The sequence below is a fragment of the Apostichopus japonicus genome, chromosome 4, assembly GCF_037975245.1.
Source record: "Apostichopus japonicus isolate 1M-3 chromosome 4, ASM3797524v1, whole genome shotgun sequence".
In the NCBI taxonomy this organism is placed as follows: Eukaryota; Metazoa; Echinodermata; class Holothuroidea; order Aspidochirotida; family Stichopodidae; genus Apostichopus; species Apostichopus japonicus.
In genome coordinates, this window is record NC_092564.1 from 11,682,006 (window position 1) to 11,970,363 (window position 288,358).

The 288,358-nt window shown below is 37.5% G+C and overlaps 15 protein-coding genes and 1 long non-coding RNA gene across 35 annotated transcripts in view; 7 read left to right on the forward strand and 9 right to left on the reverse strand.

Annotated features, from left to right (window-relative positions):
• The first annotated feature begins 4,635 nt into the window (after positions 1–4,635).
• LOC139966453 (complex III assembly factor LYRM7-like) lies at positions 4,636–76,254 on the forward strand. 3 transcript variants are annotated; one of them, XM_071969465.1, is made up of 6 exons: positions 4,636–4,674; positions 59,131–59,172; positions 71,333–71,405; positions 73,147–73,217; positions 74,232–74,313; positions 75,894–76,254. In XM_071969465.1, exons 1-6 carry the CDS (start codon positions 4,651–4,653, stop codon positions 75,956–75,958), a joined length of 357 nt encoding a protein of 118 aa, XP_071825566.1. In that variant the 5' UTR covers positions 4,636–4,650; the 3' UTR covers positions 75,959–76,254. The 3 variants fall into 3 exon arrangements, with proteins under 3 accessions (XP_071825566.1, XP_071825567.1, XP_071825568.1); XM_071969466.1 differs by lacking the exon at positions 4,636–4,674 and adding an exon at positions 42,816–42,848; XM_071969467.1 differs by lacking the exons at positions 4,636–4,674; positions 59,131–59,172 and adding an exon at positions 69,961–70,122.
• Positions 26,091–60,040, reverse strand: LOC139966444 (aminopeptidase Ey-like). 4 transcript variants are annotated; one of them, XM_071969449.1, is made up of 18 exons: positions 59,996–60,040; positions 57,766–58,480; positions 55,029–55,314; positions 54,066–54,186; positions 50,778–50,932; positions 49,218–49,331; positions 45,344–45,478; positions 44,144–44,299; positions 42,654–42,808; positions 41,799–41,884; positions 39,559–39,745; positions 38,713–38,860; positions 37,517–37,590; positions 36,151–36,252; positions 35,491–35,661; positions 34,555–34,695; positions 34,081–34,162; positions 26,091–33,543 (listed from the first exon to the last, which is right to left on the reverse strand). In XM_071969449.1, the coding sequence occupies exons 2-18, from the start codon at positions 58,470–58,472 to the stop codon at positions 33,382–33,384; spliced, it is 2,982 nt and encodes a 993-aa protein (XP_071825550.1). In that variant the 5' UTR covers positions 58,473–58,480; positions 59,996–60,040; the 3' UTR covers positions 26,091–33,381. The 4 variants fall into 4 exon arrangements, with proteins under 4 accessions (XP_071825550.1, XP_071825548.1, XP_071825549.1 ...); XM_071969447.1 differs by lacking the exon at positions 59,996–60,040 and adding an exon at positions 59,827–59,982; XM_071969448.1 differs by lacking the exon at positions 59,996–60,040 and adding an exon at positions 59,701–59,815.
• LOC139966448 (putative malate dehydrogenase 1B) lies at positions 62,809–69,856 on the reverse strand. The gene is made up of 4 exons (XM_071969455.1): positions 69,698–69,856; positions 67,104–67,216; positions 64,165–65,260; positions 62,809–63,341 (listed from the first exon to the last, which is right to left on the reverse strand). Exons 1-4 carry the CDS (start codon positions 69,717–69,719, stop codon positions 62,938–62,940), a joined length of 1,635 nt encoding a protein of 544 aa, XP_071825556.1. The 5' UTR covers positions 69,720–69,856; the 3' UTR covers positions 62,809–62,937.
• Positions 76,255–78,894: 2,640 nt separating the features above from the next.
• On the reverse strand, positions 78,895–88,386 carry LOC139966450 (scavenger receptor cysteine-rich domain superfamily protein-like). Of its 2 annotated transcripts, none has more exons than XM_071969457.1 (6): positions 87,774–88,386; positions 84,482–84,799; positions 83,393–83,662; positions 83,021–83,137; positions 82,166–82,290; positions 78,895–81,702 (listed from the first exon to the last, which is right to left on the reverse strand). In XM_071969457.1, the coding sequence occupies exons 1-6, from the start codon at positions 87,877–87,879 to the stop codon at positions 81,499–81,501; spliced, it is 1,140 nt and encodes a 379-aa protein (XP_071825558.1). In that variant the 5' UTR covers positions 87,880–88,386; the 3' UTR covers positions 78,895–81,498. The 2 variants fall into 2 exon arrangements, with proteins under 2 accessions (XP_071825558.1, XP_071825560.1); XM_071969459.1 differs by having other exon boundaries at positions 84,482–84,787; positions 87,774–88,384.
• A 2,831-nt stretch (positions 88,387–91,217) lies between these two features.
• LOC139966439 (uncharacterized) lies at positions 91,218–100,394 on the reverse strand. Its single transcript, XM_071969431.1, has one exon. The coding sequence runs from the start codon at positions 97,072–97,074 to the stop codon at positions 92,044–92,046; it is 5,031 nt and encodes a 1,676-aa protein (XP_071825532.1). The 5' UTR covers positions 97,075–100,394; the 3' UTR covers positions 91,218–92,043.
• A 673-nt stretch (positions 100,395–101,067) lies between these two features.
• LOC139966440 (transmembrane emp24 domain-containing protein 3-like) lies at positions 101,068–109,832 on the reverse strand. The gene is made up of 3 exons (XM_071969432.1): positions 109,422–109,832; positions 107,289–107,537; positions 101,068–106,342 (listed from the first exon to the last, which is right to left on the reverse strand). Exons 1-3 carry the CDS (start codon positions 109,581–109,583, stop codon positions 106,109–106,111), a joined length of 645 nt encoding a protein of 214 aa, XP_071825533.1. The 5' UTR covers positions 109,584–109,832; the 3' UTR covers positions 101,068–106,108.
• A 3,223-nt stretch (positions 109,833–113,055) lies between these two features.
• LOC139966451 (ankyrin repeat and SOCS box protein 1-like) lies at positions 113,056–118,220 on the forward strand. 4 transcript variants are annotated; one of them, XM_071969460.1, is made up of 3 exons: positions 113,056–113,174; positions 115,838–116,575; positions 117,569–118,220. In XM_071969460.1, exons 2-3 carry the CDS (start codon positions 115,846–115,848, stop codon positions 117,697–117,699), a joined length of 861 nt encoding a protein of 286 aa, XP_071825561.1. In that variant the 5' UTR covers positions 113,056–113,174; positions 115,838–115,845; the 3' UTR covers positions 117,700–118,220. The 4 variants fall into 4 exon arrangements, with proteins under 4 accessions (XP_071825561.1, XP_071825563.1, XP_071825562.1 ...); XM_071969462.1 differs by having other exon boundaries at positions 113,062–113,132; XM_071969461.1 differs by having other exon boundaries at positions 113,082–113,235.
• A 3,868-nt stretch (positions 118,221–122,088) lies between these two features.
• Positions 122,089–127,486, forward strand: LOC139966452 (uncharacterized). Its single transcript, XM_071969464.1, has 5 exons — positions 122,089–122,249; positions 123,626–123,874; positions 124,454–124,731; positions 125,675–125,930; positions 126,559–127,486. Exons 3-5 carry the CDS (start codon positions 124,504–124,506, stop codon positions 126,783–126,785), a joined length of 711 nt encoding a protein of 236 aa, XP_071825565.1. The 5' UTR covers positions 122,089–122,249; positions 123,626–123,874; positions 124,454–124,503; the 3' UTR covers positions 126,786–127,486.
• A 4,292-nt stretch (positions 127,487–131,778) lies between these two features.
• LOC139966460 (uncharacterized) lies at positions 131,779–148,840 on the reverse strand. The gene is made up of 4 exons (XM_071969479.1): positions 148,663–148,840; positions 138,083–138,282; positions 136,985–137,203; positions 131,779–135,214 (listed from the first exon to the last, which is right to left on the reverse strand). The coding sequence occupies exons 1-4, from the start codon at positions 148,697–148,699 to the stop codon at positions 135,086–135,088; spliced, it is 585 nt and encodes a 194-aa protein (XP_071825580.1). The 5' UTR covers positions 148,700–148,840; the 3' UTR covers positions 131,779–135,085.
• Positions 148,841–148,936: 96 nt separating this feature from the next.
• LOC139966458 (alkylglycerol monooxygenase-like) lies at positions 148,937–162,788 on the forward strand. Of its 3 annotated transcripts, none has more exons than XM_071969476.1 (13): positions 148,937–149,070; positions 150,242–150,365; positions 151,941–152,071; positions 153,987–154,138; positions 154,601–154,704; positions 156,529–156,624; positions 157,532–157,598; positions 158,384–158,449; positions 159,376–159,461; positions 160,190–160,324; positions 161,358–161,474; positions 161,733–161,815; positions 162,357–162,788. In XM_071969476.1, the coding sequence occupies exons 2-13, from the start codon at positions 150,249–150,251 to the stop codon at positions 162,556–162,558; spliced, it is 1,356 nt and encodes a 451-aa protein (XP_071825577.1). In that variant the 5' UTR covers positions 148,937–149,070; positions 150,242–150,248; the 3' UTR covers positions 162,559–162,788. The 3 variants fall into 3 exon arrangements, with proteins under 3 accessions (XP_071825577.1, XP_071825576.1, XP_071825578.1); XM_071969475.1 differs by having other exon boundaries at positions 148,937–149,074; positions 162,357–162,787; XM_071969477.1 differs by lacking the exons at positions 148,937–149,070; positions 150,242–150,365 and adding an exon at positions 150,370–150,487 and having other exon boundaries at positions 162,357–162,787.
• A 4,679-nt stretch (positions 162,789–167,467) lies between these two features.
• Positions 167,468–183,793, forward strand: LOC139966456 (sodium-dependent phosphate transport protein 2B-like). Of its 3 annotated transcripts, none has more exons than XM_071969473.1 (6): positions 167,468–167,626; positions 173,543–173,741; positions 174,400–174,675; positions 176,053–176,363; positions 176,922–177,126; positions 178,457–183,793. In XM_071969473.1, exons 1-6 carry the CDS (start codon positions 167,597–167,599, stop codon positions 179,368–179,370), a joined length of 1,935 nt encoding a protein of 644 aa, XP_071825574.1. In that variant the 5' UTR covers positions 167,468–167,596; the 3' UTR covers positions 179,371–183,793. The 3 variants fall into 3 exon arrangements, with proteins under 3 accessions (XP_071825574.1, XP_071825572.1, XP_071825571.1); XM_071969471.1 differs by lacking the exon at positions 167,468–167,626 and adding an exon at positions 170,744–171,089; XM_071969470.1 differs by lacking the exon at positions 167,468–167,626 and adding an exon at positions 170,747–171,113.
• Positions 183,794–186,417: 2,624 nt separating this feature from the next.
• LOC139966455 (transient receptor potential cation channel subfamily M member 5-like) lies at positions 186,418–219,436 on the reverse strand. 2 transcript variants are annotated; one of them, XM_071969469.1, is made up of 26 exons: positions 218,112–219,436; positions 216,441–216,641; positions 212,824–212,898; positions 212,022–212,220; positions 211,362–211,542; positions 210,512–210,687; positions 208,242–208,440; positions 207,185–207,353; positions 200,464–200,687; positions 199,761–199,849; positions 199,051–199,185; positions 198,258–198,308; positions 197,788–197,878; positions 197,379–197,574; positions 195,964–196,186; positions 195,647–195,733; positions 195,235–195,356; positions 193,752–193,908; positions 192,914–193,042; positions 192,354–192,602; positions 191,725–191,902; positions 190,874–191,018; positions 190,184–190,392; positions 189,105–189,237; positions 188,197–188,284; positions 186,418–187,094 (listed from the first exon to the last, which is right to left on the reverse strand). In XM_071969469.1, the coding sequence occupies exons 3-26, from the start codon at positions 212,868–212,870 to the stop codon at positions 187,041–187,043; spliced, it is 3,531 nt and encodes a 1,176-aa protein (XP_071825570.1). In that variant the 5' UTR covers positions 212,871–212,898; positions 216,441–216,641; positions 218,112–219,436; the 3' UTR covers positions 186,418–187,040. The 2 variants fall into 2 exon arrangements, with proteins under 2 accessions (XP_071825570.1, XP_071825569.1); XM_071969468.1 differs by lacking the exon at positions 216,441–216,641.
• A 141-nt stretch (positions 219,437–219,577) lies between these two features.
• LOC139966459 (procathepsin L-like) lies at positions 219,578–226,300 on the reverse strand. Its single transcript, XM_071969478.1, has 6 exons — positions 226,144–226,300; positions 224,270–224,528; positions 223,194–223,346; positions 222,345–222,569; positions 221,301–221,466; positions 219,578–220,360 (listed from the first exon to the last, which is right to left on the reverse strand). Exons 2-6 carry the CDS (start codon positions 224,513–224,515, stop codon positions 220,149–220,151), a joined length of 1,002 nt encoding a protein of 333 aa, XP_071825579.1. The 5' UTR covers positions 224,516–224,528; positions 226,144–226,300; the 3' UTR covers positions 219,578–220,148.
• Positions 226,301–234,655: 8,355 nt separating this feature from the next.
• On the reverse strand, positions 234,656–243,330 carry LOC139966457 (acetylcholinesterase-like). Its single transcript, XM_071969474.1, has 8 exons — positions 242,882–243,330; positions 240,798–240,957; positions 240,109–240,183; positions 239,480–239,598; positions 239,006–239,176; positions 237,933–238,567; positions 237,540–237,724; positions 234,656–236,859 (listed from the first exon to the last, which is right to left on the reverse strand). The coding sequence occupies exons 1-8, from the start codon at positions 243,221–243,223 to the stop codon at positions 236,732–236,734; spliced, it is 1,815 nt and encodes a 604-aa protein (XP_071825575.1). The 5' UTR covers positions 243,224–243,330; the 3' UTR covers positions 234,656–236,731.
• A 3,108-nt stretch (positions 243,331–246,438) lies between these two features.
• LOC139966461 (proton-coupled zinc antiporter SLC30A2-like) lies at positions 246,439–275,283 on the forward strand. 2 transcript variants are annotated; one of them, XM_071969482.1, is made up of 7 exons: positions 246,439–246,714; positions 252,835–252,981; positions 254,272–254,425; positions 255,447–255,657; positions 264,137–264,242; positions 267,476–267,610; positions 270,470–275,283. In XM_071969482.1, exons 1-7 carry the CDS (start codon positions 246,543–246,545, stop codon positions 270,613–270,615), a joined length of 1,071 nt encoding a protein of 356 aa, XP_071825583.1. In that variant the 5' UTR covers positions 246,439–246,542; the 3' UTR covers positions 270,616–275,283. The 2 variants fall into 2 exon arrangements, with proteins under 2 accessions (XP_071825583.1, XP_071825582.1); XM_071969481.1 differs by lacking the exon at positions 246,439–246,714 and adding an exon at positions 252,028–252,466.
• A 4,646-nt stretch (positions 275,284–279,929) lies between these two features.
• The window catches only part of LOC139966462 (uncharacterized), an 18,688-nt gene continuing 10,259 nt past the window's right edge, over positions 279,930–288,358 (forward strand). The window contains exons 1-5 of one of the 5 annotated variants that reach the window (XR_011792668.1): positions 279,950–280,323; positions 282,831–282,902; positions 283,144–283,348; positions 286,064–286,133; positions 286,972–287,186. This is a non-coding gene — a long non-coding RNA (uncharacterized lncRNA). Of the gene's footprint in view, positions 280,324–282,830; positions 282,903–283,143; positions 283,349–286,063; positions 286,222–286,971; positions 287,187–288,358 lie in introns of all 5 variants that reach the window. The other 4 variants (XR_011792669.1, XR_011792670.1, XR_011792671.1 and 1 more) reach the window with 4 other exon arrangements.

Consider the following 288,358-nt stretch of genomic DNA (forward strand, 5'->3'; position numbering starts at 1 on the left):
ACTATCTCTTACTGGCCTCTCTCAAATTCATCATTCTGTCATGTGATTTTAAGCGCAGTAAGGCAGTCACGTGGTAAGTAGCACACTGTCGATTTTCCAAGTCATTCCCTTGACAAGTTTTGACTAGTCACGTGAAACGACATGCGGTAGTAATTAGTTCCTCCAATAAAAGCTATCCATCTTGACGCTGCATCATTCAAATTTACTCATGAGAAAACAATGGCAAAGGCACCTTAATTAAGGAGTTCAAAGGTATTCTAAGCAGAATCATCCATTCTTAATAGAAGAAGGGATCTATTGCTTTTGCAATTATAGTTCCCGTAAAAATTCAAGGCGTTATAACTATCAAGTATATATAGCCATGAGAAACAGTCGCGCGTAAGGAATACAAATAACCACAACACACATTTTTAAACCTAAGCGATTAAAAAAGAAAGCATCCACTTTTCTTATCACATAGGTCCATAGGACAATAGTAAAATACATAGTTGTATTTTATGTACAAAGGTATACATAGGTATATGAGTAAATATAAACAAGTGTCATCGAAGGCAGTCTCTGGGAGGTAAATCGATATTCTCAAGAGTTTTCCCGTTTTTATATTAAAAACATTTTCTCAGATTTTGACGCAAAGTAATAAAAGGTTATATGTGATTCACTAGACTTGCGAAATTTAATCAATGCGACATTGATAGCGCGTATGGGATGAAGAAGGTCGTCCATGAGAGCAGGATCATGAATCTTTAAAAAGGCGGTATCATGAAACACATCTTCTATAGAGAAAACATGACGTCATTACCCATGTAGGCTACCTCATAATCATTACATATACACCTGATTGATGGCGTTTAACGTGGACATATTCATGTGCACAGTACCTAATCTTATATTTATGCTCGAGAAAGCAATATTCTGCCTGGGGCAGGCTATAGCATAGATCCAGTGCTTCGAACGAAACAACCAGGATACATTGAAGCAAAACAAAAATGAGACATGCGCATTCAGCTAATGACGTCACTGAAATATATTTTATGCATGCTATAGTTCATCAGAACACACCAGCGTAAGTGCGTTATAAGTTGGGATTAATTAGTCATTAAGATCAGTATGAAATACTACAAGCTGGTTGTAAACAACATATATATCCTTCTTACTCGACGAGTCTCAATATAATATCTCAATATAAGGTTAAGCATTTAAGGGCAGTCATCGTGTGAAGATGGCTGCTGGTCATGAATAACCATGAATTTCATTTGCATATAAAATACTCGACGTGTGTTGTAAGCGTTGTTACATTAACTAAAGGCATATACTACGTATACTGATCCTATAATGTATATCTGACTCCACCATGCATTAACAGTCCATCTGATTCACACAAACACCTGTAAAGACAGTTAACTCCTCTGTGAGATATCAAAATATGATCATAATCAGAAGAAACCACAACCCGATGACATTGTGCCTCCAGTGTAGGTAAATTCTTTTATATTTATATCTGCTATCTTCTGTTTTCAGTAAAAAGGAGGTCTCCATAACAGAGAGAATTAATCGGATCGGGGTGAATCGGGCAGTGAGGAGGGAGGGCGGAGATATGAGGGATAGGATGGTAAATGGTGGAAGTTCTACGTATATAATTCTTTTATGAACCCTTTTCATCATATCACTTTGTTTGGCAAAGATGTCAATTTTTCACATTTGCTGCATTTTGGGAGATATATTTTCTGATGACATCTGGCAACGGCAGGATGAATTACGTCGAAACTATAGTTGAAAGTGCTGAAAATAGTTTTGCTGTTCTTTATAAAAAATTTATATCATTTATCCCAAGTGAGAATATCATTTCTATTAATAATATTTAAATTTTCATGAAATTCTAGATACAATGAGCATTAACAGATAACTAAACATTCAAATGGATATTACATTCCAAGTATAAATAATCTCGAGGATTATAAATCTAAGGTAAAGCTTTAGAAGCATATCTACCCTGATACTGGCATAACAAACCACCTGCAGTGATCCACTTTCTGGCGTAAGGGAGGGTTGAGCACTCAAACGTTAGGGACACAAGATACTGAATTATATATAGCACTAACGGTGTGGGGAGTAGTGTTACACTGTCTGCTAACGGAATATACCTTGAAAATTACAGCGCATACACTGTATTATAAGCAACACGATTGCGAAATAACCCCTGCTTCATTGATTCGGTTCCTATCGATAGCATATATATATATATATATATATATGTACGTTACCGTTTCAAATATTAAGGGCATATATATATATATATATATATATATATATATATATATATATATATATATATATATACGGTAAACAGCTGGGTAGCGTAAACGTTGAAGTAGCAAGAAAAGTATATATGATCTTAGTCCCGTAGGGCTGGGTGGACTTGATTAGTAACTGAATAAAGGACCAAAATACATATGGACACTTAGACACAACTGACTGTTATTATCACGTCGTTTCACAACAATATAAAACTGTTTTATTGTTACTACCAAAAAGGAAAATCCAAGCAAATGTTCATTTTTCGGTTCAGTTTTCATTAGAAACTATACTGTTATGCTATAGGTGTCATCTATACATATATAGAGAATGAAATAAAATTCTCCCTCCCTCACTTGTTTTGTCTTCTTTTCTTTCTTGTCTCATGGAAACATATTTCCACATCTGAGATCCTGAATTCTCGGATAACAAAAATAAAACTTCCAGACCCATGCAGTTGAAATAAACAGTCATTTTAATCAGATAATCAGATGATTTTTTTTTCTTTCAGCCCAAAGATAGAGACAATGTATAGAGATTAAGCAGACATTGCGACGAACAGATCTATACACTAACCTCTCATGTGGCGACAACAACGTGCCTGGGAAAGAATTTTAATTCGTGGTTATGTCTTCGTGGAAGATTAAGACCTTATAACTTTCTTATATTGTTATTTGAATCACCGCAAAAAAGGGTTGCCATATGGCTGAGACCAATGGGCGTATCAGTTCTTCATACTCAAGCGACCATGTGTTCAAGCATAACGACAAACCTATACCTGTCACATTAAAGAAACACGTACAGTATGTTTTAAAATGTTTCTCTCTGGTATCACTTTATATGCATATATAGGGGCGTCATCATCTTTCGAAAGAAACATATAAATATATTTACTTCTGTTAGCCCGATTATTCAACCGCCAAACCTTTTTTTCTTCTTCTTACGAGCTCTACATGAGATATCCTTGCTTAATCCATATACGCAAGTCCAGAAAACTAACCTCTCATTGTAAAATGTGACCTCCAGATCCTGGTAGTTTATTACCCCCCAAATCCGCAGGTCCCCCATCACCACACTGTCACCTCCTTGCGCAATTTATGTCTTTGTGTATAATTCAAAATAATTAAAGAAATAAGTCCGTCTGAGAACAGAGCAAAGTTGGCCAAGTTGTTGAGAAGGGGTCATTGTAAGGAATAACCGTATAGCAAGAAAAGTTATGGACGAATAAATTGGCATGGGTGTATTTTAAAGTTTCAGGCAAGGTTTTAAACTAAGGAAGGATCAACAACAAGGGTTGCCGCGACTTCTTCGGCCCCATCTCTGGCTTGCTTCTTAAATGGAACTGAGTTCATGATTCTTCTGCCTACCTCCCCCACCCCCCCCCACACCTCTCTACTCCCCCCCCCACACACACACTCTTCTCGTACCGTAGCTTTATTGACGGTAATTTTACTGAAACAGAGTAAATGACATCTGGAACCGAACATCCAACCTTACTTAAGTCAAAGCCTAAATATTACCAGTTCCGCGATGACCTTTTTTTTTTCTTTCTTTTTTACATTTTTTTAAGGGGGGGGGGGCGTATATTATCATAATCACATAATCTATATGGACTTTATCGGGATCGATTAAATTGCGAGTGCTAAACAAGGCACGCAATAACGAAGTTGCTTCGAAACCTTTCAGTTTAGTGAAATTAAGCACTAAACTTAAGGATCGTTTTGATGTTTTGAAAATCATTTTGCATTGTGCTGTACAATGGCGACAGAACATGTACCGGTTACGGATGCTTTGTGGTAAAATGCTGCCTTCTTTTAATGTCCCTTCTGTTACTGTTACTTGTCATTCAGCCTCTGAGGAAGATACTGCTAGGATCGAAACGTCAGGCCCACTTACTTTTACACATTCTCTTACACAGGCTCTTTAGTGGATAAGCAGTTTGCAACAATTTTGATTTATACTACTTTTATTGTGCATCTTTTTATTTTATTTTGCATTGTTTCGATTTTTGCTTTGCCGATGGGTTGATTGGGGCGGTCGGGGGGGGGGTTCCTGATATTAAATATACAAAAATTTTGTGCTGAATTTTGTTCCAGTAAGGCAACTATTTTGTTGAAAGAATTTTTTTCAACTTTCATTTTAGGGTTTCTTTATTCTTATCATTTGTCATAGTAGCAAGCAGATATGCATGAAACTTCTCTGATCTGAAGTTTGACACTTTCTTTTTTTCTAATTTTACTCAAAGACAATTACACTGCAACTGTCGTCTACCGTTATATCATACAATTGTATACATCTTTAAAACATATGTTTTCTGTTGTCTTTATTACTACCAGTTACTCCGGGGGAACAACCTGTATGATCGATGTGGTATATTGCCAAGTAAGTCACACGTCGCTAGCACGTTACGGTATCTACAGTTAATTATCTAGCGAGATTATTTACGAGGCTGCCTTCTCATGCAATATGTACGGTTTCACTGGATATCCATCAAACCAAGATATAATACACAGCGACATATTCTGGTAGCACAGAACACAAACAGATACCCTCGCTCTTATATCTTTTTTTTTTTTTTACAATAGCTTGTATAGGGCGCTTTCCTATGTGATATAATTATACCAGCACTTTTCATTCCAATTGCTTGTACATAGCATTCCATGCATACATGTTGGTATGGTAACTGGTCATATGACATGCTGTGGACACACTGTAGCTAGGTTCGAATAACAGGTACAAATTACGCTAACAAGTTAGGTAGCTCTATATATGCTGTAACTTCTGCTTCTAAAAAGCAACATAGTACCGAATAACATATGAAGACTATAGTTGCATAGGCTTCAACTAGTATTATATCGCTGTATGTTAGGATATATGCCTATATAAATGCATGCGTCGCAGCATAGTTTGAACCCCTCCCTAAATAAATGCATCTTGAGAAATTATGTTGTCTGCCATATGGTCGCTGGATAATGAAACTCTTTATACTTTCTTCAAAAATAGGAGAGGAAAGATAAGCATGTAATAAGACGAGGATAACGATGATATATGGTTTAAGGTGAAGTTACCCGTGACTTCATAATTACTAAGACAATTTTACGCTGCATGATCCACAAGTCATATACAGGTATGATGTTTAGTCCCTTGGTGTACAGTTACCAGGAGTTACAGATAAAGTTAGGCTATTTTATAGAGCTTGGCTTGTCTTACTATATATATGTTGTAAATTTATTGACAGGTATAAATTATGAGAATATGTATAAAGATCAAGCACTGTAGTCCAGGTATAGTGTTTAGACATCAGAGATCCGACGAGATATATATTAAACGGTCTGGGGAATAAGATGAATGTATAGTGTTTATAATTCTACACTTAACGATATACGGACCATTCCCCCGTCTGTGATGTTATTATTCTCATCAGCAAGCAAAGTTTATATAATCATTTATTTGGTTTAAGATTTTCATATCTAAAAAAAAAGGTCGTTTCAAAATTTAATGAAAGTTTCAATATCATTTTCACTTGAACATATTCTCTCTTAGAGTTAAAGAATGAAAAAGTTAATCTAAAAGGTTAGTTTTTTCCCCTTCGGTTTTAGAGTATGGAGTAAGTCACCACTCTAAATTAATTAAAAACAAGAAACCGCTCATTCTTAAAGTAGAAACAGGAGACAGAGACTTGTTTTCTCTTGTATTATCAGGAAGGAGGGTTGGATGTACGACCATACGACCATCATGATAGGGAAGAAGGAGGGTGGATGTTTTGTGACGTCAGAAATGTTAACATGTACAATGATTCAGTCGCACTTATATTAAAACGACTTTCGTAATATTTACTTCAATGTTGTCAATGTTGTAGTTGAACACAATGTGTACTGTATGGAGTTGCATTATAATTATGTGTACTATCATTTTATAATATGCTTAAGGAAAGATGAAGAGTTCGATGATGGGGGTCTGTGATATCATGGGAAAGTTAAAGGATGGTGTGGTCTCATTTTTCAGAATATACGCAATATAAACTAAAGAGTGAAGACTCTGGACCTTCCTACGACTCATTACATATATATATATATATATATATATATATATATATATATATATATATATATATATATATATATATATATATATATATATATATATATATACGGTCTACTACATAGTTGTAACCAAATCGGTGTCCTAAATTTATATGTTAAAATGTTAAAATATTCTGTTACAATCATGACGCACTAGCACAACCCGACACAAAGACATCATTTAGTCGATATTAATTTTGAAAATGATTTCGACCTCTGATACATTGCTGTTGTAACACCTTAAACATAACCACCTCGGTAAGTGCTTAAAAGTTAGCAAACAATGAATGAACGAGCACTATAAGACATCAAAGTTAAAGTTAATTTCCTCATCAATTTTGCCTTCTAAAAAAGTATTCAATTAGACATTTCACATATTTTAATTAAAAATTGAATGTCTATATCAAACTTAGGCCTACTATTGGGCCAAAATATGTTTTATTTCGTTCAATATACAAACATTTCCTAGAGTTATTTTGTTATTTCTAATTAATCTTTGACAGTAGAGTTAAGAGTGCAGTATTGCGTGAGTAATCGACATCAACAAACTGTTATTGGCTGTGCTGAAAGTTTCCTGCATCTCCTAATTAAAATTTCTTACAACGTCATGAAAAGCGTATTTAAGGAAACCATTTTGTATGGAAGCCGTTAAGCGCCATTGTTATTAGAATTAAATTACCGGTAATTAATAAAATCATGGAGTTCAATTGAAAGTAATACAGAAAGGACAATGTTGTATTGCATGTGATCTGAATCAAAACTGGCATTCAAATAACAGAGTAACGATAATCATGACTTTAAAAAATTATTACAATGAATTCGTGAAAAGGAATAACAAAACATGTGACTGACAGTGAACACGGAAACGGTAAATGAGCCATAAAATATAGAACTAACGAAATATTGATAACGTTACTAGGTTTTCATATGGACTAGCGCAGACCTACTTTAAATATTGTTATTAAGATTAAAACAGTTTCCTTATTAGCTGGCATAATTAAAATATCTATGAGTGTTAAATATATTAATAGACTGTTTCTTTAACCTGTTTTCCTTTCCTTTCTTTATCTTTTCTTTTCTTTCCTGTATTTTCACATGTATACATAACCTTCATGGATTCAACAAAATTGTTATCAAGTCATCAATTTCTTTTGCTTTGATATCATACTAGATGAACGTCTTTATTGTGTAGTGAGGTAAGAACATGACTTGTAGTAGTGAGCCCGTACATGTGATGGCATTCTAGCGTAGTAGGTTGGACTCGTACTCGACCGTTTCGATATGTACTCGTACTGGTGTACTTGAGGGTATTGTGGGAATATGATATATATGTATCGTAACATAATATATATATATATATATATATATATATATATATATATATATATATATATATATATATTTATATTTATATATATATCGTACACATACCAATCGGATTTGAATTTGTATACTCATGAGCTGTTCTACAAGTCTGGGTGGAACATGCAAGGATACAGTTTGGTCAATGTTATCGGGACGTCACTTTGGTAGAGCAAGATTTTTTTATCGGACACTACCCCGACATGGCAATGTAATTTATGACGTCATATCGAGAGGACGAAATAGTTAAGCCAGGTCATATCAACATGACGAGACTGAGAACTGATTACGTCATACGGACATTACAAGATACTTGTCAGACGTTCTGTCGACATGGTAAGGTTATTTATGACGTCATACCAAGAGGACGAAAAAGTCAACCTACGTCATATCAACATGACGAGACTGAGAACTGATTACGTCATATGGGCATTACAAGATACTTGCCAGACATCGTGTCGACATGGCAACGTTATTTATTATGCCCTGCCGATATGACAAAATGTACAGACATGTCGAAATGGCAAGAAGCTATCTTATCTAGACTTTATAAATCAGAAAGTCGAATATTCAAATGCTGTCCTAAACCTCTTACTCGTAATAAGCAGAGCATATTAGATGTCCTTTAGAGGTCTCCGTAAAAGATATAAGTGTAAATTCTTCGTAAATCAACTGTTGATAAGATAACGGAAAGCTACACACTGATGACACTGAACAATAATGCAACCGATTAAATGTAACGTATACAGTTTCTGGATGATAATCTTGTCGTCTGATGTAAATAAACCATACGGTTTTAGCTTTACCAGTTTATAATAAATAGGACTACGAGAGTCATCATTTCAAAAGACACTTAGCATATGAGAGTGCTAGCTAGTTTTGCTCTTGTATGTTACTGTTTCATTTCTGTCTGTTCTTGGGATTTGCTGGAGTATACTGATGAGTGGATGGGAAGGGTGGGCTGGTATAGGTCAAGACTTTGTAAAATGTCATAATGGTATTAAAATTAATGTTTCGTGGAATCTTGAACTATTGGGAATGAGATAAGCATTGCAATGGTGAATTATGACTTATTCCTCTCCCCCCCCCCCCCCCCAAAGAAATACGTGTAATGGAGTTTAAATTTTTTAGTCAAATTCACCAATTTATCCCAAGGAAAGTGTACCGTGTATTATTAAGACCCGCAAAGATTTAACCAGGCAGTAGCGTGCACAGGATTTCAAATATTGTGGGTGAGGGTGGGTGGGGGGATTTATAAAATCCCCTCACTGATTTAGGTAGGGGTATACTATATGGATGAGCCGGAGGTTAATGAAGGATTTTATAAAGGAGGGGTATGACCATGGGATTGGTGAAGCCGATTCCTATGTAGGGGTCCGTGTGTGGGCTTTGAAATAAGCCCTTATACCCCATCATACCTCTGGTTTACTTGACGGCAGATTCATCGATCCTAGAGAACGGAGGGGAGTTGGTGGGGGGGGGGGTCACTGCATATTCCTCAACGGTGAAAAATTAGGCAAAAATTGATGATCTTGCCCCCTCCAAAAAGTGGATGCATAAACAAAACAACATATTCGATAATATGAATATCATATAGAATGTTATAAATGATCGTAAGCAGTACACGTTAAATGAATATTAAAACAATAAATATGGAATAAAAGCCCTTCGAACACAGTGTTCAAAGTTCATACACATCGTGCATGAAGCTGACAATAGGTTACATTATTGTTATACATCTTGTTGTATCAAGATATATACTTGACCGTTATGCATGATATAACTGGAAATAAATGAAATTATAATTTGCTTTACTTAGAAACGTGTGTGATTAGGGTGTAGAGGGAGAAGGTACATACATCTTACAGCCAATGTGTGTACTATTGTCTACAATTTCTGTTCTTCTGGTTATGTATATTTCAATTCATGGCTGGATTGTTTCGGTCAGTTTGACCCTCCAATCCTGCATGATGTTGTAACGTTTCAAATCTACCTGTCACGTGCTGAGTGATTGCTCATCTGCTCATTAAAACTTTCGGTTTTCTTATTTTTTGAAATATGTTTTAGAGTTACCTATTTTAATTTGTTAATATTGCTATTTAACGATCGTTTTGGGTTGCAAATGATCCGCTAGTGTAAACGCACTATATATACATGAGTTCATATGATGGAAGAGATCGGGTTTGCACTTGTCAACAACAAACAATATCATCTCTAAAAACGACAAGATAACTGATATTAGTCACGACCGTAGTCGTAATATTAGAGTAATATATATATATATATATATATATATATATATATATATATATATATATATATATATATATATATATATATATATGACGTTATTGTGACTGTTTCCAAATTGATCGAAATATTATACCTGTTGATAATATTTTGACAATTTCCGCTAGGCTGATATATCGGGTTTGCTTGACAGTCGAAGTCGAAATATTTTTCGTTGATGGTATTTCATAAATATTTTGTAGAGCCGACGTCGTTACCATTCAATGGTAAATATCCAGCCAAATCATTTACAGCTTCGACTTCATATGCACATTATTTCAGCACCAAGACAGATCTCTCTAAAATTTATCATATTTTAGTGCCAACACGTCAATTCAAGGTTGAATCAAAAAGTGCTTTGCCCGCTTCTTATATATACCCTCAACATTTTCGATTTTAAACCATTTCTCATGAATAAATCACAAATTGGCTGTTACTTGATCCTTGTGAATATTTAACTCCCAAGAAGTGTCTATTTAAAGTTTACCGCTGCATAAAAGCTTAGTACACAATACACAGAAAGCCTCCATTAACGAGGCAAACACGTATACGACACTACGGTGGCGATTGGGAACAACCATGCAGGCAAACGATCAAGTCTTTTAATTTAGCTCCAAGAGCCTTTAATGGTCGACGATTTCAATCAATTTTAAAGTCATGGAAAGCCTGTTTCACCTTGCTTGGATTCCACTTGAGTGCTCCGACATAATTACCTGCCCTCGTTTCCATCTTGAGCTAGTGAAGCATGTTTTCCTTGACCGTCCCGATATTATTGTCCCAAAATGGGGGGGAAAGAAGGAAGTCCGCAAGGCTAAAACACACACACATATATCGGTTGTAGACCTATAGCGTGTGGTTTAGATTCGTTGAAATGTGTTTTCAGTTTAAATTTTGAGGTTAGGTCAGGGAGGTAATATGGCTTCGATGAAATATTAATCTTACATCGCTACATGCTAAATTTATTGGTATCTATACACGTGTGTCGAGTCCTTTTTCCCATAGGCCTACTCGTGTAATTCTAGGAATAATAGATGCATGTTCTCGTAATCAAACAATGGATTTGTACTCATAATCAAACCATGCATTTGTACTCGTAAGTAAACCATAAATTTGTACTCGCAATCAAACCATGGATTTGTACTCGCAATCAAACCATGGATTTGTATTCGTAATCAAACCAATGGATTTATACTCGTAATCAAACCAATGGGTTTTTACTCATAATCAAACCATGGATTTGAACTCATGATCAACCTAATATGGATTTGTACTCCCAATCAAACCCATGGATTTTTACTCGTAATCAAACCATGGATTTGTACTCACAAACAAAACATCAATGGGTTACTTAAACTCGATATCGAGAATATATACTATTGCAAATAGAAGAAGTAAGATATCTCCGCGCTTAAAGCCTTGCACTCATATATGTCATACACTTATACCAAGCGACAGACGGCTTGTACCCGCACTTAATATAATAAATTCTGCTCTGTGCATACCGTTGTATTAAATGTTCACAATGCCTGATCAATGCATGGCAAGCTGTATTACTGTATAACCCGGTACATAGTATATAGTTACATGATGGGAGTGAAAGTTTATTTGCGAGGTACATCCTCAAAGACAGTCATCGGCAACACCGAAATATGTATAACGCGTCAGTGTTTTAATTATTAATTATGAAATCGTTCATGATCTTCAGGTACGCTTGATATGATTGATAGCATTATTCAAATAACAAAGATATATTTTCTTCATTTGTCAAATTGCAGAATTATGATTCAAATAAATAGTGTTAAGTAATGTCACATTTTTCAACAATTTGGCAACATTTGGATGGTTCCTGTAGATTCTATTCATAATAAAAATAATAATTAACTATATACTGTATTTTTACCAAATCATGTGTTTCGAGTAACAATGGGCCATCTTAAAATGATATTGATTGCTGTAGTAGAAAGAATTTGTCAATTCTCACAGAATCCAACCCATTAATTATTTTAAGAAGCATAGCGCATCAAGAAAGAAAGGCACTGTGTATACTGCCATCTTGAAAGAAGAAAGAAAAAAAAAATTTTCTACTCGCATCAAAGACAAAAATTGTTGACTATATTGTATGATATGATATTCCAATTTTGACTAAAGCTTTGTCACAGTTTATTGGTTTATTGACGGCGACGGTTTCACTCAACAACTGATATTAGAGGGCGAAATCTCATTTAATATTTAGCTTCAAAACTCAGAAGAGCGCATCCGAGAGAAGTGCATTTCAAGTTAATTAAAGGTTCTTTATACTTAATACTTTTGACGTGTGCTTATGCGTTTTCATGGAGAAGACACTTTTAGGTAGAAAGCAGTACTTTGCAAAATATTTCACGTGCCATTTTTGTTTTTATTGTCATCGTGAAATAGTGTCATGAGCATGGCTGAACTCAACTGGTGATAGTTTGTACGTTATACCGCATAAACCTGTTATGTCGGTAGCATGAATCATATCGCATTCAGCTGTCGTTATGACGATTGTAACATGGAAACTATATTGAACAGCATATGGCATGCACTGTTCATATTATGTTTCTTTCAAGATGGCGTGTCGGCCTGCAATGATGCAATATACACGTCACTTTAAGGGACATCGCCGAGGACACTCGATAATAATCCATATATATATATATGGACGGGCCACACATTACATATTCAGATGGGAACCGTATAAGAAATATTGCTTAATACTTCATCCCGGTCATATTTTGTGCTTATATGTAAATTAAGATGTTTTTATTGGGGGGGGGGGGGTAATTTTTCGATTTTCTGTTTTCACAGGTGTTCCTCAGTTCCTCTAGCTATCATGCCCTTAATTCTTGCACTGCCAAACTCAACTTTAGTCGAATCCAAGACAGAGTTTATTTCACATTCAGCACTTATTGAGTCTTAATATATTTTCGGTTAAACAATGGAGGGGTCAATTGTTGGGCGGTGTTTAGGCTATCAGTAGCCCTTAATCCGGCCCTAAAGAACGTATTGATAGTCTTCGATGTATTCATGCTATTTGAAATTAACAAGAAAATGAAATGAAATTTTCACACGAACACACGCACCCCCATATACACGCACACACACAAAGATTTCTTTGGTATGTGCATCTATTAGGGATCGCACTTGTTTGGTTCAAGTTACCTTTCGGTGAACAAAACGAATAAATATTTTTCGGATGTCTCATCGAAAACGGTATGTACGGTGGGAACTAAAAAAACCTTTCATCAGAATAATGGTCGGATTATAGTCTCCTGGTACATTGTCATAAATAAATTTACTGGAACTGCAAAATTCTTTTAACATTCATGTTAACAATCACTAGGGGCGCAACTACCATATGTGTACGAGGATTGCCAACCCCCCCTTTCCAGCCCCCACCTCAATTTGAGACATGTTGACAAATTGGAAGGTGCTTAAAAATGCAAAACCGGGCTATATTTTGCAACTTGTGATACAATGTTGAAGAAGTTGGACTGTTTAGCATGCTATAGGTTGTTCCGAACATACATGTTACATATGCCTGTACCATACGCTAGGATTTTATTGTTATTAATTTATTCTGTCTGTCAAAGAGGGAAGTGGATATATCCCCACCTCCAGTAGTATCCGTGGTCGCGCCCCTGTCAACCCCCCACCTCCCCTCCCCCTATGCACCTTAACTCTCAGATTCACAGCAGTACGTAATACTATACCTCTTCAACACTGTATATTCTAGCCTGGTTCTAGACATGTACACATAGGTTAACCATAGTGTCTTATGGATTTATCGTCAAGTGTAAAGCAACTTCCAAATTTTACATAATAATATCGCTTTATCAGCCCCATCATCCTGTAAACACCGGAATAGTTCAAAGGTCGCATGAAGGAGGGGGGGGGGGTGTATTGAAACATAAAATATTTCCTTACATTTCTTTTGTAAAGCATATTTTGTGAGTCATTCAACATGCTCACTACATTATGACCCTGTATATAATATACATACAATTCCTCTATACAATGAGTGCACGGTCGTTGTCATTCTACGAAAATGTTAGTTTATGTGCTTGCGTGTTGTGCGGGGTGTGTTGGTGTGTGTTTAATACTGCAGGATCAGTGAAAGTTGTATATTAAGACTGAAGGTAGCGTTCGCCCCCTTCCCTCATTACAAACATAGAACTTTTCTATGGTTATTCTCGTGAACGTTTTTACAGTTGTGGCTGCACAACTGTCGTATCTTTTATTTGTAGGTGGATTCTACCAATGAAAAATAAAGATCAGTGTAACGTATTTTAAAGATTCGATTAATTTATTTTATTTCAAACATGATGGAACTTGCTTCTTTACATTATTCAGGTTCGCTATACATAGAGCTTATTTGTGTGTTTGCAAGGTAAACGTTTTGCTTTCACGTTTTCTTCAGTTCAAAGGATGTGTTTTCAGTCACAGACCCGGCTCGTAGAATAATCACTTTATAATTAGTCTGAAAGAATGGTATATTCAAGAAACATGTAAAACAGAACACGTTCGCGACAGATTTAAGTTACTTAATTTGCATATACGCTGCGACTGTCTGCGCGACTGTTCGTCTTGATTGTTAGCACAAGTTTATTATATAACCACTGATTGCACCCTTTCAGGCCAGAAGAGGTATACTTGGATGCTTTTATTGCACCCTTGAAGAGAGCATGAATATCTTCAGTCAAAGCATAACGTATAGTGGATCCAGGCAAGAAGCACGCTACGCTTGCTTCAATTCAATAATGGAACGGGGCAAGCCTCGGTTTTTAAACCGTTATATGGTATATGCAATATACTATAATGTAGCCTACTGAAGGCATGTGTGATGTAACCGTACAAGCTTAAACGTCAAGGTCGCCATTTGATTTTCTTTCATGAAATGTTCTTTAACCCATTTTTGTATTCCCTGTACGTATAGTCATAATTAGATGCAGTCTGCACAATGCATACAAAGACTGTTATTAATTCCTTGATAGGCTATGCACGACGTTAAATATACCAGCACATGTATTAATATCAGCATTCCACTCCTCTCAACTCAAAGATTACTTCAGCATTTACACGTAGACGTCACAGCCATGCTGAAGTAAGTCTACCATCCGTGAAGTTCTGCTAGAATGGTCACCAGCTGCTATCATAAATAGCCCATCATGTATTTAGTCTTTCGTATTGCGAATTACAGTGGAGCCAACGAGGATGAAGCTAAGATGGGGTTGGGGTATGGGTGGGTATGGGTATTTTTGTATGTTTTAGGTACAACAAGTTAAACTGTAATTTTCGTCTGTGCGCATCAACACCCCCCTCCCACCTCCTGCCCTCCTTCCTATGCAACAATTTCTTGTGCCAACTGCTGTTTGATAGAGGACACAGCCGGAATACTTTGTGTTGAATAGTGGATGTACAAGCTAGAACGTCTCGTGTGTGTGTATTCCATACCACATATATTATGTACACATACTTATAACTTAGATGTTGGCCTATACCGGCTAATACGTGTCTTCAATATATGGAAACACTTAATATAAAGACTTACAGAATGTTGATTCGCTCTATTATGTATAGGTTATAGAAATACTATTTCGTAAACAGATTATAGTAAAATGGATCATGACAAAGGATTCAAGTTTAAATTTAACAGTATTTATTGCAAACGAAACAAACGATTTTCTCTCCCTGTGATCTTCCGCCATTCCGCTGGTTTCCTTCTCTCAAAATAAGTTGGATTTTATAAATAAGTTAACAAATTACAGGCAACGCAAAAAAAGAATAAAAAGAAAGAAAAAAAAAACATACGCAGCTGTTGTCCTCTCCAAAGAAAGACATTATCTCCAACACACACCCCCCCCCACCGCCCTTTTTTTCTATTCCAATAAAGTGACCCTCCTATGGGTCGAACAGTCTCATATACCGTCGTCGTAGTTCGAGACACAATCATTGATAAACAACACACCTCTCATGATGGTGTCAAATTCACTTGAAAATATAATCATGATAAATTCATAAGCCAACTTCCATATTATGTATAAAACGACTTACAACAACTGTGTCATGTTATTCTTCAGTCATAGTGACTGAGATAAAACCTGACGGAAAACAGCCCGCCGTATAATTATGAACTTTCGAATCTATAGGTAGAGTCATGAGGACTAGAACAACTATCTCTTGTTCCGATGGAGAGTAATTTTCATATATGACGTCATTTTCGTCAATCGTCGGTTTCTCATTTAAAATGTGCAATTCTCTAAGAATTCAACTTATAATCCTTGTAAAGGGTCGAACCGTATCCAAGTGAACTTTCCATGGAGTCATCGATAAGCTCTTTAATTGGGAACGGTTTTGGTCGAATCGGCTTTCACCCTTTTCAAGCAATTTCTTACATAATTTATTGTAACTTTACCAAAGTTCCTATACTGCTCAAGTAAGGTTACAATAAAGTTTAAGCGACGACACACACATAGCTTATTTCACTAAGTCAATGTTAATGAAATAATATAGGGGCGGATTCAGGGTGTCTTGGTGTAAACCTCTCTCCTTCCCCTCCCTTTTCAACACCCCCCCCCCCCCCAAGCCCTAATTATTAGCACAGCCTTTGTGTAAAACTGACTGGATTATAAACGTAATTTATAGCCTTATAGGTCTCAGAAAGCACAATTTCAAGACCAAAATGTTTATTTTTGATTGAGGGGGCGGAGAGACCTATAGGTCACAACCCTTCCTCTAATTTTTTTCTTCTGATCTTCCTCTAAAGTAATTAAAAACTTTGTTAAAGTTCTCCATAGTTTGTCGCTCAATCAGATGCAGAAAGCAAATTGAAAGACTCGACAAATCGCGACTTAGTATTTGACATGAACTATGAACAACAAATATGAATCAATGAATTGTGTTTTAGTATTCAAAATCAGCGATAAATTTATCAAAATAAATTCTTAAGGCTGCTTTAAACAGGCACGTTGGTTTACATCAGTGGTTCTAATGCATAGAGTCTATATAATACAGTAGAGCGACCTTCCAATCCTGGAGTTCTTTTCCAGTAAAAGTACAGAATCTAAGTTACATACGACAAGAAGATTCCCGTTTTCTATATTTAAGATTCGGTTTTCGTCACCAAAAGAAAGTAAGGAGAGGCAAATATTGAAAGACTTTTTCAAACCTAAAGTAACTAAATACTGCCATTACAACCACAAACTCAACATAGATTGTCGGTTATATACCCGGCAATTGATCAGAACAGTTCGCTCATTACTTTTTCTTTAAAAAGAAACGAGGTCAAATGTTTCGGTTTGTACCGGCGGGGGGGGGGGGGGGAATCTGATTTAGTCATTTTCTATTTCTACGAAAACATGCACATATATATGATTACGACACACTTGATGAGGAACATATACCTTCTAATTATTTCCTTTAATTTTTAAATTCTCCTCTCCTTCGCTTCCGGTGCATTATACGTGGAGGTCATCAGTATATGGGTCCGGAAATCCCGAATCTGCTACAAGGTCAAATAATGGTCACCTCATATACTTCAACTCCAAAGACGTATTTGATCGCGCCGGGCCCCTAAAAGTAGTTTTCCCTCACTGGGACATTTCGTGTTTAACGTAAGGACTCCTCAATGTCTGAAAATAACTTAAAGATCAAGAACCACCTGGAATTTTACTTTTGAAACTTAGTTTTGTGGCAATTTTGTTAGCATGCTAAAATGTCGGGCTAATACTGACTGCCGACACTGAATAGGCTATACCAATGTAGTCCTTGGCTGACCAAACTCAACATGAGTATAAGTGCTATATATAACCTTTTCAAAAAGTTCAGATGAACTTATTCCCTATAGTGGGCTTCATTTAAATATCAGAAGAGGAGACTAAAATGTGATTCGTGCTTGTTATATACCAGCAAGAAAGTGAAACGAGTTTCAGTTAAAGGGTCATAGCGACTTTTAAGACAGAGCAATATGTAAATAGACAATGGATAGTGCTGTTGCATTGTGATTCAGAATGTGCACCAAAAAAAATTCTTTTTTCTTTTTAATTTGCCGAGTCGAAAAGTCAACATTTTAAATGACCTTTATCAGATTTCAGTATATACAGGATCCATTTTTATCTTCTTGTTTTGTACGTTTGCAGGTGCGTATCCAGGGGGGGGGGCGTTGGGGGCGCGCGCCCCCCGGGTAAGAAAAAGAGGAGAGAAAAAAAGAGAAGAAAAAAGGGAAAAGGAGGGGAAAAAAGAAAAGGAGGAGAGAAAGGAAGGGAAGAAAAAAAGAAAAAAGAGAGAAAAAGGAGAAAAGGAGGGAGTAGAAAATAGCCAAGACTTCGGGAAGAGAAAGAGGAACAGTCATAGTTAAAGCGCTGATCCCTATTATATACACAGGGTAGCCAGTGACAGATCAAGGATTACGGAGGGGGTGTGCGCCTCACCCTACCCCTTACACCAACAACTCCATTTTTGACGTTTTTTTCCCTCTCTCACTAATGTATCTATATAAATACTATATATGATCTATCATAACGCGTGTGTGTGTATGGACGCCTTAAACAATTGTACAATTGTGCTATATGGAACCAACTGTGGCTGGTCTTGAACTCGACGGGGTCGTCGGGAACATGACGCATTTCGGGAAGGGGGCGACCGCCCCCCCCCCCGAGCAAATTTTCTTTATGACATCGCTAGTAATTTCAAAATAGACAATGCTTAGGTGCAACTTACAAGGCCTGGGAAGTGTCATTTCCAGCGATCTGGGAGGCATTTTCGGCCAAAATTTTTCTTGTACGCTTCGCGCCAACTCATGGTGGCGCTTCGCTTAGATAGTTTGCATACAGGCTTCGCCTCTCCCTTGGCAATTACTCGCTACACGCCTGTTCGAATTTGTAAAGCAAAGAGCAGATATAACATCATATCAGTGAGCAATGAAATGCCTGTTCCACGATGAACAGCCTCAAAAACTGTCTATGTGTGTAATCGAAGGCGTAGCCCAATTGGATTTGGGGCTGTAACGACTTGCCCGAAAAAAGCCAAAATTTTTCGCGCGCAAAGCGCGCGTTCAACATATCTATGCCAATATCATATAAGCAAGCATCGGTCATTACATTGCATGGCATCGTGTACCGCACGGTCCGTCAAAGTAGCACAGTATACCGCCGGATGCTAATGTAGACAACCAAATGTCTTATGTAGATGGAGAAAAAGCATACAGATCCATTTATGTCAAACTCTCTTTTACAGTAGTAATGTCGGCCAATCTTAGAACTTTATTTTTATTACCAAGGAGATAATTTTTAATTGGTTGCGGGCGGGGGTGGGGGCTGCAGCCCCGCCTCCTACGGGACCTACGCCTATGTGTGTAGTGTTCGCTTTCGATATACCTGATATCGGAAATATCTGCTATTTTTCGTTTCCTTCAACCAAGTTTTATAATAGCCATAATAAGAGGTTGCAATATTTCTACACCAATAAATTAACTGTGTCGGAATTTTCCAAAATTTCCTCGCCAACATTCTTCATCATACTTTCCTCTACTCGTGCAATTTGTACCTGTCTATTAGGGGTTCAAGGAGGTTTTTCCCTATTGGTTGTCCATAGATTGAATTTTCTGCAACATTATGGGTATGTTTTCAAGTGATTTTTATTCACGAGAAATGTGAATTTTCAAATTCTCAACAAATAATGGGCTTAAAACCTTGAAAAGTGGGGCTTTCGGATATTGTGGGCCGTGACGTAGAATCGCCTACAAAAGCAATCATCCATAGGACATGCAATGAGGTCGAACATGATATGTGACTGGTGGCAATCTTCAAAAAGGTTATGGATGGAAAAAAAATTGAGAAATACTTGGTTCTCAGGCAAAAGTGTACATTTGGTTGGTCATTTTCAAGCCCGAGAAGTGTCATTTCCGGTGATCTGGGGGGTATCAAAACCAGAAATTTTCTTGTACGCTCCGCGCCAACCGATGGTGGCGCTCCGCTTAGATAGTAATTCGCGCCCCCCGGGTTAGAAAATCCTGGATACGCGCCTGGTTTGTATGTGCTTTAATTTCACCGAAATTAATCAATTAACATCTCATGTTACCTCTTCGTAGGGAATAACAATTAAAATGATATCGTTGGTGTAAGGATATGTCAGTACAATAACGTTTAGAGAATGTATGTGAAATTTAGTCGTGTTAATTTGTGAATGTTAATGAACACAGCCAGCTGTTCACCGAAGTTTAGAAAAATGCTATTACATATGGAAAACAATAACAAGCCCATCATTCTTGTCGCGTATCTGGATTTGATACGCCATAGTATAGTACTCACCATAGTGTTCACCATAGTGTTCACCATAGTGTTCACCATAGTGCTCACCATAGTGTTCACCATAGTACTCACCATAGTGTTCACCATAGTGTTCACCATAGTGCTTACCATAGTGTTCACCATAGTACTCACCATAGTGTTCACCATAGTGTTCACCATAGTGTTCACCATAGTGTTCACCATAGTGTTCACCATAGTGTTCACCATAGTGCTCACCATAGTGCTCACCATAGTGCTCACCATAGTGTTCACCATAGTGTTCACCATAGTGTTCACCATAGTGCTCACCATAGTGCTCACCATAGTGTTCACCATAGTGTTCACCGTGGTGTTCACCATAGTGTGTCAATATGTTTAGGTGGTGGGGCGTTATGGTGGGTTTTCTGTCTCAGAACAAAGGGGAATTGACACATACCTGCAATTATAAATAACGTCAATTTGTATCAGAATCTTATAGATGTAGATGTATAACTACCCTACAATTGAAGTGAATCTGTGCATGTCCATTTCAAGTGGTATATGTCACTTTAAATTGGAAAAAAACCCGTACTGAAGTATATTGGTATATGTCCATTTCAAGTGGCAGATATCAGTTTAAACTGATATACACCAATTTAGATTGATATATTCTAATGTATTCATATATACCAATTTAAATTGGTTTAAACCAATTTAGATTGGTTTTATGTCGATTTCTCGTGATCTGCTACAATATTATGGCCCGCCATACGCTTCCTGTATAAACATAATGTATCTTGCCATTGTTTTTTGCTTTGCGTACGGTAAAAGTCAGTTATAGCTTATGCCACATAGAACACAATACTATGTTGACTGTATGCTAGGGTGAACGGAGAATGGTATCGCATAAGTGAAGGGTACATTGAAATGTACGATGGAATAAGCTTCTATACACTCTAAAAACATGGAGCAAAAATATTACCCAACACTGGGTACATATTTGTATCATCAACCAAACGTGGGTAAATTATTAAGCCAAAAACAAGTAAAATGCAGACAATTTCGACCAATGTATTTATTTTTGTAAATCAAATTGGCTAAAACTGTCGTAACTCTATGGGTGTCTTTGTTCGGCGCTTGCGTGGCCACGTGGAAGTAGTAGAGGTCGTAGTAGTAGTAGTAATAGTGGTAGTGGTATAGTAGTAGTAGTAGTAGCAGTAGTAGCAGTAGTAGCAGTAGTAGCAGTAGTAGCAGTAGTAGCAGTAGTAGAAGTAGTAGCAGTAGTAGTAGTAGTAGTAGCAGTAGCAGTAGCAGTAGCAGTAGTAGTAGTAGTAGTAGTAGCAGTAGCAGTAGTAGCAGTAGCAGTAGCAGTAGCAGTAGTAGTAGTAGTAGTAGTAGTAGTAGTAGTAGTAGTAGTAGTAGTAGTAGTAGTAGTAGTAGTAGTAGTAGTAGTAGTAGTAGTAGTAGTAGTAGTAGAATATAAGTACCATAACACTATAGAGTTTTTCATCACATATCTACTTTATTATTGTCAAAATACATCAGTATCGCCAACACAGCGTTTGCCACAAGCTGGTGCGGTTATATCTAACAGGATTGATGTTGATTAATGTTATGTTCCGGCATGTAAGTGCGGCGGGTTGTTCGTTCGTGTGTGCACTTACATTACAGTACGCCGAGCCGAAGATATGCAAGCCTAGCCTGTATGAAAAAAAGTACAGATAAGAGTCGGTATAGTTACTTGTCGATAACCACTCTGAGAACAAAGTAGGTGTCTTCGACGGTTAATAAACTCTACGTTATTGTATGCACAGAACGATGAACTCCTTGTTCGATAGGCTCGTCAATCAGATAAAGTCTAAAAATGTTACGGTTATAGAACATAATGGAAGATGCAATAAAGTCGAAACAGTCGGTTATAGAAGATTTTTTTAAAACTATATACTGTTAACTGTTACGAATCAATGCGTAATTACCTCAGTTCCGAATTCTCTTTATATTTTTATTACAAGTATTCTTAAAGGAAAGATTTTTTTGTTTATATTGGGAAACCTTTCAGGCTTGTACTGTTAATCTTTCATTCTTTACAGCAGCAAAGTTAAACAAGAAATAAAAAGAAAGGAAAAACATGCGCTTTATAAGTTTACAAATTGTTATGTCAATCTATTGCGCACTGGTGATTCAAGAGCTAACGACGGGTAAAACATCTCCTGATAGCAATATCTCATAAGATGCGGGTTTCTTCTTAGATAATACTGCGCAGCTATTAAACTCTGGGGATATCATACAATCACCTATACTATACCACTAAGATGAGACTCATCGGATGCAGTGAAAACTCACACTGAATAGATTAAACCGAGACTTGAAAAGAGCACACCGACAAGAGAGAACAGGATAGTGTAAGAGCAATTAAAGTAGGGGTGTGTTATTTATATCGAAAAATAAAATACGAAGTGTCTTATCGGTATATTGGAGTAACTATGACATATACGGTAGTATTATACAGGTGCTGTGGCCGAGTGGATCAAGGCGGTGGTATTTGAAGCAATAGCAAAACGAGGCTTAGCAAAACGGGAGGTTCCGGGTTCGATACCCGGCTAGGTCATAATAAGGTGGATTTTTCATCCAAGAGCAATCTATGGTTTTCCCATCTGAAATGAAATGATACAAATTCCAAATTTGCGTAAAATGTTGAATTGGAAGCCACCCGATGTGTAAGTTGTAATCCATAAACCCTTGTGGGTTTTCCCACATTTGTGGTCGCTTAAGCGTCGTAAAATTAACTTCTGCCATTTAGCCCTGAACCAATTGTTCATAACCTGTACTTCCATGCTGCGCTTCAAAGCCACATAGAGTATGACTAAATATGAATGTTTCGCTTCTATTACATAATGGTTTATATTAGTTCATATAATGTCACATAGGATAACTTTGAAACATGATGTGAAACTATATCGTATAGGGTGGCTTCATAAGAAATTTGTCTTCTACTGGCTGAGTTATGTTCATCTTAATAAACACTCAGTAAACGTTTAAGGTTTAAATTGATGTCTATGTCATGTTGTGTAGTAGTTAACGCAGAGTATAATGTATATTCCCAAGTATTAACTAAGTGATGAACCACAAAATGGTACTAAATTTATAACTCGGGTTTCAAGTTTGGAAACCACTGTATTATTATACGTAGGGAATTGAGGCGTCGTGTAATTAAAGCCAATAGAAGTATCCGGCAAAATACTAAATAAATCAACCGAACGGAAGAGATCCGGGCCGCCATATTCATATCCTATAAGTCCCAAATGATAACTTCGGGGATTTCCTAAAAAAAACATGACGGGGTTTCCAGCACAACTGTAATGTCAGAAAACAGCACGCGAATGTTAACTTTATTTGCCATTGGACTAGTCAAAGGTGAACTTTAGCGTTAACAGCAGCTGGATTTGAACCTTTTTTTAAAATTTGGTTACGCTTAGGTCTATAATCCAAAGAAAACTACAGCAAAATAGGATTTTCTTTTAACAAGAATCTGTTCATTTGAACACCTGGAACCCGCCTTTTGCTTAAGATCACGTGTGGTATCAATATGTTATTTTTCGGAATACTCATTCAGTACATAGTCTCGATCATCGTACCTTTAACCATGCAGGAAACTCCGGTATCCAATTCCATTCCGAAGTGACACGTGTTAGTTCAATTAACGTATTGATAATTACAACTCCAGTGTCTATGTAAGTGGAATGCAGGAGTGCGGAGTGGGTCAACTTGTTTGGTTTGACTTGATTAGTTAGGCTTTATCTTCCGTGACTTTTCTTAATAAGACATACCTGGAAAGCGTATTATACCATGCCATTCCAGGAACTAGTTTATGACATCATTAATGAATGATCACGGTCCTGTTATGAGAAGATTATTAGTGAGATACGAGGAACAATGCTAGCCTTGCGGATGTATGGACTATACAGTTTCTTTACCTGCAAACTGTCAAATATTTTACCAATATGTTGCAGCCATCTTGCTTGCATCAAAACTTTCGCAGCAACCTTGCGCCCCAAGTACATCCTCGGTCTAATGTAATGAAGCATAAAGAGAGTGCTAGGCCAATTTTTGTCTCTCTTTTTTCCCCTCGGTGTAGTGGGGTGAATCATGCGCGCAATTTCAAGGATACATGACAACTTAAGCGAGTTTTATCCTGTGATTGTGATCAATCATACACGAATATGAAACTGACGGTTCAAGAAAAACAAGAAAACCTAAATAAAACAAGTAAGATAAACAAAAAAATACATGAAGGTTGCATACAAAATGATATCACTTTCCATAGATCAGTGCTTATTCTTATGGAAATAGCAGAATCATATATCAGAGAATAAATTTAAATATAGTCGAATGACATCCAAAAGTAAAAAATTACAGCCAAATTTTCAAGGAAATCAAAAATCGCTGACTTGACCTATACAGAGGTTAGGATTTAAGGATCTTTTTTGTTTTTGGTTAGCCTCAGAGGTTTGATTAACAACATATTATATCGAATCGCTTACTAATTGAGGTACTTTTAGAAGCTGTAGAAAATTTTTCAAAACCATGCAAGCCAAAGAAGGACAAAGTATACCACCATCATAAATGTTTTTTTGTTAGATAACTGTGGTTACTAAATTGTCTAAGGTTCACAAATATTAACAATTGACTGCTCTTAGATGAACGCCTCCTTCACCTCTCCTCATCATCGACCCACATTCCCCCTCCCCCACCCAATCCCCTGCTCCACCAGACCACCCACCTGGTTCATAAATTTCGTTGAGAACGTTACTTGACGTCGTCATAAATTCTTCATTGTTTGAGAAAGAAGCATACATACAAAATGACGACGGAAGTATCTTACTGTGTCCATGCAATGGTAGCAGTCAAACTACAGTATTACTGACAGAGGTGACATAGGCCGAAAGGAAATTAGGTTGATGGAGTATATGTGTCGCTTTTGTCTGCATTATATGTTTTAGGTATACCATATACCACAATTAGAGAATTGTATAGTCGCCTGAACATGTTAGCCATTGCCAAAATAGGAACCTAAAATGGACCCACTTAAGTGCTTTTTGGAATGTTATCAAACCTCATCTTGTTTTGTTATTTTTTTACTATTATTATTCTTGAATGTTGAAGAGGATGAAATAAAGCAAATCCTGATGGTTTACAAATCAGAAGGATTGAAGGTGATGTTTAAAGCGTTTTAGAAATTGGCCTTGGTGAAACAATAGGATTCCTCAGCGAGAGCTGGCAGATGGGTTGTGACTTTGATAAAGTTTCACCTCTGTTAGCTCAAAATCTAAACGGTCATGGTGGTTAAATTTCTTAATGCTCCGATGGTCCAAGCCATCAGATATCATATGGTAGATGTAGGACATGTCAGTTGTAAACTTCTATCTATGCTCTAGCGGCCTCGGAAAAGGATAGCATTTTGTGTATACGTCAATAGGAGAGATCAGTGAACCTCTAAGAACGAGATCAATCTTATAAGAGTCATCGATATTACAATATCGAATCCTGATCTCTTACTTTTAGTATTCTTTAAGGAGGGAGGTTCTAAACTGGTGTAAGACTGCCGTGGGATTCTACTTTCTCTATTCGAGCAGTTTTAACTATTGAAAGTTGAGAAAATAAATTTAGTTTATTACTATACTTATATTTTGATTGTCGCCGGAATATACTTTTAACGTTTAACTATGAGATTGAGTTGATATTAAAATAAAATAGACAAGTAAATATGACAAACAGTGAAGAGTCGTATTTTTTATATTTAATATTCTTTCGTGTGCGCGCTACGCAATTTCTAACCCAAACTATAAAATCATGTCAGTTGCCCAAAGAGAGAAAGAAAAAAATGTGACCGATATCTTAATTTATTTTCAACTGATAACATTACATTACACTTTCAGATCGCTTATAAATTCTAAAATCAAAATTTGACTCATGATTTTTTTTCTCAAAAATATGACTTTTCAGTCTCTGGAGAGAGCTGTTCAGTATACGATGGAGTCGGTAATATTAATATTATATCGTTGTTCAAAAAAATATAAAGTGCGATAAAAATAGATAGTAAAATACTGCAGGTAGCAATGGTCTACATAAAAACACTCATTCAGTACGCGAGAGCCAAAAATAGTAATGTCCAGATAGTGCAAAATATTCACATAAAACAAAGCCGACACTAACACCAATACATTGAAAGACTTGAAGAACAATAGCGGCCATCTTCAGTTATTAATTACATGAAAACACATCAGTAAATCGTGTATTTTGTATTGAAACATCGAGTAGAAGCACCTGGTCTATATAGTTCTTTCATTATAAATTAAAAGTATTTGGTTTATAATTCACTTCTACACTAGTATTGGGTTAATAGTACTTTTGCTACAAATACTTGGTTCATAGTTGTATACTAATCAAAATGCAAGTACTTGGTTCTTACATAGTAGTATGATACCCCAAGTACTTAGTTCGTGGTATAGTTGTATGATACCCCAAGTATTTAGTTCGTGGTATAGTTGTATGTTACCCTAGTACTTGGTTCATGGTATAGTTGTATGATACCCCAAGTACTTGGTTCATGGTATAGTTGCATGGTGCCCAAGTACTTGGTTCACGGTATAGTTGTTTGATACCCTAGTACTTGGTTCATGGTATAGTTGTATGATACCCTAGTACTTAGTTCATGGTATGGTTGTTTGATACCCCGAGTACTTAGTTCGTGGTATAGTTGTATGATACCCCAAGTACTTGGTTCATGGTATAGTTGCATGGTGCCCAAGTACTTGGTTCATGGTATAGTTGTTTGATACCCTAGTACTTGGTTCATGGTATAGTTGTATAATACCCCAAGTACATAATTCATGGTATCATTATATAAAACTAAGTACTTGCTTCTTAGCATAGATGTTTGTAAATTAAAAACTAACATAATGTCCTTTAGTTGCGAATAAGAAAAAACACTTGGTTTCTTATTGACGTGAATACAGGAAATAGACAGCAATAGCATAGCAGTGCAAACTCACAATTTACTTCAGAGGGAAGGTTCAACTCTCTACTTATGCAAAAAGACCACGAAGCCAGCAACAACCTTAAACATTTTGAGTACTAAGTTTGACCCTTAACCTCGAAGGTTATACTGCAAGAACAACTTTATAAACACTAACATCTGTGATCAGAAGACAGAGAAAGGATTGGAATGACTTCATTATTCACAATTAGTAAAGAGGTAAGTTGTAGCCAGCTACCATGTACCTCATGATCTTAACACATTGACACATAGCTACCACAGATGGATCCTACACAATATTATCTATGGGATGGAGAGAAATGATAGGGTTTTCTTACCACTTGGTAAAAACTTGTGAAGAGTTCATAACAACAACATACAATCCAAGTTCTATCACTGTATATTAAAACACCTCAGATGAAAATGTGCTAAGCTTTATACATTGCATGAACTATAACCTAACACGCTAGACATCTGTCAATAGGATATGTAGCACTACATACTGGTGTACTGACAGACTCAATTAAGAGTCTTGGAATATTTCCCCATATGGGGAATAACTCAACTTATGAGTTAAGGGATGCATAACATATTTCAGTAATTCCATGGATCATAAAACTTGAAACTATACTACAACTAATAACATTTTATATGCGATATAAAACTACTGATATTATTCGTTATATTATTCTTTAGATTCAATCATACTAATCTGTTCCCTGTTGTGTTCATAGTAATACATGGCTTACTATGCGGGAATAGGGAAGTATGCCAACATGAGCATGAGTGGACTATCAATAAAGTCATTCTTTTAGTTTCCTTAGGCATGTTACTGCTTATTTCTGTTGCACCATGTGTGGATAGATCACTCCCCCAACCATAAGTCATAAGTTGGCTAGATTGCTATCTCTACATCATTTTTATCAGTTGGTTGATGAAGGAAAACAGTAGTTATATTATTCATCTTCAAAACATACATTTTTCCCCACCGCCCCTGTCTGTATGTGTTACTGCTTCACTGAAAAATGATTAAAACGAAAAAAGAAATGTGCATTTATAACAGTACTGTTGTTTCAGTTACCATAGCAACAGTTTTTCAATTATTTACGCAAAGAGCAGGGTCTGCCAGCATAAAAATGATGATCCTTGTTGCCATGGTAACATTACACTTTGTTTTTGTCAACATGGCATGTTGTAATACCAAGATTCAAAACACTGCGAATAATTCCATTGAGAATATGAAATCTTGACTGTCAGAAATACGTTAAGAAATAAACTTAAAAAATCTCTTAAATGAAGTTTTACCTTATGACTATGACCAAAGAAGCTTAAAGAGAAACAAACTTGGTCTAACTAGGTAAGTCAGAGAATTTTAAAACAAAGCTCTTGATGGTACAAAACACAACGTCTCAACCTATTCCCAACCAAGAAAACCCAGAAGGAACCAATCAGTCAAGCCTTATCATGGTTGGGCCTGGGGGTCATGTGCTTCTCAGACTTGTTCCGACTATGGTTAACGAAACTAGTACATATATTTTGCATTTCTTCAACGATTTGCCCATTTTGAGTAATATTATGCTAAGGGATAACCAATAAATGAATCCCTGCTGTTAGCCAAATGATAGCTGCTGTGTGAATAAGAACATATTTACTGCACAACATTTGGACTGTCTTCTTTATTTTGCCATTGAAACTGGGCCAGTTTTTTCTCAAAAAAAAACCTTATCAAATTAGATAATAATTAGGAAAATGTGAAGACATTTTTCCTTCACAAATTTGATAAAATATGCTAGCCAAATTGCAATAAATACGTTTTTGCCCTAGTAAAGTTTGAAAAACTTCCTTCTTTGTTGTTGGAGCACCATTACCCACTAAAGTCAAATTGTGACCACTCTCTCAAAATGCCATTTTCAAATTTACAAAACTCTTAACGGTAACAGCTACAAACTCTTACAATGAAATAAAGAAACATTGATTTGCTATTCTGCGTTACTTTCATGAATTATTTCGCTCATTGTCCCTTGTTTCGAGCAGTTTGACTCAAGTCATTTAACAAGTTGAACTCTATCCATATCTGGTGGAATCTGATCAAAGCATCTCTGAAATCGCAAAGTTGAAGGACAGAACTAAATGACAATGCATACCCCTCCCCTCACCCCCTCCCCCACCCAAAATAGCCATTATCACTGTCTCTAACTAAAACGACATTTTTGCAATGAAAAACGCAAAGTTACTGTAAACAATCCTGCTATTGAATGCTATAGAAAATGAAAATAATGGATTTCAACCTCAGTGCCAAAGAAAACAATTTATCAACGCATGAAAGAAGGTGAATGACATGATAGGCAGGTGAAGGTGCTACAGTACTGTATATACAACATCATAGGCAGAAAAAGAAAGAAACGATTAAGTACTTGAACTAAAACCATGCATGAAACAGCAATAAACAAACATGTACCAATAATAGACAAACAATTAAAATTCATCATATCAAATCATAAAACATCACACTATATTGCTACTGTACCCCTATTCTTTACCCTAATCCCCAGCCTGTGCTTCCTTTGTTCTATTCCCTCTCATCCCCTGCACTGCGCACCCCATCCAATCAATCCTGTTAAATTAGACTTTGTAGCAATTTATGGCTTTGTCCCCTTAAAATTAGCTGCAGTAAAAACGTACATAATGTGGACACATTTGGTAAATTTCAATGCTTGAGAATGTCCTCCAACACCAAACACAAAAAAAAGAGAAGTAAAATGTCCTATTTCTCAACCATGAATTTAAAACTGTAGACAGCAAACACTGATATCATCTTGAATAATAAAGTTATATAAATGAAGGAATTACAAAACTGGGCATTATTCTCATAATCAAAAACATAGAAGATAAAAGTGAGCTTATGTAGTCTGTGGTAATTTAATTTCAGGTCTGCTTTTGTGCATTTTAAAATAAAATTTTAAGGCTTTTTTTTGGTTCAAAAGTTGATAAAGTTACGACAAAAACAGGGCTAAGAATGGTTATCAGTTCGTCTGTATCTGTAATTGAATGCATGATCTGGTTTTTCAGATAAAACTCACAGTTTTTTTCATATCAACAATTACATAGTCAGCATGATTCATGTCTGGTAAAATAACTGAAATTTAAATACATAGTTATCTGAATACAAAATTTCACCGGTGACCCACTGTGGTCCTTCACCGTGATCACAGAACTGTTAGCCGGACAAACGGAGAATGTAACTGTATCAATCAAGTTCCCCCAGAACTGTTACATTCTGCATTGCAAACTAAGGTGGGTCTTTGATCAAATCAAAACATAAATATATATAGAAAATGAACCTTACAAGGTCATGATTTGTTCGGCTTGTGCCGTTAAATATACCTATAGATTTACCTCAAGATTGTTTTAAGTCTTCATCCAGGACTGTGTGGAACAGACAGGTTTAATTAATACTACAACTCATCATTAACAGCAATCAGTACTATCAAGTCACCATTTAAGGCTAATAAAGGGATATTATTTCTGTCTTTTAGACTTCCCGTCGTTCTATCTAAAGTATACAACATAAGATCGAGATCATGTAGCTGATATTTGATATCCATCTTGCTTTAAAGAGGTACAAATCTTTTCCATCATTGGTCTATGTGATACAGATTAATGTCATGAACACCTTCCCATTACACAGCTATTAAGAGAACTCTTCTCCTATCTGGATGATATCACAGATTCAATATTTCTTTTTCACACAAGACTGGAGGCTTGATCAAGTCTAAAAATGACATCATTGAGCCATATGTGCTTCATGTTTCTAATATTGCACTTTATTTACTTAAATGGTTATTTTCTGTCATGGCGAAGGGTTCAAAGTGCAAGAAATACTGAATCTAAACTATTGAATCTCTTAACATGACCTAATGTTGTCATTGTTTCCAGTGTCAAAAATGTTAACATTCCACCTCGAAAATATCAAAAAGGTCAACAAAGAAATAGGAAAAATGTACAGATCCTTGTGATAGCTGTTTGGGGGTGTGTGGTACTTTACAAAGTAGCCAGTCGTATAAGCTAAAGATGATGGTTAAATTTTTGTCTCATTTCCAGGACAAATGTGGGTTAATTTGAACATATTACAAATTGATAAAAAGCAATCATTACATTTTCTTATTCCATAAGAAACACCAGAGTGTATTTTTTCTTCAAAGCAACCAGCTACTTTTTTCAACCAAGTGTCAAACTAATTTTTCCCCCTCATCTACAAATGGAGGCTTCGTTGGAACAATAATGAAAGAAGACAAAGCTAACATAACAATATATCTGCAGTTGTCTTTTTACAAGTAGATAGAGGCGTTGTTATTACATCCTGTCCAATAAAATTCTTCCTCTGTACCCTGCATAATTAACCAATGTGGGTGGGTGGGTAGGTGTCACTATAAAGCCATCTGGACTTCTAAGAAATGGAACATATCTGCTTTTGCACATGGCAACTTTCTTTTTGAAGTGTTTTCATCTGTGCACTACAAACACTCTTGTGGATGTAAAATGGCCTTTAACAAAACCATACCTATGTCTATGAATACGGATCAAGGGCAGTAAACCACAGAGAATAGTGTGTTTAAGATACTTATGACACAGGTCATATACAGGTTATGAAAACCGAAACATATGAAGTTGGATTATTCACTAAAAATCTTGACAGGGAGAGGGGGGGGGGGGTTCTCAATTAATTTGATAGGACAGTCAGAGCCAAAAAAAAAATTGATAGGAGAAATAATATCAGATAATATCACAATCTCACCATAACCTAGCTTCAAGCAATGTAATTTCCAGGCTGCTCAAGCCAAGGTCTGTAAGGGCCCAATTAATTATTTTTTTTGGCTTTTCATGGCTGGATTTGGACATATATAAGGGCTGACCAGCAATGAGGCCAGATGGAAAAGGTGAAACTTGTTTTTACTGTTGTGGAGATGCTCACTAATAGTCACTAAAGTTTGTTTTCAAACATTCCTTTGCAAAGATTTCAATTTTTTACCTTGTATGAATAATACCTACCAAATACCCTGAATCTGATTAGCACAAACTACAAACAATTTAGATCAAATAAATTGTTTTTGGAACATTTCCTGTTGAACATAACATTACAAACACATATAGAAAAGTTAAAAGTCAGCACCCCAAAACATAATTGTTGTATAGGAAGGGAGACCAAAATTGCACAAAGGTTATGTTAAACTGAGGCATAGCGTTGAATGTTTTACGATAAAAAAATTTTTTTAAATGAGGAATCAATATTAATTTCTGAGTGGCATTATTTAGTAACTGACCATGCAGAAATATTCCACTAATTGTAGCTATATCTTATTGATATATATATACATATATAAATATATATATATATATATATATATATATATATATATATATATATATGTTTTTTTATAAGGTACCCTGTAATGCGTAATATAATGTATGGGCTGGCAGGTCAGAATTACACAAATTGTAACTAAACCAAATCACAAGATAAGAGTAAGTCAGTTGGTCCTTTGATAAAGATCTCGCTGTGATATCAATGTCTGTATAATTTATGTAGTAGTGTACATACACCAGGTTCTTAATTGCTGAGATCTGGCCAACACCATTTTCCACACTGCAAGGAGAAAATGCACTTGCAAAGAATGCTTTCATTTTAGCTGTTATCACCTAATCCTTACTGTCCCTATCATGGTGATTGGGAATCACACTCATTGCCCAATCAGGAATGCCGTGCAGCATAATCAGTCACTAAAAACTTGGGCTCAATTTGGTCTAAATTTCAGCCACTTATTAATGACTGTTTATTATCTGTCTTACCCAATCTTTTTATAAATTTTCAAAACTTACTTTAAATGAGATATTTTGTTTACTTTATGTAACTTTCCTTCATATTTATTACATTAGGCAACTAGCCATTTACAGACTGTTCTCACCTTACCCATATTAAACGAAAAAAACCCAGATGTTTGTGCAAACGTTTCTTTCCTCACAAATGTCTCGTCTTTGTTCACATCGAAGCCGATAACTTCTCTGCTAACCACTGCTCCATTTTCTCGGCTGACCACTTCACAAATTCAACGTTGACTTCTAACTGTTCGGTAGCCTGTAGTATCGCCGTTTGCAAACCGAGTGGGACAGATTCGTACTTAGTGTTCAGAAACTCGAGCACCTAGAAGAGGGAAAAGAAAAGAGCAGAAAAGGCCTGTTTCTTAGTTCTAACATCTCACCACAAAAGGACGACATTAATGAGACAGCCAAAAAGCTGTTAACACACTGTTGTACTATTGCAAACAAAATCTATGTGTGCTTGAAAATATATAAACCTGATAGGGCCTGACATTTCAACCTTGCAGGAGCATTTCCTCCAAAGAGGCAGATCAAGAAAAAGCAAAACAGAGAAAAAGATTGAAGTAGACAGATGGGACAGATGTGTAATAATCGGCAAATTGAGCAATCGAATAGAAGTGAGCTAGACAAAATATAAACAGACAGCGACACCAAAAATGCAGCCATAAGAGGAAAAGAGCTGTTAGGAGATGACACTTTATCAAAAAGTAACAAAGAAGGAATATATCGCATTTCAGCAGGGTGAGGGATGGGCAGACAAAATGGTCGACAGGGTTGACATTTAACACGACAGACGGACAGACGGAAGCAAACAAAGACTTTTTTGCTAACATCAGTAATATGATAGTTAACGACTTACATGAAAAGACTGTACTTCTCCAGAAATCCAGCTCGTCATCTTGGGTACCAGCCTAGTCAGAGCAAACAAGTCAGAACCATACCTGCAGAAATAAGAAATTGTAATAATAACGGAGCTGATATAGACAGAGAGCAAAACAGAGGAATCATACCATACATATTATTATTCCCTGAATATAGCAAATTTGCTAGTATACAGTTGCATCAGTGATGTACGGTCTACAATGGGATATGTCCATTTTGTGTCTACTTTATTGCATAAAACTTCATCATGGGAGTTATAAAAACAACAAATAGGAGGAGAGTATAATATTAAAAATACCAATGTGAGGATTCTAACTAACTTGACCCTACCAACTAAATAAAACGAAAAACAAACAAAATAAACAGACAAAGAGACAGACAAGTTCACAGAAGGATGCAAAATATCTCTGAGAGGTGAAAGATAAAGTGAGCAACATTATAAAGGACCTACTTTTCAGCCAACTGATCCCAATTTTCCATCACAAAGTTGGTAGCAATGTTTGCCCCCACAGGATTCTCAAAGATGTACTGTATGGTGCTAATACCATCTTGGGAGCGAATATATCGGTTCTCCAAGCACTCAAAGAGAAGCCTGTCAAGATACAGGAAAATAAAAATGATGTTTTCAGTATGTGCTGTCGTCGATTCATCTCTGCATGACAAATTTTAATTAGGAGCACAATGAAGAATAATTAACACATCACAGGAACGAAAATAAACAAAAAAACAACAAATTAAATCAAAGTAGTAGTGGCTTGTGTTATCGCTAGGTATATATATGGTTGCTGCAGTTGAAGGAATGGACCCTAGCATATCTACTAGATTTTGAGATCCATATCTGGTCAGCCACTGTGAGGTGAGTTTTCCATTCATGGATAGTTCATAACGAACAGAACGAGGCTTCCAGACTGTCGTCATAGACTGTCACCTGCAGACTCTCACCTGCGCTCTCACCTGCAGGCAGTACTCACCTGCAGGCTATACACCTTTAATACTGCTTGCATTACCATTCTGACAGTTTAGGTTTACAGCAACAACTACCTTCTAGACTGAGACAATAAATCATTTACCACTGGACAGAATTTTCTCAGCTTTATCTACTTGAAATGAACCCTACTTACCCCTCCCCCATACACACCCTTCCTGAAAAATAAATAGGACACAGGTATTTAATTTCATTGTATAGTTATACTCTCAGATCAAAAACGGATCCAATCCAAGGATGGGGGAGAGAAGGGGAGGGGGGAGGTAAAAAGTTTCAACTTGTAAGATATTACAGGTATGGAATCATTTAAATTATGCTTTATTCATATTACATTGTCAACTTCTAATCAAAATTCAATCAATCAATAAATAAAAGTCTTGGAATCCCAATGAGTTTTCTTACCATGTTAATATAGCTGGGTCCCTGGTGCAGGTGACTGCCCTTAACAGGACGTACTTTTCACTAGCAATTTTATTACTCTTAAACTGTTCCCACACAAAGTTCCAATCCTCTTCCCGTCCGGTCCTCACTCCACCGCACTTCATAATGGGAGCTAAATTGACACCGACAGTACTGCCAAACAAAATGAGGAAAAAACAATGAAATATAGGGCCACATGAAGGTGTATGCAGGGTAGCAACAGAGTAATCGGACAGGACCGGGGCGCCCAGAGCAATAAGGGCGATCACTAGCTTTCTTTGAACAGGTCACTTGGAAAATTGACACTTTTTCGTTTGTTCTGGTGGACAAAGGAGGAAGGCAGAAGATAAAATCAGTTCGGCTTTAAATACGACGAGCTTCAGATTGGCTGCTACCCGATTTCTGTCTGCGTTCATTGTAGGACCAACGGCATGAAATCCTATGGCCATGTCAACTTCTATCCATTGTTGTTGCCTGCAGATCCTGAAATGTCTTTCAGTTTTGGCAGATGGAATTGAATGTTGGCTCCTCAACATCCACCCCCCCCCCACACCCACCTACCCCAGGCTTTGTTACTGTATATAAAATGTCATGGTCGATGTATGTAATGAAAGTAGCAGAATAATTTAACCCTTGTCTTACCTACTACCATTTTTATACGCAACAAAGTTATCAGCTGCCCACTTCAAGGTTTCAGGGTGGCCGTTATTCAAGAGGAAATCAACCAGTCTTCCCCGAAGTATTCTGAAAATGAGAGGTATATACTACACTGTTTAGTGTAAGAGTCACAGGGACTGGCCTTGAAAAAAAACTGATAAATATATATATATAAAAATATAACATCACATAGGCAGACCAGCATAAAAGATTGGTGTTTTATGCACATTCTCAAAGGAAAACACAGTATCTGGACTACAGGCATGAAAGCTGGAGGGAGTGGGGGGGGTTGGAGTGTCAGGAGGGGAATTCAATTTCCCTTCAGGGTCTACTTGATCTTTGATCCAATATTTATGACATGCACCACAGATAATATAAGGGGTACATACAAGTTACTCTTGGAATCAAGTAACTGTTGGAATCAAGTTGGTTGGAATCAAGTTACTAATGGAATCAATTTTTTCTTGGAATCAAGTTAGTGTTGGGATCAAGTTTGTTGGAATCAAGTTTTCATCCCATGAACTTAGTTTGAGTCAGGGTAAGTTTGGAATATATGATACTTGAGGTTGGGAATCAATGATCGTCAGTACTCTTAGTGTGAACAACCAGAAACCAAGCTTTACGTAACGTTATCAAAAACTTGTCAACAAAAAGAAAAGAAAAAAAAAGTGGGGCAACATGACTGAAAAGGGTAATACATGTTTGTTAAACTTTCAAATTTGCAATGACATTAGAAACCATAATTGTTACTTTTTTTGGCAGTATCAATAGTATCATCTCAACAGAGTTTATGAAACAATTCTATCCAGCAATAATGTTACTGAGAGGGCCCACTTTACACTCTTGATATACTTGCAACTTTGATACACACAAAATACCGGGGGGGGGGGGAGATTTGGAGGGGGGAAGAGTTTAAAATGATTTGCCTTAATTTCAAAGTAAACCCGTTTCTGTTTGACAGTTCAATGGTTACAAGGAGACAAATTTGAACATAGTTTTGAAACATGCATATTTGGTGATCAGATTAAAGCAACCAAAGATATCTAACACCATTGTTTAAACACAAAGGCCTTTGATACCATTTTCTGCTAGAATAACTCCAATGGCTTATAAAACTGTGTTTATTTAAATATGTTTATATCTTTGTTACTTTTAGGTCACTAAGGAATCATTCTTACATTAGTTTGAGACCATACAATTGTCAGATATTTCAGTACTGGCCAGGGTCGGGGGGTGGAGGTGGGGGGGTGGTGGGGGGCGATGACAATAAATGGTGCAGACATTCTCTCCAGGTCATTCACCTTCCTAATTAATTACCTGAATTAAATTACCCTGGGTTGTGGATACTTACTTCTTCAGGTGGTCCCCTGTATCCTCCATTGTCAAGTCAGTCATCGCCTGACTCAGGACACCCTCCAAATAAATCTGTAAAACGACAATCTTAGACTTTTACGACTCAGTATTATTGTTGATCTCTGCACAACATACTTCAGAGTGAATGGGAATGCAAGTAACTATCCATCTATAATCACAAACAGGTCAAAGCCCTGATGGGGATATGTTAATCAAACAAGGCTGAGTTCAATTAATTCCTTTGACTTTTCTTTACCCAGAATATTTTACAATTTTACAACATTTCAAAACCCACAATGATCTATTGATAAATCCATGGTCTGTTAAAGCATATTTGCCCATAGACTGTAGTCATTTATGTTTTCTGACTGTGAGACAATTGGCCATTGTCTTGATTGCATGTGTAGTATCTATGATAGTTTGTTTTGGTTATATTGTTGTGATACATTGTTTGCATTCATTCAAGTAATGCATGTTTCACCACTTTCAGATAACCACTCCCCTACCCCCCCCCCCCCTCCTTGTTGCTCCATGTAGATTCTCTACTAACATAAAGTACCTTTGGCAAAGTAAACACAGCTGTTGAAGTATTCATATGGTTTCACTAGACACCACAGAATGCAACAACATAATTTCAGTATTCGATGAACTGTCTGCTCAACCATTTGACTTTATTCAAAAGTTAATCTCATTCTTGTTGCCCATTTTAGAGTTAATCTCATTCTTGTTGCCCATTTTAGAGTTAATCTCATTCTTGTTGCCCATTTTAGAGGGTTGTTTTGGTCGCAGACAATGAAACTATAATGTGAAAGAGGACACTGTGCTACAGTGTTGTTAGTTGTAAAAACCCATTTCAATGTTTTGTTGCTAACTCTAAATATGGTCATTTGGATTATTAACTTCTTTGACCGGTTAAAACCGTTCCTTACTCCAGAAAGTGACTCATACATAGTAGATGGTCTGTGATGGCATCATGGTAAAAGTTCTTCAAATGCATTAATTAATTAATCAAAATGTGGTTCATTGAAAACATTTTGTTTAGTTGCCAACTTTCTTTTATTAAGAATTTCACTATTAGATAAATATATTCTGGGAAATTTATTTCCATCGGCAGAAATATATTAAATACAAATATCTTAAACACAAGTCATTCATCTGCTTGTACGAAAGGCGTAAGAAAAATCTCTCACTTACTGTAAAGTTGTCATAAAGTTTATGGAATTGAAGCACCCCTCGGATGTAAATGAGATTATCCAGGGTTGTGACAAACGGCACATAATGCCTTTCATGTTTGAGATAATCAATCATCTCAAATGGAACTTCCAAATCAACTTTCTGAGCCCTGATAAGTGAAAAATATCAAAACAAATATGAGAATGAAAGTTTAAATTTCACTAAGACCAATTTCATAACTTCAAGATGCTGGCCTCAATATTTGGGCTTTTTACTTGCTAAATGCAAATGGAGTTTTTGTCATTTGTCAGTAGAAGAATAAGGCGCTGGCAATTTTCAGCAAATAGATGTTAATTAGACTTGGTAAGTCTGTTAACGATCTTCAGTAAAACAGTTGACATGATTGGGTATACAACATAAGCCCTGTGTTACTACTGTATATTATCAGCAAATATTGTTACGCTGTTCACATAAACCTGTACAGACACGGTGTAGGACTCTACTCCAAGAAAATGATAGTGAGATCTGGATTTCTGTTTATTGCAATTTTTAATACACAGTTAAAATTGTGACCCTTAATGACTGTTGATCATGTGAAAGATGGTTTGATAATCCAGTTCCAGATTACCAGCACTGACGCTCTGAAAGCCTGTACCATGATTCCTGAAAAGTACATACTTCCACGCTCAAAATTTTAATGTTTGTATCGACAGGCTACACAGAAGTTCATAAACTCATTTCATTAAAACTATCATGATTTGAGAGCTGTTGTATCTTAAAATCTATCTTTAATATCACACAATATTTCCGGATGCATTCTTTGAATTCACCTGCAAATTCAAATGAAGCAGAACCGCCGCTACTTGCCTAAACAGGTGGAAAGCATCGTCAATGATGCTAGCCCTGTCAGCTGGTTGCATCTTGCCGTGATCCGTGAGTAAGACAGTGGTTAACGCCTTCCAGTTATCTGCGTTGTAGTTGACACGATAGAATCCAGACTGGTTAACATTTCCTTTGATCCAGCCAATATCGGAGGGAACGTCAAAAACAGCATCTGGAAGTCAAGTGAGATTAACAACAGTGCTGACAGAGGCCAATTTTATCTTGTTTTGTAAAATACTTTAAATGGTCTTGGTTACCTATGGGCGAGCAGATAAGTGACGATATGCCTCGCTTGAAATACCACATTCGAGTGATATAGAGCCAGTGGCAAAACTGTTTGGGCATTTTTATAAATGCATAATTAGCACTACCAATAAAATGAATTGGTTGATATCTTCAGAACAGATGAGTCTGAAAATTATCCTTCTACAAAGTTGTTTACAGAAAGTTAATCGGCAATGCAATAGTATTTTCAAAAAGACTGATGAACAAATATTCCAAGTTTTTAATGAGAGGTCAGAAATGGAGATAATGAAAGGTATCAACTAAAAATTTGAGGACAAGATGGATGGATGGAGAAATCCTGAGAAGTGTAAGATACACATGTAAAAAAAAAAGGACATAGCATAGTTATATTGACGTAAATAACACATAACCCATCCAAACAATTTATCGCTCTTTGAAAAGTATTTTAATTTTTCTGATTTCATATTCTCTGCACTGTGTTTCTAATACTCTGCTAGTACTAACATGGCATGACTGTCCTACACTTATGAACAAGTATGACATACCCTGATTAGATTCATATACACGGCAATGTAAGCAATAATTTCCTTTTACTATGAGTGTAAAATGTTTTCTTAAAAGGAAGCTCAGATGACATGAGTATGTATACAGGACACATAGATGAGCTCATATGTGACATAAATGTCAGCTAAAGTAACAAATGTTGCAAGCTCATGAGCACATTAAATTTGTCATGGATATGATATATATATGGATAATACTTTTGCCACACATGAAGTTGGTTTTGAGACCTACTGTATGGTTTGCTTATAATGACATATGGGTTAATCCATGACTGAATGTAGGACATGTAGTGAGCTTAGTATGACCAAAATGCCAGCTTTTGTAACAAATATTAGTACTATTGTCCTCAGCTATGGCCAACTCGACCATTTTGCCTATTTTGCCTACTCGACCATTTTGCCATGCAATACCGGATAATTTATTCCCTGTCAGGACATAATTGGTAAGGTATCACAAATGCTATGCCAAAGGGTCAAATTGCTATACAAGTCTAAAGATGTGTAGCAGTTTGTACACACAGAGGCACCACAAAAAAAAAGCGCGTTCAAAGCTTTTGTACAATATCTGAATGCTAAGTTACATCCCTGAGCATTCTTCTAGATATGTCAGAGAACTGCTGTCCTGTGTTACCAGCCCTATGGAACACCCCTCAACTATATTTGGGGTAAATATGATATAATGTGAATGCTAAATGGTACGAATTCTGTGCAGATTCTGATAGGAGTGAAGTCATGGAAGCTAATATGAATGCATAAGAATATATTATAAGTACCAATTATCCATCACTAAAAGCACAGGTTTCAGTGTTAAAGCAAAATCTGAGGAAAAAAAACACACACACAAAGGAGGACATCCAGGAATAGTCTTTATTCTTTAGATCCTCTTAAAATAAAACAAAAATTGAATAGGAATGACAAATCAGCATTCTTTCGATAATTTTTAGTCATTTTACCTGATTCGATTCGTCAATCGGTTATAAGACAAAAAGGTCGCGTAAAACAAAACCCTCTTTAAATGCATATTCAACAGCTCTAGAAGTGGTTTCAGCTAAATACCTCATATGTCATGTCCATTTTGAGATATCTTGCACCCGCTTTAATCAAAATTGATATTAAATACATTACGGGGTAGGCATGTTAATTTGGTCCATTTAAAAAGTAAACTGGAAAAATTAAAGAAGGTTTCACAGATTTTGATCGCTGTAGGTGCGGCATGATTTGTGATTCCCACCAGAATCAAACCAGACAAGAAGAACTCCTACAGTGGTATCTACGTATAACTAGCAAAATATTCACCAAAGTTTTACATGTTGATTTATCTGCTTTTACAAAGCTTAGGCTTCACATAAAAAAATGTTCCAAGACATTCACACTCTGCCATAATTATGATTGCAATTAATATTATTATTATATTACCTTCATCGGGAGACACCAGGATGGAGCCGCTTTGTGTGTTTGGACCTGTATAGTACGTGTATGTGAGAGGAATCTTCCATTTATAGCTGAAGGGGTAAGGTAAAAGTTACGTACAGTTGGAACGTTTCGACATCCATGACAAGAAAAGCCAAATTGTTTGCAATCAGCGAGAGGCATTGGATATTACATCTTTTCTCTATATTTCAGATCTCATAAAAAAGTTGTTTGTCGATGAAAATAAATGTTTGGAGCTTTCATGCAAGGTAGATTTTCAACATCAGTACACCAGCCACTCGGATCATTTTCAACCAATCACTGGCAGGCTCTTCAGCCAAACCAAATGTGTGTCTCTATCAGAACTTCCAACCTTTGTAGTAACAAAATATGGCAAGTCTTAGAGCAGTCCTTGAACCACCCTAGAATGGCTAAAACCAGTTACTCCGTATCGTTCTGATGCATCACCATGTTAACTGGAAGCGGTTGTTATTGCCCCATCTGCTGATTGCCAAAATTGGTTGAATTTGTTTTTTTTCTTAATTCAAGTGACAACATTTTCATATTACCACAATGACTAGCATGTACCTCAAAAACTGTGAGTATTACCTAACTATTAGCCTGTGAGGAATTACATGATGGAAACTGTTATAAACTAAAATTACTGACATAGTTAGCTGCCATCAGAACCTATCTCCCTAAATGATACTGTACAGATAATAGTTGGGCTAAAATAACTTCTAACTTTGGATACTTGCTGTCGACCACTCATAAAAACCAGACAGCATAAATTAAAGCGAGGATGAAATATGTCAGAAGTCACTGAAAAGAAAAATTGTTATCACAAGTAATCATACTCACTTAAATTTTGATGTGTAAGCATCGGTTGGTGCACCTGAAGGATAGATGAGAAACTGTTCTTGGGTCACATGTATCTTCCCTTTGTCCTTCTTAAAGGTAACTAGAGGGTATCCCATCTGAAGTGTCCAGTAATCCATCAAATCTTTCACATCGACCTATGGGAGGATTATACGAAACATGCATCTCCCACACGTGGTATGTATTTATCACTCTAATATGTGTATTAAAGACTACAAGGGTAGCACACATCAAACAGCTGATCATACCTCGGTAACATGTCATTTGGAAAACTTGTAAATCTTAAAGCTAAAAATGCTCAGGCCAGTGGCCTAGGAAGGTACTTTTGAGTGGGGGGGGCTGAAGACTGATGGCCGGCCTGGGGGAGGGTCTAAGGGGAGGGGGTGTCCCATTTCCCATTTCCAGGTGGCATCAGATGCAATTTGGTGCAATATAGCACACTTCAACACCCACTCCATTTTGTAAATAATTTTGCATTTTCACCTGGCCTTAGATGCAATTTGGTGCTCCAAATGAGATTTTTTTCTCATTTGGAAATGAAAAAGGGGTTTACTGACTTGCGAAGCGGGGGGGGGGGCGGAATAATACTTCTGTCCGTGCCCCACATTTTTCACTGGGGGGCTGATGCCCCACCCACCCCCCAGTTCCCACGCCCTTGGCTCAGGCTAATGAATGGATTCATACCATAATCCAGCATCATACATGTAGGGACTAACATAACCAAGAGTACAGACGTTAACTTGCCATGCCACTTTCAAAGTTTAAACTATGAAGACATTTCCTCCAAAAAATTGTACACAAAAGGGAGTTACCTTCATCTGTTGCCCTTTAAACTCCACAGCACAGCACATGCATGCAGGCAACTACGAGGCCCCCCCTGCTTAAGGAACTTGCCAAACATTGGGGTGGGGGTTCAATGCCAAATACACTAAAGAGACTATGAGTGGGTTATTCACTATAATGGGTTGTGTGTTCAATGTCAAATACACTAATGAGACTATATGAGTGGGTTTTTCAATATAATGGGTGGTGGATTCAATGCCAAATACACTATAGGGACTATGAGTGGGTTATTCACTATAATGGTGTACTGTTCTTAAAATTGTAACATTTATATGAGTTACCATCTTGGGTGTTTACACACCGAGCTACTCTGTGTTATCAATGTACTTGTACAATCAACTCCCATTGTTGGATAACAGTCTGCACCCCAGGTAAGGAACAAGGTTGCATATGGATGATGGGTTAATAGTTGTGGTGCTGCTGGTGGGAAGCCAAGCAGCAAAACCCATCTGGAAGGTTCACTTTCAGTACAGGCTTTCTATTCTACCCGTTGGACAACAATTGTCACATTTCTGCCTTTTATAAGAATGAGGCAGGCTGGTTGGTTATCTATTGTATATTTCTATAAATTGAGGAGAAATAAACAATGTGTCTAACAAAGTTGTAGTGGACGACTATCACGATCCTACCTCTTTATCGTTAGCCTCAGAAGCTTCCCTCAATGCCTCCCAGAGATCACTTGTTTGGGTGTTGTTGTAAGCATGCCGTTTCAGGTATATTTGAAGGCCCTTCTCAAACACATCTTGACCAAGATAGTCATGTATCATTCTTATCACAGCTGCACCCTGAGGGGAAACACAGATATTGAAACAAAAAATGTTGTAACATGAGAACAAACCTTAATAGATAATTCACACTCAGCAATAAATAAAAAGAAAAGACACAAGCTTGGCTTTTACAACATAGTATGCTATTATTGAAAAATCTAAAATAGTAAAGTTCATAATATGATATTTTACACTTGCTTTAGGTATTTAGGAGATTTATTTATCATTGTAAAGATCTTCATCCTATTACATGACGGTTGGGTTTGCTTCACCTTTAAGGGGACTTCAACACATTCAGGTACCCCCAGTCACAATCAAATAGTGAGAAATCACCTTTTACACCTGTAGCAACTCCCACAAACCCCCCCCCCCCCCAAAAAAAAAAAAATCTGAGTCACATGCTGGAACCTCATTTTCACCAAGTTATGCGAGAACTCACATATCTCACTTGTAGGAAAGCATAAAAGTACGATGCAAGAATTTAGCATATATAATACAATCACACTCCCTTCCAACTATGCCAGAGCTTGTGAACATGTATAGGTCTTAAATGCAAGAACCACCCTTCATATCCAAACTACAGGAATCTAACTCCCATCCAACTATGCCAGAACTCACATATCACACATGCAGGTAACATCAAACTATGCAAGCATTGTCATATAAAACATGCAGGAATCACACTCCCTTCCAACTATGCCAGAACTTGTGAACATACTGTATATGCCTTAAATGCAAGAACCATCCTTCCACTTACATTGCAGGAACTCTCATCATGGTAAATACAGGAATCTCACTTTCACCCAACTATGCCAGAACTCACATATATCACACATACAGGCAAACATGAAACTGCAAGAATTCATATAATACATGTGGTAATCACACTCCTACCCAATTATTCCTGGGCTTTCACATCCCAACCTGCAGGACCACAATCCCACCCACTTACTGTAGGACGTCTTAATTATCATACTTGCAGGTACCCAGTCTAACAACCTGAACCAGTTGATTGAGACATTAAGAAGTATTTTAGGTGGCATAAATGACTGGTAAGCTTACCTTAGAGTAGGTGATTGTATCAAAGCGGGCTCCAATCTCATCAGGATCCCTGATCTCCACAGATATTGGATGTGATTCAGAAAGAGCATCACGAGCCAAAGCTTCATGTGTCGTATCCACAATAAACTGGTCCATCTGCCGGCAATAAATAAAGCAGCAAGGAAGGCATCAGTACCTCCCATTCTATTTCCGTAAACCCCCCAAAAAGCTATCGCCTGTGACGGAGAGGGGAGCCAAGGGGAGCCGATCGCTGCGGAGAGGGGAGCCGAGCACTGTGAAATGGGGAGCCAAGCGCTGCGGAGAGGGGAGCCGAGCGCTGCGGAGAGGGGAGCCAAGGGCTACGTAGAGGAGAGCAGATCGCTGTAGAGAGGGGAGCCAAGCTCTGCGGAGAGGGGTTCCAATCTCATCAGGATCCCTGATCTCCACAGATATTGGATGTGATTCAGAAAGAGCATCACGAGCCAAAGCTTTATGTGTCGTATCCACAATAAACTGGTCCATCTGCTGGCAATGAATGAAGCAGCAAGGAAGGCATCAGTACCTCCCATTCTATTTCCGTAAACCCCCGATAAAGCTATCACCTGTGACGGAGAGGGGAGCCAAGGGGAGCGGATCCATGCGGAGAGGGGAGCCGAGCACTGCCGGAATGGGGAGCCGAGCGCTGCGGAGAGGGGAGCCAAGCTCTGCAGAGAGGGGTTCCAATCTCATCAGGATCCCTGATCCCCACAGATATTGGATGTGATTCAGAAAGAGCATCACGAGCCAAAGCGTCATGTGTCCACAATAAACTGGTCCATCTGCCGGCAATGAATGAAGCAGCAAGGAAGGCGTCAGTACCTCCCATCCATTTCTGTTAACCCCCGATAAAGTTATCGCCTGTGACATTTTGCAAAGGTTTTCTTATTTATATATCTCCAATTGCTATGTTTTAAAAAAAATGAAATTTCATTACAAATAGTGCTTTCTCAACTTGCCAAACATTTGCACACAGTTGTATTTAAATAACATTGTTCAATTCAGTTACTTCTAGATACGTACAGTAGTAGTTTGTGCTTGTGAGTGCTTTGTGAGAGTGGAAGGGGGGGGGCACCCTGTGTCCACATAAAATGCCACAACACAACTAGATTTTCCATGGATGAATGTTTCCCGCCACAAATAGGAGTCTATACAACTATTTATAAGGGAATCACATGCAAGCAAAGTTGGGTTCAAGGGCTTTACTTTTTTTACTGCAGAGCCCCTCATTCATGTCATACTAAAGTTTGCCCTGAAGCCATATAAAACTTTTTTTCTAAAACTTACCAGATCAGTTAAAGATGTGCAATGTACATATCTACTTACTGACAAAATTTCACTTTTGCTACTGAACTATTAAAAGGTGAGGTGGCTTTTTGAGGTACATGAGGATACTTTTCACCATTTTGGGGCAATTATGACCTTGACATTGACCTTGAAATTCATTTTTCATGTACTGATGACAAAGACAAGAATGTCAATAAACATCAATGTATTAACATTGCTGTTTAATCAGCTGGGTAAGTCTCTCTGTTCCAATCACAATACTAGAAGCAAACATTGTGGATAAGGTAATAGTCATGAATGACTGATCATATGTACACCGTTGATCATGCAGATGACATTTGTAAAAAGCTATGTCTATTTACAATACATACTGTACATAAAAACAGTGCCAAGGGGTCATCAATATACAACATTGTGAAACAAGAGCATCAATGATGCAGTATCTCAATACTGGAAGTTTTAATTTTGATTCCTAATTTCAAATCTTTGCTCTGTCTCTACAATTATCAATATCAATCATGGTACAACAAATATATAACTTGCATTTTTGCTACATTGCCACGAATAGTCTCTGCAGGTTACACTTTATCCTGCTAGTCTTGCCTTTAGCGCTCATTGCCTGTTAGTCGAAAGAACAACGTTGCAAGGTTTAGTAATGTCATAGAATATTTAAGAACTTGTTTTTTATGTGGTATCCTTCATCTTAGGTCAGTCTCTGTTGGACTTTTTGGTCATATAGTTTGACGTCAATGACAACAGCCAAATTAGAAGAGGCGAACAACTCGACCATATTCTTGATGCCTGCCTTGAGAGCTAGGCCTATTGACCTACTGTATGTTACTGTAGACTGTAGTGGTGACTACCATCAAAACTGTGTCCACTTCTAGATATCAAAACAACCCACGTTTTTCCATCTCAATTTTTCGGACATGAAGATTTCATGGATTTATGACTTGGAAAAAATAATGTAAAAGAAGATTACAAGTTTTTATATGCAAGTGATGGGTGGCCTCCTCTTCCCCTAATAGCCACCTCAGTTCCTCTCCATTTTGTTATTTTATTTTAATTCTTTGTACATTTGATGTCAAACATTACAGGTTCAAAAGAAAGCTGAACATACTTCTTATAACCTTATATCCTTATAAATAAAACATAACCTTATACAATTTTTATAGTCTTATCAAAGTTGTGATGCTATGGCCGGCTCCTCTTTTATACGTACCCATCAAACAAACTTACCCTGGTCCTTCCTAGGAAAAGCTGTCTGAACACCAGTACAATGCTAATGTGGCTATCACTGAAAGCCTAATAGGCCTAGGGGCCTAGGCCTATATATATATATATTTTTAAATGCACTAGGCCTACAGTAAGTAGCGTTCAGAAATACAAGAATGTGTATACGTAATTATACAAAATACATGAAGGGCAATCAAACTTATCATGGCCCTTGCTCTGAAAAGCTACCTGAACACCAGTACTATCCTTAAATGGATGTTACAAAAACGAAGGCCTAATTTAAATTAAATGCACTAGGCCTACGTAGAATTCAGCAGTACAGAATGTAATTAGCATGCAATACACTAATACCTCGCGTACCTAACTACAGAACAGAAAATTGTTCGCGAGGGTAGCCATTTTCGTATATCTAACATGTAGCTGTTATGAGTCATAGCCAATCTGCTACAAAACAGACTTGGGGGCGGGGCTTAATCATCAAAAACGGACCTTTTTACTAAAAGTAGGGGCGGCAGCTCAGTGTTGTTTTAAAAAAGAAAAATCATTTTAACATCAAATAAAGCAAATAAAAGCCATTAAATGTCATATACATGTAGTAAAATTCTTATTAATACCTACCTGTAAACAACAAATGAAAGTTTAAAATTTTAATAAAATATATAATACATAGGACCCTATCTTAGACGATACCACTATTCTATTCTCTTTCATAAAACATAAGTTTTGGAGAGTGTGCAAAACAGGTCTGCCAAAGTGTGTTTTCAGTCCAAATTGGCCCGATTTGGACATAAATCGGTGAAAAAGTCACAGAATGAGATACAATTCTGGAATAAAAAAAAGTAACTTTTGTTGGTCTATATGATATATTCTTGCTCTGGAAATTCCAGAGAAAAAGAACTTAGTTTGAAGATGCTGAAAAATTTTTAAGAGAAGAGAAAGTCCCACTTACTGTTACAATATCTCTATACATGTAATGTATTGAGATAAAAAAACTGGGGCCAGATTCTGCAGCAGAATATTTCACAAAAAAGATGGAAGGAATATATGCATTTTCAGCTTCACATCTGGTACCACCAGCAGGTTTAATACGGACTCATAAATTAATGCAATATCACTAACGCAAATTTTAGCCACTTTGCACAAAAAGTTGAGTTTTCAACCAACTTTCAGAGGGTCATATATCTGGAAAGGAAATGGAGGTGTGGAGCTAGTTATTTGTTCACTATGGTCACAGTGCATTATTCTGATGGCGTTTCATCCAAATCTCAGGGTTATCAAGACACCGCCCAGTTGACTGAGCATAATATGAAAAGGGCAAGCAATAGCTATTATTTACCATATTCCATTCTGGTCTAAAATTATCGGTACCGACATACTCCATGTAAGAGGCAAAGCCTTCATTTAACCAGAGATCATCCCACCATTTCATCGTCACAAGATTTCCAAACCACTGAAAAGTAAACGAAAACGTTAAGAATAATTGGCATATTATATATACACCTATTCCCACAATCAAATTATCAAAACTCTTTTTCTGTACGAAAGACATTTAATACACTAGAATTGAAAAAGGACTAAATGAGGAATAAACTGAGTGAAACTTAAGCCTGTCCAAGACAAGGTGGAAGATTGTCCAAAGGAACAGAGGGTTAAATTACACAGGTCTTCATACTCAGTGACCAATAAGAGAAACCCCTGATATATGACCCCTAAAGGTCAAGCAAACAAACATATGGGGCTAAACACCAACATGTAACAACACAAGTGAAATATTACACAAACCTAAATATATGTAACCAGAAGCTGTGCCAGTATATGACAGTTAGACAACACGTAGAACTTATTCTAAACATAGTCAATCCATTTCACTGTCTGAATAGAGGATACAAGCTGAGAGAATACTTTTGCCTTCCCCTCCCCTCCCTTCTCCCCCTCCCCCCCCTCAAGATTCCTCCCTTCAACTTTGAGAAGGAAAGTGTAATCGTTCACTAGAAAAAAATACTCAAATTCAAGAACAATTTTATAATTCATGTCAAGGTTGGTCATTACAACATTTTTATACTTCTGCCCAATAGTAACAGAAATGGAATGTATATACAGGAATGTATGACAAATAAATATCCTGAGGAAGCAAACAACAAGAACAGATGTCCGAATGAGCTGATTGTTGAGCACATTTAAATACTGCCATCTATAGTAGGAATAAATTGTTTAGTACTATAACTGACATTTTACAGTGCAAATTGTAAACCTAAACCTAGGGATTTCAAAGGGGGTGTGGGGGGGGGGGAGAATGGTCAGAAGAAAGCTGATTTTCACCGTCTACACAAAAGGCCCCTATTTGTTTCAATTTCTAATTGTTTCATTTTCTACCTTGGTTTTAATTGAATATAAATCATACAAATTGTAACATCTTGAGTGATTTCAACTTGATAAGAGAAGTGCAAATGACTTCACAAGACTAATCCGATTTTCCTGCTAGTGACTTCCAACTTGATCCCGGGGGGGATCATTGCGTTGTGTCCTTGGGCAAGGCACTTTATCTCCATTGCCTCTCTTCACCCAGGTGTATAAATGGGGACTTGCGAGGTAACTTGTAAATATAGTTGCCTGCACCGGTTTGTGGCTGCACCCTATGGGAAGTCCCTGGGCACACGTGGTTGTGGTGCACTGTGGTGCCCCAGGAGAGATTGATTGAGTTGCGCACACTTTGGTGTGTAGGTGTGACAAGTTACCAAAGACCAAGGCTAAGTTGTTGAATCGCTACGATCTTGATGTAGCAGCGCTATATAAGTGTCTAATATGTATGTGTGTATGTATGTATGTATCTCAAAATAATTAGTCTATATCGGACCTAGGAGTTTTTCTGTATATTTACTGTACATTGCCATTTTACCTGATGTGCCAGTTCATGTGCAATCACCACCACAACATATTGTTGCCGATAGGCCCTTGTGACCCCTTCTTTGAAAAGGAGAGCAGATTCTCGATACAGGATTAGACCCCAATTTTCCATGGCTCCTGCCGCAAAGTTTGGTATAGCCACCATGTCTGTTGTAACAAAGAACCATAAACATATATATCATTTGCTCATTTATCCCAAATGTTGGAGACATTAACAAATAAATTTGGAAGATTTTGTCAGATGTAACAATCTGCAATTGAATGCACAACTCTTAGAACCAAGCTGGAATTTTTGTCTGGGAAAATCTGAGTTGGCTGAGAGCAGACTGCCAGGAATTTAATGCCAATGGTTTTGTTGATTACCCAAAGCTTTTGCTGCAACCATTGGAGATCTCTAGAACAGATAATTTTCATTCCAGCATGACATTTTGACAATTTCCCACCTCTTTGACTGTGATGGTTTTGTCAACCTTGACGAGTTGCATACTGTATTAATGACATGTGTCAAGACTGACACACTGTATGAATGACATACTGCAAGATTGACACACTGTTAGAGTAGCACACTGTAAGAATGACACACTGTATGAATGACATACTGCAAGATTGACACACTGTTAGAGTAGCACACTGTAAGAATGACACACTGTATGAATGCCATGTATCAATATTGACACACTATATGAATGACATGTACCAAGATTGACACAATGTCAGAGTAGCACACTGTAAGAATGACACACTGTATGAATGACATACTGCAAGATTGACACACTGTTAGAGTAGCACACTGTAAGAATGACAGTCTGTATGAATGCCATGTATCAATATTGACACACTATATGAATGACATGTACCAAGATTGACACAAAGTTGCATACTGTAAGAATGACAAACTGTATGAATGCCATGTATCAATATTGACACACTATATGAATGACATGTACCAAGATTGACACAATGTCAGAGTAGCACACTGCAAGATTGACACACTGTATGAATGACATACTGCAAGATTGACACACTGTATGAATGACATACTGCAAGATTGACACACTGTATGAATGACATGTATCAAGATTGACACAAAGTTGCATACTGTAAGAATGACACATGGTATGAATGCCATGTATCAAGATTAACACAAAGTAGCACACTGTAAGAATGACACACTGTATGAATGACATATTGCAAGATTGACACACTGTTAGAGTAGCACACTGTAAGAATGACACACTGTATGAATGACATACTGCAAGATTGACACACTGTATGAATGACATGTATCAAGATTGACACAAAGTTCTATACTGTAAGCATGGGCGGCGATCATGGGGGGGACGGGGGGGACATGTCCCCCCCAATATTTTAGGTGGGGGGGATATAGTAACTAATATACCCCCCAATATTTGGTGGCATAGTTTTTTTTAAGCATATGTTTTGTATTTTTTTATGATATCGCTAGTAATTTCAAAATAGAAAATGCTTAGATGCAACTTACAAGGCCTGGGAAGTGCCATTTCCATCGATCTGGGGGGCATTTTCGGCCAAAATTTTCTTTTGCGCTTCGCGCCAACTTATGGTGGCGCTACGCTTAGAAAGTCTGGGTACAAGCTTTGCCCCTCCCTTGGCAAATTCCTCGCAAGGCGCCTGTCTAACCGTGTTACAATTTGTTACTATATATGACCGAAAGTAGTTTTTCCTTTTTTTCGAAATGAATAGCTAGACGGACAGCATCCGTAATGAAATAAGTACGTACAATAATAAATATATGATCCACATCGATATGGGTTCACTGGGTTTCCATTTGGCCTGTTTCCTACAAGATTTCTAACCGCAGGTGCGTAGCCAAGGGAGGGGGGGGCAAAGGGTGGAGACCGCCCCTCCCCCTCAAGCATATTTTTTGGTATTTTCTATGATATCGAAGTTTTATAGTAGACGTTATAAGAGGTTTTAATATTTGTACAGCAATAATTTAACTGTGTCTAAATTTTCGAAAATTCCTTGACCAACATTCTTTATCATACTTCCCTCTACTCGTTCAATTTTGACCGGTCTGTTAGGGGTTGAGGTTTTTTTTTCTATATTGGTTGTCCATAGATGAAATTTTGTGCAACATTATGGGTATGTTTTGAAGTGAATTTATTATTCAAATTCTGAACAAAAAATGGGCTTAAAACCTTGAAAAGTGGGGCTGACGGGTATTGTGGGGCGTTACGTAGAATTACCTACAAAAGCAATGATCTACAGGAGATGCAATGAGGTCGAACATGATGTGTGAATGGTGACAATCTTGAAAAAGGTTATGAATGAAAAAAAAAACTATTAGGAAAAACTTGGTTCTCAGGCAAAAGTGTACATCTGGTTGGTCATTTACAAGCCCGAGAAGTGCCATTTCCGGTGATCTGGGGGCTATCAAAACCAGAAATTTTCTTGTACGCTGCGCGCCAACCAATGGTGGCGCTCCGCTTTGATAGTAATTTGCCTGCAAATGTCCCCCCCAATATTTGAAACAGATCGCCGCCCCTGACTGTAAGAATGACACAAGGTATGAATGCCATGTATCAAGATTAACACAAAGTAGCACACTGTAAGAATGACACACTGTATGAATGACATACTGCAAGATTGACACACTGTAAGAATAGCACATTCTAAGATTGAAACACTGTAGGATTGACACACTGTATGAATGACCTGTATTAAGATTGACACACGATATGAATGACACTAGCATACTGTAAGACTGACACACTGTAAGTGCTCTTTTAGAATGACATGCTGCAAGATTGACACACTGTAAGAAAAGCACAGTCTAAGAACGACACTTTAAGAATAGCACACTGTGAGAATGGCATACTGCAAGTATGACATGTACTAAATGCACAGCATATTTGTGACAATGACATACTGCAATTATTACATACTCAATTCATGACATATTGTGAGAATGGCATAGTGGGAGTATGACATACTTAAGTCATGGCATATTTGTGAGAATGGCATACTGTAAGGGGTGACACATTCTATAGGACACAAAAAGAAGAGCTCAATATAAGAATGACATGATACTGTTAGAATAGCATATATAAGAATGCATTTTATGAAAGGAACCCTATACGAGTGGCAGCCTATTTAACAGCACTTACACTGTAGGAGTAGGACATCACAAAGAAATGGCATAATGTAAAGAATGGCACGCTATAAGAATATGGTACACTACAAGAATGAAAACACAGTGTACATGGCACAATGAAATATGAGGTCCATAAAAGTTCACCTTGTTTTGGAAGTGGGTATGGTAATTGGAAGTAACTTTCATAAAAGGGAATGGTTTTGTTTGCAGCATCCAAGGCTAACTGCATTTGATCTCCTTCCTCCCTCCTTGAGAATACAGACACCTGAATGGAGAACGAAAGAAATTAGTTTTAAAAGCTGCATAAGAACTTGTCGGTCAAGTCATTAAACATTATTCACAAGAGGTGGCAGAGAGATATTGGTACAAAACAGAGCACGGACCAGTTAGAGTAGAGATGCTTAAGTTGTCAGAAGAGAGATTATTGGTGACAGGCAGTGGCGGGGAGTCCATATAGTCAGGGGGGGGGCGTATGCCCCCCCCTGACGGACTCAAATGGACTGCTGGCGCCCTTTTCAGCTTTTTACCACTTTTTAATTTTTCGCGATTATTGACTTATTTATTGCGCTCTCATTTACCTATTGACATTTGTCACACTTTGTTGGCCCATGACACGTATTTATTCTTCGTTTATCTGCAAATTAGCAAGGCCATGAAGGGGTCATTTCTGGCGATCTAGGGAGTATCTTTACTCACAATTTGTTTTGAACGCTCCGCGCAAACCTATGGTGGCGCTCCGCTTAGATAGTGTCGAAAGCGCCCCTACATACCATTCTCCCCCCCCCCCCCCTTGAACAATACCACTCGCTCCGCCACTGGTGAGAGGTGTACTAACATTTATTTGATTTCATTTATTTGTTTTTCCACACACACAATAATTGGTGATTAATGTTTAGAACAATAGCCTCTTTTCCAAGAGTTTTGTCAACTATTGCCTACAGTATAATGCAATATGTTATTCACACACACACAGATTCCAGCTTCACTGTGATGCCGGTGTGCAAGTTCCACTTTTTTGCTTAAATTTTGAGCATAGAAAGTGTCATTGAAAAGTACTAATTTATTTTACCTACATTTTACCTTCAAATTCTGAATTATTCAACTCACCTGTGTTCCACTCGAAGTTGTTGTTGTGATATTTGAAAACTCACAAATTACAAATGCCACCAGATAAGTACTCATGGATAATGTGGTCTCAAAAGTTGTGAGCAAGCGCTTGCGACTTGCATCACCAAATGGTTCTGTTTTACTTTTAGGGGTGTTGAATAGTACCACATCATTACTGGCATCATGAACGATCTTTAAGGTAAAGTTGGCTCTCAGTTGAGGCTCATCGAAGCACGGAAATGCCCGCCTAGCATCGATAGGCTCCATCTGGGTGCTACCGATTACTCTGTGAAAACAAATACAAGTGACAATACTTTCATAGTGATTAATAGAGGAGTTCATGTGAGTATGCAAGTAGTTCATGTAAGTAGTTCATGTGAGTATGCAAGTTACCATGTGCCTACACCATGATTACTATTCAAATAATGAAATGTGGTGTCCCTAAACAGCAGATTATCTCCCACTCCCTCACCCCTACAAAGAAATGTTCTGTATTTAGTGACCATCTCTCGATAACGGAGCATCACTCTCTCAAGTACTGTTTAATTCCTGGTTCCTTCTATTTCATGTTTACCCTTTGACAGTACAACCAAAATTTCTTTCCAACACACCCACGCTAAAAAAGTTTCATTCCGCAGGTATGTTACTGACAAAGTTCCAAATCCCTTCGAAGAAAAATGAGAGGAAGGGAGAGCTCAAGTTGTATATATCCTCCTTCGGGCCAAAGATAAAACTCCACCTTTGTTAAAAGCCCACCAGAGTCTCGAAGGCATTTCCCTTGCACATGTCATATCCAACCAAACTATCATGCCCCCGACATAAGTTAACAATGAAAAAGAAGTATAATTATTGAGGTCTTTACCACAATTAATACATTTCATTTCACTCTCTTCAGAGTCTGTGTAACAGCTGTTTAACTTTTCTGCTAGTCGAGTTTCTGTATAATATCATAACAAGCTAGTTCTGAATTGCAATCCGCACCTCATATTTGTCCTGTACATTAAGTACAATATTTACATACATTATGCAAACAATCCCCGGTACGAAAACTTCACAACTGCCACTTAACTGTACATGATGACTACTTAATGCAGCATGCATATATGAACATGTAAATATATGCAACTGTGTGAATTTGCGTTTTGTTTGGTTCTATCGCAGAAAGACGATCAGAAAATATTCAAATGGCAATGTTCCTGAATCAGAATCTTTGTAATAAGTATTAACTAATATTTATTCTGGAGAGTGCAACATCCTGTAGTTAACACTACCCACATCTTGCTGCTAAAATAAAAAATACCATTACTAAAATTACATAATATAATGCTGCTAGAACAGCTTATGCCTGGAATTTCATAATTTTTAGTAGCCACTTGCGAAAGAAATATGCAAGATTTAATGCTTACAAAATCTGTTAGCTAACTTCAAGTTCCGGCAGGCAATTTCCAGTGTTCCAACACACATTGGTAACTGTACAGGATTTTGAGGGCAGCCCATGCAATATTAATATTTTGGTGGTCATGAATAAATTAATAAAGAGCTTTATGTTCCATACAGTAGGCCTAGCCTACCGAAACTTTCACTGGCAATTGTGAAGTGACTTACTATGTCTTTATGTTTTTAATTCCTACAGGCAGAAATATGCCGGTGTCTTTATATTTTCCTCGTTGCCAAAACAGCAACATCCATTAGCATTTAGCCAGTAAAATATATTCCAAATTTCAAGGCCTTGGCCATTGCATAACATGAGTGTCCTCATCCATGCTGACATATGTAACTTAATACAGCAAAACAAACAGGCATAGAAATCTGTACATGAGCTCATGTTGATGCAATGTGTGTGTTTTGGACATCTTTACTGGTACCCCTTACCCTGCCCTAACCGCTTAAAGAAAGATATTATAATCTACTGAGCTAAAGTCTGGAACAGCAAGCAATGACTTTTTGTTAGGGTTTATTGGTTGATAGTGTCATAGGTTTAACTTTAAATAATTTTTTTACTGAGCATTGCAACAGTGTTTTTTGTATATCATGCTACAGTATACAGTATCTCATCATGCCATAGCCCATTATATTACCGGGTACAGTGGTTTCCAGTAAGGTTGATTTTGATCACTTGCCCAACTGATAACTGGATTGACTAGTCCATTTGCCTCTTTATTTAAAATAGTGAATTAATAGTTAAAACTATTTGAATATGCTTCAATAAGTTCAATAACACTATTAATACTATGAAAAGCATCCAGACCATCAAATGTTGAGAATGCAGTCAAATAATGACTCATTCATTTGGCAGAAAAATCACAAATCTCTGTCATATTTTGATCAATTAATCATTATTTGGATAATATACTTTGAAGATTTTGTAAAGACTGCTTACCAGTCAAGATAGTCACCTTAAACCTTTACACTGTGTTCTCTCCTAAGTAACTCCTTAAATGTCATCAATATTGATCCCAAATTTTAATATGTTATATGGCAGGATTGAACAAAAGTTTCATGTACTTTCCAGAATGCAATAACCCTGAATTTGTTTTGGATACTCAAGTGGGTTAACACGCACTTGATTAAATTACCTTTGTAAAGACTTTTTTTTTTTTTTTTTTCGGGGTAGCAGCTAGAGAAGAAGTTTGTTCAAAGTTGGACTGTCCTTTGTTATTTGTGTTATAACCCTGGATCAACCACTTATGACCTTTAACGTATTTTAAGTGAACACGTTTATCCAATCAGCCCTTACTTAGTGACATTATCTTCCTGATACTTGCTGAAGTAGAATCCAGACAGACCCTCTGTGCGGTTGTAGGTGAAAGATATGTTCAGCTGGTAGATGCTACCATCCTTTAGATTCTTACTCAGTCCAAAGTAAGCAGCACCTAAATGTTCACTCATGATAGGAGATTTGACCTCAACGTCTGATGGGGATACCACCTTAAAACTGGAGTCCATCTCATTCAACTGGGTATGGTTTAGCATCATGTTTTTGGCATGTATGACTATGAAGTTTGGCGTTCCATTGACATGAATGATAATGCTGACATTGCCCATTACAAACTGGTGGGTCAGATCTGGAACCAGAAATATATCATACTGCTGCGGCTTAATGCTAGTGGGTAGACGAATATCCTTCCATGGGAAGAAAGACTCAACAGCACTCTCCTTGGAATTCGATCCGTGGGCAATAATTGCGACTAACAATATCAACAAAAATGCGAATACAGTGATGAAGATGATGGAGAGCATGCATTTTCTGGAATACTTCAGTCCCTCAGCACCCCTTCTGAAGCGGTTGTTAGAGGACAAGTCATCCATGCCGACCACTTCGACATTGTATTCCCTTTTGCCGTCCGTTGGTTGGGAAGAAAATTTAGCAGCATCTGATTGAGACCCTGCCGAATCCACACTGATGAGGTCTTCCTCCAAGTTTCTATATGGCGCAGAAGACATTTTGACAGCTACAGTAGAAGAAAACAAAATACACAGTGTAATTCAAGAGACATTTAAACATACTGTCATCAGCTTATTTCAAGCGCTAGGCTCAGTTGTGTATTCAAAGTCTATAAGGAAGGAATGCAGTACAGCCACCCAACACCAGAAGAACACATAATACAACCAATGACTTGGTTGACACACTTTTAAATAAGAGTACTTCCAGACTTTTTCAAAACCAAAATATGTCCTACAGTTTACTATGAAGATTAATGATGACCTAATCTTACTTAGGCTATCTAACCTAACATTAATAACATAACATTTTACAAGTTAAAGGGCCAAGAAGGGCACATGCCCAATAGAAAGCCCAACCGTAGAAATCCCCAGCACAGGAATACTAACAAAAAATATATTTATAAGTCTTAACAAAATTGTATAACTCTTCCAAATGTATGCTGAACCCTTTCCAATTATTTTTTGGTGATGGGGACATTAAAAAGAGTTTGCAAACATGGTATGGGGTAGACATCTAGAGTATATAGATTCACCTGATTGAGTTATGCTATTCACTTATAAATCTCACACTTCTTAAAAACCTTGCTCACATTCATTATAGCATATATAGATCTGAAGAAGCTTATATTCCAAATAAGGATTTTTCTTCATTTTCCAGACTGAACTTGAACATCTAACACTTTCAAGACCCAGAAAAGAGGTTTTTCCTTTTCCCAACTTTTTCCAACTAATAGTAGCACTAGTCTAGGCTAGGCCTAATAGTTACTATTAAGTTAGGTGAACTAGGCCTAGCCTAGTGGTATTAGTAGGCCTAACTTAGGTCAGTTATGCTACAATCAGGGTACTACTACAAGACTACAGTAGTGATCTACAAGAGGAACTAAGGGCTACCAATTCTCTCATTTCTCTGTCACTTTTATGGAAACTTACACATGATACTGAAACTAGGCTAGTTGTGTTGTCCTCAAAATAAAACTGGCGTCCTCTTCAACTCCACACCCTGCAGAAGGGAGGCTCGCAATGGACTTTCATGAAATATTCTCTGTTTATACATTAGGCTTACCGATGCAACTAGCCTTCTGTACCTGTCGACTGCATAAAAGAGTCTCAGTGGTCATTTTTATGAAAAGTTTTGCATAACCTAGGCACTATCTGATACCAAGTTAGCCTAGTCTTACTAGTAATACTCAATAGTAAACCGATTAGGCCTACTCTCAGTCTCACTTACATTTTTTTACACCCTAACTTAAGTTGCCTACTGCAGGCCTATAACGTTAAGCCGGTCTGGCTTTAGCATAAATAATGTCACATTTGCTTATTAGCATTACATTAGGTTTCGAACTTTATTGAATACCTTAATTCTTGAGTAACCTAGCAGTCCTTTAAGTAAACTTTGAGGAAGGTGTATAAATCGTGGGCTGGTGACGCCAAACCACGGTCACGGTTCACCGGGTACATACATACATACAACTTGTTCAAGATCACGTAAATATGTAAATATTGTAATTGAAAGGGATATCTACCTTTGGCACTTGCCAGTCTTGTTTACGTACCCAATTATGTGGGTGGTCTTACTAAATTGTTTCGGAATATTCGGAAATAAGAAATATGGAACGCCGAAGAAACGGCAATGCGCTACACTTTTATCACTTTCAACGAATTATGAGACTAACAATGGATCTCTTGATTATTCAATTGTTCATCCAGGGAGGCCTGAACGTGAAATGGGCAGGGGGGCGAAATATGTTTGGTGGGCACAATCTCGCGAAGCCCGTTCTTTGCAACCTTTGGCTACACCGTGCATAGGCAGTGTGGGGTCCAGGTGCGAAGCCCCGGAAGGACTCCGGGAGGAATTCCCAATTAAGCATTTTCGTAAGGCATTTTCTGGCCTTTCTGAAACCCAAACACCAATATCTTATGGTACTTTAATAAACTTTTACTCAAGTCTTAAAGAGGAAAGACACTTCCTGCCACCCTAGCTAAATGGAGGGGACTTTTCTGGATGTTGGGAAGAATTCCATAATGCAGTCGAAACGCTGACAACTTGTGGAGCCTTGTTTTACAGGGTGCAACAAACCGTAGCACAAATGCGGTGCTAATCAACTGATACGGACCATTGTCAGAGAGCTTGACGGAAAAAGTTTGCATATCCGCCGCTTTGGTGTACATGCATTAAAATCAGACAACAAAGAGAATCATAAATTAGTTTCACAGAGCTAATGTATGGTACCTGTAAGAAACATAATTTAGAAACTTTTTGTAGTATGCATGTGGTTACGAATATGGGGTGAAAGAGGAGTCTGGTACCAGCGATTCCTCTCGAAATGTTTACGTGAATCGCCTACATTTTTTAGTTTTTCTGAACATTTTAACTTTTATTTCGATGTTTTTATGTTTCATCTCGAGATTTTGACATTTTAGCTCAGAAATTCTTTGAAAGTGTAGCCATTTTCACATCCAATAAATACCCTATTACAGAAAAGCTAGAGGCAATTGCGTTTTTTAAGTCACGTATCAATTGTGTCGAAGATTTCGAGACGCGGTGACCGATATTACATGTTGAAAACGTCTCAAAACTACGTGCTAAGGGCAATTCAAAGGATTATCAATTAAAACTGGGTCACTTGATTCTTGATTACATGCTGCTGGATTGTGCCAGCTAGTCTTTTCAGAATTTCAGTCTTGTGTTGTAATTAAACCATTAAAATAATATTAGAACCAACAAGAACAAATGAAAATACAGGAAACTCAGATTGTTTCATTTCTTCTCTTCAATTTAATGAAGACTATCCAAAAGGGTTAACGACAGAAGGAAAGTGGTAATACACACTGATGTTTCTATGGTCAGCCACTGTGTCGCTTTGCCTGGCCACTTCACTTGACGAGAGTCTGAGAACCCAAAATGACCTGAATCGACTCGCATTGGTGACCCCATTGGAGACAGACAGAAAATGACTCAACTCGAAATTGAACATCACTTCATCTCAAGTTAAGGCAGAATAATAGTAAATAATGATTGAACTATTAATTAAGTTAGGATTCTGACAGACCTCAAAAAACGGTCTTTGCATAAAAACCCATCGTGGTGACAGTTTTAATAAATTACTGACTCAGGTTGACTCTGAACATATCTTCATAATTGATTTGACTGTGTGTGTTTACATGACTTGAACAGGTGGCCGCTTGACTCTCAATTGCAACCTACTAAATGACTTTACTGAACTGATGACTCCACCAAACTTAACTTAACTTGAGCAAATTACGATGGAATTTTGTAGTCCGCCAGCAAAGATGTATGTGTGCCAGTGAAGAAACTGGAAATATGTACATTAATTTACATTGGGAAAAACAAAAGATCAGAAAGTTTCACTCATTGTCAATCTGTTGGACTGAAATATCCTTTCAAACATACACAGAGCTCGGCCATTTGCAAATTCCCGACAGTGAACTGATTGCATGATTTTCTGACTTTCAACGGAGTGAACTTTCTCATCTATCAGAGGTATTATGAACAGGTCTTGCAGACATTAAAGGGTGTGAAGACTCGCGCAAAAAGAACGTCTAATGCCGGTAATCTGACCTAGTTTCGAATGAGGTGTAACAGAAGTGTTAGACACCACCATCGATCCCAGAAAATACACACACACAGCTTGCTACCATCGGTAATTAGACACTAGTGTACAGTCAGTACATACAGCTGCGGTCAATACCCACAGCACAGTGTACAAACAATACAGCGATGGACATATCAGGTCCAGCTAAAGATAACAAGGTACCACGTTTCATTACTGTACTGTCTGCATTTTGTAGCCACACAATAAAAACGTCACTTGCAAGCAACATAAAGTTCACTTTTTCAGATGGCCGCACGCAGTTTGGGGCGAGTCTTTAATGCCTTTAAGTTTAAGTCTAAAGCATGCATACTAGAACAATAATAAATTCCTGTTGATATGAATACAAGTACCAAAGTTTGTTATAGTCCAACAAATACCTCCAGTACTGGTACAATTACAAATACATCCAGCGAGTACAACGACAGGCAAATATGCCAGAGTACAAGTTTAGGGACTCAGTACAAGTATTGGGACTCAGTACAAGTATTGGGACTCAGTACAAGTATTGGAACTCAGTACAAGTATTGGGACTCAGTACAAGTATTGGGACTCAGTTCAAGTATTGGGACTCAGTACAAGTATTGGGACTCAGTACAAGTCTGGTATCCTTGGAGGGTTTTGCAAGCCTTAATTGTGAGCTGCAGAAGCCTTAACTTACCCACCTGCCATCAAAAGAAGAAAAAAATATTGACAAAGCAAAGACCAACTAGTACTCTAACTAACTGTGTACCAACTAACAAAAAATGTTGGGTATCTCTGCTCTGTATTTTACACTATAAGTTACAACACAGTTATTTACAGAAGATTACAAAACAATCACTTTCCAATACACAAAGGGCTACAAATTCCATTTAAACTTCATCAGTTTCGGTCACGGTTGTTCCCTCCTTTGTGTCTGTTTCGCTTTCTTCAGCGATCCTCGACAATGGTCCGCTCCTAGTAATCTCATTTTCCTCTCCATTGGTAGGTCCTTGGACGTCCGACACCCCTGGGGTACTATCTGATCCCTCCTTCACACCAAAGACTTTCTTATTGTTGTTATCCTCTGATACCTCTTCTACTGTTTCTGGAGATTGTTTTGCCTTGTTTGGAGATGGAAAGATGACTTCAATTTCTCTTTGTAGTTCATCCACGATCTTGGCTAACTCAGCTTTCAGTTCATTTGTAATGCTTACATCTTCTACCACCCTCCAGCTGCCTTGATGAAACTTTACCGGCAGTGAGAAGACAAGTCCTTCTGGTATCTCGTAACAGCCTGTCCGGAAAATAAATATTAAAAAAAATGAATTAAAAGGAGAAAAACACTACGCCATAAATCTCAGGATTTTTGTATTTAGAACTGAATCAATCACAGAGAGGTACATGTCATTACAAATAATTTATTGTGACTATTCATTGATCAATTTTATATCTTGTGTGAGTGTGATCAGGAATGGGAAAATTTAGATCTACAGTAGGGGTTCTTGCTTAATTTCCTGGTGAAAGAAAAGAGCTCACTATATCTTCGTAAGGGATACGGCAATTGCTGTCGAAAGTCCCGCAAGAGCACTAATGCTTGAATGTGACTCGCTGACTGTGACCGCTAACTTCAGTTCACCACTGAAACATTGTTAGCTTCCATTCTGACATTACAAAAACTAACAATTCAACACATCAAGAACGTATATCAATTTTCTCATTCAATTGCTTGGTACAATTTGTTGTAACTTTGAAGGTGCCTACCTAACCATGTGGAAGTATTATCAGCCGATTGGAAAGAAGATCCCCCTACTGTCCTCTAAATTTGCCAAATGTTAATATTTTAAAGAATAAACACCACAGAACCAGAAGTGGTGAAAACATCTACAGTATTTGAGTATTGTGTGTTATTTTGCCACCATCCTTACACTTAGATTGGGTAATGTGCTGGGTAGGTCTGTAGGGCTAGCATTCTCCATGAGGGTAAGATTTTATGCCAGTTTTGTTTCCTTAGGACTGGACTGAAATTGTTCCCGGGTCACTTAAGGCCAGGCACATTGAGAGCCCCTGGTCTGAAAAGTCGGCTATATTGATATCATGATGAAACAAATATAACCTACCGTCACTAGTAACTCCCAAGGAGTATATTTGACCGTTGTTGTCTCCACTCCACCAATCTGATATGGTAGCGACCACGGCGTGGGCCTCTGAGACCGACGCCGGACGCTGGAGTGCATTCTGGAGTCTTTCTGCATGAGTCTTCACTGTCTGTAAGTACTCGTTTTGAAGCCACTTGTCATCATGGACCATATCTTTGATGGGTCTCGAATAAGAGGGAGGACCCCAGATGGCACCTTCACAACCATGTACCCTGCCTTTGGATAAGTCAAGGTGACTGGACCCTCCGCAATTCCCCCACATAATGATATCAACAATGCCCGAAGAATTCACATTGATGCGTCTCGCTATTGCAGACTTAGCTCTGTTCTCTGGTAATCTCGATGGGACGATAACGTTCTGCCTTAAGATATTTTTTGCTTCACGTTGGATCAGATATGCGCCGAGATTAAGCGGCCCTGAACCAGCCACTACAACTTTACAGTCTGAACTGGCCCAATTGTGAATGATTGTGCCATAGTTGGAATAAACAGTTCCACATCTTCTAATCCAGTCTTCCCAGGGCTCATTTTCATTCTGGCCCAAGTCATCCATAACGATTATCAAGCTGGCTCTGTTCATGGCTTCGTTGGGGTCCGCCGTCACGCTTATTTCGCGGAGGAGAGGGGATGCCATGTCCATGGCCTCGAGGCTCACACCCTCAGCCACACCAATCTCTTCCGCTTCAACGAGTAGATGGATATTCAGTTCCGTGTCTCTCCCGATGACATCACCAGACACAATCTCATTAAGCATGTGGTAGATGACTGGACTAGCAGCATTAGTAATGCAGACATGGAGAGGTTTGCTCAGACTTTTCATGTGTTCCTCTTCTTCCGTGACTGATAGATGGGTTTCCATATTCTCTGATGAAATGGTGGTCATGTCACTACTTTTCATGGCAGAAGAACTTCCGTAATACCCTGCGGCATATTCTTGGAATTCATTGGAACCACCGATCAGCACCCCTTTACCACCTCTGTTTAAAAGTTCTCTCCATATTAAGGGAGAGCTAGAGTGTGCCCAAGCGTTTCTCTTGCAAATGTCTGAAAGCCAGTTCTGAATGTAAGTGGGAAAAGAAAAGGAATTTTACAAAAATTAAGAGAGAGTAGAGTACGCAAAAGGAAAACCATGATTTCTATCATACAGTATTTTATACATGAGAACATTCAACAGTTCAACACGGCACACAGGGTTTTGAAGCACTAGACAACCAATACTATTTCAAGTGTGGTCAGTAAGGTCTTTCCTCTCATATCAACTATCATGTTCATTATATTTTCATGAATGAATGTGTGAGTTTCCATCGTTTTGACCTCAAATGACATTTCACAGAAAGTAATAGCGTTTTAAGGTGGATCAAAATATGAAGTTCATTCAAGTTTTGCAATTCAAAGCATTCATTATGTTTCCAATGATTTCAAACTTTGATCTTTGTCCAACCAATTTCAAAAGGTATCTTATACTCCTGAACATTTTTATCTTCTTTTACAGAATGCATGTACGATGAGCGGCTTTGAGAGTGAAATCCTCACAAAAGAGTACATATACTTCACTCATGATTGTGTGTAAACCTAATCAAAAGCAATAAACCCTCAATTTAGCTGTACTTTGTTACACTTGGTTTTGTTGTTAATCGTATGGATGTTCCTGAGGATTCCGTCCATAAATCTGCGCAATGAAAATACAGCATCCGGTTTATACAGGCTAGTGCGATTTATCATTAGTCTGCAAGAACACAACCATTTCCCTGATTCCACAAATTTGTGACATTTTTTTTTCTTCAAATCTATGCCATTGCTGGAGTGAGGTCAATCCTTTACCAACCAGAGGACCTACTACCCTGAGCCCAGGTCCAATATTTGTATGAATTAGGAACGTTCATGGAGGCAACCGGTTTGAGGCGTGGTCATTATCAGCCAAATGGTAGTGTTATATGAGTACTGTAGCATCAATGGAAAAATTCTGGTCGTCCTTGAAATGATGAGTGGTTTGGGGATTTCTGGGGTTAACAGTATATTAACTTAAAATCCATCAGCTATACCCCCGAGAAAAAAACTAGGGAAGGGTGGAGAACCATCAGTTCCCACTGCAAATGACAACGGTAACATTTAGTCTCCTCTTCCTTCAGTTCACCTTCCCACACCCCACCCCACCCCAACCAACCCCACCCCACCCCACCCACAAAGTTAATTGCAGTGTATGGGTGTTGGCAAAGTGAACTTTATTTTAGACACAGTTTCCTTATACATGGTTAGATCCTGAAATTTATGACACTCATGGGTCTGTTTCTTCTCAAAATAAGGATATGATGCTGTCGATGAGTAATGATAACACCATGCACATGTATAAGGTCAATTCTAGGTTTGATGACCATGTAGTCATGACATCTCTGTTATCCCTTGTGACTCCATTTTTAGCCTCAGTCTTCTGACAATAAGACTGATCATGTGAACATGACTTCACCATCGTCTACTTTGCTTTGTTTTCAGCCCTACTCCCTAGACACGATTCTATGACCATTTGGTCATGATGTTATCTTAAGTTCACTTGACTTTATTTTTAGCTCTAGTCCACTGATATCAGAGGACTGACCAAGTAATTGCAGTTTCACTATTATACCTTCTTGACCATCTACCGACCCCCACCCCCCCCCCCCACAGCTGTAGCCCATTGTCTCTTACTAAACATGCGATCATGACGTCATCTTTTCATTACAGTACATTGTTTTTGGTAGGTGGTTAACACTATTGTGATAAGTTCCCTTAGCTACTGTAAGCCAGCAGTCACCTTTGTTGTTATACAAAGAACATAATCGTTAAGTTCTCATTCTAGCCTACAGTAGAGCAAGTGATCGAAAGGAGGAAAATCAGTGGACGATAAAATTCCTGTTTATTCTTACCTCCCATTCATCTGGGTTTTTCACTATTTTGTGAACCTTGAAATCTGGAAGATTGGTTTCCAAGTTATCTGCCAAAAGTTCTGCTCTAGCAAAATATGGACAATTAGCAGAGCCTTGAAAGAAAAAAAAAAATGGAAATGAAATTTTATAATACTGGGTTAAATGAAAGGATTCAAATCAGTGAGCAATGAGACAGATTACATCAAATAATTTATGACTTGCACTATGCTGCAGATTAGTAACTTGAGCACATGTACACAAATAGAGTACTTTGTGACATGGAAGTATAATAGTCCCACAGTACAGTTCTTATTAAACCACAAAATAGAAGTTCACAAAACTATATATTTTGCACCAACATGCGTGTCCATCATCATGTGCTGCTCCATTTAGCTAAAACCGTGCAAGGTAAAAATACACACAAAAACAAGAAAATATGAACATACAACAAAAAATTAATGTTGTCTATTTATTACTACAGTATATACCTGTTGATTCTAAACCTGTACTTGCCAAGACATAGTCAACATACAATGAATTGAATGAAATACCATTCATGGCTATTACGTGTAACCAATGCAACTAAGTTAGCTGGTTGGCAACAAAAACAGTCAGTACTTGGAACAGAAAGTGTTTTAGTGGGTTGGTTCCATTCAGGATCAAGCAGAACTAAGGGCCAATATGTACAGATTAATAGAGAAATGAAAACAAAGAAAGACTGGATGCAAAAAGGAATGACTGGATGTTAGGGGAATCTGAGTGTTTGTGTCTTCCGTTATTTCCTCTCCTATAGGGTCCTTGATGGGGACTTGGAGTTTCCCTCCTGGTCCTTTATTTCTACTGAACTAAATTAAATGCTTTATTTTTTGACCTGTCCGATATTTTCTTTGCAGCAAGTATTGCACACAAAAAAAATTTCATTCAATTATTTTTGCACTTAACAAATTAATTGGGTGTATTTGACAAGAAAATAAATTATTTTGCTAAAACATTTTGTTTATTGACATTTTTAATCTGCAATATGTGAATTAGAACATGTGGCAAGGTTGGAGCTACTGTATCTATATTTAGAATGTTCGCTAAACTATTGATACCTCACTATATAAGCTAACTGTACTCCACCGATAGGCAACTTTGCCATATATTGTGTTATAAATGATGGCTACTTGAAACTTCTTAAACTACTGGGGCATGTGGCAAGGCAAGTCCTCAGCATTAAAACAAAACGCAAAAACAAAAAAGGCAGAGCATAAGATGAAACTAGAAATGGCAAATTCCCATATGTCTACCCTATTGTACACGAAAAAAATAAAGACTTTGCAAAATCATTAATGTACTCATGAGTGGTGCATTTCTTTTCTAATTCCTATGAAGGCTAATTGTCTTATCTTGGACAGAAAGTAATCCTTTTAGTAATATGTCACAAGTTTTTTCAACTTTTTATGGATATATCTGCCAATGATTGGAGACACTCTTTGCTCTGTCAGCTTCATATCATTCAATTACAGTATCTGATTGGCTCCTGGATTCCACTGACGAAGTACAGAGTGTCCGAAAAATTCTGGAACCTTCAACGTGTCATGCACATTAAAATTTCTTAGTAGCGTTTCTGTTAGTTTGCTCGGTAAATATTGTTCGATTGTGCGATATCAATACCAACAAATTCTGAATAAAGCCATAACAGGCAGAAGCCATTTGTTTTTGTACCTTTTTTTTTCATATGACAGCCTCATGAATAATAGTCTCTCATTTAGAATTGTCAGTTGCAAGTTTTGAACTTTCATGGATAATTTTGTCACTTTACTTTGATTTAATGTTTTTTTTGAATAGGCTGGACAAATATCATTAACTAGGAATTTCAGCTTATGCTTGTGCAAACCAAACAATGGACTTCTCACCTCTGGGGAGATAAATAGACCAAACTGTGTTCATTGCATGAAATGCACTCTCAGAAAACAGTTTATCACCCTGATTGCTATAATAATTGAGCACGATAACTGTGATAATTGCATGCCATGCATATCAAATGTTAGTTGTTACTAATGTTAGGATACTTCGAACTGTACTATTGAACACACACTTACCTACAGTCTTACGGATCGAACTTATTCAGTGTAAACTTTCCACTTCTAAATTTGCCATTTTTATTGTGTGTTTAGGCAAGACCATACAAACTTTTCATCAGCACCTGTAGTGAACCCTTGATGTCTCAATTAAATTTATTTAGGCATAGCCTAATCCTAAATGAAAAGTCAACAACCAAGTAGGCCTATGTGCCAAATTGCAAAGTACCCTGCAACTCTTGAATCTCACAGATTATGACAATATATAAACCATGTATTCGCAAAAATCCCTGTATGTGTGAGTTGAGGGGTTTATGCGATTGCTCCGAAAGTGTAGTCCAAGGTTTGACAGTTCTACTACATTAGACAAGTAGTATTACCAGTACCACTGGCTCTGGTGCCGACTAGATACGGGCAGTGCTTCAGTTAACTTCGTCGCTTACTCTTGTCTTAGGCTAGTTTGATAATTAACGATAGGCTAGGTCGAAGTAGCTGCTGCATGGAGTTTTTTTTTTCTGATACATTACTCACCGGCAAGAACGAATTTAGCCATTTTCTCGGAAGATCTTATTCTTAATGAAGTGAATTTAATAACTTGCTTTCATATTGAAATTTCAAGTGCAAAGGAATATCAATAAATTTCATCTGATCTTGGATATTAAAGTTTGGTTCAAGCAATCACGCGTGCGTTGCCAAGATACCGCATTGCCATCAGCGAACATTGACATGTCAACATTAGACTTGATAAAGTTGTTTCTGGCTGTTCTGTTTCCTCGCAAAAGCACGAAGGGGATTTCATAATGCAGTATCCCACCGGCAGGTTGTGCATCATAAGCGAAGACTAGTTTTGCGAACTGGCCTCCAGGACCGACCGGACGCAAACGTCGTTTGCATGTCTCAAGACATAGTTATGTATTCATAGCGAAGGGCATATACACAAGATGATGCGTTCTAAGGTGACATTGCATTGAGTTAACGACTCCGAGACAGTGGATATAGGCCTAGGCTACAATCAGCCTGCAAATTTAGCTGAGCACTGTGTAGGCTAGGTTAGACCTAACGTGAATGCATACACATATTCATGATATGCGACGTACGTAATTGACGATTGTGCAGTAGAGGTATACCTAAAATTGACATACGTAACTTACACGAAGGGACAGTCGTTAGCTGGTAATGCAAATTATACATCGCTTTTTTTTCGGCAATAAATCTCAGCTAATTGGGAAGAAATGTTATCTTACACATACTTACATTAGATATGAAGGAGGGAGAAAATATGCCTTACATTACAACTTACATTGGTTACAAGTAACATAGGCCTAAACAGTGGCCAGCACAGTTACAAAATCTGCTAAAGCTCACGTTTAGAGCATGAATGTACAGTAAAAGCTGCAAACTGAATGTCCCAAGCCAAAAGCAATTGACAAACTTTTTAATGTGTTGCTGCACTAAGCGTAAGAAAGACAGCAATAATTTAAAAAGACATGTACGACTTTACCAGTGTAGGCTATGCATACAGCATCTCTCTTACTGTACACAGCAATATACACTACACCTATATGCTATAGGAACCAAGGTGTTGTGTTGTGGTTCGAGTGTCGACCTCACAATTATTAGGACATGGTTTAAATCCTCACCTGGTACCAGATTTTCCTGACCTTCTGTTTTTAAAGTCAGTGCTGCAGTTGTCAATTGATTTGGTATTTCTGATTTGCCATCTGAGTTTGATTCTGTTCTTTCCATGGTTTTATTAACCAACTTGTTCATGCAGCACTGACGAGATGATGCATGGGGGAGCCTTCCAAATCTGACAAAGTGGTTGGATGGGGATCTTAAGTTGCAGCTTGGGAGCTGGAATCTAGTCCTTTGAGACAATAACATGTAGAACTGCCTTTTAACTCATTGAACAGTGAACACTCATCAAAAAGAGAAGATATGGTATAGTGGGTTTACACAAAGCATTAATAGACAGACATTCACATTCATGAAGAAATTTGGTGTTCTTAAAAGCCAATCTCAATTCCTTTTTATTTATTTATTTATTTTTTTTTTTGGGGGGGACACCATTTCATGTTCATTTGGAACATGTATACTCATTGCAATTAATGATATTTTAACATAAATGTGTAAATTTATATATATCTATGTTCTCTGTTTAAATAGGTCATAAAATGCTTCAGGACATTACATAGAACAAGACTGGAAGTTTTTAGAGGTGACAATCGAGCTCTGACAGGTTTGTGCCTCCAATTTTTCTTAGTACCTTATTTTTAGTGGATACCTTTTAACGATAATACTTTATTGCGAATGTAATATCAAAAAAAATACTATCAGTAATAACATTTTCGTGATCCTCTTATCTTTAGAGCTTATTTAAATAATAGGTCCACTGCTATTCATAAATATGTCAATGACACTTGCCAAGTGTCACAAATTGCTACTACTATCTTGATGCCAATATTTTCTTCTGTCTCTACTGAATTAAATAAATTTTCTAACTGGTTTCCCGCTAATATGTTATCACTTAATGTAGACAAAACTGACTATATAGTATTTAATGGAAGAAGATTACTTAATTGGAATAATGATATATTAATGGACGGTAAAATGATTTCATGGAATGACCATATTACAAAAGTGTGTACCAGCGTCGCAAGAGGTGTAGGATTTTTATCAAAGCTAAAACATTTCCTCCCCCAGAATATACTCAGAATGCTTTTTCAAAGTTAAATAGCACCACATTTATATAACTGCTTGATTACTTGGTCTGGTACAAGCAGTTCACATTTAAGTCCCTTACTTTAATATACTACAACAGAGTGCAATGCATCATATATCTCATGTAGCACCACATGAACAAACAGAAAGCCCACTTTGTATAAAGAAACTCAATTTATTGAAATTAGATTATATTAGAAAAGTTAATATTGCGACATTTCATCATAAAAGGCTTGGAATGGATTATTACCAAAACAGTTTCTGAAATTTTATAGCAATGTGACAGTTCCATAATTATTAATACTAGAACGGCTAGCAATGCACATTATGACTCGTATTACAAACTCACTGGTATATTAAGCCTAAGAATCTGTGCAACCAAAACATGGAACTCCCTATCAATGCTTTAAAAACTAAGAAATCAAGCTCCATATTTAGAAATGCCTTTTGTTTCTTATTAATTATGATTTAGTGTTAACTGAAACGTATACATGTTATTATCCTTATTTTCACTTTTTTTTTTCTCTTCTCTTTGGGAGTCTTCTGTGTTGTTAAACCAGTATAGGCTTTTCAGGAGCCTTCCCTTCACATTGTAAATAATTATGTGACAAAACAACAAACATATGCAGGGCATACAGCTGTACGTATGTTCAGTTAAAGTACAAACATGTCAGATGAATACACCATGTACTTTAGAAGCAGTTTCTGATCAAAAAAGGAATATGAATTTTTGCTTGAAATTAAGGGATAAGTCATTTTTGATAATTGGTCTAGCGATAGTGGAACGATTGATTAGCTTGGAAATGATATTAAATTGGTTTCTTTGCCAGCATGCACTATCCAGAATGGCTACTTGTTAGAGTTGTATATTTAGGAGCTATTCCAAACAAAAATGTAGTGAAAGATAGATAATAATAACAGTTTTGAATAAGAGGACCCTTCAAGTTATGAATGGAATTCCATGAACTCATGATTGCTGAGAAGAGCTAATTTGTTTGGAACAGGAATGATTGGTTATTGTGAAAGAAATGTTGATAGTTTCCATTCTCTCCTGCACAATAAGGAACATGAAAAAAATAGTAACCAAACAAAAAATAAGAAAAATTATAGATTTCTTGATCAAACTTTGAGTTGCATATAGATCTTATGAGAAACTTAATTCAAACAGTATTGCAAAATGTTTCAATCCACTATACTTGATTTCCATGTGATATTTAGCCTTTTCTTCATTAAAAACTGAAAATATTTTTCTAATGCAGAGGCAAGAAAGCGTATCAATGATGAATTCACAAAGAACAGGTCTGAGGAAGATCCTGAGAAGATCAAAGATGTAAGTAATGAAATAAGCAGATTGTTTAAAGTTGATGGAGATGGGATAAGAGCAAGATTGGCTTTTCTCATAATGGATTTCTGTTGTAAATTCCTTAATTTTTTTTCCGGTGCCTCATAATAAGTAAATCTGTTACTTTCTCAGAGGGTTGTAGTGCAAGTATAACAGCAGAATTCTCCTGTCTCAGATCAATATGCAAAGCGGGCATTGCTCCTGAAACGATTCGGTGGAGAAGCAGTGCTAACAATGTCACCAATTTTGGTGTGGTTGATGTAGACTGGAGTGCATATGTTGACTAGAGACAGGAGGTAAGAATCATTCTTCATAAGTTAAGTTTTGGGAGCATCACCGATAAGTCATGGGGTTTCTATTTAGTCCAAATCATTGGCGTTCTGGCATTCCGAGCCTCAGTAAGAATAATAATTTGCCAGAAATAACATGTCTTCAGAATCATATCTTATCCTTACATGATTTAATATATATATTTCTGTCTACTGTTACATCGTCATGGCAATGCAAGAAGCTTCTTAACCTTTGCAGTTCCACAGGTCGTTGTGTTTAGAATATTTGCAGTAACTATAAAGCATTTTCTCAGTTATCTTTTACTTGTGTTACGCCATACCTTGCCATATTCTGCATATTTCTAATGTACAATTACTTTATGATAGATCATATATTTCTGCAGCTATTTCCTTATTTGTTGTAAGCCTCAGTCAATTCTATTTTTGACAAGTGTGTCTTACTTCAAACAGAAAATGCAAAGACCTTTCTCTATCCAACTACTATGTACAAAGTTTATGTTATTCTTTATTCATATTTATACTAATACTGATTCAGTGAAGAGCGAAGAGCGTTCAGTATAAGAATAACATCAATTTGCCATGTAGAGATTGAGGCTGATTCTGATAGGAAACATGTGAAGCCCAAAAATATTAATTTTCAAATGTACCAAATGAGATCTTATCAAATTTATGGTCACCAGAATTTGTGTTTTCAATTGAATTTTCATCACAGATGTTGAAGGTTGCTGAAGATGTCAACAAGTTACTGCGAATGACAGTAGTACAGGGAGTTATGAAGGAAAATAACAGGATAGGTAGGTTCATATTTTTACTTTCATTCTTCCTTATTGTGTTGCTATGAATAGTATCAACATTCCATTCTCTTCCTCATACATTAATTTTTTTTTTTATTGTGTCAATCTTTTCAATTGTTCCTTGAGTAAATTAACTTTGTTTTATCATTTAACACCACTGAACTTTAACTAGTGCTAACTTTAGTTGATAAATATAACTTGTATTTGATTTCTGGTTGCAATGGTTTCTTTATTCCTGCAATTAATCACGATGAAATAGCCATTTGTTCCATCTAGCACAATGATGCCTTCGGTAGTGTAATCACTTGTACAATGTGTGGTCATCTGGGTCCAGTACTCTGTTCTGTCATTAGTATTCATTATAATCATTACAACTATTTGACTACCTGATTGCATGCCCCATCACTAACTCAAATAATTACCTGTTGTATGAGTCCAGATGGTTCTGATGCACATGTCAGAGGTCAAGCGATACATACAAACAGTTGTCTATATTGCCCATACAGTACTTTGTATGATAAAATGTACGGTAAATTGTTTGTTACATTGTACAGTACATTGTACAGTACGTTGTGCATTACATTATGCCGTGCATTGTATAGTACATTGTACGATACATTTGTAAAGTATGTTGTAAGGTGTACTATACAGTACATTGTACATTCCATTGTACAGTACGTTGTGTGTTACATTATGCCATGCATTGTATAGTGCAGTGCAAAGTACATCGGACTGTACATTGTACTGTACATTGTACTGTACGTTGTACTGTACATTGTACTGTACATTGTACTGTACATTGTACAGTACTGTACAATGTGCATTAAATTTATGCAGTGCATTGTATGGTACATTGTATAGAACTGTCCATTGTATTTTACATTTTACCATACACTGCAGAAGTTTACTCTTTATTGTGTCTTATTTTCAGTGATTTCCATGACTTGCTCTCCATATGCTCTCCATATATCAATCATATAAATGACTGTCAATTTTGTAATCCCATATTCTAAATTAGCTGGCATTCTGTCCGTATCACAACACCATAGATCTGGATGAAATCTCTTCTTTATCTCAGTAATGAATGATCATCAGCAGTTGGAATTTATGAAACATCTTCATTTTTTATAAAGAAATAATATAAGGGAAAGTGCAAAAATGATGGCAATTAAAAAAGTGAAAAGAATTGAAAGTTTTATCATGTCAAACGATCTGCCCTACCCTTATCGTAAACAGTAGCATTCAATTCATTCAAATCTGGGATTTTCACCCGTACATTAGCTCCCATACTTCAATAATGTGCTTTTAATGTGTACATGTACCAGTGAGTGTAGTAGTACAAATGTGATATGACTAGTGATTTAGAGCAATATGGTAATTCATTCTCTTTTAAATCACTTATCACCCTGTGGACCATTGTACATGTTTCTTTGTAATGTAAAAAATTTCTTCAAGAACTGAAGAATTCTTAACAGAAAATGAATGACAACACAGAGTAGACCTGTTTCACTGATGACTAAATTGTTACAAATTTATCAAGTCCATGTCATGTTTTCCATTTTGGTTGTTTTTTCTTACAGAATTGAAAGTCACTAAAGATACAGTTCTCCTTGATTCTCCTCCACTACCAAAGGATAAGAGATGAAACCAGTTTGACAAATTCCTTGATGCATTTAATATCATTCGTTGGTTTCACTTTCCTTGTTAAGTGATTTGTCAATTTCTGAAAGAGAGAAGGTTATCAACTGAGGACTTGCCTGTGTTGCAGCAACTCTTCGATGATGTCGAGCAGTTTTACAACAATATGGCTGTTAATACCTTAGAACAGTTACGGACATATCAGCCTTTAAAGATTGATTTGAAAAAGTGAAGTGATATGCTAATTGTTGAAATGTTATCTTTCAAATCAGTATCAATTAGATTGTTGTTATTCAAACCAAACTGTTCCGTCTTCCTTTAACTTCTTCTGTGTTAAAAGATCTAACTGTAGATATGGTGAAATCATGGTGCTTTGGTGAGAGTCTCTACCTGTGATGAGATGAAGAATTGAGTGGTTGTTCAGCAATAGCAGCAATAACAGCAAACACAAACTTCCCAGTCTCTAAATTCCTTTTTCAAAGAGTGCACATGGTGTTCACAGTGATTTTTAAACCAAGACAGCCAGGGCGCAACGACCACAATTTTATAGGAAGAGGGGTGGTGGCTAAAATATGTTCAAAAATCAAATCAATTCAGGTTTAATATAGGACAGCATTGACTGCTTGTCAACATATGCCACCATACTGAAATGAGTGTATGGAAGATATCTTTTGAAGACAGTTTTAATGGATGATCTGCACATTTGAAGCAAAATCTTAGATGACAAGACGCTGGCGGCCATGACGATGGATGGTTATTTTATCAAGCCGCCCCCTCCTCCACTCCCCCCCCCCATCTACCCCAGCCAAAATAACGTTTAACATTATAACATTATAACACCTTAGAAAAGGCGGCTATTACAGTAACATGGCATCATTTACCATCATACAACATAAAAGCATCTCCATTTTTGAGATGCCTGCTTAATTCAATCTCAATACAAGTAACGCCTGATGTCAATAGGACGGATTCAACATCAGTGTAATTTTCCCGCGGGGTTTCCAACTTTCACAGAATGTGTGGCGTTAAACGGATACTCTACAATAGTGATATGGATGACGACACTGATGATGCTGACGATAATTATCATATTTATGTAACATTATTTTATGCCAAAAACTTTTACTATAGTACATACTAGCAGCTGCGACCGTTGTATCCACTGACTGCTTTGAAAGGCCCAAGCCCCTTCTCTTTGATGCCACGTCACATATGTATACTGAATAATCCCCCCGTTGATTCTTTATATTTTGTCTTTGTAGGTTGAACAAATCTATACAGGCAGTAATTATTCTCTTAAAATATTTGGTTAAAGACGTTTATTGAGAAAACCGAAAGGATAACTTTCATTTTTACTGTTAGTTGAAAGTCCCCTTCTCAATAACACCACGTGGTAGTTTGAATGTAAAATTTATAAGGTATAAAATTCTTTCCTTTCTCCAGAAAGTGGATTTTAGTAGTTGGTCTGTGATATCATCAATTAGGCATGTGTTACTCAAGGCGTTGAATGTTTGTAATGTTATGCTATTGATGATATGACATCTGATATACATTGGAATGTTCTGCTTGGTTGCTATTGGTCTCTTCATAGAATTTTATCACTATGCAACTTTTCGTGAGGAATATTGTTTTTCCTTAGTGGATAATTGATCTGTATATACTGCGGTTGCCAGAAACGTTCATAAAATTTCACCAATCTTAAAAAATGAACAATTAATTGTATTAAGATAATAAATTAAAAAAGGCAACAAAAAAAAAGGGTTCCGAACATTTTGTCGAACAGTTAACTTCTACCACCGAAATTTCTAGTCAAGTCACGTACACACTTTCCCTTTCATTATTATGGGGCAAACCGGGATGCGGGATTTTTTTTCCCAGGATGGTTGTGGGTAATTAACATAAAGTAGGCGTGTTCAATGCATTCCTGTACAGTGTATACAAACCAGACAGGGTTTGGAGCAGGCATGGTTTGATCGCATTTAAGTATAGTATCACGTAGATGATGTGGTCTGCCGTACGTGTGTCTTGTACAGGTAGGGATATCCATGGCACAAGCTTGAGAGGACCAAACTCCCTGGCCTTGGCCCTGCGTGGGTGTATTGATTCTGTGCACAAGTCCGTAATACGTAGATGATATGGTCTGCCGTACGTGTGTCTTGTAGGGGTCACGAAATTTGGTATCACCTATAGACTACAGTATTACTACTGGCCTATTACTAGTTTGTAACTTTTACGAGGGTGAGTAAGTGAGCGAACTAGGACTAGGAACTAACAAAAACCGATGCCCATATCCAGTCGACGTACGTGTGATTCGCACTAGCCTTATAATACGTCATAAAGGCTAGGCTAGTACAGTGCATGCGCGCGATATCCAAGTTGTTGTGTGATGGTACGGTATTTGTAACAATAGCAGTATAGTACAGTGCATATGGTCATACCAAACTTTCCTAAAGTAGGCCTACTGCACATTAGCACTGATTGAGACACGCCTCCTTTATGTTAATTACCCACAACCATCCTGGGAAAAAAAATCACGCAACCGGGATTCCTCCCTTGACGTTATCAAGTTATTATTCTTCAACTTTCGTTTCGGACAGGCGCCGCTGATCTTCGTTGATGTAACCAAGGTCGAACGGGTGAATCGCGTTGTTATTCCAACTAATAACTGCTGTTATTTCAAGACCAAAGTGATTACTCGTGCGTACAATCGGATAAAGCAAATTAACCAACGACAACAGAAATTTGGATTAAAGAGATCCTACTTCAAAAGACGGTTATTCAATTTTATAATTAAAACAATGGTCAAGTCTGCAGTAAATTAATCACGGCAGAACGTCACTGGGATCCCCCAACAAAATCCTGGCAGTTCGAATCAATTTACCGGAAAGTGATTTATATTTTTATGTATCAGTGGGAGTAGTGATAATTAAAAAGCATTCCTGGTTTTGATATTACTGAATAATTTATTTTCACTGAAGGGTTTCACATGCCCTCATATTGCTTTGTTTTTCATTGCGACGAATCGATTCTATTTGAACTCTAAGCTTCAAATATAATGATATTATATTACGGAAATACGAATATCTGCAGTAAGTACAGGTACCGAATGGAACGTAAATTAAGGTGTCGTCAAAATGTTAAGATCTTTCAGTATATGTTAGTACAAGGGCGTAGGAACCGGGGGCTGTGGGGCGCCAGCCCCCCCCCCTGTGAAAAATATGGGGGCGGTAGTATCATTCCGCCCCCCCCCCCCCGCTTCGCAAGTCAGAAAACCCCTTTTTCATTTCCAAATGAGAAAAAAAATCTCATTTGGAGCACCAAATTGCATATAAGGCCAGGTGAAAATGCAAAATTATTTACAAAATGGAGTGGGTGTTGAAGTGTGCTATATTGCACCAATTTGCATCTGAGGCCACCTGGAAATGCAAAAAAGTTCCAAAGGGGAGGGGGTGACCCCTCCCCAGGCCGGCCATCAGTCTTCAGCCCCCCCCCCCCACTCAAAAGTGCCTTCCTACGCCACTGTGTTAGTAGCAATCTCAACGAGAGGATTACTTTTTCAGATAATATGTTTAAAAATTGCTAAAAGTCTGAGAAGAGAGGAATTAAACATTGCCAGCTGCCGAATGACTAAATGATCGAGTGCCATCAATTCAACATTTCGTAACGAAACGATAAATTATGTTCACGTAAGAAAATCATCCTTTTTAGCAAAATGATAATTGATCGCTTACTTAAATGTCATTATTTCAACATTTTGTAGCAAAGAATTATGCAAACAGTCCGAGAAAATCTTAACATTTTGACGGCACCGTAACGTTTCCATAGCAACAAGATACATCCTTCAAACAGCAACAATTCTCAAGAAAAGTTCAGATTAGTCAATTTCAGATTTCTAAAACATTAATATTAGTGAATTTTGAACGGGTCAAAATACATGAGAAACATTCGTTGTCATAATTCGTTTGTTTCATTAAACAATTTGTGTTAGAGCAATGAACATGCATGATCACTGAAAGAATAAAACTATTATAGATTAGAAAGTGTATTAAAAGTTTTGAAACTAAATAAATCATTATCTAAATTGTACTGTAACGTATATTTAAGACAACTATTATTACTATTAATTACTATTTTTGCTCCATACGAGTTCCAACATTTATCCATTATAACGCAGACTGTTTGGTATATAGAGTGATGCTTGACGTGAAAAAAAACTCGTAAAAGACAAAGCGGTCTTGTATGACCAATTCGCCAATGCATACTTATACATTTTCCGAAAAGATACTATCTTTGAAGATCTAAATAAGTAGTAAACTATTTTCATTAACAAAAATGTAAAAAACTAAACATAAGATAAATGATGGCATAAAATTTCAATGGTTTCATAAAAGATTCTTTGGCCAGAGTGATATAGGACCTAAAGGAAAAATACATTTTGCGGATTGAAAACGAAATTATAAAGAAATGAAATTGAAATAACAATTAAATTTAAAGGTAATTTATTTATTGCTCCTTTTTTATTGGGGTGGGGGGGGGGTGAGGATTTGATTGGAGACAACGAAAGCGAAGGCATGCAGGGTAGGGTGCAGGACAAAATATGACTTTTGGGCAAAGAATGATGAGGAACAATACCCATTTTCAAGTGTTGCTACGAACGTACTTGCTAAATATGAATGTATCTACTTGTATTCTATTAATAGCTTTACAAGTATAATTTAGAACTATTTCAACTATCAGCACATTCCACTGCACCTAAAAATGCTCAAATTGCAGTATGAACTAAATTTCACCCTGCTGGGACAGGATCCGAAAGAAACCGTCATAACTAATGGGGATTGTGTGTGTGTGTGTGTGTTTGTATATGTGTATGTGAGTTTTGTTTTGTACTGTTTTTGTTTCGTTTTTGCGACGAAACGATTCTGCTTGAACTCTAAGCTTTAAATATAGTGATATCGGTATAAGGTAATAAGAGTAGCTGCAAAAAGTACCGAATGGAACGTGAAGTAAGGTGTCATAAAAATGTTAAGATCTTTTAGTAAGTTACAGTAGCAATCTCAACGAAGAAAATTATTTTTCAGATACAATGTTTATCAAATTGGTAAAAGTCTAAGTAAGCAAGGATTTAAACATTGTCAGCTGCAAAATGCCTGTCAGATTATAATTATTAGTATTATTATTGTTTTGAAAAGTTTCACAAGTTTGATTAATGGAATGTATTGTTAGACTCTTTCACATCCTCTTTGACAAATGATCCGCTCTTCAGACAAATGATCCGCTCTTCAGACAAATGATCCGCTCTTCAGACAAATGATCCGGTCTTCAGTATAACAAACGACAACTGATCTCCCGAAGAAAGAAAAATGAGGTGAAACAATGACCACAATGACGTCACCCTTTGATGATCTTGTTTTCCATCGTTCCAAGTTTATTTTTTATTTTTATATTTGTTATGGTTCTTCTATAACGTTCTCTGACCTGCGACTGGACCAGTAAATAGGCCTACTACGGTTTTGATAAGGCCTGCTCTCTGCATTGTTTGAAACGTGTTCAAAAGACTTCATAAACCTCCATCTTATTTTTGTGGTCGCTTTCTTTCTGATCTGGTTTAACATCAGGGGTCTCGTACACTGCTTCCGCGTTTGACTGATTTTCATTCACCATTTTGTTCTGTTTGTCTGCCTCGGTGGAGTTCATATTTTGGTTGTACGTTTGATTCATTGCCATTGCAGTATACTCATTCGGAGTGCTGGACTGTAAAAGGTATCATGGCATGAAAAAGGTTATCAATGGGTGAAATACCGTGTACAGACGCCTCAAACATATCCAATAAGGTCGCAACACTGATGCAATGATCTAAATATAAATGTATTTACTAATATGTTATAGCCAACACATTGGACAGGCGGATTTCCCGTTCACTTAGGCCTAAATTATATGATGGATTAAGACCTATAAACCAAATTATCTGAAATGAAAAACTAACGATAAAGAGAACAAATACGGGCACTAAATGAGGGGTTCAACATATACATGTTTCCACTGTCTCACTGTCAAAAAGTCGCATTTTTTCTGGGTTATTATATAGTAAAAGGTCATACCTGTTATTATGCAGAACTTAGCCAAAGGTAATGTTTGCCACGAACATGCACAAATTTGGAACCCTAATGGATGCAGAATGAAGTGTTCTGAGCTTCTGTGAACCACAGTTACTTACCCGAATGAGTTCTTTGTTAAACTTGAAGTACAAAAATATGACAGCAGCCACTATGACGATTATGATGACAAATATGAATATGAACAGGTACGTCAGTAACGGACTTCTGTGACTTGCAGAGTTCTCTGTAAATGGTAAAATATTCATATACATGCAATATTACATATATAGAGACGTTAATATATAGGTGTTGATTGAAACTTAAAACAAATAATTCTACATTATATAGACGGAGGATATACTGGTCGAGAAGTAACAATATAGTGGATTACGTATTTATCAAATATCGTATATAAGTGCATGGGCTAATGTCTCAGTTGCTTCTCTAAAAAAACTTGTTTGTGTTTGAAACATATACGGTACCTTCAAACATCCAACTATAGGTAGATCTATTCTCCACTTCTGACTCAGCTAAAAGTATTTCAAAGACCTTCGCTTCATCCCTTTGCATTATATTTCACCTATGCAGCCGTTATCATTTTAGGCTAGCCAGTTCATTTTGTCAGGTTCGATGGTATCGTGTAATCTGATACCCTAGACATGATGGGTCGTTGGGTCAGAAGTCTACGGTAATCAAGAAAGCTGCATGGGGAGGGGGGAGGGTGTTCTCTTCACTTATCACTTATTTTATACATCGTTGTATGTAGTACGCCTGTCTTAACGGTAAGTGAATCCTGGGGTTAACCTCCCACCCGTCAATATTTGACTTCATAAATGCTATTTAACAGTTAAATAGGGACTGTCAGAAACAAGACGCACAGCTTGAACTTGTAAGGACAACAAAGTGGAGAAGAGACAGTTGTTAGACAAAATAAACACTTTGTCGCTAAATCCTATTCAATTTCTTTTCTTCACCTGAACCACAATCATCTCCGGTGAAGCCATCATAGCAAATGCATACATATCGGCCATTTTTCTGATGAGTACATGCTCCGTTAGACGAACAAGGGTTGTCCTCACATGGATCAAATTCTGGAAAACACAGATACAAATAAAGGAACAAATGGAGGTTACGTCGAAAGGTCCCTAACAATAGTTCAAAACACAACACAACCATAATGTTAACCGGGCATGAGACAACATTCGAACGCCCTTATATGCCATTGTCCTCGACACTATATGACGGTGATTCCCAATAGGATCTTCACTACTATAACGTTTTATTTTAAAATATGATATAGGCAATATATTTATTCCAAACTCCTTTGACAATAAGTATAATCTTACCACCAATGCAGGATACCACAGAATATGTATCTGGGTCATACAAACTTGAAGCCTCTTCCAAGTCTTCCCCGGATCCGAAAATCTCGTCTGTCACAGTTTTTTCGGAAGTCGATAGCACGAATCCTTCAGATCCTAAACCAAGTCGATGACAAATCTCTGTGGCTATTTCATGATTCAATAAATCTTTATCTCTAAGTTGTTTCCATTTGTACTCCTCTCTTGAAAAGAGTTCGACGACACCCTCTCTACCGGATCCTTTTAATCGCATTTCTGTAACGACAAGGAAATATAATAAGCCTTAGAGAGGGGGGATGTGGGGAGGGGGATTTGAGCGTCTTACGTTTAAAGTTTGTCACAATTAACTTTGTGAATAATTGTTTCAGGATGACTCAGCATATACACAACCAGCTCGACCAATACAAATATCTCCTCCTTCAACCTCTATGATATTTGCAGAAACATGACCCCGTGTTACAGGCACGTATATTTGGAGGTGTGACAACAGGAGGGCGCAATACGTCGAGAGGTTGACGCTCCTGTAAAGATTTTTTTCAGAAGTTTTTTCAGCACTTTCTAGCATTCCGTGGTTGGATGCAAGACTAGTATAAGCATATATATATATATATATATATATATATATATATATATATATATATATATATATATATATATATATATATATATATATATATATATATATATATATATATATATATATATATATAAATGAAAATCGCAATGAGTTGGAAAATCAAGAACAGTGAAAAAAACTCTCAGCCTCCACCGGGACTCGGACCACGGGCCTTCCGCTCTGTACGCGGACACCCCAACCACCAGGTCACGGACGCCGATTGCACGTCCAGAGGCCCGAAATCGGCAAGGAAGGCCGCAACTCCACTGCAGGCGCTACGTCACCTGTATCGAACAGTACTAGTTCTGTTTTTGGTGACATATTTTGCCTTACTCTAGAGATCAAACATGATGCCAACCAACTCGAAATCATTTGTTATTCCTAAAGCCGGATCTCGAAAGAGATACTTTGAACAGACTACATATATATACATTTTCATCTATCTTTCGTTTACTTACCGGGATTACATAAGGTGCGAATTATCGGCGAATCTTCATCACAATCACCTCGATCATGTTTATCATCACAGTCTTCTAATCTCTCTTCTGATCCTCTGCAAATCTTTGTCACCCTGATAGGAGAGGGATTTTTTACGTACCTTTCTCCCTTAACGGGTATGCCAAATAAACCTAAATTCAACTGGCGACAGACTACTGTAGAGTCCTGAATCGTCCAATCTTCATCGCAAATTGGTCTCCAGACATTGTCAGAAGATATCTCTACCCTCCCTGAAGTATCGGTGTCACCATCTCTGAGACGAACATCTGTAAAATAACCTAAATAAATTAAACAAATCTTTCACGGAATTACGGGTGAAAAAAAAGGTTTGTTGGAGAAGGGGTGTTTTGTTTTGTGTATTATTAATAAAGTAAAAAAAAAGTTGGCGGCAACATTTCCGAGTACTTATGTGTTCTTATGCATCTTTACAACAGCGATTGATGTATTCGAACGAAGAATAATGCTAGCCCCTCCCCCTATTCCCCTCCATAATCCACCGCTTAATTGCCCTACCCCATCCCCTTAACTGCCCTCCCTATCACTGCCCCGTCCTGCCTACCCCTCCCGCTTCCCTTTAAGGCGTCGCATTCGACTAAATCCCTGATCACGTTACTCGTGCAAACAACATTTTGTATGATATATGTACGTCATTTAAAAGGAAATTCAAGGTTTGAATTCAAATTCTAAGCGCTTCCGGGTAACATCGTTTGTTTCTTGCCTTGTTTTTGTAGGCTTTTCTACCGAATTTACCGCAAATTTTCTACTCCGAAACTGGAATGACGTCACAACTAAGTTGGAACCTTATCTTATTTAATCCTACCTTAAAACAGTAAAGTCAAAAATTGAAAAAAAATATCAATAATAAAGTTCACTCATGGTATAAACTGAGACTGTTTCTCTTTTCAAATGTGGAAATTGCACACATATTTTACACGGACGCTTAGATTTGTTCCTCTCTCAGCGGCTAAAAAGAAATTTCCACCTAGCCTATCCTTGTTTAAGTTTATTAGATCTATGCTTCATAAAATGTCCTTGTTAGACCACTGGTAACTGACGAAATTACTCACCGGCTTACATGAGCATAAAGGTTCACCTAAGAACAGTGCTCCCGCATGTCTTTTGTTAGATACTTGAAAACTTATACCAATGCAAAGGTTAAATATGAGAAATAAAGCATCCTTTATTCACATTAGAAAATGATAAAATATTTTTCTCAAGTGTGCACCACCCCCCCCCCCCCCCATATAGGTCACACTTACAAACATACACACATACAAATAAAGATAAATGGTCGAATCATTACCACGTAGTGTTATAAATATCAATCAGTTAAGTAACTGTATTACCCCCCCCCCTACCCCTCGCCAGCCAACATCCACCACCTTTACAAACTCATTTCGGCCAGTCTTAACTAAACTGTTTTCATATACTGCCTAAGCTCTTCAAACAAGTCGCAGGATGTTATTTTACTAAAGATTTTAATAATTATTATAAAAAATAATTTGACGGACATGTGAAACAACCATATTTCTTTCCAAAAAAGTCCATATCACTGATGAAATGTATTATTTAGGGAAGGTTATTAGTTCCATGTAATTCTGTTCACATTATTGTTGAAATTTGTTTGTGATTGTATATATAAACTTGATAACGCGAATTTATAGAAATAAAATAAATAGGGGGAAATGGGACAGACAGAATGGGGAAGGGGAGGGGGGGGCAAGAAACTGTTTTATCTTGAGTGTAAGTGGTTTCTCATCTTTTGTAGGTGTGGCAAATCATGACCCTTCACTATTCACTGTCACAAGAGCAACAAAATCAAGGTGGCAGATCTAGTGAGTAAGGGAGGTAACCTCACTATCAAGGGCGTAGGAACCGGGGGGGCTGGGGGGCGCCAGCCCCCAGTGAAAAATGTGGAGGGGCGGAAGTATCATTCCGCCCCCCCCCCCCCGGTTCGCAAGTCAGAAAACCCCTTTTTCATTTCCAAATGAGAAAAAAATCTCATTTGGAGCACCAAATTGCATCTAAGGCCAGGTGAAAATACAAAATTAAGTTTACAAAATGGAGTGGGTGTTGAAGTGTGCTATATTGCACCAAATTGCATCTGAGGCCACCTGGAAATGCAAAAAATTCCAAAGGGGAGGGGGAAACCCCCTCCCCTTAGACCCCTCCCCCAGGCCGGCCATCAGTCTTCAGCCCCCCCCCCCACTCAAAAGTACCTTCCTACGCCACTGCTCACTATAACCACCAGCTAATAAAAAACTCACCAAAATTCCCGGTAGAGACATTGTTTTCATCCGGACGAATTAGCAGAATTTTAGTCATATACTAAGGGGATGATACATCTCAAGGTATACAGGTATAGGAATGGAATGAACGTCTATCCGGTCTATGCCAGTGTGTGTGTAAAATGTGTGGCTAATTTAAAATGAAACTTTTGTACACAGATAATGGAAATTGGAAAGAAATGTCATTCTAGATCACTGATTGGGGAATTTCCTGATGGATCAAGAAGATATCAAAGAGGATAGTCTTAAATACTTCCACATACTTTTGTCGTGATTTTTAATTCTTGATACCATCTGACCCCAAACTAAATTAACAGTGCAATTCAGATAATGGAAATTGGAAGGAAAGGCCTTTCTGGATCACTGATTTGTGAATTTCTTGACGGATCGGAAATATAGCAATGCGGACAGCCTTTAATAATATGTTCTACATACTTATGTGTTGAATTTTAATTCTTATCACTATCTGATCCCAAAATGTATGAATATATTAATGGAAGAAAACTGGAAAAAATACATTGATAATTTCTGATAATCAAAAATATATAATAAGAGTAATGCCCTTCAGGAGCTTGATGATACTCACATATCCAATGTTCTTGAGAATTTCTGATTCTAGGCCTACTTTGTAAGTGATTAATATACTAATATCACAAGTACCGTAGGGACGGCGAAGTTTTCAGAAGACATTAAAATCAATTATATTTCACTTTAGGGAAGGGATGTGGGTCGGGGGTGGGAGGTGTTGGTGTCTAGTAGTTAGATCAATTGATATCTGCTTTACTTTGGGTAACACTCGCAAAGTTCTCGTAAAATTGCCTAACAGTCGCTACCAAATGCAAACAGCTGCATTAAAATGTATAGCTATTTCTATAATGAGAAGTTGTTATTATTTCTTTTATTAAATGCATGTACGACGCGAATTATATTAGTAAAAATATCGAAACAAATTGTCCGTACTTACTGTTCTCATCTGCCAGTACGTAGCTGGCATGATAGAAGCAAATACTTGCAAAAATTACAATATTTATGTCCATTTTTGGTGTCAACTTGTAATGTCGCAAGAGCATCACTTGTGGTATTCCGCCGCTAGCTAACTTGACTCCCCCGACGTTACATGCAGATGTATAATATACATATGTATGACACTGCCTGTAGGTTAGGTTGCACCGGAAACCAGATATTGACACACTGCTCACCCTGTCTTAAATCATGGCATACTCTACTTCCTTCCGTGTATTAAACAAGTTCTTTTTTGCCATCACTGGTGTCTTGATCCAAGATTCCATAATACTTGACAAACTCAGAAATAACACGTTTCACTTCTATATGGAATTCGTTCAAGATCCGGTGGAGTACAGTGTAACAATAACAACTGAGTGGTACATAGAAACTGCACGAAAATACATCGATGTACCTTGTAAGTAACACGAGCATGCAACGATACATTAATGTTCCTATACATCATGACCATGGTCATCGTAATCGTCATTGTCGTCGTCATCATCGTCATATACTTTTAGGGTTGAGTGGAACGATATTGACATCATACTCTGTTGAGACCTCTTTCCTCTCGGGATCTCCCCCCCCCTCCCACCCGCCCTAACACGCTAGCATCCTGTAACCAGGGAGTTATTATGGAATAACATCTACCTGGTTACATTTTTGGAAACCTCTACTTGACGTGTCGGCTCCCTAACCTGTGAATCTAGTGGAAAGTTATTTGGGATGGTTTTCGATGGCGCTGTTCTACAACAATGTTTCGATTCCACGAGTCACATCAGGAGTTCTGTTCAGCCTATTTTTAATTTAAATTTACTTAGTTTGGTCGATAGTCTTTTGTCAAATCTATTGAGTATCAACTTAAATAACATTGCAATTGATAACAATTGGAATGTTTATGAGTAAGTGTTTCATGATTTTTTCTATCCTCAAAATTTTATCCATGCATGGCACTTTTCACAGTAGTGTTAATCACACAGTGGCGGCGGAACCGGGGGGGGGGGGGCTTGGGGGGGCTCAGCCCCCCCAATAAAAAAGTTGAGGGGGCAAATGCATGATAAGCCCCCCCCCCCAATATTTACCAAGGCTCCGAAACGTGCATCTGCCCATTTTTCAATGCATACTTGTCGATCTGTCCGATGCACACGTATACTCTATAGGTGTAATAATTTTAGTAATTGCTGGGGGACCCTCGGCCCGTCCCCTGGCTATAGACCACATTGTCACCCCAACCGCGTCTTCACGCCCCGTGAAAAGTGGAAGCAGTGAGTGTGAGTACCGGTAAGCGTAACACAGCTTCGTCTTAGGCCAATGACTTGCCTCATTTCAGCCAGTTCTCCAACATCCCCTTACTTAGTGGCGGAGCGTCCATATATACAGTCAGGGGGCGGATGCCCCCCCCCCCCTGACGGACTCAAATGGACTGCTGGCGCCCTTTTCAGCTTTTCACTACTTTTTACTTATTCGCGATTTTTGACTATTTTATTGCGCTCTCATATACCTATTGACATTTGTCATATTCTGTTGGTGTAATTTTCCGACAAAATGGCGACGACACCTATTTAGTCTCCGTTTATCTGCAAATTAGCAAGGCCCCGGAAAGGGTCATTTCCTGCAATCTAGGGAGTATCTTTACTCAAAACATTTCTGCACGCTCCGCGCCAACCTGTGGTGGCGCTCCGCTTAGATAGTGTCGAAAGCGCCCCTACAGACCTACAGACCAAAAACATCTTTGCGAGTACACTACGAGTAATAGCTACTCTCTTAAAAAAACATCGAATATACAAATTACAATGTTTTTACAGACTTTTACGTGCAATCTGAGAAATTGCAGGCTTGAGACTCATATTTTAGGGCTAGGTATTCGCAGCATAAAACACTCGGAAAGTGCCGTTTCCGGCCATCTGGGGGTTTGAAAGAACCCAAAATTTTCTTGTACGCTCCGCGCCAACCGATGGTGGCGCTCCGCTTAGATAGTCTCCACACATTAGCCCCCCCAATAATTTTTCCGTTCCGCCGCGCCTGTAATCACATATAAAAGACAAATGTTATGTAATAATGGCGTCATGATCGCATTGTCAGAGGCCACATGGGTAAGACTGTGTGAAGGGGTGGCCAAGAAGACTCAATTGTGAAACTACTATTACTTGGTCAGTCCTCTGATATCAGTGGACTAGAACTGAAATAAAGTCAAGTGAAGTATAATAATAACGTCATGACCAAATGGTCATAGAATCGTGTGTAGGGACTAGGGCTGAAAATGGAGCGAAGTAGACGATGATGACGTCATGGTCACATGATCAGTCATATTGTCAGAAGACTGAAGCTAAAAATGGAGTCTAGTAGGGATAACAGAGATGTCATGACTACATGGTCATCCAAAAACCTTATACATGTGCATGGTATTGTCGTTACTCATCGACAGCATATCACATCCTCAGTTATTTTGATTAAAAAAAAAAAATTGGCCCATGAATGTCATAAATTTCAGATTTCAGGAACCAACGGCCGTGTATAACACAACAGTGTTTAATATAGTTCACTACATGTTTACGCCAATACACTGAGATTCAATTTGCGGGTGGGTGAGGGAGGGGGACTCAAACAAGGGCGGCGGAACCGGGGGGCACAGGGGCACGTGCCCCCCACTTTTCCTCAGGGTTAAAAATGTGCCCTTTTTCTACATAAAAATTGAGGTGTCTCAAGTTAGCAAGAGGCCAGGGAACCAGAATGAACACTCGGGAAGGGCCGTTTCCGGCCATCTGAGGGGTTTGTAAACCAAAAATTTTCTTGTACACTCCGCGCCAACCGATGGTGGCGCTCCGCTCAGAATGTCGTGCATACAACTTTGGATATTGCAGTGCTAGTATGCATTTTTTCCATGAAAGGGGGGGGGGGGCCGTTGATGGAGTGATGTGTATACGCAAAAAAGATAATACAATAAGAGTTATAAAGGTTACTAAATATAAGACTACATCAGTCAAATTGAATTTCTGCAAAGTGCCCTTTGATGTCGGTGCCCCCCCCCCCCCCCAGATTAAAAGTGCTTCCGCCGCCCTTGGACTCAAACTAGAAGAGTAGACTAAACGTAGCCCAGTCCATATACTGTTAAATTGGTAGAAATTTTTAAATCACTCATTATTTCTACGGTTACCAGAACGATTCCATTAATGCAACTCATACAATAATACCACTTTGCTGATAATGACCACGCCTCGAACCGGTCGCCTGCATAACCTTTCCTATATCATACAATATTGGACCTGGGCTCACGGTAGTTGGTCCTGTCGTTGGCAAAGTATGGACCTCAGGCCAGCAATGACATAGATTACCAAAAGAAATGTCACAATTTTGTGGAATCAGGGAAACGTCTGTGTGATGTCCGGGCACGGAGCTGAAAAGCCGACTAAAATTAGATGAAGACGAAAATCCGTAATGTAAAAACACACACTGACGAAAGTCCGTAGTAAAGTAATAAAACAACTTGTATTTACAGAGATATTTACACCGTTCCTCACAAAAAACACGAAAAACAAGGAAACAAAATAACTGCTGAATGATACACTCTAAACGCTATAGAATGGTTATATACTCGAAACGTACTCGTATAAACGTACTTGTAGGTCACAAATGGTGATAATTAAGCTCGTAAATACCGTGTTGGCTTGTAGGCTTTCAACACCCGAAAACATAAAAATAACTTTTCTATGAAAGGCCGAATAAGCAACTCTGCCACTACACCGGCCCCTTAATTGTACAAACTAAGCATGTTTGACAATTACCCTAAGCATTTTCTGATAGAACAATGAATAATACAACATGGATAACAAACTAAACATTTTTAAAAGCAAACTAGCACACTTATTTCCAAACGTGTAGAAAACGCATAGTAAAAAAAAAAAACAAAGTTCTCAAACAAAATAACAGCTCAAAAACTTAATCTTTTGCTTACAAATTACATATTAACTTTGTGTTTACAAAAGAGATAATTAGGTCTTCACGACCTTTACCCAAGGGCGCTTGGCTCACCTTGGTAGCTACATGCATTATTACATTGAACAAAGGAATGCAAAACTTGGCTCAATACTCAACTGAAAGTAAGTCAAAAATGTCAGGTTAACATAACAATAGTAAGAAATTTCACATGGAGAGGTGAATTTAGATCAGATCAGACCTTCACGGTCTTTATCCAAGGGCGCTAGGCTCACCTTGGCACATACATAGAGCAAGCTTTATTCATCAGCCTCTAATAACAGGCACAGTTTGGCTATTGGCCGCTCTAATTCACTGGAAGCAGTTTTTACCTTAACCCGCCTAACCTCTCCCCTTTGATCTGACAATACTGAGGTGATACGTCCCATCAACCAAGAATTTCTCGGGGCGTTATCTTCTACTATCAAAACTATGTCTCCAGGCTCAAAGTTCCTCTTTGGTTTCAGCCACTTTTGACGCTGCTGAAGTTGAGGTAGGTATTCCCGAAGCCATCTCTTCCAAAAGAGGTCGGCAAGAAACTGCGCTTGTCTCCAACGTCGTCGCACGTAGACATCTGTCTTGACGAAGACTCCAGGTGGGAGATTAGGTTTGCCTTTCAGAAGAAGTAAGTGGTTTGGTGTCAGGGGTTCCACATCGTTGAGATCGAGGGACACAGTAGTTAAAGGACGACTGTTTATTGTTGCCTCCACCTCACACAAAAAGGTTTGCAAACTCTCATCACTTAATGTTTGCGACCGCAATAGAACATTTAGGATCTGTCTCACAGTTCTGATTTGACGTTCCCAGACTCCACCATAGTGTGAACCAGTTGGTGGGCTGTATTTCCAGTCAACATTGACTTGTAACATTTCACTTCGAATCTTTGAGTCATTCCATTCTTGAATACTCCGTTTCAACTCTCGATCTGTTGCCACCAAATTGGTTCCATTATCAGACCAAATTTCACCAACTTGTCCTCTCCTAGCGATGAATCTACGGAGTGCATTGATACAGGAATCGGTGTCGAGAGCATGTGCTACCTCCAAGTGTACTGCACGTATTGCAAAACACGTGAAGACCACTCCGTATCTTTTCACTAACGAACGTCCCTGTTTGACATTGAAAGGTCCGAAGAAATCCACGCCCACTCTTGTAAAGGGTGGCTCATCAGGAGTAATACGAGAAGTCGGTAAATCAGCCATCTTTTGTTCACCAGCCTTTGCTCGCAAACGCCGACATGTTACACACTGGTTAATACATTTACGTACCAGTGCATGCGCACTCACAACCCAATACTTTCTTCGCAGATGCGACAGAGTCATGGCTCTTCCTCCATGGTATAACTGTGTATGGATTTCTCTCATTATCATCTCGGATACAATAGATTTCTTGGGAAGGATGTACTGATGTTTCTCACATTCAGGCATGGCTGACCGACTGAGTCGTCCTCCCACTCTCAGCACTCCATCTTTGTATCTCGGATCCAGCTTGTAGATAGGGCTTCTTTTCTTAACTGATCCGCCCTTAGAGTTGTCTCGTAAGGAAGCAATTTCATCAGGAAATGCTTGATTCTGAACAAATTTCACAACTGAAACTTCTGCTTCTTCCAAGTCGGAGACAGACAAATTCATTTTGTATCTCCTTTGTCTGGCATGTCTCATTTTCTCATCTATTTCCATTGGCTCTTGACCCTTCAAACTCTTACGAAGATCACTCAGCTGCTTTAGTACTGACATCAGTTTCAACATCCATGCAATGTGACACTTGAGCTTGAACCAGCTTGAGTACTTGCTGATCAACTCATTCATGGTGTTCTGGGCTACGTTGGTAGACGTAGCAGCAACCGTTGCCGTCTTTTTAACCTCTGGGTCTTTCAAAGATATATCTCTTTCAAATTTCTGTCTTAAGGGCCACTCGTTCTCATGCAGCCAAAGAAAATCTGGTCCAAGGATCCACCTATGGCATCGGATTAGATCGTCTGCATACAGACCTCTCGATGCGTCATCAGCTGGGTTTTCTGAAGATTCCACATACGACCATTGACTTGGCTGGGAAGTGTCAGTAATAATGGCAACCCTGTTGGCTACAAAGGTATGGTATCTCGCTGAACTATTACTGACGTATCGAATTACTGAGGTACTGTCTGTCCAAAATGTCACACTGTCCAGTTTGATATGCAGGTCTCTCTCCAAGGATTTGAAGAGTCTCACAGACACTGTAGCCGCTGTGAGTTCTAACCGTGGGATGGTGATTTGTTTGAGGGGGGCAACCCTTGCCTTCCCCATCACAAATGCGCAATGAATTTGGTTTTCTTCATTCACGAAACGAACATATGCAGCAACACCATAACCGCTTTCACTAGCATCACTGAAAAGGTGTAGCTGGGTGTTTCTGACATTGTCGTAACCATCTGACTTGCGACATCTGTTGACCTTGAAGTCTTTCAACTTTGGCAATTCTAACAGCCATCTTTTCCAACATTTCAGATGCTCGTCTGGAATATCGTCATCCCAAGCCAATTTCATTCTGCAAAGGTCTTGGAGAATTCTTTTTGCAACTAACACAAATGGGGCGAGAAATCCTAACGGGTCATAGATCGAAGCAACTATCGATAGGATCCCCTTTCTAGTGTATGGCCTCTCATTCACTGTCACTCGGAATTGAAACTGATCTGATTCCACACACCATGAGACTCCAAGAGCTCTGTCAATTGGTAGTTTGTCTTTCTCCATATCTAAACTCCTGATCCCTTCTGCTCTTTCACTTTTGGGAATGGTATCCAAGACCAATCTACTGTTGCTGACCCATTTTGTCAAACGGAATCCTCCTCTGCCCAATAATTCTCTCAATTGTTTCATCAGAATAATAGCTTCCTCTTCGGTCCCTACTGATTTCAACATGTCATCAACGTAGAAGTTTTCCTTTACAGCTTCTACGGTTCTTTTATCAAAACCATCTCCAAAGTCATCTGCAGTTTTATGCAACGCATAGTTGGCACAACTCGGTGATGACACCGCACCGAACAAGTGCACCATCATTTTGTATTCTCGTAAGGGTTGGTCAGTATTCCCATCTGGCCACCAAACAAAGCGTAGGAGGTCACGATGTTCCCTTTCATCTATGGTCCGCAAACTGACGTAGTTGACATGAACCTTCATGCCACTCTTTATTGGACCATTCACAGTCCATCCCAGACATGTACGTACAGCATAAGGTCCATCTCCCTGGCTGTTAACCACTTCCCATGGTTCTAATGATTTATGGGCATTTTGTCCAATGAGCAATCCAACTTCCGTTGCCTTCGAGTCTGGTATTGAGACTCTTCTCAAGTAAGGCCATTTTCTCAAATCATCTTGAGTAACAATGTCTTCTTTGTTAACTGGAATCCGTTTTTGGATATACACTGTTGGCAATGGCAAGGAGTTCAGTCCTTGTAGGTCGCACACTTCTAAATTCACAACAAATCGGCTATCCACTAGTCCATCATTCGGCAGTGTACTTAACAGTATTTTGGTCTTAGGTCCACTGACACACAACTGCTTAGCAAGGTTCTCTGAGATAAAGGTGTCAGAGCTACCAGTGTCTAAGAAGGCATAAGTCTCGACATCTTTATTTGTTGACTTAGATTTCACTCGCACTGGCACAACAGGCATGGATGTCTTATTGACTCCGGCCCCCATGCAGATACTAGTCCCTGGTTGGGTGTTAACACAACTCGTCTTGACTGTAGTGGTTGTTTCTCTGGGTGCTTGATTTAAGCAGTCACCCAATTGGCTTGTGGGCTTACGTTCGGGCTGCTTACCATAATGAAGTACTGTAGGGTGCAGTTTCCGACATACTTTACAAATAAGTCTATCCTGCTTGCAATCTTTACTAATATGATTACCATCAAGACATCTGAAGCACAGTCCTTTAGTACGTAGGAAGATCAACTTTTCTTCATGTGTTTTGGAGCCCAATTCTCTGCAGACTTCTAGCATGTGGTTATTTCCACAATACAGGCATTTAGTATATTCCAAACTCTTTCCTTCGTTCTTGGATCTTGATTTCTGCTCCTGTATAATTGTACTGAAACCTTTAAAGGACTTTCTGTTTTGCCTGAATTTACTACAGTCCTTTGAACTCTCCATACTTATGTCACCGTAAATCGAGTCGGTAGCTATCTTCACTTGTTCTCTGACAAACTCAACATAGTCATGGAATCCTGCCAACTTATGACTCTTCCCTTTGATTCTGTAGGCTTGCAAGCGCCATCTTTCTCGTAGTCTATAAGGAAGTTTGCTAACCAACTTCATTATACTCTCTGTCTGGTCCAATTTTCTGAGGATCTCACTTTCATTAATAGCGTTACCAAACACAACACAGAATGTAAGGTAATCTTTCATAGCCGCTGAGTTTTCTCCTTTAATAGGTTGCATCATTTCTATTTCTTTTCTGTAAGAACTCAAGATTCTAAAGTCATCGCCGTACTCCTCCTCTAGCTCTCGTCTAGCCTGCTCATAACCTCTCTTGGGGTCTTTCCCCATACAACTTCTTACTAGCTCTCTAGGCCTACCAGATGTAAACTGCTGTAAGTAGTATAGCCTATCTTGGTTGTTGTCTGTTAGTTGCTCAATGTTGTGTTCAAAAGCAGCAATAAAAGCTCTGTAATCTTGAACTTTACCATCAAAAATTTGCAACTCACGCCTAGGAAGTGAAACAAGCTTTTGCTGGTCTATCATCATTCTTGAGATCTCTGTTTGGGATCGAATCAAGTTGTGTACACCACTGGAATCAACTTTGTCGTCAGACTTTGTCAGCAGGCTTTCTTCGTCACTTGATTCTGGGTTGTCATATTTCTTGAACACATTCGCCTTTGCCTCTGCCAACTTCATTTCAACTTCTAACTCATAATCCTCCCGTTGTTGTTTGAGCAATCTTTCTTTCTCTTCAATTTCTCTTCTTTTCCTCAACATTTCAACCCTAACTTTTAGTCCCTCCAACTTGGCTTCCTCTTTCATACGCTCTGTGGATGCTACAGTCCTTACTGATGAGGCCTTTGAATTTTTGGAACCCTTACTGGAAACCTGAGAAATACTATCTTGAGGTTTTATGTCGACCTCTCTTCCTTTAATCCATTCAGACATTGCCTTGGAAAACTGTTGATATTCTTCCCATTTCGATTGGTAATAGGTGCTGTTCTCCTCTGTGGCCTCTTCCTCATTCAACGTAGCAATGTATGCCTTAATGGGCTTCCGAAAAATCAACAAAGTTTCTGTCATACAAAGACACCTTTTCTCGAATTTTCTCATCCTCAACTGATGGTAGCGTTATAAGACTTGATATCTCATTTTTTAATCGAGTCGAGGTACGTAAGAACTTAGCTCTTTCATTTTTGAGAGCCTCCATGTCGTTGGTTAATGTATCGTATCAAAGTAACGAAATAGTGTCTCTTATAAGATTCCTTAGTGATGGCCCTTATAGGCTTCCGTAGAGAATGTTCAAGAAGCAGCACTCGCGCACTGCTTTCACTGAAACTTGTAGCCCCGTTATACGAGAACTATAACTAACCTAGATATTGTGCGCACTACATATACAGTAGATAGCTTTGCCTACTTCCGTTATAGCCTATCCACATTTCAATCAGTAGCGAGGGGGTCACAAAAAGGTTCGTAATCATAACGTATTGCTAACATATAAAATAAACAGTCCATCGTAAGGTTTCGTAAACACATAACCAAGGTATTTACCATGTGATGTCCGGGCACGGAGCTGAAAAGCCGACTAAAATAAGATGAAGACGAAGACGAAAATCCGTAATGTAAAAACACACACTGACGAAAGTCCGTAGTAAAGTAATAAAACAACGTGTATTTACAGAGATATTTACACCGTTCCTCACAAAAAACACGAAAAACAAGGAAACAAAATAACTGTTGAATGATACACTCTAAACGCTATAGAATGGTTATATACTCGAAACGTACTCGTATAAACGTACTCGTAGGTCACAAATGGTGATAATTAAGCTCGTAAATACCGTGTTGGCTTGTAGGCTTTCAACACCCGAAAACATAAAAATAACTTTTCTATGGAAGGCCGAATAAGCAACTCTGCCACTACAGTCTGTGTATATTGCCGACTGAGGACAAATCGAAACAAGCCTGTCAGTATATATAGCCTTCTATTAGTGATACAATATATCCGGTTACTATATTTTACATTGCACAGAATTTCATGGAAGCCTCAGTAACGTCCATCACGACTGACAACAAAACCAAATGTTACGAAGTCGTATAGCTAAATTTAGGGTTCATTGCCTAGATTAGGTTTACAGACAATCATGAGTGAAATATATACTCTTCGTGAACGTATTTCACTTTCAAAGCCGCTCATTAATTGTACCATATGCATTCTGTGATAGAAGATTGCACAATTTGGAGGGATTTACTCATCACGAAACTTCATTTCCCTTATCGAGAGCAGGAACCGCTAGCACGTTTGGGCGTTGTTATAAACGTTCTGATGAAACGGGACATAATTACGACTCTCAATGCATATAACACGTCTTGTTAAAATAAACACGGACCCAATCAGCATCATCATCTTTAGCTGTGATCCTTGAGATGAACAACTGCCTGAACCAGCAATGAAAAAACTTTAAAACTTGTGTCATTTTTGCAAATCTGTGATGTGGCAGTGCCGCTAGCTGACTAAGATCTAAACCAGCTTACCTTCTCTTTGTCTGTCATATTTTCGAGGTAGAACCTTAACACTCTAGACAAGGGTTCCCCTAACGTACTTTATCTCCCCCTCACGAACCCCCTGTGGATGTCAGAGTGGTCTACGAACCCCCAACTTTTCGAGACACGATCTGAGTCATTATGATACTATAATACGCATAACAGTGCTTCGTAAAAGATAAAATTCATAGTGTAATATTTTAATGGTAAAAAAAACAAAACAAGAGATGTCACTCAACAACAACCTTAGCCAGCCTTTCAGTTACTTTCTCACCTCAAGTTTATCTTAACGACCGTACTGTCATGCGTACACCAACTTCACCAAAGTCATGAGGCCTGTGTCTGTTTCATAATTCGGTTACTTATCAAATGCACGGTACGGTACTACTGTGGCAGCCTATGCGTATGGAATGCGAAAAAAAGTTTGTCGATAGGCACGACTTTCGTACATTACTAAATTACATGATATAGTTCAACAAAAAGTACTGTAGTTTTGACTTTCAGAAACGTCTCACGAACACCCTGGGATGGACTCACTCACGCACCCCCTGGGGGTTCATGCACCCCAGTTAGGCAACCCCTGGTCTAGACACTGAAACCTATGTTATCACTGGGTCATGTCAAGAGAGCTCCAACTTTTAGAAATAGTACTTGCAAACCCCTTCTCCGCCACTACAGTAACCAGAGTGACAACACACTCAATGGGTTACTTGCCAAGTAATCATTTAAAAACATTTAAACCAGCGTTAAAAAAAAGACATTCTAAATTGAATATCGTCTAGTACACCCCACCCATCTCTATAGTATTTTATAGGCCACACATGAATTTACAACAACTATCAACTGGCAGTGACATTTGTGACCTCATTATCTCTCTGAAAAATCACCTTTCAGTGGGTGCAAATAACTTATACTATACAATGTGAGAGTAATCTCCTGGGAATGAAAACAAGTTAGGTTCCTGTAACATATTCCTCTCAGTGAAGAGAATTCAATAGGAATATAATTCATTTCATGTTTTGATGTAAAGGAACAAATCGAGGAAATTAATGAAATTGATTAAAATTGTACCAAACCACAATTGACAAGAAACTGAGTAGTTGTCATAGCTCTAAGCATAGTATGTGGAAAATATCCAATATAGGATTGATTCTTAGAAATTAATAACAATGTAGAATAGGCAAAATTTCATTTTTAACTAACAGAGAGAAAGACTAAGTTTTGAAATTTCAATGTCCTCAAATTGAATATGATTATATGAAGCAGTGCGTATGCAACAAGTTTCTTTTGGAAGGATATGTTGTCCTATATTTTACTTCCTTCTTAATGTTGACGTGAAGGAAAGAAGTTTCAAAGTTCCATTTAAATTACAATGTTACTGAGGGTAACTGAATAACCTTGGTTGGTTTGGTATGAGTGCAAGGAGCTGGCAACCATATCCACAAACTAATATGAGAAACTGTGTACACACTAGCAGACTCAATGTCCACATAAATTATGTGATCAAACTCATTCCAGTTTGCTATGGTAATTATACTAGCCATGGCCAATATTTTCCTTCAATAATGATCCAATTATCTAGTCAATATACTGGTAGTTTTTCTTTGTTTTTTATTTTATTTTCGTTTTTCATTTTCTTTCTTGGTTGTTCCTGGCCTGATCCAATTGTATTATTAGTTTCCTTCTTATTCTCTTTCTTCTCTTCTTTTTGCCTTGAAAGGAGGGTTGGCAGTCTTCAGCCTCAGGTGCAACCTCTACAGCCAATTACTATAAGGTCAGTAAAGGTCAAAGAAGGAATTTCTAGCAAGCACTTACATCTCATTAAGGAAGAGGTTCCGGTCCCATTCATTCATAGGAGAACTCCCCCCCCCCCCCAACACCCATCCCACCGGAAGTTAATATTGACACCCATTACAAGATGATTCCCACTGACCCTAAGAGACATGGTTATGACAGTAGCTAAGGGCACGCTTGATATAACAGCATATTACTACTAGGCTGGTGATCACTTTCTTCATTGGTAATGAGGCAGCAATTTTTTCTATTCAGAAATGGTCTCCTTTCCTAAAGGAGACTCAAATCCAACTGTCATCATTAGCTTTGCCATTGGTAGAGATCTTTGCGATGGACAACTCTGTTATAAGTAGCTAATAGAAATAGGAGATAACCAGAGTGATATATTCCAAATGGAAGATTTGTTCATCAAGTTCCTGGGTTGGATTTGTGACCCCTTAAATATACAGATGTAGCTACAAACAGATATCGTCTGTTCCGTATATTACTTTTATTGAACACAATTGATGTATTCGATGAATTCCCATGCTGCAAATTATTCATACATGAACATAATGCCATAGTACAGCATCCCATCTGTATACGTTCTACAGTTTGACCTATTACTGGCACTGTTAGGTGAGGTACATTCTTTATCTATTTTTGTGATCTCACAGCTGAATATTCAAATTATTAATTGATTTATGAATTTATGAATGATACTACTAGCAAATCCAAACAATGCAAAAAAAAAAGTCTACACAAAAGAAGAGAAAATCACAGACCGCATAAACTGTTGTACAGTCGTACTTACATACAGTGAACGTATCAATTGTAATTCAGAAAGATATCTCACTTTAAGAATGGTACAGAAAAAGGCAAAATGGAATCGTAAAAGGGAACATAACATTATTCAAATCAATCGCCAATCACAAGACAAATGAAAAATGCATCTGTTTCATCGAAAGAACATAAATAATTCATTATTAGATTAACATGAAAAAGTGGCTAACGAAAATAAAAATATGAGAATCGATATGGGTGTACATGCTTTTGTTGAGCTCTTTCATCTTATTCCAGAACACATGGCGTCTATAATCAGCGTTAATTTAGCATATTGAGACATGTGTATGTATCGAATATGCATGCATTGTTAACTGCAGTCGCTCAATTATCGACATCTTCATTCACATATATCTGTAGGAAAATGTTTGTGAAGGATTCATGGCAAGGAAAACACGTTCTTTGTTCATGGAAATGCTACTTTCCTTCTAACATGCCCTTAAAAATTTAGACCCAACTATTACAATAAGAAGTTACCAAATTTGTAAAGGTCACATCGCTACGACTATTTCAAATTAGAGAATATATAAATTTTTTGGGCTTTCATTTACAGAAACAGACTGAACAAAGTACAATATACGGCATACTTGTATCAATAATAAGGAAGGGCTATAAAACATAATATTCATGCAACGTACCATGGTTTTCATATCACATATCAAAAATACCGTTATTTCGATGTTGCTGGTGATATCATGACAGCAAAATGAGATACTTTCATTAATGGAAATACCATCGTTTCTTGAGGCAATTTTTAAGATTATCTTTTAAGAGCAGTGACCAAAGATAGAAGTCTTGGCACCAAAACCAAACGACTTGATTCACTCTTAAATCCAGTCCCCTTACATCATAATTGTAACCTGTATGACGATGTCAAGCGAGTATTAAGAGTCCCTTGGAAGTGGACATATACTACACATGATCAAGTGAAAGGTTAATGGTTGGCTAAAAAGAAATATCACCACGTGGTCTTAGCCATCAGGCTATCAATTGTACTTTCTTGAAGAAAAGTCACATAACATAGAGCCTGGACATGAAAACCAAACGACTTGACCCACTCTTGACCCCTGCAACCGTGTGATCCTGATGGGTGGTCAGTCAAGTCTGCATCTCCAATCCCTTTAAATGGGAAAGCCAGCTACACATGATCGGATTTATTATGAGGTTTGGTCGCCAAGTGCTGGCAAGTATAGCTTATATGCAAATTAGATTTACAATTGATCAACCTAGGACACCCTTGTAGATGTGTTGTTTTTTGCAGCAAAAGAACATTAATGATGAGGAATTAATATATTTATAGGTTCTACATATTGTGTTGTGACGAAACCTTTTCCATATGAAATTAGACATATCATCCAATTTTGGATTTTTGTTTTTACTTTATTAATTATTATCTGATGATCATACGGTTACACTCTCGGTGTTATGGGACTACAATTGACAGTGGATCAAGTTGTTTAGTTTTCGTACTCACTCTATATCTAAGGTTACGTGACTTTTCCTAAAAAGTAACAATATAAAAGTTGGGGAATGCTGCTGTCATTTGTACCTTCCAGTTGTTACTGCATTATAGCAGTCCAATTATTCCAAATGTCTTTATAAAGGACAAGTCTTACATAAACAGACCGTTGGTTGCAGACAGCCGACAGACTTGAGTAGCAGTGGAGATAATAAATACTCTGAGGCTCAAGTGCCTCCCTATAACTAGTGGACTGACAAAGACATAACCACACCTCCACCCATAATCCATCTAAATCTCACATGTTTAATATAAACATTCTAATATTTATGCAATGTACTTTATTATAAACCAGCACTATACACTACTACATGACCCTCAAGTTATACCAGACTGTTGTTGGTTAACCTGTTACCAAGAGAGATGTACTTATTACAGTATTTAAACGAATCAAAGAATAAACACCAGGGTGAAGTCCAAACCAGAGAGAATATAATACACCTGCACACAATACAGATTCTGTTGTATGCAAATTCAACCTCATCCATATTCAGAGCTAAACAAGCATCCCTCCCTTCTACCTCAGTTTCTGGTATTTTAACCATCATTATATTATCAACTATACCCCCCCCCCACCCCTGGTCCCCCTCCTCCTCAAACCATGCAAAATAGCAGAAGATGAAGTAAAGAAAAGTTGCTTTCCAATAAAACATTTAACACATTTACAATTGTCCTGCTCAAATACAATTCTGCCTAAACCTCATAACCGCTTACTCCCAGCAATCGATTTCTATCCTCAAATGTTGATCTAGAAATGTTGAAAGACTTCTCAAGTAACCAAATTTAGTAGGTAAATGTTCAAAGCATGCTTAAATACTCTGAAACACATTAGAGGTAAAGGACATAGGAAGGTTGGTTTAGAAGTTTTGGAATGAGAGAGAGAGGAAAGGAGGGGTTAAACTCTCATCTGACAAAGAACTTTCTAATTTCATAATACAATAGAAAAGAAGTAACCTCCAACTGTATTCATGCAACTACTCAGTATGAATAATTAATATCCAATTATGTTAATCATTTCATATGCAATAGGAACACAAGATCCATTTCAAAGAATAATACTTATTATACGGTAAACAATAGCAAACAAATAGGAACATTAATACACAATTAACAAAGCTTATAATCCTCTTTAAGTCATTTCATGGTATAACTAGTCTAATATCTCCCTATCACTTCCCTTCATACATTACCAAATTTACAAAAAAACAAAACAAGAAACAACAAAATTACGCAAAATATGAACATGGCAGTCAAGCCATTCAATCGATGATACGGAAATTATTGGGTAAAAAGTCTCTGTGAGAGTCAGCCAAATATGATAAATTATCTAAAATATAGGATATATATGCTGGATATCGTCATGATGAAAGATAAAAAAGTCCTCAGAATCTGTATCCATATTGTCTACCAATAAACATCCAAACAGTGTTGTTTTTATGAGTTGTTACTGTCCATTGGCCTGGAATTTCATGAGCAGGGTCCTGACCGGCCACCATGTTATGAAGGCTTATTTCAGTCCCAAGCAGACTCTGTCCTAGACATTTGAGCTCGTGTGAGGTGACGGAGCATCTCATCTGAGCACCAAAAAAAGCTGAATGATAGATGTGTGTGGTGCAATCTGAAGGGATGCTAACGTTGCATACATCAATAAGAAGACCTTCAGTGGCTTTGTTTCAGTCACATTTTACTGAACAAATTTATCAATATTCTGGTTCCTTTAAGTCCAGTCCCTAAAACTAATTTGTTCTTTTTTAATTGCAATATCCATCAAATTATCAGACATCATACAGTGTTGACTGAGTCATTAAATATGATAAACAAAACAAGTATTTCAATTCTTTTCTAAGTTTTCTTTCATCAAAACTTCATACACTGTAATAGTAAACACAAAACGAGATTGGCAGGAATAAAAAATTGTTGACTCTGTCCAGTTGCAACTCAATAAACATCCACTGTGTTTTTTTATGTCCATGTCAGTATTGGCAGACACGAGATTAGTGAAATCATTAATACTCAAATACATGCATAGCCACTGACTTCCATCTGGCAATGTGAACAAGTAACAACCTCTTTTACTCTATAAATATCGCATAGCAATCTTCCTTCTTCATCACACCGATACCAGATGCAAAATGTACAAGCAGGAATATTATGTACATACAGAACATATGTGCACTAATACAAAATACAACCCATTGTTAAATGACTGGCTATGGTTACAGCTTAATTTCTATAATTGTCAGATCTGCTTGCAAATAAAACTACTGAGTCAATCTGAGCCATTACTGCTACAACAGACAACTGAAGTATTCTGAAACTCTGTTGTCATTCAGAACAAAATTTCACTGCTGAAGCTAAAGCAGGCGATCACAATTCTCAGAGCAGAGATACTTACCTAAGCTCCTAGTAGGGTGTAAAGACAAGCAAAAAGTATGTATCTCATGAACATTCATTAACATTCAGTGAAGACTACCTATAAATACTATGCAAACAGGTCATAAACTGTCAAAAATCATCAAAGTTGCATTTAGACCACCTTTAGCATGTCTGATAGTTTTTTTTTTTCTCTTGTTTTGTCACTTTACATTCACAATAAGGATTTTTTCTTTACACAGACCATGGGATGTACTAAATGATAAATAAAAAAAATATTTAAAAAAAGAGAGAGAGCAAGATTTGCATTACTGACCGAGTAACCAATCAAACACAAACTTTCTATAAAATCGAACCACATTTAGAAAACAAGCAAATGTTTACAAAGACTAGACAGGCTACAGTATAATCTGTATGTAAAGAAAGAGTGCAGAAGGCGAGTAATTTATCAGGAAACGCGAGCAGAAAACCAGACCATTGTCAATGGCGTCAACATCAAGTCTCTTAATTTGACCACATTCGTGAGTGACTGGAACATTTTGAAGTTACGAAGATCTGTGCCCATATGTAAGAAGTTTGGAATAAAAGTGAAAAAGACTTTCTGGTTCACTTAAACTGGAGATGTTGTTCAATTGTTAATATAATCAAAACTAATACATATTAAATCATTCCAAAGTCAAACTTTCATTTCAGTACAATCACTAGCAATCTTAATACAATGTAATCTTGTGATCATCAACAACAGCGTTATTCCTGTGCAGTCTCACTCTCGGAAGAAAGCTACTCCTGTACTTCTCATCTTCCTTCAACATCCTCCAAGAAGACATCCTCCCAGTGGTGCTTGCTAGAACAACATCTCATTTACTGCGCTTTGCGTAACACCTACTTTGCCACCATGACTAGAAAAGCCAACTTGCCAGTATAACGTTAGGAGAGAGGAAAGTGGATTTAGATGAAAATATAGAGTTGGAGGGGGGAGGGTGACCAACTAACTTTTATTTAGAACCGTGCACTGCACATTAATCTGGGCATCAGACTTCCGGTCACCATCTTACAGCGTCGTAACATCACATACTTCACTCGTCCATTTTCCTTTTAAATCTTAGTCGATTGCTTTTGCTTGTTGTCTGTAAAGAAACTCCTAAGAACCAAAACCTGAGTTAGTCCTATCCCGAGGATTAGACAAAACTCTCCCAAGGACCACCACTGAATTTTTTCGTTGAGTCTTTCAGCCCTGGCACGACCTTTGGCCTCCCGTAACCGATGGTGCGTCTGATATTCAATGACGGTCTTTAGTGCTTCGTGTATAGTCACACATGATGTCTCCAACTGTGAAAGGACAAACAGAAAAAGAACGTATTTTTAGGCCTCAGTGTCGTAAAAGTGCAAAGTGCACATTTACAAGGAAAAAAATATTCAGGTGAAAATTTGTTCATATGATGCATCATCAGTGCAAGGTTTGGTTATTTTGGGTCAAACAAATTCTTTTCCCTGTGATTTAGCTAATACACACACTCCAATGATGTAGCATCAATGGGGATTTAGCATGTCCATACTACACTGGCATGGTGAGTACAGTAGGAAAGATATTTGAAAAAAAATTTCCTTTAAATTTATCCAACATTGAAGCTCAGGATACAGTGGTCTGTAAAATAGTAATTGCACATACAGTTATTAGCTGCTACAAGATCTACCTGTGTTTCAACCACGACAACCACCTATTTTTCTCTCTGAAATTGGGAGGTTGTCGAGCAGCAGCGTGAGGGTGTGGAGTAGAGGGGAATGAGGAAATTTGATGGAAAGTACACAAATAAAGAAAGATGCTATATAGTGGAAAGAATAAACCACGGCAAATCTTAAACGGTTTGTGCGATCAACCGAGACCACCAAATTTCTGATCATACAAATTCGCACGAATCTCTCCTACAGTGTTCATACATACCGGTCATTCTTCTTTATTTACCTACATGTATTTTTTTCAGACAACCAATTTGTAATTGGACACATCCAAGATGTAAGACCTCTTTGTCCGAGGGACAACCACAAAAATTTGTGAAAAAAATTGCCTGTAAATCTCTTAAAGAGTTTAATTCTACATTTTAATTTGTGATACCTTTACGCCCTTCTCTAGAACTATTTCCTTTTCATGGAATTGCCTGCTTTACCGATATGCTGATTTAAATTTATATAATTAATTATCAAACAATAGAGGACGACAAGAACACACTTACAGTAGTAACTATTAAGGCCTAGATCATATTAAGACAGCAATTACCTGTGTCAATACTGTTATGTGGGCTCCAACATCTCTTGCGAAGGGATCTTCTTCACCCTTTATAAAGTCAAAGTAAACCACTTTATGGGTAAAGGTTGAAAATTCGTTACTAAAGCAGAATTTATATGTTCCCTTCAAATTGGTGGTGTGATCAAAGGCATCATATTGTTTCTTGGTTTCCTTGTAGATGACCTGGCCTTTGGGATCCTCTATGAAGACATCAACATCATATTTTCCACCAGAAATGACCTGTAGTAAAACAATTGGAAATACTTCAAATAAAATGAAAAAGGAACAGCCATCTGTTTTTTTCTTCTGTTTTAAAAACCAAAAGACAAATCAATGATTTCAGTACATTGGTTTTGCCTGGGATGACCATGTTACCAATTGAGGGAGGGACTTCACCTTTTTTCTTTTTTTTCATTTTTTTTTTTTGTGGGGGGGGGGCGGTTGCATATAAAATGATATAAGTAAGAGGGCTTGATATTTTGATCCTAGCAGGATCCTCTTCTAAGGTACACTAAGATGAAGACATAGAAAAACATGTACTGCAGGTTAAACATACAGACAAAATAATTAGAACATTGAACAATGACAAAGGTACTGTATGAAAACAACAGAACACTGGGAAGTGTGACAAAAAGAAGCAAGAGTTGAATGAGCTACTGGAGATAAAAGAACCAAAGGAGATGAACAGAGTAATGAGGCAAATAAGGTCTCCCCATACTAGTGACCTGGCATTGCTAAAATGACGCTTGGATCTGTGGTATCAGTTTTACAGCAAAAACAATGAATTTTTCTTGGTTTTATTATACAGTAGCAATTGTAATTATTGGGGTGTATGTTATGGCTGTGTTCATGACGGTTAAACTAGCAACAAAGTCTGCTTACATACTGCCTATGTAACAGGAAGGAAAAGCTACATAATAAGTTACATTGATAGGCTTGGTCCTAGCACTAGTAGTAGCCTATAATATATAAATAATGTTGGGCCTACATAGCTTGACTTTTAAGTTACCTTGCTCTTGTTCCCATAGATGAATGTGCATCGCTAAATAATAAGACTATTCTGGGCAGGTGGTTATTGTTTACGATGATGAGATGGACTTTGTTGGGTACAGTAGTTGTTAGCTTTGGGCATGCATCGGGACTAGGGGTTCATCATGTATAAAAATTCTTTAGTTTTTTACTAAATAGGGACTTGTGCTTGGGAGGATGTTGTAATGTCTTATTATTTTGAGAATTTAATTCTATATTTTGATTAATAAAAAAAAAAATTATTGGTCTTTGTTAACTGGCACAACCCTTGCTAAATAAATGCAATATATTTTCTTTCATGAGTGACCTATTAAATCAGCTGTGCTACATATAGGCCTTGAAGGCTTGATGCAAAATGTAAGGCGATTGCTGCCAGTGGCGGAGCTGGGGGTATTGGTCACGGGGGGGGGGGGATAATGGTCTGTAGGGGCGCTTTCGATACTACTGTATCTATGAGGAGTGCCACCACAGGTTGGCGCAGAGCGTACAGACATTTTTTTGAGTAAAGACACTCCCTAGATCACCGGAAATGACCCTTTCCGGGCCTTGCTAATTTGCAGATAAACGAAGAATAAATAGGTATCATCGCCATTTTGTCAGAAAATTACACCAACAAAATGTGACAAATGTCAATAGGTATTTGAGAGCACAATACAAAAGTCAATAACCGCGAATAGTAAAATGTGGTAAAAAGCTGAAAAGGGCGCCAGCAGTCCATTTGAGTCCATCAGTGGGGGCTTCCGCCCCTTCTGACTGTATGGACGCTCTGCCACTGATTGCTGCAGCATACATTCAAATCAAATGTAGGCTTTGCCATATGTTAGTCCCTATAGGCCTTGACTGCTACACAGCTAGGAGGCTAAATGAAGTATTGAGTTAGGCCAAACGTTTGGTAGGTAGCGTTAGGCCTGTGTTATAACTTAGTTACTACTTAAGAGTAGACCCAGAGCAGTAACATAACTGGCCTAACTCAAACGTAGTATTACTCTTAAACCTAGGCTAGGCCTTACTATACGTTAGTCAGAGTCGACATAGTTAAACTGAACTTCATGTGAATATGCTATTTCTGTGATACTGTAAAGAAAAAATATATACCTGATATTCTAATGTGATTTCCTCGTCCTTGTCAACATCTTCGTAAAAACATTCTTTTGCATTATCATCAAGTTCGAATGTTAGTTCAATTGCATTAGACAACACTGTCAAACACAGCACCATCAGAAACATCAATATTACAGCATTAGCAGACAACGACATTTTGGTTCGGGGAAGGTCTAACCTCGCCAAAATTCCGATGCAATGAGGAAATTAATGTATCAGTAAAATAATACGCTTTCTTTCTTTATTTCTCCTCAGTTAAATGTTCATTCAGACCACAGACATAACATTACAACTGACTTAACGTTTTAGGTATACTAAATAACGTTAGGCCCGGTATCCTTGACTCTTTGCTTGCACAGCAATTGGCCACATTTAGAAACATCCAACTTGATCTTCCACGTAGGTTATATACGGGTATCAGTTTTGAGAATTAGAGATTCGCAAGTATACTATACATATACAGATAATGCAGTGCAAGAAATTAATTACTGACAAGCATACCTTGCATTTTCTCATTTTTGAAGCTTGGTTTCATACTTAATAGGGAAAAAATAGCGCTTATTTTAAAAAATTAAGTATTTCAATAACTAAATTTAATATAAATGTGTACTTATGATTCAAAAATACGTTTTATGTTGGTTATAAATAATTATATTTTTTTTTGTAATTTGTATATCAGATCTTTGTAGCATAATATCTGTGTTTTAGCCTGCACTTCAGCTAACGCAAGCCAACGTGGCTGTGTAGTAGTAAAGGTGAAAGGTTGCCGAGCTGTATACAACTTACACAAGTAAAACAGTTCACACTCGCCTTAGCACATGCTTTCATATAATAATATTGTATCATAATAATATAATATAAAATACCCACAATAATATTGTTGCATATAGTATAACCCGTTTCACAGAGTAGAATACAATAATATGATGTCATAACAATATAAGATAAAACATCCACAATAATATTGTTGTACATAGTATTACCAGGGAGTTGTTATGGAAACTTCCTGGTGTTACATGGTGCAATTAATGATAAATTATGATAACAACTAAATTGTCATAATAATATAAGATAACACATCCACAATAATATTGTTGCATAGTACATGGTACAATCATTTGTTTATTATGATAACAATTATAATGTTAATTTTTCTTAATATTACAGCAGGCCTACAAAAGTATTGTACAGTATACTAGTAAGTGAATCAGCTGTACACGCTGATCCATTAAAGGGTGTGAAGACTCGCGCACAAAGAAACGTCTCATGCCGGTAATCTGACTTAGTTTCGAATGACTTGTAACAGAAGTGTTATACACCACCATCGATCCCAGAAAATACACACACAGCTTGCTACCGTTGGTAATTAGACACTAGTGTATAGCCAATACATACAGCTACGGTCAATACCCACAACACAGTGTAATGGACATCTCAGGTCTAGATAAAAGATAACAAGGTATCACGTTTCATTGCTGTCTGCATTTTGTAGCGACAAGAAAACTCGACTTGTAAGCAACGGAAAGTTAACTTTCTCAGAGCGTTGCACGCAGTTTGGGGCGAGTCTTCAATACCTCCTGCATGCTTGGCAGAAATGACTTTATCTACGGAATTATTGCAAGGGTTTAAACTCCCGGTGTAGGCAATTTTACCTGTAATACCCTCACATTCTTCTGCGTTCAGGTAAACTTCCTAAGCTTTGGTTACTGAAATTACTTATGTTTCGTTTATCTTTCGTCTTTAGCTAAGTTTCATTATAGCAGTAGAAGGAGACACGGTACATGTAATCCCTCCCCAAAGAAACCAAGGAAAAGACAATGACGAATAAAAGAAGAAGGATAAATGATCGCAAGTATGGGTAAGATCGACGGTGGAAGTTTTATAAATTAAATGGAACTAATTTACTCATAATGTGAATAAAGTAGGAGTGTCTTAGTAGCGGATTGGTCACAAACCATTAACCAAATCATATACAGTTTGCATGTTTTGGAAAGATTGATGGCTATCGGCATCGTTGGGGTTGGGGTTAGTATTGGTACCGTACGTATAGATATATGTATTGGTAACAGTATTAGCAAAACGGTATAAGTACATATGTATTGGTGTTGATATATTGGTGTTAACATTTGTATTTTGGAATAAGTATTGGTAACATTATTAGTAAAACTATATAAGTACGTATTGATATTGATATATTGGTATATTAACATTGGTATTGGTAACAGTATTAGTATAACGGTATAAGTACGCATTGATGTTGTTATAATGGTGTCAACATTGGTATTTTGGTATTACTAGTATTGGTAACAGTATTGATATAACGGTATTGGTAAAAGTAGACTATAGTATTACCGTATAAGTATTAGAAGGATCATGGAGGTAAAACCTCCATGGTAGGGTTACTGTATTGATGTAGGTATTGGTGTTGATAGTGGTGTTGGAATGATATTAGTTTTTGATACAACATAGTATTGTTGTTGGTACAATATTTCACCATGACCCGGGGAGGCGGTTGGTATTAGTATTAGTGTATATATATATAAGTCGTATGTATGGTGTCGGTATTAGTATTGGTGTTGGTAAAGCCGGATCTCGAAAGAAATATACTTTGAACAGACTTTTGTTAATTAAATGGAGGTAAACGACAAAGGCGAATGAATATATGTAATTGAAATCGTAATGAGTTGTAAAATCCAGAACAGTGAATAAACTTCCAGCCTCCACCGGGATTCGAACCCGGGCCTCCCGCTTTATATGCGGACACGTACCCTAACAACCATAGGCTATGGACGCTGGTTGTATGTCCAGAGGTTCGAAAACGGTAAGGACTAAGAAAGGTCATAACATCCATTGTATGCGTTTGTCACCTGTATCGAACAATATACTAGTTCTGTTTTGGTGACATCTTTGCCTCACTTTAGAGATCAAATATGATTACTCGAAGTCATTTGTGGTTCCTAAAGCCGGATCTCGAAAGAGATACTTTGAACAGACTTTTGTTAATGAAATGGAGGAAAACGACACGTCAAATGAATATATATAATTGAAGCCCATGTTTGCCCCTTGTACCTTCCCCCTTCCTTTGGCTACGCCACTGCACCATATTTGACGATAAGGTGGTTGGATGATACAGTCCTATGGCACGGTTTCTACCAGAAAAGTTAATGTTGAAGAGTTACATAAAATACTGATGGTTCAACCTCATGAGTATGAAATACTATGCCCAATATGCTTATTATAACTGAAAAATCTCAACCACCACTATTTCATAATATTATAATGTCACGATATTCCAATATATCACTAAATCAGCCATCATAAGAGTCTTCGGACATGCCAGTTTCACTGAAACTTCTATGTATACTATAGGGTTGCAAAATGAAAATTTTTACTCAGTTCGTTATTCGATGGAGCAATTTTGGTCCGACGCCTTAGCTACTATGAGAATACCCCCTCCCCACCCCCGCCCCATGGCTGTATGTTATTATAATTGTATGAGACTAGTCCTTAGAAAAGCAGACGGATACCACCTTCAACATACGGCTGTAATATGACAAGAGCCCAAAATGAGGGCAGCAGATTAAAAATGTTGCTCACATATTACACATCCAGCACTGTTCTGCATAAACGTCAAAACAAATGTTTCGCAATCGATCAGAATCAAAACAAACCCAAGTCAGCTGCTTTCAAAACTGATCTAGTCAAGTTAGTGAAGTCTCTTTCGCTAAGCTCTTGCTTCTTTCTCAGGTATATTATCAGCCATATTTAATGAACAACGACTTAAACACAGCTAAGTGAAATCCGCGAGGTAAAATGGTTCATGATTGCAATTTCCCAGAGTTGGGTGATAACGCTAGGCCAGCTATACATGTCTTGATATGTGTGTGTGCTCGAACTCCACGTCTTATACGCTGCCGAAGGCGTGTAGCATTCCACCCTCGGGACTGTTTGGCCCAAATGTGTTATAGTGTTTCGTTAAGTCCTTGGCTTAATCTACTCTCTGACCTTAATAGGTCTTGGCTATACGTTACTGGTTCCATTTCCACTAGTTCTAGTGATACAAAGTAAGCCTATACGTTAAAGTATGTTTACACTGTTATGCAAATTCAGACCAGGGTACCCAATAAACAATTTAAGTGTCCAGTGTCTTTGTTGTTGATACTGATAGTGATGCATGAATGTTTAAAACTGTTTTGGGGCAATGAAAGCTATTACCCCACTCAGTATATACATGCTTGAAGTGCAGTTTGGCCCAGTACGTACATCTATAGATTCTGCAAGTTAAGTACTATAAATCCTTCCCCTAAAAGCCAAAAGTACATGTTTTAATGTGGAACGAATGTACTAGCAAACAGTAATAATCGCAAAATTTGACTTTTGCATCAAATTTTCTTTGTCTTTCATTATTTAGAACAATTTGCCAACTTCTTTAGTTACACAGTACGTAGAGCTAAAAGCTTAGTGCATAGTGTACAGGAACACCGGTGTTCGTACAGTAGGCATATTGTTTCACATTCATTATGAACAAATAGGCAAACACAGTAAACTAACCTCATTTGATTTAAACAGGTTTATACAGCAGACATAATACATTTACTGATTGAGAAAAAAAAAAAAAATTGTTGTGATAGGTTGAGTTTAGAACATTTAGCTGTTGTGACGTTTAAAAGTGTATAAAAGATTGTCTCAAAGTTTGTGCTTTATTGGCCCCAATTATAGCACGCTATAGCCAGGATAATTTTTGGGGTTACATAATCGACCTGCCATGGTTCTAGAATGAATTCTGGCCCTACAATTACTGTAGCTTGCATAGCTTCTTCACACCATGAGGCTCTTTGTGTAAACACTGTATGTGGAAATATGTTTATTTCTACAGTTTAATTAATCATACAGCGTTCACACAAGACCTTTCATACAAGAAAAGATATATGGCAGGCGTTGCAGACTAATTTGTAAAAAGAGGTAATCTTACGACCAAGGCAGGTCGATTACTTAATCTGAAGAAATTTTTCCATGATAGCATAATATAGCTGGGGTCTATACAGCAGACCTTTAAATGAAGTTATAAAGGATTTTTTGAGATTTCGACCAGCCATTTTCATTGTATAAACAGTCTTGATGGTAACATAGAGTAGGTAAGCCTGCCTCTCCATGATTGCATTTTTTTTGGCCATTACTTTGATTGTTAGGCTCATTAATGTTACAGTTGTGAGACTAGATCTGATGTTGCGGTAGTGAAAGTCGCTCTTACAATTTAATAGACAAGAAGTTAAGAGAAAAACTGAAAGTAAACATATAGGCCAGACTCAGGTACTGTAACAAATAACAATAAAGAGCCTGATAACCTGAAATATATCATTGCCACAAAGGTAGAAAAGATGATGATGAAATTTTCATCCAAATGCATATAGATATAGAGCAACTGAGTTAATGTTAGACTTTGAAGGCTGCAAACTGTGAATGTTTCTAACTGATTGGTATATACAGTATGCCTAATAAGATGTGATACTAAAGTATCACATCTAAAATCCAGAAATGACTTAACTCTTTCTTTGTGATCCAGTTGATGTTTTTGACTTCTAATTAAACTTCTCTTTATTAATTTCCCCTCCCCAATGAATTAAAAATAATAATTAAAGTTATTAATGTCACTTGTGTTCGACATAGGTGTCAGTCATATTTTGCAAAGCATTCTACTGCAGAAGCAATAACATTTTCCAGTCTGTTATTTCAGTCAACGTTCTGGTACAGTAGTAATAAGAACTTTGCACACTGTATCTCAGTGAACTTTTATCCCTTGTCGAAGGCTAAAGGAATCCAGGTAATTGTGATGTTGTGTGTGTGTACAGTATATGTTGCATACTTGGATTTTCAAAACATGATTACTGAAAAAGTACAGATGGGTTGAACTACACATTCTTCATAAATGGATCCAGCTGAAGGGAATAAAAATTACCTTTCCTTTTGATGGATTTTAACGGTCATCTTGCGGTCAACTGAGGCCAAAGTCATACAATCTTGTAAATGTTTGAAACTACCAAAGTAAACTTGGTGTGTGGATTCACCTTAAGGAGTACAAAACTCTATGGTTTTCTATGAAGGTCAAAGTTAATTTGAGGTTAACAGAGGTCACAGTCTACAAACTCTGTAAACAAGATACCAACAGTAAAAAACTTAATAGAACTTCATACTTGCTTTGTAGATCCACATGTGTACAGTTATAGATATATCTTTTTGTCAATTGAAAACCATGCAGTGTACAATTAAGTGTAACTGTTCACACAGAAAGTGCTTGGCAAGGCCAAATCACTATAGGCGCCTGTACTAGGCTTTCTGGTTCATCTAGTCCCCCTTCAATTCCTTCCAATTCTGAAACAGTATATATTTGCATGAATTTTGACTCTTTTCAGGGTCCAAGATGCAGTTTGGTACGGAGGACGACTATCCGTTATACGATTCGGCAATACATCAAGCAGCTTCCAATGGTGACATCACCATAATTCGTAACCTCCTCGATGGACCAGGTCGCACCCAGAGGGTCAATCTCAAGAACTATTTGGGTTGCACCCCTCTGAGATTGGCTGCCAGTAAGGGTCACTGGGAGTGCGTTCAACTGTTACTCCAATCTGGTGCTAGTATTGAGGAGGGTGACAGGAAAGGTCAAACTGCCCTTTTCATGGCCATAGCTGGAAATCATATTGAATGCGTTAAGCTGTTACTGGCAGCTGGGGCTGATCCCAATGGACGAAGGGAAAATATGTGCACTCCTCTTTACCTAGCTGCTTGTGCTGGGTTTGTCGAATGCATTGATCTCTTACTAGATGCTCACGCAGATGTCAACAGAAAGCACACGGATGTCGACTGGCTGACATTCCTGACCGATCCGTTGTGTGTCAGCATCGAAAAGAATCACCTTGAATGCTTTCGGCTTCTTCTCATGGCAGGGGCTGACATGTCCTGTGGACAGGGTGTCTCTGGATTACGCCACCTAACACTTCAAGCCTTGCAAAAGAATGATCCGCGATATTTACAGATGCTACTGGAATTTGGTTTGTCTCTGCAAATCACAGACTTAAATCACCAGCAATTTACATTACAGAAAGAGAAATTTACTCCTGGAATGTACACATTTTTGCAGATTGCTCTCAGTAAGTATCATCATTAACATAATTTCATGAACTAGGAATATTTACTGAAAGTAATTTCATTGTGTACTTTAACTTAAATAGGCTCATAACTAATTTTGGTATGTTATAGACCATTAAAATACACTGCAGCTTTTAGTCCAGGGTTGTATTTTTCATATTTACCTCTTAATTTTTGAGAAATGGGCCCTGCATAATGTGTTAGCTAGATTCATCAAAAGTGGCTAATTAATCTTCAAACAGTTTCCTCAATAGAAAACCATAAGTCTTCTACACTCATTTAAAATAGTGGTGTTAACTACCATGTACTGTCCCCTCCCCCCCTTTTCTATCCAACACAAAACATTAAAAGTAGTCCTTAGCATTACCTTGCATGTATACCTCATTATGGATGAAATTTACAGCTTAAATGTGCTCCAGAATGCACAATTTCACGTCTGATATTTATTCCTCGCCGGAGGCAAAAGAAATCTATGCAATGGTGATGGCATGTGTGTGCATCTGTGAGTGTGTATGAATGTGAGACTTGCTTGTAAACAAGGTAATTCAAAAAGTGAATGGTGGATAAACTTCATACTTGGTATGTTGACTGGGAAGCGACTGCAGTGGCATAAACAGACATTTGGGGACTAAGGGGTACAGCAAAATGAGAGTCACATGGGTGGGAGGAGGGGGATGGGCACAGAATGCGGGTAATAATAGATTGCGCCAGTATGAATGCAATTTCAGTGTTTCCAAAACACGAATTAGCTTCACAAAGCCTTCACAGAATTTTGGAGGTAGACATATAGGCCAATTATAGTCAGTAGAAGTCAAAGAGTATTGTATCATCCTGCGTATTTCTTCTTTTCAAATTTCATTTTCACCGAGAACTATGGAAATATTGGCTTGATGATTTCCCCAAAATTAAAGTAGTAATAATGAACTTTAAGTTCATGAGAAATTCACATTGCCTTTGTAAGATTGTAAATCCTTTCATTTTGTCTCATATTACAGGCAATGCAAGACCATTGCAGGACCTGTGCCGATTCACAGTTCGAAGAGCCATAGGACTCAGAAATATGTCATGCTTAGTCAAAAAACTTCCTCTCCCAGGGAAGTTACAGGACTTCATCGTGTTTCGATAACCTCAGATTAGTAGATGTCCAATCAGTTATGAAATTTCAATGCAGTGCAAAATTGTCATACTACATGCTGTTTTAACTTTTTATAAATTGATATTTTTGTCATGTAAAAAAACCTTGACACCCTATTTATTGTACAGTCGTAATACTGTTATGTTTCCAATCAGTTATGAAATTTCAAGCAGTGAAAAATTGTCATACGTGCTGTTTTAACTTTTGATAAATTGATATATTTGGTCATGTAAAACCTTGACACCCTATTTATTGTACAGTTGTAAAACTGTTATGTTTTAGATAATAATTCTCTCATATCCTCTCACCTTGATTTTGTAATGACTGTTGTTTGATGAACAACACATTATTCTGCCTCACAGGATCACTAAATGAAAGAAACTGAAACAACTTAAGGGCATTGAAGACTCGCCCCAAACCGTGTGCGGCCATCTGAAAAAGTTAACTTTCCGTTGCTTGCAAGTGAGGTTTTGTTCGTGTCGCTACAAAATACAGACAGTAATGAAACGTGATACCTTGTTATCTTTATTCTTTAGCTGGACCTGAGATGTCCATCGCTGTTTCGTTTGTACACTGTGCTGTGGGTATTGACCGCAGCTGTATGGACTGACTGTACACTAGTGTCTAATTACCAACCGTAGCAAGCTGTGTGTATTTTCTGGGATCGATGGTGGTGTCTAACACTTCTGTTACACCTCATTCGAAACTAGGTCAGATTACCGGCATAAGACGTTTGTTTTGCGCGAGTCTTCACACCCTTTAATCTGCTACTTCAATTTGTCCAGGAGTGGCTTAACTTTAGCCACATTGAATGTGGCTCTCCAGTGTTTCTACATGGGGGCGCTGTCATGTAGGTAACATGATCGGGTGAACGAACATGCCAGATGAACTTGCATACAAACGTGCTGGGTGGTTGACTAGTATAAATTCTAATCATGAAAAACTTGCTTAAAGAAAGCACACAATTGAGGTGCTTAAAACAATTAGTTTGACTTGAAATTTTAATTGAAAAAATGTTTCAAAGATCTCTTCCATATTTACAAAGGAACTAGCATATATCACCAGCTTGTGATCAACTTGCTGTAAAGTTATGATAAGCCGTCAGACAATGCAGGTTGTTAAATTCAAGGAACTAGATGTGACAGGGCCCTTAGTTCTGTTAATTTCGGGTGTGATCTGAGAACTGCTGTAGGTAGAAATTTGAGACCATTGCAAGTAAAGGTAAGGTCTATACAAGATGTCTGTGGAGTTCAAAGTTATATGTAGGTGATCAAATTTAACTTGCTAGTAGGAACATCCAAATGGTTTCTGAGAAGTTTGATAGTTTCAATACATTGAAAATTAAGGCATGTCCGCAGAAGAAAAGGCATTAATATCCTCGGAACATGGAGATGAAGGAATATATTTTTTGCAGTGTCTGTTTTTGAATTTATGAACAATTTAACTCTTTAGGATCAATTTGGATCAAACTATAAAAATGTTTGGTATGCATGTGACACTTGCTTGTAAACACTGTAGCTCAAAAGTTCATAGTGGATTAATTACTTTATACTTGGTATGTGGATCTGTCTTAATGAGTACAAGAATGCTACTAGTTTTTGGGAAGTTCAGTGGTCATTTGGGGTCAACAGAGATCAAAGTCCGAAATTAAACTTTGTAAATATGATAACTTAAAAAGTACATCTTCGTTGAACTTCGTACATGGTATGCAGATCAAGCTTGGCAAGTACAAGGTCTCTATAGAAATTGGTGGAGGTTAAAGGTCACTTGCAGTCAACATTTAAAGGAATTTTTTAGTGAAAAATGGGATCCAGTCTTTCTATCTCCCTAAACCTTGCCCTTTGATGAATTATAGTTTCTGTGATAGAGTGCTGGAAATGTTGGCCCATCCTGCCAGAAAATGACACTGACTTACGTCGAGACGTGACGTCAGTGCGGCACATTGGTCAGAATCGATCAGAATTGATCGGATCTCACTCTAAGCTTGGCCTTGAGTCAATACACAGGAATGTGTAGGCTACAGACTCTATGTGATTCCAAAAAATTTCTCAAATAACAAATATCAGAACAGCATTTTATGAAGAAAACCTAGTTACGGAATTCTGGATCGTTTTAACTCTCCAAAAAGATCGCTAACTTGCAACTTCACTGGGAAATGTTCATCTAAATCGCTATTTAATTTCAGAATTGTTAACTCTCCTCGATACAGTGTAGCTTGCTAATGATAGGGTCCCTGCAGCCCCCAATACGAAGTGCCATGATGACTTTACTATTGCTCATCATTCTCCACTGTTCAAAATATATTAGAATAAGTTTGGCGCAAGGCTCAAAAATTCACTTCTCCTATATCATAGGATGAAAAATCCTGGAACCACTAGTACTGTGGCCATGAAAAAATTATGGAGTTTTCTTCATATACCCATGACTGCCAGTAAAGAATTCCTTTAAGTGAAAGTCTGAAACTCTTGTAAAAACAATAAATCAAGAAGTACATCTTTCTTGAACTTCATACTTAGTATGTAGATCCAGCTTGGTGAGTCCAAGAACCCTATTGAAATTGGTAGAGGTCAAAGGTCACATGACATAAACAGGTGTCAGAGTCTGAAAACCTTTTGAACATGATAACTCCAAAATCAAAGCTGCAGTTAATCTGTGAATTCTCCAATGCTATGATTTGCTTTTGGAGAACATAGTTTGGTCATATTCAGGTCAGTTTAGTTTCATGAAGGGGCCATGCATATATTGGTCTTGAACAAAATATAAAGTCATCCAGGAAATGAAATTTGCTTCAAAGAGTTGATTGTCTTGCTTTAAGCACACTCAACAGCTCTGTTCAGTTTTTACCCTCTGAGCTTCAAGGAGTCACCAGGTTATTTCAGAAGGGGGGGGGGGGGGGGATTAGCTCAAGGAGTCAACTGGTCATCTCAGCTGGTCTCAAAATTGTCCATTTTCTCTGTGATCTATACTAGATGACATTTGCTTTGAAGCAGGTTTGGAAATACTTCACAGTGTAGTAAACAATGTCATGTAACTATCATTCATTAATAGCAATTATTATAGGGATGATTGGTAGCAGAACTAATTTATTAGCTCAAAAAGGGTATAAAAAAAGTCCTACTAGTCCTTTTATTCATACATATATGGGTTTATGTTTTACATAGGAAGATTTTTTATGGATATTGAAACATTATATGGAATATATAAAAAATTGTAGACTGCACAATGGTAACCAGTGAATGAAATGGTTGATGCCCACAAGGAAGTGCTACAAACAAGAGTTGGAAATATCTGATCTTTTCTGGTTCTCACTTAATTCTTGGACAAAATTTACTCACTTACAGTTCCAACTGGCTTTCTAGTTTAACATACCAATAAACATTTGGGGGCAATACATTAAATTGCTAGCCAGGAGATGTAGTTATGTGGTGGCTGCTAGTTTAATATCTTTGTATACACTAGCTGTATTATATTACCTAGTTATTCCACATGATTTCATGAATTGTTGATTCTCAGGCTCAATATATATGTCACTGTTATGTTGTGTTTTTTAATTCTTAAAACTGATTTTTGTTAACATGAGTGTAACATAAAGCACTTATGATAATCTGTGAAAATTAATACAGGCTCGTCAGCATATATATGTTTGAATCTCAAAATGCATGGAAAGAGATATCAATCAGTATGCAAGGCCATGCAGCAGATATTTGTACACAACAGATATTTATGAAATTTTTGCTTCTCTGGGAGTAGCTATAGGCTATTGAAGTGCTGAAAACTTCCAAGAACAAAATCATTGCAGAGGGTACCAAACACAAGAGTGAGTAAAATGATTATCATATTTATCATATGAACCAGGCTTTCTGTAAATAAATTTACAGCTTGATTGACAAAGAAACAACCAGCAAGGATTATCATCTATTACTGGTTGCATGATTTGCTAATGTTTTAAGGTATATCCAGTTGGAAAGATGTTGATGTGAATTGATATTTGCCAAAATCTTTTCAAACTTGCATAGTACGTGCTTCCTCTGCTACGTTGCTTTCTCCTTACATAAATCTGCCGCTTTTCCTGTTGTTAAGTGAACGTTCTGATTGATAAGGGGTTGCAATTTGTTTCTGTATGTGTTACGAACGCACAGCCCGTTTATAGATTCTATGGGATTCAATCGGAAACTAAAACCCACCCACATCCTGTATAGGCGCAGTATTGTTACCGCGTGACTATAGCGAGGACAACAATATTGTGAAGATGGGGAGTTCCCATCGTCATAGAGTCTTCTTTTAGAAAAGTCCGTAAGTAGGCTAACATTATATGCGTTGTGATTGGTTCCCTCTTTCACATGCATCAAATCTCTGTTGCGATTGGTTTATACTGTGTAATGATATGCAGGATCTTACGATTGATGGTGCAATATATTTGAGGCACTCAACCAACGACGGCAGAACAGACGATCTGAACATAGCTTTCGCCAAAAAGCAGGCGAGAGCAAGCGAATTTTCCAGCGGTATCCAACATCGTTACAGCTAAAAGAGCCTTGAAGGTGAATATATGATTTTCCTAAGTTATTGCACCATGATATTCTAATAAAAACTGTGTAGATAAATAATGTAGCAGTAACTCGGTTGTTACTCAGTTTACCGTTACACCCTAACGTAGGGCTAACCAAGAAACAGCCCTAACGTTAGTGCTTATAATATTTCACTGATTTGGAAGCCTACGGTACTAAAGTAAGGGTAACGTTAGATGGTGTTCAGGCTAACGTAATATTTGCCATGAACAAGTGATATACAGGTTTGCACTGGCATACTCAAAGTCATTCGTCCCACCCAATGTTCACATTCAGCCAAGCCTATGAAGAGGAGAAAATAGTAATTTACATTTATTTATATATTTAACAACATTCACTCATAATGACTCCTATGCAAACTCAGGGTTTATTAGTTCATGTGCAACCAGCCAGTGGCATGCGTGACTCTCAAGTGGCATATTTTGCATATTTCCTGGTACTAGTAAGATTTGTGTCATCAGATTCGCACACATTGGCTCTAGTTTCTCAGCATGGTTAGGGGAGGGGGATCTACATTCTAGGATATGATTTTCTTCATTCTGATGGATTAGGAACAAGTTTGCTAGTTCTTTACTTTGAATTTATTAAATTGATTTAAATTTTCAGCTCAGGATATCTATGGTTTTGGAGTTACCTAATATAACCCCCTACAAAAAAGTCACAACCTATGTGACTCGGGGTACACAACTTCCTCGTTACCCATTCTGGCCTTTTAGATCTCTGATCATTCCACGCTATTCGAGTGAGAGTTTGAAGTTTACAGCACAAAGTTTACATTCCTCCCTAAGTGTAATCAGAATTCAAGATATTAATCCAGTTGGTACAAAACATCATCGACATGTTCTTCACAAGATTAAGGTTGTTCAGGAGGAAGACCACAGTCCCACTATCGTGACTAGCACCTACTGCATGGAGGCAAAAACCAACTTGTAAATTAACACATTTCTTAATTTCACAAAAACAGCTGTCAGTAGCAGCCCTCAGATAATCTTTCCAGAGGATTTTTGTTATTTTTGTCAACTTTTAAACATTTGTCAATGATTGTTGTTTCTAGACAGAAAGGTTTACTAATGTTTTAACATTGTATACATGTTTTGTGATCTCATCCCGCTATCAGTAAACAAAGAATCTTGTCAAAGGAAATTTGCCAGGTGGAGTTGGAGATCCATCAGAACTTGGGACAAAATTGTTACTTTGCCATCAGAGTAAAACATGAAAATATTTATTGGCTATTTTACATTGTATGTGGCTTCTATGCTAAATCATCCTTTTTTCTCTCTTTTCAAGAGATTGTCAGATTTTATTTCAGCATCTTCCAAACCTAAATGTATATTTTTCATCACTTGCAGGGTCCAGGATAGACCCCAGGCCTTCTACGACAATTTCATCGTTCAAAATTAATCTGGCTAATTTGGAAAGCTCATTTTCACAATTGAAATGGCAGCCACAGGTTTACGAGGATTACGCGAAGCAGAGGCCACCCCTTTACGAAAGTATTTGCAACCTCCCTCTCGACCCGCATCACAAAAGTATTGTTCCCCGCCTGGAGGATACGGATGTAACCACAATCGACAAGAACAGCGATATATTTAGTTCCTGTGAGTACCAATTTGCTTAAAATTATTAGAAAATCAAAAGAAAATGGCAAAAAGAGAAAGCCATTTTGAAAAAATTGATACATAATGGAAACAAACAATTGAATGACTTGAAAGCTCTAGATTTGTACTTTTGGATTGATTCAATTGTTGAACGTAAAGCACGAAAGGTTAAAGCTGCAAATATGTGTCAGTTTTTAATCACTTGTTATCGTTTATTAATATTAAGAGTATAAAAGATTTATGATGCCCACGTATCCACCCAGAAAAGGGTGCCGGAGGCGTAGTTTTTTATCATTTGTTGTAAGAATGTGCAGTTTTGTGAGGTTATTGTTGTTGTTTTCTTATATTCTTGAGTTTCCAGTAAAGTCACATAATTTTACCATCTACCTGCCCAAAATCTTTTAGTACTCACTTTATTGACCCATTTTTAGAAGCAATATTTGGAAGGAATATGAGGTTGATAAATAGTGTGTATATATATTTTTTTAACAGCATGAAATTGGAATTAAACATACTTTAATTTAAAAGATAACAAAATATGATCAAATATTTGATCTCCCCTTTTTACTTGCGTTCTAGTTCTGAGTGAGACAACCAACAGTAAAACAAGTCAAAGACAAGGCACTGACATGGAGCTTTTGTTTGACCTTTTGGAGGAATTGCCTTTCCAGAGTGTTCCAGGGAGCGAGGTGATGCCCAACACGACTGTCAGCCGACAGCCGCTCGCATCCACCTCCTCTTTCGCCTCTGAAGACAGTTATCTGTCCGACAGTTCGATAAATGCTGGCGCTGGTACAGGCAATATCCTTCTTGATCAGTTTGCTGACATTAACCTATTGTTGGCACAACAGAACCAGGTTTGTCTTTACCCACATAACTTCCCTTATTATCCCAATATTGTACAGCATGGTTATTTCCCCAGCATTATTTTTATCTACTGATATTTTGCTCAGATCCACAACATTCATATGATGCAATGCAAAAAAAGAAAAATGTCCCTATTGTGGTAACTAAAGATTAGTCCAAAAATTGTTAGGCACAGTATGGCTGAAGTCAAATATATTAGCAATTAGAGCCAAATAGGTTTATTTGTGTGCGGTTTCCAGTGGTAACTGTTTTGTCTTAGTTTTGAATGCTAGGCGAAAGCAAACAGTATCAATTGTTTCCTAGCTGGTGTGAAGCAACCAAGGCCTGCTTCAATGAACAATAGAGACTTGCTACCACTTGTCACAAGTGCACCCACGTAAAATCAATAATATCCACCCACTCGGTGGCTGTCAGTGTACTATTTATAGTACATGATGTCATACAAACTATTGCAACATGATGGTGCAATGCTGACTGGTGTAAGTATGAATTAACTGTATACTATTGATGCATACAGTGCTGGGAAGAAAGATATTGACGTTTTGTGTCCTTCTCATGTCCTTCAAGTTTGCTTTCATTTTGTTGTCATACCGATGGCAAAAAAGACACTTTGATGAGTTGTATTATTTATGATATGGCTTGTCCTTTGGAGATTGGTCGCTCATATTTTTTAACTCTACGGTGGGTGGGGTGGTGTCTATTATTGCTGATTTGATAGGTTGGTAGTCAATAAATGGTATACATCACATGTAGCTTGTTGATATCTAGATTGTATGTGAAGGAGGTACATGTTAAAAAAAAAAGGGGGGGATCAAAATCATGCAGATGAGCTGGATAAAAGAGTCAATAGAGATATATGGACACTGAAAAATTAGGAATTAGTTGTTAAAAATTGTCATATGACTTTAATTTTATTCTATCTCTCTTTTATAGGTCAATGCTCAGCCTTTGTCAGCATTGCCAGTCCTCTCTGTTGATGGTGTTGGTTGTCAAAGGAACTATAGTGCACTCAATAACGATGAAATGTGGAATTCTAACCACAGCTCTAGTGGTCCAACCACGGTGGTGGCTTCACAGATGGACGCCAGTGACCGTGCCCCGGTGTTTGCGGATATGGGGAAATCTCCTTCCCCGGACCGAGCTCATGACTCTGGTCCCGCAACCAAGAGGGCACGGTTGTCCTCTGATGGTAGGTTGACAAATATGGAGGCATGGATTGCAATGGGAGCTAGCAGTCACTTTGCAAATTGTCAGAGCCTTGTGTAGCGTTGTTGATAAGAACTGAGTGATTGTCTTTGTCAGAAATTGAGGGATCTAAATGCATGAAGTATAAAAAGTAATAACAAAAGATTATTCTACTAGCAAATATTATACTTTCAACTTAATATGTAAGGAATTCAGATAAATCAGTAAGTTAACTGTTTTTACAGTTCCTATGAGTGCAGTGTAAATTGTATAGTAAATTGTGAAGGAGGCTAACGGAAAATGTGTTTCTAGAAAGTGGTTTTCAGTGACCCAAATGAAGCTATGTGTTTTCATTGGTTGCTCTGAACCAAGTGTATGAAGTATGGCTGGATATATCATGCATTTAAGGGAGCTATGAGGCCCCCTATAGGTATTTGTCTTCTTTCTTTGAAGTAAAATTTGACTGGTAAAATTTAATGAGCCTACCATGATGGCATGTTTCTTATTACAAAGTATTTATTTGAAAAGTTTTATTTATAAACCTACTCAAAAAGTTTTAGATCTTTTGTGTACAACATACCAATGACTCAGTTTTTCGTCACCATTAATACCCTACCATTCTTTATTCACAGATTCCATATCAACCGTGCTCGATGATCTTGAGAGAAGGCGCGAAAAAAATAATGAGGCCTGCCGGAAGGCACGGCATAACAAGAAGACGAAGGAGGTCGAGATGAAAGAGAAAGCGCAGACTCTTGAGAAGGAGAACGAGAAGTTGCGAAAGACTATTGCAAAGTTGGAAAAAAAAGTCAATGAGGAGAAAGCCAAATTTTTGAAAGCTATGACTATGTCGTCATAAGTACTTCAAAATTTGTTGCTGTTCTCTTGTACATATGTAAGATGTACTATTATGTTGTAATCAAAATTCTTTTTGTTTTAAGCGATTTTGTTCTTGTTTTTCCTTAAAAAAATGGTGTGAGTCATATTTTCAAATTCCTTCTCATTACAATAGATCGTAACGTAGTTATCCTAAAGTTCTCAGATAGGTTTGTTAAGCTTCCGTTAGGAACTTGAACAAAAACAATTTAAAACAAAAAGGTTTAAGTTACCTCTACAAGAAATTTTTGTAAAGCCAAATTTTTCACAATTTAAATTTCAAGCAGAAGATCGTGTGCGGTGTTAATGGGTTCGATCCCAGAAACTAGAAGCAGATCATGGCAGTTTAATTAAGTAAGGGCTATATGCAACATGTTCTTCCTGCCATGGTAAATTGACACTGCTTCTTCTTGTGAAAGGCTTATAAATTTCTAAAATTCCATCTATTCTATCCCTATCATTGCAAAAAATTTCTTTTCCGGTATAAATCTAAGGAAAAGGCGCACCATCCCCAACTGACTGTTCAAGATAAGTTGAATTACTGGATACTGTGAGTGAAGGGGCGTGAAATTGGTGGTTTTCCTTTTGCCCACAGACGAGGAAGTCGTACTTTCATACTCAAACTGAAATACCATTGCAGATGCTATCCTTACATGAACATTGAAAATGGCTTCTCTGTGAAAATACTGCTTCTTTGTGAATACTATAAATCCAAGAAACAATATTGTCACCATGGCACTTTGTTTATTACTTTATGCAAAGCAAGTTCAAAACAAGAAAAAAAAACCCACAAAGGTTGTATAAAATCGATACATGATGTGATGGTGCAAAAGGTAGCATTTAAAGATTTTGTAAGTAGATGCTGGAACCTGATTCGTCAATGTGTATATTATCATTATGAGTTACAGTTGTACAGTAGTGATTATTTTGTTGTATATAAATACGTCTGGTATGTTTTAATTTTGATTTGTAAAGGAGAATATTACTTGCAGTGAGTTGAAACAATAAGAGTTAGGTGACCATTGTGTCCAGACAGTATTTTGCTATAATTGTGTATTGCCAATGAACTCACAAAGTTCTGTAATTCACTTTTGGTTGTCCTGTCTGGTAGTTGAAGAATGATCGAAATATTTAAAAGAGACAGGCTTAGTCGAAGGATGATGGAAAGATCAAAAGAGATTAGCCTGTCGGTCCTGCAGGGATATTCATTTCAATAGCAGAATTTTCATTAATGTGAATGGAATCATGGTAGTTTTTTTCTGAATTTGCTCTGATATTCTTGCTGCTCTATGTTGTTTTTTTATGCTAACTTTGGTTATGACACACAAATTATAGATCATCGAGTCAATAGATAGATAGCAACTAAGTTAGTCCTAGAAAACAATATTTCTTAGAGATTCTCACAATTTACTGGCAAGTCTTGTTGTTTATTGAACTCTATTATTGATTATGTGGAGAATGTGTGGAAGTGATGTCTTTCATGTACAGGGTTTGACATAATTAAAAGATCTAAGCAAATTTGCTGCCCATTCTAATCCAACCAAAGATGGTTGCCTGGGCGATTTCTGCACTGCCTCTCACTTTGGTGCATGCTATGTATCAAGCCCTGAGCTGTTAGAGATCTGTGTTGCTAAGGATTCCAAGGAATAGAGAGATGCAAATCAAGTTTACATGGGCAAGCAGTTGGAAATATCTTAAAATATATATATCTAATATCTATATATATATATACTGCCAACTGTGTATTACTGCATAATCATAATAGAAACTTTTATTTTGCTAATGTCAATAAATGAAAATCACAATATCTTCCTTGTTTCTCTGTTGTATTTTATATCAATTGCTAATGTAGCAGTCAAGAACTCAATTTCAGCAGCTGAATATAGAAATGTCTAACAAGTAACTATGAGATCCATCACACAGTCCCTATGTGTACAACCTTCTAACAGCTATTCTTTGTTAATTATTGGCCTACTGTTTAAGTCCCTCCCCGTCCATTCAGCATTTACATTTAGTCTCTCTTCCCACATCCAAAAATGGACTCCCTGAAATGGTTCTAGGGGTTAATCTTCATGACAATTTTTTGACCTGTTTTAGCCACTCCCTTTCCATTTAGCCTCTCCTTTAAAATCTAAAATTGGCTTAGTTAATACTTATAAACTGGGAATGCAGTAATTTCTGAGGGAGTTACTCGACATGTGGCTACCCAATAGCCAACAAAGAGGTTCCATGCATGGCAGAATCTGGAGCTGACCCTGTGCAGCGGGTCAGCAAGATAGGCATGCATTACGGACAACGGCATCCAGCTGACCAAAGGGAATCGCCACTGGCTCAACAATAAGTCTAAGTTTCTTCCCTGAGGTAAACATGTGCCTACAATGAACTATTTGCTGCTTTCAGAAAGCCACAGATATGGATATAGTGCCATCCTTCCCCTCCGACCCACTTCTCCAATGAATGACAGTTCAACATATGTCTAGATCTTTCTGAAGCTTCAGATATTGTCAGGACATATACAGGTGCGTATCCAGGGGGGGGCGTTGGGGGCGCGCGCCCCCCGGGTAAGAAAAAGAGGAGAGAAAAAAAGAGAAGAAAAAGGGAAAAAAGAGGGGAAAAGAGGAGGAGGAGAGGAAGGAAGGGGAAAGAAAAAGAAGAAAGAGAGAAGAAGGAGAAAAGGAGGGAGTAAACGAAAACGCGAAGACACCGGGAGGAGAAAGAAGAACAGTGACATCATTACAGCGCTGAAGGGTAGCCAGTGACGGATCAATAATTTCGTAAAATTGTGCCTCACCCTACCCCTTACACCGACAACTCCATTTTTTGACGTTTCCATTTTCCTCTCTCACTAATGATCTATATATATACTATATATGGTCTATCATAACGCGTGTGTAGAATTGTGCTATGAAACCAACTGTGGCTGGTCTCTAACTCGACCGTGTCGTCGGGGAACATGACGCATTTTGGGATGGGGGCGACCGCCCCCCCCCATTCAGCATTTTTTTAAATGATATCGCTAAGTAATTTCAAAATAGAAAGTGCTTAGATGCAACTTACAAGGCCTGGGAAGTGTCATTTCCAGCGATCTGGGAGACATTTTCGGCCAAAATTTGCTTGTACGCTTCGCGCTAACAAATGGTCCTGGGTAGTGCCATTTCCAGCGATCTGGGAGGCATTATCGGCCAAAATTTTCTTGTACGCTTCGCGCCAACCTATGGTGGCGCTACGCTTAGATAATTTGCCTACAGGCTTCGCCCCTCCCTTGGCAAATTCCTCGCTACACGCCTGTTCGAATTTGTAACGCAAACAGCAGATATCACATCATATCAGTGAGCATGAAAATGGCGTTCCAGGATGAAAATCCTCAAAACTATCCGACTTGCCTGAAAAAATAATCAACGTGTCAATGTCAATATCATATGAGCAAGCATCGGTTATTACATCGCATGCCATCATGTACCGTACGGTCCGTTCAAATTGCGCAGTATACCGCGGGATGCTAATGTAAACAACGACATGTCTCATGTAGATGTATAAAAAGCATGGAGGTCCAATTATGTCAAAAGTTTCTTTTACATTAGTAATGGCGAATTAGGGGTTGCACCCCCGCGGCGCAGTGGCGGAGCGTCCATACGGTCAGGGGGCGGATGCGTCCCCTGATGGACTCAAATGGACTGCTGGCGCCTTTTTCAGCTCTTTACCAGTTTTTACTTATTCTAGATTATTGACTTTTTTTATTGCGCTCTCATCTACTTATTGACATTTGTCACATTTTGTTGGTGTAATTTGGCGATGACACCCTATTCTTCGTTTATCTGCAAATTAGCCAGGCCCTGAAAGGGTCATTTCCGGCGATCTAGGGAGTATCTTTACTCAAAATTTGTCTGTGCGCTGCGCGCCAACCAGTGGTGGCGCTCCGCTTAGATAGTGTCGAAAGCGCCCCTACAGACCATTCTCGCCCCTCCTGACCAATACCCCTAGCTCCGCCACTGCCGCCGCGCCTCCTACGCCTATGTGTGTAGTGTTCGCTTTCGGAAATATCTGCTATTTTTTCATTTCCTTCAATCAAGTTTTATAATAGCCGTTATAAGAGGTTTAATATTTGTACACCAATAAATTAACTGTGTCTGAATTTTCGAAAATTTCTGACCAACATTCTGCATCACACTTCCCTCTACTCGTGCAATTTTGACCGGTCTGTTAGGGGTTGAAGGTAGTTTTTCTATATTGGTTGTCCATAGATGAAATTTTGTACAACATTATGGGTATGCTTTGAAGTGAGTTTATTCACGAGAAATGTGAATTTTCAAATTCTGAACAAATTTGGGGCTTAAAACCTTGAAAAGTGGGGCTTACGGGTATTGTGGGCTGCGACGTAGGATCACCTACAAAAGCAAAGACCCACAGGACATGCGATCAGGTCGAACATGACGTGTGCCGGGTTGACAATCTTCAAAAAGGTTATGGATGGAAAAAAAAATGATTAGGAAATACTTGGGTCTCAGGCCAAAAGTGTACATCTGGTTGGTCATTTCAAGCCCGAGAAGTGCCGTTTCCGGTGATCTGGGGGGTATCAAAACCAGAAATTTTCTTGTACGCTGCGCACCAACCGATGGTGGCGCTCCGCTTAGATAGTAATTCGCGCCCCCCGGGTCAGAAAATCCTGGATACGCGCCTGATATACATATATATAAGATCACTAATGTTATCAACTTGTCAAAGGGTAGCCTAATATTCTCTCTACAGACTACACTCTCGATTCAACATCAGTCCGCTGGATGGCAATTTAGTACCGTAGACAAATTCTTTTGAAATTTGTTTTAATGTTAATGAGGCATGTGTTAGCATTAGCAAGCTTTGGTGATCTAAGCAAAGTTTGAAACTGTTATATCTCCCCACTTCAAGATGCCTCACATAAATTAAAAAATAAACCAGAAAAATGCATAACACAAGCAAAGATTACACGACAATAAATATGCATATATATTCATGAATTTAATATCAACTCCGTCTGATCATGCATATATATCCTGTTGGAAAGACTAAGATTATATTTCTATAATCCACCTATAGAAAAATGACACAATAAAGATACAAAAAGGATTAAACGTGAATATATATTAGTGTTGTCATCTATAATATACTCGGAGGATGTAAATATTATAGTTGAAGGAATGTGATTAATTCTGATTATGTAAAAGGCCATCAAGAAATGTTATTTCATAGCTGGTTTAATACTATGTTGGTAAATCATCTAATTGGTATATAATAGAGTACTAAAAAATGTTGATGAGAACCTTGAAAGTGGTGACCAGAGAAGGCACAGTACCCTGTGTAAGACAATATTAACTTCATTGACAGGAGACCCCCTGCCTTGTCCCAAACGGGGAAAAAAAAGATGTAACCAAGGAGTGCTGGTTTAAATGTAAATTACAAATCATTTTTTTTTTTACCAAATATGGTCTGAAAACGTTCTGGAAACTCCAACGATTTCCTCCTTCCTTCTAAACACATTTCAAGTAGTCAAAACTGCATCTTTTTGTGAAGTATACATCTGATACAGTTTAGCCACTGTGAAGGGGATTATCAATAGAACAGCTAGGGCAGGTGGGAAAAATTAACACATTAATGTAGCATGCAGAACCCAATGACACGGCAAACATGAACATATGAATAGGCCTACTCTGGAGATGAAAGTTTGTATAGAGGGCCTTGGGCCTACTTGTGATACTGTATTATATATACTACATTATACTTTATTATATTTTGATACAACACATGAAGAATGCACCTGTAGATCTCTGTGATCTTTTATTTGATAACATAATGTGAATCTCTCATTTCACCCAAAAACATTCTTAAATTTTCTGGTCTGCGAAATGGGTACAAAATTTCACTTTGGCCTACAAGATCCATTTCCTGCCAACCCCCCCCCCCCCCCGGCTAGGGCAACTACTAAGTGCCTTTAGTACCATGACAGCTGGGGCTGCATTCATGGCTTCTTTCCTGTTCAAGTAATGAAATGCCTCTTAATCATAGCTCATTAATAAATCAAACTTAAACAGCCATAAGAAATAATACTTAAATGTCAATTAATCTGCCAAGGTTACATCCCATGTCATTTCCAATATTTAAGGGTATGGTCAGCAAATGTTCTTTTGTTTGAATGGTTAATTAAAACAGGAGATGAGATCATCCTACTTCTAGACAGTAAGGACCCTTATATTCCATTGAAACTACAATCTGAGAATGCAATATATATGTATGTTACCTGTGGATTATTACAACATATGATAACCTAGTAAACAAGTCGTTTATAAGACTTGAAGACAAACCTAGTTGACAGTGACCCTGAGAATTGCAAACAGGAATTCATTAGCAACCAGAATTTCCAGAGTTCATGAGCATTTCCTGATTGATCCAATTAGGCTAGGATGACAATCAAGTCCCTGGTATGATGTCACTAATTATGTTTCCTATGGATTAATATGGCTGTTACATATGTAGAAAATAATGTTCGCCCACAGACCACATTGAAATGTGGATAACATGACATGACATTGTACTATGCATATAATCACCAAACCTGTCACAAAAGTTGATAAACGTGTACCAAGTGTTGTACACAGAACCTGAACTGTTTTATGGTTGGCAAACTTTAGATTCCATTAAAATTGATATCAAAGGTAATCAACACTTCTTTATGTCTAATCAGAGCCTTAAAGGTCAAGACGAACCATCACTAAACTTGTAAATCTTGCCTCAGTCTCAATATTTCAACTGAATACAAAGGTTACTTTAATATCAGAGTCCCACTGTCTATTCAATAAACCTTTTTTCTGCAGCCCCGTTGGCTATGGGTATGGACAAGAATTTCTTTGACCAATAGATGGCTTCTTATACATCGTAATATTCTTCAACCAGGAAGCCAGTTAGCTTTGTGATTCCTTGCCATATAATTTGCTAAAAATTCAAAATTACTATCTAACTAATGTAGAGCAAGTGAGTTAAATTTGTCCAAGAATTAAGTGAGAACCAGAAAGGGTTTGCAAATTTCATTACCTGGATGCCAGGTATGTTTCGTTGAAGACCTACAGATCCCCTTCACTAAACTGAACTGAATTTGACCAAACTATGTTCACTAAAAGAAAATCATAGCATTGGTGAATTCACAGATTAATTGTAGCTTTAATTTTGAAGTTATGTATTTAAAAGGTTCTCAGGCTTTGATGCCTGTTTACCTCATGTGACCTTTGACCTCTTACAAAATTAACATAAATTACAGGCAATAGATCCTCACATTTGACATGAAGAAGTTAAGCAAATAAGATACAACAGCAAACAAGATAATAACATATATATATATATATAAATATATATATATCTATATATATATATATATATATATATATATCAATCTTTCTTAAAAATATTAATTAAAATCAAAGGAAAGTATGATTTTTTTAAAGTTCTTGATGAGAAAACAGAAGTTACAATTTTATTATAACTACACATTACCTGGATTACTTTTTTATGAGAATGCTAATAAACTTAGCCTGGACTTGATAGAACATAAGACTTACAATACTGTCACTGGTTTGAATCTCATTCTTACCACAAATTTACTTTCCTCATCCAAATTGGGGCGATTTATGTGTAATTTTGCATATGATTTGCCAACTTCAAAACCTTTTTAAGCAGACTTCTATCTGCGTATTTGTCTACACTCAATCATAAATCATATTTATCACTGACACACAAAGTACTTTTACTGTCTTTTGATATACAGAGACCACAAATTAAAAAGAAAAAAATATTTATATCAAAACAACCAATATATTTCTGTTTCTGTATGTAAACAAATGAGGACGTTCAACTACATTACAAGAGTCTCTGTTGTTACATTACAAGAGACATACATTACAGTGTCAAAACATGAAAATTACGATAATAAACTACATTACAAGAATCTCTGTTGTTACATTACAAGAGACATACATTACAGTGTCAAAACATGAAAACTACCATAAATTCCGAGAAAAAAAAAACAGTTCTCCTTTCCTCAAACGAGAGATTGTCTTGTAACGGGAGGAGAGAGAGAGAGTGATGGTCAGGCACAAGTCAAGCTATCCAAACTTGATTGTTTCCATGCTTGGCATGCTTCTCTTCCTTTCATCTGACAGTGATTATTAGAAACTCGTTACAAACCGATGTTAATATTTAGTTAGAAGATAATCCGAGACACTATTTACAAGAGGATGCTGCCACCAGCATTCTTCTCTTTTACCAGACAGTGTAGCCTCCATCCGACCCACCGGTCATCCAGTTACCTTCCCTTTGGGTGATATGAAGATTAGCTCCTTGGGAGGCTGCCATCTGAGCAGCATTGGGTGCACATCCTGGTGGTGGGGGCTGAAAGATTAGAAAAAGGAAGCAAGTCTAGTGTTTAATAGGCCATTATATGTTTAGGTTCCTTTTTCTGTTTTAGTACAGTTTTTTGTAAATCTTAAATAGTATTATATCAATCCATTTATATAAAGTAAAAATTCTCATAAAATTAAAAGTTCTGTTTCAATTTACAGAACCATTAAAACCAGCAAACTAATAAAATTAATGATAACTTGCATTATAATCAATTGCTAATTAACATTCTCTGGGGTGAGTTGTAGGTATTAGCACACTATTAACTTTTTTATTTTATATGTCACAGGGCCAAAGAAAATTACCATGCAAAATGGCTCCACTAAGTTAATTTGTGCAAACTAACCATCCCTATTTGCAAGTACTGTACTTAGATGGCAGAGTATCAACCACACTTACTCTGTAAACAACTCTGGTAAGCAAGATGTAATGATGGCATGCACTGTTTAACAATCCAAAGCTAAAATTGATGGCTTTAATACAGTTCAAAGGTTTCTTCTTATCAACAGATGAGACCATCAAACAAAGAAGTGAGAGAACCACATAATGCTGATGAGACTAGTGTATTTATAGTGCACACTGCTGTGTGTGTTCACTCATTAGTCTCATATAAGCTATTTACAAGGGAACTATGGAAAAAGCAGGAAACCCCTACAACGTACTGGCTTAGGGTATTTACAGCAAGAAGCTTGTGAAATTGTTCCCCATGTGTGGGACAATTCCTGATGGGTCAATGACCCATGCTTACAGAGGATCATCGAACAATAAATGTGTTTGACATGATAAGCAAACTAGCTATTTTACACTCTGTAAAGCAACCGCAAACAAATTGCTCAGTTTTACCAAACTTACCAAGTATTTATCACATAAAGATTACAGTAAATCAAAACTAAAACACACTAAATTTTCTTGACTTGTATTATTCAAAATGAATAGTAATTGACAAGTTACAAACTACTTCATTCAAATCTCAAACTTTTGTCGCCTCGAGACCTTTTTTCATTATTTTCTTAATCACATGAAATAAGTAAACAATATAGGGAAATGGGTGAACAATTTTCAACTTGCAACAATGAAAAGGATGAACAATATGTCACTGCTTTGAAAATGTACCAATTTGTGCAGAGAGTAGAAGCTAATTTCATGGCATATTATATTCACTAAGATTTATCAATCATGTATCATCAGGAGGACAATTAGGACACTGATGATATGGCCTTTCATCCTACTGTAGTCACCAAGGCCTTTGCCATCTGTAGGCTGAATTTCGTTAAATGTGATCGTCGTTAAGGTCATCAGTATCGCTGGTAAGAAATACGCGCAAAGTTAAAACATGGTTAGTACTGCTCAAATATCAAAAATCAAGGTTTTATGATCCTCACAATATGTTTTCCTTGCTGAGTCATTAAATTAGTAAATTGTTCTTGTTTATCTGAGAATGATCTGACAAGTCGGTCTGTACAGGTAAGTACTTTCGAGCAAGTTTTTGGTAAAATTGCAATATTGTACTATAAATTTTAAATTACATTTCAAATGCCTTTATGAACAATAGCAAGACAGTTTACCTGCATTCCCTTTCTTTCATATTGATTTTGTGGCTTTAAGAAAAAGAAGCATTTTTAAAAATCTCCATTTGACTGTGCTTTCTACTTTATACATCTGACATGATGATTTTTCTAATGTCTATACTTTACTTAGGAATGCAGCACTACTGCAGACCTGAACAGTATATTCCAGGATGGTGCACCTCTAAATACTCACAGGAACACTTGGTGGTGAAGTGCCATCAAACCTGGCTCCTGCATCAAATCCTCCCTGTACTACATAGGTAGTGTTTGGTCCAGCTGCTGGTAATGGTTGCCCTGGGTAGGCACTTACTGCTGGTAATGGTTGCCCTGGGTAGGCACTAGCTGGTAATGGTTGCCCTGGGTAGGCACCAGCTGGAGGGTACCCTGCTGTTGGAGCAAATGTTGGTGGTGCCTGCCAATGAACGAAAGATAAATCTGAAACTGCATTTCACGTGAACGAAACACATGTTTAACCATATTTCAAAGCAAGATATGGAGGGCACTTTGATGGAGGATAGGGGGAGGGGGCGGAGGTTACGATGTTGGGTGCTTGGGTATTCTAAAACCAAATTCCCTTGTAGTAGCCAAACATTCCCTGATGATTTGAAATGAATCCAATCCAGTGCTATCTGCATCTAAGCAGGCTGTTGGAGCTAACAGCTGTGGGTAGATTCTTGAGGTTGTATGCTAGCACAACATTATTTCCCTTCTTACAGTATAGAACAGTTGCTTTCCCTCTCCCCCACCCCCCCCAACCCCTTTTTGCTCCACACTGTGTTTAGCATGATTTAATGGCATGAAATGGCATATATGGTCTGTGTTGTGTGTCCTCATTACTATGGTATCCATACATTCTATATGCTATTTCTATTTTTATACAGTACTTTGCCTCAATCCCATGCAAGTTAGAAATATATTTCACTTCCTAAAACTATTCAGCAATCAAACAGATTACAATTACACCATTCTTCCTTTCTGACGTAATACCTGAAGATTTTTTTCCAATTCATTATTAGTTTTTGGTCTGTTAGTTTCTTTTCATGCAACAACCAGACCAAAGGGTTTTCCAGCTATGACAACTGTCATGCTCGTTTACACTGGTGTAGGAAGAACAGGAAGATCCCAACCATGATGTTAGAAATTCAATGCAATAAATGAAACACTAGTACAATCATAGTGTGACTAAGCACACATTACAATTTCTCAAACGGTCCTGTGTGATGGCAGAAACAGGAAATTCCGATAAACACATCCTATTCATGCCGTACGTTTTTCTGGAACATTACTTTACCTGTCCTGGTGGGGCGTATGGTGGTGGCGGTGCAGCATAGCCTCCCATTGCACCTGGAGGGGCGGCGCCCGGAGGGGCGGCGCCTGGAGGGGCGGCATAGCTTGTGTACGCTTGTTGTGGTACTACAGGTTGAGTTGGGTAACCGCCCGTTTGTTGAGTTGGGTATCCGCCTCCCTGTTGAGTTGGATATGCTTTTTTCTCTATAAGACGAAAACAAAAGGGGAAAAACAAAATTAGAGCAATTTGCAATAGACATTGTGATAATGGTACTGATGAAATTTTGCCAGTTTTCTTCAGAAAAGTGTATTGAGGTAGTAAATTTAATTTCAGTAAGTTACTTTCATTACTGAAATTGTATATACAGGTACAGTACTGCGAGAGACTACCAGCATCTTCTTAAGAGATAATTACAGGCAGATTTTGAGATAGATTTGTCTGGGAATATTTTGTAAACTGGGATTAAACCAGATACTTTTTCACTGACCGTCCAGACGATCCAACAGGACAACACATCCGATACAAACCTCCCATATTTCAGAGTTCTGACCTTTGGCATTGTATAGTCTGTGTGTGAGCATGATGGTTTGTACTTATACAGTAGAGTACACCTTGTCAATACAAACATAAATTTTCAGAATTTGACATATTTAATCAACATTTCACCACGGATGAGGAAAGAACTACAGTATCATCAGTTTGTTGTGTTTAGTTGTTTGTGTGTTATGATAACATTTTTTCAAACTACATTGAGGTCTAAATAACATGACGATTGTTAGGTTTGTCACTCAGCTGTCTCATGTAACACTGTGGCCTTTGTCACAGCATCGGTCCTTTGTACACATGCACATCCAATTTGAGAACAGAAACAGTTTATGTCCATACAGAAATAAGCAAGCGGCGGAAACCACAACTGATAAATTCCATGGTATCTTTTACACCCCAAGGCAATAGTTTATTTACATTTGTCAAAGTTTACCCTGGCTTAGCTGTCCTAACCCCACCTCTCATGAGGGGCTTGATCAAGCTCGGGCTTGCCCCGTTCCCAAGCACTAAAAGAGTGGAGCAACTTGCCCTCCCCTTGATAGGTTGATCAAGAGTGAAGCAAGCCCGCATTCGTGGGAACAGGCTTTGTGAGGAGATAGGAGATCTGGGTATGGAAGACAATAGGATACAGATTACAGAAGAGAGTTTCAGACAATCAGTTTGAAGCCCATTGTGTATTTAATTCCATAATTTGCAATAGACACTTGTAACAGAGGCTGACATGATAAGGCTGCCATTTATATTTTTGCTTCTACAGGTAAAACAGTAGAGGTTCCATACAATAGTCAGTTTGTTTACATTGTTGGCAGCTGGCATCTGAGACAAATATAAGGGTACCAGTAAGTAGTAACCATCTTACTTTGCCATTGGCCAAGTCAGTTGTGCCATACACATACAGTATTGGAGAGATACTGCACGAAACTGATACTGTACAGTGTGATGAAGGTGAGAATAATTGGAAACAATGTTTCCAGAATTAATGTTGACAAGTTTGAGTAGGAGTATCAACATGTAAAAGGACATTCTAACATACAAAGTGCAAGAGTGCCTATACAGACAATGTTGTGAAGTTACACATCAAAATTAACATGGAAAAGTTGAAATCATCATTGAAGCTTTCCTTCAGAGGAACATTTATGCTCTTAGTTAAATTAAGGTGACAATCATTTTTTAACAGAAAATTCGGAAACATGATATTGATGTTGACAGTAACCCCCTCCCCCTCCCCCTGGCTACCAAGTTGACATCAATGGTTAGTACCTCCACTTTAGTTTCAAAGGAAGGCATTCTGAGGGTCTCTCAATATTTTTGGTGGTCGTACTTTTCATATGGCCAAGGTTAGAACACCTCATCCACAAAAAAAAGTGTTCTGACATTCAATCAGGGGACAGCACATGTATGAATACTCCTCAGAAATCAGGGACGCCTGGTCCTCCTAGCATCCTAAAGTTACCTTGTACAGTACAATCTTACTATACTATACATGTATACAACTTGGGTTAGCACTAGCATTGAATCAATGATAACAACATACTATACAGTTGAAGCTATGCTATCTATCATTGCTCTGTGTTGTAGTACAGTCATTTGTACAGCAGACAGGGATAGTAAACCTTCACTAATTCAACAACCCACAAAGAAAGGAAAATTAAATTCTGAGTGAATGAAGCTATTGTGCTTTGAGCTACCATATGGACTACCAGGCAAACATACATAAATGAAATAGAAACACTTCTTTATTATTCTGGTGGATATGAAAGAAATTTGAAAACTGAAAGCTCAACAACTCTCCTTGCACTACTGATTTCAACTTTCAGTCCATTACTGATTTAGGTAAAGAGGACATGTTGTGACACCCCAGTTATTGACTGCAATCATCATGTTGAAATTCACGGTGATATATCTTAAATAACTGACAAAAAAGAATCAGAACTTTCAACTTTGGTTTGACACGTTATCTGAATTTTGATGATTCTTCACAGTTCAGGTTAACAAGTATGACAGTAATACACGTATAAGCTTTAAGAGCTTACAGCTACTGTACAGTAACTGTACACTACATACCTAAATGAGAAACAGCTACAGAATGTTGCTCTAAAAGAAGAAGAAGAAGCTATCTATTTATTTAAAATAGTTAAAAATGTCATGTACATGGCAACCAATAAATGGTTGGAAGCATTAACAGTATATAATAAACAGTACTTAGATTATAATACTCACTCTAAACTGGTTAGAGATATACTGTACAGGGAAGAATTAAGTGCTCACATTTTGCTGTTTTATGAAAAATTTCTATTTTCTCATAGAATACTAAAAATATTACGGTTCAGTGTGCAAAACCTGATTCTGTACATATATATTTTATGGAGCAATAGAAGTCTGTTTTCCATAGCATTTTGCAATGTGATACCGGATCTCCCTGTGTTGTACTTTGACAAGTAAAGGACAAAATACAGTAGTATATAGATTACTACAAAACACAACAAAAGGCCCTACTATACACTGTACAGGACCCCACAACCAAATAATTAACAAGATTGCAATCCATGGAGTTGCAAATCTCATCTGCTCCATGGATGACCAGTAAAGTTGTTTCCATTGCTTGCCGGGTGACTTTACTTACAAAGTACAAGCAGGTACTCCCTTATTCTAGTTTGACTTACTGTAAGTATCCTTCATTCATTCAGATAAAGGACACTTTACACGTCATAGTTTTGAATCTGTTAATACACTGAGCACTTCCCATTCTTGTAAGAGGTGAAACAAGTTGTTTACTGTTTTGTAATACCCATGGGCTATTATCTTGAAAGGTTTTTCTAAAAAACGAAACTGACAAATCATGCAACCATACAACCTGTAATACTTTAGAAGCTATTTGTATGTCATATTGTACTCTCTATACTGTACATAAGGAAGGAAATCAACACACATGCTTATGCAATTATTTACAGTTATTGTCGTGTGTGAGGTTCAATGGATATGAATGGTGAAACCTTCAAGGGAATTAAACAGATTTATTTGAAACGAATAACAAAAAGGATTTTTTTTTTCTTCCAGCAAAGGAACGTTTTATCCCACTCAGGCCTTAAAAGTTAAGATATTTAATGGCCAAATGTAAATGCAAGTGGGTTTTGACATTTACTAGTAATAGAATATATGGGCACTTGCATTTTTCTGTCTGTAGATATTAAGATCATAAGCATCAATATCAATACCATTTGCATGATAAGTACAATACTGCAGTGCAGCTCAAGAATAATGCAAGTGAGAATATATGATTCTTAGCATGTAGATTTTTGAAGCACAAGTTTGCATTTGTTAGCAAACTTGTGGCTAAAACCTGGGAAAATATTTTGTGTGTCACTGTAACTGAGACTGGGAACAGTCTTTTATACTTGATTTCACTAAGTGCAGCATACATGAACAGTACAGAATGTCTGTCCCTCCAACCAATTCAGATAAAACATACAATTTGCATGCCCATTAAATCCCATGCCTTTTTACATGTACAGTATCTATATCATGGTAATGTTGTGCAGTCCAAGTACTGTAGTAAACTCTCAATCATTTGAAAATAGTTTATACTCCAAGATGCCCAAAATAGAATTGTTTCCAAGCTTTAATATACTTACAAATCGATTCCAAATTTTCTCGGCATTCACAGTACTGTAGGCTATAAAATGTCACAGAGTTGTACAGTGGTACACGCCTAGAAATTCCAAAACTTACTGGTTTGGAGTGACAAGCTTACCTGTCTCCCCACATCCTTTATCACTCTTGTTCTACCATGCCTTGAATGAACTGGTTACCTTTTAACAGTGCGCCCACCCTTTCTACAACCGGCCCCTCCAGGCAATGTCCTTCCTTCTCATTCTACTACCTAAAGGTCCTACATCGTTCATATTTTGGGTGGATTATTTTTCGGCTTAATTAGATCAGAATGGTTCCAATAGGATCTTTGTTTGCCTTCATGGGAAACAGGACTCACAGGAGCACCCTTTTTTTTGGCCAGGGGAGGGTATTTGAGACTGTTTAGGGAGCAGTTTCCACCACATTCATTTTCATAGTTTTCAGTACGGGTAGCAGTTCTGCGAATTGCTTTATGTTAATTTTCCCGCCCATTTTCCCTCCATATATAGCATGTTATAGTTCACTGTTATTGCATGTAGACTATGTAGTTTTATTTTTCTGTCTTCTCTACTTGCCTTTGGTTAAATCAAGGAGTTTTAGCTAACATATATTGTGAGATGAAAAATCCTTTTCAGTTTAAGAGATGTGAGCTTCCCACTATTCATAAATTGTCGAAACTTATAACATTTTGTGATTAAAACAATGATTCAAATATATGTGATATTCTTAGAAACAATCCAACGACAACTTCCTACCATGAGCGCTTCTTGTCAAAATGTGTCAACAAGGTCTAATGTTATGTTATGTTTATTTAAGTGCACATATGATAGCCTATAGCACAAACTTCGCTCTCTATACAGGGAACAGAAATTTAGTTGCAATTAAACATTATACTTTGTGTTTGGTGAGCACAATAGATCTATGCAAGAATGTTTATGCACAATGGTAAGGGATAATTAATTAGCCAATCCAATCACAGGAATTTTGGAAATGCCCCATTGACTATTTATAGCATGAAAATCACTGTAATAGAAATGTTGTGAACTCTGTCCTTTGCGGTTAATTGTTATGATTTATTTGTTTTTAAACAAATTCAATCATCTGTACAAAGGATTGGAAGAAATTTTGGCTCTTTTTAGAAGTTGTGGTTTTTGAAAAGAAAGAAGGAAATATATTCATTCAAAAACGTGTTCATTATGTTTTGTTAAGGCCAAGCTGTGAGTGTGTGCGCTTGGGGTGTGTGTGTGTGTACTTGGGGTTTGTTTCCCGTGAAAAAGTGTGCGTTCGCTGGACACAAGCAATTTAAAGATTTGCATCTCTGGCTAAAATATTACATCCCAGACTCAGAATCCTTGCGTTCATAACAATGCTGAGCATGTGATTTAGCAACATTGGCATTGTTACCTGCATTATAAATATTACCATGCATACACTAATACTGTAGAAGACTTTTTAATTTAATGCTATAATCCAGCCAATCCTATAAAGTATCGACCTATATTAACCATTCATCAAGTTGGATAGTATACATGTACTATATTAATGACTATCTTAGAAGCCATGCAGATGACAACGATTGTAGCTACAGTATGTGCACAGTTGAATCCGAGTTTATCTCTCACACATGGTTACTGATAAATGTTTACAGAACAAGGACATAACTGTTTCTTATTCCTAGGTAGTCGATGAATAAAAATCTGGAATTACACACAGCGATCAACTCTTAGCTTTTTGTCAATAACAACAAGAAGGTTTAATATGCAACAACCATGGTTACAACTTAGGTTGAGTCTAAAGCTATTTAAAACATCAGTCTGTGTATCTTTGCAAAGTCAGGTCAACTGTAGGACTCTTGTTTTTACTTGTTCACCATGTGTAACTGTGATGTAAACTTTACCATTCGAGCCAACTCTTTAGTACTTAGTTTGTATATGAGACAGGTTTCAAAGTCGTACTGTAGGATCCTCCACTCAAAACAGAGAGGACAAAATTGTGACAAATTATTGGAGCAACTATCTTTATACAGGGCCACTTCAGTGGCCCTACTGTATCCTTCAGTAGCATCCAGATAAGTGGATGTCAGGACTGGCCCCTGAGTCAACTCATTAAGGATTCTACCTTAAGTCATTACAGTGGATCTTAATAGTACTTTATTTCTGAGCTAGACTTTATTGCCATGATATCCCAAGTCCTAGGCTTCCTATTTAGAAGAAAATTGAAATAGATGTGACAACCCTATAAATGTTACAAACTTACAAGACTACTTTACTGAAGTGGATGCATAGATGTTCTGATGTGGAGTTAGGGCAGTCTAGGTCCAAGAATTCAATTTGAGATCGACCCAACATTGTGCTTAATTGTAATATTTCCTCCATATAATTATTCAAAGAATCTTATTCAAATTTAAGACCAATATCCTGAAATGGGTGCACAGATGCAGAGTGGTGACAAATCAGACTAATTAAACCTGGGATGGATGCGGGCATGTTTGAATGCGAAGTGAAGAAAAGATCAGATAAAAAAAAAACAATCTGCTGGAGAGTTTTCTATCAAAGTGTATATTTAAAAGGATTTGTCTGGTAGCCCTTAGAAGTTACGTTAAAATAAGATAAAACAATTTTCCAAACATGTTTTCAAAGTACTGAGAACGCTAATATTGCGTTTGACAGAGAAACAATTTTTTAACCGTTTAGGATGGCTATTTCAAATATACTTTTAACTGTAGCAAACGTGACATGATCTGACATCATCTGGGCAAATGCAGATTGCGGCATAACCCACGCTGCATACAGTTTAGGGCTGTAACGGTTAAACGGTTAACCGGTTAACCGACCGAACGGCCGGATAAACGTCCGCCGTAATCGTATAAGTTTAACCGTTTTTGTAATGCCAATTACGCAGTCGCAACGGCGCGTCTTCACGTCACTTTATTCCCGAAATAGACCGCAACATTTGCTTGCCGAAAATCACGTAACAATTGCAAACTTTATCACGTATCCATACAAAAGATTTTTAAGATTGGCGGTACGATTGAAGGGATTACCAAGCGGTATGCGGCCCGTGAAGCGCCTATTGTTACCCCGTTCGACAACGTGGCGAGTCTGCATCTAATCCTTTCAAATTTATATTGTATTTAAGCAGTAAACGTTTTCTTTATTATGATGTAATTTCAGTTCAGTGTTCCCTCTAAGGTGCGGGATTCCATTCAACAGACTCAGTAATCCCACAAAGAAAACATTTGTCTGCTGGAAATCCCCGCATGGTTTTCTTGCATTCGCGATAAGTTTATACTCAATGCACAACGTATACACTTGACTGTAAAAAAACTCTGAAAATCAGTAGAGAAATAACCAATTGTGTACGAAAAGTAAGTTGGTACACCTTTCAAATTTTACGAAAGATCGAGCAAAAACTTTCGAAAAATTCACGCGAAACTGGCATATCGTGCTAAATGCAACTGTCATGTAAACAAGGCTCTAGTGCACCCAATTATGAATACAACGTAAGAACACACCTGGTGTTAAGCGGCGAAAAAGTATTTTCTAAAATTTCCAAAATTACGGAGAAAATAATATCCTACCATAGTTTAGTGTATAGCAAATAGCCTAACCACCTCGTCGGTTACGGATCTCACGTAACGACAAAAACACAGCTAATTGTATATTGCGAAGTTTACGTTTTCTACAAGAACATGGAAACAATATTAAGCATTTAGATAATAATGCCAAGTGGCCTTAAACATGTGATTACAAGGTTTACTTTCATGTTTCATGTGGAATATATTGTCTTGTTCATGCGGAGGAGTCACTTGCCTGTTTTACTTACCTAGCTGTTACGGGGATCATATTTTACTTACTTTTCTTAAACGTCTAAGATAATAATTCTCATAACTTAACCGAACCTTTACTGACTGACCTTATTAATTCTAGACCATGAAACGTTCCTTGGCAACATGCCAAAAAAATTGTTAACAACAGGTGTTAGACAGGGGATGAGCTCACAGTTGTTTGGCAAGGTAACTTGGAAAATGTAGCCTACCGTAGTTGTAGTATAGTGCAAGCTATTGTTAGGCAGTCTAGGAATGGGGCTTTGCCGAACGTTGTTTCATAAAATCGCATGTTTTTTTAAGTTAAACTTTTTAATGATTGTAAGACAGATAGATCTCTTTTCATTCTATAACAAAATGTGGCTACTCTAACTTGTCATTTCAAAATTTTCATCAGTTTCGTGACAATTTAAATTAAAAAAGTTGTCAGTATTTTGCATCCACAGCTGCGAATATTTTATCGCCAGACGCGCCAAATTTTCCGAGGCGTTAACCCCTGGACCCCCACAAGGGGTTCCACCACATGACCCCACCGGGGGACTACCCCACGCCATTATGCTACGTGTGCTAATTGTGTTTGCTGCGCGAACTCCGGCGGGAAATCGACAGGGTGTTCGCGGGAAATTTTACAATGTTTTCCACACTTCCCCCCTACCCTCTGCCTACCCCGCCACAATGCACAAATTCAATATATCTGTGACCCATTGTTGTACTTGTAATTGCGTAGGCCTAGCCCTACTACCGTACACTTCTGTAGTAATCGCTTCCTAACAACCGACTTTCCTAACCTTGGCCTAGCTAGTGAAAGCCTTGTAGTCTAACACTCCATATGATCGCGAACTTCAATACACAATGCCAATATTAAGTAGGCCTAGTAATATTAGGCTTATAACTGCCATACAATGCCTGCGCTATTACAGTAGGGGCTACGCAATTAACGAAGAAATATTTGCTTCAAATATCTCTGTAACAGTTACCGATGAACTGAAAGAGAAACAAAAATCTGTTTAAAACTTTATGAAAACGCGCGATTCGTCTTTTTCAATGCAACGATCGTCAAAACTAAGCAAATACAACCAAATTCTTGACATACGCGTTACGGAAAAACGATACTTGCAGCGCTAATTTGAGAATGTACTTCCGCATCAAAGTGATGGCGCTCTTTCGGAATTATAATCTGAGCTATATAACTCTGATTTTCGGCTCTTGTTTTGAGGCAACAACACGGGTTACGTTTAAACGTTAACCGTTCGGTTAATAGAAACGGTTAACCGGTTAGTGAATTAACCGGAATGACACAGCCCTAATACAGTTCCTACAGTAGTCACAACAAAAACCGTGTTAGAACACAGATTAATTCCTTCCTTGTATTTCGGTGAAATTTCTTATAAAGGAGATACGTTTTAAATCGTTAAGCCATCATATGTAGTGCATCAGTGATTTCTTGGTTGTTGTGTCACACAAGATAAGTTTGAACAGCAGACAATTCGTTGTTTCCAGTAGTTTCTATAGTTTGACTGTTAACTTAAATGTGTACCTGATATTAAATGAGGACTAGTGTAATGACTACGCTACCAAATATTAATTTCGTCAGCAAGAACTGGATTTAGGCAACCTGCACCCAACTCTTAGGCCTTAGTAAAGACTGGTCTAGTTAGGCTGAACTTTGTTGGTTTCAGTTGTTTTCCGCACATGTTACTTTCCGCACATTACTTTCCGCTGAAAAAATTCATGTGCGGAAAACAACTTTTTTTTCCACTTACCACACTATATTTTCCCTCAAAGATACCAAATTCAGGCAGGATGATGAAAATAACATGAGAAAGTATCAAAGAACGTCGATAAACAATGGTAGCGAAAATCACTCTCGGTTTGCTCTGTAATTTAGTTCTATCCATGTCCCAGGCATGCTAAAAGGTCTTTAGTCAAAGCAATAGAAGAAAGCAAAAATGTCCTTACACAGTGTAGTGTAGGCCTACTTTGTTATTCTGGCTTGTATAGCCTATAGGACTAGCCTAGAAAAAATCAGTCATAACATTAACAGTGCCTCAAAATACAAGATTGATGTCTTTTTTCTTTAGTTTGGGTACTAACTAGGTGTGATGAACCCGCAGTGAGGTTGAAAAGAACTGAACAGTTTAACGTGCAATCTCAAGTTGACTTTATTTGTAACACACACTCGCTGTATACACGTTCAGCATAACAAACACGATAGATTCCTTGATTTGCATGCATTAAATGAGTATTAAGATATCACAGTTTTCACACTAGGTCCTATCAAATTTTAGCTGTTTCAAGAAGGTTGTGACTTGTGAAGCCTTGATAAAGGATATATATGTTCGAAAAAGTTGTTATAATTTTCCTTTCAAATACGGCGTCTATCAAGTCCACCCTATGTATACCTTATTGTTCATACGCCTAAGTTATACCTATGATAGGCTTACCGTAACATTCAGCCCAACACTCTGGCGCTAACTTAGGCTAAGCCTAAAATACCCTAACATTCGTAAACGTTATTGTACTGGTACTAGGCCTAGGAATGCATTTATGTTACTTGTTAGCCTCCATCAAGTTAGTTTACCTGAAGAATCATCTTTCTTCTTCCCAAAGAGAGGCATTTTGCAGAGTTTCTGTGTGAAGATGTGAAGTGCAAAACGGAAATGTCTATCTAACTATGACGTTAGAGAATAATAAGGACGTATTCAGTCACGGGTGTATTGATGTAGTATTACTGTACGTTTTCTTGCTAAATATATCTATGTCATTCCTAAATCCAGTGCGTGTAAACAATGTTACGTAAGAAACCTGATGACGTAATTAGTGGCGCTATGTCGAATTCCATGGTCGAATCAGATCAGTGATTATTACAGCTGATCGATATAAACACAACCAGTGAGCATGAACTTACCGTGCACAAACGTATCTAAGCAAGTTTCATGAAGTTTCAACTTGAGAGAGCAACGTAATACCGAAAATTAATCGTAATCTAGTAAGTAGAAGTGAAATACCTTTTTCAATCTTATTTTTGGTATGAACTATGATGGCAGATATCGCACTGTAGTGAAAACTGTAAACAAGAACAATATCGTCTAGCCTTAGTTAGTGAGTTAAAAGTTACGCAACCTTGGCTTAGTCCTATAGTACTGTACCTATCGGCCAGGCTATAGTCACTAGCTATGGCGATAATGTAATCTGTGAATTATAAGTAGTTATCTGTCTGTACTACTATTAGTACTCAAGGTAAGTGATAGAAAATTGGCATTGAATTTATTCTTATGTTGAGACACCTGGATCCAGACTCCTCTTTCCCTGGTTGGATTGTTTCATTTATTTTGTAGGGGTAGGTACAGGTAGTCCTTACCAAAGCTCATAATCACATGTGATGCACCACAAATTTATCACAAAAATGAAAAGTCCACCACAACAGAAGGCTTAGCACAGTACAGTATATAAAAGGATAAAATAAGTAATTACTTGCTAACCTTTATTTCGTTTTCCTATCGCCTCAAGGCAATGTTCTCCCCATTCCTGATAAATGTAAACATAAGGAGCTCCTTGATATGAAGCTTTAACTCCCAGAAGATCAGAAGCTCAAAATACTTTGACCATTGTTTTCTTGATGTAAATATATACTAGCAAAAAGTGTGACTCATAAAATTTAAGTAAACAAATAAAGATTGCACACTTTCAAAAGTAACTTTTAGGTGCTAGTGATGAGTTGCCACTCAGACTCTGATGGAAAGGATGAAATATCTACAAATTAGGCAAAAAATTACAAAGAACTGGTGATGAAAAGACAAAACATTACAATAAAAGAGTGGGATAAAAAATTCTTGTGTTGGTCTTAGCAGAACTGTACAGTAATTATGGAGTGAACCAATTGTTCAAGATCACATAAACCTCTTGGTTCAAAGTTGATTAGAATGAGGGATGTCCTATTATGTGTACAATTGGTCAGAAGAAACGAAAATTATGCCTGCAAATCCTGCAATGCAGAATACTGTTCAAATAAAAATCATATAGACCTTAACTATTTCTAGGTCTGTCATTTTATTGCATCGGCATTACGCTTAAGTTTGATCAACTGTTGTAACAGCACATACTTGTGAATTTTGTTGCAGACATGCACCCTACTTGATTGTTTCTTTTGTATACAATAGGTAGACGATGGATTCCTTGTTAAAGACAGATGTCATCACAGGAGTTAGAAGACTCTTTTATATGGTAACACCGAATGAGACTTCTGCAGAACATGTGGCTGATGTCCCAAACTATATGCAAGAGGTACAACTACAATACACATGACAAAGACTTAACTACTATACTTTTGCTAACAAATCACTAATATTGTGTTTGTAGCACAAGTAAACCAAGACAGTAACAAGTTAACAACACAATATACATCAGTAAGAGTTTTGTGAAGTTTATTCTTCTCTGACTGAAACACCCTCTGTTTCACTCTTTCTTCTTCCTGAGCTTATATCGGTACAGCACATTTGCATGAGTCCTGGTAAGTTACAACTTCTAAGAAAAGTATCAGCAGGGTAGGAGATAACATACATAGTAATATAGTTAAACCGGATGTAATGACAAATTATACGTTTGTTTCAATACACAACAACATAAGGTCCCCTGTTCGAGTCACTCCCAGATTAATGTATGTCGTTCAGTTAAAGAGTTGTTGGTCACAATTAACAATTCATAATCATGGACGTTAAATATGAATGTGAGAGACTGACTTCGGTCAGCTTGCGGCTTTGGTAAGCCAATGAGGCTTCTTCCCGAGTTCCTGCTTGCAGGAGGATCTAATATACATACATACATACATACATACATACATACATACATACATACATACATACATACATACATACATACATACATACATACATACATACATACATACATACATACATACATACATACATACATACATACATACATACATACATACATACATACATACATACATACATACATACATACATACATACATACATACATACATACATACATACATACATACATACATACATACATACATACATACATACATACATACATACATACATACATACATACATACATACATATAAATGCAATTAGCTTTATGTTTATAATTCATGGCTGAACACCATATTTTGATGGGGAAGACACCGTTCAGACTTTGAGATTAAGGTTAACCTGAAAACATTTGTGAGAGCCTGAAACAGATGGCATAAGACTTTCTTTTCATGGACTATGATTTATTTGGACTAAAGTTCTTCCTTAAGCCAATCCTTTAAAGATTTTACATCCCTAATGCCTCACATGTAACAGATCAATTGCCAAATATTGTCATATAAATGTACACCAATGTATCAATACCTATTAGTGGAATGTGACTTTGTTTCTGATTTATGGGGTTTTCAAAGGTGTGGGGTGGGAGTTCATTGTGGTTTATACAAAGAACTGCCAGTTTTATCACGGTTTGCATATTTAGAAATGAGAGGGTGTTGTTGGGGTAGGGATGAATAAGAGTGAAGATAGTGCCTTTTTCCCCCATTCCCACTCTTTCATCTCAATTGCCTCCTTCCCTTCTAAATTAGCTAATGATTAAGTTAGTGTACAGTATAGCTCTTTAATTCTATGTGTACAGAACCAAATGACAACCGTTTATTTGGGTAACTTCACCCATACCAGAGTACATAAGTTTTATTAAAACTTCTTAAAATATTAAATGACAATTATGGGATACAATGAATTTTCGATATGACAACTTTAGCAGTTTCTCGTTTTGTTTGTTGTGTGTGTCTTGCGCTGATGGAATTGATCTGTTGTTCAAACTCTCTTCACGTAAATGTCTTTTCTGTTCTACAGTCAGCTGTGTTCTTTTTTGTCGCAATTCTGTTGGAGGTCGCTGTCGTTCTCATCCAAGGTAGAGAGAATGTCGTTCGGTTGGCAGATGGTATCTCGTCAATGACGGCTGGCATGTTCATGATGTTAACTGCGTAAGTACTGAATCCGAAAGAAGATAATTGAAAACAAGTCATACAGTACAAGGTGCAAAACAGTTTAATTAGTTCATACACTGGAGCCTCGCAAGCAGAAGTCCTCTGATTTACACTGTGGGACAGCTCTCATTTCTGTTGTTAAGTAGTACCGTTTGATTAAATCATTGTGCTATACGTGTACATTAATTTGTGTATACAGTTGCTGGTCACTAAATTCATATCCTTTAAACAAGATACTCGACAGAGGTAGGTTTTGCCAAATGTACTCTTAAAGAAATGTGCATGTTTTGTTGTTTGTTTCTTTTCCCCCCTGTAGTGTGTGTTACAGATTACAGCGAGAGGCTTATGGTATCATTAGGCAGAATTAGTGTTGTATTAACAGCACTTAAGAAAGATAACCCTTATAAACATATACTAGAAGGATGGACTTTGACTCTCAAACTGACAGATGACTTTATTTTAGGATGATGTTATCTTCTGGTGGTTAAGATTGGGTAATTGTATATCTAAATGTCTACAGAACTGATGTACTTTGATGCAGCATGCTACTGGATGTTTAAGTGCATTGTACTAAGGTAATTGTATGAGGAAAACATAAACACCAGTGACCTTTGATCATTTGAATTTAAACTGCTCTGTCTATTTACAACATTAAAACTGTTACCATGCAAACACAGGTGACAAGGTTTGCAGGAGGGCATTGTGGTCAAGTGGTTAAGGCAGTGGACTTGTGATCTAAGGATTACAGGTTCGAGCCCTGGCCAGATCATTGCGTTGTGTCCTTGGGGCTTGGGCAAGGCACTTTATCTCCATTTGCCTCTCTTCACCCAGGTGTATAAATGGGGACTTGCGAGATGACTTGTAAATATAGTTGCATGCGCTGGTTTGTGGCTGCACCCTATGGGAAGTCCCCCAGGGGAGACGTGGCTGTGGTGCACTGTGGTGCCCCAGGAGAGATTGTTTGAATTGTGCACACTTTGGTGTGTAGGTGTGACAAGTTACCAAGTTAAGTACAGCGCGGCAAGACTTTATTGTAAGTTGCGCTATATAAGAACTGTAAATTATTATTATTATTATTAAGTGAGTTGCAGTAAAAGTAAATAAAAGTAAATACATACTTGAAGAAGAAAGTCCATTACCACACAACTACCTGACTTGTTTTACAGCGCTTCAGGTTTTTTATGATATCCCTCACTTCCAAACCCACCTGCATATATACGCACACACACAAACACGCACTCTGCATACACATCCACAGACTCAAGGAAAATAAGATTGATGTGCTGTATATTATGTGGGTTCATTTCCTTCAACCTATTACCTTCAACCTTTTACCTACCAGAAAAGGTACATACAGAATCAAAGTGAATTTCTATCATACTGTCCGAAACTGTATATGCTGCTGAAGACAGTGAAGAGAAGATTAAAGTTCTTTATTCTATGAAGTCATCGTAGTACTGTAACTCTTAAAGCAGTGTTTTGAATTGATTTTGACTATTTTATGGATGCTATAATATACCAAATTTCTGTGACAATGTGTAGGTCATCAGCCTAACTATAGTCAAATTGAATTTTAAAATAATGAAGCCAAACAGTTTAATAATTTCTATCCTAATTTTTTACATGTGATAGATATCAATCATGCAAAGTGTTTGGGCCATGAATTTTTAAGACTTGGTTTGAATTCATTAATTACTTAGTCAATCAGCCTTCTGTTTAGTGAAAAACTACACCTAGGAGTCTGTCTCAACTTGATCAATTGTGATCTTTGCAGTAATATATACTTAAAATATTAATAAAAATTGCTGACAAAAGATCAAATAATGCAGAATGGACCCAAACTGTCCTGGAAGTCACATGGATTAATTAACTGACCGGTAGTAACAATTATTCTCTCCTTGTTTTTTACCAGGATATTCATCAAAGGGTTTGACTTTGCTGTCTTTGGTTGGCTTCACCAGACATTCCGTTCGGTCAATCTGGTTTGGGACAGTCCTACAGCCTGGTTCCTGTGTTTCTTTGGAGTGGATTTATGCTATTACTGGTTTCACCGTATGGCACATGGTAAGAATTAGATCATTTGTGTTGCTTTATTTTTATGTTTTGGGAAAGAACTCACTGCACCAATCACCTTTCTTCTACGTACACATTTTTTTTGGGCTTACATATAAGTTTTATTGAAAATGTCTATAGGTCTTCTAAGTTGTTGGTATCTTTTTGATATATCATTTTCAGGTATTTTCAGCTAAACTATGTTTGTTTGTTTGTTTATGATCTTCAATATTTAATATTGATTGTTGGGAATGGGTGGAAGGGGGGGGGGGGTTGATGGTTGAGGAAAACATTTATAAATGTGGCATGACCCTCATACAATTTGTTGCCTGTACTGTTGATTATTTTCAACTGTTTTCTGTGTTTTTTTGTGGTATTATTATTTGAAAGTTAATAACTGTCTAGTTAATGTTGTGGTGCATTACATAAGAGTGATTGTGCATCTGTTTTGTTCCATTTTCGTTTGCATTCCAGAGGTGAATATTTTATGGGCAGCTCATCAGGTCCATCACAGCTCTGAAGATTATAATCTGACCACCGCCCTCAGACAAAGCATTCTACAAAGATTGACCTCTTGGGTAAGAACACACGGCTTAATGATTGGTATTTCTCATCCCAATTATCTGTAATATAAGGTCTTATTGAGTTATATGGTAGGTTGGAAACACATCAAAAGGCAGGGAGAGGGTGTAGGTGACATTAATAAAGCAGGCAGGGAATAGTCATGCAGTTTGTAGACTCCATCTGCATAAGTCGCCTGCATGCCAAATTGAGATCCTTACGGGTATGTTGGTGTGGGGAGGGGGAGGAGGGGAGGGGAAACCTGGTCATTCTCTACGTGATCAGTTACCAGCCACATTATCATACCGATGCTACATATGGTGCACGCACTCCGATATTCCTCTTCCTGGGTGCCATAAGTATTTTGGTATATTTTTAGGTAATTTTAGATATACTTACTTTTGTATTTTAAATTTTTCTTGTTTTTATATTTCTTTTTTTTTAATGCCTTTGATTGATTCAGCTATACCTCTTCATATTGTAACTTTAGTTAATAAATTTTCCAAAATAAAATGGAACTGTAAGCAAACTGCTTATCCACTTAAGAGCCTGTGTAAGAGAATGTGTAAAAGTAAGTTGGCCTGATGTTGGGATCCTAGCAGGATCTTCTTCAGAGGCTAAAAAGAAGATCCTGCTAGGATCCAGAGGTCAGGCTAACTTATTTTGACACAATAAATTTAACAGCAGATATGCAATATCCGCATTGGGAGTTACCATAGTAACAGACATGTTACAAATCACAATGACTTTTGAAAGCATCTGTGAATGGAGCATATTCCTTTCTAGTGGAAGCTCACTGACATTACCAACTTTATAATTCTGCTCTCTTCTCTGGCAGGTGTAAGTTTAGGCCTGAAAGCATTGCCTTTATTATGAACAAAAAATTCAAAAAGTCAAATGAAGATAAAATGAAAGATTTGAGCGAAATGTATTGATACAGCTTGTTTGAAAATTGTCAAGATTTGAAACATTTCTTGTTTAAGATTCCCAGAATGGGGTTGCATCAGTTTATCTGTATTAATCACTTTCAGTGTTTCCATTGTAGAAATAAGACCATTTAGGCTTCTGGCATTGCTTAATACTCATAACTTTAAACACAATATGCTCTGTTCAAAGATTACTTTTAATATGCACAAAATTATACAAAAATGTCATAAGTGGATAAAAAACATTGCTATCTGTCCCAGTTGTAATTGTATAACACTTTAAAAGTAAATGACCCTTTAAACAGGTGAGAAATGACCCTTTTAACAGCTGAGTGTCATCAGTTTAAGTGACTGGACTATTTAGTCTAACAAAACAACAAAAGCGATGGAAAAACAGAGACTTTCATGGCCTCAAATGACATGTTTCCAATTTGTTGCAAAGTTTTCAAGGACATACGGTTTCCAAAGTCATCCAAGGGTGCTCTGTTGTCCATTTGAAGTCAAACCAACGTAGTAGATTGAGTTATTAGAATTTATAAAATTATGGATTAACATTAACTTTTCCATCCGCACTGCATGCAAAGCCAAGGTCAACATCAAGAAAGTCTAAAAGGAGCATTCGGTAGATAAAAGCACTTGCATTTATTTCTACTGTAGGTGTGTTGATACAAAATCTTATCAATTGCAATATAATATACAATAAAACTAACAAGAGACAAATTTTGCATTCCAAACCCTTCCACCATTCTTTTCCTCAAATACCTTTTAACACTTTCTTTAAAAATAACATGGATATTTTAAACAGGAAAAAAAGGCTCTTTCAAAGAACAAAGATGATGCTAGTTGTTTATCTGTTTGTTTTTCTTTTCATTATTTGATATTTAAGCTTAATAATTGTTGAATTCCTTATTACAGACCTTCTACATTCCGTTGGCTCCGTTCATTCCTCCATCACTTATCTTAGTGCACAGCCAATTCAATACTTTGTACCAGTTCTGGATACACACAGAGGTATGTATATTTAATGCTTTGCAAAGAGTTGCTGAAAAGGCATGATATACAGCAGTCCTGAATCAGGGTGGATTCAACTGGGGTATATATTGCTACCAGATTATTGCTCAACTGGCTGTGCCTTAATCAGGGTGGATTAGACTGAATCAGGGATTATTCATTCAACTGGCTGTGCCTGAATCGGGTGGATTAGACTGGGTTATATATGGCTACAGGCCTATTGATTCAACTGGTGACGCCTGAATCAGGGTGAATTCCACCGGGGTATAAATGGCTACCGGATTATTGATTCATCTGGCTGTGCCTAAATCAGGGTGTATTAGACTGGGGTATAAATGACTACTAACTTATTGATTCAAGTGGCTGTGCCTGAATCGGGGTGGATTAGACTGGGGTATAAATGGCTACCGGATGATTGATTCAACTGGCGTAAAGTAAGTGCTGCATTATTGGCCTCATTCCCCCGCAGCGCACCGGTTCAGAGGTGGTATCCTGGTTGGTCAATTTGCCTTTGGTCTTTGGGAATTAAGTAATGTGCCGGGCATACTTGAGTCATTTCACTCCTTTCTGCTTTCATTAATGTGATTCTGGCATGTATCTATCTCTTGACACCAGAAGCCAATAGATCCTTGTTTTCAGTCACTTTCAAGTAGGAAACATGTTGGTAAATTCACATTCAGCTTTGCTAATTGATGACACTGTCTTAATTAGCCAATTTGTTTTATGTTTCATCTGTCTCTGATAGAGCATGTCAGAGGCCACAAGCTTTTTCAGTGAAGGCAGGTGGAGTGCCAAAAAGCTGTTTCACATAAAGTGCCCTGATTCACTTTAATACTAAGTTTCCTAGAATTGATCCATTTTGCAATTTTGGATCGATTTTGAGTATTTAACTGATCTTTTTTGTCAGCTTATCGACACACTTGGACCTTTGGAGTACATATTAAACACACCAAGTCATCATAGAGTCCATCATGGTAAGAGATAATATTTGATGTTACATTTTACTGTTTTTTTGTGGGTTTCTTTGCTCTTTCATGATTGATATGAGACATTGTGTTTGCAGTAGAGGATTGTCTTGCGATGAAATGACAGCATAGCTGAAAATGTCTGTTTCTGTGTTACACAAACAGTTTGTTTAACATTCTTGAGAAAACAAAATGCATTTGCCTCTGTATGCATTTAGATACACTGATAGCTAAGTGCTCTACAGTTCGACTGATTGAACAGAAGTCAACAGCAGAATTATAAAAGAAAACTTGAGAGCCCTTTGAGAATATCTGTGATAATTACCAAAAATTACCCACTATGATTCATTTTTTTGGAGTAAGGAAGGCTTTTGTCTTTTTTTTGGATGATTTTCTTGTGAAAATCTAAATTATTCTCAATAATTACATATAAAGTTTTCAGTAACAGTTTGGAACATTTTTTCTTCTAATTCAAAGTATCATATTGTCTGTCATAAGTATATCCCTTTGACAAATTAAAAAAACAAAAAATTAAACAAAAGAAAAAAAAACTAACAAAAAATCTACAATGATGAATTCTTGTGCAGAGTACAGCTTTGTTGCCATCTGCTCATTGGTGCTGTCGTGTTTATATTCCAAGTGATGATTTTGAGCAGAGTTTGTCTGCATGCAGCTAGATAATTTGGTGTTTGAAGAAAAAAATGACCAGTAGCCTGACAATGTCTTCCTTACTCTGTCATTGTTAACTTTCAGTGAATATGAATAATGAATGATTTAACTTTCCATTGTTTTAGGTCGCAACAGATACTGCATCGACAAAAATTACGCTGGCACTCTGATAATATTTGACAGAATGTTTGGTAGGTCCACTTTTTAGTGAGCATTTTGGCCATATATATGTTAATACACCCACAGTCATACATTTCTTGGCTGTGTAAGAATGATATTATTCAATGTTGAGCATGTATGAGTCATTGGCCCACTGTACAGAGAGAGAGAGAAGGCAGTTTCAACATGACTAAACCACTTGATTAAACTACCTGACTAAACCACCTGACTGAACCACCTGACTAAACCACCTGACTGAACCACCTGACTAAACCACCTGACTAAACCACTTGACTAAACCACCTGACTAAACCACCTGACTAAACCACCTGACTAAACCACCTGACTAACCACCTGACTAAACCACCTGACTAAACCAGTCTCCAAGTCATTTCGGAGAAGCTCAGAATGTGCAGGCAGTTTTCAGTAGTAACAGAATAGGAATATATCACAGGACAGTTTTGTCTTTTTTCACGACCAAGAGCAATTATATTGTCTGCACCAATGTAAAGTCTGTTAGGTTTGTGCGATGATGTGTGAAAATAATTGCTTGTGAAAACTACCAGCGTGAATGCAGAGAGATCAACTGCATCAGCCAGAGTTGCATGCACAGCTTTTGTGGTTGCCAATAGTAACTGATGAAATTTGGTGAACTCCTGTATTTTGAAGTATATTCTGAGTTTCTTGTCATGTCCTTTCAGACCAGACTGATTTAAAATAATGAATGCATTTTAGTAGCAGACATTGAGTGTTATTTGCATTGATGGAAAGAAGCAGGTTGCTCGAAAGTAACAGATTGAATAGAATGCAATGCAAGTGGAGGACCTGAACTATACATAACAGCACACTAAAAGAGTCAAGAATACCTATTTCTAGCTCTGATTGTAGGTTGTAGTTCTTTGTCTTTGCTTCAGATGTATCAGATACTACATTGATTGTTTCTGTTTATTCTATCCAGGTACCTTTGAGGCTGAGAAACGGGATGATAAGGTGGTCTATGGACTTGTCCATCCCCTGGAATCCTATAATCCTCTCTACACACAGGTAATGATGTCACACATGTCTTTGTGTTAAGCATCTGTACATAAATCTCTATATAGAAAATAGATTGTAGCAGAAAAATACATTACATTGGAAATAGCATGCTCTCAGACCTATGTATATTAATGTATACATGCTTTTCGAGGCAGATAAGCAGTTAATGTCTTTCTACAATGTTAGAAAGGATCCGCTTTAAGTCATTCTGGTCCTCTAAGGAAATGTCACATATGAGATTACTGTGACTTTATGTTCATAAAAATTAACATGATAATAATAATAATAAGACTTATAATGCGCACACACCACTCAAAGAATGTTCATGGCGCATGATTAGAACCTTGTTTAACATCTGACTGTGCCATTTATATTGGACTGGTCAATCAAATGATGTTTCTGCTTAGTTATCTCACAGTCACCTTTAGTTCACACACTGATTGTGCATGACCAGTGGAAAGGAAAAGAAACATCTCTGTTTGTTCTTGAAGTATAATAAATCGACACCTGTTTTATAGAGGAGGAGATAACACCCATTAAATGGTGGGATTCCGACAACAGATTGTTAGTCCTTGAATTAATATAAGATACTGCTGCTTTCCAGTTACATATGAAAATCATTAGTAATTGCCATAAATTTTCTTTCCGATCCAGTTCTTCTCTACAGTGTTGTTTTAACCCGCAGTTTGTCTATTTCCTGTTTATGATTTATTTACTCTTATTTCGGTCAATTTTAGTTTTGTCACCTTCAGTGGATGTGGCAGAGGGTCTGGGAGGTTGATGGTATCAGCAACAAACTCTCTGTCGTCTTTAAAGGACCTGGCTGGGATCAAGGGAAGCCAAGGACGGGGTTAATCCAAGACATTCCTGACGTAAGTCTGTAGACACTGTAAACCATTCTGTGATTCAGTACAACTGATGTGAGTCGTAGATCTAGGCTGGCTCAAGAGATACAATCACAAAGCAAATTGTCTTATTTTGTACATAGATTACTGTGTATTTAAGAAAAGTAATGGAGAAAATGGCCATTGAATTTCTGTCGTACCCCACATAATTCATCAATTAGGAAGATATGTTTATCCTGATCACTGCAGCAGACATGTGGAGAAGTTTCTTATGAATCTCCTCAGTGATTTCACTGTGTGAACTGTTCACATGAAATCATGGGGAGAGTTTATTCCTGTACCCCCCCCCCATCCCCCCTCCTTCCATCATTTGTATAACCTGAGCCTGAGAGTTACCATACCTGTAGATTTCAACTGACATGTCCTCTTCTTTCTGTTGTATGTGAGTGTACAGTGAAGTTTAGAAAACTTTTAAAAATGTATGGAATTTTATCCAGTTTTGACAAAGTTGTAATAAATACTGTGATATTTCCATCTAGCTGCTCATATTTCAGCACAGAAAAGGCAAATTGTTAATAGTAACAAGTTAATGAACCAATTCAAATCTTACATTAAGATTTAACTTTGTTATTTTAAATCTGGTAATATTGTAGGTACCTCAAAATATCATATTTTTCCCCAACAAAGGATAGGGGGGAACTCCTCAACTGAAACTTTATCACAGAGGGTGAGAACTTGTCCTCCTGTCTTATGATGAGATATATACTAAATGCTATAATGGACAGTAAAATATACCTGGGAAAATATTTGGGTAAATTGGAAATGTAACAGCATTGTTTTTAATTCTAATATGCAACCATTTACCTTTCTTAAGTCCGATATTTAGTTTGTTTCATGATAACACAGTTCTTGCTTTGAAGGACTTGACAGCATTTCAATATCAATTTTAGTTGGAACTAAAGACACATTTTCGAACAAAAGGCAGCTTGTTTTTTTGAAAGACAGTGTGGTTTTACGCTTGGTAGCTCATATCTTATGTTTTTTGTCTTCTCTCTGATAGATACACCATCCTCAACCAAAGTATGACCCTAAACTACCTCTGTGGGGGTCGGTCTACATCTGTGCTCACTTTTTAATCAATTTCCTGGTGTTTCATTTCTACTCAGAGGGAAGTGGGGTAAGTAGAAACCATTGAGCCCTGTTTAAATTATGAGGAACTTCCAGGCGATCTGAAAACTGCCAATTTTAGCGGTTGGTCGGTCAAGAACAGTAAATAGGGTCACCGTCTTCTCTCCCCTGCTCTCAGACCACCCCATCACATCCCAACTGAAAGTAGAAATGTCCCACAAGTAAAACCTTTGAAGAAATTGAGCTTCTGCTATCTTGATCCTATACAGGAGATTTTTTTGTTTTATTTTCTTCCTTATCACGTCAGAATCTGAATCAGCTATCAGCACTGCTGGGCATGGTTTACATGATTTATTCATTCACATGTGTAGGAGCTATTTGTGATTTGAAGTAAGTAAAGCCTTTATTTTATTTTATTTTATTTTATGTTATTTTATTTTACACTATTATTATAATTTTTTTTGTGGAAATTTTAGTATAGAAATATGGTTCAAAGATGAGCTGTTGGTCGGTGTCATGGAATATAATGTCTTGCAACAACGTTCTATTTAGTATGGTTCACTACCCAAAAGTGGTCTGAGAATTTGCTTTTAATGGTGAATAGTGCAATGTTTTTCCCCTACTGTACATGCAGTTATTAGAACTTGCCAGGGGAGATGGATTAAATACTTTTGTAACATCAAGTACTTTGAGCAGCCATTATGAGGTGTAGAGGTATGTCTAGTGCATCAGTCTTCATGGATGGTTGCGGACTACTGTCTTAAAATATGGACTTCTTGTAATTCATGCTACCTTTACAAAAACGAAAGCAGTTAAAAAGGTTGCAAAAGTGGTCGAATGAAACATCCTTTTTGCACCCAGCTTACATATGAATGATGAACCAGAGGTTGTATTGTATGATGCTTTAATTATCATATCTGTTTCCTGACAGGTGGTATGCACCTCTTCTGGAGAGCGCTAGATGCTTAGTAGTATTAGCTACGTTGACTGTCTTTGACGATTCCATGGTTGCGTTCACCAAGTTAGACTCGGTCATTTTCACAGCTGTGAGAGCAGTGTTTCTGTTATCGGCCTTCATGTGGTTACCACAGTGTATTCAACGATTTGCCAACGGTAAAAGTAAACGAGAGTAAAGTTTCTTCTTAGTCAAAGGAAAATATTTAGAAATCATTTCAGCCTTTATTTGGTTGATGCCTTTATTCTTCCGTCTTAATGGAATTACAAAAGTACCAAGAAATATGACCAGACTCTCTCCACTAATCACATAAAGAAACATTAGCCAATTGAGAAATATGAACTTAATTGATGGGTTGTAGAAGAGGGTTGTAGAGGGGTAGTAGAGGGTTGTAGAGGGGTAGTAGATGGTAGAAGGGGGTTGTAGAGGGGTTGTAGAGGGGTAGTAGAGGGTTGTAGAGGGTTAGCAGAGGGTTGTAGAGGGGTAGTAGGGGGTTGTAGAGGGTTGTAGAGGGGTAGTAGAGGACTAGAGGGGTAGTAGAGGGCTGTAGAGGGGTAGTAGAGGGTTGTAGAGGGGTAGTAGAGGACTAGAGGGGTAGTAGAGGGTTGTAGAGGGGTAGTAGAGGGTTGTAGAGGGGTAGTAAGGGGTTGTAGAGGGGTAGTAGAGGGTTGGATCTTAGAGTCAGATGCAAAGATGCATATGATGCTATTAGGACAGGAGTCATTACAGACTGAAAATGGCAGCATATTCATTTCACTCTGTTAGCAATTATTGGATGAGGGCTTGGTGGTCAGTCTGGAAGGGTTTCTACCAGTTATTGTTTGGTGGTTGCTTGGGGTCAGTTATGATGGGTACACCATTAATTGATTGGTGGGTGCAATGGGTCGGTCTTGCAGGGTACTATATCAGGGTTCAGTCTTGATGGATGGTACCAGTTATTGTTTGGTAGTTGCATGGGGTCAGTCTTGAATGGTACACCATTGATTGGTGGGTGCAATGGGTCAGTCCTGAAGGGTACTAAATCCTGGGGTCAGTCTTGATGGATGGTACCAGTAATTGCTTGGTGGATGCATGGGGTCAGTCTTGCAGGGTACATTACATGTACTGTCTGTTGTGTTAAGACAGGGTTGTCCAACCTACGGCCCGCGGGCCACAGTCCGGCCCGCCGCAGGGTTGCGTCCGGCCCGCCAGAGATGCTCTACGGTGAGAAATTTTAGTGAGCAGATTTATTGATAACAATTTGAAGCTATATAATCAATCATTCGAGCCTTCTGGGTCCAAAAAAACTGCATACAGGTCAGTTTGTGTGACACTCTCAGCGGAGGGGGGGGGGGCAGCTGGACTTTATTCATCTGTTTTATCAGGAAGGAAAATAAATCAGTGCGCTCCGCGCGCAGTGCTCACATTTTGTTGCCCTGGGCTTCGGGCAAAAAATAGAAAAATCGAGCGTAGGGTTCATGCGGCCCCCTCCTTCATCATAATCATTCCATGTGGCCCTCCTCTGCAAAAGGTTGGACAACCCTGTGTAAAGACATCTAATGATGGCACAGTGGGGCAAACTCCTTCCATTTTTGTATGTCATTGCTCACATATTTAATCTTTTTTATGTGTATTAATGACTGTTTTAATAAATGATGAACTTAAACCTTTGCAGTTGTGATGTAATATATTTGAAATAAAATAATCCCATTTGCTGGATCAAATTAATACATATATATATACAGATATCTTTATATTTTTATGATTCATATATATGCAAAATTTTAACTTTTGAAATTTAAATTTTTTTTTAAAGTATTTATCAGTTATAATTATGAACCATTACCTTAATTCATACAACCAAAGTTATTAAAGCAGCTGATGAAATGTTTCTAAGGAAAAGCATTAGATTTGCATTTTGTGTTACAATTTTTGTCAAATTTGTAAGACCTTGTTGTCTGAGGACCAACCGCAAAAACAAAATCCTTATAAATGTGATTAAGCACTGAATCATATGTTACACTCTGCAAAGATGAATGTGTTAAATAACAAAAGTTAAGTTTATATTTGTAATGTAGTGTTTGTGTAATTTCAGTATTTGTTAGTTCCTCCAGTGTATCACCAATAGTAATCTCTCTGTGTGAGCTGTGGATGCTAAATGAAACTATGATATTTTAAAGACATTTGAAAACAGACTCTTCTGAGCTTTCAATTTTTTGTTGGCATCAATTGCCAATGCATCTAATTTTTGCATCCATTCTTCATGGGTGAAAGTGTCTGTGATAAAAAAAAAAAAATCAATTTTATACTGGTATCATTATTCTATCATTAGACATAACAGAATACGTTATAGTAGCCTTGTGAAGTGCTTCAGGCTTCTCTAAAACTTTGGATATATATATGGATTAGTCAGCAATTGCTAAATTTCACCTGCTTGAGCTGATATCAGGAAATTACCAATGTCGAGAAGACATTTATTGAGCAGATCCTTCTCTATACAGGTAACATCTATCAATGCATGTTTGCATACATGGTATACCATAGACAAACACCAACAAAGACAAAACGTAATAGTTCTTTTATCAACTACATTATAGAAAAACATTTGACTGTAGACATTTTAACAGTGTTGTTACATGGTAAAGCCATAGTTTTATGTGTATGTATATGTGTGTCTTTTTTATGTGTGTGTATTTAGTCTGTGTGTGCGTATGCATTTATTTATGTGTGTACAGTGTATGTATATACATGATAAAGTCCTGTGATGTCTACTACTCCCCTATGAAAAGTAGTAAGGTTTTAGTTTTTATCTCTGCATGAGTGTGTTGTCAAAACTGTGTCAATTGTTGCATTTCATCATTGTTTTTGTGGTATTTTTGTTCATTTTTTCATATTTGTATCAGTGTATCTCTCTGTGTGTCTGTATTGTAAAAGATATCAGTGTTATTTTGTTTGTCATTGTTTGCAACACTTGCAGTGTATGTGATCATGTTCTGTCTGCGTGTTTGTGTGTGTGTTTTCTGAAGACTTCATATCAATATAATCCTTTTGTTATTCTTGTGTCACTTGGGCTGCATGAGCAGTGTGTGTGTGTGCATGTGTGCTGTGAACATTCTGTCTGATTTGGACTTTTATTATTTTTCTTACATTTTTCTAAATTTTGATTTGCCATGAACTTAAGTTTTTTTCATAGTGTGTATCTAATTGTAGTGCAATTTTACATTTCGTAATGTGTTATTTCTAATTCCATTTTAATTCTATAGTAATTCATAAAGTGTACTTCAAATTTTACTCAGGTGCTATATTATTATCATTATTAATAAAGTTTAAGAACAACACAATAGTGCATCATGGTTTATAAGCTTCTGATGTTATATGGCTTGCAGCTGTTTTATGATTTAATAATTGGTTTATAGGCCAAGACTGGATTAATGGAAACGTAACTATTGTATAAGTGAGAAACTTATGAGAAACAAAGGTACTGGTAGTACTTCAAACATGGTTGAGGTTACAAGTTATATTTAATTGCAGAAATGTGTTTAATTCCAGTACTATGCAATAAAGAGAAATCATCCTAAAAGTATTTGTGTTCTCCTTCCTTTTATCATAAAAATGTGTTTATCATTTCTCAATTCTAATAAACTGCATTTCGTTTTCAGAGTAAAGTGTGGTTCCACTTTTGCACATGCTGTTTCTAATTTTATTTCAATAAATATATATATATATATATATATATATATATATATATATATATATATATATATATATATATATATATATATATATATATATATATATATATATATATATATATATATATATCATTGCCAAGTATGACCTTAGGAACAAAATGGAACAGACAAATATCTGTGATATCCTGTTTGGCTGTGAAAGCAGCACAACTTGAAGTCACCTGTCATCATTTACCAGACGATATATTCAGCTGTTAAAGTAGCCTGTTGTCCTATATATGAAAATATCATCCCACTCTTTATATGCAAATAAGCCTTATGAAAGTGGTTAGCTAATAGTGTTGTTGAATTGAATGGACTTGCTGCAGGATCACCAGTATCACCTTCAAATATATTTAATATCTTAAAAGTTACTATATTTTCTTTAAAAAAAAACAGTACTTTCTTTCAGCTCTTGAATCGCTAATGTCATCCCAGACATCGTATATATCGATAGACAATACATTGGGACTCGTTGCCATGGTGAAGTGTTTTGGCAATAGTCGCTTGTTGAAGTTTAAACCCGATTCGGGAGTGATTATTGCTTGGCTATTTACTTTGTAATTGGGGGCAGCTTGGTAGTGGGTCCTTACTTGTACACGACGGTATACTACCATATCATCTTATCTCAACTCGTATAGGGCCTACTATAGCGCTGCTGGATATGTACTCGTGGTTATGGGCATAGTTGGAATCTAATAGCACTGATCTTATACCCAGCTCGTACTCGGGCCTACGAATACGAGGCTCTATAATTATAGAGCCTCGTACTCGTTCTCTTACTCATATAACTGAGGGAAATTCGACGTGTACTCGTATGCTCACTGTGGTGTCGTTTACCCTAACACATATTGGCATATATAGCCTAATCCTGCACGTTTGCCTTTGATATATCAGCTGGAGTACTCTGTCAATATAGGTACTCGGTACATAGGCCTACAAGCTAGCTAAGTATCTACCTGCTCAGGTATTCGTAAACCTGAACTCCGGCATTAGCCATTAGTATAATTAATGTATGTTGTTTATTTGTGCTTATGTATTCACATTGCATGCCCCGCTTTAATTTATGATATATCTGAGGTTATATATATCTGCTATGCAAGTCTCTCTTTTAACGGAGGTTTCTAATTAAGAAACATTATACGACTTCCTTCGTTGCGAAGTAGCATTCCTATATATGAATTGTTATGATTTAAACATGGATGATGTAATTGGGAAGTTACGAGTCGACTGCATACAATTTAGTCGGTTAGTGACAGGTCTTTTTTTTTTCTTTCTTCTTTTTGGAAAGCCTTCATTACGCATGGTAACGAATGTTCCATTTCCGTTGAAATGTTACTCTTGACATTAATTTTAGATCATGGACTGTTTGGTGATTTTGGTTATCGGCGTGATTGGGGTTTAGCGTGTTCCATTGTGTTATTGAGGTCATCTGCCTAAAGTTGCCCGATAGAACTGTATTCGCGACTGATTTCTTGTAGTAACCATTCTGAACGGCGTTATAAGATGACGGTGATTGAAGACCGAGAAGAACTAGTAAGTAAAACGTTAAAAACATATCTTAATGAGTATTTTCAGATTATTTTGTAGCAAGCGTTCTGCAATGGTATTGCAATACATTAGGATCGGTGGTAGTTTTATATAACGGTATGTAAAATAGTGGATTTGTAGCCAAAAATGTCATTTAAACTTGTATAATGGGTTGAGCTGTTGCTATAGTTACTGCAGACCGAATCATGACTCGGTCTAGCCAATGCACTTAAAGGGAAAGTTCCAACTATATCATATATAGGCCTATCGGAATCATTGTAGCGAAGAAGGCGACATTTACACTAGCAATATCACACCTATTTACTATGGCTTGTTACCAAAGAATATAATTATTTACACATCAACCGGACTTTCTCTTGCTTCTCATATTTCTCATCCCAATGAAATATGTATCATAATTTTCACACTATAACTGTAATGGAATTTAGGAAAATGTCTTAATATATAATTTAGGAGATGTTTGGCCACCTCAAGTGTTTTGGTATTCTGACATGTACGAAACATTTTTTTCCTACAAGTTGTTGTGTTAACGAACCCAATTTTATCCTACCGTTGCTGACCTATAGACTAGATAAAATTGCCCATATGCCTAACCAGGTTTGTTCGAGTTGTCTCATAATCATAAACGTGACGAAAGTCGAACGTTACTTTTAAGGCCTATCTATGCTGAAACTGGTGGAAGAGACTACACAACTTGAGGTCAACAGCCGATCCAGGCACAGCTCGTGAATTCACTGCCAAACTAACACCATTTTACACAATTAATTCGCAATGAGAGTGGTCATTGATAAAAATCTTACTACGCGACGGTTCATTTTCGTAATCGGCGACTGGTCATTTCCCCAACGTAACTACATCCAAACATGAAATTTTTATTTGGCACTGAATCTCGAAAATTGCAAAATACCACGGAAAACTTCAACAACGGAAGCAAAATATAATACCTTGATTCACAACGATATCGTTCATTCCAATCATAACGTTATATGTACACTTTTGTGTACGGGCGCTAGGCATGTATATGCAACGACGTATTCAGTTAGAAACACAGTTAATCCAATGGCCGTTTGTTCGTCTGAATTCTGAATTCAGATTCTACATGTGCCGATAAGCTCATTTCCAATTGCCAACAGCCTCTCCTACTCTTATAAGGAGTAACGCACATGTTATCTAATAGGCTGGACGGTGGGAGGTACGATAGCTAATGAAACAAGGTTTCCACAATTTGAACTCCAGTGACTCCAAATGACCTTTGACATCCACAAGAAACAACAGGCTTCTTGTACTTAACGTGTTACAACTACATACTAAATGTGATATTGGTCCAAGCAAGTTCCCTTCTTGGGATATCGTGTTAACAATGTTTTCACAATGTGACTCCTAGTAACCCCAAGTGACCTTTGACCTCCACCAAAAACAATAAGGATCTTGAACTCAACGTTCACAACTACATACTATATATGAGACTGGTGCAGGCTTTCCTTCTTGAGATATCTATTTACAATGTTAACTAAACCCCTGGTGACCCCAGAGACCCTTGACCTCCACCAAAAACAATAGGGTTCTTCTACTCAATGTGGTACACCTACTCTAGTCAATGTGGTACACCTTCTCACCAAATATGAGATTGGTCCAAGCTTCCCTCCTTGAGATATCATGTTCCCCACAAACAAATCCGAACGACATTGTCAATCGCACCGACGGAAATGGTAAACTATACGCTCTCTGGTTGCACTGCCAGCCTGACCGTAACTGAGGCTCTAAAATAGCTATAGGGTCGACCCTGAACTAGGAATATTCTGGAGTGCACACCCGACATGGATTAGAAGTGTCAATTAAGGACTCGAATAGGATCATTATGGTTGCATGACTGCTGTAGTCCTTTGCCGAAACAGCACGTATTGTATATGCCTATTTAGGAAACAATCTTGTAAAGGCATAACAGTTTCTCCGGACCTATGGCAAGCCGTTGAAGTTACTTTTTTATTAAGTATTTAATGATGTCAGCAAATATTCAATGATATCATTAAACCAACTGATAATGTCAATAAATATGATACCTATAATAAATTTGATGATGATCTCATCGTTTATTGGTGCAGGATAATTGCTGATATCACTAATGGAACTTATTGAAATGCACGAATTTAATTGTTGGTATTTTACATAGACGACATATTCAAGATATCATCAATTTAAATTAGGCCTATTTCAATATGTCGTGAACTCATTTACAGGTATCTTTACATAATATCAATGATATCAATACGTATGACGTATATATCAACTAATTCAGCCGTATTTATAAGAATAGCGACATGTGATTAAATATAGTTGAATTCGTGATATGTGCGTCATATTTGTATCATTAATGATACTTTAATGGTTTGAAAAATTCGAATTAAAGATATCACTAACTACTTGGTATTTATAATGATATCAACAAAGAATTTTTGAAATAATATAATTATTTGGCCATCATAAAATTATTTAATGATATTAAAATCATTTTCAGAATGTAAATGAATACACATTTCATATCACTAGTTCGGTTTATTTAAAGATATATATATATATATAATTTATTTTATTACTTTAGTGCACACGCGAGCTACGATATCCATTATCTACATAGCTGGCTTGTGAATGCCAGCGAAACGTACACTCTTCATAGCAATCTCAAATTCACAGGTTAGGTTGGCTCCGCAGAAAAAATCCAGACCCAGATTTGCAAAGAAAAAGACCATTCCCTCCAATGCTAATTATGCGCCATTGTAGGTGTAACTGAAGGCGAAACCACGCCTACCACACATATAAGGCTAAGGAATTTCATTGACGTATAAATTGTAAGGAAGCTATGTAGTACTATATCTCAAAGTAGACAAATGCAATAGTTTTAGGAATTATACGATATTAGATATTACTACAACGTATATGAGTTTCCGTCCATTTACAGTTTATCAAGGGACTTCATAAACTACCTTTTTGTAAACATGTATGTGAGAACTACCTAAATGGAGTTTTTGTTTAGCCGTACAACTTAAGTGTACATGTGCCTTACATGTGGTAACCGTCTGCTCTATTCATACCCGGTATTTTTTGTTCGTATGTATATAACGGAACGTTTTACTATAGCATGTGTACTTGAAATACGCACTACACCTGCGCCTGGCGTGGGAATTTGGTGCATATGGTCGTTAGGCCGTTAGTTGCATACGACAAATCGTAACCCTTCAAGATCCGACTTCCAGCTGTTTCCCAGATCCTTGCCTGGATAGCTGTTGTTGATCTTGTTGAAATTAAGCAGATTAACTATCTCCATATGGTGGATGGGATAAGTAGTGCTGGCGACGAGGATCAGCAATGTTCAGACCCCTTGTTGTCGCCGGGTGGTGGCAAGAATACTTTTCATAATAATCAATTTGACGTTAGGATATTCCCGACGCCGGTTAGTGAAAGCTCCTCACCGAGGGTGAGTTATGCCCGGTTTGCCCCATTACCTCTCTTCCTTTGATTTTGATTATAGAGATATAAGCAAACACTTCCACACCAATTACTAGGCACACTGCAAATAAACTACTTGAATCATTCTTAATTGTAGGCTTCGCTACAATAACTTCAGATTAAGAATTGCGCCAAAATTCGTAACCATATAACTAAGTACAATTAATAGTATTAAGTAAGGCCCTCACAAGTAACAATGAGTCTGACCAGGCCCAAGTTGAGCTAGAACTGTGGGTGGACATTCGCCTAGGGAAGGCCAAGACTGACAAGAGCATAGCCTAGGTCAGAGCATATTTAGACATTCAATCAAGTTTGCTACATTCCTTTTTTTTAACATTTTGAGCAATATAGGATAAATATAAATGGTATCAAATACAGTACACAGTAAATATAGAGTATTATAGAGTATCAAAATAATATATGTGAGATGGCAGTAGAGGAACCAGAAATAAGTGGATATTTTTCTGGTCTGGTCCCTTTGTAACATTACAAATGCCGGTGCCTTCCAATCATAAGGTCCCCAGTTCCAGTCACTCAAAGATGTAATGCATGTCGTCCAGTTACAGAGTTGTTGACACACAACAATTCATAATCATGGACATTAAATATGAGACTGACTTCGGTCAGCTTGCGGCTTTGATAAGCTAATGATGGCTTCTTCCCGAGTTCCTGCTTGCAGGAGGATCTAAAATACATAGGCCCTACATACATTACTAGGCTTTAGACTAGAGTTCAAGTTTATATGCTACATTCCATTTTTACAGTTCGTACATTATAGGATATATAAAAAGATGGTACCAAATACAGTTAACAGTAAATAAAGAGTATCGAAATAATATATGTGAGATGGCCGGAAGTAGAGGAACCAGAAATACTTTTCTGGCTTGGTCCCTTTGTAACAATGATAGTGCAATGTACAACACCCACCCCCCTCCCCTCCCCCCAGGCTTGGAAGTTCACTCTGACACTATAGTAGTACCAGTCCCACACCTGTATTCCACGACTGCATGAACTGATGGCACTTATTTTATGATTAAGAATTGGGTAGCCTAGCACCACGATCAAGTATATATCAGGGTAAAAACTCCCAGATGTAAACAAACTGAATAAGGTAGCCTGCCTCTGATGACATCTGTGCATGGACACATTTCTATTTGATCTAGGGTTTACATCACAGGTGATTCTACAATTTCCTTAATATCTTCATACGCCAAAGTGCCTCATCATGTTTGCCTTAAGTTTTGTTATTATTGTGTAGGCTACTGCCTGCACATTAAATGATTTCCAAAACAAGATGGTTCAGACTGTCGAGATCCATTTGGTTTTGATGGTGTAAGTTATGGAATGCACTATGCAGGGCTCTTCAAGAGTATGTAAAACTAAGTAGCCTAGTTGTTCTGCTAGGCTAGAAAATTTAAAGTTTTGAAATGAGTAAGGAATAATTTGCTTCTTAAGAACCCACTATCTCGAACTCTAGCCTTACTTCAGGGCACAAGGCATAGTAACAGAGTCATAATTTCTGGTGACCTAGCTCGACCCAAGACAGATATTGAGATTGTGAAAGTTAGGTGTGTACATTGCAGTACGGTCACTTGAAATCATTAACAAACCATAACTGTTACTACTGTGGGGTTCAAGCATGGATTTTAAGCAGTTAATAAGCCTAGCCTGTTTTGATAATGTGTCAGACCAGGTTACCCTCTGTGTAAGTGTACAAACTGTAAAAAGTGTAATATTTAATATAATTTAGTTAATAAATAGTTATTTCCTGTTTGACAGTTTCAGAAGAAACATTCAATTTGGTTGGCTAATTATGTTTTATAAGAAAGTAATCTGTAACTTGTGTTTAACCATATATATTGTCTGAGTACAATCGTTCAATTTTTGTTGTGAAATTACAATAATGGCTTGTCATGTGCCAAACCAGCCTCTAGAGTGACATCACAATCTATTTTAGCTGGTAATCACAAACACCACAACGAGATGTTCAACAAAATAGAGTCAGAGTACAGTTAATGTAATTAGTTCAATGTATTTGCTGCCAACCAAATGAAATAAGTAACTTTGTTTGCAGCATAAAGGTGGGGCTGAGATTTTGTATGTAATGGTTGTGATGTTTTTAACTATAAGTGTTGTTCTTCTGTTGGTTTGTTGTAAAATGGATGTTGACAAATTAATGCTTTGTTGAAAATGGGCTTATTCCTTATCGCACAAGATATCATGATATGAAATGTTTTGGGGAGAGCAACAACTACAATACATCGATATGCAAAATCTTTATTGCAGGGTCAACCTTTACTGAGCAGCAATCATGATTTTCTATGTTGATATTAAATTAATTTGCATAAAAGAAAGAAATTGTATCTAGACTTCTTCTTTTTCTTCTCTCAAAACTAGGTTGATGTGGAGTTGCAAGATGGTGAAGACTGCACAGATCTCAAAGAAACCAGCAATGGAACTAAACCTAAAGAAGAGAGAAAGAGGGATACCTTGCTGGCCAAGGAATGTCAAGAATGGCCAGAGGATACTGAAGACGAAGAGGAGGATCCTTGGGCATTATTGGAGATGGACACCAGCAATTCAAAGATGTGGAGTGGTTAGCACTTTTCATTAGATCAATTCAGCAAGTTTTGTTTTACTGTACATGGTTGTGAATTGTGAAGGGGAGAAAGTGGATATGGACTTTGCAGCCTGGGCATCAGTTAGGCTTAATTTAGTGTTAGCACTATTCACACTTATTATTGAGGTTTCTGAGCTTTTCAATAGAGATAAATAATATAAGTTTCTGTTTGTGAATGGTAGGGTACTCATTTGCATAAATTTGAAGTAATTGTCTATTTCTGTATGTACTTCATATTGCAGTACTATTGTACTTTCTGATCGTATGAGTGTACATTTCTTCAGTGAAAAAGTGATGAAATGAAATGAAAAAAATAATAATCATAATACCTTCAAATTTTATGTTCTACACAATTCAAGTGTCTTGTAATGTACAAATTGGAGAGTATTAAAGCTGTTTTCTTGAACCATCAGGGCACCCTTAAAAACCAGCTCTGTAATATAACATTATATGAAGACATGAAACAAGATTTACAAGGTCCAAGCTGTGTTTGATAGAAAGTTGAAATATTGATTGGTGTACCTATCCTTTGCATGTATTTGTTAATATTGTGTACTTCTGGCAATTAAGCATTTTTTCCTTTATTAGCAAAACTCATCACTGTAATATAAATTGACCCTCTCTGTCTTTTCAGAAATGACCTTGAAGGAACGATTACATAGACTCTTCATCACATTCCTCCTCAAGCCGATCTCCGTCCTATTTTTCCTTTATTTCTTCATCTGCTCCCTTGACTTGATGAGTTCTTCTTTCCGACTTCTCGGTGGTCGAGAGGCGGGGGAGGTTCTGGGAGAGAACGAGTTACTCAATAATCCAGTCTGTGGGCTGATGTTGGGTATCCTAGCAACAGTCCTTGTACAGAGCTCCAGCACATCTACGTCAATTGTTGTTTCCATTGTCTCTGCTGGTCGTAAGTATTACTGTGGTGGTTAGTACATACCGCCATCTGTTGTATGCTAAAAGAGGATTTAGAGCAGGGGTAGGCAACCTTTTTGAATGAATGGGCCAGATATAAGGAGTGAAAAATTGACTGGGCCGCACCTAACCAACGACCTGCTGTTGATTTCAATCCTTTGATTCTGAGGACTTTCAAGCAATAAGTGTGTGTACTTAATCTGTATTCATAAAACACAATGTCAATACAGTACAGTTGATAATTTATGGGGATAATAGGCCTAACTGACAGCATCATTAGTGCCGATAAATTCTAAGCAGCTACCTCGTTTTTTGTAATGATGTAAAATAGATTAATTTTTGTTTTCTTTTTCTTGAGACATCTCACAGGCCACAAAAAAAGTCACTGGTGGGCCGCATGTAGCCCGCGGGCCGTAGGTTGCCCACCCCAGATTCAGAGGAAGGCAAGATGACAGGATTCATACTTTCACAGTTTTTCCATTGACACTAACTGATCCATCTAGGAATAATTAAAGGAACATTTGACAAGGAAACTGTGACAAGTACATTATATTTACAGTTGACACATAGGTGATATATGATAGGCTAAATGCAACCTCTTCACTGTAAATGTTAAACATTGACAGAGTCTGAAGATCTGCTGATAATATTCTGTCACTAAGTAATATGGAACACGCTGGAGAGTTTAGACCAATCAAATCATCAGGGAAGATTTGTTGATTACTTGATTTCGGACATTACACTGAATGTACTGTATGCGTAAACAAGTGTACAAAACGTTAACAGAATACACTTAGAAGGAATTAATCACTACCAACTGATAATTCAAATTTCAAATTATATCAGGCCATGTACATCCTGGTGTTCTCAAATGTGGGGGTGGGGGATGGGGGGGGTGGGGCTATGGTGAGGTGGGGTAGTGCAGGTAGGATGAGGAAAAGTTAGTGAAAATTGCTTGCTTTACATAGAGGCTAAGACTCCAAGAGCTCTGCTCTAATGTATATTTGGTGGTCTCAGTTTCTAACATCTTACATACAGCATTGTTAAAAGTGCAACTTTAATTTAAAAGAAACATGTCATCCTAGTACTTTTACAGAACATTGAACATGAGGTAGGAGAAGAGATCTGTGATTAAATGCAGCCAGTATAAAGTAACATTTGATTTCTCTTACCCATCACAAGTTAAGCTTTACCCTGCTGATTGATCTTTTGCAAGCCATACATAGTTTTACTATCTAAAATCAGGACCATTTCAGGTCAACTCTCGCCTGGAGAATGGACTCTACGAAAGTTTTTTAGTTTACCCTGCTTTCTGAATATGTAACCGACATGTCACTTAAGTTGTGTACCTGCTGTGTCTGTATCTCCACAGTGCTCAATGTTCAGCAAGCAATTTACATCATAATGGGCGCCAACATTGGTACCTCTGTCACAAACACCATAGTATCTCTGGCCCAGGTTGGCAAGAAAAATGAATTCAGAAGAGCTTTTGGTGCTGCAACCGTCCATGACATGTTTAACTGGCTGGGAGTTTTAATCTTGTTACCAGTGGAAGTATTCACCGGATACTTATATCGCACCACCAGTGTCATTCTCAAGAGTATGAACGTTAAATCCAATGAAGAAGTCAAAATTGAACTTCTCAAGAAGCTTACAAAACCACTGACATCTCGTATCATTCAGGTAAGAGCTGATTGTTTCATTCTCTGGTGTGAAAGTTGTTTACATATGCATACATGCATAGTCAGGTATTATCACCAGACGTTGGAAAACCCGCTTTGTCATGTTTCCCCTAATTATAACCTGCTATCAATTCATAACTGTATCAGAGTATCGGGAATGTGTCTATGCATTTCTCAAATTCTTCTACTGATTGTGCAATGAATCCCGACGTGACATTTGACGAAAGAAGAAGTCGTCGGTGTTTGTTTTATTTAAGTTTGGTGCTAACACCAGGAGACAAAAACAAGTATTTTGGTTTGCTATAGAATCTGTGCAGTCGTTACTTGTTGTATCAGCTGAGATGCATAGTGCAGGAAATGCATCAATGAGGACTTCTTTAGCATCATCAATGGGAATCTCCCCCCTACCCCCCCCCCCCCCCCCTTGACAACCTGTTCAGTCTTTGAGGGTTTTGGTACAGTTGTCCAACAAAAGTAGTTCATGAATAATTTAAACTCTGACAGAGTGTTTGAACAGTAGAAAACTAAATTACTTCATGCGTTTTTATTTCTTTCACAGATTGATAGAAATATCATCACTTTAATTGCTGTCAGTGAAATAGATTCCTCAGACAAGAGCCTCTTGAAGATTTGGTGTAAAAAGGAAAAAATTCATTCAATCGTTAATGGGACCCAAGAGATCCTTTATAGAAGTGGCAATGCAACACAGTTGGCCACTGAAATAGTTCCAGTTACCCAAATTGAGGAAGTGGGTATTGAAAAATGTGAGTAAATATAGATAGAATACTTTGATGCATGATCGAAATACTATTTAAAAGCAGTTTTTCTCTCTAACTTGATGATCAGTTTTGGAGGGCACAGATTGTACACATTTATCTATCAAAGCCAGTATTAAAATAATCCTTTAAAAGTACATGCACTATATTTCTGCGAATAATTAATGACCTTAAAACTAGAAACAATCAGAACACTGCCCACACTTGTCGGCTCGTTTGATTTACCGTTGCATTGAATGTAATCCTAGCCCACAAAATTGGTTGGCAGGGGATTATGTTTGCTGCATCGTAGATTCATTTATAATTCTGGACTGTGCAAAATATTGTGAAGGCCTTCTTTGCTAGGGCCTGTTTGTAATAATGCACCAAGCCATTACAGTGAAGTGACCTCGGACTGTTCACCCTCATATTTTATATGAATAATATATTATAGGACTGTGATTAATGAAAAGCATTAGAGAAGTGAGGCTGGGTATAATGAGATTTGTCAGTGCTAAAAGCCAGTAGTGAATAATAGATGGGGCGGTATGACTTGCTCTATTTTCAATTGGATTTGTAGGTATTTTGAAGTTTTAAAGGCTCGTTAGAACATGTGTTGTTTAAGAACATGGAAGTTTGTGTAGTGTGTAAAATTTAAATGTGAGGCCAAAGTAAATCTGTAACCATTTTGTTTAAACTGATAATTTGGGTTGTTGGGTTGATACCAAACTGATGAGCATCTAGCTTTAGGGTTGTCTTGTTTTTTTATGGTATTCTAGATTATATGCTATAAATATGACAAACCTCGGAAGCGTTCCTTTCACAACAAGTATTGTGTCCCTGAACAATGTTCACTTAAGGAAGTATTCATGGTGCTGACTTGCATGAGTTGAACATTTGAATTGTTTCAAGATTTTAGAAGGAAAGGAACCACTGTAGAAAATGAACCAGTATCAACTGAGGTTTTTTTTTCCGCCCCAAGTATTTTATATTTGTGATGTTTGATCCAATGTATGTGCAATTATTCTGATAACCAACAAAACTATAATATATCCCTATCGAGACACTAATGAGACACTCCCTGGACATCCTCCAAAGTGATACCAGCATAATCCATTTTACAGTGAAATTATAAACATTTTCAATAAGTTCAAAGTCAAAACTTTTCCTTCTAAGCCAATAAAAGTAGCAAACTGCTGTTGTGGCATCTGCCATGAATAAGAGTTGAGATCTTATCATGCTCAGCAGTGGTATGAAACAGCATGTATATATAGTTTACAATGGTGATATATATGTGTGTGTGTATATATTTGACACCGTTCTCTGTTGATATCTCCAGGTAATCATCTGTTTGTTAACACCAACCTCTCAGAACGTGCAGTGGGTGGCATCCTCCTCCTGGCATCGCTGGTCATGCTCTGTCTCTGTCTCATATTCCTCGTCAAAATTCTTCACTCGCTCATGAAGGGTCGGATAGCTTTCGTCATCAGGAAGACCATCAATGCGGACTTTCCCGGCTGCCTACGGCATCTGACAGGTTACGTCGCCATCCTGGTGGGTGCCGGCATCACCTTTCTGGTTCAAAGTAGCTCCGTGTTTACCTCGGCGATGACACCCCTGGTAGGGGTGGGGGTCATCACGTTAGAGAGGATGTACCCTCTCACGTTGGGTTCGAACATAGGGACGACTGCGACGGGACTCTTAGCGGCCCTGGCCAGTTCCGAGGGACATTTAAAGGAGGCCATTCAGATCGCCCTCTGTCATTTACTATTTAATATCACAGCAATAACAATATGGTTCCCAGTTACGTTCATGCGTAAGGTCCCCATCTACCTAGCCAAGACTCTGGGTAACACTACGGCTGATTATCGGTGGTTTGCTATAATGTATCTTATTTGTATGTTCTTCATCTTACCCTTAGTGGTGTTCTCCTTGTCTGTTATAAGTATATGGCTTCTGGTAGCAGTAGGTATACCATTTGTTATTTTAATGACGTTCATAGTCGTAGTCAATATCTTGCAGAGAAAAAAGCCAAATTTATTACCCAAGAAATTTCAGACATGGACTTTCTTGCCGTTATTTCTACGGTCCTTGGAACCGATGGATATGTTGATATGCAAGATATTTTCCCATATACAATGTTGGGGGAGGTTGTCTGCTCTTAAGAAAACTAGAAAGAGTTTGAAAAAGGAACAGGCTGTCTCTGTGATATCTTACAACGAACAGACTGTAAACACAGACAGTCAAGTTTGATTTCCAATTTGATTTAAAAGGTGAACACAGCAAGTTGTGAACCTTTGAATGGCGTCAAAATGAAGCTGATTGGTCTTAAACTGCCCTAAATCATTTAACCCAGAGGAGTTAAACTTTGTAGATCTCGAGGCCTGTTAAATGAGGAATATTGCTGGTTGTCTTTTGATAACAGCTACCGAAATAAGATCAATGAAAATTCAACAGCAACAGTGTAAATAAGTATGTCCTGTCAGCTAACAATTGCAGTAGACTTGTGACAAATTTCTGCTGGTTTGAATGGATTCTGATTAGTGACCATGTTAAACTGTGCTCTTAGACCATATTCCCTCTACCTAGATAGGCTTTTTGTAGACTGTTTACATCATTGCACACAGTGAAGTTGATGTTTGTCAATATTCCCATTGCAAGATTAAAAGAGTTTATTTGGTATGCCTGATTATACATTCTTTACTGCAAAGCTAGCTAAAACTAAATTGGATAAACACCCTATGTGTACTCTGTTACTCTGTTACAAGCCGTTCGGCTTCTTCCGTGTACACATGCGGCTGCTTTGCGTCATAAAATAACTGCCTTCCGAAGTTCCGGGGCCAATTTACTTTTGTTTTTTTTTCGGTAGATGTATCTCTTAACATGTTTTTTTATCCTATGAGTTTGGCTAGAACGTGCTATGGATGTGCAATATTTTGAACTATTGGGTCACAATTTTTATGAAGGAATGACACAAATGAATTTGTAAAAAAAGTGTTTGGTGTAAACTACCTCTTTGTGTCCAAATATGTATTATTCTAGTACAATTCATGCAGGCTAGCTTTGTATCTAGCTCTCGGGATGTATGCATTGTTATGAGTTTTGTTTTCCGTATATGGCTCGTAATCTGGGCCTGCAGATCTGAACATTTCAAAACATTTGACATACGTAGGCTTTAACAGAAAGTTATTCTTAAGACTATTTATTTACTCTGACATCCATCTTTTATTTCAGGAAAAGGGTGAATGGTAATAACTTTCTTTTATATTACATTTTTTTTGAGTGCAATTCCAAACAAAGGCTGGTAATAATAACTAAAGTATGTGAAGGTTAGACACAAATTCACACAATGTGAGCTAAACTCTTAGAAACATCAGCATCTAATCAACACACATTAAGGCATATCTACCGTGCAATTATTTTCATAAACAACCTTGAATTCTAGTTTATATTGCTTTATGATAATCCAGTTTGCCATAATGTATTGTAAACACTCTGCAGTCATAAAACTTTGTGCTTGAAGCCTTGCTTTTCTGAGGGAGAAAATACCTAGATTATAAGCTGTGTGTAATAGAAAAAAATCATCAATCGCATTATTATCATTTCACTTGATCATTACCAAAAATTCAACTATTTGAGCCCTTTACGTTACTGACTTTTATCATCAAAGTATTAGGAGTCATATGAAATATGACAAATTGATAATAGATGGTTTTTTATCACATATAAAATCAACAGGATATTACCATTCTGAGTAGTAGTCTGCTAAGTTTCAAAAGGAAACTTTTACACTTTGCCTACTGCCGATGGTACTGCATTATACTACTGTAATCGAAGTAATGAAATTGAGTGAGTGGACTGGTAGGTATTTAGTACATAAGGATTGAAATTACAGAACTGAAAAACAATCAGCTGAGGAAGTTAAAAAATACAAGGGAAAAAAAAATTGGAAAAACAAAAAAGAACTGATTCCTAGAGCCAAGAGTCTGTCCATCCATCTTATTTAATTGATCATCATGTGAGTTAATTGTTTTCATTTAACCTTGTTTAAGTTTTTCGTGCCATTTTCATGCTTTTCGCAAGTCTGTCATAAAAGCAAACTATTTATTTTATATGTGTTGTTTGTATGACCTGTTTGATGTTGTTCTTCACTTCACTTATGATGAAGGAGATATGCTCATTATAGAAGGAGATAGTTGGTTTTCCTTTCACTCTCAAATAAGTCAGTAATCAAATGTTTAATCAAAAAGTGTTGCTGTACCTTGGTCCCAATCATGTCCAAGATTTAATCTCAGCCTGCACATCCACTTTTACAATTTCAGGTTTTCTTTATAAAAAATAAGAAAAAAATAAAAAGGGGGAGGGAGGGTGGATGGGGGGGGGGCAATGTAGCTGACAAATTTAAGAAGATGGAAAATAGCAAAGAATTTTTTTAGCTCGGACTTGATTGCAACCCATCACTGGTTCAAATCCCGTCCTATCCATAAATTTCTTGGCTCTTTTCCATTGTAATTTTCCTGTCAGTTTTCCATTGTTCATTAACTTGTATCAATTAAAAAAACAATAGCAAGTCACTGAACACCTTGCATAAATCTGTTCGTCCATTTGAGTGGTAGGGGAGAGAGTGAAGGTTGATGAATAAGTTAGGAATGTTTTTCTCTCTCAAAGTAAACATCATTGCTAGGAAGGTTGAGTTGGTGTCAAGCAGCTTGGCAGTATATATTATCCTCCGCCTGTAACAGCAGTTTTACTGTAGAGTTTGGAATGGAAGCAAAGATAATTTCAGAGAATATTTAAAGGCTTTTATTTTGTATTTATAATTTTTTTATGATTTTATGAAATGTATATTTTTAGCTCTTTACTATCTACAGACCCTCATCCTGTATATCATTTACATGACATGCATGTGTCCTACTTTGACTAAAATTAGGAAATTATTTCAGCTTTGTAAGAAAGTATGCATATATTAACCTAATACTAATCATATTAAGATAGTTTCTTGTGAACTGTAGATTAGGAATTTAACCGTAGCCGAAGTCCCATTCTGCTGTTATATTGGACATGTATTGAAATGTCATCTCCAACTCAGTCTCTCTAAGATCTATTACTTAAAACTTCATATCTGATGTTTGACCTTTTTGATATCGTTGTTGCTGTTTTTTTTACTATATGCCTGGCTTGGTTCCAATCGTTCCTGGTTTAGTTTTAATGATGATGATTATGCAATAGTCCACCTTTGTACTTGAAATAGTGCTTCAGGTGTTTAGAGGCTTCCGTTGGTCTTTTTTGACCATCTTGCGACTTTACATTCCACATGAGTTTGATTGAAGTGTTCTGTGTGCAGTATTTATAGTTCGTCATTTTATAAAAGTCAGGTGCAATATCATAAAACAGAAGAGATATCCTCCTAATTGGGGGACATTTAATATATGGATTAACCCTAGACAGACTAATGAGTCTATAGGGGAAATATTTACATTTTTATTTTCAAGATATTTTCCTTTGGTTAAGGCCTAACTGGTTATTATTGAGAGCGTGGTGGCCAATTGGCTATAAGGCGTCGGACTCGTGATCCAAGGATTGCTGGTTCGATTCATGCCTAGTTCATTACGTTGTGTCCTTGGGCAAGATGCTTTATCTTACTTGCCTCTCTCCACCCAGGGGTTAAATGGGTACCTGTGAGGTAACTTGTCATTAGGCGCAGTATATAACTGCTGCCGACTGGAGGGGTTGTCTCTGAGACAGGTTATCATAGAACAGGGGTAATATAACGTCTGTAAAGCGCTTTGAGACCTATCGCTGGTGTAAAGCGCTATATAAAAAGCAAATAATATTATGATTATGATTATTATTACTTACTTTATAACTATTATCTCAGTCAAGCTGCATATGCTAAGCCCTCTGTGCTTTTAGTTGTAAACCAACCCAAACAAGCCGTCTTTCTCTTCATGCATATACCATAAAGGAAGTGGTATTGCATCCCGCATTAGTACCCGTCATTAATTATTTGGACACATTGTTCTTGTTCTAGATCTAACGTTCTAGAGCTAACGTTCCGGTTTGAAGTAACCTTGCTAAAGGAGGTACCCATGGTAGTGCAGTCACTCCTGTTGATGAGCCTTGTATAATAATGGAGCCATTAATGGTGATGAACCACCATATTTGTACTGGGAGGGGGGGGGGGGCCTTAGATTTATGTCATACAGTTGGTAAAATGGAGGGCGTTTTAGTTTGTATGTAAATGGTGCTATATTTTGCAACTTTGAAACGAAGTTGAAGAATTTTCAACTGCTGGTTGTACCTCACATACATGTTATATATTTATGAACTAGACTGATTTTGTTGTAACATTCTGTCTGCTGGTGGTGGGCGGGGGCTAGTGAGCACTCCTTGACTTTATTCTGGGGTGGGGGCTAAGTGCGCCCAGAAGTATACATGGTTGAATCCCTGTCCATTAATAAGGGAACAGCCAGTAGTGATTTCCTGAAAACTGTAAACTTGCTACTGCAGTGCAACTTACTTAAGCACAAGTCGTGCGTCGTCTTCTCTCGAGAGAGTCTACTTCCATATTCATTGTGAATTTGATGCGCATTTGACTGTTTTGCGGCGATTTAAACAGTAAAATGTGTTTAAGCAACGGTTGAAATCAAAGAAATATTATGACCTGAAGCACGAATTATTCGTATTATGGTGTCCTTTTGTCATGGTACCGACTACGATACAAGACGTTACAGATCTTTGGCATTAAATTACTGACAAGTGAAAAATTAATTATTTCTTATAAACAATTAATAATTGTGTAGTAACAAAGAGAGGGGAAGGAGGACGAGAGCATTGAGAGTGACAAACATTCATATTGACAGCTGATGACCGAAGCAGACCCTTACAGTCTGTACTCAGCATACAGATGTTGTGTTTACAAATGTTTCACAATTTGACCCCTGTTGACAAGAAAATTTCCTTTAACCTCCACCAAAAGCAAAAGACTCCTTGTACCTAATATAGGATTTTTTGTCACCTCTGAAATTGATGGTGATAATGACTTCTATATATTTGATGTATGCATGATAAAGTAAAGTAAAGTAAAATTTCTTGATATCAATCATAAAATGAAGATATAATAAAATGGATTCCGCAGCTTAAAAATATGCAAAATATATATACAAAAATATGATAAAAATATCATCTAGTTATATGACAGTTCAAAAGCTTTATACTCCTCGGTAAAAAAGAATGTCTAAAGCGTTCAGTACGCATACGAGGTAGGGTATACAACCTACGTGGAGTGGTGTAATACTTATGGAGAGGATGGTCAGGATCAGTCAAAATCCCTCTTACATAATGAAGTACTTTTTCTTCAATGTATTGATCATCTATAGAATAATACTTTCTGAAATGTCTGTTAATCAAATTGAGATGAGTCTTGAAACAGGAAGAGAGCCACACAGGAGCACAATAGACCATGAGTGAAAGCACCATGGAGCGGAAGAGCCAAAGCTGTTTCTCATATTCTAGACCAAATCCTCCCAACCTATAAATACAATATAGCCGCTGCTTTACTTTCGCAAGTGTTAAGCCTATATGAGAGTCCCAAGTGAGAGTATGATTAAAAATGAGTCCTAAATATTTAAAATCTGACACAACCTCAACCTCACTATCCTTAATTATAACTGGATCATGCATCTGAACTGAACGGAAATCAACAATTAATTCCTTGGTTTTGGAGCTGTTAATAAAAAGGTAATTGGTTTCACACCACGCTACAGTCTCCGCAATAGCTGTGTGGTAATTGACAATGCTCTGTGGATATTTATCATTACACAAACCAACAATAGCCGTATCATCTGCATAGTTTATAATGTAAACATTTTCATAAAGTGTGGACAAGGAATCAGTATAAACGGCAAACAGCAATGGTGATAAACAACACCCTTGTGAGACACCAGTATTAGTGACAATACCTTCACTGCTGACCCCATCACAGTATACATATTGAGTTCTGTTGAATAAAAAGTGATACAGCAATGAAATGATGTTCTGGTTTACATGAGCATCTAAAGTACGAAGTAAGCTCGAATTGCTAAGAGTGTTAAATGCGGAGCTAAAGTCCATAAAACAAACCCTGGCAAAATTACCGACATTGTCCACATGTTGGCGTAGAACTGTATACGTAAATGATGTTACGTAAATGTTATAGTGCCGCACAATGTTTTTCTATGTAGCCTATATACATTATAACATCAATGGTACATTTGGGAGACATCAAAAAAAGAAAAAGACATACCATGGCTATAAAATGTACATTTGGGAAGCCAATACAATGGTATATATTTAGCCATATAAACAAATCATTGAAGATATGAATGATAAACATTCGCTTAAAGTTCGCTTAAAGTGGAAAATTTCTCATTTATCTGGAATTAATATACAACATATTACATACATACATACACACATACAAACGCACGCTCATCCACACACTCATAAATACACACATTCGCCATCATGAATGCAAAGGTTACGATTATCATCGAAAATAAAATGTTTAATATAACGATACTCCAGGGCCATATACCCTGTGTAGAATTCGTAGGGTGCAGTTAAGGAACAGCGAGAACATTATGTATCGTCCAAATGTTACATAGTGTTGCTTCTTGATGTGAATATATACCAGGGCCTTTTTAAAGATATTTTTAGTGGGTGGGCCATTTCCCAAAAGGGACCATCATTACACTATCTAAGCGGAGCGCCACCATCAGTTGGCGCGTAGTAAGAAACTTATTGCCATAAATGCCTCCCATATTGCCAAAAATGGTACTTCCCATGCCTTGTATTTGCATCTAAACGTACTTAATTTTGAGATCTCATGTTTTAAAAATTAACATTTCCAAAAAGAGGTAAACTAAAAACTTTATATGTGGTAAAATCACTTTGTAGGGGAAAAAATAGGACTTGACGTTATTTTATAAGCACTGCATTATTCATCGTTTTACACACTTGAAGATATAAAAGCACGCTAGGGCATTCTGATTTCGTCCGTAACCTATACATGATGAGGGGAAGCCATATGGGGAATTTAGGTCTAAATTAATGTTTAGGTTTGTGTTATCATTATTTTTTTTGCATGCCAAAAGGGACTTACCGAGGGGGGGGGGGGTGGTGAGCTGAGTGGGTGGGCCGTATAAGGGACTGTCCCTCAATATATGGCTAACAATTAAACTGATAGGCCTATATAAAACACGTAGACGTAATAAATACATTTATGAGCTGTAGTTTCACATTAGACTGCTACACTGTTCACGCAGGTTAAATCTTAGAAGCTCTCTACGTTTATTATTATTCTAGCCAAACTCATGAAAACCAAAACAAACGCACGTTCATCGTTTCCGCGATCGTGTATAGAGGTGTTGCAGTGACGTCATATTTTGGGACATAGCGTGAATCATGCTCAGTGACTGGAGGGAAAGAGAGCCTCTCTATATCGTTACGTTCAATAGGCTAGTTTTCTTTAATTTGCTCCTTTTTTTTCATTTGCGAAAAGATTCAAATTATATTTATTTTTTGGGTTTGTTTGATTTTTGTAGAATAACATATGGCAAGGTTTACTCAAAATATTCACCAGTCATTTAGAAATCATCCTTTGAATTTAGGGCTACATAGAAAGTCAGTGTGAGAAGAAGCGATTTTTCACTCCAGAAAAATTGATCACGTGGTGTGAAAACCAGTGAATGACGTCATGTGCAAGACCTCTATATACGTGATAAGCATCTCGATAGAAAGCCAAGTCAAATATTATCCAAAAAACACTCTAATGCAGATTAGTCCAGAGTTTATTTCGACATTTGCTCATGAGTCTTTGAATAGTTGATGTTGATAGTTCCATGTTTCCATAACAACCATTAAAAAGATTGGCAAATGCGCACTTAATGACCGTTCTGACCCTGTGAACCTTTAGAGCTTGCCATGAGCACTTTTAGCTGCAACGAAACAAAACACAAAAGTTGAATTAAAATTGAATTGTGAAATTAACCAATTTCAGCAACTTCAGAAACATCATAGTAATACGATAACGTTAGTCAACTTTGTTATTGCATAATTTAAAGAATTTCGATGTACATTATTAGATTCTTAGTAACCAGAATTGATTAAAAAATTATTTAATAATTATACTAATTTGGCAGTAATTATACTAATTTGGCAGTAAGAAATGTATGTATGCATTATCAAGTAATTTCATTACCAAATAGCCATTTCAATTACATTTCAACAAAATCAAGTAGGCTATAATGCATTATTTAAATCAATCTGCAATATTGCTTCAAAAATAGACCTTTGCAACCTACCATGATGGCAAAGTAAGTTACATAATTTTCATAAATCTTAACCTTAGTCTCAAAAACTTAAATTTATCTTCCTTCATAACGGTATCATTTATTTTCAACTTTTGTCGGCTAAATTTTGTTTTCTTTAATGATCTCTTTTAAGCAGCGTTTTGCGATTAGAATCCAATTGACCACCCTATATCACAATTTATTCAAATAATATCGCTATATGGATCCAGTTTAGACAGGGCTGCAACCACTTTTTTTGTACTATAGAGAGGGGGGTGGGGTCTAAGGTGGCACCCATCCCCTTTGGATAATTTTGGTGAAAGGGAGGGTGCTTAGATATCAATGGGTATATTTGCAAACTTTTGGAAACAACGACTCAGTTTGACCTAATACCGCATATACATAGGCCTATTTATGTTACTGTATACATTATGGATTTTTGTAATGTTCTGTCTGTGTCTGCCAGAATGGGGGTGGGGGTGGGTGGTTTACGTGGTTGCACCCATGAGAGACCCTCCTGATTTGTGACTATTCATCAAGGTTCATAAATGGTTTTATTCAGATCTCGTGCATGATAAACACAATACTTCAACTTTTACTTTTTTATGTCACATAAAACGTGGCTAGCCGAGCTAATTAACTTCACTGTTAACTGGTATTTATATGCATCACCAGCAATCACCCATCGCCGCAACTCGCAATGATTAATATTACAACTATGAAGGTAACTATATCGTTTCACCGTTACCTGATCTTCAATCTTTGATAAACGGTCATCCACATGTTTTAAATTGTAATTCTTCATAGCCGCAAGGTCTTGATTAATCTTATCAAATCTGTATTTGACGAATAAGAAGGAAATGTTATAGTAGTATCAGTAAGAACACCCCATGCCCTTCTCAGTCTGCTATAGTTCTTTGTTATTCTCACCCTTCAGAACATGTGTGCGTCGTCTTGTTTCCAAGTTAACCACGTTCCACCCCCCCCCCCGCCCACCCACCCACATGTCAACTAGAAATAGCTTTGATGTCATGCTTCTCTCTGATATGACGGTCAACATTCTTTCTTTGTACAGTTCTTCCTATTTATTTAAGACACTATTCATTTATTCATCTATTCATTTATTCATCTATTCATCTATTCATTTATTCATTTATTCATCTATTCATTTATTCATCTATTCATTTATTCATCTATTCATTTATTCATCTATTCATCTATTCATTTATTCATTTATTCATCTATTCATTTATTCTTTTATTCATCTATTCAGAATCTATTCATTTAAGAAACTGTCATGTAAGACAAGGGCATATTAGCAACACACCAAGGGACAACAGGGGCCGCGGAGGAGTCTTTCAGCTCCCTTTTCTAGCTGTCACTTTCCTTTTACTCTACTCTGCAGGTATACCCTTCGCTGATTGCCCAAACTTAAAACCTATTATGTTTTTGACATTTGAAATGAAAACCATTTGAACAGTATCATTCTGAAAAGTTTCATTCATAAAGAGTAAAGTTTCAAAGTCGGTTTCGATAGTTAAACTATGCGGAAACTAATTTTGAACTTATCCGTATAGGCCCGCCGATGTCTACGATCAGTATTCAAACTTCACCAAAAACTATAGAGATCAATAAGAAATAAATATATATCCGAACCTGTCATTGGTCAGCTTGTATACATCGATTGCCTCTGACCGTAGTTTCTGACGTGCCTTAATGACGAAATCCTGACCTTTGACAGATTCCCACGTGGCAATTTCTTCGTTTAAGTCCTCGTCAAGTTGTCGTTCTATAAAAATAGACCAAGATAAAGATTACTTGAAAATAGGAAAAGCTATACTTTAGCCACACCCACAGGAAATACACTGAAGAACGCAGAAATGTGTCCCTGCAGGGGTAAGAGGGAGGTACGTCGGATCGTCTTGATTTTTTATCTTTGTTATCTTGGAAAGGGTGGTTTTCAATTTACCTAAGTTTTTCACCGGAATTTCACACTTAGTACGGCTTTATTGGCATAATAGTTTTGTATGTTGACTACACTGACGTCACCGGCTACTTCAACGAGAGTTCGAATGACGTCAAGTCACCTTAAGGAGGACGTCGTAGAGTCTCGAATGCTGTTGGTCGGTCATCCGGGATTTTCGTGACCCTGGGTCAAAGCGCGGCGAGTTAAGTGAACACGTTCGTATTATTAGCACACACATATTAAACGGTATTGAACTGCAAAATTGTCCCTAAACATTGCGAATCAGCGAGATAACCTATTCTTTCAGAACGCATTAGGAAATGAACAAGAAAGCAAAAGTCACATTTCTGTGAAACGACTAGATAAAGACTACGCCTCTAACAATCTCCGGCATGATTTATGAGACTTATATGCTCCTTCAAAACTTCACCTAGACAGGAAATAAAGTGTTCCAATATATACATGACATGAACCGAAACTTCCCTTCCAAAACTACAGAGGCCTATGCAGTGGTTTTCACTTTCTGAGTATATTCCTTACGACAAAGATCACACAAATATATTTGCTTCAAGTTCACTGACCAGTACCAAAGTCATTTCTCCATAGGGAAGCAATACAATGGTATAGCACGATGACTGCAGTACTAAATATTTGAAAACGTATTGGGTATGCGTGTGTGTATTTGGGGTGGGGTGGGGGAGGTGTATTTCAATTTTACGTGTCACATTTAATTTGCGAATATTTGAACTAAAGTATATGAAGTACTAACTAAATGATTTTGTGCGCTGACAGGCAGAACATCCATTACAACATTTTCCGAACGTTTTACGCCAGATATAGCACATCAGATCTGTGATTTGGAAGAGGATGATAAAGGGCGGTGGTAGTGGAGGGCGAGAGTAGTACTCTTGCAGTAGACCAAGTCTTTGAAACTTCCATAACACGTCGCAGTTATCCTGGATTGCTTGAAAGGTGAAACTATAAAAACAAAATGTAAATACAAAAATAATATCCATTTAATGGAGGGACTGTAACCGTGCAAAAACATTGCATATGAATTGTATCTGTATTGGAACATTTCTTGTATTATTACTATTCTCATTATTATGATCATCATTCTCATTATTATGATCATCATCATCATCGCCATCGCCATCGCCATCGTCATCGTCATCGTCACCGTCACCGTCACCGTCACCGTCACCGTCACCGTCACCGTCACCGTCATCGTCATCGTCATCGTCATCGTCATCGTCATCGTCATCGTCATCGTCATCGTCATCGTCATCATCATCATCATCATCATCATCATCATCATCATCATCATCATCATCATCATCATCATCACCATCATCATCATCATCATCATCATCATATATATATTGGTCAAAGAGATTGTGACGTAGTCGGAGTCTATAGATAAACTAACTTAATTTGATCGATAGCGAGATATACTCACTTCAGCATGGCGATAAGAAGGTTCAGGAGAAGAATGTTACTCAAGAATAGATAGAACGCCAACGCTAGCATTCCAAACCATGTATTTTCTGGACAAGGCATCATTCCTAAAGTTTGTTCGGTAATATTAGTTGTGCAGATTACATCTGAAGATATGCAACAGGTAGCAAAACATTACATAAATTTATTATGAAGTTCAAACTCACCACACATTCAGGGATCTAAAAGTACATTCACGTGAAGATGTTTTATACTGTTTGTTTGTTGCTCGTGCTTATGTTCAGGGAAGTTAATGTATGGCACATTACCAAAACTTGAACAATCTTTTTACTATAGTTGCTCATATCGTGTGAGTGTAATGACTGCGTACAATGTGTCCGTGTTAGCACTGATTAAACGGATAATATACGTAACATATGCAAGATATTAAGCAATCAATGGATAATAATTATTGTACCACTTCAAAATGTCGTGATGATCAAAAATATGATATTGCTTTTAGTTGACATCAAGGAAGCATTCCGAAAAAATGAGTCTGATCAGGGAGGTGTCATCAAAAGTCCATCTGGATTGACATTGACCGGATCACCTCGTGTCACAGTCTTTGATATTTATCAAACAGTTATGGCGTCGCGGCTCGCGATACTCGTTTTAATATGGTTGTGAGGGCGCTAGGCTGGCATTTGGACATAGCAAGGGCACAGAGAGAGAGTCCCTAATTGTTCTCATATCCGATTACAGTGCTCTTGTATCAATATGAAACAATACCAACTATTACATTTGGGTCAATACTTTGCTGTTTCTCCTTCTCTATATAAACAAATCTCTAGTCTGATATGCTAAACTCTTTACCTTTGCCCATATCGTCCAGGAAGAGTTCCCCAAAAATCTGGAAGTACGCACGTTCGATGATGCTAAGAAGGACCGTGAAAGGTCTGGGAGTGTTCGGATAGAGAATAATCTCGACAGAAATTCCATAGGCCAGGAGAAAGACAACCAGTATGCAGACAAAAATAATGAGATCGACAAACTGAAAGAGAAAACCAGAGGAAACGGATACATTACACACACACCCATACAAAACCTATCAGTTATGGTAGACATTATTCGTTAATTCATAATTGTTTTTATACATATTCTTAATAAAAACTAAACGCTTCAAATCTTTGAGCATCCAATCAGATCGAAATGACGTCATATTGTGTTACGTAACCTGTTACTGAAACAGTTTGATACTGTACTGAATTGAGCAGATTAACAATGTCAAAGGACTACTGTGAAATAACAAGTGTAGTAAGTAAAGTTCTTTTTTTTCAGGGAGTGTCACTATACCCGACAAGCCCTATAGGGTTTTTTGGTACACTTCCTTTCACAAGTTTTGTTTCTTTTCTCCTTCTATGTCATACTTATGTTGTGATAGAAAAAATAGCCTATAAATAAATGAAATGAAATGAAGTAGAAAAAACAGCCACTGTTTTTACCATTCGTATTATCATTATCAACTTTGGTCCAAGGTGACGACTCGTTGAAAAGATGTGAAGACTTCGGAGCAAGAAAACTACCAAATCCAGAGCCAAGAATACTCTGGCTGCATCTCTAGTCGGTTGGTAGTGTCGAAGACCAATTCCAATCGAGAATAATATGATAGAGACCATATCTACGATATTCCAATATCCAGTCAACCAGGCGAAAATACGTTTCCTCAACTTAGGAGATGGGTCTCCCTGAATCTGTGTGCAAGATGGAGATAAAAATTACAGGGAACGTAGTGGACAGAAACACGATCAATCGTCACGAAGATCAATGTATAAAAGACATACTTTGTTGGTCAAGACGGACACCCCGTGGTTAGTTAGGACATATTTGGGAAAGCTAGCGCAGACGCATGAGAAATGAATCTGGTGAAAATGAAGAATCCAAAGTTTCATTTTAAGGATAACCCCCATGGACGTCTAGACTACATATTATCTGTGAGAACACATGTATGTGTCTATTATCACTGTAGACTTATTTCAGGGGGTGCAAGGCTGTAAATGTTTACCTGTCTGACTTCATCTAAGGCCAGAGTTCCCAACCAAAATGTCAGAACGTATTCTAACTTCGATGGTTCGTCTCGGAATTCATACAAGAGCATATATGTGAAAAGGGCACAGAATGTTAGGTAGGAAATCTTAAAAACAAGAGGAGAAAAAGGAGACATTTTGATATAAGAACATTTTTATAGTAGAAGGGGCAGGAACAAGGAGGCAAATAGTCAGGACTTCAGAGTCGAGGTGGCAAAATATTGTTTTCTTGTTAACTTATGATGTCATAGCCGATAACGTGTTACATTGATCTACGTGTCTAGCTATATACTGCATGACTGATATATAATTGTGCTATGGATAGGTAGGCTATTTCTATGGCTTGTAGCTATAGTCTGTGCGGTTATTACCACCAGCAAGGTATACTGTATACCTGCACCTTCGTTACACATGCAATATTGGGAAGCACAGCTTCATTGGCAAATAGGGAAAAGGGTGGGGGAGTACATATTAAACATGTCCTAACTGATTATTGACCTGGATGCCTGAGCACATCTTCCATGCTGGCAATACTCATTTCTATTATATTATTAGCCAAAGAAATGAATTGTTTAACTTTGAAAACGAAACAAATGATAATTAATGGAGAACCTCAATTATGTGAGAACCTATATATATTAGCGCTTATTTTACGTTCACATCACGTTTGTCACTACAAATGGTATTGAGTTGTCAACAACACATATGAAGGTGGTTCCCTTAGAATAAAGTGCTTTCGATGAACCCGATTATACTGGCATGTTTTGAAGCTTTTCCTTGACGAGTAAACATATAAATATGATAATGACAACTTACAACATCATAGCGAAAGATGATGAAAGGGGCAGTTATGAAAAATCCAACTTTCCTGAGTCGTGAATAGTTGCCATCCCAACCGTTCGAATTCGATTTTGTTGATGAAGAACGACCGCCATACCCTCTCACTTTGTCTATAGCTCCAAATGTCAGCTTGCTGGAAATGAAAAGCAACACATAAACCAGTCAACTAATCAATTGAAGGTATTGAATTAACACCTAGGCAGCCTGCACCTCTGGAATTTTAGTCGAAAAAAAGTCGTTTTCTGTGTCATATCTATGCGCATAACATAAAAACCAAAGTCTTAGTATAGTCGTGCAGCTTTCTTGATGACAGAGGGGTAGAGTGAGGGAGAGGGGGGCATGGGGACGACAGGGTGCAGGCAAACTGAACACGTGGGATCGTTTGCTTATACTCCAATCAGCTAGCTTTGATTATCGATATTTCGGAGAACATTTAAGTACGTTGCCAATGAAATGAAAACAAATCTCTGTACCAACCCCTTTCCCTCCCTGCCCATGCATGCCACCGTTTGCAAGCACGGATTCCAACCTGTTTACCTCTCTGGATTTCAACGGTGTACTTTTGATTTGTAATGTCACACATGCAGTTATACTGTGCCTTTACTCGGTATATTGCAGTATATTTCTGTGTTCAGTCAAAGCATATGATTATTTGCACCCACGAGAGTGTTAACACAGCTATATACAGTTGTAAAGTTATAGCTGTCTCTTGTAGTAATCACATAGCTAGAAGAATTATGAATAATTTGATCATTTGAGTGTCAATGACGTTCTACACGTTATGTATGATTCACTGTCTTTGCGTCTTGCAAGCCCTAAGCTTGTTTCACCAAGTATATAGTTTTTAACAGTAACAGTGTTGATATTGTTTCACTGCTGTATCGTACGCTAATGTGAACAATTAAATACATCTTCCTTGAGGATATATTCAATTAAAGGGAAACACATAGAACTTTACTATATACTGATTTGTACAACACGCACCGATCACTAAATCTTGGCTGAAACCAGTTCCACTATCAGATCTGCATATCATGTTTCAAGTTTGCAAATAAACCACTGGTCAGAATTTGCTATTTCCATGTAGAGTAATCTGACCAAGTATTGGCAATTTACACCAGAAGAATTAAGAGGGGTGTTCGGAGGGGACAATGGTTTCATTGCTTTAGTAAATGTGGACGGATATTGTGGGAACTTCAAAAAGTTTAATATACAGTGAAGTTTAGTTACGCAATAAAACCCATGCAATTCCTTTTAGAGTTTTCTTAAGATTAATGGTATATTTTATTCCTGTTTATATAAGTTTATGAGGAAAACATCCAAGCATAGATTAATTATTGCAATGAATCGTGTCACTGGTAAAAACAAATGAGATAGTGCTGCACAGTGAGGACATGCAGAATATGGCCAGTAAAGTTTAAAGGTACCGTGTAGTTGTGTCTATGGATAGGCTACTTACGAAAGGTGCCATGCTGGGCGACTGTTGTAGTCACCAACGGAATTTTGGGATTGCAGCCCACTGGTTGCGAACGCCGATGTGTCAGGGGTATCGTTTCCCGTGGACTTCTGCTTCTTTAAATGCTGAAGGTGATCACAATGATTGCCACAGATTTAGCAAGATGTAACGAAAATATATCAAGTAGTTTATGAGTAATTCCTCACAGTAAAATTAATTCATTTCATAAACAGCAAGTAAACACTAGAAGGCTTCAAATAACAATGAATATTAAAGTCACAAACGAAGTGCATGCTCTTGGCCATCCTTGTCAGGTATGGACGTTATACAAATGTATTTTCATTCCCGATTGTCACGCCTTAAAAATAACAACTTAAAAACAAGCTAACTAGAAGCTTTAAAGTTAGTTTTATACCTGAACTGCCACACCGTGCATGTCAATGGGTCGTCTGTAGTGGAGCAGAAAAGGACTTAGGAAAGGTAACATCAAGCAGGCTATATGCTGAAAAGCAAAGACATTATGTAAATCAGTATATGACATCACAGTCATTATATAAACGTCAGCTACGACGTCGGGTGCTTTGATCTTAGTCGTATGACAGAGTATAGTAAAGGCCAGCTTACGTAATTCTGCTAAGCAAATAACATTAGTGGGAAATTTAGGAGTGGATGTTGATGTATAACGCGTATATATCTGTTCACTTTGTTTTGTTGTCTATTATCGTTTCTTACCTTGATCTCAGAGTTGCTTTTAATTTTTCCTGACCATATTTCATCCAGGAGGTTTTGAACCGCTGGATGAGCGATAATCCGTTTCATTCTTCCCGATGAGGCAAGGCAGAGACAAGAAACCCGACCCCAGTCTTCAAGTTCCCGGATGATGGACAAGGACGTTTTCCGTCGATCTTCTTTATAATAATCGTCTAAGATTTCAACCGCCCAACGTTCATATTCGCTAAGAAGTATAATTGGAATCAGAGACGTCAATAACGCATGAAAATTGATATGATCATGCCCTTATAATATATTGATATGATCATGCCCTGACTATATATGACCCTAAAGCTCGATACATTTAGATGCACACCACAGCAATCAGCTGATGGGGGGGGGGGGGGCGGAGGTTCGGTTTTTTTTTAAAACCAAAAAGGCTTTCACGAGAAACCCCTTGTATAAGCAGGACCATTTGTTCAACTTGTTGTGGTCATGTTCGTATTCCGACATTTAAAGTCTCAGCTCACCCCCCACCCCCCCCCCCCACCTACACGGAAAAACTATCTTCAAGCTAGAGATGCATTTCAATTCCAACCTATGCGACTTTCAAAGTTGAAAGGTACAGCAGTGGCATGTGGAAAGAGGCCGGGAAGGAGGGGGCGCGAGAACAGCTCTGGTCGTTAGTGGAGGGAAATGGCGCAGTCAAGGAATATTTTAATTCTGCGGGGTAAGAATTGGATTAGAAAGATTGCCGGGGAGGAACCCCATATTCCCTATACACGGGAGTCCGCTTCAATGGCCACATAACAGCATACCTCCTATATAAAACACTTCATTCGTTAATTTGCATCTGGCAATCTCATAAAGATTCAAGTCACTACCTAAATAGGTCGGGGGAATTCACAATATTGTGTTTACAGCTACTTACATAGAGAATTATAGTCTAAAATGCCTCAGAATGCACAATTTGCTCTCTTTTATATTATTATTATTGAGGAGGACCTCTGCATAGCAGTGTGTTTAATGACTCCAGGGCAGCACCTTATCCTTTATAAAATCCTTCATTCCCCTTTGTATGGAACGCGAAAAGGGCAAACTTATTTCGTTGTCTAAAGTAAGTTTGTTGACTAAACTAAAGTTGTTGCTGCTGTTTTACCACGCTCAAACTCACGTTGATGTCTAAACTTCCGTTGTCTAAACTTACGTCGTTGTATAAACTTATGTTAAACTTAGCAACGAAGTAGGTTTTCCCTTTTCGCGTTCCATACCTTTGGACCTTCCACGAAAGTTCATCCCCCTACTTAGATCAGCAGGGGGAAATTTTAATGTAACCACGGGATCATACTGCACGCCACTGTAAAGGTGTGGTTGATAGTGTTTTATAATTTTCTTTTTAGAATAAAAATAAACAAAACAATTGCTACTGAACCAACCATGCAAGAGTTTCCATTTGGTCAATCTGTTGTGGATCTTGTTCGTATTCAGACATTGCTTTCATCATTTTACAGGCTAATAAGGCGCCTCCGAGAGGGGATTTGTCTTCAAACCAGAACAGTTTTGCGGTTTTAATCCGCATTTGTAAAACAGCCCATATGAAGAGCTCCCTCATTGGATTGTCAAATGTGTAATCTTTGAAAAGAAGAAGAAGATGATTATAACATATTGCTTCAATGTAAAGGTAATAAGGACAGTTCTTCCGGACGAAATTAAACATTAGGGCAACATGAAACAATTATCCTACAAGTAAATCTTATTTATTTAACATTTGGACGGCGACGGGTATATATGTTGATATTGCTATATATCCGAAGAAAAGCCTCAGTTTAAACACATCATATTTACCTTCATGCCTGTCATAGAGTGGCTGGTATCCTGGCAAGCAGAATTTCATGATGACACGTGCTACCACTTTAAGTGTCATCGCCGTGCCCAGCTGAGAAGAAAGACGTAGCGTAAAATAATCACATCTCAACATGCATGTAATACCTGTACGAGGCTTTGACTAATAATAGAACACGTGACAATATATATATATATATATATATATATATATATATATATATATATATATATATATATATATATATATATATATATATATATATATATATATATATATATATATATATATATATATATATATAAAAGGTCACAAGGTCAACACTGTCATACAAAGTCAATACAGACAGTATAGTACTAGTATAGTAAAGAACAAGTTTAACCCCAATACAATTAACTATCCAGAACTATAGTACATTTTATCTAGATGAAATACTAAAACGTTATTGCAAAGTAAATATGATTTTACAAACCTGAAATCTCTTTTCTTCTAACATGTCTTTCAATAAGCAATCGTCCACGATCTATATGCACAAAACATAGGGAGAAATTTACAGACTTGTCAGGCTTACAAAGGGGGGGGGGGGTGTGACAAAGTGTTACGGTTCTTCAAAGATCCATTGGGTATGTAATCATGGTTATGCAGTGGTCATCAGAACATGAATATTGAAATCCAAAATATGCTCTAAAAGCAAAAGAAAAGAAGACATTGATGTAAATCAATTGATTTCGATTACAATGCACTCTCGCCTGTATGGCACATAACCATAGGAACATACATAATCTAGAAGTAGAACTCTAGAAAATCACCAACCTCATTTGTAGACATCAGTTTGAAACATGTGTCTACACGAGATATACCTGGCTATACTAGTACTAGTCTACTGCGCATGTTAACAACTATAGTTGTGAAGTATTTTATTGTCATTTTTGCAGGTAATATTTTTTACAGGTGACTAAAATATGTACATACTGAATATTATTTTATTTACTTGAAGAAAACGGCTCACTGTATTAAAATACTGCCATAGTGTGATGATATTTTAAATAACCAAATTTTCACAACATGCAGGGATCGTGTGTTTGGATCACCTAGTTTTTGCACAGCGCCATCTGCTAAGGGAAGTCAATAAACCATTATTCCGTTGTGAAGTTGTAATCATTTGATCTCTTAGTCCAGTCTACTATTTACCTAAATATATTCCCATTAAAATGAAGGAAAAAAATGTTCAACCCTAGTTACAATCTTTAAGTTCATCGACCAACCTTTGCATATAATGAAGCTAATTTAGACTGGTTTAAGAAGTCCTGAACGTTGATACCGTGTTGAAGAAACTGATCAATGATATCAGTTTGGTCATTACAGAGAGCAAACTCGAAACTACGATGCAGATCATCATCCTGTGTAAAATAGAGTAAATGTAAACAAAGATGGAGAATCAAAAGGAAAAAACAAAAGGGCAAAAAACAACATGTAATTGATGATCATTTACACAGTAGTGATAATCACCTAGTAGTTATATCTTTCAAGTATATAGGTCACACTGTTCAAATTGAATTTAATAGAAAGTACATATAAAATAGGAATTTTGTCCTCTTCGTTATAGTCATAACTTTGTGCAGAGGCAGGTAATCATTCAGGCTATAATTGTATTTTTCGGATTCCTTTAGCAAAATTCATGTTCTTATCATTGGTTTGGTCTTGAAGAAGTAAACAAATTTATAGTCTTGCTTTCAGCATTCTGCAATCATCACCAAGCAAAGCAGGCGGTGACCTGAGTGGAGAGGAGGGCGAGGCTCTGGCTCCGTAGTCCAGTAGGGAAATATTTGGATAAATTATTAAATGTACATTCTTTATTTCTCTCCAGAACCAGACCTAGCTCTCGATGTCTCTCAGAATAACAGCGCTTTATGTGTGTGACAACGCCGTATAACAAATAGTGTTCCTTTCTGGGACCGAGGGATATATCACTTACCTTCCACGATCTGTTTTCCTTTAAATATCTTTTAACAAGTTCTAAAAGATTCCAAACCACGGCCAGGTGAAGCTGATTACCTTTCTCACCTGTGAAAGTGAATTAAGAACCAGAAATGAAAAACAAGTATATTGAGATTTCGATGATGCAACGATCTGACTTTTTTATAGGATAATTATACCATTTAAAATAACCGTAATATATATATATATATATATATATATATATAATTATTTTTACGACGGTATATATATAGCACACTAATTCTTACATTTTGGTTTTCAACCCCTCCCCCACGCACGACGTATAACATCTTAGCCCTTCCCCTCACATAACATAAATGGTGGTTGAGGCTTTGACTTGTTCATGATGGTGACCATTAATGACTGAGTTTTTCCTTCCTTAAGTTTTGACAAGCTCCTGATATCGAGATGATCACCACCCTTGTGACGATAACCACGATGTTACGTCACGTGAGTAATTACGAGTCCCTTCAAAAGGGATAGACGGTACATATGACCTCTGCATGTAGGAGGTTGGTGAGCGATCCACCATTTATCTGAAAAGAACAAATCCTGCATAATAATCTTAGCAAAATGTACCGAGAAGCATATCGTAGATATAACTAACGTTTAGAGTATGCTAGTCTTACAGAACCTGCACAATGTATGTGTTTGTTACTACACCTTTGTCATACGTTTACCTTTCGGTAGAGAAGCTATGATTGCTTCCACGATATCTTCATGAACAGGACACAGAGACAAACCGGTTGGTATACTGGTGCCATGGAGATGATATATCGCCACATTGTATTTCCGACGGACCATGTCTTTGCATTTTGCTAAAAGTTCTACTCTGTCCTCAGGCCCACAGGAAGATTGAAGTCGAGCGTTGAGACCACTTGTGAACTTGATCTCATCCTCTCGTCTGCAGGAAAACATTAATAAGATTGCCCCAAGTAAGAAAGGTAAGTGGAGATTGGGTTTCATCGGTAAACGATTGAATGAGGTTAAATTGAAGGGCATTAGTTGACCCAATCTTCCCAAGAAAATATTTTCTGTTAACATGCAATCCTTAAGAGAAATATAGGTTTGAGCATAATTCTGTTTCAATTTCTCAAGAAACAAGTAAATTATTCAACGCCTAATATTAACTCATTTCTATCACAAATCTTAACTGACATTTGTGTTTCCGGCAGTATGACCTTAAGGAGATGTGTCGTCAACCACGGCAGTTCAAAACACATGCATGATTTTTTCTTTTTGGATTTCGTCAATATCAGGAATGTATTATATGTTAAAATGATGTTGTATACAGGGGCGTATCCAGGATTTTCTAACCCGGGGGCGCGAATTACTATCTAAGCGGAGCGCCACCATCGGTTGGCGCGGAGCGTCCAAGAAAATTTCAGGTTTTGATACCCCCTAGATCACCGGAAATGGCACTTCTCGGGCTTGAAAATGAGCAACCAGATGTACACTTTTGCCTGAGAACCAAGTATTTCCCAATATTTTTTTTTCATCCATAACCTTTTTGAAGATTGTAACCAGTCACACATCATGTTCGACCTCATTGCATGTCCTGTGGATCATTGCTTTTGTAGGTGATTCTACGTCACGGCCCACAATATCCGAAAGCCCCACTTTTCAAAGTTTAAAGCCCATTATTTGTTGAGAATTTGAAAATTCACATTTCTCGTGAAGAAAATCACTTGAAAACATATACATAATGTTGCACAAAATTCAATATATGGACAACCAATATAGAAAAACCTCCTTGAACCCCTAACAGACAGGTCAAAATTGCTTCGAGTAGAGGGAAGTATGATGAAGAATGTTGGTCAGGAAGTTTTCGAAAATTCCGACACAGTTAATTTATTGGTGTAGAAATATTACAACCTCTTATAACGGCAATTATAAAACTTGGTTGAAGGAAATGAAAAATAGCAGATATTTCCGATATCAGATATTTCGAAACCGAACACTACACACATAGGCGTAGGAGGCGGGGGGCTGCAGCCCCCCCCCCCCAACCAAACTTGTTCCCCTGAAAATTCGGGCAATATGCTGAGAATAAATGAATAGTTTAAAAATGATCTCCTTGGTAATTAAAATAAAGTTCTAAGCTTGGCAGACTAATTCGCCATTACTACTGTAAAAGAGAGTTTTGACATAATTGGACCTGTATGCTTTTTCTCCATCTACATAAGACATTTCGTTGTTTTACATTAGCATCCTGCGGGTGACTGCGCAACTTTCACGGACCGTACGGCACACGATGCCATGCGATGTAATGACCTATGCTTGCTTATATGATATTGACATCAACATGTTGAATGCGCGCTTTGCGCGCGAAAAATTTTGGTTATATTTTTCGGGCAAGTCGTTACAGCCCCGCAAATCCAATTGGGCTCCTACGCCTTTGACTACACACATAGACAGTTTTGAGGCTGTTCATTTTTGAACATGCATTTTCATGCTCACTGATATTATGTGATGTCTGCTCTTTGCTTTACAAATTCGAACAGGCGTGTAGCGAGTAATTTGCCAACGGAAGGGCGAAGCCTGTAGGCAAACTATCTAAACGAAGCGCCACCATGAGTTGGCGCGAAGCGTACAAGAAAATTTTGGCCGAAAATGCCTCCCAGATCGCTGGAAATGACACTTCCCAGGCCTTGTAAGTTGCATCTAAGCATTGTCTATTTTTAAATTACTAGCGATATCGTAGAGAAAATTTGCTCGGGGGGGGGGGCGGTCGCCCCTCCCCGAAATGCGTCATGTTCCCCGACGACTCGGTCGAGTTCAAGACCAGCCACAGTTGGTTCCATTGCACAATTGAACAATTGTTCAAGGCGTCCATACACACACACACGCGTTATGCTAGACCATATATAGTACATATATATAGATACATTAGTGAGAGAGGAAAAATGGAAACGTCAACTAGAGCACCAATGGTGCAGAAGCTCATACCTTTTCGAGCTTAAAAATGTAGGGCCCACAAAACTTTATGGCCCACCAAATTTCAGGCCATTTTTCAGATTCCACCAATTTTGGGCCCATGAGGGATACCCCCCCCCCCCTCCGTTAGCAGAATACTGGCCACACCACTGGCTATAATTCCTATTTTCCCCCTTTAAATCCTGTTTTACCCACTCTCTCAAACAATACCACTGACCTACCCTATTAAACTTTCTCCCCTCTACCTGAGCAGACCTGAAGTATGGAACGCGAAAAGGGCAACCGTATTTCGTTGCCTAAACTAAGTTTGTTTCGTTGCCTAAACTAAGTTTGTTGCTGTCTAAACTAAAGCTGTTGCTGCTAGTTTACCATGTTGCTGTTGTTCGTTGATGTCTAAACTTACGTTGATGTCTAAAGTCACGTTGACGACTGAACGCGCCTTAATGTCTAAACTCACGTTGATTTATAAACCTTACGGTTGATGTCTAAACTCACGTTGATGTCTAAAACTTTCGTTGCTAAGTTATCTTACGGTTGATGTCTAAACTCACGTTGATGTCTACACTTTCGTTGCTATCTAAAGTTCCGTTGTGAACACATTGTGAACGAACATCATTCTTTCTTTTCAAAAAAATTATAACAATCAACCGCAAGTTGCTTACGTGCAGTACTAACAACATATCTATTACAGAGATTTTCATGCTAAATACAGCCAATGATGTTTTCTCAAATTTCCCGAGATTTGTTTGGTTAATAGTCCCTTACCCATTGTCTGCAAACATGCTTGCATCTTCAGTGCTCAATGAACGCAAGGTATGATGGTTTAACTATGTAACGCGAAAAGGGGGGGGGGGGGGTAATCGTTAATGTCATGCCGGATTTGTAGCAACAGCCATGTAAATATCCTTAACAACATGATTTGTCGAACAAAATCACGTTGTTAACGATATTTACATGATAGTTGATACAACTCCGAGGACGTTATTTACATTTATATTGTTAATGTCATATTTGAATAATTGTGTTATCACAGAAAGTTATGAGTTGAGACAATGAATTTTGCGGGAAGCTACCACAACATCTCTGATACTGAAAAGGACTTTAAATCTCACAGTATGTTATGTTCTCTCCCTTTTGAGAGTTGATAATGTAAAATGTGCATTTATACCACAGTTATTTCTTCGTTGCAAACTTGCGTAAAGTTTTGCGGTCCCTTTGACCACGTGCTTCAAGTCATGATTCTGGTGCAACACTAATTCGTGTTCATAAACTACTGCAGTCATACATCGTCAAAAGTAGTCATTGAAGTTTCGACATTGCGTAAAAATGTTATTTAAATACTATAATTTTCGTGGAGTTGGTTGTTTCCAAATACTGAAAAGCATCCAGGGTAAATGTTGGATCAGTTGCTCTATGGTTGGATGTAGTCTGCGCTTCGTGAGTAACAAGAGGGGCACAGTATTGAAGTACGTAGGCAATATGACTCACAGAACTAGTTTACTAAACCCGCCAAGCAAGTTCATTCGTAACACCAATCCAGTTCGGAGTTTCGATTTGCGAAAGGGATTGTGTTGTAAATGGAATATACACAAACCTCGCTCCGCATTGTTAAGAATTTTAGACCAAAAAACCCGCTAACATGTTATGCAAGAAACGAATCATCCAAGATACACTCGAGTTTTGACTAAGGCTATGTGTTGTAGGTAAGGTGATATGATCTTTTCTCCACAAATTTTCAGGATATGCGCATGTGCAGTTGAAACTCCGAAGTTTGAACAGGCCTAATACAAATTGCGTGGAATTTAGCGAGATATGCACACTACATTTGCGGGGATATTTGAAGAGTTGGGGTAGCTGGTGAAATCGCTGCAGGTCAAAGCATCGAGGTACTATATACGGAGTTGGAGAGGAGGAAAGAGTGGCAGGGCAGGCGAAATGAAGGTCGGACGGCCGCCCTTGTAAAACAGCGAAACTAGGGCACTGGATGGCATCCGCCATATATATATTGTGTAGAGCATTCACAAAGTACAGGCAGTGATAAGATCGCATCTTCTCAACTATAAACACTAGTAAAAGTATAGGTCATATAATAAACGCAATTGGTGTTCGATCGGGACGAAAACATTTGTCTTTAGTAATATTACTGTCATTCGTTTTACTTGATTGCCGACATTCACAACATATCCAGACATCATGTAATGGTTCAATAATTCAATTTTAAGTACAGTATTTTATGCTGGCATTTTGTCTCGATACTCGTTTTACTTGATTACCGACATTCCCAGATTATCTCTACACATTGTTGGAGGGGCTCAATGAAATCAGTTTAAAAGTGCAGTATTTTTATGCTGGTACTTTGTCTAGACACTCGACGTTGTACTTGATTTCCGACATTCACAGCGTATATGCATAGCCTATAAGTATAACATTATAACATTTTAAAAGTTGTTTACCGTGCAGCCTCCTATTCGTATGAGTTGTACTAACGCACATGTTATCTGATAGGCTGGCTGTGGGAGATACGGTAGCTTATAAAACAAGGTTTCCACAAGTTTGCGTTTGGTGACTCCAAATGGACTTGGACCTCCAAGACCCCTATTGTTTTTGGTGCAGGTGTGTATAGCCACGTACAGTAGACTGACCTGTGTTTATTTAATGTATCAAAATGGTGGTTCGGGCCATTTCTATAGTAACAGCTAGTTCTGCTTATACTAACACCTTTCTAGTGTACTGAAGTCATCGAAACCTCAATGCATTTCGCATTCTGGTTTACATTACGCGGTTGAGCAATTTTGAACAGCGCCGATAGCAACAACGTAAGTTTAGACAACGACGTATGTTTAGACAACGGAAGTTAAAATAAAAACGTGAGTTTGAGCAACAACGTGGTAAAACAGCAGCAACAACTTTAGTTTTAGACTGCAACAAACTTAGTTTAGACAACGAAATATGGTTGCCCTTTTCGCGTTCCATACTGAAGCACTCCTTGCCAAAATTTTGGCTGGCTGCCTACATACCTCAGGCTCAAAGACTTCTAAGAATCGGCAAGTGCTGATTGGCTATAGGGCTCTCATGCTTACAGTTCAACAGTTAATAACAACTCCCAGTCCTGCTTTAATTCCACTAACAGCCTCTGCAGAGCTTAACCACAAATGTAAACAAACACTGCAGAGACTGGGAGACAAATTAAAGGAGCTTTGGCAAAAGGTGAAGGCTCAGATTTTTTTAAACATTGGGGATTAATTGTAATTAATTAACTTTTGACCAAAAATTATTAGGCATCATCTTATTCATACACAATCCAACAATCATCAGTTCAACTTTGAATATGATCCATCAAAATCTTGAGGAGATTGAGATATTTGAAAATATTACAAAGAATGACCCCTGATGACCCCCTAAATGACATTTGACCTCAATTTTCCGAACACCCCTCATAACCCTCATCCCGAGGAACGTTGTGACCAAGTTTCATTATAACTGGCCATACACTGTACGAACAGGAGCAATTTGAAAATATAGGGCGGCGGCCCGGGCCACAAAAGACCCCTAGTTGATCTTTGATCTCAAATTCATGAACACCCTGAAGGTAAAACTTCCATAGTACTATCGTGACAAACCCTCAACATTGTACCATGGAATCTGTAGGAGAAGCATTTTGCGTATTTCCACAAAATGGCCCATTACGGCCCACAGGTGACCATTGACCCCAAATTTCGGACCATCTCTGATGGCCCTATACCCAATGGTCCTTGTGTCCAAGTTTCATGAAATTCCATTAAATACTGTGTGAGTGGGAGCGGTTTTACCAATTGTTGACGGATAGAGTGACAGACGCCGCACTGTAACAATAGCTCACACCAGCATGCTGGTATGAGCTAAAAATGGAGTTGTCGGTGTAAGGGGTAGGGTGAGGCACACGTCCCCTCTGTAATCTTCGATCTGTCACTGGCTACCCTGTGTATATAATAGGGATCAGCGCTGTAATTATGACTGTTCCTCTTTCTCTTCCCGAGGTCTTGGCGTTTATCTTCTACTTCCTCCTTTTCTCCTTTTTCTCTCTTTCTTCTTTTTCTTTTCCCTTCCTTCCTCTCCTCCTTTTCTTTTTTTCTCCCTCTTTTTCCCTTTTTTCTTCTCTTTTTTTCTCTCCTCTTTTCCTTACCCGGGGGCGCGCGCCCCCAACGCCCCCCCTGGATACGCGCCTGGTATAGTTCCCTGTGTAACCATGTACTACTAGCACGACAGAGATGCTGCACAAAAAAAAACATGGAGCTACAACGAGATAACACATCACTAAACACAGGACACAAATAACCTCGGGCCGTGCATGCTAATCGAAAGAAGAAAACCCATCTGTGTTTTGGGTAGAAATTCAAAGAATATACTGTTATAATATAGTGATCTAGCTTTCTTTATATGTGCATTATAGTAATGGATTATTTAATCAGAAGGTTCTGACATTACTTGATGCCTCCTCCACTCTGAACGTATCTGTAAGCGAACTCTAGAATATCAGCTGCTCCACCCGATCCCGCCAAAATTACCAATGGTGATCTATTCATGGCGAGACGATGGGCGATATGGATGCTCTGAGCTCCTCCTCCGATCACCAAAGTTACAACTGGAATCGTTGCTGTATAAACAGAGAGAAAATGAAAGATAGGCCTATGGTTTGCTCGATTTTCCAAGAAATCACACATCAGGAGAGATGCTTGTGTCCTTTAATAATCAAATCATACCCGCAATTACAATGTATGTATGTATGTATTTTAGATCCTCCTGCAAGCAGGAACTCGCGAAGAAGCCATCATTGGCTTATCATAGCCGCAAGCTGACCGAAGTCAATCTCTTAGATTCATATTTAACGTCCATGATTATGAATTGTCAATTGTCAACAACTCTGTAACTGGACGACATACATTAATCTTGGTCGAGTGACTTGAACCTGGGACCTTATGATTGAAAGGCACCGGCGTTATTTTTGTAGGTTACTATAGTCTTATCCTCTTAGCTGTTTTATCTGTATATTGTATTTCGTATCTTTTTGAGTTTGCATCTTTTGGTTTCTTAGCCTGGTTTATCTGTTTTTTTTACTTTCTTTTCTCTGTACAGCGCTTCGAGATTTTTGGGAGGCGCTTTATAAGTAGTATTTATTATTATTATTATTAACCACTGAGCTAACTCTCAATACAATACAATAGTATTTGAAAGTGAGTATTTTGTTTTGAGGTATATAGGTTAGTGAGAGCTTTTCATTTCCAGTGCTTACGCGAATAAGTTATTACTCAAAATGTTGATCACTGTTTAATGAATACTTCGGGGAAGGAGAGGGAAAGTAAACATTAATTGTGCACAGGCTCATATACATAGGCCTAGAGGAAATTTATATCAGCATATAAGACATACCGAGAGAAGTGTTGTGAATTGAAGCACAGAATTCGCGTTTCAATGTCAACGATTTAATACCTAAGCTTGCCGGAAGGGAGAGGGAAGGGGAGGGGGGGGGGGGGTAATCACTTACTATTGGTTCCCATTAGCTTCATATTGGATATTTTTTCCATAAAGGTGCATCGAAACTCGTTACATTTGCTCCGTGATTGCTCGCTGTCTGAGTCAACTAGGACAAAGTAGGGATGGTACGGGTTAAGATGTACTGTTGTATCACCGTCGGGATCACTATCGCGGTGCATTGTGTCGTACACAACTTCACATCTGCTATTCTGAAATTAGTAGAAGAAAGAAGTTCCAATACTTATGTCACTGGATTGACGCCTGTGTTCCCGTGGCTACCATTGTGCAATATACACTCTTTGGGCTGTATCGACAGATGAAGACTTGATTACAAGAAATAGTGTGTGTATAAAGGCCTTGTAGCCTCAATGTTTTTGCAATCTGGCGTATCATATCTTTATAGCGTTAAATAACGTTTATCAATATCAGGTATCGATTAACAAATGTCAAGTTGATACAGCGCCTCCATGTAGCATACGATCGACACCACAATTAGGTAATGTATACATCTACTCAAAAGTCGGAAATACCCTATAACGTTATCGAACTTGTTTAAATAACTGACTCTGTAGTTATCATCATTGTTTTCCATACCTCGATGTAACTAAATTACTGACGGTATAGGGAGGGCGGATGGGGGGGGGGGGGACTGAAGATGATTTGGAGCGATCTGAAATTTCTTTGGTGAACTTATTGGAAATTTCTGTAACGAAATCTTGACTCATATAGCATGCGAAGCACATTAGCACTTAACGTTCCCTCTTCTAGCTCAGGATCTAAAAGTTCAATGTATGGAAGTTTGCAAGCGTGCACGTCCAAAACAAACCCAAATCGTCAGCTATCGTATGTTATAGGTAGTTAGGACAATCCAATTCGAACTGTCTATATATCAATTCGCGCAACCGACCTCGGAAAGTGAACAATTTAGTGCGTAAGTCAAAAGAACAATTAATGCTGGTAAGTAGCAAGCGGATTCATTCACATAGCATACTGCAGAACTGCAGAACACAGGGTTTGTTTCCTGGTGATGAAAAAAAGGGGGGTGGGAGAATTTGCTGCTTTCGTTTAAAGAAGTAAACTGTATTAGTTAATATGTTTTCTCGGTTCCTGCTTAGAATCCCGGATAATCGAGGTTTAATTGTCTTCTAAACCTCCATCAAGAAATCAAAACTCCGAACGGATGTGCGTAGACAAAAACTGATGAGATAAGTGCAGTGAGTGTATTACAATCATATATGTTGTGAGAGAGGAAACAAATGTTGCCGTATAGGTGAAAAGTGGGAAGTATACATTAACAGGAAACAGAACAGAGTATCGAAACTGTTTAAAAGGGAATGTGTGTGTGTGTATATTTACCGTTAATCTTTGAAGCAGAAACGAATAATTAACCTATTCACAATGGAAAACTATGTTAAAGTTCCCAGAAATTCATTTAAATGAAGAGCATTCAAAATTCCCTCGACTGGTTAAGGTGATAGGCAGGACTCTTTCATGGATTGAAGACAAATGAAGGATTTTATAGAGGGGAATGAACTATATATATATACTCATCTTTCCTTCATCTTTATATGAGCTCTAAAAGAAAATGAGGTTGTGGTGGAGGGGGGGGGGGGGGGTATGCATACCTTTCTAAGAGGAGGGTGTCTTAATTGAGGCTATACAGCTAATGAGTATCAAATTAACTCAAGTATAGTGTGCAATCAAGGCCAAGTACAAATATCTAAATGAAGATATTGTCGGTCAAACAACTAACTTGCATATTGTAATTAAATATGTAGAACATTAACTTGACAAGTCTATGTTAAGTTAACGTAATGATGGAGCAGTGGAATATGTCACTTTGTGTTTGGCATATCACTAATATGCTTATACGAAAAGATACATGGCAGTGTTTAAGGTACTTCAGCTGCAATACAAAAGAACGGTCTCCAAGAATACACATTAAACACCCATTCGGCAAAATCCTTCACAAAAAAGGCAAAAAAAAAAATAATTACTTTCATATCTAAAATGATTGACTTCTAACACAACTCTCGGCCATATTTTGCGAGCGCACCTTGATCCTTGCCCATTTAATGATGTAACACTGAGCTATACTGCCATCTTCAAGATGGAATGAATATCGGAAAAATGTTACCGAAGACTTCGTCATCCCAAGATTTCGCTCGGCGATACTATACTTTCTATATAGACAAAAAAATGGAGCTTATAAAGTTTATAGCTATATTGAGACATACATAAATTTGGGGATAAATATCTTTTCTACAAAATGAAACTTACCGAATTATGACTTTGACGAAAGCATGAACCGTTTTCAATTGTGTTCAGATCTACGATCCCGATAGGAAATGTATTTTTACCTCGACGATTGGCTGAACTTACAGCAAAATCACGTAACGAACGACCCAGAAACTTCATGACACCGCTATTCAAACCGTTTGTCAAAATCCAAGCATCTTCATATTAAAAACAATGAAAGAAAAAACTCCGATTTAACTAACAAAGAGATTATATTAGATTGGAGAGATTGGGTGAATGGTGGGCCCGAAAAATTGTATGGTGTTGGTTTGGTGGGAAGCTGAGGTAGGGCTGTTTAATCAGGTATATATGAGCCTATGTAATTTTCATTTTAATTATAGCCCAGAGATTCTGACGGATGTAAGTACATGTTTAAACCAAGTACATTGAAAATTAACTTAACTGGGTAATCTTTAGTTTTCAAGTTTTTAACAGATTGCTTGGAATGAAAAATTGATCAAACTGAACGTTATAAACAGTTTAGAAAATAATGATACATGCAACTGAAAGTGGACTGCAATAAACAATAATTAATAGTGTGTTTATACGACTTGCAAAGAGCTTGCGTAGAGTATTATTTATAATGATATTCCAATTTATCAAATTTAAGATACCATTCTTGATGTTATCACTCTGATATGGAACGCCATAAAGTCGTTCATTAATGCTCCTCTTCTAGTACAATTTCGACGTCTATACTTCCTTAATTGAAGTTAAGCTGTCTGAAAACTATTAAGAGTAAAAAATTTCCGTATCAAATAAGTCAGCTAAACGAGAGAAGAAAAAAAAAAGACATCCCGCATTTATATGTCCATTTTCCCATAAGTCTCACCAATAGTGCGAGCAGCATGTAGCAAACTGTGGCGGAATATTTCTTTCAGATGATTGTTCACTTCAAACTTCTCGTCCCCTCCACATATGTTGACCAGAAGTTTCGGTTTCCCTAACTTCCAACCTTTGGTAAACACCTCCAAGACCTTCGTGGTATCAGCGTTATCGTCAACGACCACGAACTATTAAAATGATATGGAAAACAATACGAGAAACTTAAAAGACTAACTTTTCTCTGAACTGTTACATTGGGTAGCCTCTGCAAGCGCGAAGTTGACCTGTGTATAACACAATGGGTACGAGTAATCCACAATGCCTTAAGTAGGAAAACTCAATATTGATGTAGTTTCTACATATACTTACTTTCCCAAATGTCACGGGTACGGGTATATCCACGACGACAAGTTAATTACGAGTACAAAGCGAATATGATATCATAAAGGTGATATGTATTGGGCACATCCAATCTACTTGTTCGAATGACTATATGACCCAGTGTCCGACTGTTCACTGGTCTGTCGACTGTATTAAAAATAATTTTAATTGATGCAGGCAAGTAAAATCTTCTTGCAAAAAAAAAAGTAATAATAATAGTATATCAGCAATATCCTTGTTTTTTCTCTGTATTTATATCAATGCCAGTCGCAGCTACTATACTTACCCGGGCTCTCGGATCGCGATAAACATTCTTCACACCTTTGAATTTGATTGTACCCCTTGTTCTGACCTCGGAAAGTAAACTCCCGGACAGAATAGACCAGACGTCAACTGTTTCTTGTCGCGGTACATGTCGTACGTTCGGATGGTTTGCACCGTTTTTCGCATTATCAATACTTACAGTTATGGAACCAAGAGAGATTCTACGACGGAAATGAATAAAACATTAAAAAAAAGGTCAAAGAAACGATAATTCATAGGTTTGTAACTATTTATTAGTTGCGTTAAGGCTTAGGCATATCTCCTAAAGGATGCCTGTGGCAAAATGTTTATTTCATACAATGGCGGTGACTGTTCAAAACCGGTCTTATCAGTTTTAAGAACCTGTGTCCCCTTAATATCCCCCTTTTCGCATGCGTTTTTTGTTGTTGTAAAATTCAAGGTAGGACTCTTTAAACCTCAGAGGGTCATTTTTCACAGTGGCTGCAACAGCGACTGTTGCGTCAACTACTTAGAACTATCAGAACAAGTCAACAGAGAAACGTATTTGAAGTTGTTCATAGCCTAAAAATTGACAAGGAAAAAAAGTGTTGAAGTTTAGTTGCTTGCAGGTATAATGTCAAGAAAACACAAATTTTCGTTGACTGATCAGAATTTGACCAAACAATTAGTTAACATTAACACCTATAGGCCTTGACTGAGTTTGGTAATAACATTAGGGGATATTACTGCAGACAAGTATACAAAATAAACGGCGAAAAATTAAAAATAAATGCCACCATAGTTGATGTTTGATGGAAACTTACTTTTCCAATCCCTCCGAATTTCTGTTTATCTGTTTCTCTTCATCCATCTTTCTTGCAAAACTTCCTTACTTGTTCCTAAAAATACAACAACAAGACAATTCAGCAATGAGGTCTTCATTCCCCACCTCCCCCAATAAAACAAAACAAGTTCACATGCTCAAAATTTGCTTATGAAATAAATAATTCCCCATCGTATCATGCCTTTCAGTGGGTTCTCGAAAACCAATGAAGTGGTATATAGACAATAATAATCATGATGTCCAGTGATTGAAATTCTTTAGTTTGGCAATTAATGGGGTAAGAAAATTATGAATCATGCATACCATGTTTTGAATCTCTGTACAAACTTATTGGACTAAGTCCATCATGGGCGGCGATCCTGGGGGGGGGGGAGGGGGATATATCCCCCTATGAAAATGGGTGGAGGGGATGTAATACACCATATCCCCCCCCCCACCAAATGCCAGGGATAAGAATATTTTCATGCCTACATTTATGCATCATCGTGAATGTACGGCTCTTTTTTAGCTTCATTTCTCGCCTACCATAAACGCAGTGCGATCTTTTCAAATAAAGCGTCTTTATATAGCAAGTATATTTGACTGTAGGCTTCATTGGCCCTATAACAACAAAATGTATTATTGCGCCCACGGTATTGATATAGTACATATATGCACCCTCATAGTATTCATATAGGCCCTATAGTAGGGATGCACCGGATCCAAATTTTTGGATCCGGCCGGAACCGGATTTTGCCGGATAGTACATGAAATCCGGCCGGATTTTATCCGGCCGGAACCGGATTTTTTCATTACACAAAAGAAAATCATTAATAAGAAGTAGAAGTATGAAACAAGGAGCAAATCTTAGGTGAGGTATACGCATATTATAAAGAAGGTGAAATTAAGACCCCATTTATGAGATTAAATATGACTTGAATGGGTGTAATCTACATTCTTTAATAAAATAACTACAATATTGTTGACAAGCTTGATACAGTATGTAAATTTGTTTGCTGGAAAAATACTGCATACTACCTATGAAGTTTGTTTTTAAACGGGAAGCTACATTTCACAAATCTCATACTTTATACTGAATAAAAAGATGATTTAATTGTTGTAGTAACACTACTATTGTTGTAGTAACACTACTAGTGTTAGCTCAGTGGTTAACGCCGGTGCCTTTCAATCATAAGGTCCCCGGTTCGAGTCACTCCCAGATTAATGTATGTCGTCCAGTTACAGATGAGTTGTTAACAATTCATAATCATGGACGTTAAAGAAGAATGTAAGAGACTGACTTCGGTCAGCTTGCGGCCTTGATAAGCCAATGAGGCTTCTTCGCGAGTTCCTGCTTGCAGGAGGGTCTAATATATACATACATACTATCAGGTTTTAGAATTGTCTTATATTATTCATTATTTGGTAACAAATTTTTACACTGCAATATTATCTGTAAAAAGAAAGAAAAAGCATTGCATCTTTCCAGAAGTGGAAGAAACTTCTTATCTATCTTTTATCTATCCTTTAAAATGGAATTGAATGTTCATTAGAACACTTAATGATTTATGTTTTTCATGAACTTTTAGGAACTTTCATGGTGACAAGAGATATCTCTTTCTGTGAGAAAATTAGATACTGTTTTTTTCTGTGACTGGCACCCCATTTGGTGGAAACTCTTCTAGTCCATTGCTTCATCTATTTATAAAAGTGCCAAGATTACAATTTGCATATTGCCATGACCACAAACAATGAGTAACAATTGACAGCTTTCTAGACAGGAAATGGACTGTAGTGGTCCACAAAAAGATCCATTGTTTTGACTTCTTAAGGTCCTAATGCACATGTTTGGATTTTGGACATTTCATTTCATGCAAGTGTTTCTCTCTGTTCATATTTAAGAGATTGTTTCACACATAAAAATTCAGAGAAAACATGAATGCCAACAATAATGGGAAAGTAAAGATTCAATGGAACAGTATTTTGACTGATAAGTATATGAATGGTCTATTTTAACTGCACAATATTAAACTGATGAAGGCTGCAAGAAATGATTTCACTGCAAACTGTGTTTGTTGTATATAGCTTCATATTATTACAGTAGTTGTATTATTTTGGTTGATCTTTAGAAACAGTCGGTCAGACCATTGAGAAAATTAAATTAAACATGTTAAACCTAATTTTTCCTTACTTTGAATGTTTTTATTAATTTTTGGAAATAGGTTACATTGATTTAAGTTAATACCAAAAGTCCAAAACTATTTAAGGAATAATTCAGGCCAGATTTTGAAAAATATCCGGCCGGATTTTGAAAAATATCCGGCCGGAACCGGAACCGGATAATTTCTCACTATCCGGCCGGATAGTCCGGCCGGACCGGATATCCGGTGCATCCCTACCCTATAGTAGGCCTACACACGTACCTGTTCCCTCGAACAGCTGAGAATCTCATGTTACCAGGGTAATGCTTAATAACACGTTTCACCTGGATGCCCTAGCAATCGGTACCTAGGAATGTAACTATGTGTAATTTTGTATTGCATGTGTATAGGCCTATAATAGCCTGCATGAGGCCATTTTCTTCATCGAATAATATAAAAGAGCTCTCGAACATTCTAACGTAGCGCCTGAAACAAGATTGACAGGGGCAATTTTCCCAAAATAACACCCGAAATTTAAAAAAAAAGTATTTTGGATCCTGATTATGAGATATTTCGGACATGATATCCCTATTTTAAAGTTGGGTATATGCCGCTTGGAACCTCGGGAAGTGCCGTTTCCGGCCATCTAGAGGGTTTGTTAATCCCAAAATTTTCTTGTACGCTTCGCGCCAACTCATGGTGGCGCTACGCTTAGATAGTCAACAAGGTCATATCCCTCCACTCGGAAGTACGGATCGCCGCCCATGAAGTCCATATTGTCTTGCACTTCTCTATTGTCTTCTATAACAGTGAACTATACAGTACAGGTCTACCCACACTCGCCCAGTCATGAATTCAAACTGCATGTTTCGAATTTGTGCGCACGTGTAGCTGCTACCTTAGTCTTGGCCAAGTCGTTTATAATACTCTTTTTCTCGCATGCAAACTGTACATGCAAAGTTTGGCGTTGAATGTACTAGCCAATCACATTTCACTTAAGTGGAATAGACTAGCCAATCACATTCCACTTAAGTGAAATAGACTATCCAATCACATTTCACTTAAGTGGAATGCATTTCCACTTAAGTGGAATTGTATTCCACTAAAGTGAAATAGACAGGACATTCCACTTAAAGTGGAATTGTATTCCACTTCAGTAGAATACAATTCCACTTAAGTGAAATACAATTCCACTTAAGTGGAATGCAATTCCACTTAAGTGAAATAGAATTTAGCTTAAGTAAAATGCAGTGACAAGTTGATGAATTCAGCTTAAGTAAAATACAATTAAGCTTAAGTGGAATGGTATTCCACTTAAGTGAAATAGAATTCCACTTAAGTTAAATAGTATTCTGCCTAAGTGAAATTGAATTCCACTTAAGTGAAATGTATTCTACTTAAGTCGAATTGCGAGGTAAATGTTAAAACGGCTTGCCATACGGACGTGCACTATACTATCAATTGTGGTGCGATATACCTGAACCTGTCGTTGATTATTGTTTCCTTACTCAACTATACTCTGGACACGTATCCGGACAAGCTTAAAACTCTGACTAAGGGTTGAACGTAATCTGAGTGGCTGCATGATCGTAATGTAACACCTCTTGCATGGTCATGCCATTCGTTATATTGTGATGCTGGTTGTAAGAATAGTTTGGTTTAACACGATCCGCAAGTTCTATGCAGGAAACCAATGCAGATATTCTTTTCAATTGGGCCTCAAAAACAATTGATCTATGATATCTGTCTGCCTGTGTGTCTATATAATTGAAACGGTAATGAGTATGATTGTATGTCCAGAAGTTCGACACCAGTAAGGAAGGTCGTAATATTCACTGTAGACGTTTGTCACCTGTATCGAACAATACTAGTTCTGTTTTTGGTGACATATTTTGCCTTACTCTAGAGATCAAACATAATGCTAACCAACTCGAAATCATTCGTGATTCCTATAACGCCGGATCTCGAAAGAGATACTTTTGAACAGACTCTGTTAAATGTAATGGAAATAAACGACCATGGAAAATGAAATATACATGAATCTTTAATGAGTTGGAAAATCTAGAACATTGACAAATAAGGAGTAATGTTTTTCAGAAAATATATTGGAATTCCCCCTGGTACTTTCGTCAGCAATACTTAAGTACAAAATGTAACCGGGGAGTTGTTATTCCATAACAACTCTCTGATGTACCACAGTGAAATTATGACGCTAGATTTACGAATTCGTACCGAATAGACAATGACTATACATAAGGCGGATTAAGGAACAGTTTATAAGAAAGACGGATTGCATAATTTTTGTGGAACTGGTAGTCGTTTATTAGGGGGTCCTAAATATTTGTTTTTGACCGTTGATTTTGAGACATAATACGAAAGATCCAATCAATTTCCTTTCCTTTAGATTCAGTTACAAATTTAAAGTTCTAAGCAATTGAAATACATTTTAGTTTTCTGAGAGAGTGTCTAGGAAGATTAAAAGGTTTGGAAACGGGTTGGCCTGGAAAGTTATCACAGATTGATCTGTTGAGATTATTAAAACGTAAGCGGAAACCGAGAACCTGTTTCACCTACATAATTACCCTCTTTACAAAAAACCTAGTAGGATATCACGGTAAATGACTTTGCTAGAATCACAAGCGAGGGAAGGGGGTCTTAGACCATAGTCGACAATGGGACCAGTCTGCAGGAGAATCTGTTTATGTACCTCCCCCCCCCACCAATGCTAGCGTATTGTCAACCCCCTAACCATAGGCGTAGGAGGCTGGGGCTGGGGGATGCACCCCCCTCCCCCAACCAATTTCTACTCACTTCCTCTAGACTCCCCAACACAGTTTCCCTCTCCTCGGGCAATTCCGTTGCGGAAAAACCTCGGTTCCAATATTTGCTCCCATATTACCCCTGGCAGTCTGGCACTATGGTGAAATTTAATATACTATAACCTCCATTTAGTACCGAAAAAATATGCATATATGAACCAAGAAACTTTACGTATCCTGTATTTCCCTGTGTATAGGTTTAGATAAAAACCACTATTAGTAGCAACATCCTGTCCAGAATATCCCAAATACTTGTAGCAGGTATAACAAAGTGACGGTATTTAGTCTGACAAACTGACGGCTCGTCCGTCGTTTCAAGAATAACTCACCCAATAAAGTTCTGCTACGTGTCTCCTTCTGCAGTTGCCATTTTGTTGAGTCAAACAGCGAATAAAGTATCAACATACATGGTCTGGCTTCCACACAAAACTTGTATAAACTAACTCCGGATCTGTCGAATGGAGTTTTATATATATATTTATATATTGTACTCTCCTTGTCGGGTCGTTCACTCTATACCCAATGAAGCATGATATGTTAGTCAGTAATAGCTGTTGTGTAGCATGTGGAAGTCCATTATCTGTATCAGTCGTACCACAATTAATTTGACCTACGCACTAATAAAGTCGTCACCGGACGTACTCTGCTTTCTGTTGTGTTTGGGATTGTACATGTAAGGCAGTATATCCTATTGTTGTTACATAACACCCTTGAAGTAGGAAGAGAAAGAAGCAGGTTTAAAATGTAGTCAGTACAATAGGCCCCAAATTAAAGCACACTCAGCCTGAGTATAATTGCTAGAAGTTTTCAAAAAAGTACTTTCCTGGAGGTCTTTACTCTCCAAATTGCTCTCAGACATTTTTAAGGAACACACAACATAACTGCATTTCCCAGTGTCAAAACTATTCTCGAAGGTTGTAATAAAAACAGTCCAACAGACCAAAGGTGACCATATTTGAAAATCTAGTATATTTGGGGCCAATACAGCAGCATACCTTTAAATTCCGAGTAAATTAGTTAAAAAAGGGTTTTGTCCTGTCTCATTTAATTCAAGCTGAACGTATACCCCGTATACATGAGAACCTATAAGAACAGGGGGGGGGGGGGAGTCGGGGTCTAAAGATACATTAAGGCAGGAGTGGATATGCGTGTGTGGGGTGAGGGGGTGGGATGGGAGAGAAAATGTGAGCCGTGGTGAAAGTTTGTATAGGATGGTCTAGGGGAAATTTATGTTGACTGATGAAAGAGGAACACATTCTAAGCATCCTGGTGAAATTTCGATCCAATTACTTTCATAACATTATAAACACATCGGTGATTGACCTTGTCACAGTTTGCACCTGGAGTGAACTTGAAGCAAACATGGTGTGATGTCATAGTTACACACTGCAGACCGCAAGCTGCTTTATTTGTTTTGACCTTGGATTGGTCAGGGTTCCAACCTTACCCACAAGGGGATGTGAAGTAAAACAAAATGCCGCAAATGTGACAGCAGAGTATTTGGTGCATCCCAAGTTTGAAATAGAAAACTGTAATTTATTTTTGGAGAAAAAACATGTTTGTTATTGTGCTTCTTTCGAATCACATCTGTTTATTGTGTGTGTGTGTGTCTGTGCACAATTACATGGGAGAAAGCAAGCATTTTGCGTTGTATCTGAAGATTTTTAAGTTATGACGTGTAGTTCCCAGCAAGCACAGACAATTTCTAAACGCTTTATGCGTTACAGATACAACAATTGATGGAATAAAACATAGCAAACAGCAGAAGACTGTATAAGAGAATGATGGAAAAATATTTAATCAATTAAGTTAATTCTATTGTCTTCGAGTCTACAAACTAGATATTTACTAACATTGTATTGCTTTTAACTTTTGATATATAGCTTTAAAATAACACATTTGACAGTATTTGGCTATGTTTGGTCGCTGCAACAGAGTGCACCCTTAATAGTTAAAGGTACAAGATGATAAAGCTCAAGCGAAATAAAGCTGTTTTTCATAAAATACTGTTTTAGGACAGTTATAGTGTAAAACATCTACAAGTTTGTAAATGTGGTTCATTATTTTGTGCAGTTACACATTCACCGACTACCTGTTAATTGTTATATTTTTTTTCGATTTTTATTTTAGTTGAAATGGCAAGAACAGCCTGTATTACAAACAAAGACAATATGTTAATTATATCCTATTGCTGCAGTGTACCGTAATAACATTTGACATGCATTCATGTATAAACCTGAATATGTTAAGTACTGTTTCTCCTTCATACATGATTGATAAAATGGAAATCAAGTTAATGCGAGAAAACAAATTCTTTGATTTCTTTCTTAAATTGGTTAAATTACAAGAAGAGTATACTAAGACGGTTAGACAGTTGGGTAACTGGCGGCAGTTGCGATACCACACTGGTTGTTCTTGTTACGAGACATCATGATGTACCCCTGGTCACCCCAGCTCATGCCCCAGCTGTTCTTAACGAGCCAGTAATCTTTCCCGTCCATGGTTCCGTAACCTACCGCCAGCACACCGTGATCCAAGTGCTGTCTGTCGCTGCGGCACATTGAGTCATCGTAAACACCTTTAATATAATAGAAATTAAATGACGGTTTGTTTTTTCTCAATATTTAAAACAAATTTAAATTTTAGTAAGCATTTCGATTATTTTTCACAAAAATATGATAGGTAATGAAAATATCATGGGAAGTGTAACACAAAGCATTGAAGTCATTTTTTTAATTTTTGAAACGAGAACGGGATTCAAACATTTGGCTGCAGGATTGCATGTCCTTCGGCGTGTACCAAGTTTGCAATTCAGTCCTTAGATCAGTGTAGGTATGGGCGATCATTTATGTTCCCCGCCGCTGTCAGAATTGCTTCAAATGAAACTGGGACGTGATCCTTGCTTATACGGTCAGGCACACATGCAAAAGGGCTGGGGGGGGGGGGGGAACTACGGTATCGAGGGACCGAGTCAATTTGTATGCTCGGAGAATACGGAGCGTGCCCAGAAATAATGACATATATCAACATAAAAACAAATACATCCGTTGAAATGAAATCGATTGCACTTAATTCTGAGGCTTTCCATTTCAAGGCATTTTTCATAAAATACCTAGCACATACACTTTTAAAGGTAGATATTGCTGTCACCCTAACTTTAGAACTATGATAAACTATACTACTTTAACAACAACAAAAACTTGTCAAAACACTTCCCGTGCAATTGTCTTTAAGCCATCGAAATTATTGTTTAATTAGAGATTAATTTAGTAGTTAGTGAGTTAAATTAAAGAAAACAATTTCTTGCATAAGGGAAAATAATATGACATACGTTTGTCAATAAAGAACCATTTTAGAACTTCTGGAAAATATGAAAGTATAGGCCTACTGCAGATGGCCATTAAACAATATATGATTATAAGTGTCCACGTTTGAGTTTCAGTTGCTTTATCTACGCCTAATGGTGGATTACGTGGACTTATTATATAAAGCACATTTGAACATCACTCAAGTCTCACCGCTATGGTACATATGGAACGAACTGAGAGCAGCGTCTATGGCGACAGAAACAGGTCCTACGGTAGCCACAGCTTGTTGAAGTGCCATCTCGTTACCAGTTGGAATATCGTTGAACTTGACAACATCAGCAGAGTTGCAGCTCGACTTGTACATGCAAGTTCCTTGCTGTGAGAATGAACAAGAACAATTAAGAGTAAAACTAGAATTCAATAAAAACAAAATTAAAAAAGTGATAAATGTGCAAGGGTCTGTAGAAGCATCCATACCTAGAGTTATACAATATATAAACCGACAATGTACGTGTACTGAGGTACATATCTATATAGGTTGTTATAGCTAACTACGACAAAAGTACCTATCATCATTTTAAAGGGCACGCATTCTGCAGTTTCACTCACTGTTAACAATACATAATATCAGAGTTTGCTAATGGCTATTGTAAACTAACATTAATTTGAAACTTGAATATCTATATCTCTTAAAATTTGATTCAGGTTCTTGCGTTACAGCCAGTCGTGTAAATATGAAATTAAAAATATTGCCTCATTGTGTTACACTTATTTCAACAACTGTGTGGATCTATTCTAAATAAAGATATATCATCTATGGACGTTATTATTACCTTCTAGAATGATCACTTATGAAAAACGATTTGATTGAAAATAAATCAATTCGATTAAAGTTTCAGTCCATTAATTGCACCAATATTATATTCTCACCATATAGACTATTATGTCACATTCGTGAGAGTTTGAATGGACGTGAAGCAGAAATCAGAGTCTTTATAAGTGGCGGATACATGATTATCTAGACTGGAGGGGTGTGACCCAAGGTCATTGAACGGGGCTTCTATTTAGAAGGAATCCTCACAGGAAAAATAATAATCATCATGCAGTAGACGACTATAAATTATACCAATAACTATTAAATCTAATGACTATTTATGATTCGTTAATGAGATTTAAGGGGAACACCTTTTGTTTATAATTCAAATTTTAAATTCAAATGCAGATAATAAAGAACCGGAATAAGGTAACACTCACCACGGCTTTGTACGGGTAACAATCCTCGGTGTCAAGACCTCCGTTATCAATGACATATTGAAAGGCGTCGTCCATAAGCCCCCCTTGGCAACCCATGTTACCCTCCTTACGAGAGCAGTCGACGAGATTCTGTTCGCTCAAGCTGACCAGCATACCAGTCTTGTTGAACATCTGACCTTCAAGTGACCCAGTGGTGCTGAATGCCCAGCAGGATCCGCATTGTTTCTGTATCGAGATGAAAAAAACAAAACAAGACTAGAACTGCATTTGCCTGCAAATACGCAGTATTGTGTAGTGCGCGTGGAGTACTTGCAGGGTTATGGAGTAAAGTCATGTTGTAGGTGCCTACAAAGTGAGGGCGCTTTATGAGCTCCGTGACAGGCTAGAGATAAGTTGGCTACGCAGCTAGTCTCTGAGGTTCAAAATGTACAGAGGCTTTACGCGTTTCAACGCCCTGTCACGTAGGTATCGTTCACCTTGCAATTGCCAGGAATGCCGATATTGTAGCGCGCACGCGCACTACAATCAAAACAAGAGTGTCAAGTGAATCAACTCATATACCGGTAAAGATCAATAACCTTTTGTTTAATCTCGAAGATGATGAAATTACAAGCAACTTGTAAGTTGTGTCAATTAAAAACTCATTTCTTATTCAAGAAAGACAGACGGATTATACGTCATAGGGTATACCTTTTCATATGAAATGAAAATAAACTGGAGGTGTAAGTCACTGCTTTGTTATGATTTTTTTAGCGATAATGTAAGCATTATGCCTCTAAAATGAAAATATATTTTGTGCCTTCGTCGAGTAATTAATACGTTATTTTTTATAGAAATTAAGGAACTAACCTGATCTTTGACCCCAGTGACGTAACCCTTTGGTCTCCAATCAACAGTGTCTGGAAGGTCCTTAACGTTAACATTGGTGTAAACTACGTTCTTCTTGGATGTTCCCCATTCAGCACGGTAACCATTCATTGTGCTGACAAATTCATCGGTAGTCTAATAAAGAAAGAGAAACCAGAGGTAAACATAAACAACAACAACAAAAATAGGAAAACAATCAGGATGAAAGAAAAATGTTAACATCTCATTGTAAAACTGTGGTTTCTTTATTTGAAGAAAAACCAGAGCACATACATAAAATTTGCAAAGGAGTTTTTCCTCTCTTGTATCTGAATTTCTACCAAGGTAATATGACATAATAATAAAGTGTATTGAAAAGTAGATCACTTAATTGAAAAATAATATTGAAATTAATCTAACGTCATTTCCCCCTAAGAAAAGACAAGATTGGCAGAGTGAAATGGCGCTGGTTTTTTAACGTCTATTTTTAATTTAGTAACTTTCCTTGAACATTGAGAATCCGAAGTTTTCAACAATTTCGCTCTTTTTAAGTTTGTCATTTTAAGCTTACGAAGGACGGGTGTGTAGAGGGCTATAGAGCAAGGTGTGGTTAATGCATAATTTGAGAAAATACCCTGTGAATTTATAGGACATATTAAACGTTCAGTTCATATCAATTTGTCGTATTATAGATTGATATGACTCCATTGCCTAAAAAGGAATTGGCTGTAAGTTATTAGATAATGAAAGGAAGAAAACTGATCCTTTGATTTTAATTGCTAAGTTAAAATGCTATAGAAAGAAAGAGAGTTCACGACCTCGATTTACTTAATTAACCCTCCCGGTGCCTTTGTCTTACATCCCAGCAATGATAAACTCGACCGTTAAATAATTAACCAAGCGTGTACATCTCTAATACCTTTACGCAAATTCTTATACAACAAAATGCAAATAGATCTAAAAAAAATCAACATTTTTATCTTCCCATTTTTCAGTAGTTGATAACGGTTTTATTTTCATTATTTTTGTTTTATATACAGTGGTTAAATTTCTTAATTTTTTTTTTGAAGATTCCTTACCAAGTCGCCATATTTATTCATGCCAAGGGTATACGTATGGACACCAAGGGACTCTTCTAGGTTATGGCGTTTGATTATGTCCAAGTTCTTCTCCCAGACTCCCCTCCTGTAAGTTTCTTCTCCAGCGCTGTCATAGGCCTTATCATGAACCCTCTTGTACATCTCCCAATCGTCATCCAGGGCCATGTCAAATGGGGCCGCGATGGCCAACACAAAGAGGCAGGCAAAGGCTGTAAATCTCAACATGGTTGTTATCTACCTGCAGGTGTGATATAGATAGACCAAAACCAATAGTGGTTGACACGACTTGATCAAGTTCATGAGCGTGAGCAGAGTTGAAAATGTTGTTCCTTCTTAGATACTTTTTATTTCTTATACGTATTTTGTAAAATGTTTGATATTGCAAATTTTTAAGCATCTTGATTTTGTACGACTTCAGTGAATATAGGTTATTCAATGTTCATTCATACTTAGTAAAGATTCCTAAATCCTATTGGTCCATTCAGGTCAGCTGACCGTGGTTAATCCTGTGAGTAACGCACGGTAAAATTACGGGGCATCACTTTAATAAATCTTTGGTTATATGTAACCAAAAATGTTTTGTTTTATGATTTTCCCCCCACACAAATGGTAGTGTATGAATGAACGGGGTTAATCAACGGTCTAGCGTGCGTTACTCACATGACTAATGCACTCCGGGTGTTAATGCTATCGCTGGATGCACTCGGGCTCCGCCCTCGTGCATCGCTTGCATTATCCCCGATTGTGCATTAATCCTGTGAGTAACGCACGCTAGACCGTTGATTAACCCCTTATTTATAACCCGTATAAAGTATTAAGCTATATCTATTAGGTTAGGCGGCTTAGCCCAAATGTTAAGCTGCACTATATGTAGAGTATGCATGTAGGCGAGTCAAGCCTCTTTTATAGCGGTCAGCTCTGGTTAGCAGGGGCTTAGACAGTATGTAACACTGTAGGCCCGGGCCTACACTGTTTTTGGCCAAGTTATCTTGTTTTTTTAAAACACACATAATTCAAATCCATAAGCTTGCTGGACGAGTTTAAGAGTCTAGACAGGAAAAACTACGTAGCAAAGAATATGGCTAAATTGGGTGACTTATTCTTCTGTCATTTAGGTTGTCATTTCTATCGCGTGCCGTTTCATTCAACACTCTACCTGCCGAAAAAGACTAGGATCCGATCTTGTCAGTTTTTTAACATCTATAGTTAAGAACCCGCAGATAATATAATGAATGAAGAGAGACTCGGCGGTTCGGCACTCATGCACATCCACAGAGACTTTGCAATTGACTTTGATGCTGTGCTGAAGAAATTTGCATCAGATGGCAATCGTCGGATAGCTCTCGCCTTCTCTTATTTGGCTAACTTAAACATTTACTAGCTACAGTTGTATCAAAGACAATTACTGGCTATAGTTGTATGAAAGACATTTCTGGCCTATCTTTGTATCTACAAGTATCAGAAGTTGAAAAGTAAGACTACTCTGTACATGTACCTTGCAAATTTTAAATAATTATGAATTATTGAATTACGTACTATTTTAACTCGTTTGTTTTGGGGGTTTAAAAGTGACATTGAATGAGGTGTCTCAAGTTAGCAAGAGACCAGTGAACCAGAATGAACACTCGGGAAGGCCGTTTCCAGCCATCTGGGGAAATTTCTTTTGCGCTCCGCGCCAACTGATTGTGGCGCTCCGCTCTGATAGACGTGCCTACAACTTTGAAAATCCTGGCTACGCCCCTGGTTAGTGATCTATCGTAACAAACCCGTGGGGCATGTCTCGCACGTTTAATTAATACATGGATCCTATATAGTACGATAAGAGAACAAACCATGAAAACAGGCGAACTTACCTTATACTTATTTCTGGAATAGGAAAAAAAGTTGCTGTTTCTGAAGCTGCTAAAACAGTTGTGATTGAGTTTCCTGCTAGTAGTACAAATTATGCATAGTCACCAATAAATCGTCAGGTGATGTTGACATATATCATGTGCAGATCAGAAGATTAAAGAGGCCTAAGAAAAGACAAAGCGTTGTAATTACTCGTGAACTTTGAATCTATAGATAAGATAAGATAAGGAGTGGTAGGCTACTGTTAACAATTAATTGCTTAGCTTTGTAAACTAAATTTGGACTTGGACTTTACATATGAAAATTGTGTCTCAGTGTAACGTTATATTACGATAAAGATAAAGAGTAAGTTTAATAATCCTAACGTCCAGGGACGTAGCTACAGGGGAGGAGGGGAGAGGGTTATCACCCCCGATAATTTAATTGAATCTTCAATGGTTGTAAAATCAGTGGTCAAAAACATGATACTTGGAAAGCTTGATCTGTGCAACATCTCTGAAAATAATTTAAGCTGATTGAACTCTTGACAGGATAATTCTGATTTCTGAGTCACTAATATTGGACTACTTCTAATATTTCTATAGTTTTAGGCTTACATTATTACAAGATTTGACGAAACTCGAGCAACCCATTATAATGAAGTTGAAAATACTACAAACTAACTTTGAAATTGTCCGACTACGGCCAATTGGCGTTCGAAATAGCACCTTAGCATATTACTAAGTACACGGTATAGCAAATTTAAGGTACAAATAATTGACAACCCACTTGTGTCATGCCGCTGGGAATTCCGAAATTGGGATTTCAACGAGGAATCATTTTTTACATGTTCACGGTGTTCGTTGCGCAAGTAAAGGTATTACTACAATGCAACCTACAGTATAGGCCACCATTACTAACACAGTAAAGAATATTTATATTAGCCAGTACTATCCCACGAATCCACCCAGTTGGAATAGGCCTATATTGATTCTACCCCGCCCCCTCCCAATCACAAGACCCTATCACTATCTCTGCTAAAAGTTAATAATTTTATTAAGTGTGCTCAAAGGGACAAAGTCTGTAATTGCTGTTGGTTACTAAAGTCACGTCAACTTAAAGGAAGTGAAGAATAGCGCACAAAGAAACGTCTGATGCCGGTAATCTAACCTAGTTTCGAATGAGGTGTAACAGAAGTGTTAGACACCACCATCGATCTTAGAAAATACACACGCAGCTTGCTACCGTCGGTAATTAGACACTAGGGTACAGTCAATACATGTAGTTAGGGTAAATAACCACAACACAGTGTACATAGCAGCGATGGACATCTCAGCAGGGAGTTGTTATGGAACTCCCTGATCTCAGGTCCAGATTAAAGATAACAGGGTATCACGTTTCATTACTGTCTGCATTTTGTAGCGACAAGAAGAAAACTTCACTTGCAAGCAACGGAAAGTTAACTTTTTTTCAGAGGGCTGCACGCGGTTTGGGGCGAGTCTTCAATGCCTTTAAAGCAAATAACCACAAACACTAAAGTTGACAACGGCTCTGACCAGGGTGAGGTGGGGGGGGGGGGTACAACACAGGAACCAATTTTAGGGGACGTGGAAATAAGTAGTGAGCAATACTTTATATTTTCATTTTCATAAAATACTTAAGAAAATTAAGACATAAAAGAGTGTATGGTTGGCCGTGGGAGTCATAACGCACTTGGCATCCACGCGTTTGATATTTTCAACCCGTATGTAGCAACCAATCAACCAATAGGATTCATGGAAAATCGTGGCCTGAAGTACTCTTAGTCTTAGATCGAGCACATACCCAGTAGAACTAAGTATATGCCAACGTATTCCCGCGAAGATATCGCTACAGGTTGAACTCAAGTTAACGTATGGAAGTGCCAAGCTCCCGATAGATATCAGGCGCGTATCCAGGATTTTCAAACCCGGGGGGCGCGAATTACTATCTAAGCGGAGCGCCACCATCGGTTGGCGCGCAGCGTACAAGAAAATTTCTTGTTTTGAAACCCCCCCAGATCACCGGAAACGGCACTTCTCGGGCTTGAAATGACCAACCAGATGTACACTTTTTGCCTGAGAACCAGGTATTTCCTAATAGTTTTTTTTTTCCATCCATAACCTTTTTGAAGTTTGTCAACCCGGCACACATCATGTTCGACCTGATGGCATCTCCTGTGGGTCTTTGCTTTTGTAGGTGATTCTACGTCGCGGCCCACAATACCCGTCAGCCCCACTTTTCAAGGTTTTAAGCCCCATATTTGTTCAGAATTTGAAAATTCACATTTCTCGTGAATAAACTCACTTGAAAACATACCCATAATGTTGTACAAAATTTCATCTATGGACAACCAATATAGAAAAACTTCCTTCAACCCCTAACAGACCGGTGAAAATTGCACGAGTAGAGGGAAGTGTGATGCAGAATGTTGGTCATAAATTTTCGAAAATTCCGACACAGTTAATTTATTGGTGTACAAACATTAAAACCTGTTATAACGGCTATTATAAAACTTGGTTGAAGGAAATGAAAATATAGCAGATATTTCCGAAACCGAACACTACACACATAGGCGTAGGAGGCGTGGCGGCAGTGGCGGAGCTAGGGGTATTGATCAGGAGTGGCGAGAATGGTCTGTAGGAGCGCTTTCAACACTATCTAAGCGGAGCGCCACCACTGGTTGGCGCGTAGCGTACAGAAAATTTTTGAATAAAGATACTCCCTAGATCGCCGGAAATGACCCTTTCCGGGCCTGGCTAATTTGCAGATAAACGAAGAATAAGGTGTCATCGCCAAATTACAGCAACAAAATGTGACAAATGTCAATAAGTAGATGAGAGCGCAATAAAAAAGTTAATAATCTAGAATAAGTAAAAAGTGGTAAAGAGCTGAAAAAGGCGCCAGCAGTCCATTTGAGTCCGTCAGGGGGGGGGGGCATCCACCCCCCGACCGTATGGACGCTCCGCCACTGCGCGGCGGGGGTGCAGCCCCTAATTCGCCATTACTAATGTAAAAGAGAGTTTTGACATAATTGGACCTCCATGCTTTTTATACATCTACATGAGACATGTCGTTGTTTACATTAGCATCCCGCGAAATACTGCGCAATTTGAATGGACCGTACGGTACATGATGGCATGCGATGTAATAACCGATGCTTGCTTATATGATATTGACATGAACACGCTGAACGCGCGCTTCGCGCGCGAAAATTTTTGGTTATTTTTTCAGGCAAGTCCGACAGTTTTGAGGCTTTTCATCCTGGAACGCCATTTTCATGCTCACTGATATGATGTGATATCTGCTGTTTGCGTTACAAATTCGAACAGGCGCGTAGCGAGGAATTTGCCAAGGGAGGGGCGAAGCCTGTAGGCAAATTATCTAAGCGTAGCGCCACCATAGGTTGGCGCGAAGCGTACAAGAAAATTTTGGCCGAAAATGCCTCCCAGATCGCTGGAAATGGCACTACCCAGGACCATTTGTTAGCGCGAAGCGTACAAGCAAATTTTGGCCGAAAATGTCTCCCAGATCGCTGGAAATGACACTTCCCAGGCTTTGTAAGTTGCATCTATAAGCACTTTCTATTTTGAAATTACTTAGCGATATCATTTAAAAAAATGCTGAATGGGGGGGGGCGGGCGGTCGCCCCCATCCCAAAATGCGTCATGTTCCCCGACGACACGGTCGAGTTCGAGACCAGCCACAGTTGGTTTCATAGCACAATTCTACACACGCGTTATGATAGACCATATATAGTACATATATAGATCATTAGTGAGAGAGGAAAATGGAAACGTCAAAAAATGGAGTTGTCGGTGTAAGGGGTAGGGTGAGTCACACTTTTACGAAATCATTGATCCGTCACTGGCTACCCTTCAGCGCTGTAATGATGTCACTGTTCCTCTTTCTCTCCCCGGTGTCTTCGCGTTTTTCTTTTACTCCCTCCTTTCTCCTTTTTCTCTCTTTCTTCTTTTTCTTTTCCCTTCCTTCCTTCCTCTCCTCCTCCTCTTTTTTCCCCTCTTTTTTCCTTCTCTTTTTTTCTCTCCTCTTTTTCTTACCCGGGGGGCGCGCGCCCCCAACGCCCCCCCCTGGATACGCACCTGGATATATACATAGTCTAGTCTGTTGGCGAATGCCACCCCCCCCCCAAATCGAAAATAATCTACTCTTTATTGGTGTGTGCTAACTGAAATGATTCAATAATTCTAACTTGATTCATCATAGACGATTTACAGTTTGAATTGCCCTTTGATATTCTTGCAATCTTCGCTATGATACGTTGTAGACGGCTATAGGCTATAGAACCTAACGGTATAGGGTCTATATAATTATGTCTAGCATTCTTAGCTCTGATTGGGTAATAGGTATTATGAGAATAATTTACACACTGATAACTTACTGATATAAACCATGTAGTTCAAACATATTATTATACTCAAAGAAATATAATTCGATGACTTGTTGCCAAGCAACTAAACAGCTATAGGAAATAATAAGAAAGAGAAAAAAGGTTTGTTGGAATTTCAATGTGTTTATCAACAACTTTGTTGGAATTTTATTCTTGTGTTATGCAGGGGAGAATTAATTTAACAAGGAACTAAAACAAAATAATCAGCAATAGAATGACAATTAGTGAAGCATTAATCTACAGATGCAGATAGATTTTATTTTCAACATTGTTAATTGTATCTATAATCTATTGCAGTAAAGTCAATGTTTGTATGTTAACGAATAGCCGTGCATTATACAGTTTAGGACAGTGGTTCTCAATTGGCGGTCTGCTGTCCAATTCCGTCCTGCGAAAGAATTTGATAAACGGTTTGCGCAAAAATCTGACCCTGATCGGGTAGACCGACCCTTATGGACCTAGGTCGTGAACATCCTACTGAAATACCCTGCTGCATTGCTCAGAATTAGACCTTTGATGATTCTTTTTAAATATTTCTGGACCTCATTCTGATGCAACCAATGTTTATCTCAAGCCCTGGTCTAGGGTCATCTCCGTCATATCCTTTGAAATAGTATCGTTTCGAAGAAACAATCATAATAAAATATTGATCAATGATATAATTTATGTACTTTTATTGTATGTTTTTATCCCCCCCCCACCCCAGCTTTCTTACTCCTAGCCAAGCAACCGTGGTTATGAATGGCATCTCCCCTCTTCTGACACAAAGTCCTTGGCTGAGTTAGTTACTACATTGAACCGTACACTTAGACGATACTATACAGTTACCCCCACCCCCACCCCCCCCCCGCCTCGATCCCACCTTCCTTTCCATTCGTAAAGAAGTAAAGATCAGTCTTCTTGTATCACTCTCCTTTTAATATTGCCTTTAGTCTATATTGGCAGAGAACTTCCGTCTCTTGGTATCATCTAGTGTCAGCGAGTCACTAAAGTGTTCTATTTCTTCTCCTTAAACTGTTCCGTCTTCTCACGTTCATGTATCTCGGTGGTTGCAAATTCTGTTCATGTTCAGTCTGATCAGAAAAAAAACACATATTAAGGAGCAAGTAATGATATATACAGCTGTTGAACAGAGGCTGTGAGACTCAGGTCGGACTCCATCATTTAGTTTATGTTATATATCGATAACAGTTTAAAGGCTTGATTTACTATCAAAGGATGAAATTGATACTCAATATTTAGATTCATAAAAGTGAGTAAATTGAAATGTTAATTGTTGTTGTTGTTGTTTTTTAACTCTTCGATTTTAATCCTGCAAATTATTGAAATGAGCCCTTCAGTGTTGCCACCCCTCTCTTTATTTTCCAGGGTCCCCTCTCGTCAGGCTTGTTGTTCTGTCTTGCCTCTAAATCTGATATAATGGATACACATATACATATACATTGCAGAGCATTGATGGAGATAAAACCAAATAAACCATGACTGTACAGGAAGCGGATTAAGGAGAAAAGAATAGGAAGTACGGATATTAATGACGTGACCCCTTACGGTCATTGCCAAAAGACTACTGAGATGGTAAGTCTTGAAAATTTCTTGAACGAATTTTGAAATGAGAAAAAATAGGCTATTGCAACATAATAAGAGTTCAATGGTCACATGGTCTTCTGTAAGGGAGTAGTTGACACATGATGAGGAAGGGAGGTACGGGTGTCGAAGGGTTCCGACAATTTCATCAATCGAGAGCAAAGAAAAAGCAAAATAAAGTGGAAATAGTTATTTCTCAGAGTGTAAAGAACGTATAAAAGAGTTTGAATTTACAGATTCGTCTGGATCTAAATGGCGGGATGGAAGCCAGGACACGTATGTCACTGGCCCTAATTCTTCATTTACATTTAAGTGTGTTGTACAAATGGAAACACGACACTATTCTTTATGCCATACTTTATTTTCTAGTCCGCCCCACCCCCAAACCTCCTTAAAAGCCAGGGGATGTAATACCCATCCATTCTCTCGTCAAACCTGGGAATTCGCAGAGTAGACTCGTCGCCGGTTTTATTTGATATATAGAGTTGTCATCATAGCCTACACTTCTTACCATATCGCTGAACTGATTCACACGCATTGTGTATGTAGATTCCGCCATGGGTGCTATTGCGTTGTTTAGTATCACGTATTCCCGATTGTCCTCCCAAAGTTCTCTTCTGAAGGTCTCATCACCACGCCCATGATACACCTTACCAAACCTCATTTTAAACTCCTTCCATTCATTGTCCAATGTCCAGTCGATTGAAGAAGCCAGCACCAGAATACAGGACAGTACCACGAGTCTGCGCATTGTTTTTTTTTTGTTCTCTGTTGAAAAAGTATGTTAAGATATATTTGTTGTTTTTCGCCTTTCAGGAAAAAAATCTAACGATTCGCGCTGTCGGTGCCACCGTTCGTCTGTATGTATGCACGTCGGTGTGGTTATATATTTGGTGCATGATAAACCCGGTTGCAAGCAAAGTGACTCAAACAACTTGACGCAATGTGATATTATATTATATTGTCCTATTAGGCAGAGTTGAGGAGGTGACAGACAAAATGAAACGAGTAAACGTGTTATACAGAGTAGAATAAGAGGTTAATAATCACAGATATGTATTAACTGGAATTTTTAACAAACTTGTTGCACGTGCAAAATGGAACTAAACATAATACGCGATTGTGTATATACCATAATAATGTGTTGTCTCAGTGTGCAGTATTTATTAACATTGCACTAAAAGATGTCTGAAAGTATCACTGATTTCACTAAGGACGCCACCAGATATTTTTCAACTAGCTATAGATTATAAGTTATGCCTAATTGACATGTGCATGGGAGCGGATCTATAGCTTCCTGCCAAACCACTCATCTACAGCATTGATTGATCCTTTCCTCTCTTTGCGGAAACCGTTGGTAAGTTACTGAGTAGGTAAGTTTCTTCTCCTTTACGCACGTAAGAAAACCTTATATATAGGCCTACATCATTTACATTATGCTTAGCAAAGATCACGCCGAGAGGAGTTGAAAGACCAAAACTTACAACTAATAGAGTATACTCAACCCACATTGAGTACAAACTCGTCATGAATTTCGCAAAGGTTAGGTCAACTGAGGTAATACAAGGAAACTTATAGTGAAGACACATGTAGCCAGGTTTCAGGATGGAAGGGGATCAGGAGCCCACCCCACCCTCCCCTCCCCTCCTCCCCGAGGGTTTGTGATCAATGAGGATGTCTGGGGATAATTTGGAGCAGCGGGAAACATGGCATAAAGAGTAATACTCTTGTGCCTCATTGAAGAATCTTATTATTGAATAAGTATGTCAACGAGTAACCTAATCATATAGCCATTTTTAAAACTAGAGGCTATACTGTTATTTTAGAATTGTCCTCTTGTTGAAAACTTTATCAATTTAATAGTGTTATTTCAGTGTAAACAATCAAACTATTGGATTTATTGTGAATATTCGAAGTGATAATGTAGTCTTCTCAGTCAAACAAAGTGACATATGATAATGCCCCTTAAAATGTTGTGCCCAGCACCCCAGGTTCAACCCTGTTCCAACGCCCTCGGTATATATAGTCTATAATAAGGTTGTTCGAGTAATTAAACAGGATTTAAATGATAATAAAAGTCAGCGATTATTAGCTATCGTGTATAGTGATATATAGCCTAGTATATCTATATAATGTATTCAAGTAAACGGAAGTTGCCTAAATGGTTAAAAGTCAGGACACTCACCACCCCCCCCCCCCCCCATACCCTCTGACACGATCCCTTACTAACAAAATACTTCCTGAAAAACAAAGCATGTCTTTCACAATGAGAGGTATATAGTTAGTCATTATATTACCCTCTATATTCATGTATAGGCTAAGGGTGACTAACATGACACCATATTTCATATACACGTACAATACATCAGTAAACCACATGTAAACAGTCGTCTCTTATGACGAGTTTTTCCATCAACCAGTATAGTGAAAAATACTCTTGAAAATCGCAGCTCCCTGTTTGAAGTAATTTAATGTTTTCTTGAGTCAAACTATCTAAGAGAAGGACTGTACCTTAAACTTACCTCGTTATTGTGGATTTTTTTTACGACAAATTCATCCAAGACTTCATGTTGGTTCTTTGATATTGAATAGGTGTATACATCCGCGATGTTTACTCTCGGAATACATTTGGCAAACATTGCAAATCGATTCTAAGTACCTCATCATTTCTTACTGATAAGCCGCTCATAGAGAACGAACATTGATCACTTTAAGTATTTAGGAACTTGTCATGTGATGTAAAGATATCAAGACAATGGGAGTTTACGATTTAAGGTCAAGGGTCAAATTACATAGGTACAAATGTGCGACGTTTGTTGTGATAAATAAGTAAACAAGGCAAAGTGCGTACTATTTTGGTTTAGTCGAAATTTCATGATTGTCTTAAGAGAAGATCTACTTAGACTGAATTCCTAACGCTTGTAACAACAACAAAAACAATCTTAAGATGGTTTACAAAGACGTGTTGGTGTTAGTATGTTTTGTTCGAAACTTCGTGGGTAAAGAGCTAACAACAATTTCCATCCATACAATAGAATTTATCAACTAAGTCGTATATTCACACATACATTCAACATATCGGTCGAGTGGAGACGAGTGTTAATTGGTACACAAGGTATACAGACAAATGGGCACCGAGAGATGAAGAATGTGTAGTAGGACGATGAAGAGGGCGTTGTAGGACATGAGGCGGTGGGTGCTGGTGAGGCTGTGAGAAAGGATGGTTTGCTGGGGAGGGGGAGTGGGAGGGGGGAAGCTGATAGATATGAAGAATATGTTATTTAGTAGTAATGGTAAAATGGTTCTGATTTGTGAGAAATAAAATTGAAGTGAAATATAGAATTGTTTTGTTGAATTGAATTGTTTTATGGATCAATATGGAAATGAATACAGTTCGTTAAATCAGTCGAGTCTTATGTAAAGATAGTTCTGACAAGCCATGTTAGGTAAACCAGGTAGAACACTGTGGTCTGGGTTGTTTCTTGATCTGTATAAATTGAAAGAAAATAAATTGACTCGTAGCAACATGTATCATGAGGGCTGAGAAATCATTCCATGCATACTTTAGCTTTGATTTTATTAATGTCATAATTATCAGTTAAAACAATGCTGAAATATGTTACGTGTATTTATAGTTTATTTCTTCCGTCAAAAAAAAACTTTAAATGTATATGATAGCTCTTTGTTGAAGAACAAAATGTTACTTTTAATTCTCAAAACCACCTTTTCCACGTTGGCATTGCTGACTAGATATACTATAGAGGACTTGAATCGAAAAACTATAAAACGAGACACATCCTCATTGGCGATAGATGCTTGGGTTGGGTTGAGAGTTTGCGGGGAAGCCGAGACTTTGCGGGTCAGCCGAAAGTTTGCGGGGGAGCTGAGAGTTTGCGGGGGGAGCCGAGAGTTTGCGGGGAGCCGAGAGTTTGCGTGGGAGCCGAGAGTTTGCGGGTTAGCCGAGAGTTTTAAAACAAATATGAGAATCTGAAAATGAAACATTCATCATTTGTTGCTCGGCAAAAGTTTTCTTTACGTTAAATATGTTTTAAAGATAATGTGTATACAATCTGCGATGTTAAGATGCTTCATTCAGAAAGCATATCCTTGTCTTAATTCATAGGCCAAATTGTTACTATAAGATTCATTATTTTCGCCAATAATGGATTCAGTTGTAATAGTGACGTCATCTTCTCACGTGACATTTAATCAAGATATCAACTGCATGCAAACAGGTATAGCTGATTGGCATTTATGAAAATTTATCAACTTATGTTATTTCGCCCCTGTACTGCCATTGGTAATCAACAACCTAAATCAAACTTACTTGATAATATTAACCAATGGCAAATAATTCATAAACGTTTATTAAAAGTTAGATTAAATACGACAATTTTCTGCAAATTAAAATTGAGTAAAATGATAATGAAAAAGTAAATTAATATAGTTGGTCTAATTGTCCACAAAATAATTTCATGTTGGTATTTTGATATTTTTCCAATGGTTATTGTTTTCTTAAAGCTACTGTAGGAATTGAAACAAAACGGGGGAAATGGGGGATTAGTCCCCCCCCCCCCACCCCCAGCAAAGCATCGATTTTATAAGGTGGAACATTGGTCCGCTACGTCTTGATAAGAATCGTGCTCCTTTCGCCAAGCTGCCAAGTCATCAGTTCGCCATCTGTCGAATTCCGAATCCCATTGGCGTTGAAGTTCGTCTCCATCAGCTGAAGAAAGTAAAGCAAATTTGTTATTAATGGAACATGGAGTATCAAGGGTCATGATCTGTAGAACAGGCCCTAGAACAACTATGATAACTTATTGTATCAACATTTCGGTAAAAGTTGGCGGCCATTTTAATGTCAACTCAGACCTTTGAAAAATCTTGTTAGCACTGAGTAGTGTACAACATTTTATTGAGTTTAAAGAACGTTTCAATCAATTTTGGAATTCGTTTAGGCCGAAATTGACGACCTCGATATTTAATCGTTTTGATCGCAGTCAACTGTTGAATTTCAAATAATGCAGTAAGACCTGTCATATAACTGCACAATTAGGAGATTATATAGCTGCACTGTTTTCCCTACTTTGTGTTGTGTATTTCATGGCTTGTATAAGAAAAAGGAATGGTTTAGAGGGTGGAATAGGCCCAGCTGTTAAATAGGCGTTCTACAAATATTCCGAGGCATTCTTACACTTTTACATACTCTGCTATTCTTCTAAACGGCTTAATAACTCCACAGCATTTTCTTTAAAAGTAGTTTGAACATGTACCAATTAATTATAGTGAAGATAAAGGATTGAAGAGGGGGGGGGGTGGGTGAGAGGGAGAAATGGAACGGGTTGGATCGACTACCAGCTTAGCCTCCCTCGATTTTCCTTATTAGTTACAAGGCTACAGGCTTACCAGTAAAGGTCACCAATTGTTTTGGCAAATAATTGTTCCAAAAGTGAGAGAATTCGGCTCTATATGCCGATTTATCTTGGAGAGGTATCTCAAAGGACTTAATGGTTTGGTTTCTGACGTCATAATTAGTCCAATGACAAGCGCCTCCAGTCCAACACCCACTCGAATCTCCAAAGTTTGGATTGCTGTATGGAAAAATAGCTCAAACCATTTACAATTCTGATTTATTACAAGTTGACTCTCAGTGGTATTTCTAGCTTCATTTGAATAATGCCAGATTATACTGGACCCCTCCCTTCCCTCTCCTCCCCGACCCCTCACCCTTACGAAACCCTCCCACCGCAATCACCCCGCCCCCTCCCCAAAAATCAAACAAAATATGATAAAACTTACCCTGTTTTGACGAAGTTAGTGTAGTATCTCATCATATCTAAAGACAGTGTTTTCTCTTCCTCCGAATATGTCAGATTAGGTCGGCCTACACTACTAAACGGTTTTCCAAAAACAAACGGTATATCTTCTGCGTGGGCGATGCCCTTCCAAGGCCACGATACACCCGGTATGTCGTAGAAGGTATTTTCAGGGAGATGATTGAACAAGTACACATAAACGCTGTTGTTATGTTTCGCATATGTTTTGGCAATTTTGTCGGTCGGACAGTAAAATGCTTCATCTGTTAAGATTTCGTTGTAGGTGTCAAAATGATTGAATGTGACGTCATCAAAATTTGACCAATCCAGATACTGCTGTTCTATTGCAGAAAGAATGATATCATTTCGGTAAGTGTATGTGTAATTTTTAATCCTGTTATGAAAGTCATCATAATCCGAATAAGGATCTGGATTATTGATATCCCCAAAGTACGCCCTCGCACCCATCAACGTTCCGTCATTCGTAGTGGTGCCCATCATGACGTCACAATGCTTAAAACGGCCCTGGTCGAGAAGAACGTTGGGGTCATTTGTAATGAATTCTCCATCAACGACAGGGACAAGGGGAATTACTACGGTTAGGGTATCCACAACAACCTGTGGGAAATAATCACGTGACAGTACATAAACCTGCGTAAAGATGGGGTTTTGAAAACGATCTAGTTATGTTGGCCAGCAGCAACCTGTTGAAGTATACATTCTGTCCTTGCTAATTCGTCATTACTAATGATATTCGTAACTGCGTATTTGTAATACTTTATTTTGATTTTTTCAACATAATATGTACTTTCCTAGAACTCTGCTGTGCCACCGTATCTTAGTCAGGTCATTCTTTCAAGGGTACATCCATGTCAGGTCATGCACCATTTCGCTCGGTAGGATTCACGGCCAGTCGTACAATAGTCAGCTTAATGGATATGCTGCGACACAGTGAGACAACCCTGAACATCACAGACGCATTGGTATGTATGTGAAATCAATGTTCTACGATAAATATATACGGCATGTAGACTGTTGTTAAATGACAAGACTTACTCGATTCGCGGCGAGTGCTAGTCTCTGAGCTCCCCTTCCACGTAGACAATCCACTAGCTCTTCGTCGCTCTCAATTCCACCACACCCGCAGTTTTCTCCGACCAAATATGCATCTCCTTTGGCTTTGTCATAATCGAGCTCTATGGCCCATGGATGAACCATACCTCCACTCTTGACAGAGATAAACAAAAAAATGAAATACAAAGAAGGAAAATACGGGATGTGTGTGTGGGGTGGGTTGGGGGTGGGGTGTTAAGGGGGCGTTTGGGGAGGGAGTTACAGCTAACTTTTTCCATCGGAACTTTTGTGTATTTGCCATATGTTTCGGCGAACTCCGAACGTAACAGGTCACCCAAAGAAAGAAATATATTCCCTTTAATATAATTTATGAACATTTTTGAAACCCTCATATTTTTTTTTAAGTAATTGACCCCCGGCATATCAAGCATCGTAAGTTATGAGTTTTAACGTTACCATAAGAATAGCTCTGTTAAAGTATCCTTCGTTTTGTTCGGCCATCAGCTGATGTCCACTACTGCCACCACCAGCACTTTGACCAAATATTGTAATTTGGTTCGGGTCCCCTCCAAATTCTTCCGAGAAAACAAGTAAATAAACAAAATTAATTTAAAATTTTAGAGAATTAATGTGAATTCGCTTTATCGTTCGGTGGCTCTGAAGGGACTGGTGAGTTAATATAGCGAGACATCTCGACAAATTTGTACATTTGTGTCGAATCGACAGTGTTACGCTAACGTTACATCTTTTGACGAAAATAATAAAATTGCTGGTTTGTCAAATTACGCACAACGTAGCAACTCGACAATTTGATATTTTTGTTTGTCACTGCGTCACGTTAACGTAACTTGTCAACTCGACAAGTATCACCTTTTTGATATGTCAAACTAACACGCTAAGTCTTGTATTCGTATGGCCTTTCAGGACCGCCGTATCCTCAAGATGAACTATATAATTTGGTAAATACACGTTAAAACTGTTAAATAAGAGCTCTCATTCTATAGCAAGCGGTGTCTGCAGTGTAGTTCTATATTCGAGATATCAATATACTCAATTACGCAATATATATTGTGATAACGCCATACCTTCGATATGATTGTAGGTCCATTTAATAGCCTCGTGCTGGTCCCATAAACCGTAGTTCCCCTTGGCGGATTCACCTAAGATTAATAATGTGATAAGAGTAAGTAAGCAAAAAAGAACATTTACCTTTATTACTAAAAAAGTAAAAGCTTTAAATGGAAATATTTTGGTTTTCAAATCAATTTGATAAACCGATGTCTTTGGATTATTAATAACAAACTTCGTGGAAAAGGTGAGCGGGCAGGAAGTAATCGGTATCAGACACGTAATGTGTTCTTACTGGTATTCGTATTTTAGTTTCGGTGCTTGTACTCGCAGTCACCCTGGTATCTGTCCATGGAATTGATCTCGTCAACCGGTTCTCATGGCGTTTTTCAGTTAAAACTGGTAAAGGTGCATGAGTATCCGTTAATCAGTTAAAACTGCCGTGTGTTATACTTTCTTAACATGTGTAATACAGTGGAATTACTACCTTCCTTACCGGTTTCGAACCTCTGGACAATCAATCAGCGTCCATAGCCTAGTGGTTTGGGTGTCTTCATATAAAGCGGGAGGCCCAGGTTCGAATCCCGGTGGATATATATATATATATATATTTATATACATATGAATAAATATATATATATATGTATATATATATATATATATAGGTTATATATATATATATATAGGTTATATATATAAGTTTTACCTGCATATAAGAACCCAAAGGCATTGAGTCGGTAGTTCATTGAGACCACAATGACGTCTTGGATGGCTGCGAGTACTGAACCATCGTATTGTGGAGTAACACTAGAGCCGAGAACGAAAGCACCGCCATGAATCCAGACCATTACAGGAAGGCCCTTACTCTGTATTGAAGCATTGATAATTCGAATAGTGACATCGCTGCGTTGCATCATTAACATTACACCCTGCACACTCCCTCCCATATCCCCTACCCCATCCCCCCCTCGTATCACATACACACCCACCCACTTGCACCTCCACATACAATGATCGACAATTATGTTTATTGTACGAGAAGTATACAATATACAGCCAATCACGTACGAATATACCGAGTGGGTCTTTAGCCATATCCGATGAGTATCAGATATTTCATGATAGTGACATCACTTTTGCAAACTGAAGAGATGTGCCCAAAATTGTTTAGCTAGTGCATTTCAATCACAATGCTCTGTCTTATTGTGGAAACATAACACAACATACCAATACAGGAATATAATGTAACATATGAATGAACAAAGCTGAAAATTTCACCAAGACTATATATTAAACATATCTAAAGAAAATCAGTGGCGGAGCGTCCATACAGTCAGAGGGGACGGATCCTCCCCCCCCCCCCCTGACGGACTCAAATGGACTGCTGGCGCCCTTTTCAGCTATTTACCACTTTTTACTTATTCGCGATTATTGAATTTTTTATTGCGCTCTCAAATACCTATTGACATTTGTCACATTTTGTTGGTGTAATTTTCTGAAAAAATGGCGATGACACCTATTTATTCTTCGTTTATCTGCAAATTAGCAAGGCCCGGTAAGGGTCATTTCCGGCGATCTAAGGAGTAATTTTTACTCAAAAAATGTCTGTACACTCCGCGCCAACCTGTGCTGGCGCTCCGCTTAGATAGTGTCGAAAGCGCCCCTACAGACCATTCTCGCCCCCCCCCCCCGACCAATACTCCTAGCTCCACCACTGAAGAATATTATAAGAAAGGAAACACGAGCGGGAGATGCATAGGGCAGTTCAGGTTTTGAAATGATATTAAGTCATCTTACAGCATAGTGCAGAATAATGTTGCATAGTACAACCTAATTCAGCATAGCATTACAGTACGTATAGTATAGTACCGGTAATAAGTAATAAAGAAGTTTTTTTTGGACGATCAGTTGTCATTGTTGTTGAGCCACGGAATGGCTGATAAGTGAAGTACTGTTACAATTATTTGTGCTTGTTCTATTTTGAAAAACACATTTGGAGGAATAGATGTAATATAGATTTTAGGGGAAAATTTGCCAGTTTGCAGGCAACCCTGGAGGCGGTGAAGTCTGACATTCGCCTTCAGGTTGAAGGCGACTTTCGCCGTTTATCTTGGTGGCGTTTTTTTTTTTGGTTGCTGGTGTGCTGGGAGGGGTGTTTTGTTTCGCTGCGTGCTGGTCGTCCTTTTGTAGTTTGTTGAATGTTCCAGTGGGTAGTTGGGGGTTTGTCTCAGCTGGTCGGATGGTGTACTTACTTTGGGGGGGGGGAGGGGGCTCGCTTGACTTGAGGTTTCTTTGTCAGAATGGGCTGGTTTGGTAGTGTCGTTTGGCCGTGACGTTTAGATTCCCGCTGGGCGGGTCACGTAAAAAGTACTGTTACAATAGCATTGAATAGAAAGCCATGGGTGCATTAAGGAAAGAACCCGAAATCAGGGGATAAGGAGACAAAAAGCCAGTGAGGGAGAGATTTCCAATGAATGGGATTTAAGTTCTTAAGTACTAAGGAATGATAAGACAGATTGGTTTTGTTTATTCGGGAAGTGTGTGGTTATGACTTGGTATTTCAGGAGGAGATCTTTAATTATAATGGGTCTTTCTCGAGGTTTTTTTTTTGTATAGGTTAATGTAAAATTCTTCAAGAAGTTTAAAACTTGGGGGTGTTCAGGTCATTAACAAATAGGGTGTAGAGGAGAGGGCCGAGAACAGTACAGTACATTTAAAGGAGAGCATGTATATAAATAGTACACCATAAATCAGTAACCAACTGAACTTGGCTAAACACCAAATCTTTACCTCGATACTTGGAGTCCAGATATTTAAATGCAGGCAGTCTTCGTCTTGGGCGATATTAAGCGCAGCTTGCCAACAAATAGCTCGTTTCTTCGTAGAATTCCACACATCTTGCCACGGTTCTTTCGGTACTGTTTTCATGAATCGGTAATTTCCAATCGGTGGCTCTGCATATGGAATACTGTAGAATGTATCTATGGTCGTAAAAACCGTAAGGAGGTTATCACTGTACTCGAACGGTATTCTTAGTCCGTTAATACGTCCTAGTGTAGTTTCTACTTGAATTTCCTCGGTTCTGGCTAGAGTGATGATAACCAACAGGAGAAATACGCGCAGCACCTCCATATTTCTCAGCTTAGGCCTCTATGTGTTGTTCGAGCTATATGTGCACGGTTATTTTGAGAATCTTCTTAAAGTCTGTTTATAGCCTCTTGCAGCTAATTGAAAACTAAACAAATCAACAGTTAGTAATTAGCACGGTAAATAGTGTAGAGAAAAAGCCGAAGTCCAAGTTTAAGTGTTTGGTTTGATATGAAATATGATATCAAACATGATATATATATATATATATATATATATATATATATATAGGTGTTATGAAATTATCAATATATTTTCATGTGCATGTTAAAATGATGATATTGCTATACCCTATTCTACATGATTTTTTTTATATTGAAAAACATATTTGAAAAATACGCCATAATGCAGAACGCTTATAACGCATTATTTGTTTTAAAGACTCGTAAAGTACTCTTCACGCTAAGGAAGGTTATTAATTACAGTAAATATCAATTAAAAATAATGTATTACCGAATTATTTCATAAACTGTGTAAATATAAGTCATAATGACATGATATCTTAATCTACAAGTAAATAAATAAATAACCAACAAAGGATTATTTAGCCTACAAATGACACTAATATAATTTTCTTTTATGTGGCACTAGCTTGATTATTTTAGTAGATTTAAAATTATGATTAAATGACTTAAATGATCATGATGTGTGTGTTTAAATAACATTAAATTATCAAATAAAATCCATATCAAAATATTGTCTTGCTAACAAGCCCATGAATGGTAAATATTGATCTAACAGTTCAACCACCATTTGGATCGATGGACGTATACAGCTGTCTCGCATGGTACATGACATCCAGTTATGTAAATATAGCCTCGTCCTCACGCCCTTGCTTTCATTCATAGTTAGATCGGTCTTGAAACTCAACTGTCCAACGGATGCAGCGGTGTAAAGAAAGGGTGGGGTGGGGGAGGGGTGGGGACTTCCTGCTAGAAATAGTTACCGTATATTCCACAGTGGAGGCAAAATATACTTTATGGAAGGGAGGGCCTCCTCTCCGGGTTATTGCATTAGCCACCCTTGGCGTTGTGGTTTTTTTTCTATACAGAGGGGCGCAACCAATACTTTTGTACCGGGGAAGGGAGTCGCTAATATGTACTCCCCCACCCCCAGAAGTCTATGTTGGGTAAAATAAAAATAATTCTTTTTCTGTGAGCTGATGTGTGATAGTTCGTTTCGTCATATGACTTGGTTTAAAGCATGTCTCTTATGTGATTTACTACCTCGAACGAATGTGGATATCGAACTGCTAAAGAAAAGAAATTTCACGGATAAAAAAAACAACAATGGTTAGTGACACCGGAATAAAGATTCTATAATAAGTACACATTTTCATTGTTCTTCACTGTAAGAGACAAAGGATTTAATGGTAACTTGAATCGGCAAATTAATCTTTAAGGTGCATTATAGAATAATAATGTTATTCGAAAAAAACTTACAACGTTTAATAGCTACGTCGTGAAATAAAATGTAGAATGACTATACTTGTACTTAACAGAAAAATAAATCTTATGAATGAAAACAATGCATGCCTTTGTCTGGTTAACGTAATTATTCATCTTCCGTATAAAACAAACAACTGATACGGTATTAATGATTTACTATATTGGAAACGTTTATTAGCGTCAGTTGTTCCGTTTCCTGCACAATATTGGTAGTATTATTTTCAATTTTTTGGTCTGTTAAAGCTGTGCAAATGAGTAGTTTCTTTCCAGTAACAGCTGTGTGGTTGTCCGGGTAAGTTGGTAAACAACCGGTAGAGTCGTCGGTTTCATGTCAGTGTCGTCATTGACGTACGTTGGTGAATACAACTATAACCAATATATATATCCAGTCATTCTAGGAAATTAACACATATTTACACCCCTTCAGTGAGTGATATATATATATATATATATATATATATATATATATATATATATATATATATATATATATATATATATATTTATATATATATTTATATATATAAATATTCATATATAAATATTTATATATATATATATATATATATATATATATAATTAAAAAAATTACTCATTGAACGGGTGTAAATATGAGTTCTTTGTACCAATAAATGAGACCATGTATATATATATATATATATATATATTAATATATATATATTTATTCACTCATTGAACGGGTATAAATATGTGTCCGTTTTCTAGAATGACTAGATATTTATATTTATCTATAAAAATAAAATAATAGCCAATTATTAAAAATTTAATTAAAATATTTTAAAGAGTGCCTGCGGTCTAAGACGCTCTTTGATACTTATATTAAAACATTTATTACTAAATTTGATATTCTGAACACCTTCCATTTACGCTCCTCTAATGTCTGTTTAATGGACTGAAAGCAATGGATGATAGCAGTGCAGGTACTATACGAGAATATTCAACGATTTAATATAGTTTCTGACTATTTCGAAATCTACTAAAGCACCGTTACGTACAACTGCTTTATGATTGCAAAACTTAAACAATAATTATAGCAGAAGAATGTTTAAGTCCTCAAATCGAAATCACACAACCCATCCCCCCCCCCCCCCCTAACTCCAACCGCCTCGCGATGTTTGTGCACCTGGCCAGATTTAACCCTCTTCTGACGCCCTTTCGGGAAATGGTTTTCAAAAACCTATCAATGCAGCCAGCTTAAACTGTATAACATCGTATCACAAAGTGTATAACACTGTATAAAATCTAGCAATACAATGAGTTCCCTCAATGACAACAGGAAACCAAGGGTTGCATCTAGGGTCTGCACTTTATATTTATATTTTAACATAATACAGATGGACAACTGCCTAATCGATGAGTTCCCATATAATGTAGTATAATATATGGACTTTTGTCATGGTTCAACTCGGGTCGCGGATTGGATCCAAAAATTTAACCCGTGGCTATAACAACACCAGCTTCGTTTCACCCCTGATTTAGATACCCTGATATATAGCTTTATCTTTTTATACACATTCTCACATACACACCCACATTCAATCACACTCAGATGACAGCTTTGCTGATATTGCTAAAAACCTATGTAAGCATTATTATTTATTTTACAACTGGATGGACCTTACACTCTTCCATATGTTTTTATTTGTTGTTGTTGTTGAGAGCCGAAGTAGGCAATCAAGTTCTACATGGTAATCATATTTAATCATCTACAACATTATTACAAACATCATAATAGTACATACCTTTATTCGTAAACCGCAGCAGATTTATCTTACCGAGTTTAATTTTAAATTGGTTTTTATTCATCATCGGATAGACGGTAAAGATAACATTACATGATGGATGAGAAACTGAAATTGGTAGAAACGAAAAGAGGTCAGATTTACAGCACTGTAGCCTACCATTGTCACGCATACTCATCAGAGAAGATCGATAACTATTATGCCATCATCTCGATTACCACTTTGTCTGTGGTCGTTTTCATATTCATGGGATTAGAATTCTTAGGTAAGTACAAGCTGAACGAGAACCCTTTTATCGTACCAAAAATAACGGACAAGTTCCTCCCTTACATGTTTTTTTTTTCACTCGCTTAAATCATGTTTTAACGAAAAATAAAGCTGACTCGGTTTTAATATCAAACTCTATGAATTTTCATAAGTCTATAATCCGAAAACATATAGGCTATAGTGCAGTTTTTGCCCCTACTATGATCCAAGAAATAGTAACCGCGTGGAAATGAACTCAAACACTTGAAAAACAATAACAAACTCTGACTTGAGTGCTGTATGCAAAATTAGGGTGAACAAAAGCAGAGGGTTTAAAACAAATTTTAATCAAATTTCTTGATGTTTTTTTTTTTCTCGAGAAGCTATCACAATAGGGCTCTTTTATATTATACTGCTCATTCACTTGGATTTAATTGAAACGATTTGACGAAACTTTAGCGTTATTTTGTCAGAAGGAAGTATAGCAAAAGTTTTATTACCAGTTTGTATTCTAACACAAATGTTAGTATATACAGGTTACTACTGTAGCGAACAAAGTTAATTTCAAAAACAAGATTGAAGCAATAAGCGTGACCATGAATCATTTACAACATTTCAAAGTCTACAACATCACTGAACATGTTTGGTCGTATTGATTGGCAAGGAACAGGATTTAAGTATATATGGAGTCATCTTTGATCAGTGAAGTGTATAAAACAGCACAGACACGAAATATTGGTGAAAGCTCCTGCCAAAGTTCTATCAATTTTCCGAGTACAGTTTTCCGAGTACCAATATGAGTACAGGCGTCATTAGTATATGAGTTTTAGTATAGTTTGGTTTTAGTATACGAGACAGCAAACCACGAGGACGATCTGTGGGTACCAATAAGGTACTCGATTACGAGTTCGAGTACACGGACTCGACTAATTTTCTCAAAAGCATCTTTGTTTTATCATTTAACTCTTGAAAGAATTCAAAAGGTGGCATCATTATTCAATATGTTAACATTATATATATATTTTTTAGCCTTTGAAGAAGATCCTGCTAGGATCGAAACGTCAGGCCAACTTACTTTTATACAACAACATTATACTTACTAGGTTTTTTGGGGACGCGGGGCGGGGGAAGGGGAGGGGCGTGGTCTGACAAAGTGACAACATATTAAATGCTTAAATTTATACATCAGACTAGACATTTGATATGCCGGTTGGTCTTATTTCTTTTTGTGTATGAATGAATTTTCATCAATTCATTTTGGTCTCTTTACATGCAAGTAAATCAAAATCATTACTGCAAGTTACTTTCCTAATGTACATATTCATAGGATCCCTGGCAAAGCCTTGTATTTTGCCTCCAATCATGTCACATATGGAGACGTTATAGACCTCCCTAAGAAATGTTAAAATGTTTGCTCGAAGTATAAGTAAAGAATGCTTGGCAAAATAGTTAAATTGATAGGTGAATAAAGTCACAATTGCAACAAATTGATCTTATTAAGGATCTTAAGCCATCCCTATACTTAAGGAAATGACGAAATTATTTTTTATTTATATTTTCAAATTTCTTGCAGCATAAAGGATAACGTGAACATTTTAACAAATATTCTATGGAAACATGTCGGTGTCGTTACAATGTAAAGATTTCAATGTAAATACGTTAAAGCTTTTCAACCAAATCACTCATTCTTCCAGACGGACGTAATATGTTAACAACTTTACCAGAAAATGATCAATATCGTATATTGATTAAGTCAGACCAACTTATTTGATTAATTGCAACTTGATTATAACTGTAGCTATCAATTGCAAATTGATAACGGTAGCTATCACATTTCAACAATTTTATCATTTTGCACATGCATTTAACGTAAAATTAACAACTATATCTGAAAGGTTCTTATCGATTCTATAACATCCGACGATTTGCGAGAAAAAGGGTGTAACAAAATGATAAATTGAAGGAATCGTGTTTTTCAGTTGATCAACTTTTTACAAAAAATTGCAAATTTATAAATGAAGGATTTAACACGGTACATTTTTCGAAAATTGTTGAAATGCAAAGCACCGTGTCGAGTGAGTATATAACTTGTCATCGAATTGTAAAATGTTAATTTCTCTAAATTCAGCAATTATTATAACCACTGCAACAGGTTCTAATTTCTATATAAAAAATAAGTGAGCAATTCGAAACTCGTAGACAATTGTATCAAAGTTTGGAACAGTCTGATGGCCCCTACCTTCTCCATGCATAGTTTTCTGTCATCGTAAAGATTAGGTAAATATTAACCACTTGTTGGTCAACGCTTTATCTATCAGTTAATGTGTAAATATTAAACCGTACGTATGATATACCCTTCAACTTCACATTAGTTCTATATCCTTTTTCAGAAAATATTCTTCCAATAATAGGTCACTATTTGTAGCTGGCCATAAGGCATATACCCAATCATTCCTTTCTAAACTATGTCGTCCACTTTGGAAAGTTAATGGTTGAAAACCCTGAGCAACAAAAATCTAGTGCTCGTCTGGGAATTGAAGTATCCTTATTTTTGTTTTAAACTGCAATCTTCATTTGTGTCAGCGCCGTAAATTGACACATTGTCCCGTATGCCATGGCCTCACATCGGATCTTATCAAATCGGCTAGCTAGGCTAAGCAGGGAGTTGTTCCATAACAACTCCCTTGGCCAACCCATACAATTGAACTGACAGTTGGTGGACTAAGGATATAGCTATATAGCGGTGGGGTCAGCTCTTGTCTCCATTTTTTTTAATGGAAGCAGGAGTATGTTGCTTTATGCTATTCTAACTATAAGGATGGATTCCACGGCATGTGCTTTATATCGTTCAGACGGATCCTCAGTTGACAATACGACACAATATTAAGGTTGATATATTGTAAACTGTTTAAAATAACAGTTTTCAGTCCAGTATTAATTTCTATTCTATACCGTTTAAGTTTTAGAAATGATATTGATGCTTATCAATTAAAGTTGCTGAACAACGTATTCGTAACTAAACACAGACCATTATAGGTCATATCCTCAGATGCAACACAAACTCAATTGGAAAATATAAAATACATGTTATGGTCATATAAATAATCTGTTTGTAAAGCATTAGATATTGGTTAAGAAAAGTGGTCTTGCACGTCATTCAAGTGGGTTCTGTAGATCGTATGTAGTTAAAAGAACATATGTTTTATTCAGCTTTTAAAGTTTTTATAAAACACAAAATTAGCATTAAAATTTAGGCTTTCGATGAAGAGCCGACGTCATCATCAATTCAGCCCTCAAAGGGTATTTATCAGATATTTAACATATTTTAATGGTGAGTATATATCTTGAAACCCATACCATAGAAATAGTATAACCATCACCAAAGCTTTGTAAGGGTGTTTATCATATATTTATCATATTTTAAAGGTGAATATATATATCTTGAGACCCATACTATAGAAATAGTATAACGTGCATCACCAAAGGTTTTTAAGGGTGTTAATCAGATATTTAACATGTTTTAAAAGTGAATATATATATCTTGAGACCCATACTATAGAAATAGTAGCACCATCACCATAGGTTTTTTTTTACGGGTATTTATCAGATATTTAACATATTTGAATGGTGCATATTTTGAGACCCATACCATAGAAATGGTATAACATGCATCACGAAAGGTTTTTAAAGGAGTTTATCAGATATTTATCATATTTTAAAGGTGAATATATATTTTGATACCCATACTAAAGAAATAGTATAACATGCATCACGAAAGGTTTTTAAGGGTGTTTATCAGATATTTATCATATTTTAAAGGTGAAAATATATATCTTGAGACCCATACTAAAGAAATAGTATAACATGCATCACGAAAGGTTTTTAAGGGTGTTTATCAGATATTTATCATATTTTAAAGGTGAAAATATATATCTTGAGACCCATACTATAGAAATAGTATAACATGCATCACCAAATGTTTTTCTTTCATATCTTGGACTATATATGACATATCATAATGAAGCTTCTGTCTTTATTAATTCTCGAGCGTAAGGAGTATCAGCCTCACGCATGAGGTATATTGATCCATTTCTCAGTTTTATGATTTATAATAATAATTATAACACTTATATGGTGCTCATTATTGCACGTAAACGTACATTCACCTTACAAAATTACAACCCTGGTCATTGGTAACTTGACACACCTACACACCAAAGTGTGCACAATTCAATCAATCTCTCCTGGGGCACCACAGTGCACCACAACCACGTGTCCCCCGGGGGACTTCCCATATAGGGTGCAGCCACAAACCGGCGCACGCAACTATATTTACAAGTTACCTCGCAGGTCCCCATTTATACACCTGGGTGAAGAGAGGCAATGGAGATAAAGCGCCTTGCCCAAGGACACAACGCAATGATCTGGCCAGGCCAGGGCTCGAACCTGTATTCCTTAGATCACAAGTCCACTGCCTTAACGACTTGACCACAACGCCCTCATTTCGATAAGAAGTGCAACCTACCTAAACTTCATAATTTGTTCAAACAGAAAAATGTTGTGTAAAAACAAGTTGGCCTGACGTTTCGATCCTAGCAGGATCTTCTTCAGAGGCTAAATGACAAGTTACAGTAACAGAGGGGACAAAAACACGCACAGAATACAGACAGGTTATAATGAGCACGGTGAACACAATGAGATAGATGAAAGGGGATTATAAGTAGACAAGAAAAATGTTGACAGTTTTTGTACTCCATTTCGTCATAAAAAAGTGTTTTATTTTGATAATTAAACAAGAACGGAAGTAACGGGGGGAATTCAAAATTTAAAACGTCATCTCTAAATGTCGTCATTCGCCGGAATTTCGACACAAACTTTATCGAAGTTGAGAAGGAAAAGTTGTAACATCATCTCGAGTGTTGACAACTAAACACTTCAAATTCTTCTTTACCCACTGATAAAGGCAACCCAGATCATTGCATAATTTCAAAGCACGGTAATCACATGAAAACATCTGTTTGCGCGTAGTGATTAAGAAACTGTAAAGAAAGTTTCAGTATTTGAAAAAAAATGGCATTGAATTATAATCATTGTCAAAGTACTTATTTGTGGATGTGTTGTTCTAAACTTTTGGATTTAACCATCTTCCTTGAAAAATAGAATCATCGAGCACTCAGAGGCCCTCAAATGTGAACCCCTGCCTTTAAATGTCTGGCATTTACCATCTTGTTGGGATTTTCTAAAAGAAAAAGAAAAATAGAGGGCAGTAGACTACGACAGATTAGTAGGTGTAGGTGTAGGCATCGAATATAATAAACAGCTGCTCGGCAACTACGGCATAACCACAGCACTAGCACTTTACATTGTTAAAAATATTGCAGCTTCTATATGCCTAACTTACTATAGTTAAGAACGACAAGAACGCATGTAAACTTTACTGAGAACTATGGAACAGATTTCTTCAAATTCAAATACTGGACAGATATGTACATGTCGAAGAGTGCAAAAATTGGCTTCGAACGGTCATTCAAATGATATCTCAGTATCAAATATGAAGCCTGCACCAAACTCTATTGGCCATGGTTGTGATGTTGCCATTAGGTCGAAATATGGTGATGATGTGCCAATGTTAGACGTTTGTGCTGCTGCCGAAGACCATTGTCACCCACCCAGTGCCACCAAGCTAACGCAATTATCTAACAAAACAGCTAGAAACAAACTCATGATTGTTAGTGTTCTATGTTTTCTTTTCATGGTCGCTGAATTCACTGGTAAGTAGGCTAGAACTGTAAGTAGTTTTACACTGAACTGTCACTTTAGTGTAGGCCTACAGTAGCCTAGGCCAAACCTGGCCTTAGTTGGTACTAGCCCAGGTTAAACTAAGTTAGGGTCTATGCCTATCCCGAATGGGAAATAAACATCTCCAAAGCAGTTGAAGGAGCTCAATGCCATTCGGAAATACTGTATAGCATTTCTGTGGTTCAGTGGAAAAATTTCAACGCACTCTGGTTTTACCAGCATCAATATGATTTCAACAGGATCCCTTATCATTCTCTGTTGTTCGTAACAAGTGCTACACTCATTGATTTGCAAACATTTGATGTACAGACTTTTTGATGTGCTTTTTTTTTGTCGACAGGTGGCCTTCTATCCGGAAGTCTGGCCATCATGACAGATGCTGCTCATCTGCTAAGTGATCTCACCGGTTTCATCATAAGTCTTTTTGCTCTGTGGTTTGCAAGGAAACCTGCCACGACTCGGATGTCTTTTGGCTTCTATCGAGCTGGTAAGTGGGACATCCCCCCAAAATACTAGTTGCAACAACATTAATTAGTAGATGACATTGAAAGTAGAAAGAATCCTAAAATAGGGGTCATTCCATATGAAATCACCAGATTTTGGATAAAATTTTACCACCCTCCTCAAACATTAGAGCACTATGAAATAAGCATACTGTGAAAACATGGTTGCATTGCTTTGTGTCCGATTTACAGTATGGACCGATTTGCCGCCGGCCAGGTGACATTTTGGCATTTACACTTTTAATTGTAATTATGAAACTAGAATTAGCAAGTGTATTGGCAATGACCTTGAAACATGCATATTACTGGCAGTGTATAGAAAGCAATGAGCTGGAAGTATAATATACCAGGACCCAAAAGCCTGAGAAAAGGCAAAGCAGGGAAAAAACGTACTGTGAAAATCTCAAACTTTAAGGATTTTTCATTAATAAATTATGCCAAACATCCTTCTGAAATGTACACACAGGGTACTTACTAGATCTCTTCCAAGAAAAACATATTCAGCTACCTTCAACCTGAACCATTTTGACTTTTTAGCTGTAAAATACAAACCTCTTTTGCACATTGGAGCAACTCCACAATACAACATTGTAATAGGAGGGTAGTCGGATGTTCAATTGCTGATATACGACTTCAAAATCAAGAAAATGTCTCTTGGCTGGCAAATTGCAAAATTTCAAACATCATTAATCAAACAACTTTGAAGCAATGCAATTGAAATGTTCACAGTATGCATACTGTAATTCGTAATGCTCTAATCGTACGAGGAGGTTGGTTATTTTTGGAGGGGGTCGAGCAACAGCCTCTGTGTTTTGACACAGAATGTCCCGATAATACATTTATGAACAGGACGTACATGATATTAGTTTATATCTTAAATTTCTGTCTCCTTTAATATGTAAAAGACTATTTTAGTGCAGGATTTTGTCAGTACAATTTTGCTTTCTTAGTACAGCCTGGGATCAAATCTCTCCCCGTCCCACCCCACCCTTGCATCACACAATCCCACCTGCCTGGCCCTGAACAATTTTTTATTGTGTGTACTTACAGTACTTTTGAAATTAATTTCAATCTTTGTTTTTCATTTAAAATGTGACTGTTCTGTACTGAATCTGCTCTGTACTGTAGGTACGATATTTGCTACTAGCAATATTTGTACCTCTGCAATAATTTGATCCCTTTTGCAGGTTGTAGAGCTCATATTTCCTATTCAATTTACCAGAATACTCAAAATTTGTTTGCTTTTATGTTTTGATATATATTTTTTTCTTCAGAAATCATTGGTGCTGTAATAAGTGTACTTCTCATCTGGGTCTTAACAGCGGTGTTGGTGTACATGGCTATAATGAGATGCATAAGCATGGACTATGACATAGATGCCGATATAATGCTGATCACGGCATCCTGCGGTGTGGTGATCAATATCTTGTAAGTTCAAAGTTGCCTTTTCTTCTCTTTTAATCTGATAAGTTATTATTCTTATCAAGATTTCTGTTTTGGCTAGGATGGTACTGTAATATTTGAAGTCTAGGTCCACGTTTATTTACACTATGGCGCTAAGTTTTAGTGTTTATAGTGAAAGCAGATCTACGTACAGTAAAGTTACTGTCACATAATGTGACGTCAACTAGAGAAAGAAAAAAAATCAATGAATAATCATTGCAAAAGATTTCAATCAGTTTGTTAAGATGTATTGTAAAACTGTGTGATTTTAGGGATCCATTACTCTGAGGTTTCTGTGTGCATTTTATGTCAGACTTGTCCAGCAGCATCTGCCAGCATGGTTAATTTTCTGGGCACAGTAAGCTCAGTAATTTCCAAACCCGAATTCAGGTCGATAAGCCACGTTGTTTGAACAGTGGGTGCAGTTCATTTGTCTTCTCTGATCCTTACAAATGTTACATGTTATAAGTAGATTGCTACACAGACAGTATTTTCATTGTTTTAAAAGATTGATTTTTGTTTTTAGTTTAAGGATATCAGAATAGTCGGAAAACAGATCTATGTGTTATGTAACATTGCCAGGCAGGTCTTAATATTGTGTTTTGAAAAACACTTAGCTGTAACACTCCTCTCATTACAACTTCCATTCGCTACTGTTGCGGCTTCACAAAGAGAACACATACATTGACAACAGAAAGAATTGGTTATGTTTATTGGATGCACCAAAACCTTGATTGATTGCCTTTTTAAGAATACAAATTAATTTTCAGAACATCGGACTTCTCTTATTCTTCTCTCTTTCTTTGCTATTGCTAAAAGGTTCAGACTCAGGCCGAGTTCCTAAGAGCTGTTAACAAAGTTTAGGTACTGTTGTGCTTCTGTCATAATTACTGTACAAAGTGTCATTCTTTTTCACCTTGGGTGTTTCATGCAAGATTTTTTTCTGTTTTGTAGTCATTTGATTTGAAGTTTTTAAAAATGTTTCATTCCACCCCTTTTTTGGCAGACTTATTTTAGTCCTTCAGTTTGTCGGTCACTCACATGGCGGTGGCGGTCACAGTCATTCCTTCCTGTCCAGTAGCCACGGCCACGATGACCATGGCGACAGTAAGTCGGGTAAGAAGAATCTCAACGTGAGGGCAGCATTCATCCATTGTATCGGAGATTTATTACAGAGCATTGGCGTAGTCATCGCTGCTGTGATTATTAAAGTTAAGGTGAGTATATTGATCAATATCCTGTTAAATTAATGCGAGTAATACTGGATGCTGACCGAAATAAAAAAATGTGATATTTTTCTTAAATTCTGAAGTTTTAGATCATTAAAATCATTGAAAGTGAATGTACTGTACCTTTAATACGCACACAGCCTTTAATAGCTGTGAATCATAAATTTAGAGTGACTCTCGGTAGGCACTTTATTAAAATTCATTTGCCCCAACTGATTCTAACCTATTAAGAGCAGTTGCAATGCTTTTATAGCATCCCAGAGTTAAAAATGATTTGTTATTTTAGAAAGAGATGGCACAATAAGAAAGATGTGGCATCGGTATGGCCATTTTGAGAATAATACAGCATTTTCTCAGAAGCATCGAAGGGTACTGACAGCCTGAGTAAAAAAATTAACTTTGGAAATTTTGTGATACAGAAATCTAAAAGACTTCTTTCAGACTCTTCATGTTGTTAACTAAAGAAGTTGGAAGTGACAAACAAGTTGACAGACCTAGACAAGGCAGGAAGAAGCATTTGCAGTAAATCAGCTTGGTTATAGGTGAAAAGGCTGCAAGTACTGTACATATCATACAGTAGATAAAAATTTGTTTTGTAGGAGAGTCAGGCAGAATTATATGCTTACCTACATGGAGTGATATGCTGCATAGATTGTAGGGTACCCAAGCCTTAAGGGTTCACATACTGTACACAATAAGTTAAATATTTTCTTCAGAATTTTTTTTTTCTTCTTCGTGGGCCTGACTTGACCTTTCATACCGTAGATAGTAAGAATGATATGATTTAATGTACTTTTTCTAACTCCTGTGTGGAAAACTGCATTTGGGAACAAGGTTAATGATCATGAGCTTGGCTGGCCTAACCAGCATAGAAAAAAAAAGACCCAACCTAGTAATACAATGTTTACATGAATATATGTAAACATGTAGCTGTTTGAAGTAGCTTAATTCCTATTGAATGTAATATTAGTCAATATCCTGCAAATGTCCCCATTGACTGCTGGCTGGCTGGTACTGCTGTTATTGATATTTGCTTTCACCTCTCTTTGATATTGAAGCTACAACCTACTCTACTGTAAGCACCTGTTGAAAGTGTCAATCAAAATGTCACAGAAATTCAAATCCAAAAATGAAAATTTAAAAACACATCTGGTATTTTGAGAGATATAGTAGTAATAACTCATCACTTCATCAGTATAAATTGGCAGAATAGTGGATATCTGATATCCTCTTGTATGGCTACTCCTCAGGAGGGTTTTTGCAAGCCATGTCGTGCCCCTGGGAAAAGTATGTCACCAGGCACATTTTTGGTTCCAATGCCGAAGGCTCAGTAACCTTTGCAATCGTGCTGGTGTGTGTTTGTGACGGCCAGCTTGTAAAAACGATATATATCAAGAGGCACAAGTTGAGTGAATGTCATTCTTGGCAGGTAGATGCCCCATGATGTTTAGATGTGCCCTATAGTTTTGTGGTTCCCATCTCATGCATATTGATAAGTAGGCAAGGTTTAACGTAAAATTCTAATGTAAAACCGTATACATGTCCGATTTTCTTTTACTTCATACTTGGTATGGGGCTGTCAGGTGATTGGTACATGGTAATATAATCAAGAAATTCTTTCTCATTATTATTCATGAATGGCCATGGCTAGAGTGTTATCACAGTGAAAAGCTCGTTAACACTATATCTCAAGACCAACAAGTTGAATCAATATCTTACTAGGTAGGTTGATGCCCAATGGATGTGTAGATGTGCCCAATTATTTGTGGTTCCCATCTCATGAATATTAACAAGTGGTTACATCTCCATTGCTCTCAAAATTGGCAATTTTTTTTGTGATTTATACCAGATGACTTGTAGGCTTGTAGCTTGTCAAAATATTTCATAGTGCATTTTAAACAGTGTCATGTAGAGCTCTCAGTCTATAAATAACAAATCTTTTAGGGATTTGCAAACTCAAACTTGGTAGCAGAAAATTTCCTATTATTCATACAATCTATGTGTCTAACAGTATATTTCACATAGATATTGGAACTTATACTGTATGCTGTAACATCCTTACCAGTGAATGCTTTGTCAACAGGATAACTGATTCCTGATACCTATCGATATATATTGCTGCAGTAGTCAATAGATAATCCTCTTCATTTTAGTGTGCACAATCTCATACATGTATATTAATATGTATGGTTTTCCACACTATGAATATGTTTAGGCATCGTAACCCCTAAACATGTTGGTTGTCTGTTGTTTTTTTTTATCCATTTAAGTTTACGGTATTGTGAAAAAGACTGCATTATTCCCCTAGATTCTGTAGCTGATACTGGGACCATGCCTGTTACTTCTAGAAACACCACCCCTCACCTCCCCCTCCCCCACCCACCTTTGCCCTTCTTGTTAGGACTGCTGTTCAGTTAAATATTTGATACAGATACTTTAGAGATTAGTACAATACAGTAGATCTGATTGGGAAATTGGAACACCCTCCTCCGTAACCTTGACAGATTTCTGTCCAGTCAAAGCAGAAGGACGATGTTTGTTTGCAGAATTTCTTGAACCTATTGAATTATTGCTGAATCTGACATGCTGTGTTTATAAGAACTTCTTATGTTTATTACTACCTATACTATATTTATGTGATCAAGAGACACGTTTGTTACCATGTCTTGTCTAGAGTTACTTGTCAGAAATCCAGGAATTATGAAACTGGTGACCTCTCTCGACCTCTTTTATGTGGGTGACAAAAGTTCCTTGGCAAAATGTGCATACTTGGCTCTCTTGAGCCAATTTCTTGTAAAAAGGGCTACACAACCTCACCTTTATGAGATTATATATAAGGATTAGTGCATATTCTGGCTTCTACAACTGTTTTTTTGGCAAACATTTGGTTACATATTTTTCTTTTGGATTTTGTACTTGGTGTTGCGATCGCAGTACAATACATCATGACTCACTTGTCTAACAAGGTTGTGTGGAACAGAAATACACTTAAACCTTCATTTTTAGAAATAATAATTGTTCATGCAGGTTTTCTTGGAGTATATATTTAATATGATAAAATTTCTGCCGACCTCAGAGTTTAGGATGTAATTTACATGTCCTGAATGACCTTTGATATCAGTTGAAACATTAAAGAGGAAATGGCATGTTTCTAAAAGTTATACCTAATTTCTTCTTCTCCCCCTCACCATCCTTTTTTCTGCCTCTCCTCTACTCCCGTTCCTCTCCTTTCCCACCTCTCCTCCTTCAATCTATTTCCTTCCCTCCCTACTGTACCTACCCCCCCCCCTCATTTTATCCTGTAGGGCATTAAAGCATTGAAAAAAATACTTGACACCAAAAACCCTCCCAAATCTTTGATGAACAAAAGTCTAATCATAAAGTCTGGTTTGAGGTTTCATTTTAAGATAGAAAAGAATACAATATTTCAACATTGTTTGATGTTTATAGATCCCTCATTTCCAATATTGCAAAATAAATTCCACCCACCCTCCCCTTTTCAACTACTAGTGTCTCATAAGTGGACAGGTTTTACACAGCTCCATTAAACTGCAATCATTTCCCCAGATTTTCCCTGTACTCTCGTTCTCTGTACACTTTCAAGTTTCGTTTTGATCATTTTCCTTGTAGGTCTAATATATATATACTTGGTTTATAGATAGTTTCTCTTTCGTAAGTTCAAAGGATCCTGTTAAATTAACACTATTACTCTCTTAACCAGTTAAAGTTGACACATAATATGTAAACCAAAGTATTGTCTGTGGAAGGTTAGCACTGGCAAACTTGAATCAATCGTGTGGAACGTACTATACAATATGAATACAATCTGTGTTAGTGTTTGCACGGGTTATCCGGGTATCCGGGTACCCGCCCGACGCGATACTACCCGGTTCCTAATATATTACCCGAATCCTATACGTAGTGTGATTTAAAAAAAAAAAAATTGGTAAATCGACGGTTAGGCAGATTTCCCATTGACTTAGTGTTGTGTAAGGCTACAATGTGGTCGGAGATAACAGCAATAACGAAGGTACCCACCCAACGCGATACTACCCGGTTCTTAATTTATTACCCGAATCCTTCGCAAAGTGTGAATTATTTTTTGCAAACCGATTGTTAGGCAGACTTCCCATTGACTAAGTGTGGTTTAGGCTACCATGTGGTCGAAGATAACAGCAATAACAAAGTATTCCATGGATCTCTTATAACTGCGTCACAATTTCCCCCCATTGACTAAGTGTGGTGTTAGGCAACCATGTGGTCGAACGTAACAGCAGTTATGAAAATATCCATGGATATCTTATAACTGCGTCACAATTTCAGCGAATAAACAGATGGTTAGGCCTAGCTAGATTTCTCCTTGACTTAGTGTGGTGTTAGGCTACCATGTGGAAGAAATTATTATTTATTCATTCGTTTATTTCATGGAAGGAAAGGCTATCAAGGAATTTTACGAGATGTTTATGGATTTTAGACGGGATAACTAAAAAATAATAATCGCAAGTGGCTGTTTACTAATCGTTTATTCCAAATGCGATTAAATTGCCCGAATCGCGCAATCTCGCGGCTAATGCGAAACCTGGGCCTGCATAATAGATATAGTAACAGCTGTTTACGAGCTAAATTGGATATTTATGTGGTGTGATCAATAGTTGTGGAGAGCAAGCATAAGCAGCGACGGCAGTGCAATGTTAGTAGTATTGTTAATTATATGAAGTTATTAACAAGTTAATGAAAGAAACAATAGCAAATAGAAATTATTGAGGAAGGTTTTATACCTTATCTTACACCTACGTTTTTGATCAAGAAAACATAGTCAGTAGAGAATATGATTCATTTGTAATAGCATCCAAGATGTCATTTCTTGAAAATCGTGATACACGAGGGTAAACAATTTTTTTCCGGGTACCCGGATACCCGACAGGTAACAGCTCTCGGGTACCTGGTTCTCGATTTTTGGACCCGTGTAAACACTAATATACATCTGATGTGAGGTCCACCCATGGAAACTGCTCTTTGGTCAAATTTGCAGATGACACTGCATTGATAGGTTTGATAACGAAAGATGATGATATTGCATACTTACAACAAATACAAAACTTTGTCACCTACAGTATTGTGGACAGAACTTTCTAGAACTTAATGTTAATAAGACAAAAGAAATGGTGATTGATTTTCGGAAGTCTGAAGGGGTATCACAGAAAGTTACTGTGAAAGGAAGTACTGTTGAAAGGGTTGATAATTATAAATATCTTGGGGTCGTGATTTATAATCGTCTTGCCTGGCATGATCACGTTGATATGTTAATGAAGAAACTGAATTCTAGGATGCATTGTCTGCGTATAATTAACAAGTTTAATATTAATAACAACATTCTTGCCATGTTCTATAACTCTATTATTTGTGGTGTTTGGCAGTATAATTTGGTTTCATGGGGAGGCAACGTCAGGAAGGAAGATGCACATCGTATTGATGTTCTGATCAGACAGGCAAGTCGTATCATTGGGGATAGTCAGCCAACCTTGGCCTCGTCCTATCAACACCAACTGGGGGTTAAGTTGGAAAAGATCCTTCTTGATGAAGACCACCCAGTCCGGGAGTTTCTGGATAGAGCGATCATCCCTAGAAGTGGTAGGATGAGGCTGCCGTTGGCTAGAACTAACAGACACCCCTCTTCATTCATTCCACAATGCATGAAACGACACAACCTACTTCTTAGACGTTAATGCTTGCCCTGTTGGTATTTTCGTTTTTATTTTCGTCCTCTCCTCACAGTGCAATGTATTGTTTCGGATTTTTTATGGTTCCTGCTGTTGTCTATGTACACATGTTTTCATACTTTGTAATCTCTTATCTTTTTAGATGTTATATATACTTGTTTTATACAAGCATTCAATTACCCTTTGTGGGGTTTAAAAAAGTTTATCTTATCTTATCTTATTTTATTAACTACAAGGTATATCTACAGAAGACCTACCTCTGAAAAACAGCTGCAAATTTGACTGCTTTATACAATGATCTGTTTGAATGTGAGAGCGAGAATTTTTAGGGAATAATTTAATGTTGAAATTTTGCATATATCAGTTTTGAAAGTTCTGAAATGTGTCTCTCATAAGATGCTATGGTACAGTATATACCTGTGTAAAAGACTGAGCTATATATACATCTTTGGAGTTAAAATGTTGTGTAGCAATCTGACCGCTTTAAATCACACATGTGTAGCACATTTTTGCATCACACAGTTGCAATGCATAACTGTATAAGTTATCCCACCACAGATTCTGAGCTAGGAAATTGTGTCGAGGGAGCCCATGAATTTGTTAAGTTTTTTTTTACTAGACTTTTAGTTTGTTCAAAATTTTAAAAGAGTACCAAACAGTATTTTGATGAATTGAAAGCTTCGGTTTGAGCCGTAATGGATTATAGGTTCAAATGGTAAAAAAAGAAAAACATTGCCCTAGGGGTCTGTAGAGTTCATAAAAAATGTGAGAGTAAATATTGTTGATTATTCATGACAACCTTAAAGTGATGGTACTATTATAAGCACAGTGTCTCTGGGTGTACATACTATTCAGTGTCTCTGGGGTGTACATTAGTTGTACAGAACACTATGAACTCTATGAAAGTGCAACTGTGGGAGTATTAGGAACATTTGGCACTCATTCTTTGCTCTCTTTGTTATACAATGTACAGTTTAACTACGTAAGGCCCTGTTTACAAAGCAAAGCCCTAATACGATACAGTGATACCCGGTTCCTAACTTATTACCCGAAATCCTATGCAAAGTGTGATTTTTTGTTTGTTTTGCAAACCGATGGTTGTGCAAGATTTTTCCAATTGACCTAGTGTGGTGTTAGGCTACCAAGTGGTCGAAGATAACAGCAACAATGAAAGTACTGTATTCCATGGATATATCTGCGTCACAATTTCAGCTAATAAACAGATGGTTAGGCTAGATTACCCCATTGACTTAGTGTGGTGTTAGGCTACCATGTGGAAAAAATTGAAAGAGTGATTATTTATTCATTCGTTTATTTCATAGAAGGAAAGACTGACAAGGGAGTTTACAGGATGTTACTAATTGGATTATAGACAGGATAACTAGAAAGTATTAATCGCAAGTGGCTTTTTACTAAATGTTTATTCCAAATGCGATTAAATTAGGCGAACCCTGGGCATGCATGTTCGATAGTAGTAGTAAAAACTGAGAGCAAAAAAGAGAAAAAGAGCTAACTTGGATATTTAATCAGAAAGCCTCAAAAAATTGCTACTTAGGCAATGTGAACCCCAAATTTTTCCCAGGCACAGTACTTACAAGTAACAGTTTATTATGCCATGCAATAGCATTTCCTTTATCAATTCCACTATCAACATGTCAAAAGCGATAAATCAGGATAAATGGAATGTAGGGATGCAAAAAGGATTTCTCCATAAAAACCTGAGAAATGTATAAAATTTATAGGCATCTGCTGTCAAAGAAGTGAGACCCTTATTCACCTGTTTACATACAAACAGAGGTAGAGTCAGACCTCTCAGACAAATATTTATAAATGTTTAACCATGTTTTTGTCTCGTTTGTTCCACTTTCTTTGGGGGTTACAGTCTTCTATTATTTGCAAAAGAAAAATGTGAGTGACAATCTTATCAAAACTGTTGACAAAAATCCAATAAATAAATTTGAGTACATATTTGGGCAGGTGGGATGTGCAGTCGATAATTTACTGTAGCCTACGTACATTCATTTCATGTCATTTGTTTATTGACTTTGATTTATCACATTTAGAGCATTACAAAGAGTTGACCTGTATGAAAACTAAATGATTCTAAGTGAACTAAATGAAACGAAAAGTGAAGGGAAGTATTAAATTAATAACCCTGCAAGGGCTCAGCACATAGAATACTGTACTTCCTCAATGAAAAACACAAAATACATCAACAATTTCATGAAAGGTGGTTGCAGCTTCGTATGAGTTTGTACCAAATGTTAAAATATCACTGAAATAGGAGTCTCACATTGCTTGGTATTTTCCAAACTAGTTCTTGTTTCCTGATACATGTACAAGTATATAGTGTGTCCTGTTATACATTGTATATCAAAAGTTGGACAGTCAATGGTGGAAAGCCACGTACAGTAAACTTACTTGTTGCATGTTGCTAGTCTGGGAGGGGGGGTGGGAGGGGGTGGGATGTTATAGGGCTGAGTTGAGAATTTGCAAGGTAAATTTGGAAAAAAAATGACATCCCCATGCCGTCGTCCTTCGGGTAAAACAGTTGCTTATGTCTCTGCTAGAATATTTACAGCTGGGGAGGGGGGGGGGGAGGGGTCTCTGTTCTGTCTCAGCATTGTATTTGTGCCAATGCAGATATCTGTCAGACTTTGTCCACAAATTTAGGCCTATCAATTCATTTCTTTCTCCTTCATTCTGAAAAATGATCATGTTTTCTTGTTGTTATTTTTCTCTTTCAGCCTGAATACAAGCTAGCTGACCCCATATGTACATTCTTATTCTCAGTCATTGTGATGTTCACCACCGTAACCATTCTAAGGGATGCCATGTTGGTCTTAATGGAAGGTAAAGATATATAAGAACAAGATGTTTTAAGAACCTATTCATATCAGGTAATAGTTTTCACTTGCGAGGAAAAAGTACTTAACTGCAGTATCGTGATGCAATCTTTGCTGTACTGAAATTGGCAAATTGCTATACACAAGTACATAGCTGTATGGCGGTTTTTCTGTACCCAGGAACATTTTTTCTTTTATACAGTATGAGACAAAGTTCAGAGTTCAGGGCATTCAAATCTACTATAGAAAAAATATAGTAAGTGGAAAGAGAGACACAACTATGGTCAATATCTTTACAGGCAGGTCCCCTCGATAGAAAGAAGTACAGTAAGAGATAAAGGAAATGCAATACAAAATGTAAAAAAGAAAATGCCACTAACCTGAAAAAGTAACCCGATAACGATATCCATTTGTAGAGAGCAGAGACAGTCTTGCGGACCTTTAACACTATTGTTTGAGACTGTTATTTTGTTAGATTCTGGGCAGGTCCAAGCTATTGTATCCCTAGAAGCCAAATTTCAAACTTTACTGGAGCACCTTAAATTTGGTGTCATGTCAAAGCTGAATTTTTGAAGTTTCAGATTTTCATAATTTTTTTTAATTGTTTTGCCTATTCAAACAATTACCCCCTGCTAATTTGCATAAATTCAAATTGCAGTGTGACGTACGGGACATTTGGAATCCTATTTCCCTGCCAGCAATATGAACTAATTGAATATGAGTTATGTGGGACATGAGACACCATTCCTTCCAATAATTTTGACATATTATGTTTGGGGGTTCATCAATTAAATATGCTAATTAGCTAGTGTCCAAATATCGATGTCCCGTACGTCACAATTTTCACCCGTTTTTTTCAAATTTTGATATGGAGGAACAATTTTTTTTGGTGATATTCTCTAAAGTTCTAATTAAGAACATTGCTCAACAAAATCCATCCCAAAAATTTTGAAATAATATTCACTGCAAATCTAATTATCAAATTTAAAAATGTGACGTACGGGACAAAATGTGACGTACGGGACATAGTGTGGGGGAAACCCTGTATATTTATACATAATAAACATGCATGGGCTCCAATGGGGACCAAGTAGTTGGTAAGGCAGTTGGTTAGGCCTCATCTGGAGTATGCTGTGCAGGCTTGGAACCCATATTTTGCTAAGGATAAGGAAGTACTTGAAAAGGTCCAGAGGAGGGCTACTAGGATGATTAGTTCCTTAAAGAGTGTTCCTTATAATAGGCGGTTACAACTGTTAAGTCTCACCACACTGGAGCTTAGGAGGTTACGTGGGGACTTGATCCAGGTTTTCAAGATTGTGTATGGTTTCGACAATTTATCCTTTACCGACTTTTTCATGTTTGCTAACAGTAGTTGTACCAGAGGTCATTGTCTTAAACTCCAAAAGTCACATAGTAGGATTAATATTCGGCATAACTTTTTTTCTAATAGGGTTGTGAATGAGTGGAATGGTTTGCCTGAGAAAGTTGTACTTGCAAGTAGTGTCAATGGGTTTAAGAATGCTTTGGACAAGCACTCTAAGCATTGTAATCGGGTCTGAGTGTTTGTGTCTTCAGTTTTTTTTCTCTCTCTATAGGGTCCTTGATGGGGACTTTTAGTGTCCCTCCTAATCCTTTTTTTCTACTAAATTAAACTATACTGGAAACCTTCCAATGCTTACAAATTTATTTTGTTGAAAGATGGTAGTTGCAACTAATAATCCCTGCATGCCTGAAGAGCACATCATGGCTTCAAATAAACTATTGACCGATGACCACCAACAGCCCAGGTGTTGTTCAATAAACTATCGGGAAGTCAATTGTGTGTGTGTTGGATACAGAATCATCTACAATGCTATTCAACATTGACATTGAATGTGGACAACTTTAAGAATGTGGAGTCGTAGGCCTACTGTATTGTGAAGTGTGACTATCATGACCGTACAACAATGTTCTTGTGTCGTGAACTTAGATAATAGACATTGAGATTTTTAGTTACAAGTGTAGAGTTTCCCCTGCCCAATTTTTGCAGAGGACAATCACTCATAAGTTTGTTCAATAACCAGTATTAGGTCTAGTTTTCTTTGTTGTACTAGTTTAATAGATAGACATTACGTTGACGTTGTTATGTGGACGTTACTGTGGACATTTTGGTATGTTTTGAATGGGATGGATCATATTTCAACTTCAGGGTCAATAGTGGGGAGTATGATACAGTGTTGTACAGTATATATACCAAAACAATTTTGCACCAAAACTTTTTATCTTGAATGATTTGTGGTCTACCAAAGCTAGAATTGATGTTGTGAGTATTGATGTATGTGTAGAGTAGATTAATACTTTACACATTCTATGTTTTATGTAGTGGAATGATCTCACAAGTACAGTCACTGCTCTTTTCGATCCCAGAAAGAAGGAAATATGGCATGAAATTACCAATAACATTGTTCTGGCATATCCAAATTAATGTTTTTATGTAGAAATCAGCTTGAATAAAAATATGAGTTTTCATAGTCAATTTGCATATGGACAAATTGTCCCGTACGTCACATGTCCCGTACGTCACAGGACAATTTTCATTTGTGTAATCACTGAACTGGAATGGCTTCATATTTTTTTTCTAATATGTTACAGCTTAGCTCTTGGAATGTTAGGCTATTCACTAGTTATAGCAGCTTGATCACTGCCCTCCTAATTTCAGAGGGATTTCAGCTTTGCTCTTTAGTAAAAAAAACACAAAATTCTCTGGTCCCGTACGTCACACTGCATATTAATTAAGATGGGACCTAATTAAAGCAAGTGTAGGAAATCTTCATGAGCTTGTTATAAAGTATCAGCAATAACAAATATGAAAACCTGAAAAAGTTTCTGGAAAATAGATTTTTTATAACTTTTAGACACATTTAAGTCTCTGAAATGTCCCGTACGTCACAGTGCAAATAGCTTGGACCTGCCCTTCTGTGAAAGAGAGCTGCTCCCAGTATTACAAAACTTGATAAATATTGCCTGAGTTCTTTGGAAATTATTGCAACGGTGGAATTTTTGGTAAGAGTTCAAGTAAAAAGTGTCCAAAATTACACAGTGAAGTCCACTGATATACTCGCACATAGAAGGGTATTGAAATCATGCTTAAAACATTTTTAAGAAAGAGGTTTTTTTTTTTATATCATAGTAAATCTGTTTAGTAACAGCACAGTAGCTGTCATCTCTTTTCTAATCACTCATTATCTAATTATCTGTCAGGAGTTCCAAAGAATGTCGACTACACCGTGGTACGGAAGGAGTTGGAGACGATACCTGGAGTCCGAATGGCTCATAGTCTCCATGTTTGGTCCTTGACCACAACCTGCTCTGCTATGGCCGTCCACCTTGCTGTCGGTAAGATTGATGTATGAGCGATGACCATCATATTTACGAATAGCTCTAAATCTCTAGAGCAGGTTTTTGAGATGAATTTGCTCAAGTTTAAGAATGCTCAGTTTGAAACTGAAGACTCATAAAACTGTCTTAAAACTTAATTCACTGATTTTGGGGGAGTGGTGAAGGTGTTTACTTACCTTCTCTGTTTATACCCATCTTCCTCACAACCTTGGGCAAGCTCACTTTTAACTGATCAGCGGTGATCTAGAGTGACCAGTCACTTTGGGTCACACAGACTCTTCATTGGTTTTGATGATAATCGTAACCTTTGCATTCATGATGGCGTATGTGTGTATACAGTATGTGTGTGTATGCATTTGTGACGCCCAGCTTGTAAACAAGATATCTAAAGAAGGGAAGCATGGGCAGACCTCATATTTAGTGTGTAGAAGTACCACATTGTGTACAAGAAGCTTATTGTTTTTGGTGGAGGTCAAAGGTCATTTGGGGTAGACGGTTTAAATGCATTTGTGATGCCGAGCTTGTAAACAAGATATCTCAAGAAGGGAAGCATGGGCAGACCTCATATTTAATATGTAGAAGGACCACATTGAGTGCAAGTAGCCTATTATACTTGGAGGAGGTCATTTGGGGTCATCAGAGGTCAAATTGTGAAAACCTTGTAAACATGATATCTCAAGTTTTGGAAACTTGGACAGATCTCATACTTGACATAAGTAAAAGAAGCTTATTGATTTTGGTGGAGGTCAAAGGTCATTTGGGGACAACAGGTCAAATCGTGAACGCCTTGTAAACATGATATTGCAAGATGGGAACCTTGGACAGATCTAATATTTGGTTTGAAGATGTACCATGTCAAAGTTAAGGAGCCTATTATTGCTTTTGGTGCAGTTCAAAGGTCATTTGAGGTCAACAAACACCAAACATTTACTTCACTCTCCTTCACACACCTTCCTATATCGCAAGGGAAACTTGGACAGATCGCATATTAGGTATGTAAGTGTACCACATTGAGTACAAGAAGCCTAATGTTGTGGACGGAGGTCAATGGTCATTAGAGTTCACCAGATGTCAAATTTTGAAAACCACACTTTACACAATATTTCAACAAGGACAGATGTCATAGTTTATTATGTTGATGTATCTATCACATATAGTACAAGAAGCCTGTTGTTGAGGTCAAGGGTCATTTCAGGACAGCCTGTGTCATTGTAAATTTATTGTTTGTCACATCACACTGCTTTTCACTGTGTTACTAAGATCAAGTATGTTGTACACTACACAAATAGTCAGATTCACAAAGAAAACTGCTCATGTTACATCATCAAAACCACAATGCCTTTTTTTTTCACTGCATTATACTTTCCAGGGAGTTGCTAGAAGGAGAAACATTCCAGTCATTTGTACAATGTCTGTTTATGACAATAATCTTTTGATGTATTTTCTGCAAACATTTAGTTTTTTGCTTTTGTTTCGGATCTGCAAACTGATACAGAATTATACAAGGCAGTGGCTTTTAATTCTATATGTCTACATTGATGTAATATAATATTGACAATCATGATGATGAAATTGCAACATTTGTTGAATTTTTGACTCAGTAGTAAGTAATAGCCATGCATTGAAGTAAATCCTACTGAGGAGTCCATCATATGAACATCTTTTGTACTGTACGGCACTGTTAGGATAGATATGACAAAACCGTCCAAGGAAAGCATTATTGCTGATATAAAAAGTAAATAAATAAACAGCTGCTGAATCTCACTACACTGGAGCTAAGTATTTGTCATTGTCTTAAACTCCATAAGTCAAAAGGAGGATTTAATATTCGGCATAACTTTTTCTCTCATAGGGTTGTGAATGAGTGGCATGGTTTGCCTGAGGAAGTAGTACTTGCAAGTAGTATGAATGGGTTTCAGAATGCTTTGGACAAGCACTTTAAGCATTGTAATCAGGTCTGAGTGTTTTGTCTTCGGTTTTTCTCTCTCTCCTATAGGATTCTTGATGGGGACTTGAGTGTCCCTCCTGATCCTTTTTTCTACTAAACTAAACTAATTTGAAATTGCTTGCTGTATTTGCAAGGTAAATGTATGTGGCTATGCAGAGGTTGGAACAAACAGTATTGTTTATTTAGTTTCACAGCTGATGATAAGTTCGTTATCTTAAAGAACTCACTTTGAATGAGCCTTTTCAGAACGTGACGTATTCATGATTGGAATATGTTAGAGTCACCTTAATGTCATCTCTAGAAAGGAGGATGAATTGTTAAAGCCTGGGGGGAGAAGTTGAGAGGTTCTCTTTCATCATTGTAGGGGCAAATGATTATCAAGGTTATCTACATGAAAAATGGGTTCTAGATTTGAAGTTCAACGTCAATGATCCGTGTAAGAGCAGAACAATTGGAAGGACTTCTGTCTTTTGAGCGGACATGTTGGAGTAAATACTATGGCCAATTCAATGTCGAGAAAGTTTTCCACTCTGTCTGTTAGAACTTTGTTTGAACTAGCCAAAAGTTCAGACATTCTTAGCAACTTTGTAAATGCCCCAGGCTCTGATAGAAAGAAGGAAGAAATAAATGTTAAAATCCGGAGGTATGTTATCCCTATGAAAAAGTTACCATACTTGTGCAAATCAAGAAGTAGGTTGAACAGAAGTTTAACAAAGAAGGTTTTACAGTGTTGCCTCCTGTTAATCATGCGACATCCCCATTTAGAACAAAGAAAGAGTGCAGTATAAAGGCTCCCTAGTACCATTCTCATAGCTTATAAGAACTAAATTCACTGTCAAAGTGTTGATGTTTCTCTTTCATCGTGATATTTTTTGACAGATTTCATTTCTCGTTTTTTATCCCTCCAGAACCCGGAACAGAGACCCAACAGGTCCTTTTCAATGCCTCCAGTCTGGTTTGTCAAAAGTTTGGCTTTTCCTTCACCACGATCCAGGTGGAATACTACATTGAAGGTACAATGTCGTCTTGCATTCGATGCATCGGCCCATGCTGAGAGGAAGAAAGAAAGAAACTTGCAACTCTGGATAAAGACCATTAGAGATGATCTGCAGGAAATCAACAAACTCACATGTATTCATCGTCTGCTAACGGACTCCCTTTCTCGATGGGTAGGTGCTACCGATCAGGAATGAACCACGGAACAGAATGGACAGGTGCAGAGTTTCATATCGCTTCCCCTTTAAGCAGGGTTGTAAGGTATAATTCTTGCACTCTGTTCCTAAGATTCATTCTATTGTAAGATATTTGACATCCTACCCACCCCCCCCATCCCCCCATCCCCCACTTCCCCCAGAACTTACTGTATATGGACTGGATTGTAATGGTATAAGATTTGATTTCAAACCTTAGAATATTTATTTTATAATTTGCATGTTTAAAAAGAAGTATAATCAACTACAGCAAAGCCTTATTTTCCCTTCAAAGATTAATTTTATAATGTAGTTTTATTGGGTAAACTACAAACTTGATTTCACAATTTCAACTGATGGGTGCAAGTTTGTTTGACTAAAACAACAAATTACATTTACAGAGACATTAAGCAGTCCTGTACCAGTCAAGTATGAATCCAAAGTCATTTTATAATTGCAGCTTTTAATCTCTTTGATATATCTTTTTGACGAAACTGTGAGTCATTTTGTGACGATCCTGACTCGCTCACTCCTGGATATCTGTCAGACAGAAAATGATCCTGGGAGTCCTGTGAAGTGCAATAAGGCGTAACAGATCAAAGGTGAAAGTATTTGTGAATGAATGAACAAACTCTGTGACCAATTTTAAAACAATTATGTCATATACTATTTATAGTTATACCTTGATCAATTTTTCTAAGAGGACCAGAATGTAAACAATTGGTTGGAGCAAGGGACCAGACAGACTAACAAACTAACAACAACAGTTTGAGCAATTTGCAGGGTAGATGGATGGGTACAGTAGGGTGCTCATGCCTAATCCCTTCATGGTACCTGATTAGCAATTTGCAGGGTTGATGGATGGGTACAGTAGGGTGCTCATGCCTAATCCCTTCATGGTACCTGATTAGTACAAGATCTTTGCCAGTGTTTTTTATGTATAGGGGTGAATTATTGCGCCTGATAGGACCCATGGGCCACCAATGATGACTCCTGTCGTAGCTGTAAGTTTCTATACCACAGAGATATACAAGGGCTTCCACTTTTCTCCATGTTTTACTTACACTGCTGTTTGTTAGAAGCTAGGATGGAGAGCATGACTTCACTGTCCATTTACAGTTATGGTATTCCTTACCTACCTGTCTGTACACAATGACAGCACTCTTACTTGTCATGTCCAGAGTCGTCTGCTGATGACCTGGTGTGACTAACAATATAGCCAAGTTATTGGTAGTGGAGAATGTAAGCAAATTAATAGCACAGTTGTTGAAGCATCAGATATGTAAGCCTGAAATTATTTGCTTTGAATCTTATTGTGACTGACGTTGTCTTCATGCTGATATGGCAGAGAAAGTCCTTAAAATAAAAATCTAAATCTTGTCATCGTACAGTGGCAAGCACCATACCTCCCTTAAAAACACATAAGTAAAAAGACGTTTAATTTTTTCCCCTTCTATAACTTGACAGCTCACAGTCGATTTAATACAAGACATTTTACTTATTTCCAAAATTGGGTAGTTCAGAAAGTTGAAGGTCATTTAAATTTAAATTATCTGGTCAACAAACATGACAATCATCTCTGAAGTTTGTCTGTTGCATTGACCAATGAAAGTGTTCCGTCTTCCTTTGACGGAGTAATAGACTTGGAAGTAGCCTGGATGAAGTGAGTGCTGGTTGCTATTTTTCAATGTCCCAGCTAATATATGTCATTTTGTCAAGATTTATCACATTAATGCTCTACACCGATGGACCTCAAATACTGATTGTAACAATCCGTGATTTGCTGGTCGGAAAGATATCAATTTCTAAATCAAGATTGTCATTTAGAGGTATTGTCAGTCGATGCCCACCGCCTCCAGCCAGCCTGCCTATAATAAATGACTGCTAGTGAATCTTATCTCAAAACAGGAAACACTGTCATGTTTGTTTGCCAATTAAGAGAGAGAAAAACGTCCCAGAAATAACACAAAGTAACGTTGTGATTGATATATCACTTGGACTTGGTTTTTGTTATTGTTGGCTAGGCTTATATAGTATATTGTTGGATAGGTTTGTTTCATAATGTTAAAAGAGAGATGAATATATTTTATATAAGAAAGAAAAAAAACATGCAGGGGGAGATATAATTAATGACTCAGATGCCTCAACTCAAAAGAATTGATGGGAGTGAGTATATCAAGAGTAACATAATTTATTGTAAATCTATTGATTAAAATGAAATAACAAACAAATTGGTGCATTGTCTTCTGTGGTGATATTTTGTATGTTACATTATACTTGAAACACATCACATATATGATAACAAAATATTATCAGATATATCATCATTATTTGGTCAATTATTTTTTTTTCTGAAGACATGATTATCATTTGAATTATTGAATTATACTGTAAAGTACTTGTTGATTCATTAGAAATGTATTCACTTGGATCCAGGAAGTCATTTGTATGATATTCATTGGTGTCACACTTTGTACAAATTAAGGCGATGGTTAACGAGATGTGGGGCACACAGAGTTTGAGATGAAATAAGTGGGAGCCTTTTGAAATTCGGTTACCTCTTGTGAAGGTCTGTTCTGAAACATTTCATTGAATAGATGAGTTAACTTTGTAAGATTGATTACCTTCAATATAAGTTTTGTTTTAACAAGGTAAACATTTCATGAATTGAGTATTGAATGTTTTTCAAACTTTAAAGACAACATAGTGGGACTAACAGCCAGAAATTTTAACAAAATAAATATTTTATGTATTGAATATTTAATGTTTTTCAAAACTTTAAACACAACACATTGGGAATAACAGCCAGAAATATTAAGAAATAACTGTTTGATGAATTGAATGTTATTAAAACTTTAAAGACATTGATTTCATCTGAACCAAAACAATAACAAAGAACAAGACACCTTTGTTTTGGTCTAACATTCTTATTTGCTTAATCTCTGCAAATGGCCAAACTTTTTGGTAAAAAAGTCCTTTGCTATGATTTGTGTGATTATTTTACTATGTAATAGTAGCAACAAGATTGTAGAGTGACAAATCAGTTAAGTCGGGTTCATTATGTTTGTATGTACCTGTATGTATGAATGTATTTTAGAACCTCCTGCAAGCAGGAACTCGCGAAGAAACCATCATTGGTTTATCAAAGCCGCAAGCTAACTGAAGTCAGTCTCTTAGATTCATATTTAACGTCTGTGATTGTGAATGGTCAATTGTCAACAACTCTGTAACTGGACATATACTGATCTTGGAGTGACTTGAACTCGGGACCTTATTATGGAATGCTTTCACATTGTAACTTTGAATTTCAAGTTTGTTTAACTTTACAGATAAATCAAAGGGACCAAAAGTCACAGTTTGGTTTGTACTTTTGGGGGAGTAAATTTATTTATCTATTTTGACAATATCAACATTGAGTTAAAATGTGATTTCAGAAATGTTGATAAAACACATCGATACTGGACAGCAAGAGCTGCCCATCAATGGAACTGCAGTGTTAATATTCCAGTGTATCGATTATAATTATGACCATTACAAGTAGTTGATATATTCTGTTGCTACGGAAGAAGTAAGTCATTTCAAAGCTATTAATAGATGTTTTCATCATTCATGTGGAATTAATTCGAGTTACAGAACCCATTTGAATGCAGTAAAATAGTTTATCAAATCCTTTGTAGATTATCATACTTTCATTGGATCTGCTCATCCTTCCTTCTTTACCAAATGTTTGCTCCGTGCTTTTTTCTTCATCAATACTGATCAGTTTCCAGTTTAGGTTGCATTAAATTGAGACATCTCTTCTGTACCTCCATATATATGTAGGGAAGGTAGCTATTTAAAGTATCCTCTTCTAAAATGTGATGATTTTGTAAGAGATACCAAAAATGTCACAAATTCACATCAGTGTTAGCTCGTATCAGTCAAGTCATTTGTATGCTGCTAGATATATATTGTATGGATACTGTCGAACCAAAAAAAGTATTTGCACGTTCTATCAATTTCTAGTTATTTTTGAGAGAGAAAAAGAACGAAAAAGTATGTTAGAATGTGTACAACTTAAATGTGCATCGTCTGTCATTGTTTGTGCCAATTTTCATCTTTTTTTGACTTTGGATGCCTTGTTTATTTCTTCTTGTTTTTTTTTCTTAAACACGTTATCTGTACGTGAATGGTCGCTACATAACTTAATGTTATGTTACAAGTAAGACGTGATAGTTTCAAACATTATGTCGGAAGGTAGGAGAAGTAGAAGAATAGGTGCTTTGCATTGATTTTTATGTATTAGTTAGGTGGAAACATTTAACCAGTCTATTAGGAAGATGATGCATGTAAGTCTGTGTGTGTGGTTTGAATACCAAAATGGATGTAACTATTCCAAAACTAACTAAACGGACAACGTTATAACAGTAAGTGTTTATAATATCATAATATTATATCTGTGTGAGTGAAAAAATTTTTTTATACAATACATTGACAATAAGTTGAAATATTAATTGAAATGTAAAAGATGACAATAAATTAACTTGCCAATATACATTGTCTTTTGTCTATTTTTTTATTAGCACCCTTTTGTCATTGTGTAGTGACGATTGTACGAAGGCTTGTCCTAAATTGATGTTAAAATCCATTCGGAAACTGGATAGCCCAGTTGGACTGTATAGCCCTGCGTACTTGTGTTAGATTATACGGTTAACAGCATCGAGTTTTTATTATGGTCATCCTCCTCCCCCCCCCCCCCCCATCCGCCATTTTGTTCTTTCCTTACTGTCAGCTATATTCCAGTAGCACTCGCGGACGTGTATATCAGCTCTACCTTGATGTTAGTAACCCATACAATGACTTGTCAGTTTATTTTTACTTCTCTCGTTGTACATCACCGTATTCAAAACACATAGCATCGTCCTCTACCGTTGACCGGGCCCATTCCGGTCTACCGCCCCTTAAAATGGCGAAAGTCGATATTTTAAAAAAAGTAGATGTTTTTTTTCCCCATTATTTACACAAAATGAAGAGAAGTGTCTTCCTTGCTCAACTAAATTCTTAGAAGTGAATGCCACTCTCGCTGAGCACCTTGCCAACAAAATAAGTTTGAATGAACCCATTGTTCTTTTGGCCATGCTAAAGTTTTGCGCTAATTTTGGAAAATGAGAGAAGAGTATTTCGAAGAATGGCATTTTCGGACAGAATTTTTACAGCCGATTTTCTGTAGTTTTACTTCTTTTTCAAATTCCATTTCTCTGAGTTTAAGCTCTCTCTCCTTAAGGGCATCTGGTTTCCTTTCCGTTAAACAGAGAAGATTCCCAAGAATCTGATTCTCCTAAAAGGTTTTCATCCACTAAATATTCCGCCACAGTTTCTTGATATCCTCCTTCCCCTTGTTTGTTTTAATTATATTTTAAAATGTTTCGCACAGTGGCGTAGGAAGGAACTTTTGAGTGGGGGGGGGGGCTGAAGACTGTTGGCCGGCCTGGGGGAGGGGTCTAAGGGGAGGGGGTGTCCCGCTCCCCTTTGGATTTTTTTTGCATTTCCAGGTGGCCTCAGATGCAATTTGGTGCAATATAGCATACTTCAACCCACCCACTCCATTTTGTATATAATTTTGCATTTTCACCTGGCCTTAGATGCAATTTGGTGCTCCAAATGAGATTTTTTTCTCATTTGGAAATGAAAAAGGGGTTTTCTGACTTGCGAAGCGGGGGGGCGGAATGATACTTCCGCCCCTCCACATTTTTCACTGGGGGGCTGGCGCCCCCCCCAGCCCCCCCGGTTCCTACGCCCTTGGTTTCGCAACCTGAGCAAATTCAGAATTAATATCAGATATTAAGTGTTAAGAGGGCAGACGTCATAAACTTTGTCAAATCGATAGACATTTTGAATGTGGAGATATAAATTTGATACTGTAAATGATCAAATGAAAGATTTTAGGCTTTATCTTTCCCAGACGGGCCACCGATTATGTTACGTGACCACAACACATCAGAAAGACATTAAGAAGGATGTAAGTGTTGTTTTTGTTTATAAAAAGAATTAAATACATTTAACAACGAACATTGATACAAATAAACAGGAATATTCTTAAACTATTTAGCGTGTGTATTACGGTATTTTAAATCTTACTTGTAGGGAGGGGTATTGGGAGTAACTGACCTGCGCTGTTTCATTGCGTCGGCTGGAGTTAGCGGTAACGAATCAGAGGAAACTAGGCAAGTTCCTCGCGAAAAGCGTTTAAACAATGTCCCAAGCAAAGCCGGTTAACGAGAAATAATTCCACAGCCTAATGTGAGTCCAAGTCCAAATTAACTTCCCAATTTCCTTAGTCGTCATTAGAGATGAGTAAATGGAGCGGTAAGTTCAACCAGAGATAAAGATACTACAGCTTGGAAATTTGATGCATTTCTTCAAAGTAGTAGTTTGAAGAGACTGGCAATGAAATCACAGACGCAGCATCCATCATGCAAGAGACAAACGGAACAGAGAGAACTTGCGTCTCCAACGTGGTTTTAATAAACGAAATCCATAAATTCCTCGCAGTATTGTCTTTGACGCACAGACACACCTGATAATGCCATCATAGTTTAATCCAATAGTTGATTGAATGGTCAGCTCACGTAACAGTATCAATTGAATATTTAAATTTCACCTTATGAGTGAAATAGAAAGGTATAAAGATAGATATCATCTTCTTTTTTCCTCTCAAGTTCTGCCCCCTCCCCCCCCCCCTTAATTAAACAGTCAAGTTTTGTCGTCCATAATCCACTGATTTGAAACGACGCTCATCCCCGCAGTTCTGTCACGCTGGTATTGCACGGTCAATTAATCCATCAAAGTTCCTTCGTGGCCTTGGCCATAGTTCAATCGACCCTAGCACGTGATTTCAACAGTCCTGCAGGCCCACTGAATAGTGCAATCTATCGTCTGTAATAGTATGTTGTGTAACTGTTATGTATAGGACTATATTGTAGCACGACCTTGTTAACCCTGTCGAAATTGGGGGAGGGGTGGTGGGTGGAGCGGTTATTCAAAGTGCTATTCCATTTACAACATGCATATTCCGAGATCGTTAGACAGTAAAATTTGAAAGCTTAGGAAGTTCCTACGCCCAAGTTACAGTAAATTACCATCGATCATAGACTACCAGGCGCGTATTCAGGGGGCGTTGGGGGCGCCCCCCCCCCGGGTAAGAAAAAGAGGAGAGCAAAAAAGAGAAGAAAATAGGAAACAAGAGACGAAAAAAGAGGAGGAGGAGAGGAAGGAAGGGAAAAGAAAAAGAAGAAAAAGAGAAAAAGGAGAAAAGGAGGGAGTTAAAGTAAAACGCCAAGACACCAGGAAGAGAAAGAGGAACAGTGACATCATCACAACGCTTATCCCTTTTATATACACAGGTTAGCCAGTGACGGATAAATGATTTTGTAAGGGGCGTGTGACTCACCCCTATCTCGTATGTTATGTATTGTACGTTTAGTGTCAACCGGTATAGCATTTCAAATTGCACTTTGGACCCTCAAGGAATGAAAAAAAGATAACTCGTTTTAAGTGCATTCCAATTAATGGCCGCATGTCCATGGCCAAATTCTGTAGGAATGTTTTCACAATTTTAGACGGTAACTTTAAATGACTTCCGAATTCATTGATATGTCAGCCTATTTAACACTTTAACTTGCGCAATTCACTTACGAAATTTTAGCCTAAACATAGGGGAAATTTGCAATGTGGCAATTATTTGAACACAATTGTATAAAGCGACAGCACCTTTCCAGGGCTGTAGCAGCGCTGTAGCAGGCACTGTAGCAGGCACTGTAGCAGGCACTGTAGCAGGCACTGTAGCAGGCACTGTAGCAGGCACTGTAGCAGGCACTGTAGCAGGCACTGTAGCAGGCACTGTAGCAGGCATGTAGCAGGCACTGTCATAAATGCTCAACTGAAGCTTACAGCCGGACAAACAATCAAATTAATAAACCATCCCCTAGGCCTACCATGCATTAATGGCACATGCAATAACGTCCAAGCATTGAACAATATCACTTAGGCTCTCGTTTTGATAAATTTGCTGGATAATGATTGTGCATTAGTCATTTGTTTTGGTCAAATACTCTTTGGACCATATAATACTGACTATGGGACTCTACAATTATGTCCTTAGAATTCATATGACCTATTGGTTGGGTGGTCCCCATGCGTGCTGGTTTTAATTATGGCCTTACGTATTTTTTTGTTAGGTCCCGTTACATTCATTTATGAAGTGATAATTTAGTGGTCAGTTTAATTGGTCAAGCACTCTTTGGACCGGGCAAGACGCATTATGGTACCCTTCTACAATGTCTTTAGAATTCATATGACCCATTGGTTGGGTGGTCCAAGGCGTGCTGCTGGTCTTGACTGGGGCCTAAAGATTTTTGCAGGTCCATTTACATTCATTAACAAATTGATGATTTAGTGGTCAGTTTAATTGGTCAAGCACTCTTTGGACCAGGCAAGACGCATTATGGTACCCTTCTACATTGTCATTAGAGTTCATATGACCCATTCTTTAGGAGGTCTAAGGCGTGCTGCATGGATGAGGGCCCAAAGATTTTTCGTGGTCCCGTTACACTCATTAAAGAAGTAATGATTTAGTGGTCATTTAAATTGTTCAAGCACTCTTTGGACCGGGCAAGCCGCATGATGGTACTCTTCTACAATGTCTTTAGAGTTCATGTTAACCATCGGTTTGGTGATCCAAGGCGTGCTGCATGGATAAGGGCCCAAAGCTTTTTCGTGGTCCCGTTACACTCATTAGAGAAGTAATGATTTAGTGTTCATGGACCGGCCATGACGCATTATGGTACCCTTCTACAATGTCTTTAAAGTTCCTATGACCCATTGGTTGGGTGGTCCAAGGCGTGCTGGTTTTGATTAGGGCCCAAATGTTTTTATTTCAGTTCCCGTTACATTCATTTAAAAAAATTGTTAATTTAGTGGTCATTTTAATTGGTCAAGTACTCTTTGGACGCATTATAGTATCCTTCTACAATGTGTTAAGAATTCATATGACCCATTGGTTAGGTGGTCCAAGGCGTGCTAGTCTTGATATAGGGCCTACAGTGATTTCTTCAGGTCCTGGTACATTAATTTAGAAACTGATGAAGTAGTGGTCATTTTAGTTGGCTAAGAACTATTTGGACCGGGCAAGATGCATTATAGTACCCTTCTACATAGTCATTAGAGTTCATATGACTAAACCTCTTTCCACGACCAAATGTTGAACATCTTGTAAGCAAGCTTTTGTCTTGCCAGAGGTGTTACGTCGATACCATTGTCGAATACGTAACTGAATAGGTAGCAGTTACTCATTCGCGAATATCGAACGAGGAACGTGGAATAAGTATCTAACTTCACATCGGTCAAAGTTTAAGCTAAGGAGCGCGAATTATGATCTGTATATAAAGCTCACGAAAGGTTGCACGAGCAGTTCGCTTCCTGGCAGCCGTTGGCTAACAATTCATACGTAATTGTAATTTGTAGCCTATTCTGTACGGGTAGTAACTGCCAAAGAATTTGAATGGCGAAGGTTGTTCATTAGTTTTGTGGAGCAAGTTAGTACTTCACATTGTTTGAGTCAGCGAGCGTGAGAAATTAGGCTAGCCTATCATATAATAGTATAGCTTAGGCCTAACAATAGGCTGGCTCACGTAGCTAGCGGCGTCTATAGTAAGTTGGAATGCTAACCTAGGCCTAATATGATATTCACTAGACAATTTACGTAAGTAAAGTAAGTCACTTTATTTCTTCCGACAAAAAACTAGACCTAGCTGTTTGGGCCTAATTACTTTCTGGTTAAGGCTAGTACAGTTAGGGTAGCCTAGGCCTAACTTAATTAATTGTCTTTAAATTCCTACCAGACTAAGTAGCCTACCATAGCCTAGGCTATGCCATCTAGCACTTAACAGTAACACATTCTCAAGAAACTAACTCGCAACCGGACAAATTAGCTTAGGATGAAAGCTCTCTCTCATTGCTTTTTTTCCCCATCATGACAGGCCGGCTCCTGTTAGATATTTAATTATTTTTATAGGGTTGAAACAAACGTTTTTCAGGGGAGGAAAGAAAGACAGCTTGGCTGTGGAAAGAATTCATTTAGGTAGTGAAGCAACGGTATGTGGTAAATGTATCTTAAGATTTAAGAGAGTTTGGTGAAAGAAAGGAACATATTTCAAAGAGACACAAGTTGTAGTAATTGAAGAAACTGGTAAATGGGAAAACATTTTAAGGGGAGGAACAAAGGAAGGCATATACCTATACTATAGGCTAAAGAGTAAAGTTTCTATGTTATTTCATTCCATAATGAATGCCATACAACCCATAACCACTATGGATTCCACACATGTTAATTACCCCATGTTCGCATACAAACAAACGGGCCTCTTCACAAACACTTTTCATCTTTCAATCACTGAACAGTGACACAAGTTCAGTAAGGTACCTGGTCACATTTTTTATTTTCCTTCATACTATCATAACTTTCTTTAGCTTACTCTACAAAGAGAATATGCCGTATGAGCCTACAGAACAACAGTCTTCTCCAATGAAAATAGTATGTTAGTTTCCTTAACCATGTTATTTTTCACCCTTAACGTTACCTTTCTCTCTTAAATCTTTCCCTACAGTTTTTCCACTTACAACATCTATTCTTTCCACATAGTCTAGCCAATATTCCTCCCATGAAAAACCATAGTTAACTCCCCTGAAAAATGTTTTCTCATGAAAACGTACTTGACTCCCCTATGATGTAGGGAAAGTAAGTTACTCAACTTTTTAGTGGGAGGAAAATAACATTGTTAGGGGAGAGAACAAATTGCCCCAGGCTAGGCCTACCACCAAAGCGGAGGCTACAGGTACAGTAGATAGAGATCAGGACGAACTACCTTATCCTGGGCTTGTTATACAAGCAAAGGTACTGTACTTTGTAAAATGAAATTCTCAAGCAATTAGGCCTAGCTCTGTGGTCTAATTGATGTTGGTGATGGTTCAAATATGGAGAAAACTCTATATATATGCAAGCTGATTTTACCTAGCGTAGGCAACTAAATTGATATACATGTATTAATTTGATCAACTAGCATAATTTTGACCTGAAGCTAGGCTTAACAGTATTGGTCCAACTCTCGGCATATCTTTATGAGTCCATAGACTTCTTTTGATGCCTAAGGCATGATTTTATAGTCGGCAGAACTGTTTCACTGAAACTTTGATTATTATTAAACCGAATTCCGAAAAACTTTGCTAAGTCGACCTCTCATTGTTGAGTAATTGTCTTTAATTTGGTTTTTAATTTGAAAACATTGATTAAGTTGTGAGGAACACAACTCATGGTAACACATATTAAGAGTATTGAGAGATAAGTACAATATATAGTATCTCTGTCCTTGTTCAGTGATATAGAATATTATTATGCAGGTGTTAGAAGTCATGGAAGCACATGAGGGTTTACCATGAATATACCAATATGTTGTAGGTACTTGTGTATAAGGCCGAAAAGCCAGTTTTCATCTTTGCTAAGTGTACGTTGTAGCTTAAGTGTCGCTCCTTATTTCACTTGTCAAGTTTCTTGTTTCAAGAATGATGTTTATTTTAAAAAAAAATTCAATTTTCCAGTTCTTCATGAATGTGCTTGCTAAGTTTGTTTTAACTAGTACATGCTCTCAAAAATTGTTTGGCTGATGAAATGTTCTCAAAATTGTGTTCAATTCATTCCTTACTATTGGCTTGACCATTATAGTGAACAATGTACATCAAAGGAAGTTTTGGCATTTTGTGAAGTACTCCATATATAGGGAGCAATGTCTAGTAAGGTTCATTAATAAAGTCATATATTGCAAGTATTAAAAATAAACAGGCACTTAGTAACAAAAAGAGGTACAGTTTATTAGTGTTTGTAAACATTCATCGGAAAGGTACTGTATCTGCATACGCAAACTGGAAGATGATCTTATGTAAAACTACTAAAAAACTACTAAAATTTATTTCACACCATAGGTATATATATACATATTGCTTTTATATTTGTCTTTACACCATTGCATTGGCCACACTGATTCACAAGAAGACTCCATGAACTGACTAACATCCTGCTGGAGGTCTGAAACATTGAAGATTCTGTAATGCTTCCGTTTAGGTATGCAGTTTACTATAGTAACACAGAAATATTTAAGCTCTGATATTCGTTTCGTTTATTTCTGCCGTTAAACCACAATGATGTACATTTGTTTATACATAGTTATATCAATGAGGCAGCAGTCAGGGTTGTTTAGGTAGTCAGGGGGAGGGAGAAAGGGAGGGAGTGGATGAAAATGAGTCTAGTTGCAATGTCTACAGTATCTGCTTTCCAATATATGAAATCTTCTTATCTTTTACAGTACTCTCTCAGGTGAAAGAAGAAGATGAAGAAAATGTCAGAAAATTGTGAGTCTTGGATGTCTGTAATGAAGCTGGATCCTGTTTAGAACAAGTGTTTGAAAGACCATTAACTCCACCAAATACGAGAAGATACTTCAAGCCTGTCCTCTACAGAGAGATCTGGAAGTGTTATCTCGAGGTGATTTAACAGAAATTGGAGAAAAAGTAAGATTCAAGGGAAACATCAGTGTGAGCCAGTATCATGAACATCAGTCAGCTTGTCCTCTCAACAGTTGATTGTTGCCAAGATCAGTGCTTAATGTAGGAGACACGGTGCCTAAGCCTGTTGGAACCAGTCGGTATTTGGTGTGGTGCGTTTTTGTGCTAAATGTACAAGACACGGTGCCGTAGCCTGTTGGGACCATTCAGTATTTGGTGTGGTCTGATTTTGTGTTAAATTTACGAGACACGCCTTAGCATGTTGAAACCAGTAAGTATTCGGTGTGGTCTTTTTTTGTGCTAATTGTATGAGACACGGTGCCTTAGACTGTTGGAACCAGTCGGTATTTGGTGTGGTAAGTTTTGTGCTAAATGTACGAGACACAGTGCCTTAGCCTGTTGGAACCAGTCGGTATTTGATGTGGTCAGTTTTGTGCTAAATGTACGAGACACAGTGCCTTAGACTGTTGGAACCAGTCGGTATTTGGTGTGGTCAGTTTTTGTGCTAAATGTACGAGACACAGTGCCTTAGACTGTTGGAACCAGTCGGTATTTGGTAATTTCTTGTTTTTGTGCTAAATGTAAGAGACACGGTGCCTTAGACTGTTGGAACCAGTCGGTATTTGGTGTGTTCTTGTTTCTGTGCTAAATGTTCAAGACAAGGTTCCTTAGCCTGTTGGAACCAGTCGGTATTTGATGTGGTTTTTTTTTGTGCTAAATTACTATTCTTACAGAAAGGCTGAAGAAGTTCCATGATATAGTTTGTACAGAGTTACACATTCCACTCATTCCAAGCAACCATGACAACATCAAAATGAAGCTAATTGGTGTCTTAGTTTAGTGGCATGAGATGCTAATTAATGAAGTCTGTTTTTGTGCTAAATTATTAAGACATGGTACCTTAGTTTATTGGTATTAGTTTTTAGCTCATACCAGCATGCTGGTGTGAGCTATTGTTACAGTGCGGCGGCGTCTATCACTCTATCACTCTATCCGTCAACAATTGGTAAAACCGCTCCCACTTGCACAGTGTTTAATGGAATTTCATGAAACTTGGATACAAAGACCATTGGGTATAGGGCCATCAGAGATGGTCCGAAATTTGGGGTCAAAGGTCACTTGTGGGCCGTAATGGGCCATTTTGTGGAAATACGCCAAATGCTTCTTCTCTTACAGATTCCATGGTACAATGTTGAGGGTTTGTCACGATAGTACTATGGAAGTTTTACCTTCAGGGTGTTCATGAATTTGAGATCAAAGATCAACTAGCGGTCTTTTATGGCCCGGGCCGCAGCCCTATATTTTCAAATTACTTCCGTTCGTACAGTGTATGGCCAGTTATAATTAAACTTGGTCACAACGTTCCTCGGGATAAGGGTTACGAGGGGTGTTCGGAAAATTTAGGTCAAATGTCATTTAGGGTTCATCGGGGGTCATTCTTTGTAATAATTTCAAATATCTCAATCTCCTCAAGATTTTGATGGATCACATTCAAAGTTGAACTGATGATTGTTTGATTGTGTATAAATAAGGTGATGCCTAATAATTTTTGTTCAAAAGGTAATTAATTACAATTAATCCACATTGTTTAAAAAAATATGAGCCTTCACCTTTTTGCCAAAGCTCCTTTAATTTGTCTCCCAGTCTCTGCAGTGTTTGTTTACATTTGTGGTTAAGCTCTGCAGAGGCTGTTAGTGGAATTAAAGCAGGACTGGGAGTTGTTATTAACTGTTGAACTGTAAGCATGAGAGCCCTATAGCCAATCAGCACTTGCCGATTCTTAGAAGTCTTTGAGCCTGAGGTATGTAGGCAGCCAGCCAAAATTTTGGGAAGGCATGCTTGTGAAGTTATGTCTGCTCAGGTAGGTAGAGGGGAGAAAGTTTAGGGTAGGTCAGTGGTACTGTTTGAGAGAGTGGGTAAAATAGGATTTAAAGGGGGGAAAACAGGAATTATAGCCAGTGGTGTGGCCAGGATTCTGCTAACGGAGGGGGGGGGGGGTTATTGCCGTTTTGAGCTAGGGGTATACTGTAAATTTGTCTTTGAACCTAAAATGTTTGGCCTCATGGGCCCAAAATAGGTGGAATCTGAAAAATGGCCTGAAAGTTGGTGGGCCATAAAGTTTTGTGGGCCCTACATTTTTGAGCTCGAAAAGGTATGAGCTCTGCACCATTGGTGCTCTAGTTAATTAGTGTTGTCTGTTTTGTGCCAAATGTTGGAGACATTGTGCCTTAGCCGGTATTTGGTGTTGCCTGTTTTTATGCTAAATGTATAAGACCTCAGCCTTAGCCTATTGGAACCAGTCGGTAATTGGTGTGGTGTGTTTGTATTAAATTGATAAGTTCTGCCTTAGTTTATTGATATGAGTTGCTAATTAGTGTGGTCTGTTTTGTGCTAAATTAATGAAACCTGTTGCCTTAGTTTGTTGGAATGAATTTGTAATAAGTATTTTGGTTGTCTTAAAGTAATAAGACATTGTCCCTAGTTTGATGGAACGAGTTGGTATTTAGTGAGGTCTTTTTTGAGAGTTGTTCAAACCAGTGTCCAATAACTTCTACTGACCCATATTATTCCATTTCTTTCACAAATTGCCCCTCTAGAAGAGTGCACATCTTTTGTCTCACAGCTGACAGTTTGGTTGTTAACAGGGTTTGACTTTTTTACTTTTGCTGATACTTTGAAGAAAAGTGACTAATTTGTTATGTATTCCTCTCCTTTCATCAGAGATCTGTGGCCAATGTTGCTCAACAAGCTTGGATCCAAAATGATACCGTGAGAGGAAACGTTCTGTTTGGTAATGATCTCAACTACACCAAATACAAGATCCTTCAAGCCAGTCTTGTCCTCTCAACAGTTGATTGTTGTCAAGATCAGTGCTAAATGTAGGAGACACTGTGCCTTAGCCTGTTGGAAACATTCGGTATTTGGTGTTGTCTGTTTTTTTGCTAAACCTACGAGACACTGTGCCTTAGCCTGTTCGAACCAGTCGGTATTTGGTGTGGTCTGTTTCGTGATAAATTAAAGAGACATTGTGCCTTAGTTTGGTGGAATGAGTAGCTAATTAGTGTGGTCTGTTTGTGCTTAATTGAAGAGGAGTGCTGTGATAATTTGTTGGTAATTAGTGTGGTGTGTTTGTATTAAATATATAAGTTTTGCCTTAGTTTATTGATATGAGTTGCTAACTAGTGTGGTCTGTTTTGTGCTAAATTAATGAAACCCGGTGCCTTAGATTGTTCGAATCATTTTGTAGTTAGTAATTTGGTTTCTTAAATTGATGATTGTTGCCTTATATTGTTGGTAAGAGTTGCCAACTAGTGTGGTCTGGGTTGTGGTAAATTAAAAAGACAGTTGATTGTTGTCAAGATCAGAAAACTCAAAGATGAGCTGATTTGATGGAAAAACACCAGCTAAGCTGGAAAGCTGCAATATACAGTCAAGGTTAGTCACAAGAAAGAAAGGTTCCTAAAAATGTAATATATATTTACTTGTGTTTCCACCAGTAAAGTTTCAATCACAGCCTAAACTTTGTTGTAATTAGTTGCTTATTAGTGTTTAATGTTTTGTGCTAAATGTACGAGACTAACTTTGAAGAAAATTTGCTAATTTCTTTTGCATTCCTCTCCTTTCATTAGGGATCTGAGGATTATGTTGGTCAACAGCTAACTTTTTGACATAGCGCCACCCCATCATCCTTCAATCTATTACTTACCCGCCATTTACAAAACGTACGCGTCCTTGAATACCAACACAACGCTACCGAGTACACTTTTGATTCATAGTGTGTCTCTTCACAAGGAGTTCCTATTCTTTCCGTCTGCCGTCTAAGGCTGGAGACTAATTCTTTCTGGTAAGTGAAGTCTATGATCAATTTCATTGTATAGAAGCCATTTAAAACCCGTAGGGAAGGGGCTGTTTTGCCAATATGACAACCCCTTACCCACCTATAACCGCCCCCCTAGTCAAAAACCTAAACCTCTCTGATTTTGGCATAGACATTAATGACTGGATCCCTGTACAAAAAAGACAAAGTCCAAACTCCGTTGAAATAAACCCATCTCCTAACTCCAAACCAACCACCAAAAAGTCCGCTCAAACAATCATTGTATCAGGCATCTTACCAGAACTATGAAAAAACCCAATAACACTTGCTAAACTAATCAATGAAGAAAAAACCAAATGCCATGATCTCATATATAAACCATCTTTGTAGTAACAACATCCTAATCACCCCATATGACCCTAAATCTGCAAATATCCTCCTGAAACCATAGAATAAACTAGGCAACCCCAAACCAAGAATCCCCCAAAAAGTAAGACAAAGAAACTTCTCCGTAGTACCCTGTGGCATAAACCCTGAAATTCAAATCAAAGATATTGAACAAGAACTCAAAGACCAAGAATACATCCCCAATACAACTTAAAGACTCATTAGTCATTCCACAAACAATCCAACTTGGAAAGTAAAAATAACGTTTGAAGAACAAGAACCTCAACAATCCCTAATCAAAGAAGGTTTCTACTTAGGATACTATAAACACAAAACAGAAGAATACCACAAACCCCCCCCCCCCCAAATCACTCAATGTTTCAAATGTCAAATTTTTGGACACACCCACCATACCTGCAAAAAATCAAACCAGATGTCTCAGATGTGGCAAAAACCACAGAGTTGAAGACTGTCCCAAACCAAAAGAAAACATAATGTGCCAATTGCTCAGGGACTCATGCCGCCCTTTCCAAAGGATGCCCAAAATTTAAAGAAGCTAAAACTGAAGCTAATAACAAACAACAACAACAAAGAACTTATGCGAATGTAACCAAATCTACCCCTAAAATTGAAATAAGAAATAAAATCGCCACTGAAAAAAAACTTAATATCGCAACCTTTGTAATTGAATTAGTACAATTAACCTTCCAAAAAGCCGACATTAATATTAAATCCGACGACCTTGCCAGTTATGCCACCATGTTAACACTAAAACACCTAAACTTAAATATCCCCAAAACTGTAATTATGGA

Bases quoted from the DNA above. Each gene is read 5' to 3' on its own strand.
- LOC139966453 (XM_071969465.1), top strand. From the start codon at position 4,651: ATGATCGATGTGGTATATTGCCAA. The intron at 4,675-59,130 runs GTAAGTCACACG...TTCATTTTCCAG, and splicing joins TCGATGTGGTATATTGCCAA to ACTGAACTTGAACATCTAAC. The intron at 71,406-73,146 runs GTTTGTGCCTCC...TTTCTAATGCAG, and splicing joins TGACAATCGAGCTCTGACAG to AGGCAAGAAAGCGTATCAAT.
- LOC139966444 (XM_071969446.1), bottom strand. The intron at 55,315-57,765 runs GTAAGGGCTGAT...TTGTTTTCACAG, and splicing joins CAGGAAGATAATGTCACTAA to AGTAATCGGTAGCACCCAGA. The intron at 36,253-37,516 runs GTAAGTATCCAC...TCTCATTTTCAG, and splicing joins ACAGGGGACCACCTGAAGAA to AATACTTCGGGGAAGACTGG.
- LOC139966448 (XM_071969455.1), bottom strand. From the start codon at position 69,719: ATGGCTAAATTCGTTCTTGCCG. The intron at 65,261-67,103 runs GTAAGAATAAAC...ACTTACATTCAG, and splicing joins AAAACCCAGATGAATGGGAG to AACTGGCTTTCAGACATTTG. The intron at 63,342-64,164 runs GTAGGTTATATT...TTTTCCGGACAG, and splicing joins CTTGGGAGTTACTAGTGACG to GCTGTTACGAGATACCAGAA.
- LOC139966450 (XM_071969457.1), bottom strand. From the start codon at position 87,879: ATGCTCTTGCGACATTACAAGTTGACACCAAAAATGGACATAAATATT. The intron at 84,800-87,773 runs GTAAGTACGGAC...TAATTTATTTAG, and splicing joins CGTACTGGCAGATGAGAACA to GTTATTTTACAGATGTTCGT. The intron at 83,138-83,392 runs GTAAGATTATAC...TGTGTTTTCCAG, and splicing joins TGTGGTATCCTGCATTGGTG to AATTTGATCCATGTGAGGAC.
- LOC139966439 (XM_071969431.1), bottom strand. From the start codon at position 97,074: ATGAGAAAATTCGAGAAAAGGTGTCTTTGTATGACAGAAACTTTGTTG.
- LOC139966440 (XM_071969432.1), bottom strand. From the start codon at position 109,583: ATGTCGTTGTCTGCTAATGCTGTAATATTGATGTTTCTGATGGTGCTG. The intron at 107,538-109,421 runs GTATATATTTTT...GTTTTACTACAG, and splicing joins AAATCACATTAGAATATCAG to GTCATTTCTGGTGGAAAATA. The intron at 106,343-107,288 runs GTAATTGCTGTC...GTCCTTTCACAG, and splicing joins ACATAACAGTATTGACACAG to TTGGAGACATCATGTGTGAC.
- LOC139966451 (XM_071969460.1), top strand. From the start codon at position 115,846: ATGCAGTTTGGTACGGAGGACGACTATCCGTTATACGATTCGGCAATA. The intron at 116,576-117,568 runs GTAAGTATCATC...CTCATATTACAG, and splicing joins ATTTTTGCAGATTGCTCTCA to GCAATGCAAGACCATTGCAG.
- LOC139966452 (XM_071969464.1), top strand. From the start codon at position 124,504: ATGGAGCTTTTGTTTGACCTTTTGGAGGAATTGCCTTTCCAGAGTGTT. The intron at 124,732-125,674 runs GTTTGTCTTTAC...TCTCTTTTATAG, and splicing joins TGTTGGCACAACAGAACCAG to GTCAATGCTCAGCCTTTGTC. The intron at 125,931-126,558 runs GTAGGTTGACAA...CTTTATTCACAG, and splicing joins GGCACGGTTGTCCTCTGATG to ATTCCATATCAACCGTGCTC.
- LOC139966460 (XM_071969479.1), bottom strand. From the start codon at position 148,699: ATGCCTCTCTTTGGGAAGAAGAAAGATGATTCTTCAG. The intron at 137,204-138,082 runs GTAAAGTAATGT...GTTCATTGGCAG, and splicing joins CATACGCCCCACCAGGACAG to GCACCACCAACATTTGCTCC. The intron at 135,215-136,984 runs GTGAGTATTTAG...CTAATCTTTCAG, and splicing joins CTTCACCACCAAGTGTTCCT to CCCCCACCACCAGGATGTGC.
- LOC139966458 (XM_071969476.1), top strand. From the start codon at position 150,249: ATGGATTCCTTGTTAAAGACAGATGTCATCACAGGAGTTAGAAGACTC. The intron at 152,072-153,986 runs GTAAGTACTGAA...GTTTTTTACCAG, and splicing joins ATGTTCATGATGTTAACTGC to GATATTCATCAAAGGGTTTG. The intron at 159,462-160,189 runs GTAATGATGTCA...GGTCAATTTTAG, and splicing joins ATAATCCTCTCTACACACAG to TTTTGTCACCTTCAGTGGAT.
- LOC139966456 (XM_071969470.1), top strand. From the start codon at position 170,964: ATGGTGGATGGGATAAGTAGTGCTGGCGACGAGGATCAGCAATGTTCA. The intron at 171,114-173,542 runs GTGAGTTATGCC...TCTCAAAACTAG, and splicing joins GTGAAAGCTCCTCACCGAGG to GTTGATGTGGAGTTGCAAGA. The intron at 176,364-176,921 runs GTAAGAGCTGAT...TTTCTTTCACAG, and splicing joins TGACATCTCGTATCATTCAG to ATTGATAGAAATATCATCAC.
- LOC139966455 (XM_071969468.1), bottom strand. From the start codon at position 212,870: ATGGATGAAGAGAAACAGATAAACAGAAATTCGGAGGGATTGGAAAA. The intron at 189,238-190,183 runs GTTAGTACTTCA...CTATTTTTATAG, and splicing joins TCAGCGCACAAAATCATTTA to AACGACAACTTGACGAGGAC. The intron at 187,095-188,196 runs GTAACGGTGAAA...GTTTCGTTGCAG, and splicing joins TATCAAAGATTGAAGATCAG to CTAAAAGTGCTCATGGCAAG.
- LOC139966459 (XM_071969478.1), bottom strand. From the start codon at position 224,515: ATGTTGAGATTTACAGCCTTTGCCTGCCTCTTTGTGTTGGCCATCGCG. The intron at 223,347-224,269 runs GTAAGGAATCTT...TTTCTTTATTAG, and splicing joins TGAATAAATATGGCGACTTG to ACTACCGATGAATTTGTCAG. The intron at 221,467-222,344 runs GTGAGTGTTACC...TCATTCTCACAG, and splicing joins GTTACCCGTACAAAGCCGTG to CAAGGAACTTGCATGTACAA.
- LOC139966457 (XM_071969474.1), bottom strand. From the start codon at position 243,223: ATGGAGGTGCTGCGCGTATTTCTCCTGTTGGTTATCATCACTCTAGCC. The intron at 240,184-240,797 runs GTAAAACTTATA...TATTAATCTTAG, and splicing joins CTTTGGGTTCTTATATGCAG to GTGAATCCGCCAAGGGGAAC. The intron at 237,725-237,932 runs GTAAGTTTTATC...TTTTCCATACAG, and splicing joins ACTAACTTCGTCAAAACAGG to CAATCCAAACTTTGGAGATT.
- LOC139966461 (XM_071969481.1), top strand. From the start codon at position 252,142: ATGGAACAGATTTCTTCAAATTCAAATACTGGACAGATATGTACATGT. The intron at 252,982-254,271 runs GTAAGTGGGACA...TTTTTTCTTCAG, and splicing joins TTTTGGCTTCTATCGAGCTG to AAATCATTGGTGCTGTAATA. The intron at 267,611-270,469 runs GTAAGATTGATG...TTATCCCTCCAG, and splicing joins GGCCGTCCACCTTGCTGTCG to AACCCGGAACAGAGACCCAA.